General features: G+C 45.9%; 14 protein-coding genes and 1 gene segment (V, D, J or C); 2 read left to right on the top strand and 13 right to left on the bottom strand.

Moving 5' to 3' along the window:
- Window positions 1-17,116, top strand: part of LOC114661624 (sulfotransferase 1C2-like) — a 21,257-nt gene extending 4,141 nt beyond the window's left edge. The window contains exons 1-8 of one of the 5 annotated variants that reach the window (XM_028814759.2): window positions 6,819-6,982; window positions 7,948-8,168; window positions 10,123-10,251; window positions 10,654-10,751; window positions 14,596-14,722; window positions 16,362-16,456; window positions 16,533-16,713; window positions 16,831-17,116. In XM_028814759.2, the coding sequence (XP_028670592.2) occupies window positions 7,952-8,168; window positions 10,123-10,251; window positions 10,654-10,751; window positions 14,596-14,722; window positions 16,362-16,456; window positions 16,533-16,713; window positions 16,831-16,943 (960 nt within the window). In that variant the 5' untranslated portion in view covers window positions 6,819-6,982; window positions 7,948-7,951 and the 3' untranslated portion in view covers window positions 16,944-17,116. Of the gene's footprint in view, window positions 1-6,818; window positions 6,983-7,833; window positions 7,863-7,947; window positions 8,169-10,122; window positions 10,252-10,653; window positions 10,752-14,595; window positions 14,723-16,361; window positions 16,457-16,532; window positions 16,714-16,830 lie in introns of those variants that run through there. The other 4 variants (XM_028814760.2, XM_051934758.1, XM_028814758.2 and 1 more) reach the window with 4 other exon arrangements.
- A 216-nt stretch (window positions 17,117-17,332) lies between these two features.
- On the bottom strand, window positions 17,333-27,492 carry LOC114661623 (sulfotransferase 1A1-like). 4 transcript variants are annotated; one of them, XM_028814755.2, is made up of 8 exons: window positions 27,328-27,483; window positions 23,140-23,359; window positions 20,307-20,435; window positions 20,127-20,224; window positions 19,113-19,239; window positions 18,929-19,023; window positions 18,534-18,764; window positions 17,333-17,545 (listed from the first exon to the last, which is right to left on the bottom strand). In XM_028814755.2, exons 2-8 carry the CDS (start codon window positions 23,312-23,314, stop codon window positions 17,354-17,356), a joined length of 1,047 nt encoding a protein of 348 aa, XP_028670588.2. In that variant the 5' UTR covers window positions 23,315-23,359; window positions 27,328-27,483; the 3' UTR covers window positions 17,333-17,353. The 4 variants fall into 4 exon arrangements, with proteins under 4 accessions (XP_028670588.2, XP_028670587.2, XP_028670589.1 ...); XM_028814754.2 differs by having other exon boundaries at window positions 27,324-27,482; XM_028814756.2 differs by having other exon boundaries at window positions 18,584-18,764; window positions 27,324-27,475.
- A 1,492-nt stretch (window positions 27,493-28,984) lies between these two features.
- On the bottom strand, window positions 28,985-41,017 carry LOC114661628 (uncharacterized). 3 transcript variants are annotated; one of them, XM_028814766.2, is made up of 13 exons: window positions 40,798-41,017; window positions 36,576-36,643; window positions 32,931-33,074; window positions 32,577-32,610; window positions 32,440-32,486; window positions 32,251-32,311; window positions 30,520-30,575; window positions 30,403-30,429; window positions 30,012-30,072; window positions 29,841-29,920; window positions 29,707-29,760; window positions 29,460-29,594; window positions 28,985-29,366 (listed from the first exon to the last, which is right to left on the bottom strand). In XM_028814766.2, the coding sequence occupies exons 3-13, from the start codon at window positions 33,031-33,033 to the stop codon at window positions 29,362-29,364; spliced, it is 663 nt and encodes a 220-aa protein (XP_028670599.2). In that variant the 5' UTR covers window positions 33,034-33,074; window positions 36,576-36,643; window positions 40,798-41,017; the 3' UTR covers window positions 28,985-29,361. The 3 variants fall into 3 exon arrangements, with proteins under 3 accessions (XP_028670599.2, XP_028670600.2, XP_028670601.2); XM_028814767.2 differs by having other exon boundaries at window positions 32,931-33,071; XM_028814768.2 differs by lacking the exon at window positions 30,403-30,429.
- A 2,360-nt stretch (window positions 41,018-43,377) lies between these two features.
- Window positions 43,378-60,802, bottom strand: spns1 (SPNS lysolipid transporter 1, lysophospholipid). 2 transcript variants are annotated; one of them, XM_028814752.2, is made up of 13 exons: window positions 60,641-60,802; window positions 50,139-50,362; window positions 49,991-50,056; window positions 49,771-49,907; window positions 49,538-49,689; window positions 49,379-49,445; window positions 49,150-49,292; window positions 47,157-47,309; window positions 46,045-46,234; window positions 45,894-45,959; window positions 45,714-45,812; window positions 45,449-45,623; window positions 43,378-43,757 (listed from the first exon to the last, which is right to left on the bottom strand). In XM_028814752.2, the coding sequence occupies exons 2-13, from the start codon at window positions 50,353-50,355 to the stop codon at window positions 43,687-43,689; spliced, it is 1,536 nt and encodes a 511-aa protein (XP_028670585.1). In that variant the 5' UTR covers window positions 50,356-50,362; window positions 60,641-60,802; the 3' UTR covers window positions 43,378-43,686. The 2 variants fall into 2 exon arrangements, with proteins under 2 accessions (XP_028670585.1, XP_051790712.1); XM_051934752.1 differs by having other exon boundaries at window positions 60,633-60,799.
- Window positions 60,438-67,043, top strand: LOC114662164 (uncharacterized). The gene is made up of 6 exons (XM_051934828.1): window positions 60,438-60,573; window positions 63,164-63,435; window positions 63,530-63,671; window positions 66,613-66,658; window positions 66,740-66,826; window positions 66,903-67,043. The coding sequence occupies exons 1-6, from the start codon at window positions 60,438-60,440 to the stop codon at window positions 66,997-66,999; spliced, it is 780 nt and encodes a 259-aa protein (XP_051790788.1). The 3' UTR covers window positions 67,000-67,043.
- Window positions 67,044-69,354: 2,311 nt separating this feature from the next.
- nfatc2ip (nuclear factor of activated T cells 2 interacting protein) lies at window positions 69,355-77,916 on the bottom strand. The gene is made up of 9 exons (XM_028814750.2): window positions 77,835-77,916; window positions 75,497-75,613; window positions 75,362-75,413; window positions 75,147-75,276; window positions 73,759-73,851; window positions 73,419-73,626; window positions 71,654-71,798; window positions 69,752-69,852; window positions 69,355-69,669 (listed from the first exon to the last, which is right to left on the bottom strand). The coding sequence occupies exons 1-9, from the start codon at window positions 77,844-77,846 to the stop codon at window positions 69,508-69,510; spliced, it is 1,020 nt and encodes a 339-aa protein (XP_028670583.1). The 5' UTR covers window positions 77,847-77,916; the 3' UTR covers window positions 69,355-69,507.
- A 2,743-nt stretch (window positions 77,917-80,659) lies between these two features.
- Window positions 80,660-162,557, bottom strand: LOC114643031 (uncharacterized). 4 transcript variants are annotated; one of them, XM_051934743.1, is made up of 13 exons: window positions 162,344-162,554; window positions 107,695-108,033; window positions 105,400-105,678; window positions 104,050-104,142; window positions 100,450-100,824; window positions 89,820-90,119; window positions 89,377-89,736; window positions 88,396-88,719; window positions 87,978-88,307; window positions 86,506-86,862; window positions 86,027-86,371; window positions 84,779-84,842; window positions 80,660-82,407 (listed from the first exon to the last, which is right to left on the bottom strand). In XM_051934743.1, the coding sequence occupies exons 1-13, from the start codon at window positions 162,399-162,401 to the stop codon at window positions 82,338-82,340; spliced, it is 3,294 nt and encodes a 1,097-aa protein (XP_051790703.1). In that variant the 5' UTR covers window positions 162,402-162,554; the 3' UTR covers window positions 80,660-82,337. The 4 variants fall into 4 exon arrangements, with proteins under 4 accessions (XP_051790703.1, XP_028670582.2, XP_028647579.1 ...); XM_028814749.2 differs by lacking the exon at window positions 162,344-162,554 and adding an exon at window positions 113,216-113,328; XM_028791746.2 differs by lacking the exons at window positions 80,660-82,407; window positions 84,779-84,842; window positions 86,027-86,371; ... (7 more) ...; window positions 105,400-105,678; window positions 107,695-108,033 and adding exons at window positions 117,071-119,854; window positions 128,181-128,531; window positions 131,310-131,639; ... (6 more) ...; window positions 157,884-158,162; window positions 159,139-159,477 and having other exon boundaries at window positions 162,344-162,557.
- Window positions 162,558-175,502: 12,945 nt separating this feature from the next.
- LOC114662162 (acrosin-like) lies at window positions 175,503-179,820 on the bottom strand. The gene is made up of 6 exons (XM_028815518.1): window positions 179,757-179,820; window positions 179,448-179,637; window positions 178,165-178,409; window positions 175,888-176,039; window positions 175,611-175,805; window positions 175,503-175,520 (listed from the first exon to the last, which is right to left on the bottom strand). Exons 1-6 carry the CDS (start codon window positions 179,818-179,820, stop codon window positions 175,503-175,505), a joined length of 864 nt encoding a protein of 287 aa, XP_028671351.1.
- A 5,523-nt stretch (window positions 179,821-185,343) lies between these two features.
- LOC114663213 (myogenesis-regulating glycosidase-like) lies at window positions 185,344-195,243 on the bottom strand. Its single transcript, XM_028816960.2, has 3 exons — window positions 195,167-195,243; window positions 189,682-190,049; window positions 185,344-187,603 (listed from the first exon to the last, which is right to left on the bottom strand). Exons 2-3 carry the CDS (start codon window positions 189,921-189,923, stop codon window positions 185,821-185,823), a joined length of 2,025 nt encoding a protein of 674 aa, XP_028672793.2. The 5' UTR covers window positions 189,924-190,049; window positions 195,167-195,243; the 3' UTR covers window positions 185,344-185,820.
- Window positions 195,244-197,823: 2,580 nt separating this feature from the next.
- LOC114661616 (uncharacterized) lies at window positions 197,824-267,066 on the bottom strand. Of its 2 annotated transcripts, XM_028814748.2 has the most exons (10): window positions 206,892-207,061; window positions 205,318-205,656; window positions 204,589-204,867; window positions 204,027-204,119; window positions 203,575-203,904; window positions 203,181-203,480; window positions 202,748-203,110; window positions 201,118-201,471; window positions 199,961-200,030; window positions 197,839-198,084 (listed from the first exon to the last, which is right to left on the bottom strand). In XM_028814748.2, the coding sequence occupies exons 1-10, from the start codon at window positions 206,935-206,937 to the stop codon at window positions 197,931-197,933; spliced, it is 2,328 nt and encodes a 775-aa protein (XP_028670581.2). In that variant the 5' UTR covers window positions 206,938-207,061; the 3' UTR covers window positions 197,839-197,930. The 2 variants fall into 2 exon arrangements, with proteins under 2 accessions (XP_051790708.1, XP_028670581.2); XM_051934748.1 differs by lacking the exons at window positions 203,181-203,480; window positions 203,575-203,904; window positions 204,027-204,119; ... (1 more) ...; window positions 205,318-205,656; window positions 206,892-207,061 and adding exons at window positions 262,963-263,265; window positions 263,351-263,716; window positions 265,322-265,414; window positions 266,752-267,066 and having other exon boundaries at window positions 197,824-198,084.
- Window positions 207,524-221,067, bottom strand: LOC114661615 (uncharacterized). Its single transcript, XM_028814747.2, has 11 exons — window positions 220,925-221,067; window positions 219,011-219,349; window positions 217,826-218,104; window positions 215,697-215,786; window positions 214,339-214,704; window positions 213,917-214,216; window positions 213,480-213,842; window positions 211,515-211,868; window positions 209,506-209,575; window positions 208,886-208,914; window positions 207,524-207,796 (listed from the first exon to the last, which is right to left on the bottom strand). Exons 1-11 carry the CDS (start codon window positions 220,971-220,973, stop codon window positions 207,768-207,770), a joined length of 2,268 nt encoding a protein of 755 aa, XP_028670580.1. The 5' UTR covers window positions 220,974-221,067; the 3' UTR covers window positions 207,524-207,767.
- On the bottom strand, window positions 230,163-246,222 carry LOC114661614 (uncharacterized). Of its 3 annotated transcripts, XM_028814746.2 has the most exons (9): window positions 246,095-246,221; window positions 242,548-242,886; window positions 242,072-242,350; window positions 239,175-239,267; window positions 237,454-237,828; window positions 237,034-237,336; window positions 236,591-236,950; window positions 233,354-233,704; window positions 230,163-230,921 (listed from the first exon to the last, which is right to left on the bottom strand). In XM_028814746.2, exons 1-9 carry the CDS (start codon window positions 246,138-246,140, stop codon window positions 230,554-230,556), a joined length of 2,514 nt encoding a protein of 837 aa, XP_028670579.1. In that variant the 5' UTR covers window positions 246,141-246,221; the 3' UTR covers window positions 230,163-230,553. The 3 variants fall into 3 exon arrangements, with proteins under 3 accessions (XP_028670579.1, XP_051790705.1, XP_051790706.1); XM_051934745.1 differs by lacking the exon at window positions 239,175-239,267 and having other exon boundaries at window positions 246,095-246,222; XM_051934746.1 differs by lacking the exon at window positions 242,548-242,886 and having other exon boundaries at window positions 246,095-246,220.
- On the bottom strand, window positions 251,568-256,200 carry LOC127529829 (Ig gamma-1 chain C region, membrane-bound form-like). The segment is given in 3 exon segments: window positions 251,568-252,293; window positions 255,585-255,914; window positions 255,994-256,200. Coding segments are annotated over 3 exon segments (804 nt in total).
- Window positions 267,067-267,165: 99 nt separating the features above from the next.
- Window positions 267,166-272,862, bottom strand: LOC127529831 (CD276 antigen-like). The gene is made up of 2 exons (XM_051934771.1): window positions 272,268-272,862; window positions 267,166-267,512 (listed from the first exon to the last, which is right to left on the bottom strand). Exons 1-2 carry the CDS (start codon window positions 272,311-272,313, stop codon window positions 267,166-267,168), a joined length of 393 nt encoding a protein of 130 aa, XP_051790731.1. The 5' UTR covers window positions 272,314-272,862.
- Window positions 272,863-279,545: 6,683 nt separating this feature from the next.
- LOC114661610 (uncharacterized) overlaps window positions 279,546-285,425 on the bottom strand; it is a 29,326-nt gene continuing 23,446 nt past the window's right edge. The window contains exons 11-14 of the mRNA XM_028814744.2: window positions 283,362-283,718; window positions 282,806-283,159; window positions 281,014-281,346; window positions 279,546-279,826 (exon numbers count right to left, since the gene is read on the bottom strand). Of these exons, the coding sequence (XP_028670577.2) occupies window positions 279,792-279,826; window positions 281,014-281,346; window positions 282,806-283,159; window positions 283,362-283,718 (1,079 nt within the window). The 3' untranslated portion in view covers window positions 279,546-279,791. The remainder of the gene's footprint in view (window positions 279,827-281,013; window positions 281,347-282,805; window positions 283,160-283,361; window positions 283,719-285,425) is intronic.

The raw sequence follows: 285,425 nt of genomic DNA, 5'->3' as shown, positions 1-285,425 counted from the left end.
CGCTTTCATCAGGCGCTATGGAGGAATATTTCGGTCGGAACCGACGGAATAAATAGGCAAATAAATCCATTTATTGTAAAATGTGAGAACAAATAATAGCTAAGTGATAGGCGGTCAAAAATACATAAATGCGTCATGAAATATAAGCTTTCTTTCTTTCTTTCTTTCTTTCTTTCTTTCTTTCTTTCTTTCTTTCTTTCTGTGATCCCACACGCAACGTAAATGACGCCCTGAAATGCAAACTGTCACTTGCACTCGTCAACGCTGAGAGGGCGGGCTCTAGCGAGTCCTGTGTTTTCATTGGTGAATCATCGGGAGGGTGGAGGTAAATCCACAGACTTCAAGGGCCACATTTACGTCAAACACTTCAAACTCCTGAGAAGATGAGGACCTCAGAGCTTCTTGAGTGAAAGTGCCCGCTTTACCTCCTGTGGGACACGTCACCAGTGATGTTACTTGGGGTCATCTGGTGTTTCTGGTCTTTCAGTGTGACTCACCCTCACCCTCAAACAGGGTTGGTCATAGCCCAGCTTATGTGCCAGCAGCATTGGCCCATGAATCACTCTTCCTGATCCATTGCTAGCCATATGTTCTGTGGTGGTCCTGATGGCTTTCCTCTTGCCAACCCCAGTAATGCCAAGTGGTGTGTAGACTCTGTAGATTGAACGGCTGGCAAACCCCTGCACCCTCCTTTTATGGGTTTGCAGCGAGTCTTCCAGCTTTGCTCCTCCAGCTCCTGGTTATTGGCCAGCTTCCTCCTCAATGCAGTCTTCCCAGGGGGGCTGTCAGCATAATAAGGACCACCTGCACCAAGAATGCTGAAGAAAAGAAAGGACCACAACTGGTCTCAGTGAAGTTGTAGCTGTGTGGTCTGGAAACTCCAGCTACCTTTTGAAGTCAACTTAAAGTAGCCGGTCTGACATGGTTTTGAGCAGGCCTGATGATGATGATGATGATGATGATTTTCTAGGCTGATGTAGGGACTGTACAAAGGAGATGCACCTCCTCTGGCCAGGTTGTTTGCTGCTGGTAATAGCCATAGCCTCATGGTGCCACCAGTCGTGACTGTCCCACAAGGCAGTAAGGTGGCTGCTGAGGATGTGCTCCAGTGATCTTCTTCCTGGACAGAAAGGGCATGCTGGGATATCACTCTTGCCTAGTACCTTTATCATTTTATTTTTTGCTCTCCTCTCCTCTCTTCTCTTCCATGGATTGTTCTCATTTTTAACCACTGTAACCTCTAACCTGAAACTTGCTTCCATCCAGTTTGCGGTGGTATCGAGTTTCTGAAAGTGTTATACTGGTGAAGATGGTCATGATGTAAGTTGCCAGATGTAGCTTCCCAAAGGGAGAAAGACTGGAGCCCAGCACTTACGAGTTGCACGTTTGCCAGATTAGGAATATGTTACTTAGTTTTGATCCCCTCACAGTGGAGAACCCTCTCAAATGCCACCACGGCCCAGTTCAGGGTCACGTTGCGTTAGTGGCAAACGAATACAGCACATGGTGCCCGCCGTTCATAGGTCACATTTACAAACTCACACATGTATGAGTGATACATGGTGTCTTGGGGGGAAACGAATGCCAGCACAAGTAAGTGGTGGAGGGTCTGTGATGTTCACCCAGAAGACAAGAGCCATGAAGAGCAGTCACCTTTAAGAGGTCTTTGATTGTTTTATATTTGAACATAAAGCAGGTCAATAATGATAAAGAAACCTTCTCAGTCAGACAATACAATACAATTTATTTTTGTGTGGCCCACAATCACACAAGAAGTGTCACAATGGGCTTTAACAAGCCCTGCCTCTTGACAGCCCCCCAGCCTTGACTCTTTTAGGAGACAAGAAAAACTATCTGAATATGACTGGTGACCACTATGGGACACCCAGAGCCCAAACACCAGTTAAGATAACATGAAGATGTCCTTTACTCAGTCCAGCACCTTGTCACTGCAGTAAGGACTCAGTCCAGCACCAAACTCAGAGTCGATAAGGCGCCGCCATCTCTCTTCGTGTCTCCTCGGTGAGCGCCGTGCAGCTCCCTCCCGACTCAGACTCCCTGCATGAGGTGAGATGCCTCCTTTTATGTCGGACACCTGAAGCACTGTGCCCAGGTCATACTGAAGCTCCCCAAAATAGAGAGGTCCGTTCTTCACAGCACCCCACCCTGGCACCCAAGGACCCCGACAGGGCCACCCTTCTGCGCTACATGTCCCGGGTGACCCTGTGGGTGTTCAGACTGCTATGGGAGCACTGCCACCTCTCGTGCTTGGGGTAGACTAACTGCAAAAACATTCATTTGTTCCTAGTCCCACTATTATGTGGGCATCCTGACTGGGACAGAAACCGAGGACCATCCTGGCTGGGTTACGCTGTCCTGGCTGGATGGGAAATCGTCCTCGACCAAGAATGCCATTCCAGTTACATCCAAATCCTGTTTGTATTCCAGGAAACGCGTGAGAAAGTCTGCTATAGTTTTTCTTTTTGTTTGAAACTTTTATACAATTGTTATTAAGATTACGAAGACACGTTGTCCAGGGTAGAGCTGTGATGTGTGGCCTCTGTCGAGCTTTAGATGGGCGCCCGCCTACGAGTGGCGCAGTGACCCGCGTTTACATGGCGTGTGCTGAAACCGAGGGCCCATCAGAGCCGTTGGGAGTCTCGATGTGCCACGCGGTACCCAAAGGGCACCTCTAATGTTTGCAAAGCTTAAGCAGAACACCAAACTCCTTAGAAGAGGTGGCATTTCAGGGAGTCCAACGAGGAGGGCTGCATCGTGATTCACCAAAATGGAGAGAGCGGCAACGTCTGACTTTATCGTGGCACAATCATTGTCTCGCTGCGTGCCGTCATTAATCAGTTTGTGCTCCTGTTCTGTGATGTGAAAAGAGTCAAGCACAGCACACGCCATTGTCACCTGTGAATGACACGTGGGTTCTCTTGGGTTCCTCGCTGCCCATAATCCCAGAGATGGGAGTAGATTCATACCTGGTGGCATGGATCATGGACTATCTTACAGACAGACCTCAGTATGCGTGTCTTGGGAACTGCAGGTCTGACATTGTGGTCAGCAGCACAGGAGCGCCGCAGGGGACTGGACTTTCTCTGGTCCTGTTCAGCCATCGGACTTCCAATACAACTCTGAGTCCTGCCACGTGCAAAAGTTCGCTGACAACACTGCTATCATGGACTGCATCAGGAGTGGGCAGGAGGAGGAGTATAGGATCCTAATGAAGGACTTTATAGTGCAACTCAAACCGCCTACAACTGAACACCAGCAAAACCAAGGAGCTGGTGGTGGATTTTAGGAGGACCAGGCCCCTCATGGACCCCGTGATCATCAGAGGTGACTGTGTGCAGAGGGTGCGGACCTATAAATACCTGGGAGTGCAGCTGGATGATAAATTAGACTGGACTGACAATACTGATGTTCTGTGCAAGAGAGGACAGAGCCGACTATACTTCATTAGAAGGCTGGCGTCCTTCAACATCTGCAATAAGATGCTGCAGATGTTCTATCAGACGGTTGTGGCGAGTGCCCTCTTCTACGCGGTGGTGTGCTGGGGAGGCAGCATAAAGAAGAAGGACGCTTCACGCCTGGACAAACTGGTGAGGAAGGCAGGCTCTATTGTTGGCATGGAGCTGGACAGTTTGACATCCGTGGCAGAGTGACAGGCGCTGAGCAGACTCCTGTCAATTATGGAGAATCCACTGCATCCACTGAACAGGATCATCTCCAGACAGAGGAGCAGCTTCAGCGACAGACTGCTGTCACCATCCTGCTCCACTGACAGACTGAGGAGATCGTTCCTCCATAAAACTATGTGACTCTTCAGTTCCACCGGGGGGGTAAATGTTAACATTATAAAAAGTTATTGTCTGTCTGTATACCTGTATTGTTATCACTCTTTAATTTAAAATTGTTATTATCAGTATGCTGCTGCTGGAGTATGGGAATTTCCCCTTGGGATTAATAAAGTATCTATCTATCTATCTATCTATCTATCTATCTATCTATCTATCTATCTATCTATCTATCTATCTATCTATCTATCTATCTATCTATCTATCTATCTATCTATCATAAAGATGAAGAACTTTTATTTGGTGATCCATAGAGAAGGCCGTGGTCTCGTATCGATGTAATAAATTGGGTGCAACGCCTTCAATCAACTGGCCATCCAGCCACTGCTGGTGACATTTAGCTTGAAGTGCAGGGCCGGCGGCTGATGATCCACACCTTCAGAGACCGGAGTCCACTCACACTGTATAGGGTGGTCCAGATCTAATTATCTAATTATTACATTGCATTGCATTAAAAGTTGCATAGTTAGATCTGGACCAGCCTGTACACTGCGCACTGTCCATGTGGTTTGACACGATCTTCCCATCTAGCGCTGGCTTGTTCCGTAAACTCGGATTTCCTCCGAGACCCATAAGATCAAATTCTTTAAATCACACCTACGGTTTAATAGGAGGCCCATTCTTCTGGCTCCTTCATCACTGTCACGGCTGCCCTGCGTAGCGTGCGGCTTGCACTTGGACCGACACCAAGAAGTGACTCGTTTCCCACAGAGCTTTCATTCTTGCTTTGAACTCGTAGAGCTGGTCCGTCCTGTGCAGCCTTCAGCCAGGATGGCACGAGGAGCCGTGAGTAAAAATGTGTGTCGCGTGTGAGGGAAGCACACAAGTTAAAAATGAACATAACCTGATGAAAGAGAATGGCCTTTATGTGACATCAGGTGATCCATTGTCATTCGATGGCATCAAGGGACGAGTGACAAATGTGAGCGATATGTGTGAGCTCTCAGGCGTTCAGCGTTACGATGACAGCGCCGGAGTCGATGTAAGCTTGAAAGAATTGGCCGCTATATTCATGAAAATATGAACTGCAGGATCACAAACGGAGTGTCACACTCTGTCAAAAGGACGGCTGTAAAGAGAGCGGACAACGAGGAGCCTCAGGACTCAAAACACCTGAATGAACAAATCTGCCCAACAAATAACTGAAGAAACATAACATGGCCGTCTAATTGGGAATGCAAACGTGTCTCAATAAAACAGCCGCAGCGTTCAAACGTGTCATTTATTCATAGAGCACAATGCTTATCTAAAGTCGATTTGCTCAGAAAGAAGCGTGGGGCCAAGAAGGTGCGGTGGTCTACGTGGGTGTCTGTGTGCCTCTTCTGTCTCGGCGCTCTTCACAACGTGTAAATGAATCCTTCAGCTTCAGTTCCCTTGTGCTACTGAGAGGCCCCGAGTTCATAACAGCAACTTTAGCTTTTAGTTTTCTTGCAGCTCCCTGAATCCCCGGCAGTTTAAAGTGCACGGACTGGAGGGACTGCGGGCAGGTGTGTTAGGAAGAAGCCTTAGCTGCTATTCCCTACAGACGCTGTGATGAGCCGACCACCGATGTGTGTTCTCATTTGATTATCACATCTGGCCCCGCGAGACGAGCGTCTTCAAGCGTTTTGCGGGGCTCTGTAAATTTACACGTTTTGAGCTCAGTGTGCTGCGTTTCAAACTCCTCACTACTCCCCACCCGCCTTTTCTCCTCAAAGTTTTCCAGATCGATTAAACTGTGTCTTGAAAAGTCGTCAAATTCGGTGGAGAATTGCAGTTTGTGTTCCTGAACGTACTGAATGATGCTGACGTCATTAAGGAGGGCCTCCCTCCAGTGATTCTCGCCAGTCATGCCTTCCACGTGTCTAATAAAGCTAAGCCAGCCGGACTGGCGTCTTGTAACTGCACACCGAGTGTGTCGAGGTGCCCTGTGATGGCCGTTGAAAACTCCTCTCCTCTAAAAACGTCACATCACCTGCCAACCGCTGGCCATCTCACAGTCCCTTGTGAACACCGTCTGTCTCCTCCAGTAGCGTCTGAAACTCAGGGGGACATTTGGCAGTTTTCAAGTGAAAGTGATGTCTTTTATTCATTCATTTGCCACTGAGACAGGTGGAGAGCACAAAGGGTTGGGCACTGCCAGGTAAACGTGTATAACTGAAGGATTTGTAAAGAAAACAAACAACACGCAGTGACAGCGGGAGATCTCGGCAGACACAAGTCCTCCTCTAGACTTGAATTGGACGTTTTGGTTTTGGCTGAGCAGCAGCAGCAGATGGGGCAGCTCCTCCTGCCAAGCATTACAAAATGGGGCTTCTTTCTAACAAATCTTGCCATTCTTGTTTGTTAAATCGTAATGGGAACTCGCTTGTGAGGTCCTGCAGGGGTGAAGACGTCTGGAGCAACCGCAGCAGCTGCTTCATCAGTTCATGAAAAGGAGGCAGACTGAAACGCGCCCACTGGTCTCATTTTAATGAAGATCTGCTAGGAAACAGAAAAAGACACGTTTTTTTGAGGAAGGGGGGTTTTTATTAAAAAAAAGAAATTCAAAGTCCAGGTACCCGCGTGTACAGTGAAAGCGAGAAAGGGCCCCTGGCGATAAGGGGCGTTACGGTGGTCCGATCCTCCGGTCTGTCAAAGAACAGGAACAGCTCAGCGCTTTGTGAGGGCCCCCGTTGCGTGACAACAGAAGTAGGGTATGCTGGCATCGGCGGTGGGGGGGGGGGGGGGGGGGTGGAGATTCGCCAGCTGAACTCTTACCCTTTGTCTCGGTTCGCACGCACGCACGCATTCGTGACAAGAGGCCGGGCGCGCCGCCTTGGGATTTTAATTTGAGCGGACTGAGCGCAATTACACAGGCAGGGGGCGGTGCTTAGGGCTCGATGTGTCGCGCGTGGCCAATGGCAGGTTGAGAGAGCGAGCGAGAGAGAGAGAGAGAGAGAGAGAGAGAGCGAGCGGCTGACTGAGTGTGTGTGTGTGAGAGAGAGAGAGAGAGAGAGAGCGAGAGAGAGAGAGAGCAATTGACAGAGCGAGTGAAAAAGAGAGAGAGCGAGCGAGCGAGCAGCGGTCTGCGTCTGCCTGATTCCGCCTGCCAGGTGCCCGAGGCTGCTGCTGCGTTCGTCGGACTGAGCGGCTCGTCTGTAAGTAACGACCCCGGGGCGGCAGTGCGTGTGGGCGGAGGTCACTGCGTGTCTGTCACCCAGGACCGCAGTGCCCCTGGTATGAGCCGGGGGACCAGCCGAAGTTTCTTGGACTTCATTCTTTAGCCTAATTGCTGTGCACCTCGATAAAACGTGCAAACGTCACCGTGATGCTGTTGATAGGGAGTCCGTGCTCGTCTTTTACTGTCGTTTTAGCTCTTTGGCGTTGACCATGAAGGGCACGATGAGGCGTGTCGAATATCTGCGCACTTTATTTATTTGCTGAAGTCCAATTGCTGACGCGGGTTGCAGGTTTCGGCTTTTCCTGCCGCTGTCAAGCGCTGTGGTCTTGACGGTGACAAGGCACGACATGGAAGGCTGCAAGTTTACAACAATAATGAATAAGCAGGGCAATGACCCCCCAAAAAGAACAAACGTGATTGCTCATTTTATGATCTGTTATTTATTTTATGTGACCACGTGGTATCATATGATATCCATTTAAATGTCTCCATATTTAGTTTTTCATTACGCGCTCAGTTACTCTTTCCTTAAAAACTGCTTCCACACCCCATGGCTTTCCAAGCTGGGCCTATCCGCACGTGTAGGTTGGCACTACGATGCCTGTAAGTCCTCCAGGATGGTGAGGACCACTCATGCGCTTCCGCATACGTCAATAAGGTAGGATGGTATCTTCTGCCCTTTCACTTGAGCTCTCGTTGCCCGTATTTTGACTTTCTCGATTTTCTGTTAAACGCCTTAAATGTTTGAGCCCAACATCTGAACCCTCGTGGCTGTATTTCTTTCAAAAGTGTCCGTGCTGGTGGTCCGCGCAGGACGCCCCTCAGCAGTTCACACTGAGCCACATGCCTTTGCCAAGGTCAGGTCACCTCGCCCCTGCCCTCTCTGTCAAGCTGGCACCGGTGCGGTCAGAGAGTGATTGGCTCTTTTCTGTCTCTGCCCAGCAGCATGTCTCTCTCGAGCTTCCCTGGACGTGACCTTGCATCGGCTGGGCTGGAGATGAATGCTCCTGCTCTGGACGCAGAAGTTCTCAAGCACCTTCGGTCAGGGCTGACGGATCTACAAGGTGTGCCGATGACCCTGTCTGTGACACACAGGTGGGATGATATCAAGAACTTCAGTGCCCACCCTGATGACCTGCTCATAGCCACGTACCCCAAGTCAGGTAGGTGCCGGTGCCAAGCTGGTTCAGGAGACGTTGGACAGGGCGTTGGTGTCAGTGGGGTCAGCGTTGCTGGATGGTGAGGTGGTCATCTTAGTGGGCTGCTGACATTGCTGCTTGACAGTAGGGGTGTGTGGACGTCTTCTTTAGCCATGCTGTAGGTATGGTGGTCCGCTGATGGTGTTGTATCAGGTTGAGGCTGAGCTGCTAGCCACGTCTGCCCCACAGATGGATGGGCAGAAAGATCCTTGATTAGTCTCGATGAAAGCTACAGGGTTACAGCAGCAGACATAACAAGACACAAATATTCAAGAGCATCTTAACAAAGTGTAGACATCGACTAAGTGTGGCGTGATTAGAACTGCGCATACTTACCAGTTACAGTTTCCCAGTATGGGATGTCAGTCACCAGCACAGAAGATTGTCTCACGGCGTTGTCATTGTCTGCCACACCAGCTCAGGACCACTCAGCACTCTGTGAACAGGACCACCTCATTCTAGAACCTGATGATTGAGGGTGCAATCCACCTGACGTGGCACTCCATGGATCAACGCCATTGTCTCAGTCTATAACTGACGACGCTCCTCATACCGGGGCTCAGAGTCCTCGTCCATCATGGCAGGCGAGCGACCGCCTGCTCTACCAACTCCTCTGGGGAGTCCAGCCTGACCACTCAGATTGAACCGGCCTGTCCGTTTATTTGGTCTGTTGGGACCACCTGCACTGGTGCCACTTCCCCAGCACACCATGGCCCAGAAGATGGCACTGGCCACTACAGATTAGTAGATCATGCACCAAACAGCATTAGTGTCCGCGAGACCCTTCACGTACGCAGGAGGTGTCTTGTTGGTATCCCACTCAAGCCTGTCATTCAGATGCACCCCAAGGTCTTCACCATCAATGAGAACCCGGGGGCAGGCTGGGTTTGCCCCTCTTGAAGTCTTTGGTTATTTCCTTTGTCTTACTGATGTTGAGCTGCAGGTGGTCCACTTTGCAGCATTCAGTGGTGTCCTGTATTTATGCTTCTGCCCCCAACCAGACTTTCTGGAGATGACATGACTTGGTATGGTGCCTACAGTCTGAGGTGTGCAGGGTAAACGCAAAGGAAGCTGGCACTCCCACGCTACTCGTGACCGATACACTGCCCTTTAGCCGTCCAAGCTGGTCTTGAGGACACGGTGGGACCATCCATCCGCATTGACTGGGGTTTCTGTTCTGCTGATGGTGTTGTATAGACTTGATGGTAGATGACAAGTCAACAAAAGAAGATCCTCGCCTTGCTACCCTGCTTCTCCAGATGGAGGAAACTTGGCAGCATGTGGTCCTGGTATGCAAACTGCAGTCCACTCTCCACGTGCATCAGCGAGTCTTGGGCGCCCATGACGCTGTCGCTGGCTCCTTCCTTTGAACACTCTTGGTAGGTCCTGACCACTGCGCACCACCTGCCCCTTTGGAGAGGTTCTGACCTGGCCGTCCACTTACCACAGAGTGTCAGAGTCGCTCAGATCTTTACGCTTGCCCACTACACATCACCTTCAAGAACTGACTGTGCCAATTTGCCCCCCCATGGCAGGTGCCACTGGAACTAGATAATCAATGTCACTCACTTGACCTGTCAGTGGTTTGAATGCCGTGGCTGCTTGGGGTGTCTGGCTCATTGATTAAGAGACAACTTGTCAAACAGTAAAGATGCCAGTGTGTGCCCGTTTTCTAACATCTTTTGTGCGTTGTTGGCACTAGTCTGCAGTGAGAATGTCATTGTGTAAACTTGGCCTGCCAGGGAATGAAGATGAGCCCAGCTTCACAGAGAAGGCGGTGTGTCTCGGGGGTCACCCCTAGGGGTCATGTGGGGGTGGCGACTCAAAACTCTCAGAGACCCCCAGTGTGCTCAGTGACTCTCAGCCTCCTACTGGCTGCAGCTTGTAACTTTCTTTTTTTCTTCTGTCTCTCACACAGGAACCACGTGGATGGTGGAGATTGTGGACAGCATTCGCAACGAGGGCATCTCCCAGGAGATGCGAAGCATACCCAGTTTGATGAGAGCGCCTTTCCTGGAGATGAATCCTCCGGCCCCCTTTCCATCTGGTGAGACTGAGCTTTTGGACCATGCAGACTTTTAAGTAAAGTTCAGGTCAGGTCAGGTTGGGGAGCTGGCACTGGTAACAGCACACATTGTCACACCCACCACAGGGGGATCCTGGTGGGCAACCCCCAGGCAGACACGCGGTCCAGTCCCACCCTCTGGAAATGACCTGCTATCTGCTGCAGCCAGATGATAGGTGGGCATACGCTAGGCCTGGACCAGCTGCTAGGGTTCTGTGAGCCGGATCACCCTCCGGTAATCACTCCACATTGCCGTAGTGCCATAACTGACACTCCCTCACCATGCAGGGACTCCGTGAGCGACACAAAGTCAAACCCGCAGCACCCAAGGATTTAAGGAAAGTTGACCAAATGAATAAGCAGACTTTTGTTTTCACATGTCAGGTCTTGATATCCTGAAGACGATGCCAGCTCCCAGGATGGTGAAGACTCATCTGCCGTTCCAGCTGGTGCCGCAGTCCTTCTGGGACAACAACTGCAAGGTGAGGTTTAGCACTCGGCTGGATTCTGTCACATTTCTTTTTTTTAGAGTAATTTTAACAAGAACATTCAGCCCAACAAGCTTGCCAGTCCTATTCACTTAATTCCTCCAAATTGATGTGCTAGTTGAGTTTCGAAGGTTTCCACTGTCCTCGTGTCCGCCTCACGGTGTTGTCATTTGTCCCTTGTGTCTGTGATGTGATGTTTGGCCAGTCTTGAAGTCTTTAACTGTGTCCTCATGTTCTTCTTCTGTCCATTTTAAAGTAACTTCTGGAATCCCCCGACTAATTCCCTTCATACTCATAAACACTTCAGTCGTGCCACCTCCTGATCTCCAGGGCTTCATTCTCACATTAGGGCCCACCACATGAGACATCTGCCCCTGCTCAGCTCAACTGGTCCTCCTAGTGTGGCTTAAACTCAGACTCGACCAGCTTGTTCTTCACATTGTTATCCGCATCATTAATGGATATTTGAAAGAGCAGTGGTCTCTGGCACTGACCCCCTGACGGACACCATGCCTCACATCACCTCATTCTGATGAAGATCCCCTGCCCATAACTCTTTGCTTCGGTTGTTTAGCCCAGTTGTATGCCCATCGCCTCACTGTGCCCCACTGCTTTGAGTTTGATGCCCAGACTGGCATGTAGGACCTTGTTGTCCCGCGTAAACAGTATGGTGAACTTGTCTGACCTACAAATCGGACCGATTACCAAGCAGGTGACTGACGTGGATTCTGGTGTAGTTAGTAAACTTGTGAAGTTCACAGAAAATTCTAAATTTGGAGGGACATCAGTTGTTGAGGAGTCCACTAAAACAACTCAAAGTACCAAGTGCTGCATGAAGGCAAAAGGAACATGAATTATAAATCCAAGATGTGGGACACTGTCCTACAGGAAGAAACCTCTGAAAAGGACGTAGGGGTTTATGTTGACACAGCGTTGTCACTGCGTTCTCAGCAGTGTGCCAAAGCAATCAAACATGGCAAACAAAGGCTACGTTATGTCATCAAAAGTGCTGGATGCAAGTCAAGGGCCATCATGTTCCGATGGCAGGCAGAGCTGGCGAGACCACATCTGCAGCTCTGGCCACCACACTCTAAGAAAATCCAGAGAAGGTCCACTTCAAGATATGCAGAGAAGAGCAACCAAGAGCCTCCTAGAACTTAAGGACGTGTCCCACTGTGACCGAGTCGGAGAAGTTAAACTGTTTAGTCTCAAACTGCTTGGGGACGTCATCCAGATCTTCAAAATTTTCCAAAGCAGATCCAGCAGAACCGTGAAGCCCCCACTTGAGAAGAGATCACCAGCTGAAGTGCATTTGGGACCAAAGCCAGGAAGCTCTTCATGCAAGGAGTTGTAGGAATTGAGAATAAGCTACAGATTACTGGAGCAGAAGTGGAAACCCTAATAGCCTTTACAGAAGCCCTTGAATGAGGGTGATGGGCAGATTTGACCCAGTGGGACATCTTGAGTATCCACTAAACAGATGTGCTCGAAATCCTGAATGGTCTTCTCTCATGTGTTGAATTCTGTGTGTTCTTACTGTACGTTCTTGCCTGTGCCACTTGCAGACCAAACTGAAGAATTGTTAAAAGAGAGATGAATTGTTCTGAGGACAAGGCCCATGTCGTGAGTAAGCAAGGACGGTCACATCACGAATCGAGTGCCACCTAATCAGGGATACTATCAGTAAGGAAGTGCCGGTCTCTGTCTGTGTTGCTGAGTGTCACTGGAGTGCCCACTTTGGTGGTCTTACTACACGTTTCCCTCAGAATACATGTTCTCGTTAAAGAGTCCGCTCACATCCACCATGTGCACCTAACTGAAGGTGCCGTCCCTTAGGAAAGCATCTCCACCTATCAGATCAGTCATACAAATATCATCTACTCGGATTTCAGTGAAAGATACAGCCTGGACATTTTACTGGGGCCTTTTGTGAATTCAAAACCTTTCTGCTGATCAGCTCAATCTCCTCCATCCCTCACTGGTTGTCCACTTTTGTTTCTTCCTCCTAGAATTCCAAACCCAGTTTTGTTGACTGTTTGCTAACACTCCTCTACTTTAAATGTGACGCTCTGTCTTTTCATCAGATGTTCCCTCTCTTATTTTATGATGCATGTTAAGCTTACTGGCCTGGAGGACATCTGTAGATACGCCACCTCAGGAAAGCCACCAACCCTTCTAAGGACTCCACATACCCATGTCATCATCTCTTTGAACGTCTTGCATCTGGCGGATGTTACAAGACCTTCCATGCCTATATTGGCTTCATCTTCCATTTCTTTTAATGGGAAGGCACTTGCTACCTTCTCCAGTGTGCTGTGGTTTTTGACAGGTCCATATCTTTGATATGTGTGCTCTCATGCCAGCGACTTCTTAGATGTCAGCCTGTTTAATTCAAGCAGCTCCCTACGGTTTTGATCTCTCAGTAACTCCTTGATGATTCTTGTGTAGAAGCAGACTGGCGTGGGCACCCTCATCCCCAGTGAGGGCATTCAGAGTCTCAGGACAGGCAGCAGAATGAAGACTTATTGTGTGGCACACATAGAGACTCACTTCAGATGGGAGGAGCGAGCAGCCATGGGCAGCTCTTACAGTTCTTATCACACAAGTGATTGTTCATCCTCATCTGACTCCTCTAACACTCCCCTGCTCTAGTTCTGTCCCTAATTAATTCCGCCTTTATTTCTCAGCTAAGGGGGTGTCAGACCCCTCTCTGTCCATCATGTCTGTCTGACCAGGGCTACCTGTCCTCCCTATTAGCTCGGCACTTGCTACTATTATTTCCAGCCCAGGAGTTCCCATTCCCTTTCTTAGCAAGGGGTCCGTCCTTCTCCAGCGTTCCTGCACATCTAACCTTTGGCGTATGAACCATTGGTGATTTCCAGCTCATACAGAATAATACAAATATGTAGGCAGGAGCCTTTTAGATCCTCTTATACCGTATCTTCAGCGTTTAGTGAAATACAATACTTACTTTCTCATGTGCTTATAATACTTTTGTAGTACGTAGAGATTACCATTTTCTACACTTGTTGACTTCTTCAAGCGTCTATGCCTGCTGCAGCCCGCACTTCTTGATGCTCTTCACCACCTTTCTGGTTGTTCTTTTACTACTAAAGTAGTGGTCTGGTCACACATCTCTCACATACCTCACATGGTCTGTTGACAGCAATGAACTGATCCAGGAAGCTCAGCAACAATCGTTTTCCTGAGGATGCTGAATAAGGCTACCCTGGCAGATGGTTAGGACCTTCTGCTGCTGCACCACAAAGAGCATCCCAACGTGCTGCATCTCTTTGTGGCGTCTTAGCTTCATAGCAGTCGATGGGTAGGATCTTCAAAGAGTTGTCTCCAGCTGACAGAAGATCCCTGGGACACAAATCCAGACCTGGAGAACATCTGCAGATACGCCACCTCAGGAAAGCCACCAACCCCTCTAAGAACTCCACATACCCATGCCAACATCTCTTTGAATTTCTCGTATCTGGCAGATGTTACAAGACCTTCCATGCCTGCGCGTCCAGACTGAGAAACGGCTCTTTTTTTCCCCCACAGCCATATTTGCTCTAAGTTGGTCCTCCAAGCTTCCCCCATAATTAGACTGACTGTCCTGACTTCATTTACATACATCACATTTACTTTTATTCTTATTTTACCAAATTGTTTTCTTATTTTATCACTCACCTTAGTGCTGTTCTATTTTTATTCTGTGTTGTCCTTATAACATCGAGTATTGAAGTTGCAAATGTAATGTTGTTGTACTTGTGTAGAATTCGAACTTCCTTCATGTCACTGTCCTCCTATCTGCCTCGTTTCTAACGCTCCTGTTAAAACCTTCCAGGCTATTTACATTGCACGCAACGCCAAGGATGTCCTCATCTCCTACTACTACTTCCACAAGATGAACACTGGCATGCCCGAGCCTGGCACCTGGCATGAGTTTTTTGACAACTTCCTATCTGGAAAGGGTAGGTGACACATTAGGGTGGGCGCAGGTTTCCCTCTAATGACCAGCTTGGCGTGAGCAGAAATGTTCATTTCCGTTACCTTGTGTTTTGCCCTGGTAGGGTCCTAAGGTGATGATATTCTCCACTTTACTCTCTTTATTATGTAGACCTTAAACGGAATGCCTCAGATCCCATCCTCGTCGCCAAATGCGTCGCTTTTGATTTGTGCTGCTGTGAAACGCCGGTGGTGAGTCTCGAAGAACGAGCTCTTTGCACCATGAGCTAAATGGAGAGCTGCATGAGTCGGCCACACAGAGCCCCTCTCTGAGTGCCGGGGACGTCCGCTCCCACCTTTTCCACTACACCCTGCCAGTGCTATTTACTATCATGCTATGGAACTAGGATGTTGTACCGTGTTAGCCATTATAGATGTGGTGGCTAAATAAAAAGATTACAATATGTGAGCTTTCAAGTCAACTCAGGCCTGTTCTTCAGTCAAGATGGAATGATTAATGATTACATCCTGCCTGCCCGCCTGCCTGAAGAAGGGGCCTGAGTTTCCTCGAAAGCTCGCGTATTGTAATCTTTCTAGTTAGCCACTAAATGGTGTCATTTTGTTCAACGTCTCACCACATCCAATCCTATGGAAAAATAAAAACATATGCATTAGATACCATACTGAAAAACGTACTCCTTAAAGCAGGGCTGCGTTAAGACCCCCACAGGCCCCTGGGTGACGTAATGAACAGAGCAGAGAGTTGGCCATACGCAGACACCCTGCCATTTAATGCAACTGCACTGCAGTGGGGACTCGAGCACCGAAGGGGGGGATTGGTGTTTGTGGCACGTGGACACCTTATCGTTTGATTAAGCAGACTGGTGGGGGTGTGGGGTCCCCTTTAATGATTTGATGATCATCTCACTGAGCTTCCTCCTTGCTGGGAGAGGATTGTGAGTGGTCAAAAGTCCCCTCGTTGTCGGAGGACCCTGATGGCAGATCCTCCCATGCATTGAGGTGTCACGCTGTTGAAGTACATGCGGTCATTCCTGAGGCTGGACAGACGTGCTGCGTGGAACTTGAGGGCAACGTGAGCGTGCGTCATTTGTAAAGAGTGCATTACATCCTTAAAGATTACTGGAGAGTCCCTGAAAGTGAATTTGAAATTGCCGCAGATATTAGCTTTATTATAGCATCAGCAGAGCTGAAGGCAGACAACGTCCAGTTTACTTCTGCATGTTCTTCGTCCACCGCCTGCTCCATCCTGCACTGCAAATCCATGAAGATGGCCTCCACACATCTGATTTATTGTCCGCAGGCTGGAGGTGTGAAGCAGGAAGGACTGACTCGTGACTTCCTCATTTGCACCTAATGGGTGACGTTCACTTCAGTGCGTATGTAGCTAACAGATGAACCTTTTTTCTTTTTTTTTGCATATGTAGCCCCCTGAAGTCACCATTCGAGGTTTGCTTTTCTATCCATGTGTATAGAAGGTCCATCCCGTGTGTCCAGACTGCTGTCATAAAACTGCTGTGGCTCTGCAGTCAGACACTTTTCTAAAACATTACATGGGCATCCAGAAGGAACATTGCTGGGTGGGTGTGTGACGAGGGGGGACCGGAGTCTTGCACCTCACCAACTTGGGCTTTCTTCCATTTGCAGTGTCATGGGGCTCCTGGTTCGATCATGTGACTGGCTGGTGGGACGCCCGTGAGGGCCTCCGTATCCACTATGTCTTCTACGAGGACCTGAAGCAGGTGAGTGCATCTGTCTCACACGAGGGTCCCTCCTGCTCCGTCAGCTCAAGCTAGTCCTGGTTCTCTGCTCTTACAGGACCCTGTAAAGGAAATCAAGAAGGTGGCGCTCTTCCTGGGCAAGACGCTCAACAAAGAGTTGCTGGACACCATCCTTGAACACACCTCCTTCAACAAGATGAAGGACAACCCCATGACCAACTTCAGCACGGTGCCACCGTTTGTCTTCAAGCACGACATCTCGCCCTTTATGAGGAAAGGTTGGTTTTCCACCTCCTTCCCTGCAGTGCCACATCCAGGCTACTTTTCTTTGTTTGTTTGTTTTGCTTTTTTTCTGTTTTTTGATTTGCTGCCCTTTTGGATTTTGTGCCCACCAGGAACTGTGGGGGACTGGAAGCTGCACCTGACCGTGGCGGAGAACGAGAGATTTGACGAGGAGTACCAACGGCGCATGGCTGCCTCCTCCCTGACCTTCAGGACTGAACTCTGAGTGGCTGTTCTCCATTCACCTTTGACAGATGCGAGCCCCCCATGTGGCCAGTAGGGGGCAGTGTTTCCACTGTATTTTTTTAGGTGTTAAGATTACGTGTATTTTGTATCTTTTGCATGTTTTTTTTAAATATTTGTTACTAATTATTAAATAAAGAAAAGCACTGACCCAAACTGACTTTCAGTCTGCTCTTGAAAGTGGTGGCCAGCTTCTGCTCAGATGACCCCCCTGCATTTTGAACCCCCGAGAAGATGGGGGTAAGCAGTTTGTGGTCATCATCAGATGTCTGCAGTGACTGGTGCCCCCCCCCCATATTCTTTATGGGCACACTCTGTAAATGAGCCCCGTTGACCTCGCTGCTAATGATTAACAAATAAGACCCCGCAGTCTCCACCGGTCATTGGCCTTTATTAACATTCCTGTCTCCCGCCAGCCCAGAGTGCCACCCGCCTCATTTCGGTCTCCACTTTCGGTTGAGGGAGTGCCCACTCAGAGGAGGTCCCTGAACGGGATGTCCACTCCATCCATCCAGCGTGCGTATGCCCGGTCAAAGAGTTGTCTCTGCTGCTCGGAGAAATGGTTCTGCCAGTCGCCGACCTCACCTGGGAATGCGAAAGAGAGGAACTGATCAGGGACAGGCGAGAGGGAGGAAAGCAAAAGAAAAAGTGCAGTGAGTGACCACCACTCTGAACAGAAGAAACCGATGGACCACTGCAGAGTGCAATGGGCGTGTGACAGGTGACAATGTGTGGAGAGACCACGGCTGACACAGAGTGGACCTCAACTGAACAACCGGCAGTAAGGATGACCAGGCTGAGTACATTGAAACTGGGCCTCTGATACTTTAAATGCAGAATGACCACACTGACCAGGACCACAATACCCAGAGTGCAACCGCACCACGCGTGGGTGACTACACTAGGCAAAGAATAAATCTGTGGTCCACCGTGGACTATGCCAGGTATTGGGTGATCACACGGGCCTGTGGACTTGTGCAGAGTAACCAGCAGAAAGGCCTACAGAGTGAAAACATTGACCGCATGATCTATAGTGACCATAGGTGCAGCATGCAGGGGCTGATCCTGCTGACAGCAGCACCACTGTGTACCAGGTGACCATAGTGATGTCCAACAAGGAGGTTCATTGAGCCACTAAGGCGCTATAAACTGTGCCACAGTATGGCCAGGGGGAGCAGAGTGCCTACTGACAAACTATGGACACCACCAAATGGTCACCAGCAAAAAGGAATGGCCACATTCACTCTGTGTGAGAGAAAGAAAAAAGGTGGTCAGGAGAAGACCAGTCCATGCAAAGTGACTGTGCCAGTTTGTTGACCTGTGATCACCAAAATGAATGACCACGTGGCTTACAAGTCTAGCAGACCTCCACTACATGGTGTATTTGGTGGGGGGGGGACTTGAACCTCAATGTCCACAGAATGATGACCTGACCAACCACAGGCTGAACACTGTGACCACTGTGGCACTAGAATGACCCCATTCAAATCTAAATAACAGTGCACTCTAAGTAGGCCAGGCGCTATCAAAGGGTCACCTCGTCCCAGAAGGACCACACGTTCCAAAGATGTACCTGCTGTGGCAGGCCTGGCCACTGAAAATAACTGGAGAGAACAGACAGACCTTTCCTCATGAATGGTGACACGCTGTGGTCAAAGAGGTTCTTTGGAAAAAAGGTGTAGTTGGTCATCGGGTTGTTCTTCATGGACGAGAAGGACGTGAGCTCCACAATCTTGTCAATGATGTCCTTTGGCAAAACTCGCTCCAAGAAGTCCAGAATCTTCACAGTTTGCTGTCGCGGATTCTGAAAGGAACCAGCAAAATGAAATGGAATGAGCCAGAGAGTCTGAGTGAGCAACTGGAGAGTACGGAAATGGACAGACTGGCCAGTGTGAAGGTGTGACCACTCGATGGTAGGTGTAGAACAATGGGCATAGAGATTCGGGATGTGGTCAGGCCTTCTCGTACCTCCTTCAGATCTTCATAGAAGAGATACAGAATTTGGTGATTATTCTTCTCTGCCCAGTAGCCTTTCACGTGGTCACTCCAAGGTCCCCAGGCCACTGTGACACACAACAAGAGACCCAGTAAAGACACAGACAGGCCCCTGGCCTCAAGGCTCAATTTGGCAGTGGTCGGTGGGCACGCTCACCTTCGCCCTTTATGAACTTGGTGATGTACTGGTCCCAGGTGCCAGGATCTGGCTGAGTTTTGTTCATCCGATCAAAGTGGTAGTAGGACACAGTGTTGTCTTTTGCATTGCGAGCCACGTAGATGACCTGCAAGAGGATGGAGTGATTAGTAGTGAAAGTGTTTGACAGCAATGACACTAGAAGGTGTGGACCTCCAATACTCCTTGGACACAGCAGGACTGACTGAATGAGCTGAAGGAGCCTTGAGTGTCCAATCCTACCATCAGCCTGAACTCAGGGGGCATCTACTGCATGGCATGGCCTGGCATGGCTTACTTACTGTACTTGTCATGACAGTCTGATTAATTGTGTGATCAGTCAGGACTCAAAGACATACCTGCCGCCTACCTTACAGAAGTCAAGGCTGATGAGGTGATGAGTTTCTACCAAGGGGCATTGCTGAATAATGCCACTGGATATGGAGTGGACAAGCCATAGAGTTCACTTGGATGACTGGACTCACCGTTCCAGTACATCCCACAGATGTTCCATTGGATTGAGATTTGGGGAATTTGGAGGCCATGTCAACACCTTCAACTCTTGGTCATGTTCCTTGTGCTGAAGGAGGCCACTGCTGTCAAGGAACACCATCACTGTGCGTAGTTTGCAGCAATCTTTAGGTAGGTGGTACATGGCAGAGTAACACATCATGAATGCCAGGACACCAGGCCTTCTGAGCAGATTACTGTGCGGAGCATCACACCGCATCTGCCAGCTTGACCTCTTTCCATAGAGCATCCTGCTGCCCAAGGTAAATGGCACACATGTACCTGGCCGTCCACGTGATCTAAAGAAGAAAGTGTGGTTTCTCAGACCAGGCCACCTTCTTCCATTTCTCCATGGTCCAGTTCTGACTCATTTGAGGTGCTTTTGGCAGTGGTCAGGGGTCAGCATGGGCACTCTGACAGGCCTACATGGCAAGCTGCAATGCGCTGTGTGTTCTGGCACCTTCCTCTCATTTTTCAAGTTCTCACCTTGCATTTGTTCTCCCAGATGGATCGTGGCACAAGATGGAAGGGTAGGTGGGTCTTGATGATGCGGGGCCGAGGCATCTTCCCGAGCATCTCCACCCCTACAACAGAGAGGTGCCAGTGAGCGAGTGAGGTCATTTACTGGGGGCATCGGGGTCAAGCAGCGACGGATGGAAGGCTCACCTGACGGAAGAGGTGGCGGGGAGATGATCTCTAGGAAGGGGATCCTCACGAACGTCGGTGCCCTCTGGCATTTCACAGCATCTCCATCGTTATAAATCAGGTCGACGATTTCTTGCACCCAGGTTGTGCCTGCAGAAAGGAGCATGGGACGGATTAGTGGTGGGGCTTGAGGGAGACGTTAGAACAGGTGACAGATGTGCCATTAAACGTGTCATTTCCTTTTTCTGATGGCTTCACAGCTTGACTTGATACCTGATCTGGCAGTGGTGCGGCAGAGCTGATAAAGACAGAGGAGGTTCTCTCATTTGAAATTAGTGAACATAAAACTCGGTGGCCTCATTTTGAAGTCTGCTCCACACGTGAAAATACTGCGACTTTTCTATTTTTTATTTTTTTTCGCTTTGGTCAAATTTTAACAAAAAGCTGTCAACTTCACACCTACTTTGATTTTTGTTCAGTTTGTAGTGAGATAGCAGAGGCTGAGCGGTGTGCTCTTGGCTGGCCACCGTGGTCTTGTTGGTAGGCCAAGTTTCACTTCTCTGATTGATGAACTCTCAGAAAGAAGTCAAAAAGACTTACAACTACAGAGAAGGCCTGAGGAGTACAAAATCACTCAAAAGGAGTGGGAAACTGCAAAACCCTCTGGCCCACCCTCCACAAAAATATGATTTTTACATTTACTCTTTTAAATGAACAGAAAGTCCAAAAACAGTCCATCCATCTTCCTAACTGACGACTCCAGGGCAGAGTTGTGTGGAAGCTGGAGGTGATCCTAGCAAGCATTGGACACAATCCCTGGACGGTGTGCCAGTCCATCGCAAGGTGAACACACACACGGGTGTCACCAGTTCACCTAAGATGCTTATCTTTAGACTGAGGATGGAAAGCACTGTGGACACTGGGAGAACTTGCAAACTACACACAGGGAGCGTCTGGGACGTGAACCGTCGTCACCTTTTCAAGTCAGCAGTGCCACCACTGTGCCACCCCAAAGGCAATCCAATAACACACACACACAAAATCCAATAAGGCAAGAATAAAAAACCAAAAACAAGAGGAAACATTCATGAGCTAGAAAAATCCAGAACCGAAATCTTACAAAGGGGGGAATCACAACGGGATCTGAACAACCACAAGCAAGAAGAACTGATGGCTCAGCACTGAACTGAGACCAGCGGGCGAATGAGTTGGAGCTCCTTGGGTCACACCTTACGACCCAATTAAGTTAATGGTGGGGAAAGAGTAACTGAGTAGATTTAGGGGAAAAAATCAAAATAATTCAAAAAATACAAAGCAAGGAAACTAAAAACAAAACAAAGTCGATCCAACGACCAACAAAACACATTCACTACGTCAAGAACGAACCAAAAATACTACGAGGGATTCAAAAGTAAGAGCAACTCCATCCATCCATCCATCCATCCATTTTCCAACCCGCTGAATCCAAACACAGGGTCACGGGGGGTCTGCTGGAGCCAATCCCAGCCAACACAGCGCGCAAGGCAGGAACCAGTCCTGGGCAGGGTGCCAACCCACCGCAGAAGAGCAACTCAGAACAAACAAACACCCAAATGACAAGGTGAGCCGAACAACACAATCATGGAGAACTAGCGGCTCGGCACCGAACTGAGGCCAATAGGCAACTGCATTAGGAGTCGTCAGGTCCCCGCTCAAGACCCCGTTAGGTTAAGAGTGGGGAAGAGGTAGAAAAATACAAACAGAAAACAAAAGAGGAGCACAAAAATGTTTGAAAATTTACAAAACAAACAACAAAGTAATGACACAACGTTAACGGGACGCGATTTGGCCTTCTGTATGTAAGCCCGGTGTGCCAGGGCTGAACTTTATGGAGTTGTTGTGATTCTGAGTTTTTTACTCATTTTAGAAATGCGTTTCTGTGGACATTTCACCACAACACCGTTATTGTTTAGATTAGCTGCCACCGTTTTTGTGATGTTTCGTTTGCGGTTGCTGTGACGAGAGAGAAGCGGGAGTGCATGGCACACAACATCATCAGTGCCACTGTATCAAGGCTGGCGTGCACATTCCCAGATCATCCAAGATTATGGATACACACTGCAGTGCAAATCTTCACACTCAGATGCTTCGTGGTGGGGCTTCGTGACAGTACACTTGGCGACGAGGATGGGATTTGCGCTGCGGATGGCTGGAGTGTGGTGGTGACATTTTGCAGATAAGGTAAGAGCTAACAGGGGGACAGCTCGGCTGACGTCACCAAGAAGTGTTCTGCGCCCAGTGGCTGATTGCAGGAGTTCTCCTATTAGGAGATCACTTTGTGAGCCCCATGTTGTGGGTTCTTGGCAGTTCAGTACGGTGGAGATTTACGAACTGAGAGGTGGTGCGAGTCCACAACAGTCCACTTTGGATAGAGCATCTCCAGTAATTATGCTTATCTAATGTAATTTAAATTTATTTTTTTTGCCTAGAAACTTCACTTGGAGTTTCTGGATGTTTTGGGGTTTTGATGAAGGATCAATATGACATTCAAGTGACATCCTTGATGGCGATCCTCATTTACAGTAACGCAAGGTGTCTGTTTATCTTCACTTATCAAGGCCACGCTGGCTATAAAATGGGTGGTGCTTAACGAAAAGGTGCTGACAGGTGATTGGCTGACACATTCAAGCAGTGGATGGCCCCGTGTACCTCTGTTCTTTAGAAGTCTGTAGGCTCTTTGTTGTCCTTAATTCTTGTCTGTGATAGTCAAGATTCAACACAATGCCACTCTGCAGTTATACGACTATCAAGCATGGCTACCTTACCTCAAACATGTTTTGTGAGAAGTCCATCTCTGGCCAACTCTGGAGCCTACCTGCTTTGGGGTAAGTGGAGATGATCAGATCATCTGGGAATGCCTGGAAGTTCTCAACTATATCCCAGCCATCAGCTATGGGCTCCATGAGTGGGACTCCCTTCACAAGCTTCAAGGGGAATCGTCGGAGCTTTGCCTGGGCAGCAGCTTCCTGGTAGGAGTTATCGCCCTCCATTGTTCCCCCGTCACAATCTTACTTTGTCCACGCCAACCTTCACACCTTTAAATAAAGACATGTATCTGATGAGCGTGACAATGACCCCGGTGCTGCACCTGTGGAATTAACTGGAATGTGTCCAATGCATATCTGAGAGGAGAGATGGCCCATCCAATCCTAACCCACCACCAGCTGAGATGTTGAGATACCATCACCCAGGAACACCACATTGGAAAGCCTCCCCTTAGGTTACCCCAGGATGCTGATTGGCCAGGGGGCGTGGCTGACCACAGGCTGTTCTTGTTGGTGCCAGACAGCCATTCACGTCATGCCCAGAAGGGACCCCAAAGTCATTCTTCAAGTTACTTTTCCTTCCAACTGGAGCCCCCATCACATTCAATGTGTTAAGCTGGAATAGACTTGGACAGGAGAGACAGTGCCAGTTCGACATTTTACATTAGAGTGAAGCATTTCAATTGTAAAAATGGCAGAAGACCACAAGGACATACTGGGATGGAACTGAAGGTCATGAGGAGCTGAGAAAAATGGAACTGTGACTTCAGAGTGGAGCCGGGAACCCCTAGTGACAGCAACGAATGTCAGAAGGAATGGCAAAGGGGTCTTTGAAGACTACAAAGATAAAACAGTTAGAAGAAACAAGAACCTGATGAAAACATCACATGGAGATCTCCAGGACGTGCATCTGCATCTTGTCAGCCATGAGAGCAGGTGAATGCGGTCAGGAGGCTGTCAAGACCCTGGAGGGCCACAGGTTCAGAGAAGAGAGCATATCATAATACCCTTCAGGACCCCAAGTGTTCTGGGAATAGAACTCGGGTCAATCAGGTACACAGAATGAGGAGGTGTAAACACTGAAATCCATGCAGACATGAGTGTAACATGAAGAACGACTAGGAGTAGGATTACAGAAGGACAGTGTTTGGGGTCAACTGGTGGAGAAGATTTAAGTAATGAGGACCATAGCCGTAAAGTGGGAGACCCTTGAAGCAGGGATGGAGAAAAGGTGACGACAGAAATATGTAAAGGTGATGGGAGTCTGCAGAGACCACTGGAGGACAAGCAGTGAATCCATCGATAGGATTGCTGTAAACAGCTGGGGTAGGACTACGACTGGGACCTTCGACCATCAGGACAGTCTTTCTGGGTCCTTGGGATCAGTACGAGAAGAAGCTGTAGATGATGACGACAGCATCTTGTGAAGGGGGAGGACTTGAAGTAGACACAAACAAGAGGTGACGATACAACAGAGACCTGAAGAAGTGAGCCAGAGCCCCATAGATGGTGTAAAAAACAGGATCGGGCCCTTTGCTGGGCATGGTGCCACTGAGCTGGAGCAGAACTGGGCCTGGGGTCTTTGACAGGTTAGACACAGAACTAGAGCCTGGTAGAAATGGAGCTGGTGTTGTGAACCCTGAAGACCATGTAGGCTTAGGTGGAATCTCAGAATGACCTTCAGGACAGTCTTTGGGGGCATATGAAGACATAGATGATGAGGACAACAGCAAGTGAAGAGGGACTCATGATGGAGACATGGGGAAAAGGCCAAGACAATGATATCTAAAGCTGATGGAGGCCTACGAAGATAAGCCAGAGAAGGAAAAGTGAGCCCACTGAAAGGCTTCAACTGAAGTTGCAATGAAAAAGAAGGAAATGGAGTAGGAGGAGGCGATAAAGCCTGCTGGGAATGGAGCAGGGGTCACTTGGCTTTAAAAATAAGAAGTGGACATTTCTAAATGCCAAGTGAACCGAGGTGGAATCTCAGATGGGCCACAGGACATTCATTGAGAATACGTGGGGTCAACAGGGCAATAAGATGTAGATGATGAAGACAATAGCCAGTGAGGCAGAAGGCTCTTAAAGTAGACTTGGAGAAGGGGTGAAGACAACCATATCTAGGGATGATGAACAGGATAACAAGGAATGAACCTTCTGCAAAGTCGTTGGAGTAACCTATGACTGGGGTTGTTGACACATTGATGAAGAGAAGGGAGAGGCTACTGTGTATGGAGCTGGCATTCCTTTGGTCTACAAAATGTGGAGGTATGATCCCTGAGAACCAGGTGGACTCCATGGAGATCACAGAAAGACCTTCAGGGCTTCAGGAAGCGAATCCGTTGAGAAACTTTGTGTAAAATAGCTGGAACAGAACTACAGCTGGGATCTTTGATCTTCAAGGCAGCTTGTGTGGGTTTAGAGGGGATGAAGATGTAAATGACGAGAACAATCGCTAGTGAAGCTCTTGGTGTAAATATGGAGATAAGGTGAGGACTTTGAGGTCCATTGAGAGAAGACTGAGACAGGAGCTGGAGCCTTGAAGGAGTACTTGGGTCAAAACAAAGCCAGATTCCATGGTGGGCTTTCTGCAAAGCAACTGGAGCAGAATTGCATCTAAGACTTTTGATACCTGAAAATAAAGAAAACCCTACTGGGACTCATCTGGGGACAATGATGGGGTCTGTAACTGGACCGGGGCTGACTGGCGCCTCTTAGGAGAGGAATTTGGGTGCCTGCTGGGAGTAAAGCAGAGGTGAAGGTCCAAACAAAGGGAGGCTCTCATCACTGGGGACCACCACCATTTTTTTCAGAGAACTGGAGTCTAGGAGGTGCTGTAAGGAGCAGAACAAGCATCCATGAGATGGAAAACAGATAGGACAGGAGTCCACAAAACAGCTGGACGCCTCTAAAGTCTCTCTAGAAGCCATCATGGTGGCCTTGCTGAACTAGCAGGGTATCCCAGCAGGATTGAAACCTTCAGAAAGTCTTTTAAAAGTTTGGAAGTGCAGATGAAAGAAGTTAAAACACTATAAAAACCTGTCTCACCTTGATGGCTTACTCAGCTCGGGTTAATTATTGACTCCTCGTAAACAATCTGGCAGTTTATTGTAAAAGGCACTATAAACAGACATATACACCTGTTAAGAGAAGGGACCTGCTCAGTGGCCCCCCAGGTGTCCATATCCACAATGTTTTTTTTTATTCTCGACCAGTGCTCACTTTCCAGCCTGAGAGGAAATTCTTCTCAGAGGCCTGTGGAGGCCAACAGGAAATCGGCATCCGGCGCAAAAGCTGTGCTGGCGGGCAGGCAGAGCACAAGCAGCTATTGACCCGTCGGAGACCCTTGTCTGGGACTTTCTAGCAGACTCAGGGACATTCTGGATATGTTGGACACAACCACTAGGGGACACCGCACACACAGTGGATTCAACAGCAATTCTGCAGGTATGTCACACCTGAGCCCCTCTGGGCCTCCTCTGTCTTTTAAGCTCACCTCTCTTGATTGTTGTCTTTCACTCTTCTGCTTCACCTGATCAGAGTCTCTGTGCCCACTTCACCTGAGTCACAGTGGTGCCTGCCCTGAGTCACCTGTGACAGTCTCTTTAGGTTTGTGTCACCTGGGCATCTCCGTCACACTTCTCATCCTCCATCATTGGTCAGCCTCACCTGTGTTGTCCAGCCCCCTCCTGACTCCTCAGCCTGCCCACTCAGACTCAACAGGTTCTTTTGAGTTCTCACAAGTCACTTCACCTGGATGTTGACTTTTACCCTCAACCCCCACCTGAGTGTCTGCAGTCAGAGAGCCCACACCTGAATTATATTCCATAGGGGTCTTTTCTCCTCAATTACCCGTGTCACCTGGGTATCCCCCCTTCGCAGTTCTTATCCTTCATCATTGGTCAGCCTCATCTGTGTTGTCCAGAGCCCTCCAGACACCTGAACCTGGGCCACTCAGACTCAACAGGTAGGTCACACCTGAGCCCCTCCAGGTTTCCTCGATTTCTCTGAGCTCACCTCCCTGCACATCTCATCTGATGTTTTACCTTCGGTGTCTCTTCTGTCCACATTCCCAGATTAGGGTTTCTAGGCCCACTTCACCCAAGGGTCCACACCTGAATGTCCCCCTCACTCCCGAGCCTCTATCATTACCCATTAGTTTAACGTGGTGTCCACAGGGTGGTCTCCAGTTTGCCCCTCATGCTGTCTCGTCGCCCCGTCACACTCAGCATACCTGCCTTTGGTGGGTCCGTCTGCCTCCTCGCCTGGATGTCTGTGCTCCCACTCAGCTGTCCTTGTCCTTAATGTTCTCTACTCGCGCTGTGCCCTTCGTTCTGGGGTGGGAGTTACGCAGGGAGTGGCTTCATTTTCTTTTATGCTGTTATCTTTGCTGACGACAGCTGGCTGAACTCACATGGAGGCCTTTCCCCTCGTGTTGCTGCTGCTGCTGCCAAAAGTTGTCCGCCCAGCCAACGGTCAGAAAAGCAGTTCTTCAAAAGAAGGCGTGGAGCCAAAGATGGTGGAGGAAATCTGAAGTCCTGCCCCTCGTCACCGGCCACACTCTGGGGGGTCTCAATACAAATGGGACAGATTGCTGCCCAGTTTGTGATGCCTGCTGGTCTGGGGACCTGGGTGCTGATGGCATGTGGAGGGACATTAAGAAAAGAGGGTGACCCTTGCAGGTCCTTGAGGCTTTCACTGTACACTGAATCTGGCTGACAAGGTGCTATACACCTGATACCATTGATGAATACCCCACAGACAAACTGCAGTTGACAGCAAAGACTCCATGCCTTGCTTTGCTGGAGCTGGCCTGGACTGACTGGGGTCCCCTTTCTGACCCCTCCAGGCCACCTTACACAGCAGGGCTGTAAGTAAAGCTCCTTTCAGAACTTCACATATCCAGAGACCACATCCCTCAAGCTCTAGACAGTCCATCCCCGGAACTGAGGCTTGTCAGGGGGCACCTGAGCGGCACTTGGGGACCCACGTCAAAGTGTAGTTAGACAGGGAGACATTCAGATGAAGGGGTCAACCAGGAGGGTCCACAAGAACTGTAATGCAGAGTCACCATGAGAAACACATCTTCAGATTGGGGGTGACGGGCAGGGGGATCGAAAGTTAGGCTGCACTTGTCTTCTTCTCTCAAACACCCAGATCCATCTAGAGGAGGGTCTCTTGCTGCCATGACTGTCCTGAAGGCATGACCAGCACTCTGGTGCCCCCTGCTGCTTGAATCTCACGCTGGTAAGGCCCATGACGGAGTGCCAGTGCGCCTCTCCTCTTAATGGCGTTATAGCACCTCCTGCTGCCCACTTTGTAACTATCACAGAGTTCACAGACTTCTCTTCTTATGTGCACTCTCTACCTCATCTTCTCTTCTGAAGACTAAGCTGACCCCCTCTTGCCCACCACAGAGCACAAGGGACCCCCCACCACCTTTTGTCCACTCTGGCACCTATTGCTGCCCTCTTTCTACCTCCTCTTCCTTTCTGAAGACTGAGCTGCCCCCCTTTAGCCCACCATAAAGTTCAAGGGCTCCTCTCCTCTTATACAGACTCTGGCGCCCCCTGCTGCCCACTGCTTCTCTTGTCAGCCACCATAAACTTCAAGGTTTCCTCTCTTTTTCACAGCACTCTGCTGCCCCCTGCTGCTTGTCTTGTAATAGCACTGCTGTTCCTCTCCTTTTTTGTGCAATGTGGTGCCCCTGTGCCCACTTTCTGTCCCATCTTCTCTTCTGAAGACTGTGCCCATCACAGAGCTCAAGGGTGTCCCTCCTTTCATGTGCACTTTGGCGCCCCCTACTGTTCTTTATCCAGCCCATCTCTGCTTCTGAGGTCTCTGCTGCTCTGCTCTTGGCCACCATAACACTCTGGTGCCCCCTGTTGACTACCCTTTGTTTAAAGTTGTATTTATTTATTTATTTATTTAGTTTCAGAATAGAGTGTGGGGGAGGGGTGAAGGTGTTCAGACAGACAGACACACACGCGCACACACACACACCACGCGCACACACACATTTAAACATTGCATCTTAATTCTTCTCAGGATATGTCGTAAATCCCACAGATCTCAGCAAGATTTCCGTTTCCAGTTTCGAAAGAGGAACCGCAGGCAGCAGAATTCCCATCAGCCATTGCGGGCCAGTCTTAATCTCAGCGTCCGACTCCCGTGAGGTGGACGTGCTGCGGCTCCAAGGTAAAGGCAGGACACCCCTCAGTGTGACCCCCTGGACTGCCCCCTCGCTACTGGTGTTCCTTTGGGCGCAGGGGCTACGCTGAAAGAGGGGAGAGGCACAGAGAGCATTGACCGCACATTTCTGGGTGAGGTGGCGCCGAATGACCAGTGGCAGTGGCGGCCGCTCGCTTACCTGACACGGGATTGTTCACATAGTCAACCTCGTCGTCTTCACTGTCGGCCCTCTCGAGGGTCTGCTGGCTGTGACTGAGCCCACTGACTTTGGCCTTCACATTCACGTAGTCTCCAATGTCTGCGGAGGAGGAATCTGCGGACAGACAAACAGACACAGAGTGACACCGGGCGGTCACCACCTGACCATCGCAGCGGGTGGGGGGGAGGGGGCGAGTGCAGGCCACCGTTGGCTGGCGGACACCTACCGCCCCTGCCGCTCACGTTGTTCTCGTTCAGGTTCACGTAGTCTTCCTCCCCGACTGTAAGAGAGGAACACAGGATGAACATCGGGTGCATGGACGCGGGACGGGGCGCCACTAAAGTGGACGAGGGGGCTCACCTGAGCTGCAGGACGAGCGGGCGGGAGTGTGGCTCAGAGGGTCAGGTGTGTTGGACTGTGGGGGGTCTGGCAGGACTTCACTATAGGAAGAGGGAGAGAAGGAGTGACAACATCAGGACGGGAATGAAGAGAAGTGACCTGCAGAGGTGACACGTAGACCCACACACTCACATGTATCCCTCTCCGGGTATCTCAGCTTCATTATTCACATAGTCATCAATGTCCAAGACTGCTATAAAAAATAAAATTTAAAACAATGAACCTGGCCAGGTGACATGGAGGTGCAGGGCGTTCAGAACAATTTTAAATCTTATGAAAAAGTCAGCAAGGGTGGGAAACACCTGGACAGGTGAGCAGATCGGCCTGAACACACCTGTTAGACCAAAATGAGCCGGGGCATTGGGGTGGTCACACTGTGCCAGTAACACGAGTCTAAAGCCCACCGTAACAGAGAGACAGGGGTGTCAACCGAAATGCACCTGTACAGGTGGGCCTGAGGGCAGTTTAGGTGAAGAGGTCAGTCTGGAGACGACTCTCACCTGACCCCCAACACGGGACTTACCATTATTTTCATAGCTGGGCACATTATCTGTGAAGAGAGGTGAGACACAGAGGTTAATGGGGACATCGGCCAGACTGGACTGGACTTTGGGGTGAACAGGGGGCCACAATCACTCACCTATGATCTCCGTGTTTACCAAGGATATGCGACTTCGGGTCTGTGGGAGTGCCGACCTGAAAGGGAACAACAGGATAAGGAGTTTGGGGAACAGCAACGTGTCATCGACTTCTCATGGAGAGGAGCCCCCCCAGAGTGTGACCATCAGTCTGTCCAGAGGGTCCGTCCCCTTAGACTTAGACTTGGTCTGCTTCTAGAAAGCCTGGCACCCACCGCCTCAGAGTCTGGTCACGTGATCTCACTGGACACGTACCCTGAATTGTCTACTCTTAGACCTCAGCTTGTCACTGTCTGAGACACGAGTCTTCCACCATCTCACTGAGTGCCCATGCCATCCAACTGAGGCCCCCAAGGTCCATCACCTCCATGTCTGACCTCCTTATTTCCCACAAGGGCCTTTTCCACTCCTATATTCCCACAGTTCCACTGACACTCATTCGATCTTTGTCACTCCCAACATGTCCTTCATCTCAGACCTTGAAGTTACAGGACAGGACTCAGACTTGGACCTTGTCAGTTTTAGAAGCCCTCGGGCTCCATCACCTGTCCGTCAACTCTATGAGACTTGTGTCCTCCATCATTACCACATGTAACAATGTCAGATCATGGAGGGTCCTTCACTTGTCCACTCCTAGAAGGCCACTAATCCATCAGTCCTCATTTAAACTCATCTACACGTTTACACTCTTGTCCATCATCACCTCAAAAGAAGAAGGTGTTGACACTGCTTGACTTCCATGTCTGTGCTCAGCTCTGGTCACGTTACATTTCTCAAGTCCCATCAATGATGTCCCCTTCCATCAGTGAGCATGTCATCTAGCGGAGGTCCACGGGTCCGTCACCTCTCTCAGCCCAGCAGGTCCTCATCTGAGACTAAGTCCTTCCCCACCCTTTGAAGGCCTCAGCTTCTTCAGCAACAGTTTGTTCTTGTCAGCTTCATAGTGAGACCTTCACCTTCACAGGGACCGTCAGCATCTTCACCTAACGCTCTTTGAAGGCCACAGTGCCATCCCCCTCTTCGAGACTCATGTTTTCCATCACTTCAGTGAGTGACGCCGTCAGCTCCACGTCCAATCCGCCTTGTCTCACACTTGGGCATTGTCCACTGTTAGAGGCCTACACTTGATTTATCTTCATTTGATCTCATCCTTGTTCTTCATCACCTCAAACAGGTGGCCTTGTCAGCTGAGGAAGGCACCTCAGCTCTATCACTTCCGAGTCTGACCTTTTCACCTCCCGCTTGGACTTCTGTCCATTACTAGAAGTTCACGGCTAGTTTGGCCCTCTTTGATCTCCTCTGTGGTGTTTGTCTCTTGTCCACCATCAGTCCAAAGTTGTGATCTCACATGACAGGACACAGATCTGAACCTTGCTCATTCCTAGGAGGGTCTCACCTCTTTCATCTTGTCAGCTCTTTGACACTTTTCCCTATCACCCTTTCGGCTCTCAGACATGCTAAAGGTCTCACGCTCCCAATTGGCTCCTCACCTCAAACGGTGACCTTATCAGCCCCTGGACACCATTGTCTCAAAGCACCCCACTGTTCTCTTTGGTCTCCTGTCACTTGTCCCTAACTTTGTCATCTGTTTATCAGCTGCTATCAAGTCTCAGTTTGTCCATTTGAAGGTCCTTTCACCCTAATGCTTGCAATCATTGGACCCCCATATCATTTTAACTAGTTGGCAGCTCTAGACCCCTGGAGACGAGGAGGTGGCCATCAAAGTTACTCACGGAAGGGTCAGGAATGGTGACATCTGAGGAGGCTGAGATGAGTTCATAACAGAGTTGGGGTCTGCAAGAGAATGTGGAGAAGGAGATGAGAGTCAGGCGGTCATGGTGGCCACATAAGACGTAAAGCGAAGAGCAGGCAGACCCAGTAGAGGACAGACAGAGTGGAGGAAGTCAAAGACGGAAACTTACAAGGGTGCCGGCCGAGGATGGTGAAGCCTTGGCCTTCAAAACTGGGTCTGTGGGCAAATGGACAGACAGACGGACAGTTAGTTTGAGGGTGGACGTTCATCATTCTGAGAAGGAACTGGAAGAAGTGGGCGACTCACTTGGGTTCGTAGTCGTCGACCTCCGGGATCCTCACTGAAAGAGAGAGACGGTCAGATGGACTGACACGATGCAAGGAGTCTTAAATACAGATAGATAGATAGATAGATAGATAGATAGATAGATAGATAGATAGATAGATAGATAGATAGATAGATAGATAGATAGATAGATAGATAGATAGATAGACAGGCAGACTGACAGACACCTGGAGTTCTTCTACTCCAATGACCGTCCCATCACATGATCACATGCAGTGAGACAGAAGTGCATCAGACAGGCAGATGGACAGATGGACAGACACTGCCCTGTCCCACTGTCACCATGCACAGCCTCAGACAGACAGACTGACTGACCTCTCGGGTGCCTCCGGCAGAAGATGCACAAAGCTGTGGTCAGCAAGCCTGGCAGCAGGAGTGCCGCTCCCCACATGAAGGCTCCTGAGCCTGACAGGTCCATGGCGGTGGGCAGCAGGTCACTCTCTCGGCTTGTCTTGTCTTCTGGACGGGACAGAACAGCACAGGCAAGTCAGAAAAGACAAAGAGCAGGAATGCAGCGCTGTGGTTTACCACCGTGTGGTCAGCGAAAGCGCAAGTGTGGAACTGACCGACCACTTATCAGCTCAGCAGCTCGCCCACTTGTCACCCTGCGGTTTCCTCCTGTCACTCGCCTCAGGCCACCAGCTGTTGAAGCCCCCCGGTGGTCCTGCTCTGACACCGACTGACGGCCGTCTGGGTGCTCTCACCTTGGCTGACTTCTCGCTCGTTCGCTCGCTCAGCTCGGCTCGCTGCTGAAGCTCTGCCATTGTGCACCTCCAGCGTGTGACTCATCGGCTCTGTGGTTTGCAGCAGCTGCAGAGCATGGCAGAGGGCGGTGCGTGGGTGCAAGAGAGCGGAGTGAGTGCATTAAATGGGGGGCCCCCCACCCAAACCCTGCAAAAGAACCCCCAACGGCCAGACTCCCTAATATTCTGCTCACCTGAGTGCTTTGCTGCAGTTTGTTTTGCCTTGCATGGCTGTGTGTAGGTGGGCACATACTCAATTAATGGATTTTAATGGGACTGTCCTGTTGTCCTATGCCAACACCTGCAGTTACAAACCTGAATTTGAGTTTGACTTTATGGTGGCATCTCCAGCCATGGGAAGGGACTGAACAGCCATTTCTGTATTCTTAGGTCTTAAACTACAGCCCCCCATCACCCCTGCTGCTTGACTAACTGTCCACTTCTCACCCTCCTGTGTCACTTCCTCTGATGTCTCACCATCGCCCCCTGCTGTAGCTCTTCTGCAGTCTTTTTATTTTACATCCCTCCAGCTCCCCCTAGTGATGCTGCTCTACAGTAATGAGTAATGTTTCCGAAGTAGGACTAGATTTATTTGTTATAACTCACTAGCTCCCCCTAGGGATCTGTGTGTGCACCGCTGCCCCTTTACAGTCCTCTGCCTCACACATGTCTCACTGGTGCCACCTGCTGGTCTTTTTGTGTAGTACTTGTTTCTTAAACTGCCAACTGACGCTCTCCCTTACCACCATCCTTGTATTTTCCAGGATTCTAATGCCCAAAGTCGTATTTTACATTGAAACAGCTCCCCCTAGTGATGACCTGGATTATAACTCAGTAACACTTCCTACTCTGTACTGATTATTTGGCATCCCTCGCTAGCTCCCCCTAGTGATGCCCCAGTGTCCTTTTACAGCCCACTCTCACTTCGTTTTGTCTCCCAGCTCTCCATCTCTCTTGCAGACTTTGTTCTTGTTTAGGTCTCACTGACGCCCCCTGCTGTTGCTCTTGTGTAGCACCTTGATATTACATCCCTTCAGCTCCCTCTAGTGGTGATCTGGTGTACTGCTACCTAATTAACACCTGAGCAATGCTGGCTATATGGGACTGATTGCTTATTATTTCTCAGTGGCTCCCCCAAGTGATCCCTGTGGGCACTGCTGCTCCTTTACATGCCCACTATCTCTGTTTCTCCATCAGGGGTGCCAGCTGCTGTTTTTCTTGTATAGTTATTTTTTTTTCCAATTGCACCAGAATCCCCCCAAATAAACCTCGTATTTGCCCCCATTCTTTGCAGTTCTCTAATGCCCCAAGATTTTGCTCTTCTGTAACATTGAAATAGCTCCCCCTAGTGATTACCGTCTTTACAGCTCAATAGCCCTTCCTACTTGGGGTTGATTATTTCATTACTTATTCACCAACAGGCCCCCCAAGTGTCCTTTCACAGCCCCCCCAAGTGTCCTCATTTCCTTTTGTGTCCTTTATTCCTGTTCTCCTTTATGTCTCACTGCTGCCACCTGCTGGTCCCCATGTGTAATTCTTCTTTGTTTTATTTCACCAGCCCCCCCCCCCCATCACTGAGTCCCTTGTGTCCTCTGCAGCTCATGAGGGTCTCCTACTGTTGGTGTCATGTATTCCCTCTGCTCCCCCTAGTGGTGACGTGGCTCACTTACACTTCCCATGCAGGGCTGCCTATCAGTGATAGCCCACCAGCTCCCTCCCTCCCTCCCTCTAGTGATCTCTTTCACAGCCCACTCTCGCGTCTCTTTGTTTCTCCATCTTCCTACTTCTCTGGCTGGCCCTGTTCTCCTTTATGTCTCCCCACCTCTTGGTCTTCTTCTTATGTAGTAATTCTATTGTACAGGCCCCCCAGGCCCCCACTGACTCCCTTGATGACTGCTGTCCTTCTCTCTTCTCTCTTTCTTTGACATCTCAGCAGCTCCCCCTACTGATGACCGGCTGCACTGCTGACGTTTACAGCGCACTAATGCTTTCTAATTTGCACCAATTACTCTCGCTAGCTCCCCCTGCTGAGCACCCCGAGTAGTGCTGTCCTTTTAGATTCCTTGATTTCATTTCATTGATTCCATGATTCCTTTTGTTGCCCACAATTCCCTGTTCTGAGTCCTCCGCTGGCCCTGCTCTCATTCTGATGCCTCCTGCTGGTCCTCTCGTGTGCCCATCGCCATCTTCATTACAGCTCATTAATGCTGCACTGCCTGACCCCCCCCCCCCCCCCCCCCGCTGATCCCCCCGGGTACTGCTCTATTTTGCAGCTCTCTGAGGCCACCTGCTCTTCATTTGCACCCCCCCCCAGTAATGGCCTCCACTTTGCACTGATTGTACGCCCCACCAGCCCCCCACTCATAACCCTGTGCTCACCTATTACAGCTCCTTTAAGCCCCCTGTGGCTCCCCCTTCTGACTCCCCTGTCCTGTCATTTTACACTCACTAAGCACCCCATTTGTGTTAACTGCGTATCTGACTGGCGCCCCCTACTGGTCACCCTGTGCTCTCCTATTATAGACCACTAAAGCCCCCTCTACATTGATTGTTATGTCTCACCAGCTCCCCCTTGTGTTCTCCTTATCCAGCTCCTCTATTCTGATTGTACCCCCCCCCCCCCCATCATTTTACAGCTCACAAAAGCCCCCCCTCTTCACTGGTTACATATTGTATTTCACTGGCGCCCCCCGCTGACTCCTCTGTGCAGTGCGTTTATTGCTCAGTAAAGCCCCCATTTGTCCTAACTGTAAATATGACTGGTGCTCCATACTGGCCCCCCAGTATCGCTAAAGCTCCACAATCTGAGACTGAATGGATGTCTCTGTAGCCCCCCCTGAATGTTGATCTCTGCAGCTCACTAGCACCCCCTTTTGGAGTCCCAGATGCTCCTCTCCTCTTCCTCCTCTTCCTCACACCAATCCTGTTTCACTTTTACATTTCATTTCTATTAAAAGTCTTCTATTGGAATTTGATGCAAAATATGAAGACATAAATAAATAAATAAATAAACAAACAAATAAATAAATTGATTGATTAATTAATTAATTTGATTGCTTGCTTGATTGATTAATTAATTAATAATGTCAACAAACTGGAATTCAATACAATTTGTTAAAAGCAGCAATCGAGTCATCTGATTGGACGAGAAACCAAGAACCAAAGCTGGCCAGAGCACCCCCTGGGTCTCAGGAGGAATGACAGCAAGCCCACCCACCTCTTCAGTGTAAGGTGGTCTCCTCCTGCGTAGTCCTCGCCTCTTCAGTCACGCCGGCCTTTCTCATGCTGTAAAGAGAACCGTGAACAGGGGATCAAGAGGGGCTTCTGGTGTCACAGTGACAGTCAGAGAGTAAAGACGTGTGGCCTTTGAGGAGAGCAGTGATGGTGACATCTGGACAAGTGTCAGTTCTTAGGGCGAGCATTAGGGGGCACTAGTGAGGCAACATGAAGGACGAGCAGCCGTGGCTGGGAAGTGGAAAATGCAGTCAGCGCAAAGTGGGAGGTGCTAAAGGAGGGCGGGGCTGCAGGGTGGGAGATGAACAGAATAACACGGCCTTACCACACCCCCCCCCGCCCACCACACTCTCCATGCTGCCCCCCCCTACTGACCCCTGAAGCGATGCTTTCGTTTAATGCTCTGATAACCCTAACCCTAACCCTAACCCTAACCGCCTGCTGTTATTGTACCAACTTTCATAAACATTCTGGAGTCCCCCTCTTGATCCCCCCATTTACGCTACAGAATGACCTGATGTACTGTAGCTTCATACTTCACTGGCCTCTCTTATCGACCCCCATGAACTAATCACTGTCTCCTCTTGTCTTTTACACCCCACCGGCTCTTCTCCTGATCCCCCCGTTGTTGCTGCCCCTCCTGCTCTTTTTGAATTCCATTATCAGAAGCACCTCTTGCTGACTCCCCCTGAGCACAACTTCCAGCCAGCAGCCCCCCGTGGCCCCCTGTGATTGGCTGCTTTGTCTCTTCCATCACAGCAGCGTCTCCTTCAGAGCTCATCGAAGCTCACAGGCTCCCCCTGCTGGTGTTCTGTGGAACTGCCACTCCTCTAATCTCAGACCCGAGGCGCCCAAGCAAGTGGCACATCAGCGCTCAGTGGCACCACAACAAATAAGAAGGCATTAAAATGTTACAAGTCCTCGTTAATGACCAGGAAACACAAAGCAGCTCACCTGACGCCCTCCTCGCGACTCTGAGTAGTCAGACGAGCGGCCAGGCCTGGTGGTCTTTATGCGTGCCCACCTCTGCCCGGCTCTTCATTGTGTGTCAGTGGTGACCCCTGCTTTGTGTTATCTTCCATCAGTGCCCAAGCACTCACTGGTTCCCATTACCTCTACAGCAGCAGCCCACCACACCACAGCCCACCTCACTTTACACTTTGTCTTGTAACCACACACTGACCTCCATTTCTTCTTGCTCTGGCGGTGAAGGCTTTGCATTACCTCTCACTAGTGCCCCCCATTGTGTGCCACCATACATCAGAACCTCTTCCTAGCCCACCCCCCAATGCCCCCATTCCCTACGGCACACTACATCATTTCTCACTGGTGATGCCTAATGCCCCTCTGTATGCCACCTCAGTCTACAGACCCCCATTCCTCTGTCGCATACTATTTTACGTTACCTCTCACTAGCGCCCCCCACTGCCCGGATACACAATGCTTTTCATTTCCTCCCACTGGCGCCCCCTTTGGCTTCACATACAGCACTCTGCTCTACCTCTGACTTGAGCCCCCCATTCCCTGCCCCTCATTGGTGACCCCTGCCACTCCCCAAGTGACAAGCAGAGGAGGTAAACCAGGAAAGTTAATTGAAGAGTAAAGTCTTTAAATCAGATTTGAGAATCGAGGCGGGCGAACGCCAGAGTACCAAAGTTGAGGTGCCATGGCACTGAAGGACTGGAAAGCCAGCAAGTCGAGAGGGCATGGAGGGGAGTAAGAGACGAAGAGCCCACTGAGCTTATGGGGCATTTTGAACTTGTCACCAGCTGAACTGTCACCGAAGAGGCTGAAAGAGAATAGCGGTGATGAGCGCAGAACGCTACACAGAGGTGAGACCACCCGCCGCAGACCTCTGAACAAACTGCAGCCTTTGTGGAGACTCGGCGGGAAGGCCAGTGAGGGGCAGCAGGAGGAGGGCAGAGAAAGATGAGCGACGTGACGTGACACAGCCCTGGGGACAAAGTGACATGAGGCTCCATATCAAGTCACGGCTCAAATCGGACACCAAGATGTCCGACAAGAGGAGCAGGACTGACAAGCCCACCATCAGCTCTAGCAAGGATTAAAGGAAATCAGCAAAGTTTGGGGGCCGACCAGTAAAACGTCAGGTTTCACATCTGAAGGCCAATCCACTGCGAGGGGAGAGCCCCCTGCGGCCCCTCTGCACACCGCTCTACATTACCCCTCACTAGCGCCCCCTTTTGTCTGACCACAGAGCACTCTGGTGTACCCCTGAATAGCCCCCCTTGTTCCTGGGCAGCACACGACTCTTCACCACTAGTGCCCCCTCTTGCCCTGGCATACAGTGCTTTGCTGTTCCTTGCTCACTAGCGCCCCCTCTTGCTTTGCTGTGTGATGCAGGACTCTGCTGTATCTCTGACTACCACCCCCCCCCCCCCAATGCCATTACCTCTCACTGGTGCCCCCCGCTCCCTGCTGTACACCTCTTTGCATGACCTCTGCCTGAAGCCCCCCTTCCCCGGCCCGACAGTACTCTTCAATATGTCTCATTAGGACCCCCCTGTCCTTATCATACACCTCTGTCTAGAGCCCACCGCTGTACATTACCTCAGTTTTGGGCCGCAGACCGCCCTTCTGTCCCTCTAATTGCCCCCCCCCACTCCCCCATTCCTTGATGTATTTTACTTTCCATGACCTCCGTCCAGAGCCCCCCCGGCGTATCCCTCTCTTCATTACCTCTGACTAGTCTCCCCCCCAGTTTCCCTTTCCTAAACTTCATTACTTCTCACTAGCGCCCCCTCATGCCATGGTATCCAATGCTTTGCATTTCCTTGCTTTAGTGCCCCCCCCTTTGCCTCGCCATGTACCCCTTTCCATTACCCCCTGTTTCCTGGTGCCCACTACTCTCCGGTGCCACTGACTCGCCCCCTCTTGTTCCTCTTCACTATCTCACTGGTGCCCCCCATTCCCTGCTGCACTCCGCTTTATATTACCTTTGTTTAGACCCCCACTACCTCTCACTGGTGCCCCCTTTTGTCTCGCCATACCCCATTGTACCTCTGATTAGCCCCCCCACCTCCTGCCCCAAACTCCCCCCCGTTCCTTGCCATTATCATGGTCTAGAGACCCCCCCTTTCCCATAGTTCCCCCCCCCCCCCCCGTTGCCCTGCCCTGAACTCTTCCTTATTATTTCTCACTAGCGCCCCCTATCACCCCCCCACCCACGTTGTGGTCTCTCTGACTCAGCTCAGGTTCTCACAGGGCGTCTTCGCGGAAGCCGACAACGTGTGGGATTGCCAGGGGGGTGCCAGGCTGACTGCGTGGGACCCCTCCCATGTGATGCCACCATTCCCCCCCCCCCCATGCTATGACTTGCTTTGACGGCCCAAGTGACCCTGCACTCGATGACCCCAGGCTGATGCGCTGCGAGGGTGTGCCGCTCCCTGCCCGTGTGTGGTGGCCTTGTTTTCTGCGTTTTCTCTCAATCAGCACATGGAGCGGATGTTGGGGTCAACGTCTGAGTCCCTTACTGGCACCCCGAGGACCGAGTGGCTCCTCCTTAAATGCTTGTTGTTGATCTCAATAGCTTTGTGCCATGCCCATTGCCCCCCACTTGGTCTTTGCTACCCAAATGAATCACAATGCCACTCTGGCCGCCATCATTAGGAGCCCACTTAGGGGGCCAGTTTCTCGATGTTCGGGTGAACCTCCTTTTGTTCTTCACTCAGCTGTGATGGGCACAGAAGGTCTTGCCAATGTTGATTGGCATAGCTGAGATGCTTTGGGTGGCATCACCTGAAATGATACGCAGACAATCGCAAACCTTGCCAGGCAGACAGGGAGAAGAAGCAGGGGGGCTGCCACCCCCAGCACTCCACAGGCCAGCCGCTCAGCTCACTAAGAGCGCTCTCTCTGAGAGACCACCAAAGTATGAAGGACGAGTCCCTCATTTCCAGAAGTTTCTCTACTCGTCACACGATAGCCGGTGACCCCAATGGCCAGGTGCCAGCTGTGGGATGGTGGTACCAAATCCCCTCCAAGGAAGATTCTCAAAGGTGTCTCATCTGTCCAAACACCACTAACCGGACCCCAGTGCCCACGCAATGTGCGGCACCACCGCTAAAAGCCAAAAACGCACTGCCTGGGTGACACTGATCTCCCCCCCACGGTGTCGGACGTGGCGCCAGGGGGCCACAAACAGCTGAACGCGCCAGGGCAGGAGACGAAAACGAGGAACTCACCGTTTGGGCTGGCCTGTCCGTCCCGAGAGAAGTGAGCAGCAACTCGCAGAGCAACCCTGTGCCAATCCAGCTCCCCGGCGCCCTCGCGCTCGCTCGCTCGTACAGGATACGAGGGGCAGGAAGGAAGTTAACGGTTTTTCTGGTTGTCAGAGAAAAAAAAAAAGTAAAGAGCAAGCCACAGAAGACATCAAAGACGAGCTGCAGCGCCAGCCGAAATCGAGAGAGAAGATGGCACCACACCTCGGGAGCCGTGAGAAACGACAAAACAAAAAGAGGGAAAGGGGAGCACAACACGCTTGGCATCACCAGGGCTAAAGCCACATGGCCAGTGAACCCCAGGCTGGCAAATCTCCAGTGGCATCGCCTCGCTGTGTTGATGGCTTCATGAAAGCTTTTCAGTGTCATTTCCAGTACGCCAGTTACTCAATTGAGGCTAACCGTAAGCCTGACCCTGACCCTTTGTAACGAGCACAAATCACAACGCCCACCTAAGCAGCCTGTGGCCATTGGCACCCATACAAGCTTTGGGTGGTCACAATGAGATCTCGAAATCCTCGAAAATCGATGGAGTATACGCCTCTGGGGTCTTATTGTCACCTGTGCACATCAACGTAGCACTTGTCACCACCCTTTAGTGCTATAATATTCACGATATTGTAGGCTGATCAATCCATCGATAGATATAGAATAATAAACTGGCATAACCAAACGCCCGTTTATCAATGCGGGCACATTGGGACATTCGCACATTTAGGATCCTCTGTTCCCCGGATATGCCGGGCCTTGCGCCCCTCTTGTGGACACTGGACAGCATTACAGCTGGCCGGACCTTCCATTGAGGGTCAGGACGCTGCACGTCTTTGGTTTCCGGACTTCTGCTCTCATTTGTGGCTCGTTTACGGATTTGGGTTTTGCTCATTTTTGGGTCGTCTCCTAACATTTCACATGTGCCCTTTTCATTTGAATTCAGATATTTTTTATTTTTAAATCAACTTTATTGCTATTACAAGGGGGTCTGTTTTGGAATTTGAACCGGCGGGGGGGTTCCTGTGTTGCCCCCCCCCATTTTAGGCTTTTGCTCCTTTTCACTTCGAGTGGAGGGCCAGGCTCACTAAGGCTCAGAGAGCGCGACTGCCATCTCACAGGCCTGCCACTCAATTGGCTCCTCGTCCTGCTGCACAGCCCAATGACACTTCAGGGTCAGGTCACAGACGGGTCACCGCACGCTCAGACAGGTCCAGTGCACCCCCATGGTGGGCCCTGTGCTGTTTACCATTGACTTGTCTGTCCCTCTCATGTCATCGCTGAAGCTCATCCCCACGGGTGCTGATGTTCTTCTTGAAGAGCAGTGGTGTCCTCCTCTCCTCTCCTCGTCTGCCATTATTCCAAACAGCTTGGGGATCATCCCGGTGTTTCTCTGCACTGAGGTCTCCTTCGTTCTCCTCTCCCATGAACCTCCTCAGTGCTTTCTCATCATGGAGTCCTATGCATGGACCTTAGCTGATGGCCTGCAGTTCTTTGGAAGTTCTCCTGGCATCCTCTGTGACGTCTTGAGTGAGTTGTCACCGTACCCATGGAGTCAGGTTTGGCAGGCTGGCCTTCCCTGGAGAGATCCCCCACTGGTCCAGATGTGGAGATAATGGTGGAGCCCCAGTCCTGGCTTTAGCACTGGCATTGTCACCCTAATGTCCTGAGTCTCAATACCTTCCCCGCCCCAACCCATCTATTCTGGATTTTTCTTTGATCAAGATCGTCTAGAAGTGATTCAGAAACGGCTTCTTCTGGTTATCTAGTGTCGCAAGTTGTCTCAAGACCTGAAGCATTTCATTGTAAGAAATATACAAATATGGAAGACATCAGGAAAGGGGGGCCAATACTTATTCACAACACTATGAACGGGCAGACCGTAAATCATTTCAGCTCCAATAAGACTCCCAATGTCCTCAACCGTAAGGCGGACACATCCATTCCCACCAGTCCAGACTGACATCCAGTTTGAAGCCCCAGGGTCCCGGTGAATGGTCCCACTCTCGGGGGTCCTCAGACCCTTCTGTGCCTGGGCTAACTTGGCATCACAGGTGGGGTGGACTCCCCCACTGTTAGGAGTCTCCCTGGCCCTTGTGCCACGCTAACCCCAAAGATGCCCAGTGTTATACAGATGAGGCCTGCTGGACTGCTCTGACATTTAAAGGTGACGAGGCGGCGGGGGGTCAACGTGCACCAGCGGCGGGCCGCACCTCCACCTCTGTGACTCTCAGGATGTGTGCTGCTCTCACCACTTCCTGTCACATGTTGTCATTTCCTGTTGCAGCCTCAGACTCAAACACCTGCCTTTAACCCTTCACTCGACACAGGAGGCCATAGTGTGGCGCCCGAGCCCATCTGGGGTCACACGGTGTCACCTCACTGAGATCTTCAAGTGGTCCGCCCCAGGCTTTGTCACATTGTGTCACCTTCAGTCACCTCACCTCCCCAGGATCAAATCAACCCACCAAAGAGTGACCTCCCAGTCTATGGGCCTTGGGGGCACATTTTGTGGCAGGGCCCGTTTGCACTGAATTGAGTCTTGGGGGCCAGATGTGTGACACAATAAATTTATTATCAAACCGAAAAAGAAGAAGAAGACAAAAGTTTGAAGCCCCCAGCAGCACGGCTCCCCCAGGAGATGCAGCTGCACAGCTGCCCAGGCCCACTCACCAAACTGTGATTTGTGCTTGTGAACATTCATAATGGCACTCATCAGTGAGGGTCACGGGAACCCCAGGGGGTCCCCTTTCCGCCTCTAAAGTCCTTTTTGTCACGTATCAAAAAAAGTAAACAATGTGTCCGTCATCAAGTGCCACTTGGGCCGCTCATTCCCTTTCCTTCTGTCCAAAGCAGTCCTGTCCATCATATCAAGACGCTGGACACTGGAACCTTCTTCGACCGGCCTCTCTTTGGGACAACGATGGGCTCATCACCTGAAAAGAACAGCAAGGGTGGTCAGCAGGGCCACACGTGTCAAAGTGCCAACGAGACACTACAATGGCGAGGCTTTACATCTCACAGGGCCACCTATCATGCCACCTCTGTCCTGGGTGACAATACTGCATGATGCCCACAGCGGACACAGGACACTCAAGTGAACTCAACATGTCTCTAAGAGCAGGGCAGCCTTCAGATCGCTCAAGATGACCTCTAGGGGGCACTACTCTATTATGGGCATCACAGCCTGCTGGAGCCTCAGGGGGCAATCCCCTCTCATGGGACTTGGGTGTTCCACTAGTTTTGTAGTATGGTTGGCCTTCAGTGGCCCTGACTTTTTGTGTAAATATATCAGCTTTGATAGGCACAGGTCTGTCCAATGAGCTTGCTGGCACATATGGATGTCAGTCATTGTGACCCCTTGGTGGTGCCCGATCTCACAAGACCTTACCAGTTTATGATAGCAGGGTAGATCACAGGGCTCACTGGCTTGTCCGTGTCCAATGAGCTCGTTGGCACGAGTCACTCTGTGGAAGACACTGCACCAACAGCAGCATGGCATCCTATACAGGGTCCAATATCTCAAGATTTAAGGGGTCAATGACAGCAGAGCAGCCTGAAGGGGCACATTACGTTCAGCCAATCTCCCGTCAGGAGACTTCCTACCTTTAGGGGTGAGCAGTCTTTCTAACAGAATGCCAGGCAGAATGGCGTTTGAGCTTTCACAGGGCGGTGGTGTCTGTGGGGTGCACGCCGACACGTCAGTCTCTAGGAAGCACTGCACCAGTGTCCCCAGTGGGGCGGTTTGATCTCAGAAGATCTTAGTGGTCTACTGTAGCCGAGCAGATCATCGGGGTGGCCTTGCTAGTCTCATATGGGCATGACAACCAGCTGGATCCTAAAGGGGGCAAGCTTTTCAAAATACACAGGTGCCTTAAATGCAAACACATCAACCTTCATACGTCATTAGACCCGTCTGAAGGGGGCACTCCTGTGCCCAATGAGCCGTACGGATGTCAATACGCAGGAGGTACTGCACCAGTGGATATGCCCAACGGTCTTGGGAGCGCACTTCAATGGGGGGCTGAAGCCTCATCTCAGTGGGACAGTGCGATGCCAGCAGCAGTCTGCTGGTACATGTGCCACATCAAAGATGGTATTTTTTTATTTCTCGTACACAATTTGCCTTTTGTGTTTGGTCCCCTTGAAGCCGCGCAGTCCTAGTTTGACTGGCAACAAAGGCAGTGGTGGGAAATGCTCTCTGATTGGTCGTTTCCCTAAGCAGCCTGTCACCGATTGGTCGTCACCGCTGCAGGTTTGTCTGCTTTGCTAGTCTGTGGTGTGCTGGGCGGAGCGTCCCACTGGGTGCTTTCTGATTGAACAACTGCTTGTTTCAATCACCGTCCCTTTGCTCTCTGATTGGCTGTCGCCCTGCCGCTCTCCTCACCAGCAGAGGTGCACATGTTAGGCTCAGAAGACCTGATGTTAGGGAAGACAAGCCAAGTGGCAGTCTGAGAGACACTTGGTGAATCACTAAAGTGTGACGTCCCTGTCACTGCGAATGGCTGACTAAGCAGCTTTGTGGAGTTTGTGCAGAGTTGGCACTCTTGCTTATTCGCTGTGGTCACTACGAAACGCTGACAGCCGCCAACTCCATACTACAAGCGATCCCCAACCCACTAGTTACCCATCTGCATCTGGTTCTGAGCGAGGGTCCGGTCTCTCTCCACGAAGAGCGCGGTGGCCAGGAAGAAGCCTCCCCCAATCACAGCCACAAACGAGCACAGCAGCAGGGAGTACTGCAGGGACTTGAACTGCCAGAGGAAGGAATCAGGGGAGCGACTTCGGATGGAGTCGGAGATCTGCAGGGGGAGAAAAAACAGATGCCCATGGGCACGAGTCACAGCTCGGCCTCCAAGCAGAAAAGTGGCATGTCGGGCAGTGAGACTTACCGTGCCAATGAGATAAGGGCTGCCCGCATCGCCCAGTAGGTGGGAGACGATTATCTGTAACGCTTCAGCTGTGGACCTCCGTGTTGGCACTACCACGTACTATTGGGGGGAAAAAAGAAGCATTATGGTTAGAGGGGGGCACACAGTCAGGCTGTACAAGGACTTGGTGGGCATACTCACCAGCAAAATGTCCGCCACGATCGCCCAGTTCAAAGAGAGGAAGGTCTCTCCCAGAAAAATGAAGACCTTAAAAAGGGAGGTCAGACAGGTTAGTGGAGACAATGGGGCAGGGCTGGCACCAAAGTTTAGAGGCAGCCGATTCAGAACTCACATAAGTGGCGACAGTGCTGGACTCTGCGCAGATGATGGCCAGGAACAGGAAAGGGGAAGACATCAGCATCCCCGTGGCACACACCAGGGGGTCAGCACGAGGGTTTTTGACCCGAAGGCGGCGGCTCACCTCCACACCCAGGCCGACTCCGAGGATCCCGGTAACGCAGGTGATCACCCCGAAAATGAGGCTGCAGTCAGTGAAGACAAGCGGACACGGCATTAGGATACGCAGAAAGGAACGTGCAAAGGGACAGGGGTGGCGACTAGCAGGATACACCATTGTGACAAATGAGAATGTAAAGTGCATGAGGGTTTGGGGGGCCCAAAAAGTCCCAGCATCAGTCGATAGCACGGGAGCCGAGTGTAGTTATGGAAAATGTCGCCAGGCGTCGGGAGCCTACAGTTCTGTGAATCAGTCCGCCGAGTGGCATTGTGCCCAGCTCAAGTCCGCTCATATCGAACATCAAAACAACGATAATTGTGAGTTTGCAAATGGATGCATCTCAAGGGGAATTCCTGCAGTTGTATAAAAAAGCTTTTTACACTGCCAGGAAGTTTTGGGGGTCCCCCTCATATGTACGGTCCCTTCAGTAATTTCTCCAGTTTTCATAATACATCTAAAATGGAGATTAATGCCAGCATCACATCACTCGCTTTTTCCAGTGATTTTTGGTTCATTTACATAATCTTAGTAAGTTGCGCCTTTGCCCGCACCCGTGACAGCCAATTGTGTAGTAAAGACATCGCCAGCAGCTCAGTCCAGTTATAGTCAAGCCATCGGGTGGTCTTCTGTGGGTGCAACAATCATTGACAAAAGAGAGCTCAGCCAGAAGTACACAATGCATGGAACGTGGGTGTTTAGGACCCTGCCAGCAGAAGAGAGGTCCACCTGTCTGACTTCTCGTGTTGAGCACCACGGCGGGGTTGATAAAGGAACATGCTGGGCAGAGACGGCACCTGGAAAGGCATTCATACAAGCAGTGGAACACTTCCAATGGCTGTCAGAATGAGGCGAGTGCACGAGGACCCCGACTCCTCTGCCTCAAAGTCACGTAGCGTGACGCCAACCTCAGACAATCAATGGACACGATGAGAAGGCCACTTACTTACCTATCATCTGAAATGCAAGGCTCTGTCAAGCACGGCTTCAAATTGCCCAGCACCACTCGCGCCCGCAGAAGGAAGGCCGGGGCCCAGAGTGCCAGAGAGCCGGTGACGAAGGCCACGGAGGTGAAGCCCAAAGATGACAGGATAAAGCTGGTGCTGTGAGAAGAGACCATGAGAGTCCGAGTCAGACACTAAGGGTCACAGGCGGTTTAAGACCCCACAAAAGTCTAGATGAGCACCCAGAGAGGTCACATTAGGGGAGGGCCACAACCACAACCAGTTTTACAGTCAGAAGCCATTTACTGTTGCCAAAGATACGCCTGACTTGGCAGAGGGCTCACCCGGACACGTCCGACATACTGCTAATTCTGGGCACCCGAGATTATGGTTGACTTGTGGAAGTCCCCTGCTCTCCACTCCCCACTGCCAGCCTACAGCACATCGAGGCGGTCAGAAGCAGTGAATTTCACGGCTGGACTCTCAGATTACACCTCCTTAGGTGCAGCGGCTCCACTTCCTGTGGTGTCTAATAACACGAATACGTGTGTGTGACAACTAATTAGACATTTGTAAGGTCACAAATTCCATCTTACGTGTGAAATTGTTATAGCACGTCTGCAGTTAGTGAAGAATGTGATAAATAAACAGAACTGAAGTGAGCCGAAAGTCCATCATCGCCCCATCCTCATCCTCACCACCCTCTATGGAGCACAATGTTCATCAGTATCACTTCAGTACTTTGACTTTTCAGAACTTCTAAAGGGTTCCAACACATTTGCTCGGACCATTCTGAACACCTTTGGAGAAAAAACAAACCGTCAAGCCAAGGTATGGAAGACCAAAGAACGTTCATACTGTTCATTGCAAGGGTACCACCATTTTCAGCCATGTCAGCGTGTAATAAACAGCATACATTAAACCTCTTCTTGACTTTGTGTACCATGGTTGACCTCGAGGTAGGTGACCTCTGCACATTTGTGTATGAACAGGATGACAAAAGCTCGACTGTCATCATCATTATCACCAAGATCAAGGCCCTTTGCTGGGTGAGCCCACATTGACCACTTGTCCCTCACTCTCTGTGGTCCTGGACATCCTCTAGGCCGAGTCCTTCTCCTGGAGCCCACCACCCACCCACATCTTCCTCAGCCTTCCTCCTCATCACCCCATGGCCTTTTGCCATTCGCTCCACATGCCCAAACCCCCTCAGGACTCTCATTCTGTGACACTCCACACCTCCAGCTGATCATTCTCATCTCAGTTCCCTCTGACTCTTCTTCATATTTTGCCTCCATTGGCAGCATCTCACTTCCTTATGGCTTTCATAACCTTCACCCTTCAATGCCAGAGAGGATACAGTAGTTTACAGGTCACAATGGCGGTCAGCTCCTCCGTGCCCTCTCACCATTAGTATCACTGCTGTGCCTCCATCACTCAACACATCACCTCAGTAGCAGGCCTTCCCTACTTTTCTCAGCACCATTGCTGGTGTCTCCATTTCCACCAACTACATCAGCATTCTTCTCCCCCCTCGCACACTTCCTACTTACAAAGGCCTGCAGCCCACCCTTCAGACACTGAATTAAGTTTTTCCACACACCTTTGCCACGTGTCCTCCACACCTCCAACCATCACCTTGGTGTGAACTGCAGTGACTTTGAGATCTTAGCTCTCCATTGCTCTTATCTCCTCCTTCAACTCCACTTCACACATTGGAGCACCCAAGGGCTCGCTTGGCAATCCTTCACACACTTCTCAGGTTCCCACCTCCATTACTAACATGGATGTCTACTAACTGACATCATCAAAACACTTTTAACCAGGAGGAGCTCATTACTTGTGGCCTGGCAGTGGGTTGGGGAGAAAGAAGCAATGCAGGGTTGGCAGTCATAATCAGCGAGTCAATGAAAGGAGTTGTGTCCCAGTGACTGGGAAAACCCACAGAACCCCCCCCAAGCAAATGAATGTGAGACCCCTGCATGACAAGCTCACATACTTCTTGCTCAGAGCCCGGAGGTCTTCCATCCAACTGGTGTGCACCACTGAGCGCTCGCTGCGCTCCTCTACTGCTCCTCGCTTTGGCTCCTTCAGGACGAGCAGCAGAAGCACCACTGCCAGCAGGCCAAGGGCTGGGGTGACCTGTGGAGAAGAAGCACACAGGACGAGGCGTTCAGTCAGGTGTGTGGCCTGAGAGGAGCTGGCTACATGTGAGCTGATGGACTCACCCGCAGTGCCCAGTGCCAGTCGTTCGTCTGCTTTAGGACGCTGGATCCCACGATATAGCCCAAGCCACTGTAAAGGCAGGCAGACAGGCAGATGTGTTACTCTATGCGCAGAAGTGACCGAAGGAGTCAGACTGTGAGTAATAAACAGAAAGACATTACCTGCCCACAGGAATGGCGAAATAGAAGATGGACAGCATGCGTGAGCGTTGGTCAGCTACATAGAGGTCGGCGATGATTGTAGGAGCAATGGTGGAATAGCTGGCCTCACCGACTCCCACCAGGCCGCGGGTCAAGAGCAGCAGCCAGAAGTGCTGAAATCAAACAAGAGGAATGAGTAGGGGGGTCGGCACCCTGCCAAGGGGAACCAGCATGGGACAAATGGTGACACCTGCCTCTTTGGGAATATACGAGCTGCCCAGCGTAACAGCCGACCAGAAGAGTATGCCAGCGCACATGATGTACTTCCTGTTGTAGCGGTCACCCAGGTAGCCAAACACCGGCGCAAGCACCATGTAGCTGCAGATAAACACTGTCGAGAAAAACAACGGTAAGTAAGCCAGGCTTGCCAGCCCTGATGTTCGTCCACACCCCGAAGCCCCTCGCCCTGCTCACCTGTCTGCAGAAGACCAGAGTTACTGTCTCCAATGTTGAAGAAGTTCTCGATGTCAGGAAGCACCCCTAAAACAAACGTGGCAGGTTATTACTTACTGTCAGGACACCTGGGGGCCAAATGTCACAAGGACAGGATGGGCACACTGACCTGCCACTGTGAACCGGTCCATGTAGTTCAGCAGATTGACATAGCAGAGCACTGCCACGCACAGCCAAGCCCTCTGCTTGGACACACCGCTGGGCGGCGCATCGTCCAGGTCCTGCGGCTCGGTGGGCCGCTCCCCGACGACCTCCGTCTCATCTGGCTGGGAGAGGAAAGGGGCCGTGTCAGCCAGGGAGTCGGGCAGAGAGCGGCTGAAGCTCATGACGGACCTGCAGGGCAGAAGACAAGTTAGCAATGAGGAGATTAACAAAAATCCTGGCATTCAAATGGGCAGCACGCTGGCTGGCACTGGCAGCTTTGTTCTCTGTAGACTCACCTGTTCTTCATTGCAGAGTCCCATGCACCCTACCTCAGCATTGTGCCAACTCTGCTTTGCCATGTGGCATCACACGGGCCGAAAGTGGATGACTAATGACACACATCTGCTCTTATTGGCGGGGGTTTGGGGTTCACCCATCAACTCTTCTTCCGGGGAATTCTGATTTGTTAACCAATTAAATTTTGAGAATTTCTGTCCTTCACTACGAGGAATTACAAACCCCACCACTGAGGCAGCCACTCAGGCCACTTCAAGAGTGCGCTCCTCCACCAAACGTCATCCTCCAGGATGAGCCACTGCATGCCCACCATACTGGTGATTAAAGTACAAGACGGGGCTTTGGAATCGGTGTGAACGTGAAAGGCACAACACCAAAACCGATGGCAGTGACTCTGCAAGGAGTGCAAAGCAAGCTGTGAGAACTTGTAGGTTTATATCAGTCAGTGATGACACGGCACCGTTTAAAATGGTACGGACCACCAAAGGCACCAATATAGGTCTAACCATGCATGTCATGGTTGGTGGTCACTATAAGAGGTGACTGACATGGACCTGCAAGTTACAGTGTGCAGCTTGAAGTGGACCTGAACACCAAGGTGGGCTTCATAAAAATGATCACTAGTGAGAGAGAATGCTATTGTAGAGACACGTCACATTCAAATGAAGACCCAATGTATGGTGCCAAATGGTGACCAATCATCTTGAGACAGATTATGAAGCAGACTGCTGAGTGGACCACCCCCTAAAGTAAAGCTCTTTGGAAGGATGACCCCTGTGTAAGGTGCTACATAATGACCGAAAGATGTCAGAAGGATGCTAACCGTAAGAGCTGCTCTACGGAGATGGACCGATGTAGGTTGTGGACCACCAGAGGGCAACATAGACAGGCGTGGGTCACATGTTCAAGGCACATACTTTTTCTTACTCTCTTTTTCCCTCGTGGGAAATGCCTTCCCCCTGTTTCCCACAAGCACAACACAAAATTCTTCTTCCTCTCTCTCCTCTCCTCCTGGCAGGCTCTTCATTGATAAACTCTTAATGAGTGGGCTACTCCCATGACCACCTAATGTGTAGTCTGTCACAGCCAGTGACCCCATCAAACTAACCCGCAACTCTCCCCTCAAACAGGTTTGACCATTGTGGGGGCTCTCTGTCCTACTACAATATATATAAGGCAGTGATGAGGGATGAGGAACACGAGTGCTTTGGACCTCACACTCAGAAGAGGAGCTCATCTGTCTGAAGTCTCATGTTTTACATACCAGAACAGAAAAGGGCCGAGAATGTGGCTGAAGTCGACGTACCTGGTAACCCTCCATACGGCACCGGCTCCAGCACACTATGGGTGGTCAGGAAAAGGAGCAAGCAGGACTGTGCTGGTGGTCACCACGCACTCACATGCCCATTTGTTTAACACTAGAATTACTAGAGCCTACGAAAATACTTGTAGATCCGTCCCACCTTAAATCGCTTTGCATTTCTCCATCAGTGTCTTTTGTCCCGTAAATGTGTCAATAAGCAGCAAGCAGCCTGGTATCACATCACCCACCGCCACACAGTTGTCTCAGCTCAAGTCTGTTTACCTGCGTGTCAGTTGCTTGGAGTTGTATAGAGTGAGAAGTCAAGCAAAATGACTCCTTTTATAAATACTATATTGTTATTTGGAACACTTGCATTTCATGTGTGTTCCATGTCTACAATGATCTATGTAAACACATCGTTAAAACAGAAACGTTTTTCATGTTTTAGTAATAATTGACAAAATGTAGACATGAAGTTTATAATGTGTGAAGCCTGAAGTCCAAATATCAAAGAAACACTTTCACAAAAGGTACAAATATAACAGAACAAATGCGCTTCTATTCAAGAATATAACTGCAGAAAAAGAACCCGCGTTTACCTGCGACATTGACACGCATTTGCTACGACTGCTTCAGTGGCGCAACGGTATCAACTGTTGACTGGTAATCAAAACTTCGCGGGTTCGATCCCGGACGAGTCTGTTTTGAGAAGTGAGCTGCTCGTATTCTTACTATTTTAGAATAAAAACTTACATTTGATTCCAGTCTGTAACAGCCGGTGTAATTTATGAAACTTGTAAAGGTTAGCTTTGTTTTTTTTTTTTTAATTCAGTTTTATTCTCTCAGCTGCGTTCACGATCGCACCCCCCATTACTAAAACATGAAAAACATTTGTTTTTAACGATGTGTGTACATAGATCGTTGTAGACATGGAACACACACGAAATGCATGTGTTCCAAATAACGATAATTTATAAAAGGTGTGATCTTGCTTGACTTCTCACTCTATATAACTCCAAGCAACTGACACACAGGTAAACAGACTTGAGCTGAGACAACTGTGCGGCGGTGGGTGATGTGATAGCAGGCTGCTTGCTGCTTATTGACACATTTACAGGACAAAAGACGCTGACAGAGAAGTGCGAAGCGATTTAAGGTAGGACGGATCTACACGTTTTTTCGTAGGCTTTGGTAATTCTAGTGTTAAATCGACATGATGTGGCAACGAGATCAGCAACTGCAGTTGGCAAGTCTGCCACATCCCATGACTAGAAATTGTGCAATGCAATGGCATTTATGTCAGTTGTGGTCTTTATAGGGCGCTATGGAGCCAAAGTGAAATTGAGCCTGTGAAGCCAAAAAAATGTGAAAAGACAACTCTGGTCATCTGTGCAGGAGTTCAGTGGGGCTGGTAACTAAGGATGTCCGCACCTCCGTCTCGCTGGACGTGTTAGCTTTTTACGACTCGCCCATGTCGCCTCAGTCTGCACATTTAAGCAGAGCAAACTCGAACGCACTGCATCGCGGTAAAGAAATTCAACTGGGTGGCTCACAGCACTCAGTCAGCAGCAGACACACCACCACAACAACTTCTGGTAAGACCCCCCCAAGTATGTCAGGTGTAATTCTTGTCCGTGTCCCACTGGCCCTACACAGTCCTGAAACACAAATAAAACACCCCAAATCACACTCTTCTTTCCTCCACTCCTCCCAGGGCAGCTTCGTCCTCCTCCTCCTGACTCTGGCGCCCTGAGTAGTGGCTGCAGGCTCCCTTTATAGCCTACCCAGAAGTGCTTCAGGTGGTAATTAACCTCAATTAGGGTGCACTTCCGGGTGTGGCTGTGTTGCCGTCCACATGGGCTCAGGAAGCCTTACACTCCCCCTGGCGGTGGCCACGGAGCCCAACCAGGATGATCTCCGGTGTTCCATATTACCAGCACAGATGCAACCCAGGGGGGCTGCCACCAAGTATTCTGGGGGACGTAGCATGCATCTCATGGTTGCTCCCCTAGATCCAGTGTCGAAGGGGTGTCCCCCCACAACGTCTACCAGTTAAACCGGACAGGTGCTCTCTGTGTAAGGCGCTACATGATGGCGGACAGACACCAGCCTGCAAGTCGTGCCACACACATCAGAGGGTCTGTACACGGACAGGACGATGTACATCATCAGGTAGCGAATGAGGCACTTTGGAAAGGTTAGGGTTAGTGGAGGGCCGTCTCAACGCGCACAGATAAAATGAAGACCAAAAACAAAAGAAAACCATCTGAAGCCCCCCACTGTAGCTGCTGACAGTTCATCAGGTGTGTGTGCCTGAAGTGAAGTCAATGGGGGGGGCGCGGAGGAGCTCAGAGCGTGTGCACCCTGCAGCCGGCTAAGGCGACCAGCGGTGACATTAAACTGTGCAGGGCGAAGTGTGAAACGACTCGATGGTGATGCTTATCTTCTTGGGGTTTTCTTGTAAGCCATGTGACCAGCGCGGCAGCACAGTGGGCTTGAAAGTGGCGGTTCTGACGCCCTCCCTGAATCAACTTGCTGGCTTCATTAGCAGAACAACTGAACAAATAAAAAGGTTTGTGACGGGCTCTTCTCCAGTTCATTTCTTTCCACCACAAAGAGGCTTAACTGTTGCTGCTGCTCTTCTGGAAGGTTCAAAGATTATAAAACCAAAGGAAGCTGACATGATTCTTAATCACAGGTGCCAGAGCTCAGCCTTTGGTGACATGTTGGCTGGACACGCATGTACGAAAGTCCCTGTTCTCCGTGATAACATTAATACAAATTTTGCTACAGCTTCCTTCTCCGCTCGCCACCGTTCACATGCACTCTTCTGCTTTTGTCCCCACCATAGTCATCCTCTCCCCTTTCCTGCTAGCTGACCTGAAGAAAGCCTAACGTTTCTTTTCTAACTTATTTTAGATTTCCTACTGAAATTCTTTTGGATGATTTTGTGACACTGAGGTGACACCTTCATAGAGTCAATAGTGTCACATGTAGAGTATTCGGTGACATGCTAATCAACAGGTGACGTGTCGCTCCACTCCAGCACAGCAATCCCTACCTTAGATGTCCAAGCTACAGTGCGTCCATTAGTCACATGACTGTATGCAACGTATGCTGCACAAGTGGACGGACTTACAAGAGGACTGACTGATGTCAGGTCAGACGTGGTACTCCTGTGACATTCAGCCCAGTCTGTCACTCCAGGAGCCCCCCCCCCCATTTCATTTTTGGGGTCTTATTATGCGTTGTGAATACAGTCCTCTTGGGCAGCAGGGAGAGCAGATTCCATTGGAGGGCTGTGACCTGCTGTCACTTACCTGGAAACAGAGCGGCCCCTCGCCTGGAAATGTTTAAGAGGGGGCCAGAAGTACTCACTACGACCTGAAACTTAAAGGAGGGGTTTAGGACACAAGGCTGGAGGACCTGGGAGTCGAGAGGAAGGAAGAGAGTAAACGTTAAGTAAGTGGAGCAGCCGCCCGAGGTGTAGGGGGGTCTAATTTGTGGGCTCAGAGGGGCAGCAGGGATGTTGTAACGCTCCTTCTGCCACTGCCAACCCCTAAAGCCCTCCGTTACGATTCATTAATGTGATTTGTGACCACATCTGGGCTTCCGTCAAGTGACTCTGCTCAGGCCTCATACAAGGCACAGATACTGGAAGCTGTGGGCATCAGGGGGGCCAACACAATGGGGGCACAGATAGGAGGAGAACGGGGTCAGCAGTGGGGACCCACAGGGCTCTGCTACTCTTTTTGATTTTGGTACACTTAGTGACCTTGTGAAATTCTGACATGACACTAATGTGGACGAACGGCAGACACTGAGGGGCAGCGTGTGGAGAGCACTTTGTGTAAAGAATGATTATTATGTATTAGTAACAATCCATGAAGATTAGGAGGGGCTTCAGCACCAGGCACACACTCTTTAACGTTCATTTAGTGAGCATAGTGCCAAGTTCTACATGTGGGCAACAGGTGCGTCAAATACAAATACAAGATGGGCGACATGGCGCTATAGGGAGTGACCTTTAAGGCTTTATGGTGACACCACCCTCTCATCACTGGTGTCATGGTGTCGTGACCCGCTTTTTCACATTTAAGAGTCTGAATGGGGCAGTGGGTGGGGGGGGCACCTTTGAGGTGACTGAAGTGTGGTCCTACGAGCGGGGGATGAATCAAGCGCCATTCTTGGAGCAAGCGACCCAACGAGACCCACTAACCTTATCAACAATAGCAACTGGCGGCCCACCGGCAGCAGCCACACTGGCGACACCTTTGGTTGAGGAACACCGATGAGCAGAAGCTCTTAAAAGGGCAAATGAAATATTTTGTTATGTCGTAAAAACAGCTGAATATAAATCAAGGGACATGATGGGTGGGACCACCTCTGGAGTCCAGTGTGCAGTTCTGGTCACCGCACCATAAGACCTGAGCAGAGCAGCCAGGAGCCTGACAGGGCCTGAGGACATGACCCACTGTGCCAGGCTCAGACGATTAAACCTGCTTAGGGGACTCCGTGAGGGGCTACCCCAGGTCTTCGTTCCACTTGGCTGTCAATCAGACACTCGAGGACACCGAAGGACATTCAAGGGAAGGGCACTTCAGACTGAAGCCAGGAAGGACTTCTTTACTCACAGAGTTGTGGGAATCTGAAATAAACTACCGGGACAGCGTTTAAGGAGGACCTGACGAGATGTTGGGGGGCTCAGCTAGTCGCTGTCCTTTCATGAAGCTCAAACTCTGCTTTGTTGTTTCCTAACGTCTCGTATCGATTACTGTAACTCCCTCTTCAAACCCTACACAGAGGCCACAGTACACTCAGGACTCAGCGGCCACACAAAGCGTTCTGCTCACATCTCCCCTCGTCCATCCCCGGGACTCCACTGGTGCCATCAAGGATTCTGCCCTACAGAACCTCACCTCCTTCTTCCTCACTCAGCTCCTGACACTCCTCATCGCTCTCTCAGGTCCTCACACAGTCGTCTCCTTAATGTCTCACACACCAGACTCTCACTCCTTCAGTATGATGGCTCCTTTTCCTCAGTCTCTCCGACTTTGCTCCTCTTCCTCCACCTTTAAATCTCAACTCAAAACTTTTCTTTTCTATGACCTTTTGTCTTCTGTGTGATTTTTTTTCTACATATAAAGTGACTTTGGGTGTGTGAAAGGCGCTCTATAAATGCAGCTCATTATTGTTAGGTGGTGCGCTCAGATGTCTCGTCACCGCCGTGCGTGCTGATGAAGCCCTTTCTGCGTTAAATGCACCCGACTTCTTGTTTCATGTGGAGACTCGGCCTTTCATTCTGGTCGCTCCACTTCTCCTCCGCGTCTCGGAGTTTCCTCTCCATCAGCAAACTGCGCTTCCTGATGGCTTTGACCGACCTCACTGCCGCGCGTGATCAGCCAATACGCTGACTGTCATTTTGTGGAGTGTCGTTCAGCGTGACATTCCAGCAATTGAGTGACAAGAAAAGAAAGAAAGAAACGACAATTGGATAAATGGGCCCAAGTGCACTCACTGCCTCCATGAGAAGAGCACAAAGACCCCGACTGACGGACCCCAACTCTACCCACAGGTCTCGAAGCGTCACGGGGCTGCGGACGCACATTTCGCTCCTTTACTTTGTCGTGTCTCTGATCAAATGAGACCCCAAAGTGGCAAAGTAACAAACACGGCTGACAAATCGAACTGTCAGGTTAAGGACAATCACTGAAGCCACACTGACCGGCTCCTGCTCTCACCGTCTGACATTTCCTAAGATGAATGTCCATCTCCTCCGTCAGTCGTCTTTGATCCCGGCCTTCCGTCTAGAGGAGGTGGTCTGGGTGGGCTTGGCAGCGGGCAGTAACTCTTACCAAGTCTCTCTGCACCACCAGGGCCTTGTCCAACTCGGCCTTAGCGTCAGCCCTTCCCTGTACCCTCGGTGTCCTGCCTTTATGGGCTCAATAATAATAATAATAATTCTTTACATTTATATATCAATAACTTCAATGTCCTCTTCTGACTGTCCTTCTGCTGACAAAGTGGGTTTCACAGACCAGTGAAGTGTTTCAAGTGCTGGTGCTGATCTGGGATTACGGAGACCAAAAACACGTCAACTGTGTGCGGTTTGTGAAGTCAGCGTGTGACAAACACTTTGTGTGCGTGTCCTTCATGTGTGGACGTGACCGGCCTGTTCTGCTGTAGCGTGGGTGTAAACGTCAGGGCTCTCAACACACAGAAAGCAAAGAGGAGTCAAACTTCACAGACGACAAAATTAAAATACGACTCAACGACAGCACACACCTTCATAAAAAGGACAGGCGTCTGTGTGCGAGTGTGTCTGTGTGTCCGTACAGCTGCCCGGTCCCTGCTATACGCCTTTTTAATAGACGATTTGTAAAAGCAGTGGTAATGTTTGGGAGGCGCCACCTGTTGGAATGGAAAAGTTGTGCATTTTATTATCACATGCAAAATACATTAGAAGAGATGGTGCACTCTGAATGATAACGCTGAATACGCCGAGGTCTGCGTTGGCTACTTACACTTCAATACATCTTAAGGCGGGTAAGCGCACATTTTATGGACAACCAGGATGGAGGGGCATTCCAGCGGGTATGGAGCCTGTTCCCTTGCCTGGCCAGGATGCCAGCGTATAGGATAGTCAGGGGCAGGATGTGTCCTGTCTCAGCCAAAAGCTGCACAAGCCATGCCAACATGGACCGGCATCCTGGGAGGATTCAGCAGACAACCCTTTTCCCACTGGGAGGCCAGAGTAGTGGATGGACATGAGTTAGTAGCCTTCCAGGACTGGATGTGCTTCTGATGCGCTGAATGGCAGCATTCCTGGGACGTTGTTCCCAGATCAATACCCACAGGGCATACTGGGAGTTGCAGTCCCATGGGGTTACACGGGGTGCAGTCAGGGGGTGCTGTAAAGAATGGCTGTCCTTACTTTGTAAGACTTCCTCCTGCCTGACCCGGGTCTGCCTCACCCAGGTGAGCTGGAGTCGTGAGACGGAGGACAAGGCTTGTCAGGAGGAGCGTGAAGGAGACTTGTTATTAGGTTGTGATTCCTCGTGGGCTGGCAGAAGGAACCTGTGAAAGTACTTTTCTGTAATGCTCTTTCACTTTATTTGAACCCGTGACTGTGTATGTGCACTTGTGTCTGCAGTTGGGGGCGCCCCCTTTTTTATAATTAGGGACCTGATATGGCTACTTTGAACTTTTACCAACTCTCAAATACAAAGCCTGAGCCCATGAACATGCGTGGAGAGCCGCGCTGCCCTGGGCAAACGTGAAAATGTCTTACAACAGGTGGGCTGGGGGGGTTCTGGGCACAAGTCCCCTTTAGGGTCGCTTGTGAGTCACACAAAGACATAAAATTGAAAAGTGGCCCCCTTTAAATTTCACCCAAGTTGTACTTGTATTGATTTAAATTTGCACAGCGAAGGAGGAGTGTTTTGGGAGGAGGTCATGGCAGAGAAAAGTCAGGGGTTGGGTGCCAAAGTTCACCCAAAGCCCCCCAAAACACCAATGGCTGCATCTCTTGTAGTTGACAGAATGCCACCTGAGGTGACCGGCGAGTTCACCAGGAATGGTGCAGAGGCCTGAAGATGGCAGACGCCACCCCATCCAGTCTAATGGAGCTGCAGAGGATCTGCCAGGAGGAAGGGGGTGAACTGCCCAAATCTGGGTGTGGGGGGTACAGTGAGCTGGAATGGCTGACAAGGGGCTTTTACAAAGTACTAAAGTGGGGGTCTGAATACTTGTAGGAATGAAAGCTTTCCGTTTTTTGATTTTTAAAACAACTTTTTTATTTCCCCTAAAATCTTGTTTTCACTTTAACATTCTGCAGTACTGAGTGACGTTTGATGAGGGAAAAAATGAAATGATTTTAGGACAAGGCCGCAACATAACAAGATGACGAAAAGGTGAGGAGTTCTGCGTATTTGATGAGGAGACTATAAAGTATACATTTAGAAAAGAGCTACGCCAGCCACAATGTAAAAATTGAACCAAGTTAAAGGCTGGCAGTTTTTTATGCCTAAATTCGTCAGTCTGAGGCTTTATATTTTTATTGTACCCGATTACAAAGGTTCTTTAGTAAAATCGTAAATAAAATGAATTCTTTGCGCTTGGGTTAAAGTTTAACCTGTTCGGTTGTGAGTAAAAAATTCGCGACAACTGCAACAGTTGTCCGTGTTTACGAGTCAAAGCTGACATTTACCGAAATCAAAACTGTGACACGCGGAATGTCCGCCGTTTCCGAGAACCCCCGCGTAACGGACAGTCTGAGCTGCCTGTGATTTTCACGTCGAGACCACAAGACCGCGCACGAGGTGGAAAGAAGGCGGGCCTGGAACAAAGAGGAAAAGGGCGGAGCCACGACCTTTGCGACCAATCAGGTGGCGCACAGAGCTTGGGTGCCACTGTAAAATCGATTAACTCTTCCGCTGCCGTCTCTGCAGCTTCGGGCAGTTCAAGCAGTCATGATGACAGGACAATTAAAAGAGAAGTGTCACAAAGGCCAAAGTTGACAGGCGACACAGTAAAGCAGAATGGCATAATCTAAGGAAAATAATCTGAACTAAACAGAGTGGCACAACCAGTAGACAACTGTTACAGGACTAAACCAATGTCAAAAAATGAAAATGATCACACGAACACGCCCGAGATTTGCCAATGGGCATCGCCCGCCAACAGACGTCTCCCCGCACGGGCTTTTCAAGACTCAAAGACAGCGTGACTAGCACGCAGTCACCTTCCCATCAAACGACGTCACAAGTCACCTATCGAACATCAACAGCGAGCCTTAAAGGTAAAGGGCTGCTCTGTGGACACAACACGGCGCGTATCAGCGTCCCCGGACCCCAGTACCTCCGCACCTCGGCGGCTCTCCTTCCGCGTGCAGGAATCTTAGCTTCTCTTCTCAGTCGCAGTGTATCCTTTATTTTGAATCTCGCCCACTTCGCTTTGTACTCTTCGCCGGTTTCTGTTTACTTCCCTGTCTGCGTCGCCATAACTGAGGGTCACGACTTCCGCCTCACGTGACCAACTCTCGCGAGAGATTTGTGTCGCCATTTTGAGGTTGGGCGCCGTGAAGCCTCCAGTTGCCCTCCGCTCTGCTTTATCGTGTGATGCCCGCTGTCTGCTTACACTCCCGGCGCACGGAACGACTTTCATTTTCTGAATTCAAACATTACGATGACGAGCGCAAATGATAAACACCGTCCTGCCCGCATTCTTACTCTGAGCATAGGAAAGGCAATATACAAATAAAAACTATACAGTATTATTATTATTAGAACGAAATGCGAGGGGACCTGCGAAGGTTCAAATGGGAAGCCAATGGTGAGGTGAAATCTTATGAGGCGCCGTTTAGCATATAAATCGTTTTTAACAGTAATTACAGTCCACAGTGACACATTGAGATAGATAGATCTTTATCTATCTATCTATCTATCTATCTATCTATCTATCTATCTATCTATCTATCTATCAGTTATATAGTGCCTATCTATCTATCTATCTATCTATCTATCTATCTATCTATCTATCTATCTATCTATCTATCTATCTATCTCCAAGGTTTACATTTAGCAATCAATCAATAAACACACACACACACACACCAGAATGACTTAAAAGGACGAAGGCATAAGAGAAAGAAAACGCCTGCCTCGGCAGTCCCAGTCCCCGTGAGGCGCTATACAGCCATATTGCCATTGATATAAATTAGACCAAAGGTCACGTTTCTTGTCACACGTCTGCTGATTGATCCCCAGGGCCGTTGTGTCACAGAGAGGATGTGCAGCATTGTTCATAATGGCACTCAGTTTCGTTCTCATTCTCTCCTCCTCTTCTTCCTCATTTGGGGGGGTCCAGAGTTTTGCCCTGTAACCGAGTCTGCACTTCAATGAGCTTCTTGATTCAGTGGTCCTCTCTTGAAGTGACATCATCAGCCCGGACCATCACAGAGTTATGGAAGATGTGAAAGCTGTCACTTACAATTTAAAGGATCCAAGACTAAAGAGTCTGCGCTGCCCTTTCTTCTCCAGTTTCTCGGTTATGGGAGCAGATGTGGACCCCCCAAGTAGGTGTGGACCACCCCAAATCCACCCCCTGACTAGCGACTACTGGCCACAGAGGCCCTCTCTGTGTGTTGAGCACATCCCATCTCATGTTCTCCAGTTGTTCTAATGGAGTTTTGCTGGTTGCCGTTCTTTTGATAATCTGACTTTCTCTGCATTCTGGGGCAGGTTAACCATCATGGCTGGCATGAAGTGAGCTTTGTGACTGGGCATGGCAACATCATGGGCATAGCCAAGGTGATGAAGCCTTGCTGTGTCCCATTCGTTTTTGTATTCTGGGTATTCCATTGACTTCTTCATCATGAAATCAATGACAGTTAGGAACAGAAAAGGCAGCAGTAGCACAAGCGGAGGTCCTGGACCTGACTGTTGTGGTGACCCACTCTGTGACCCACCATCGAGTCTGAGACCCACTACCATTACACAAAATAGCAAATCACAACCCACCCAGCGGTTGAGAAACACTGGCATACTGTGAATGCACTTCAACATGTGGTGCATCCATTTCACTCGGGTACAGGCGCGTCAGTGTAGCTTTGTAAGCCGTTGATGTTTTATGTCCACAGTTGGCACCTCCTAAAGTCCAAGCCGCGGTGTTTACACGTATAGAGGGATTGTTAAAAATGAACTTGTAGGACAGGAGCCCAAGCCCATGAAGCAACTTGCTCAGGGTCATCTTTCATTTAATCATCTACACGGACGTGGGCTCCACATTGATAGTGACCTGGCACAGGCAGTGGCATTCTTAAGATGTCACCTTGACATGGCCCTTTGGAGTTACTAGAATTAGTCAATTATCTCATTGGGTGGATACATAACTCTTGGGGGGGGGGACACACTGCCCACCCTTGCCTTCCATTAGCCACACGAGGGAACAGCGAGTGCCACTATGGTAGGTCGTTATTTATACAACATGGCCACGGGCAGGTGACGTGTTGGAGGTCAGACAGTGTTTTAAAGTGCCTCACCTATGCAGTGAACACAATAAACGCCATGTTTAAACATTTAAGGTGAGCACCGACTGGTAGTTGGACAAGGTCAGAGTCCCACTTGGAATTGCTGGAGGAAGTGGACTACAGCCCAATGCTTGTATATAGCGCCTTTCACCCCTTCTGCAATGCTAGAGAGAAGATGTGTGGGAACAACATGGAGAGAAGGAGCAAGGCCAGTGCTGGGTAAGTCAGCCGCATTCAGAGAGGTGGTCTTCAGGATTCAGGGGCCAAACAGGTGACCTGGCCAAGCCGATCTCTGAATATGTGCGTGTGTGTGTGTGCTGGGGTGTGTTTAGTCTGCCCACCTTGTGCCCTCTTTGTTCAGGCCTGCTGATTTACAGCTCTCTCCCCTCCTCTGTACACACGGCAGACAAAGGCAGCACCTTATCAGCAGCAGGCAGCTGGACGGGGGTCTGTGCTGGGAGGAGTCAGCCATGGCTACAGCTTCTGTGCCCCCTCAGTCCAGAAAGAGAAAAGCTGGAGGAGATGAGGAGGAGCAGCAGGAGCACCGACTTCCAGAACAAGACGTCCACGGACCGCCGTCCACCTGCGAGATCCAGGAGTGGGCCGTCGGCGCCGAGCTGGAGTGCCAATGAGGTGAGGCTCTCCAGTCGTTCTGACCTGTAGAAGGTGAGTCACGGGGTGCGGAGTTCCCATCAGGGGTCACCTAGTGCTGGTCTCTCCCCCCCAGGTGCTGGCCGTCACCCTCGCTCTGCTGGCCTTGTTCTACGTGTGCGTCCACCACCACAGCTTCCACCTGCACGTCACACGCCTCTACGCTGCACTGGGACATCCACAGGCCCAGCACCTCCTGGGCCAGCGCTACCTCACGGGTGAGTACTTGAGCAGGTACAAGGGGGGTGGGGGGGGTTAGCTCTCATACATACAGTCTGGGGCTTGAATATAGTGCCTTTAAACTTGTTAGGCGAAGCACAGCAGCGAGTGGCGTTCTCTTCACACAATGAACAGAAAACAGAAAACTCTGACCCACCGCACACAATGAGCCCACTAGTGCTGTAATTGCAGGAGGAAGCGGATGGACACGAAGTAGAGGGGCAGTGGAGGGTCCAGTGCAAAGAACTGCAAATGCAAAGCCAACCCCTGGAGGGACTGTCCTCGACGAGAGGGCTGTGACAGTCAGCAAGTGACCTCGGAGACACACGACTCTGCTTGGGAAGGCCAGTGGAGTTAAAGCCTCGCATGGCGCTTCTGTATTCGGTGCCATGTTCTACCCGTCACTCCATCGCTCAACAGCCGGGGTGGGCAATGTCGCGGGGGCTGCAGGGTTTTGTTTCACCCAATTACTTAATAAGAAGTGCTTACTGCTCAAGTGACACCTCTGCTTCATTTTAGTGGGCTCAGGCGTTAAGATTTTGAACCCTTTAAACAGCACAGCTGTACTCTGTTTTTTAATTGCTCCTTATTAGCAACTAGCAAAATGCCCGCGCCCCGCAGCGGCAAAGTACTGCTTTAAAATTTCTATTAAGAAGAAAAGTAAACCTTTTTAAACCGAGGGAAAATATACTAAATAATTATTTGTTTACCACGTTGTCAGTTCGGCCCTCCGGTTGTAATATGACCAAGCTGTGCGCTGAGCGTCTTTATGAACTTGTGGATTTTTCTGTGAGTATTTGGCAGCAGTGTCACAAAGTTGTTTCCGTCCTGCTGCATCAGAAACTGTACCACGACGTCTGACGCGCCTCCTTTTTATTGTTGTCTCACAGCTTGGATTGCTGCTGTCATAATCAGTTTGAGTTTCATGGTTTGTTAGTATTTGCAGGACTTGTTGTGGTGAAGTGACATTCAGCATCTGTCAAGCGTTGTAAGCATACAAACGGTTTCTTCGCTAACTTCACATCCAGCTTTTAAGAGTTGAAACATTCATAAACATCAAAGTGTCCACTACTCAAATCATCACCTGTGAATCTAAGATGTTTAAGAGGTATTGGCAGTTGTCCAAAGGTGTAAAATATTTGGCCATTTCGGTACACTTGAAAGCAACAACTGAATAATTCAGCGTCAGCCATCAACTCCCATGCAGAACCACAGGTGAAGGGCTTAAGCGTTTCACTCTTCTAGTGCTCCTGTGTAGTGTAATGATCTCCTGTACCGTCATCAGTCCACACCTTGAGCCTGTGCCAGTCATTCAATACATAAGACACAATGTTCCTCCGGATATCAAGAGTGAGCCTGACGTGGCTGTGCAATATGTAACAGAGAAAATGGAAAAGGCAGGCGCCATCTCCGGGCATGGAAACCACTCGGTGACAGCTCTTTGATCGATGGTGATCACCTCCATAGACATGTTCATGGGGGTACGGTTGGAACGATAAAGGAAATGAGTACCTGAACAATGTGAACTAAGTCTACAATACCTACACAATAACTATAATCGTAATAAACGAACAATAAAACAGCGGAGAAGCCGTCGATTAAATAAAAAGGCTGCAGTTATCAGCAGGGAGATGTGAATACCGTGGCAAAGCAAGGAAGGGAATGAAGAGACCGGAGCGACGGATGGCCTAATATAGGCAGGCAGCCAACTACGTGGGAGGCATTGGGACGGGGGACCCAACGCTGCCTCACAGGCGACCGAGCTGCAGGCTATGGACGTAAATATGTACGTAAGTAGGATTCAGTTAGCGTTGGGAACCCACATACCAAATTTCTTGAAGATGGGCTCATAAGTAACAAAGACCATTGGAAAGTTCAATATGGCGCCCGACAGTAGCGTCATACCACCGAAATAAGTACGTACATCGGTTTTGGTTAGCGCAGGGAAGCCGCCTACCAAATTTCATGAAGATGGGGCCATAAATAAGAAAGTTTAACATGGTGGACGTTGTCAACCATTACGCGTAGAATTTTGAAATGAAACCTGCTTAGCTTTTGTAAGTAAGCTGTAAGGAATGAGCCGGACAATGTCAGCCTTCTACCTACACGGGAAGTTGGAGAATTAGTGACGAGTGAGTCAGTGAGGGCTTTGCCTTTTATTAGTATAGATAACATGCAATGACAAAAGAAACCAGCAGTCCCCCATTTAAAACTGTCTGTATTTATTGTGCATTAATTAGTTTAATTAAGTACTTGGAAGGACAATGAAGAGAAAAAAGTGACCAAGAAGGACTCGTCCATTTAAGGCCACAAATCACTTAGCCGAAATCCTTAGAAAGGGAAAAAAAATTAATGAAGGATATGAGAACGACTGACATGGCAGAGTGAAAGCACCAAGTAAGCAATTCAATTATTGGCAAGAATTATTTTCTAATTAAGCGAAACAAAAACCTGCAGCCACTGTGGCCCACCAGGACTGACTTTGCCCACCCTGGCTAGAGTGGCACCACGTTCCATGCAGACAGCTTCACTGTACTCTGTACAGGGGACAATCCTAGGACTACTGTTACTGTATATAGCACCTTTCATTTTCATCTCCGAGATCAGGTTAGTATTTTGGGAGGGAGGATGAACGTCACTCTGCTTTGTACACATGACAACACCATGACAGTTAAACGGGGCCTTTTATGGAGTGCCTGTCATTTCTACTTAACTGTTTGAAATCGGTCACTCCGTGACACCGACACACAGTTCAGTTGGGTGTGCACTTATATCACACCGTGTATCTGCCACTCTCCTCATTTCTAATGCCCTTCTTCTTCCTCCACATCTTTGTTGGCGTCGCTATATTGACAGTGAACAAGCCCAGCATGTCACAGACCTTTCACAAACGCAGGCTCCACAAGTGCCATCACTGACCCTTACTTGTGTCCCCCACAGGGGTCGGAGTAGAGCAGGACAGTCAGAGAGCCATGGAATGGTTCAGGTAAGGCCCATTGCATTGCCTTTTGCGGTTTAGAGCGGACCCCCACATGTCCCACATCAATCTGTCTCACTCTCCCTGCAGGCGGGCAGCTGAACAAGGGCACCCCCATTCGGCGTACAACCTGGCACTCGGCATCCTCAGGAATCTGACAGCCACTCAACAGTCAAGGTGAGCTGCAAGCCCCCTTCTCATCGTCTTCACTGCACTTCTTCCTGACCACGTGTCTCTTTGTCTACCCGCACAGGGAAGTTGAGCGTTTCCTGCTACACGCGGCTGCCAATGGAATTCCCGAAGCGTATTCTGTTCTAGAACAGCTCGACTCAGATCCAGAGTATTCCTGAAGCCACCATCTACAAAAAACTTCCAAGGGTCTGAGTTGCCTCGAAAGCTGCCATATTGTAATCTTTTTAGTTAGCCAATAAAAGGGGTCATTTTGCTTGACTTCTCACTACAGGTGTCCATGAATAAAGCTTTAAAGCCGAGTCCTTTTGTCCAAGTATGTGACAATAGTGGTCATTCTGTTGGTGCCCAGACCGTACATGGCGGGGGGGAGGGTTGTTTAAGGAGGTTGATGGAGGGAAATCACACACTTCGGCTGATACTGTGGATGTAGAAATTAGAGAACTGAATGAAAATCCTCCTTACAGAAATCAGCACACAAGTGTTTGGTATCAAAAAGAAACCGTGAAAGCACTGGGACTCATGTCTCAAAAGAACCACACCAGGAATTAACCGGATATGACAAGGAGTAAACATTAAAAATAACTCCCAGAAGAACCCAAAAGTTACATCAAGCACTTGAAAACCCAGCAGAAAAAGCACAAAGGGCCGCTGACAAAAACAAAAATGTTTAGCTGTTAAGGACTTGAAACACAACGATTCTTTACAACGGTTTCTCAACCCTTGGGTTGCATGCCTCCGCCAGTGGGTCACAAGTTGTTATTGTTTATAATGGTAGTGGGTCATCAGTCCAATGATCACACTTCATTCACCAAGGTGGGTGACCTACACTAACACAGGGGGAAAAAGTGGGTCACGACACCAGAAAGGTTGAGAAACGCTGCTTTAGAAGACCAACATGACATCCTTATAAAAACACTTCACCAATAATTGGCTATAGATGGAAAAACAATTTAAGATGTTCAATTTCAAGGAATAATTCAATCATCATAAAGCAAGACCCTCTGCTAGCCTTAGTGGACAGCCATTTAGCATCATCTAAATAGGACGATTAGCTCTCTAATGATCGGTAAACTTACAGGCCCAAATTGTCTACCTCTAGAAACCTTTAAAGCAGGTGGCAAACAGTCTGGTGATACCCTATTGTCCATTATTCAGAAGTATGGCAAACTGGAATGATACCACAAACATGGAAAGAGGGTTGGGTTATCAAACTCCTGAAGAAAGGCAATCTAAAGCCAGATTTGGATCCGATTAGATTTGCACCAGGAGGTGGGTTACAGTAATTATCACCAGTGGACAATCTCAGTAAATACAATTTAATTTTTGTATAGCCCAAAATCACACAAGAAGTGCCGCAATGGGCTTTAACAGGCCCTGCCTCTTGACAGCCCCCCAGCCATGACTCTCTAAGAAGACAAGGAAAAACTCCCAAAAAAAAAAAAAACCTAGTAGGGAAAAATGGAAGAATCACTTTAGAAACGCATTTGTCTGGGAACAAACTATAGAAATGATCTCCAAAAGTATAGCCAGTAAAGATTATGAGGTCAAAGACCCCATTTGATAAGTCTATAGAAAGTTACCCTTGATTAAGCTAGTCTTGTGCAAGCCATCACTTTGATCAACCCCCTCATCTCCCCGAGGTATAAAGATGTGCTGATATGAAACATTTATATCAAAGAATGTGGGTGTCTCCCCCTTGGAGGTGAAAACAGACAAATTGTTATAAATAAGGGTTGCTAATGTGGTCTGAACTGTCAGTACACAAACATTAACTACTGGTACACATAAGACAAGAATGGGGAAACGTACCTGTGTGTACTACCAGCCCACTTCAAGTGCTGACTGTCCCCAGCTGCTGATGAAAATCCTATCTGAATAGGACTTTAGGGTATACACACCAGTTGGGAAGAAATTACATTTTTGAACGTCATTAAAATTAAATCACCTGTCACTGTAAATAGAGCTTAAGCTCACAAGGGAACAAGCCAAATTCTGGCTACACTTTTCATGCATCAATGACATGAATATCTATGTCTTATAGTAGAACAATAGCAGGAATGGAGATCTTCCATATACCTGGTATTCACGGACTACATAAATAATCAAAGTCATTCAAAAAGTCTATTCACAATGCCAATAGCTATGGCTTGCACAAAAATCATATTAGTGGGATAAAGCACAGATACTGCTCATCTCAAATTAAGCAATGTGAAGGGGGTTTGGTTTGGGCCCATCCTCGGTGAAGGTCAATAGTAAAAGAAACAAGTTATCACTGAAAATCATGGGGTAAAATAAAACACTTGGCTTGTCACAAATCAGAGTGCAGACGTTTCAGAGGTCCTGTGCTGCTTGACAAGAATTGTTATTACCACCTGCATGTTGTCCGTGGCTAGCCAGGAACTGAAAGACCTCAAAGAGCAGGGTGCATGGCATGAGGGCATTACCTACTTGAATATGGTGCCTGGCAGAATCCACCACTGAGTTTACATACTTGCGGTAAGCCAGTAACTTTATTTTTTTTTTTTATTTTAAATTTGTGACATTTAATATGTACAGTAAATAATGAAACTACACCACCTAGTGTAAAGAACAAGTAATGAAGTTCCTATGCAAGAGAAGCACTCCATTAGTACCAATAACCTGGATGGACTGACATGACCCACAGCCTACTGCCACACCTCTACCACATCACCGTCCTCCATGTCCAGCTGTGCAGCCGTCATTTCCTCAGTGAGCTTCTCCCCGTCAAACAGGAAGCTGAGTGCTTTCCTCTGGTGCAGTCCAGCCTTCTGTCGGTACTCATGGAACAGCAAGGCGAGCGGTGCGTCCTACAGATGGACAGACAAATGGCAGTGATGTATAACAAGGATCAGAGAAAGCTTTGGACCTCCTCGTTTAAGTCAGCCCTACCTTCTTGACCAAGATCAGGTGCACAGAGTCCTTGTCCTTTCCCTGCAATCGCAGAGTAATGCCGTCTGACTCCTGCGGATTCCTCGCGAGAATGATGCAGTCTGTGGGCAGAACAGCGTAAAGGTAAGCTGGGCAGCGAGAAATCAAATCGCTGATACCAGAGGAACAGACGCAATTGGGAATTTAGATTAAACATCAGCGTGCTTGGTTATTAGTTTAAGAGCCGTTATCTATTAAAAGCTTATGCTTGTAGGTCACCATTCATTAGCATGAGGGCCGCTGTTTGTGGCCTGCCTGTCCTTTCAATTGTTACGTTTTACACTTTAGTGAGTCAAGAGTGTGGTCTTCTCAGAGGGAACTAAGCAGACTTTTGCTCTGGGAACACAGCTGCTGAGGCTTCTAACTGAAAGAAGACTAAAGAAGCTTTAACGAGTGTTTGATTTTAAGAAACTAAGTAAGCTTTCACGTTAGCACACAGGAATATAAACATTTTAGATGGTATTTAAACATATATATATATATATATATATATATATACATATATATATATATATATATATATATATATATATATATATATATATATATATATATATATATATATATATAGAAAGGCTTATCAATACCTTAGGCAATCAAGTTAAAGCAAAACGCATTGTACTAGCTAGGGTGAGCTACATAAGAGCTGATTAATTATTAAAGGTTTGCGTTTTCCCCTTTTTGAAATATCTTCGTAATGTTTAATTATTATATCCATCTATCCTTCCAGTGTCGCGCCAGCCACAGCTAGAATACAGCGCAAGGCAGGAACAAACCGTGAACGAAGCTCAAGCTCGCTAGTGCTGCGGCAGCGTGTAGTTAAAGTTTTATCTGTATAATATAATCAACAAATTTTGCTGCATTACATCTTTAAAATGATTTCGTCATCATATGTAAATACGCGCTTTATAAAGTGGCTCAGGTTGTGCAATATTATAACTATCATAAGTACTATTACCTCACGGAACTTGCAAGTACAAACAGTTCTACAAGGAGCACTTGATGGACTGATTGAGTGCGTTTACAGTTCTTGGGATGAAACTGTTTGTGAACCGCGAGTTCTGAACAGGAAAGGCTGTGAAGCATTGGTCGGATGAGAGCAGTTCAAATAGCGAATGGCTGAGGCAGCGAGTGCTTGATGCTGTATACTGATAATTCTCTTTCCAATCGCTGTAGATCTGTGATTCACACTCAGATACTGCACCACTCGGAGTATTTATATCACTGTGAGAGCAATATGGAAAAAGATGATCCGCTGTGGCAACCCCTAACGGGAGCAGCCGACAGAAGAAGAAGGTGCAGTGAGAGTAACAACGCTAAAGCAGTTACAGACCATTTCATTCTGTGGACCGTTATATTGTTACAGGTTAATTACAATCAGATGCATTAAATTTATGAACGATATGCGAATCACACAGGAACAGTAGCACTACTTTGACGCTGGGTGCCTCCAGTCTGCAAAACCGAGCGCAGAACTTGCGTACGACAGGGTATGAGGTACCGTGGAAAAGTGTGTGGCTTTACGCCAAGTGTAGGTTTTATACATCGCGATCTGAATGTGGAAACGTTCTTACGCAACATTTCTGTGCATACGCACCGTTTATACATGAGGCCCCAGGTGACTGATATTAGAAAAGGTATGGAGAAAGGTCATTGTCATGAGAAAATGTGTGCAGCAGGGATGTTTCAAGATAAGAAATGTAATAAATATGAGGCTCACCCAAAGGAAGGGGTTCACATCACTGAGCCGAGACGGCTTTATACGCTCTGCAATACTTTCATATGCTTTACAATAAAGTCTGACTGCTTACCCAGAAACTGTGCATCTTTTCTTGAAGAGGTTACCTCCACGACAACACTTACCCACAATGTCCGCAATGCCCAGGCCCAGCGCGGACACCGTCGATGACACAGGAAGCTCCTCCTCTTTGTTAAGCAGCAGGATGCAGGAGGGCGGCACCTCCAGTTTGACGGAAAGCTGCTCTATGACAACATGAAGGGGGTCCGTCTGTTGAGACAGAGTGCAGAGGTATAACACTTGGGACCTTTTTAAAAGTCTTCAGCACCCTGTAAATGTTCTCTTGTGAAAATGTATTTATCCCTTCTTGACATGTTTGTATATTTGTCACAATGAATGGCAGCAGATATTTTCATAAAATATTAGAGGGAGCCACGATAAAGTTCCCCATATACTGACCCTCACCATGAGACTGAAGTTGTCATCATAAGGTTTCTAGAACACTAATCCTTGAGCAAAGGAAATTCTTAGATTAGATTAAAAACAAAATGCTGAAATTACAAAGCCATTTCTAAGATTCTGGGGCTCCAGCGCAACACCATGAGAACCATTATCTTACAATGGGAACATCTAGAACAGAGGGGAATATTACAGAAAGCCAAAATGATCACAAGGGCCCAGTGACAGTCAGAGAATCCCAGAAAAACATCCAAAGAACTGCAGGCCTCGGCTGAGGTCAGTGTGTATGCGAGATGTCAGTGTTAACACAAAATGGACTGATACACCACTTTGTGCAATTCATTTTTTTCTTTTTGTCATACAGTATAGATGACCTGGTGAACATTCTGCAGCTGTCAGGGACAGCTGCTGCTAGGTTTATCTATAATATAGTGCCTGACACCCAACGAGGCAGCTGTGGATCAGTTTCACTTCTAATGGCGGGACCTTCTTGAGCTAGCTAAGTCGTAATAAACTGCCTTACGGTGAAAGGGCTTCCAACAGAGAGACCCTGTTGAGGTGTGTTTAGCCATAATATAGTGCCTTACCTTGATGACTCTTGCCGAGTTTAGCTATAATATAGTGCTTTACTCTATAAGGCTTCTAGATATAAAGGTTATTTCTAATGAAGTGCTCTTTATTAACTGGATTCAGCTAGACTATGGCACCATATGCTATAAAAGCTTCGCTGCATAGGCTTTACTTCTAACACAGTGATCTTGTGGAGCTGCAGTTAGCCATTATACGTAGCGCTAGCCTGATGGGCCACTATTTGTCATTTTTATTTCTAAGTGTGTGACCTTGCCGAGCCTGGTTTAGCCATTATATAGTGCCTTATACTGAAATGGCTTTGCCATGCAGGTAACTGACAAACATGACCTTTTCAAATTGGGTTTAGCTGTAATAGTGCCTTGTGCCATAAACGCTTACGCATATAGGTGTTACTGCTAACAGCGTGACCTCACTGAGCTGGGGTCTTAACCTTAACGGACCTCTGTTTGTCACTTTACTTGTATAGGAATGAAACTGCTATACTGCCATTAGCCACCATATATTGTCCAACATTGAAAAGCTTTCTGCATTTCTAACAGAATGACCCTGTTAAGCTCTAATATGGCATCTTACCCCGAATGGTCTCGTATATTGACGTTACTTCAAATGGAATGGCCTTGCTCAGCTGGGTTTATCCATAATATAGGGCCCTAATGGTAAAAGGGCTTCCGCACGTTACGTCTGACCTTGCAGAGTTATAATCTGTCACAGTGTTTTGCCTTCCACACTACCTACAGTCAGAATTAAGGTCATGACAGCCTGTGCTACCCCCAGTATTCAGCGGCCTTACAAGCTACATGCAGTTACCTTCCTTCGGACACCCTTCCCATTACAGCTTACCGACTGAACGGGGATCCTATGAAGGTCACCTCGGCAGTGAATCTTCAATGTGATCTCTCTGGGACCGGCAAGCTCCTTATTTTCCAGGGTGGGCGAAGTGACCAAGATGACGTCATTATCTTCATCGCTGTCACACTTATTGTTTCGTCCTCTACGTGCAGTTGCAGATACGGTGGTGCCCAGCTTGTTCAGTGTCATGTCCACTTTCCTGCATGGGCAGAACAAGACGGTGTCAGCTTAGAGGTTTGGAAATGACAAGTGGCAGTGACTTGAAGACAGAGCACGTGACACCAGAGTCCTAGCAGGATAAGACTTGCACCTTACCCAGAGAAACACACACCTGATTTTCCTGAGGGCTCTGCCAACTCTCCGATTCCTTTTCAAGGGCACCTCTGGTGTAGGGGGTGGAGGTGAAGGGGACCTGTCCCAGGATCTGAGAAATACAAAGAGATTAGGCAGACATCCTGATGACATCACAGCGGTCCAGCATTAGGCTAACCCACCTTAACTCTATTAGGGCGGATGTGCACTTTAGTCGACATCCAGAGGCAGCGGGCGATAATCAGCTATAAACGTCGACGAAACTCACCGTTATGTTAAGGGTAGACTCTCACTGCTAGGAGGATTGTTAGACTTGGCGTTGAATCAGCGCACGTGCGCAAGGAGCAAACAGCATCCAGAATGGCATCAACATCGGGTGAGAGAGTGAAGCGAGTGTGAAAAGCAAAACACACTGTGCGTATTCAATTTTTGGATATTATTTCTGAATCGGACCCCTGACTTCTTGAACACTGATTTTGATTCAAGCAATCTGGAAATCGAAAACGAAAGACAGGTAGCCATTTTTTTTTCCAGAAAATGCTTTTAAGGTTATGAGTGCCGAGACAAACAGGGATCTAATAAGTATGTGAATTTACATACTGAAAGGCTCATGGAACATAAAATAAATACTTATGACAACCGTCACTCTGATTTTTGTTGGTTTATGTGTGAAATCATTGCTTTGTGTGTTTTTTTAGAAAACGGAGTATTTTTTGGAAAAATGTTCAGCCGTGGGAGAGAAGGAAAAAATAAAAATGAATTAGCCCTAAATGAGTTAATTATATGTACAGTAAGTGCCTGCTGCGTTTAAGGTAAAGATGTGACGGGTGTTTTTTACATGTAGGTTGGTAAGCGTTTCCCAGATTAAAACAATCGGTGATTATTTCTACCTGCCAGTTGTGTTCAGTTCCATACTCTCTTCTGAGATTGTGAAGACTGGCATTGTAAACGTTTAGGGTCATGCAATCGTTTTATATGTTGTCTTAAAACTGGAAGATTTCAAAGGCATGTAAAAGTGATGAATATGTACTCAGTTCCTATCTACTTTATAAGCAGATGAGCAAAAAATAATCGTGTTGCACTGCAATTGCCACTGCCGCCCACCTGCTGTGCCCATTGCCAGAGAAGGTGAACAGACAGTGACAGCGGGCACAGCATACAGCAACAGACATTTTATGTTGATTTATGTGTGAACCATTGATTTGTGTGCTGTTCAGAAAAGTGAGGTTTTTGGGGAAAAAAAAAAAAAAAAAAAAAATCAGCCTTGGGCCAAAATGGAATAAAAATAAATAAATAAATAAATAAATAAATGAGCCCTCAAAGAGTTAAGGCGACACAAAATGCTGGCGCAAGAGGAGACTCAAAGCAATCAGGAGCTGCGATGGCCACACAGCGACATGCACTCACTCTTGTTTAGGAGGCTCCTCTTCGGAGTCTGACCCGTCCAGCATAACCAGCTTATCATCCACAGGCTTTCCTTTACTCCGCTTGTCTGTGACCCCGGGATCCCAGGGGGGCTCAGATTCTTCCTCCACATCTGGGGAGTAAAAAGACAAAAATCAGTAAGCTCTGATGTCACACTGTCTGCAAATGGCAACCTAGGCAAAGCCCCCAAAACTTACCCGAGTCCAGCTCACTGGGGATTTTAGGGCTGAACCGCAGGCTGCTGCTGACCTGGGGGGGGGGACAGACATGTCACAATGAGTCAAGTCCATGTGAACAGAGGTACACAGACACCGTGGCACACATGCCCTCACCTTGCTGGAGTAGACTGGTACGGTGCGCAGGTTGGTGTAGTCCAGGACACGACGACGCTTTGGCTGGGGCGCTCTCACCTCGATGAGATCCTCATCAGTGCCGCTGCTCTCGGAGATCTGAGCCGGACAGAAAAGGACTCTCACTCACAGACACAGCCATGTGAAAAAGTAAATACACCCCTGGAGAGGTTTTTTTTCCTTTTTTTGACATATGTGGACGTATCAAGATTTGATCTTCATTTGAACAGTACAGATCGGAGAAGGTGGAACTACAAACATCATCATGCCACATTGACAGCTTTTGGTCGACTGTATGATTTAAATAAACATAAAAGCAAAAACTTTGCCCAACCCGACTCTTATTGCTACCTCAAATTAGGATCAGCTGAAAATGACCAGAGCATCTTTAAAAAGAGAATCACAACGGAGCCGGTCCTCTTATTAAACTACCTCAGACAATTAGCTTGGTTTGCTCTTTGCTGCTGAAGTGTGTGTTATCACCAAGCCAGAATCAAAAGAGCTCTTTGAGGGCTTCAGAAAGAAGGTTACAGGTGCATAGGAGTCCTTAAAAACATCTCCAAGCAATTCAAAAAAATCAACCATTCCAGCGTCCAGAAGAGCATCTACAAGAGGAGGAGAGCTGAAAGAAGCCCCTAAAAAGCCCAGAACTTTACAATTAAACACAAATTAAGGCAAAAAGAGTTAATCAGAAGTGAAAACTGGTCACTAATTAAGTAGATGGTTAGAATGAACAGCTGCAGTCAGTGTGTGGCCTATCCCCCCCCCCCCCCCCAGGACTTGAGTTGGACGCTCCTGGCTGAACTACTCACGGCAACAGCAATCACGTCAGACGTGTGCCAGGTAATAACGGATACCCGCTCAGACGCTGGCAGCTTGCGCCTTTCCTTGACCCCCCCCAATGAAGAGCACACCACAGGACTCCTCAAATGCAGAAGGTGGGGTCTCGATGCATCAGCTCTGCCAGCCAATGAAGGTCTGCAGCGTCAAGGTGGCGTTTGTACAAGGCTCACTAGCACAGTCCATATGTGGCGGTTTCAGGGTTGACGTGTGCACATTTACAAGAGGATTGTGATTTACGAAGGTAAACTCTGTAGAAATGTGCGTGAGGCAGGTTTTATAAATCAGACTTTTTTATGACATACCCACATTTTCACATTCAAATCTACACACAGTTTTATAAATGAGACCCCTGGAGTTCTGTAACACTGTGCTCTAGACAGACACTGTAAAGAGAAGAAGAATTATTTGGACACAAAACCACAACGCAGTTTGGCAAAAACCAAAAGCCAGCAGCTGACCAGAAGAACCGGACACCAACTGTAAAGGATGGCGGTGGAAATGTTCTAGTTTGGGTCTACATCAGGGCCTAGGCAGGTCACCACTGTAGAACCCACTAGAATTGTGCCACGGGCTGCTTAAGGACAACCTAAGACTATCTGTCAGAAGACAGACCTTGAAAAATGACAAAGCCCCTAAACAAACCAGTAAATCCACAAAGGAAAAGCAGAAACGGACGGGCCAAGTCAAAGCCCAAATCTGAATCCCATCAAGATTCGAGGGGGCTGAGTTTGTGCAGGATGCAAGGAAGCCCCTCGGCTGAAAATTCTGCATGGATGAGAGAGGAACGCTTTCTATGTCAGCACCTGCTAGACCGCTATAGGAAATGCCAACTTGGGGGGTAACACCAACTAGTAGAGCCAAGGGGGTTCTGACAATTTCCACTGACGGAAATGCTGCATCTGTTCAATTTCCGTTTAATAAATAATTGCAAAGTCGATTTTTTATTGATTTCGCCCCCCCCCCCAAACATTACATCACCTTTACCGAAAGATACAGTTGAAGTAAATATCTAATCTAGACACGGTGTCATCTTATGTTGTAAAAAGTAAAAACCTGCCAGGGGTGTACTTACCTTTCCAAATGACCGTCCATCGGGTTCAAACGCCATGAGGTGGCCAGTCTGGGGGCACAGAAATGAACTGACCTATCGTTACGGAAGTAGTCGGCCAATCAAATGCCATTTAACTGTGGACACCCCAGCGTCCGGCCACAAAACACCAGAAGTTTCTGGGTCAGCTGTGAGCACAACAGTTTACGACAACGCGGGTCGGTAGAATCCAACACCCTCAGCGGACTTGGCCAGTCACAAATCTCCATCTTAAAAGTTCACACAAGATATTAAACCCAAAATGCAATCGTGAATTTTATTTATTGTTCGCGGAAAACTCCCCACGTTCCTCGAGCTTCCCCTAAAAGAGCCACACTTCGCACTAAAGTACCCATTCAGGTAATATCCGCTAAACAACAGACTGCTTACCTTTTCCGCCATTACGGTTTGAGTATAAGAGGCTTAACCTGCCCGTCCGAGACCGCCCACCGCTATTAACTATTGGTCAGAAAAAAAGCGAAACTAGAACTTGACCAATTATCAGCGTGCAAATTGGGTGAGTTTTCAGTGTTACAATTGGCAGATAAATGTAGGAGGCGAGACTACGAGTGGTTCTGAAGCTCTCATTGGTCTTTTGGAATGTCAATCATATGGGTGGCGCTCGCTAAATAAAGAAATCACGTGGCGAAAAGAGAACGCGCTGACAATCGAGAGTTTAATGCCCAGCGCAGCGACTGTGGATAAGGTCAGCGGTTGTACGCAGCGCCTTGTCGGACGAAATCGCGTTCGTTTGTCGCTTTCGTAAATGGAATGGAATGATCCGTCATAACAGTTATTCCCTCTAGAAACGCATGCGGTTCTGATGCGTAGGTGGGCATCCTTATGGATGTTTGGGTCGGATGATGGGGGAACTGATGCGCTCAAACCATAGTTACAAACCGTAATGAGACCCTCGGACAATATCAGTTAAAGGGACTTTAAATTCAATGCTCCCGTTCATTCAGGTCAGCTTGGTTCCGCAATTCGTGGATGGGCAAGTTTAAGCAAGTGAAAGGTGCTATAGAGATAAAATATATTCTTATTACATAAAAGCCTACAAATTGGCATTTCAGGGTCTTTAACCCCGCAGTCTCATAGAGCAGCTAATAATCATCTAAGAAGATCAGCTGATAACTGTGCCACTGTGGCCGCCTGCCATACAGACAGCGTGTGCCATAAGAGTGCCATCAGGGCAAAACCTCAGCCACCTATTTTAGGTTAGTTATACCTCTCAGTGATCTGAAGACATGTTTAGAGAAAAACCGTTATATAAAAATAAAAGAGCAATTGTGGTGAGAATAGACCTTTCAACCCAGGAAAGCTTGCCAATCCTAATCACCTGATTTTTCCCAAAAGACTTTGTGTCCAATTCTGCAGGTCCCTAACGCTGTTGTCAAATTATGTGACTTCTGGTCGTGAAGTATGTCAGACTTGCTGACTGCAGTTGCTGATCTTGTCACTGGACTACCTCAGTTCACGTGACTGTAAATCGTTGCACATGTCAAAGTTAGCGACAGCTCCTGAGGACCTTCTAGCGCAGCAGTTCTCATCTCTTTCTCTGACAGCCAATAGCATGCAGTCTGTTTAGCTGGTGCTGTATGAAGGGTTAACAGGTATGGAAGGTTGAGCCGCAATCTCAGCTTTTTGTTTCTTTTTTCCATTCTGTCGTGGTACATAAAGCATGAGACATCAGGCCAGTGAGTGCCTCTTCTGTTTGTGAGCCGTGTTCCTTGTTTCTCATTGCTGCGTTATATTCATTATACTTCTGATTGAGTATTCATTGATTGTCGTCTCTCATGTAGACAAACCTATTTGAAGGGCGAGTCATGGACCAGTTGCACTGAGTCACTGGGTATGTCACATTATACGACCATCTTCACGAGGGCCCCCAGCTCGCTAAAAGGTTGAAAATGAAAGCTCTGACTGAAAATTGCTTGGAAAAGTCTTCTGATGTGACATGACTCTTAGGAACCACTGTCCACTACATGGTCACTTATTCCAGGTGTCTGTGGTTTTCAATGAGAAGTCGGCCCTTAACAACTTTCCATCTGTCTCCCGAAGTCCGCTTTGATGCAATTAATTTAAAGTTATAACTGGTATCTACTTTACTGATTCAATTGATAATTGTATTGTTTCTCTGTTTTAATGTTTGTTTGTTTAAACTGAAAGGTTCAGCTTCCTCAAGCTTTCCTCATGGCTCGTACCTCAGCCTAATCGCTCTCCTCCAACCTTCCTCTGGTGCTGCTCTGTCTTTTTTGTAAAATGACACATTTGTACACATTAAGGCGCTATATAGCTTAACATCCTACTAGCTGTGTTGATCACAAATGTGTCCCCATTATCTGGATTCTCTTGCAGAGTCAGAGGTGGCAGCAGCGCCTTGTGCCCCCACACAGCATAGTCATGATTCGATTCTGTGTTGCTTATCTGCAGTGTTCTTGTTTTATTTAGCAATGTCCTGTTCTCCTTTTTGGGTCCTCCAACACCGCCATTTTGATTCCCATTGTTAGGTCTGCTCTTTGTGTTTCTAGGGGTGTGGCCTCTGAGGTCATGACCCATGATTATGATGCGATAGGATTAAAGATCGACTTTGAGCTCATTTCCTTATCTGATCTTCAGATACCAAAACCCTTTAAGAAAAAAGAATTACGTACCTTCACCAAACCCACCGCCAAGGGGTTGAATGCATGTTGCCAATGCAGTATTGGACTAATAGTTGCAGTGACTTCTGCAAACCACCAGATGTCACTGTGCTCATTCTTTTCAAAGCTGCAAGACTTCAGCTCTTTTTCCAAGGATGTATCTCTGCAGCCCTGGGCCTCCACACTGGAGCTCCAAGTAAGCGGAGTTGACTCTAATAGAGTTCAGCTGCAGACCTCCAGAGCTCCACCCGGTTGCACTACAATTAAGATTAGGCCTGTGGAGGACTTATTATCTGATTCAAGTAATGACGACTGTCCATTAAGTCAACTCCAGGCCCTTGGAGCTCCAGGATGGAGGCCCCAGGCTGCAGAGATAGCAGACACTACTTTTCTGGCACAATCAGGAAGAAGCCTTGAAAGCTTCACTGAGTTTCGTCTGGCCATCACTACCAAGAAGGTCATGAAAAGAGGAGCTAAACATCATGAGCAGGATAGCTAATTCTTCAGCCTTAGGTGGAGGTGTCCAAGGCCCTCATATAGGCCCATACAAGCCGCTGCAGTGTCGGGGGTCCACCTCCCTGGGCTCAACATACAGAAGGAATCACAAATAACAAATGACAGAGGATAACAGAAGTGAGAAAGAGAATTAAGGATATATTCTCATTATTTAATCTTTTAAACCATTAACAAAAATGTAAACCGACAACAAGAACCAAGACTAAAAACAGAAGTGGATAACACCGAGCCCGTGTGATTTGTAAGCTAGTTGGCAGTGTGGTGGTAATCTGGTGGAGCGGCGATTCCTCTTCAAGTGTCTTCTGTCTACAGTTTGGGCAGTGCAATGTTGGGGGTGTGGCAAACCAGAAAGGTGGTCTCCCAACCCGATGGAAATCACTTGTAGCTTACTTAGGTAGTGGTTGCTTTCCTTATATATGCAAATGTCTACACCATTATACCATCCTAACTTCTCTTACCAGTCCTTATCAGGTGCCTTTTACTCAACTTCAACTTTATTGTCCTATGTACTCTGTACAATGAAAATCTTATTTTATGAGTCCTCCAGATATATCTGCAGGTCTCAAGATGGCCTTCCATCTTTCAGTGCTGAAGGGAGCGGGCAGTGAATGGGTTTTATTTACAAGCCAGATGGCACAAGGGAGATGACTGTCCTTCAGCCTTGATGTTCTTCTCACTGCTATGCTCTTGTAGCGTCTCGTCTCCCTGATGAGCAGTTCATGGTGTGGGTGGGTTGTTATGGGCCCTCCTGAGAGTTGTGGTGTTATAGATGTCTTCTAGTGCAGGGATATTTTGCTCCAATTTTACCACTGTAGAGCCTTGCGTTCCCATGCTGTTCTGTTCCCAAACCAGACTGTGATGGAGTAGGTGAGGATACTCTCAATTGTGCATCGGTAGTAACTGCTGTGGATATTGATTGACACGCCAAACTTCCTCAGCCTTCTCAGAAAATCCAAACGCTGCTGGACTTTCCCTACCAGGTCTGTGATGTTGAAGGTCCAAGTGGGATCCTCAGAAATGTTAATGCTAAGAAGTTTAAACATGGCCACTCTCAGTCTCTCTGATGTGCAGTGGTGGGTGCTGACCTCTCTTCCTCCGTGTGTTAATAATCATCCTCTTCGTTTTGCTGCTGTTAAGAGAGATTACTGTCCTGACACAACTTCACAAGGCCAGCCGCCTCCTTTCTGTACGCTGAGTAGTCAGCCCCAGAGATCACTTCAATGGCGGTGTCGTCCGCAAATTTAATAATACTGGTGTTATGCTGGGTAGTGACATGGTCCTGAGTGATGAGCATGTACAGCATGGGACGGTTCCTGGATTTATGCTTATTGTTTTAGAAATGTTGTTCCCCCGCCTGACTGACTGGGGTCTGCCTGTTAAAAAGTCCTGGACCCAGTTACAAAGAGTGGGTGGCACGGCTGGAGTTTGAGTGTGCGATTGTGAGCTTAGCTGGTATCTCATGATTCTATGAGCTTAAGTGCTGTTGTCAGGTGGGCCATCTTGTCTACTGGAGCCTTCTTCTTCCCTTCAAATGTTATTTCAGCAAGTGGTCTTTCAGATGGAGTGATTCTAAAAGTTTGATCAGTGGTATTACAGAGTGAAGGAACAATAAAGAGGTCAGAGGATCTGGATGGATGGTACATCGAAGTGCAGCGGATGTCAAACTGGAGGTCTCCTTCAGGCCAGGTCAGAGGTTAGTCACACACCCCACATGCTGGGCCAGATGTTCAGATGTTTATCCACTGGGACTCTCTGTCTTGCTGTCATCTGCTGGTTCTTTTGGGGTTTTTCTTTTTCCTGGAGCTCTGGGATAGAAATAGAGAGGGAGATGAGACAAGGTGCCAAGCAGCAAAGCCCCTCTTCTTAATGAGCATACAACTGCCCACCACCCACTCCTTATGGGTTATTTTGGTTACAGTGATGTCCTGCAACAGGTGACAATTGGTAGGAGACAAAGGTAGGAACAGTAATGGACCAGGAGATGAAACCTTTTCCAAGAATTAGCAGGGGACAAAACCTGGATTGAAACGATCAAAGCAACTAAACTCAATATGTTAACTGAAAATAGGAGCCCTAGAGCCGAGCCGAAGGATTAGGTGCACCGAGATGACTAACTAAGAAGAACTCGCAAAAGACTGAGAAAGTATCCACGATCTTGGACAACGATCCAAGACTTATCTACAGTGCCTTCAGAAAGTATTCACACATTTGTTAGGCTGCAGCCTTGTGCTGAAATCCGTTAACCCCCCCCCCCCCCCCCCCCCTCCCCCCCCCCATCTAGCAACACTCACTACACCAAAGCAAAAGCAGAATTTTAACAATTGTAAAATTATAAGAAAAAAAAACAGAACTATCCCGTTGACACAACCATGCAGACCCTTTACTCGACACTTAGCTGAAGTCCCTTGGAATCTTCTTGGGTTTGACATGACACACCTGGAGTTTTGGATTTTCTGCCATTGTTCTCTGCAAATCCTCTGAAAATCCGTTAGGATGGATGGAGTGTGTCGATGGATGACTATTTTCAGGACTCTCCAGTGATGTTTGATTGGGCTCAAGTCTGGGCTTTGGCTAGGCCATCCAAGAACATTCCCTGAGTTGTCCTTAATCCACTCCTGTGTTGTCTTTGCTTGGTCCTGGTTGACGGTGGACCTTTGGCCCAGTCTGAGGTCCAGAGCACTCTGAGAAGGTCTTCATTAAGGATGCCTCTGCACTTTGTTCTGTTTACTTTTTCCTCAACCCCATCTAGTCTCCCAGTCCCTGATGCTAATCTTGGTTTCATCAGACCACTGAATCTTGTTTCTCACAGTCTGAGGGCCCTTTAGGTGCCTTTTTGTTTTCTTTATCGTTTTCTTTTTTTTCAAACCCCATGCAGATTTCAATGTACTTTTTACTGAGGAGAGCCATCTGTCCGGTCACCGTCATAAAGCTCAAATCGGTGGAGTGTTGCTGTGATGGTTGTACTTCTGGAAGTTTCTCCAATCTTGACACAGGCCACCACATTCTTGGTTACCTCTCTTACCAAGGCTTATATCCCCTAATTTCTCAAGTCTGGTCAAATAGCCAGCTAGGAAAAGTCATGGTTGTTCCCAACGTCTTCCATTAAAGAGTTATGAAGGCAACTGTGCTCTTAGGAATATTCGGAGCTGCAAGAATGTTTTGTAGCCTTCTCCAGATCTGTTACGTGACACAGTCCTATCTCCAAGCTCTGTAGGCAGCTCCTTAACTTCATGATGTGGTAATGATCAAGTCTGGGACCTTCAATAAACAGATTGATCAACTGAATTGACCACAGGTGGACTCCAAACGAGCTGTAGAAACATCTCAATGACGGTCAATAGAATGGGATGGTCCTGAGCCAAAGCAAAAGGTCTGAATAATTGTGTTGATGTGTCCATTTTATTATGAACACACTTGCAAAAAATTCCTAAAATCCTGCTTTCACTCTGTCATTCTGCAGTATTGGTATTGAGTCTTGGTGGATGAGGGGACAAATTAATTGAAATATTTTAGCAGAAGACTGCAACAGATGTGTACAAAGTGAAGGATCTTTCAGTCTATTTTAGCGTTGATGACATTACACAGTGTGACCGCTGCTGGGTGTTGCCTAGCAACAGAGACCCATGCCTTAGCAATGAGGCCACAGGTGGCAGAAATAATATAAACAAAATGGTGCCATGAAATAATCATAGAATAAAAGACAAAATGAAAATGAAACCAAAAAGAGCAGCACTCAAAAATATAGTAAAAAACTGAAAACTCCAATAAAAAAATATCTTCTGGCTCAGGACAAAATGGACAACAAACGGAAAAAGATGGCTGAGCCGTGGCGAGTGCCTCCACATGGACTGTGTGCTTCATGGATGTGTGGTGGAAGGCCCTGTACAATATGAGGGTGGGCACAGGATCACAAACCAGTTGAGTCAGCATGGCAGCCACTGAAGCCCAGCTGTTGAGATGCTGCCTATGATGTGTGTGGCTATGAGCTGAGGACACATGGATGGCCCTCACTCGGCCATAAGATTACACCACTGTGGTTATGGAATGCAGTACAGTATGATGGAAAAGAAACAGCAGATGATGAATACTGAGTGGGCAGGGTGTCCACACCATACTCATCGATGAGGTATCAGTAGCAATGGATGGCAAGAAGTGGGTGGCTTACTGCCAGGTTACCTGTTCTGTGGCTGGTCCTCCTGGTCTCCATTTCCTTTGGCCTGTAGACCAGTTAATTGCAGCACTGCAAGAAAATAAGAAGGTGAGAGGTACAAGACCAGCAACCAGCAGTCTCTTGTATTTCGGCGAATGGCACACCATAAAGAAGACAACACTCAATGAGCACAAGTGGCTGCAGCGAGTAATTCAGACCTGAGCTGATTTAGCCATTCCATCTGCCCCCATGAGAAAGTTTTTGATGCTTTGGAGACCACTCTAAATGTGCTGAATATGAATTAACGTACAACAAGATGAGAAGCCCACGTGGTGACCGACTATGTAAAGGTTTGAGTACACAGAATTCCTACAGAGGAGTAAAGCAAAGGGTGAATGCTAACTGTCACCCTAAACAGAGATGGGTATCTGAGAAGTTAGTGGAACAGGACAGTATGGGTAGTCAACATGGAAGCTCTGTAGCATAAGACTTGAATGCTGAAGGCCCCGTGACCAGTAGTGGGCTCCTCTGCCAACATGGGGGAGTAACTTCATTTCTAAAGTACAGCACATCACTTAGGTCACCTAAAAACAGCTCAGGGTGAGTGGGACAGGAGGAATAATCCAGAACAGCATATGAGTTAAAAATCAAATGAGAGAAATGCCTCGAAGGAGACGTCTATTTGTTGACCAAACAGACTGCAGGATGGAGGCTCCTACCAAAGAGAGCAGACTAGCCCAGCCTTGAGTAGGCTACATTTTGTGATTTTGTTTTTGGGCCTTCGTCATTGCCAATGCACATTTGTTTTACTTTGAACACTCAGCTGATTAAATGGGATGACCCAGTTGGTGTCCCAACATTTCTTTTTGGACTTGGTCATTCCCTCATCTGACCACACTATCCATCATCATCATCTGCCTATTCATGTGAACTTCAATTGGTGACTCCATAGTGAGTGACCTCAGAACAACACTTACTGCTCAACGCGCTACAGTCATTTAAAACGAATCAAAGGCCATGATTTGAGTTCAAACATAAAAGGACCATTGTCCCAACCATTCCCTCTGCCTCTGTGCAAGTATCTGATTTTAAGCCTTATGGTCCTGTATGGTACTGTGTAAGTGAGGTCTGAAGAGCACTTACTGACTCAACTCACTCCAGTCATCATGGAGGCAGCCCCTTTGGCCCCTGCTCTCCATACCCCACCTGTCTCTGTTTATCTGATTTCAAATGTGGCCATGGGCAAGGGGACACTTGAGATGAGACACACTTACCAGCTGCAAATGAGCCTTGCTTCTCCACAGGCCCCCTCAGGCTGCTGTGCTCCACTCTGCAGATGAACTCCATGTCCTGAAGCTCTGCCTGACTCTGGGGTGTGAACTCAGCTCGAGACTCCAGCGTGTATCTGTAGTTGTTCCATGATGGCCCATCCTGGGTCACCAGGGGCCTCCATTCATCCACACACTTTAATAATCCCTTCATCATCTTCTTCTTCCTCTCCCAGGTGATGCTAATCTCTTTGGGGTAGAAGTCGGACACCTGACAGGTGAGAATGCAGGGCTGGTCAAATTGGATGAAGTTGACCTCCACCTCTGAGACTTTGGGCTTGTGCACAAGGCCTGGGACAACAAACAGAGAGAATCAATGAGCAAAGAGAGTGCAGCGTCACCTAGGGTGTGAGCTCTGGGCATTAAAGGTTACAAGCGAGACCAATGGTATCGGGGATCCAACCACACTTAATGGAGTCTCTTACCGGTTATTGGGATCCTCCCAGAATGCTTGTCTACAGGAGTGGACAGGCTCTTGTGTTGTACCCTGCAGATGTACTCCACCTCCTCCACGTCATTCAGAGTCTCAGGGGTGAATGTGGCTTGTGTCTTCACGCTGTATGTGTCATTCTTCTGTTTTTCTTGTTTTGCATCGACTTCGGCCATCCAGCCAGCTGTCCCTGAAAGGAACTCACTGCCCGTCTTTAAGTCCCTCCTCAGCCAGGTCACCTCGATCTCTTCAGGGTAGAAATCCCGGATGGAGCAGCCCAGGACACATGGCTGGCTGAGCTTTGCACACTTAATAATCTGGATGTCTGAGACAACAGGGCAACATAGCAGATCTGGAACACAAAGAGAGAGATGCGTTTACCATGGAACTGAGCTTGTGACACTGCTCTGTCCTGACGCTCAGGTGGGGCGCTCCATCGAATTGAGATCAGTGGAATTTGGAGGCCAAGTCAATTCTTTGTTATGCTCCTCAAACCATTCCTGAATCATTTTTGCAGTGTGATGGGTTGCATTATCCTGCTGAAAGAAGCTACTGCACAACATTGCCCAGAGCATCAAACTGCCTCCACTGGCTTGTCTTCTTCCCTGTGCATCCTACTGCCATCCCTTCCTAGGTAAACGACACACATACACACCTGGTCGTCCACATTATTTCAAATAAAATTTGATTCATCAGACTAGGCCTTCTTCTTCCATTGCTCCCATTCCCATTATAGGCGATTTTGTTGGTGGATGGGGTCAGCATGGGCACTCTGACCAATCTGTGGCTACAGCACTCACTCTGTGTTCTGACACCTTTCTCTCATAGACAGTGTTAAGTGTTTTTATCAGTTTTGTGCTACCGTAGCTCTTCTGTGGGATTGGACCAGATAGGCTAGACTTCGTTCCCAGTGTGCTATGGGTCACTTTTGGTAGATCCTAACCACTGCATATCAGGAACACCCTGTAAGACCTGTCATATTGGAGATGCAGTGACCCATTTGTCTGGCCATGAAATGTGGCCCTTGTCAAAGTTGCTCAGATCTTTACGCTTGCCCATTTCTTCTGCTTCCAGCATATCATCTTCAAGAAGTGACTGTTCACCTGCTGTCTAATATATGCCACCCCATGACAGGTACCATTGGAACAAGATAATCAATGGTATTCACCTCACCTGTCAGTGTTTTTAATGTCTGGATGACTGGCGCATATATATACAGTATATATATATATAGTACTAGTACTAGGGAGTTGTACCATGTTAGCCATTATGAATGTGGTGAAAAATCAAGCAAAATGACACCTGTTATTGGCTAACTACAAAGATTACAATATGCAAGCTTTCGGGCATCTCAGGCCCCTTCTTCAGGTGAGATGAAGACAAAATCGAAAAAAACCCAAGCCCAAACACTGCCATACACACTCGCACACCTCTCCTGCACCACACAGCTGAGACCGTTGGACTCACCGCTCTGCCCAATCTTCCCAGTCTGCCTCTCAAAGTATTGCCCGTTTAGAGTCTCATGCTCCACTCTGCAGATGTACTGCACTTCCTCCAGGTCACTTTGAGTCTTGGGGACGAAGGTGGCCTTAGCCTCCAGCTGGTAGCTCCTCTCTCCACTCTGGTGCTCAGAGGGCACAGCCGTGATGTCTGGTCCTTTGTCACCAGTTCGTTGCCAAGTCACTTTGATGTCTTTGGGGTAGAAATTCTTAATGGAGCAGCTCAGAGTGCAGGGCTGGCCGAGTCCTTTATACTCAGCCACCTTAATGTCAGACACCAGGGGACAGCAATTCACACCTGTGAGGTAATGGGACACAAAAGATGAAGGAGGAGGCCTCAGTGTTCTCAAAGGCCTGGAGAGATGGAGGCTCATCACACTCCTCACCTGGGAACACTGAGCAGGTCTTCTCGATGGGCTTTCCTCCTAGGGTCTCATGGTCCACTCTGCAGACGACCTCCATGTCATCTAGATCACGCAAGGACCAAGGGGTGAATTCTGCCTGAGATACCAGAGCGTATCGGTTGTCCCTCATTGACGGCCCATAATGACTTGTTGGTAGGGTCGCCTGGGTTCTCCTCTGTCTGCTCTGCCAGGTTACGTTGATCTCTTTAGGGTAGAAGTCGGACACGGTGCAGGTCAGGATGCAGGGGCGACCAAACTCAACGAAGTGAACCTGCACATTGGATACCTTGGGACGCCCCTTATCACCTGGAAAAGAACATCAGAGGAATCAAATGAAAATGGCGTCTGGGAGTCATTGAGGAGCCATTGGTGTTGTAGGTTGCACAAGGAGATGTGTTTTGAGTGTCCTATCAAACAGAGCTGAGTAATAAACAGAGAATAAAGTCATAACTCGAGCACAAATATCGGTTAAAAGGTTCACTAAAATCTTTAAGGACAAAAGCAAAGATAAAGTCAAATCCAAACAAAAATCAAAGACTGGAACCTCCCCAAGCTTGTTTCTCTTGATTGCTGGAATTCAATTCTGTCTCATGGTCTTTTCTTTTGATAGTGCAGTGGTGTTAGCATCACATACAGCATACATCATGTGCCCAACTATGTGCCATACTCATTGCTCCAAAGTGTCAATACCAACAAGAGCAGCCATATTGTGGTGTCCAGAGAAACACACAACGCAAAAAAAGGCAACATGATGACACAAATCATAAAAAAATGAATCTAAAAATCAACACCACATTAAATCAGAAGCGATAAATGAACACTGAACCAAAACAAGAGCAAACACTGCAGTTCAACCGTAAGAAAGACAGAAGAAACCAAAGTGTGGCCAACAAGCAGAGAGCTGACATGCTAAGTCGATGCCGAAAAACGACTGACAAATGCAGCGCCACACAGGACTCCTACCTGTTAGCTGCAGCTTCCCAGATCGCCTCTCCAATGGGGTGTCCAGGGTCACGTGTCCCACCACGCAGGTGTAGGTCATCTCCTCCAATTCAGAGAGGTCTTGTGGGGTGAAGAGGACCTCAGAGGTCACCTCGCAGATGTTATTTCTAATCACTGGACTGGGTGTGCTCACTGTGGCTGCCCACTCTTTTGACCCAGCAGGGATATTCTTATGTCCTGTCTTTGGTCCGTTTCGCTGCCAAGTCACTGTCACAGTGCTGGGAAAGAACCTGGAGATGGTGCAGCGCAGGGAGCAGGGCTTTCCTACCTTTGTGTATGAGAAGACTTCAATATCAGACAGCTGGGGGCGCCCATCGATGCCTAGACACAGACAAAAGGGTCACTCAGGGTGTGAAGGAGCTCAAAGAGGTTGGAGGTGGGCACCTCTGCCTTCACTGGCTTACCTGGTGTGTCACTGGTGGCAGTTTTCTCCATCTTACCAATGGATTTATGTTCAACCTCTACAGTGACCTTGAAATCAGGAGACTGGACCTGAGACCGCGTGAAAGAGCAAATGCTGCAGGCACTGAAGTTCCCATCAGGGTTTTTTGTGACATTTGGAGAAATTGTGGGTACTTTTATATCTCCTAGTAACCACACAATGTTGATGTATTGTGGATGGAACTCCTCAGCTCTGATCTGCAGTTTCACATCGGTGTCTGTGACTTGAGAGACGTTGTGGATATCGGAGAGATGAGGGCGAACTGGAAAGCAAAAATTCAAGACATTACTGTGACGAGTCCAATATGAAAAGCTCCAATTGGGTGTGTGGGGGTGTCTTTATTCTTTATACAATTCCACATCCACTCAACAAAAGTTTGCACACATAACCCACTTTGTCAGGAAGAGACACAAGACTACTTTAGACCCTCAAATCTTGACCCCCGGGGGTACTGATTTCCAACCTGTCTAAGATTTTGGAAAAGGTTGTTTTAGATCACCTCAGAAAATTCAATCTGTTTGAAAAATTTCAATCTAGTTTCTGATCTTCTCACAGTACAGAGACAGCTCTGGTCAGAGTCACCAATGACCTCCTGATGGCCGCTGACCAGGGCTCTCCATCACTCCTTATCCTCCTGGATCTCACAGCTGCATTTGATATGGTAGATCATAATGTTCTCCTTCATCATCTTCACTATACAACTGGACTTTCTGGCATTGCTTTGGAGTGGTTTGAGTCCTATCTTACAGACAGGGCTGAGTATGTGGCCTTGGGGGACGATAAATCTCGTACCCAAACTGTCACCTGTGGGGTCCCACAAGGATCAGTCCTTGGGACCGAGCCTTTTTAATAGATAGATAGATAGATAGATAGATAGATAGATAGATAGATAGATAGATAGATAGATAGATAGATAGATAGATAGATAGATAGATAGATAGATAGATAGATAGATAGATAGAAAGGCACTATATAATAGATAGATAGATAGATAGATAGATAGATAGATAGATAGATAGATAGATAGATAGATAGATAGATAGATAGATAGATAGATAGATAGATAGATAGATAGATAGATAGGTACTTTATTACTTCCCATACTCCAGCAGCAGCATACTGATACAATAAACAATATTAAATTAAAGAGTGATAACAATGCAGGTATACAGACAGGCAATAACTTTGTATAATGTTAATGTTTACCCCCCCGGGTGGAACTGAAGAGTCACATAGTGTGATGGAGGAACGATCTCCTCAATCTGTCAGTGGAGCAGGAAGGTAACAGCAGTCTGTCGCTGAAGCTGCTCCTCTGTCTGGAGATGATCCTGTTCAGTGGATGCAGTGGATTCTCCATGATTGACAGGAGTCTGCTCAGCGCCCGTCGCTCTGCCACGGATGTCAAACTGTCCAGCTCCATGCCTACAATAGAGCCTGCCTTCCTCACCAGTTTGTCCAGGTGTGAGGCGTCCTTCTTCTTTATGCTGCCTCCCCAGCACACCACTGTGTAGAAGAGGGTGCTCGCCACAACTGTCTGATAGAACATCTGCAGCATCTTATAACAGATGTTGAAGGATGCCAGCCTTCTAGTGAAGTATAGTCAGCTCTGTCCTCTCTTGCACAGAGCATCAGTATCTATATGCTACTCCTGGGTCACATCATCCACAGGCATGGAGTTTAATTCCATTGCTATGCCGATGATATGCAGCTCTATGTGAGACTGGATTTGACTTCTCTTACACCTCCATCAACTCTTTCCTCTTGCTTGGATGAGATTGAGGCCTGGATGTCCAAGAACATCCTCAAGCTGAACAGCACCAAAACTGAAGCTCTTTTAATTGGCACCCCCCCCATCAACTTCGTTCCTCTGTAAATTATATTTCCTTTTCTGACCAAACTATTACCCTCTCCCCTTCTGTTACTAATTTGGGTGTCAAGTTAGACTCCTATCTGTCATTTGATACTCATGTCCATCACCTTTATAAAATTGCATTCCTTCATCTTTGAAACATGGCCAAACTCTGTCCCTACCCCTCCCTCTGTGATGTTGAAAAGCTGGTTCATGCCGTTGTCGCATCCAGACTGGACTATTGTAATGCACTCCTCATCGGGATACCAAACAAGAGCCTTCAAAAGCTCCAACAAATTCAAAATAGTGCTGCAAGGATCCTGAAGAGGGTGTGGAAATATGAACATATCTCACCAATCCTTCGGTCACTTCATTGTCTCCTTATCCATCTCCGTATCGAATACAAACTCTGTTTGCTCACTAGTGTATCCATGGAAATGCTCCACAACATCTTAAAGAACGTCTTATATTACAATCCACTACAAGAAACCTCCGTTTTACAAATACCCACTGCCTTCACCCCCCCGTGACTAAACTTCATACAATGGGAGTAGTATAATGAATGCGGCTTCAGTCAAAAAATGATTGATGAGTTAAGCCCCGCCCCTTTTGGAATGACGTCATAAACTCCAACCCCCTTCCGGTGTTTCCGGCCGGAAGTCCGGTCCTTCCGTGACCTTTGCCCTTCCTGTTTTTACCCCAGGAAACGGCCAAGCTCCGTTTGGTGGATGTCCGGTCCTTCCTTGAACCCACCCATCCTGTTTTTATCCCAGGAAACATCTGTCCCTTCCTTGAACCCTCCCATCCTGTTTTTACCCCGGGAAATGGCCAAGACTTTATTTGATGGATGGGTGCCCCCTCCTTGAACCCGCCCCCACCTCTCCCGAGGACAAGTTCAGGCAAGTCTGTAGCAGACCCTGCTGTCCGCACCTCTTGGTGGTCGCAGGTCTTCTGACTTAGAGTTTCCTGCCCACAGTCGGTTAACCCTGAGGACGCCCCCTTCCGATTCCCCACCCCTAGAGGAAGAGACCGCCCACACACACACACACACACACACAACGGATGGCCATCATAGTCATTTTGACTCTGAGTCCAGCCCCAGGCCAGTCCTTGATCATTTCTCCCCGAGGAGAGACAACCACACAAATGTTTCAGCCTGTCCATTCTGCCTTATAGCCATTCCTGACTCTAGTGCTTTGGGTAAGAAACTTTATGATTTAAAATATCTAACCTTTTATTTAAGTCAAAATGATTTTCTTCAACTCACAGACGCTCTCTAAGCTGAAAAAGCCATTACTTCACCCCAGCCGGGTGCTGTCCGGCTCTCTGTCTCGGAGCAGGAGGCCTCTACCTGTAGCCCGAGGAGAGATCGCCTCCACACACACACACACACACGCACACGCAACCCAACATGTTAAGGAAGGGCCCCTACCATCCATGCCTCTTGGGGATCATTCCTGTCTCTAGTGCTTTGGGCAAGAAACTCTATGATTTAAAATATCTATTCCTTTATCTAAGTAAATGATTTCTTCACAGACCGTCTCTAAGCTGAAAAAGCCTTTACTTCAACCCGCAGGGTGCTGTCCGGCTCTCTGTAGTTTCCAAATACAAGCTGCCCTGTTCTCTTCGTCTACACACAGAGCCTCTTGGAGCAGACCGCTGCGCGTGCACGCAAACTTTCTGACCGCACAGCCCCAGGAAACTGACAGACCACAGGATGCGTCCTTCGAGCAGAGTGGTTTAGACCCTACCAAGGCTACGAGCCTCAGGCGCTGCGTTCTCAACGCATGCGTATCAGGAGCTAAACCCCACGAAATGTAAAAGTTTTTAATGATAACGAGATCGATATAAGATCTGTAAAATAATAGGCAACAGGATCCTTTTAAATAACGTTTGAGACGTATAAATTTTACCCCCAGGAGTTATATATTTAAAAAATCCCTGCCAAGTGAAATTGTCTTAAGCACCTCAGATCGTTCGGGGGCAGTGTAAAAATGGTCTCACCTTGTGATATTAAAAGATTTCGAATGCTTACAAAGTTGACTTTTCAACCCGAACAATACACGGATGTTCACGGTCATCAGCTCTGACATCCTGAAGCTAAGGGGGGTGTGGGGGTGTAGCTATTAGGACTGATCAATCCTTATACCGACACAAAAGATGTTCACACATAATTACTTTAACATAAGGTTCAGTTTGAAACACACTTAAAGTGAGGTCACACATTTGCTAAAATAAATCTATGCATAACGAAGGACCTTTTTTTAAAAATACAGGACTTTTCGGTGTCCGGCCATCTGCACAGAGCACCGACAGTCAATATAACGGTAAGAACCGTTCAGGATTATTATAAGTGTTAAACGAGCATGTTTTAAAACGGAGGGATGAATCCTTATATTTTATACTTAATATTTTCCAAGTTGATTCTCCGGTAATTCCATTTTAAAAATATTTGTTTACAGTGTGCAGGAATTATCAGCATGTTAATTTACACACAGCGCATGTGTAGGAGCGTGAGCGCGCTCGTGTGTATATAAATTGTAGCATTTTATATTTCTATCTCTCTATCTACGTGTACGACGATTAATGTTCATAGGATTGAAGCAATATTAGTTTGTTTCTCTTACCGAAACGGGCTTTACAATCAGTTAAGTTTTGTCTCGGCGTCTGAAATTCAAACAGGTTCTCTCCTCTGAGAATATTCAGGCCTGGTTTAAAAGAGCAGGCCGGGTGTGTGTAATAGCTCGGACATAAGACGTCAGTATTCTGAACTATGTAATCGGTTATTTTTTGTACGGAGCCGCCTGTTTTAAAAGTCTGATAACGAAACATTTATGCTTTATAAAAATTCTCATTTGGACAGCCGGCTGGAGACAGATTGACTGAACCCTGAACACGGACCCAAGAATTTATATCTTAATGCAGGGGGGGCTCTGAGATCAGGCTGTCTGTTTTTATTTAAGTCTTTAGATTTTAAAAAGTTTGCTTGCGAGTGTATTCATATTTATACCCGTGATCCTATTAAACTAGTAATGAAAGGAATGGACGCGTTTAATAGGGGTCCGAGAAAACCCTCCCTTCTGATTTAAAAGGGTTTTTAACGGTAATTTTCTATCGCAGAGTTTTTAAACGGTGCAACGAGCCATCTTCAGCAGAGGGTTGAGTGCGTGTGTTACTGGGATATGTTTTAAGATACTTTACCAGGCACAGAGTATCCAATATATTAACACGGTACTAGTCAGGATTTCACTTTGTTTTTTAATCTGGTACCTCCTTTTTCCATCTTGTGCATTGTTCAGTAAACCTTATTTTGGTGGATCAGAACATTTTGCTTACACCCCAATCATTATTCTCTTTAGGTTTTTAACTGTTATACCTACATTTTATAAGTTTCAGCAGTCCTTGTTTCTGTGACAGTAACTTAATCATATGGTGTAAAATCCAGACTACTCACTTTTTAAAAGCTCTGAATTTACCAATTCAATCAATATGTCAGCTTTGGATCCATTTCACCAAGGCAATTGGGGGCTTCCTCTTTGTAGATTTTAGTTTGAAGGGACAGCATTTCTCAACCTTTAAAACTGTGTTATGAAAACTTGGGTCGCAAATACGTAATCGTGTCCCCCTAACGTTTTTCTTTTTTTTGAAAGGAGCCCCTAATACCAATTTGTTCTTTTTAAGTAATGATATAACATAGAGGCACGTTTTATTATACCTACTTAACTTTTAGCGACATTTATCTAACTCTATATTTATTTTTCTAGCATCAGAATGTAGTTTGAGTTAATTTGTTATGGTTTCAATAGATGTATTTTTCATATTTTCGATTCTTGTTTTCTTTTTGTTACGTCGCGCCCCCTCCCCCTAGGGGGACAGCCCCACAGTTTGGGAATCACTGTGTAGGGGATGATTTGTAAAACACTCTGCTTCACTTCAAGTTAAAGTAGATTTGCTCGGTTATTCAGCTGTCCATCGGTGTTCCATTTTTGTTATAAATTGTATTTATTTACTAAACGTTTTATATGTTGAATAGAAAACAGTTATCTTGTTCAGGTTTTAACTTAAAACAGCATTTTCATCATCAGGCTATGAGCACTTTGATACTCAGGGTGCTTTGTATAATACAAAGTTTTAGAAATTCTCTTACTGCTTGGTAATAGCCTTCCATTTTATCACAGTTATAAGCCACTGAAAAATAAGAATGGCTGTAGTACGTTATATAAGCCTATACACTACAGGGCTGATCAGGCTTATTTTGGACATGTTAGGCAAATCAGGAAGGAAAATGTTTTAGTGAATAGTTACATAATATCTATTACCAGTAACGGTGTACTGCACGATAACGTGCAGTGAATACACTTGACTTGAGCATTCATATTATTTCTCCTCTTTCTCTGGACGTGTAGCATTCGTTTGCTCAGAGGATGAGAGGCTTACTGCTTCCTGAGCAGCTCTTTTTTTTTCTTCTCCACCCTAGAGGCCCCCTGCTTCACTGCTGCGCGGTGCCGAGAGTTGATTCAACAATAAAATAAAAAAGAGTAATAAAATCATCACCCGAAAGCGGCTAGTAGCCGTCACGTAATATATGTGTAACAAATTTCAAATCAATAGGTTTGCGAGCTGCAGGTGATGTAAAATCCTGAACAGACAAACGAACAGCTACGTTAGCTTATTATAGAAGAAGATATGTGTTAGCACAAGGATTACAAGTTTACTAAAGCTGTGAGGTTTATTCTCTCTTTTAGGTAGTCCAAGTTACATAGGACATCTAGCCTTGAAAACGGCTTTTTCCCCCATCTGTTTGTGAAAAAAAAAAAAAAAAACATCCTTTGTTTGAGTCGCATTCAGGGTGAAGGGGATGTAAGTTTGAACTGTGATTCCAAGAGTCAAGAAGTGGTTGCATTCTTCTTGATTACGAGTCAAAGGCCCCGGGGTTTGTGTGGTGATCATGGTCAAGGGCAGATTTAAGCTAGACATTATTATTATTATTATTCCAAAATGAAACATTGACTCGCCCATATCCACATCAAGCAAGTGTCACAAATACAAGACAGTAAAAAACTAAATTTACAAACAATAATTCGAAGAGGAAATTAAAAAACATATTAAGAACGGATCAACAGGGGATCAACCCAAACTCACAGCACACTGCAACTGAACCTACGTGTTTTGCAGTATATTATTAGCTAAACGGTCATCTATTTAGCCCGTTCCTCGGATTTGCAATGAGTTGGGCAAAACATTATTTAACATCTGAGACTATGAGGCTAATTAACTTTAGACTGGTATTGTTAGGACCTTATCCGGCACTAAAATTTGGGTTCCTCCAGAGTCAGGAAGAACATGAAAAAGTGGAGTTATAAAGGAGTTATTACAATTTGAAAAATTGTCATAAGGTATAAAAAACATTGATATGGGGACAAAACCAGCATGAAAAGAAACCTTTTTGAAATAAATAATAAGCTTTTTTGACGTGAACAGTCTGGAATAGTCTGAAGATGTCTTAAAGAGTTAATTTTTAAATAAAGATTGCAAAAGTAATATTAAAAATATTAAAACTAAATAAAAACATAGAAGTACCATTTAATGATATCAACTAGTGTTAAGTATATTATCAAGCACTGGGCGCTGTTTATAAGGTTTAATTAATTTTGAAATTAACCATAGTTTGATACAGCTTTAAGAATGAGAATGCAAGACAAACCTATACATTAGAACACTCTAGACGAGAACAGGCCATTCAGCCCAACAAAGATCGCCAGTACTATCCATTTATTTGCACCTAATAACAAATGTTGCCGTTTCGATTAGGGATATCTTGGATCTGTGTTTTATTTTAACCTTTTGACAAGAAACCCCTGGTCAGCGAAATATACCCCATATATTGAAAATGAACCGTGCCGACATGCTAACTAAATAGATATAAGATATTTTAGAATATGGACCTGGGCTCTACCCAGATGATTCTGACAAACTTTCTGCGGGTGCTACGGATCTTGTAATGGAGAATGCAAAAGATTCTATAATCTTTAAATGGGCATGTGTCCACAGTGTTAACCAACCATAGTACGTGATGTTCAAAATTCAACTAGTGTTTTTCAGAAGAGATAGGACAAGTGCGGCGTGTGTTCTGTATTCTCTTTTCTGTATTAACAATTCACAATGACCAGACTCCCGAGACCTTAGGTTTTTTTTTTATGTAGAAGTACATTTCACAAACATGAATAAGAGACAATCCATCAAACCGCTCTTGACCCAAAACAGGACCAAGCAGGGGGTGGGACCGACATCCCTCAAAATGCTTTTGACACAAAGAAGGGCCAATCAGGCGGTTGGGGTGGGACACTCTTTTCAAAGAGTCTTTGGCCGCCCCCAAGCGGACAGGATTTGCCGGGCTATAAAACAACTTAGAATCAACTTGGAAAATATTAAGTATAAAATATAAGGATTCATCCCTCCGTTTTAAAACATGCTCGTTTAACACTTATAATAATCCTGAACGGTTCTTACCGTTATATTGACTGTCGGTGCTCTGTGCAGATGGCCGGACACCGAAAAGTCCTGTATTTTTAAAAAAAGGTCCTTCGTTATGCATAGATTTATTTTAGCAAATGTGTGACCTCACTTTAAGTGTGTTTCAAACTGAACCTTATGTTAAAGTAATTATGTGTGAACATCTTTTGTGTCGGTATAAGGATTGATCAGTCCTAATAGCTACACCCCCACACCCCCCTTAGCTTCAGGATGTCAGAGCTGATGACCGTGAACATCCGTGTATTGTTCGGGTTGAAAAGTCAACTTTGTAAGCATTCGAAATCTTTTAATATCACAAGGTGAGACCATTTTTACACTGCCCCCGAACGATCTGAGGTGCTTAAGACAATTTCACTTGGCAGGGATTTTTTAAATATATAACTCCTGGGGGTAAAATTTATACGTCTCAAACATTATTTAAAAGGATCCTGTTGCCTATTATTTTACAGATCTTATATCGATCTCGTTATCATTAAAAACTTTTACATTTCGTGGGGTTTAGCTCCTGATACGCATGCGCTGAGAACGCAGCGCCTGAGGCTCGTAGCCTTGGTAGGGTCTAAACCACTCTGCTCGAAGGACGCATCCTGTGGTCTGTCAGTTTCCTGGGGCTGTGCGGTCAGAAAGTTTGCGTGCACGCGCAGCGGTCTGCTCCAAGAGGCTCTGTGTGTAGACGAAGAGAACAGGGCAGCTTGTATTTGGAAACTACAGAGAGCCGGACAGCACCCTGCGGGTTGAAGTAAAGGCTTTTTCAGCTTAGAGACGGTCTGTGAAGAAATCATTTACTTAGATAAAGGAATAGATATTTTAAATCATAGAGTTTCTTGCCCAAAGCACTAGAGACAGGAATGATCCCCAAGAGGCATGGATGGTAGGGGCCCTTCCTTAACATGTTGGGTTGCGTGTGCGTGTGTGTGTGTGTGTGTGGAGGCGATCTCTCCTCGGGCTACAGGTAGAGGCCTCCTGCTCCGAGACAGAGAGCCGGACAGCACCCGGCTGGGGTGAAGTAATGGCTTTTTCAGCTTAGAGAGCGTCTGTGAGTTGAAGAAAATCATTTTGACTTAAATAAAAGGTTAGATATTTTAAATCATAAAGTTTCTTACCCAAAGCACTAGAGTCAGGAATGGCTATAAGGCAGAATGGACAGGCTGAAACATTTGTGTGGTTGTCTCTCCTCGGGGAGAAATGATCAAGGACTGGCCTGGGGCTGGACTCAGAGTCAAAATGACTATGATGGCCATCCGTTTGTGTGTGTGTGTGTGTGTGTGTGGGCGGTCTCTTCCTCTAGGGGTGGGGAATCGGAAGGGGGCGTCCTCAGGGTTAACCGACTGTGGGCAGGAAACTCTAAGTCAGAAGACCTGCGACCACCAAGAGGTGCGGACAGCAGGGTCTGCTACAGACTTGCCTGAACTTGTCCTCGGGAGAGGTGGGGGCGGGTTCAAGGAGGGGGCACCCATCCATCAAATAAAGTCTTGGCCATTTCCCGGGGTAAAAACAGGATGGGAGGGTTCAAGGAAGGACCGGACATCCACCAAACGGAGCTTGGCCGTTTCCTGGGGTAAAAACAGGAAGGGCAAAGGTCACGGAAGGACCGGACTTCCGGCCGGGAACACCGGAAGGGGGTTGGAGTTTATGACGTCATTCCAAAAGGGGCGGGGCTTAACTCATCAATCATTTTTTGACAGAAGCCGCATTCATTATACTACTAATGGGTGACCGAGTCTTTACAGCTGCTGCTCCACAGCTCTGGAATGTTCTACCAGAGAGCCTCAGAACACAGCAGATTGTAAAAAACAGCTAAGGACTTTCTATTTAGGAAAGCTTATTAACAACAGGAATACCACTAATTATTGTTGTTTTATCTCTGTTTTCATCTTGTTTTGTCTTTCTTAAATATGTTTATGTAGCACTTTGAGATTTACTACTAATGCAAAGTGCCTTATAAATAAAATGAATTATTATTATGATTATTATTATTATTATTATTATTATTATTATTATTATTATTATTATTATTATTACCTTTGTTCTTTTTTTTCTACTGTGAAACATCAGAACAGACTGATGGCCATCTAGCAGACAAAAGGACCAGAGCTTCAAATGACTTGTCCGTGCAACACTGGGCGCTGCTGCTAGTCTCTTATCAAAATGAACTGACGAAAGAGAAAGCAGGTGGGCTGAACAGCCACAAACCCCACAGGCCACTTACCATACACCTCTCCCAAAGTAGCTGTGCACTCACTCCTCTTCTTGGTGAGTCCATGGATGGCCCGACACTTGACTGTTGACCGCTGATGCTCTGACATGCTTGGCGTGAACAGGAGGGTGAGCTGCTCCTCCTCTCTAAGCCACCCCTTGTGAAGAGTGTTTCTCCTCAGGCTGTAACCGGACGGGGTGTTGAGGGGTAAAATGACATCATCTTCAGAGTCTCCGTGGCCCACCTCTGGTGCATCCAATGGGACCGCATTGTCATTAATAAACCACTGAAGAGTGACCTGTCTCAGTCTCACGCCTGTAAGCGTGCACTTCACTTTCCCGGGCTCATTCTGGAACAGGTTCATGGGGACCAGGGGTGACAGAGACACTGAAACACAAAGAGAGAATGTCACACACGCTCCAGTTGGACCTTTACACTGCCATCATTAGAAAAGACGCAAAGGCGAGAAAAGACTGAATGAACCGCGAAATGAAATGAATTCTAAAAAACAAAATCAAGTGACAATGTGCGGTGTCTGCATCTATGGGCATCAGCCCCATTCTGGAACATTGGAGAGTCAGGAACCAGAAGATGAACCAGGGTGAGTCAAGTGGAAGGCAAGACAGTTAGCTCAAAGTATAGTTGAAGTTTGTTAAAAACAAAAAGTGTCAAATAAGTCGGATTTAACTTTAACTATACTTTCAAAACAAAGATGTCCTTATGGGCTACAGAAGATAAATAAATAAATCCCTCTAAAATCCCAGCCCTCCTTCATGATGACATTCTTAGGAATCCACAAAATGTAGCTCCTTGTGCCGTGGTCTGCTACCTTGGCCAGTGCCCACAGACCCAAACTGCCACCTCAACCTTCAGCCCGCCTGTCCCCATCAGCACCACACTGTGGGTCCACCTACATTCCCACGGCTTCTCTAAATCCTAATGTGCTCCACTGCTCAGCAGACGTGAACGTCACCACACCTTCCATTGATCCTGCACCCTTCAAATTGCTCAGCTGAGCCGATGCGGTCTGTCCTGTTCTTCCACCGGAATACCCATCACGCCAGATGTCTAAATGAGCGAGTGCATTTTGGTTTCTTTCTTCTCTTTTTGTTTTTTTTTGTACTTCCCAAGCAGTAAGCAGCCCCCCTTTTAGTTTGTGGCAGCCCCAGCTGATGATACCTAATCACGGCACTTCTTAGTGATTAACTACACCCTGAGAGAGCGCGTGCACTCACACGTGCGCCCCTTTTTAGACCATGCTTTAAACCCTTCCAACCAACAAATAAACCCAGTAAAGACACCCCTAGACTCGTCCTACCACAGAGTCTAAACCAGAAAATCAACCTCACCTTCGTCAAAGCCAAAAGAGAAGCCACAATTCCAGAGCCTAAAATTTTACCTGAATGCCTGGAAGGACAGAATCAGAGATTCAACAAATATAGGAGAGGAATTTTAGGAAAGAAGATTGAAGTGGTATGGACATATGATGAGGAGAGACCAGGAATATGTGGCCAAAAGAATGATAGAAATGGAAGTACAGGGGGGAGGAGGATGGATAAAGTAAAGGAAAATCTGACGGAGAAGGATCTCACTGGGGAGCTCTTCATCTCAGGAAGAAAACCTGGCATGGAAGGGATAGGTAAAATGTATTGCACCTCCATCCAGGAGGAAAGCATGGACTGGAATGGTGTCTGAATCTACCAGAGCAGACACATTGGGAAGTGCACACCCCAAACTTGTGTGTGAGAGGAGTGTCACAGACCCTTAGAACTGGATACGGATGGCCTGGAAAGGCAGGCTGGTCTCCCCCTCTCTCTGTTTCTTTCATTCATGCAGACAGCATGCTGGACCTCTGACTAATCAACATAATAAGGCCCAGAGCCACCTGGTGGCCTATCATCAGGTAGTGTAGTATCATTATACCAACAGTCAATGTGTAGGACCAAACAACGGGTAAAATGTGTGCCAAAAGAAATCTCTCAGTCCAAAAGTTCATTTTAAAAGATTTAGTGAAAATTCAAAGCAAACAGTCCACACAAGAATAAAGAAAACGTTTGTTACACACGTAGAATAAAAGGCAAAAAATTACAAAAAGTGTTTCTTCTCTAAACGTAGCTTTTCTTGTCAAACCTCAGTTGCTTCTGTATTTCGTATTCAGTATGTTCTAACAGACAGCACGTTAACTTTCATACTATTGAGCACATGAGGCCTGGTTTTGAAACCGAGTGCCCACCATGTCTTACTTACGGCAGAACAGCTCACTAACTGAGGGTACTCTCTAGTCAGAGGGGCAAGTAGTTAGAATCTAGCGATTCAATTCAGCTTGTGGGGGTGATAAGAACCTCCTATAGATTGGGCAATAATATTTAGGCCAGCGGTTCTCAAACTTTCATATTTTGTGCCCCCCACCCCGCCTTTTCTAACTGGAATAATTCTGCGCCCCCTGCATAATATAAGATAGATGAGAATAACCCGAATAACCCACGATACAACTAACAAAGGGATGATACTCGTGCGGTGTCGCGGTATCATATCATGTTTACTTCCATAAGATTTGCATGTGTTCGGCTAACTTCGATGAAATATCTGCAATTTATTTTTTTAAAGTACTTTAATAACTGTTAAAATGCCTTGTCTGGTTTTTGGTAGTAATTCTAATCTCAAAAACAAAGAATACAATATTTATTCTTATTTAATTACTTTTTTTATGTAAAGAAACGATTAAATATGTTTTAATTTTTAAAAATCTCGTAAATGAGGACACCGATGAAGTCAATCTGCACGAGACGAACGTATTTTCGTTCAACAAATATTACACCGCTGTTAGTTGTATCATGAGAATAACCCAATACGCAGTAAATTATTTAACTCAATTTGGCAATAATTTGGCTACGCTGCCAATGTGGTGCAGTCGTGCTGCATTACCACCTGATCTACTGTTACCCGAATGTTCACGACAGATACGATACGACTCGCACTTTAAAGAAGGCACATATTAGTCATTAGATCTATGCCTTTGAAATGTTTTATTTTAATTTTAGTTATAATGCATTCGTTGTGATTATATGCTTGAAATAAAAATGTAAAAAATTAATTTTGATGTCTTCTTCATTTATTCGACACCCCCCTTGTACAGCTTCAGCGGGGGCGCGTCCCACAGTTTGAGAACCGCTGATTTAGTCAAACATTTGATAGAACGTAAATAACTAGCGAATGGCTCTTACACATTGTGCTTTGCTATTTTGAGCATATTGTCTATAATGGATGAATAAATGTGTCACTACCTCTCCTGCCTATTGGGGTAGTCGGTCTAAATTCCTGGGGTTACAGACCAAAAAGAAAAGCGGGCACATTGAACTACAATAGCAGTCAACCCTGACAATGTGATAAGACTTTGAAATTTGGGTCATTCTGTTATGGTCGACGTAATAAAGAGTCTGAAAGGGAAAACAGGGTCTCCCTAGGACCCTGACATGATGAAACAGAGATGAAGAAAGTGCTTCTGTTCAAGTGAGTTAAGTTTGACTTTCTGGGGATAGCAGCAGAATTCAATGGTAGACAACATACAATAAATATTGAAGGTGAGAGGCTCCACATACTGAATACACTCACCTGAATAAAACCATAAGACAAAGACGATGATGATGATGGCAGCAATGACGAACAAAATGATGAATACAATCTGTGTACCGGTCAGTCCCACATCTGCAAAAGTTTGTACAAAAGAGATGATTACACACGTTCCATTTTAACATTTCATACATTTATATTTCTAATCTTTTTTAGGTGCCTTTGAATAAAATGCAAAAACACCTGCTATCATCATTAGTGGTGAGCAAAACAATTTGTGTGAAACTTGTGACCATTTATTATTATAATAATAATATTATTATATTGTCCTCCTCCAGCAAGCCCTGTTCCTAGGGATGCTTTTCCATCCACTTGCATTGTTTATCTTTACCTCCTCTTGGCCTGCTGAGGGAATGCCCACTATCTCATTTACGATGCCAGCCCATTTCTTTACATTTATTTATGTATATTCAATTTAATATATATTCAATGTCCTATCCACACCTTTACACAGAGTGACACCAATTGAGATAAAATGAGTTCCATTTCTTTTGTGAGCACAGGCAGGTGAAGTGACTAACTCAGGGTCACACAGAGTCAGAAGCGAGATTTGATCTCATGACCTCAGCGTTTGGAGTCCAAAGCCCTAACCACTACAACCCACTGCCTGCTTATTTATCTTCATTTTCATATGTGTCATTATACATGTGAGTCAATGCCATGTTAAATATATCAATAAGCGGGGGTACTCAGTGCTGCCCAGGGTGGTATAAAGTCTCAGTGAAATCACTCAACACATTTCCCTGAGGAAAGATTTTGGCCCCAAACCAAGTGCTACCAGTAGTGACGCTGACCGTAGCCAAATGCAAAACAAGTGACAAAACAGACGAGGAGGGAAAAATGTCAGTGGCCTCCAGCTGTTAACCCATTCATTCCTGTTTTGAGGGTCGTCTCAGTGTTGCCACTCCAGTGCACCAAAGCAGCTGAAACTGATGAACAAGCCCCTTTGCTACTTCACTGAGCAGATCAACAGCCCACAAGTGTCATTGACTTGATGCTGTACTCGCATTAACAAGTGTTCCTTTCATTTTTTTCAGCAGTATATATAATGTATTATTTTAATTAATTTGTAAAATACATATGAAATATATATATATATCTTTACTTGTATGCATCTATAAATATAGGTGTACATGTGTGTCATTCGTTGGCTCAGTTGGCACTTAATAGTCTTTTCAGGACAGGTTATGACTTTTTTTTACTGGGCACTGCTGGTATGTAGCTTTGATACTGAAGGTCACACCTGACCACCTGCACATGAGCAGAACACAAGGCCTCTCCATTGAAGCTGCCATCCTTATGCAGAACAGAAAAGCAGACGACTCTACTCACAGGCCACGGATCTCTGGAGCGGCTCCTTCAAGGCCTCGTGCTGCACCTCACAGGTCAGGTCGTCTTGGCTGGTGGGGGTGAAGCGATAAAAGCTCTCTGCACTGTAGGTGCCATCAGGGTTCAGCAGAGGCTCGGTGACATTGAATGGCTCAACAATCTGTTTACTCCTCGTCCAGAGAAAATGGATTTGTTTGGGGTAGAAGCTCTTGGCGGAGCACACCATGGTATTTTCGCTAAGCATTTTCACTGACTCTGGAAAGATGGTGACTTCTGGGGGAACTGAGGAGGACAAAGAAATGCTGTTAGACAAAAGAGACACGGAGAAGCAGGAGACTATCAGACACAGCCAACCTGGGAAGAACATCAGTCCATGTCACGACAAGGACACAAGTAATTAATAAGGGGATAAAAAGACATGGTGATGCATTTTAATACATGAAGGAACGTGAGGACTTTATAAGAAAGAGAAGACACACAAGGCTTCTTTTTATTATTATTATTAATATCCATCCATCCATCCATCCATTTTCCAACCCGTGGAATCCGAACACAGGGTCACGGGGGTCTGCTGGAGCCAATCCCAGCCAACACGGCAGGAAACAATCCTGGGCAGGGTGCCAACCCACCGCAGGACACACAAACACACCCACACACCAAGCACACACTAGGGCCAATTTAGAATCGCCAATCCACCTAACCTGCATGTCTTTGGACTGTGGGAGGAAACCGGAGCGCCCGGAGGAAACCCACGCAGACACGGGGAGAACATGCAAACTCCACACAGGGAGGACCCGGGATTCGAACCCAGGTCCCCAGATCTCCCAACTGCGAGGCAGCAGCGCTACCCACTGCGCCACCATGCCGCCCATTATTATTATTATTATTATTATTATTACCACTCAAATATTAACTTATTGTCCAAATGACTTGAAATTTTGCACACTTACTCATTTCTGATGACAATACATGAATCAATAATCAGTTTCACTAATTGATCAGCTAATCCGTGTTATTTAAGAAATTAAATTTTCACATGAAGAATGGTTCAAGATTTCACCAATAGATGGCGCTAGTAACAGTTAGAAATATTAAAGGAAGTGTTAGAATATCTGCGGTGTGCTGGCGCCCTGCCCGGGGTTTGTTTCCTGCCTTGTGCCCTGTGTTGGGTGGGATTGGCTCCAGCAGACCCCCTGTGACCCTGTAGGTGGGCTATATTAGGTTGGACAATGACTGACTGACTGATACTGTTAAAATATTGTTTACAAAATTATACTAAAACAAACACAAGACTAAAAAGTTGAAAATAATATATAAAAAAATACTTTTTAAAAACCACACTTATCTTAAGTTAACAATTGTACTAAAAAGTAAAAAATAAGTCTCTCATCCATCACTCGTAAAATAAAAGCGTGTGTGCTTTTCATCAATCAACATTCAAAAAGCACTTCTTAAAATCTTAGCAGAAGCGCCCACCTTATTATTTACTTTTTAGTACACTTTTTAACTTAATATAAGCGTGGTTTTTAAAACGTATTTGTTTATATATGTATATATTATGTATTAGAATAGAAGCATATCAGCCTCATTATGTAAATACGGAGATGAGCTGAGAGGACGTGATCAGGATAGAAAGCTTTAACGATGGAGGAGTAGTAAGTGCTGCTGCCTCAGGGTCCCCCGTTCTCTTTGTGTCCACCTGTTGTTTTCTTTATTTTCTTTCTTGTTCTTTGGCTTCTTTGATTTTTTTCAAAGTTGTTCTGCTGAAGTTCACCGGCCTCAAGCTGCCCCCCCGCCGATGGGCTCATCCCACTATTAACCAGTAAAGGCTCTGCCCCTTATGGCTGCTATCGTGCTGTCCAGGCTTTATCTCTGGCTCTGGTGTCTTTTCTTTGCATTCGTTTATTTTATTGTCTTTAGTATATTTGTTTATGATTCATTTTCTAATGTGCTTCTTTCTTCCTCTTTGTATTTTTAAATTCTCTAATATGTATTGTTTTATGCATTTATTTTTGATTATTAATGAATTCAGCCTCATGTTTCTTATCCTTTATATGTTGAGCCTTAGGGAGTGGGCCTCCCTAATGGTGGGACTCACAGGTCAGACTGAACATATGAGATGTGACAATTTAAATAAAGACTAATAAAGAAGTCAACACATGAACAGAATTTATGGTCAGATGGTTTAAAAAGTACCAGGAGGAAAGGAACCGATGAGACACTGAGTGAGAGAAGTAGTGGATATCTAAGGTCAATTCCAAGTAAGATTCGGCGGTCCTCCTGATCAGTTATCCTTACCTCGGATGGACAGGACGAGTGTGGCCGAGTCCAGCTGTCCCTTGTGCTCCACTTCACACTCGTACATCCCCTCGTCTCGCTTCACTATCTTTTGAAGCAGCAGTGACACATTGCCTGTCTTTATCGCCTCTTTGAACATGGTGGCATCTTTCCTCTCAATGGTTTGTGAACCCTCAAACTTGGCCATTGGAAACCCATACTGCAACCAGGTAACCTTCAGCTGGCTGAGGTCAATGGGGCCCGGGACCACAGAGAAGGAACACTGCAGCAGGGTGTCTGAATTCCTGACAGCAATGACATTTTGCTCTGGTAAGTACACGGTGACCGCTGCATGAAGGCCTGCAAAGAAGAAGAAGGACGACAACAAATCTAATTAGTGGAGGCAACCAGCGCCCCATGGGAATCAAAATGTCCCGTGATATTTCTGCCTACCTGCAGGACACCCGATGCCCAGCACTCACAGTTTAAATATCCACTGACTGTCTGCTCTGATGTAAAGCTGCTTGTCAAAATCGTAAGGCATGTCATTGTTAGGGGGTTTGTGTTTGCGATGGGCTGGCATGGCTTAGTGCCATCAAAGGTGGGCAGTCAATATTTGTAAGCAGATTTAAATTTGTGTTAACAGAAATCACTCGGACTACACGTGCAAATAAAAAAAGATGGTGACTAGACTTCTCATTTTGTTTTAAATGAGCCTGTAATTAATAGTAATAAAAATCACACCAGGCCCATCCCTTTATGAGTGGACCCCCACTTGCTGACCTGGCACACTCCAGCTCCCTACAGTACTAGAAGGGAATGAGCCACTGTGTAACATGGAGCGATGATGTTTGGGTGGTGAGCAGCGCTGCATTAAGGGACTTGTCGAAGATGAAGGCGGCCAGGCAGCCAATGTGACACGTCAGGGCGTCCTCCTGCTCGTCTGAACTGTGTAAACGGTAAAAGGACACACAACACAACAGGCCAGTCTGCATTTTTCGGTAAATTAATTTTTCTTTTTCTCTTCCTCATTCACATTTAGTTTGTGTAGAAGTGAGGACTTCTTGTAAATGGTTACAACTGCACTCTTCATTTTTTTTTCCCCGTTTGGAACAATGGCTCATAAATTAGTGTGGCATTTCTTCACATTCCTAGAAGAGTGAAGTCAAATCCACACCCAGGTTGCTGTCTGTGTGCTCTTTGCATGTTCTTCACATGCCCTTTTGGTTTTTCTCAAGTTAATCTGCTTTTGCCACCACAACCCATGGAAGGATTCATGTAAAGTTAACCAGCGACTCTTAGTGAGCGATGGTGCCTATGCCTGGCTGAGTGTGCCCTGCAATGGACTGGCATGGCAGCCCAGCCGAGTGAGGAATCACAGCCGGCCGCTCTACAATGAGGAACCAGAAGAATAAGAGCAGCTCACTTCTCAGCTGGCCAGATGGCCCTCCACAATTCGAATGTCCTAATGGCAGGAGTCTCGAAGTGGCAGCTAGCTGGCTCTGAAGTCAAAGTACATCAAGATGGCTTCCACACACAGCCTATGAATCAATGCGCCAAGCCTTGGTTTGCATGCCCTGGAATTCTGTTAGATTTGGCTTTGTGGCTCACAATTTATGTTCTGTTTGGTGCTCTCATGTCTTGCTCCAGAAGCACACAAACAGTCCATGCATTTCTGTGCCTTATTTATGATCAAAAACTGATGGAGGCTTTTAACATATTTGGCAGTAGATGACTTCGTGTTGGGCCCAGAGGTGTACAGGACAGGCACCTCAGTCTACAGAAATGTCTCCAGGTGCTTCAATAACCTGGTTATTCACAGAAACCCACTTTCTAAAACGCCATGTAGACGCTAATTCCAATTGGGTTATCGGCCTCTGAGAAACCTGCTTATCGGAGGAAGATGACCCGGTCATGCGGCCATGTAAACCCTTAACTGGGTTACAGCTATGGATTTCGTAGACTACACATGTCAGCCTGCCCGTGGATTTCCTTCACACGCACTTTCAGCAGCCACGACTAGAAGTGTCATGTCCATAATTACAAATTTCAGGTGATCTCATGATTCCTCCTCCTAACTGAAGAAGTCTGTCTCAGTTTTTCCACAATTGCTATGTTTATGGTGATGAGCTGAATGTACAGAGCAACACAACCTCGAGAGCAGAACAGTAACACGTTCAAAGTGATGTGCCTTACTGCTTTTTAAAGTAACAAGTAACCATACTGAATGCTTATGGTACTGAAGTAAAAGTACCCGCAGTATCGCTGTTGCAGCAGCACTGGGCGTCAGTCAAGAAGCACACGTATTGGTAGGCCGCCCAAGAGTGAGGTGTCCCCTGATGTCCACCATGGCCTGGTCATGCTGGCCCCCCTAACCATCCCCTGTCTCTGATTGTCTCTCTATCTCTCACCCTTTCACCACCTAACAGCTCGTGTGTGGTGAGCACACTGGCACAAAAATGGCTGCCATCGCATCATCCAGGGTGGCGCTACACATTAGTGGTGCTTCAAGTGGCTCCCCGCTTACCATGTAAAGGCACTTCTGAGTAGTGAGAACTGCGCTATACAAATGTAATGAATTATTATTATTATTATTATTATGAATGCTCAGAATGCATAGAATGTAGCGATGAGGAAAGCGTGTTTTGGACACTTGTCTGTGTGATGTCTGATATTTAACGTACCATGAAAAACAAACAAAAATGGGGCTGACCTCGCCACACCTGTTAACCCTTCAAACAGCGCTGGCTCTGTCAGCCACCACATTGTCACAAACAGAGGCGAGCAGGACTGTCGGTAAAAGTGACAAGCCCAGCGACATTCAGTCATTTAAACTGTCGTGGTCCAGCAACGAGATCAACAGCCGCCATCGTCACGACTGGAAGTCGCATTATGTGACAATGGCTTACACTTGAGAGCGGAGTGTAGAAATATGCAAAAGACGCGTGGGTAGCAGCATAAGGCCACAGAAACAGCCTCTGAGATGAGGAGGGATAAAGAGCGAGAGCAGCAGAGAATGCAAATAGCAAAGCTCGATAGCCATCAGAGTACAGTATGGCGTGTCAAAAACGACAAAGACATTTTAGGGGAGACAGAGCCACGGAAAAAAAGCAGGAGGAAGAAATATCTGAAAACATTTTTCTGGCACCGAGTTATTTTCTTATATTTTCGGCTCTTAAGGTAACACTAAGAAAAAGAAAACTTAACCTTAATTAAATATAGATTAATATAATTTAATAAAATAAAAACACATCAGCAGCTTTAGCGTTTCACCACTTTACCTTTACCTGTTGTGAAGTAGAGGATTCGGCCCACTGAGTTAGTTTGTGTCACTTCCTTGTCAGACGACTTTTCCAAATCGTAAAACGCTTTGTCAACATCAACATCCTCCTCTGAGATGTAAAATGTACAGAATGATTTTATTTTCAAAAATAAGAATATGTTTTATCTGTATAGCACCTTTCACCACGATCAGGGTGCTCAAGGGGCTCTTACTACTGTGTGCAGTGACGGCTACGTTGTCAACGGAATGCAAGCACCAGACAAGTGAGCCGAGACGTCTTCCACTTGTGATCGTATCCAAGATGGACCACCAGGTGTTTCGTGTCGAGGATTTGTTGATCAGCGGTAGGTGGAAGGAAAGCCGGCGGCTGCTCATCACTGACATCAGAGCACATGTGCACCCATAATTTGGTCTCAGGGTGTGCTGCGGCTGATGAGCTGCTGTTCATTTCTGCTTATTAACAGACAGGGCTCATCTGCCTTGTGCCCTGCACCTCTGAAAGTCACCCAGCACTCTTGTTACCTGGCAGACCTTCCAAACTTTGTAAACTTGTGCTGACTTTAGTGCTCAATGCCATCCAGGTGGCCATGTGCCCACTACATTACATTACGTTCTGTGTGTTGTGTTGTGTTGAACCTTCTCTTTGACACCCACTGCACGTTCAGCCTGCCTGGAAAGGGGTCTCTCTTTGAACTGCCTTTCCTGAGGTTTCTTCCATTTTTTCCCTACAAGGGTCCTTTCTTGTCTTCTTAGAGAGTCCAGGCTGGGGGGCTGTCAAGAGGCAGGGCCTGTTAAAGCCCATTGTGGCACTTCTTGTGTGATTTTGGGCTACACAAAAATAAATTGTATTGTACATTAGAAATGGAAGCAGTCGGATGTATGCACTGTGGGTCCTGCTCATTGTTATGTGGGTGTCTTCTGGGGAACATCTCCAGTGCCACCACTTGGTCTGACTCTGAATTACATAAGAACATTCGAAATGGAGCTGCAGTACAGATATATCCAACTGCTTCCATTTCGAATGTATATTGGGCGCCCAGCTGCACCGCGTGGCTCTGACCACTAAGGCCGCCGTGACGAATGCTCCAGCAGACACTCCGTCTACGCAAGCACTTAAGTCCTAATAGAGTCTGTCTGCAGACCTCCAGAGCTCTGCTCCCTTGAGGAAGTTCTTCATAGTACACATCAGTGGTGTGACATGATAAGCCCAGTTACACAGTGGTTAAGCTGAGGGCTGTCAGAGGAGTCAAGTACACCAAGTGACACAAACGGCTGCCCAGCACAGCTGCTGAGATGCGGAGGTCTGCAGCAGGACCCTTCTCGTCGGACGCTCAACTGGTATGTAATCCAGTTTCCACTTTCATTTTAACTACTTAGCAAGGCCTCTGTTAGTGGATAAGTAGTAGCCCATTATACCCGTGGGACATAACAAGATAAATTTGTGAGTTTATCCCCAGTCACAGACCCGCAGTGATTGGTACTGATGACAAGCCAGTCATCTGCCTCCCCTCTTTTTCTGCCAGCTCTTGGCCCGATCACCACAAATGTAATCGAAACCCAACTGTTGTGACGACTCAGGAGCCACTCCTGGGTTCGAAGTGACAATTAACAGGAGCCGATGAGCACTCCGATGTCACCCGTGTGCAGCTTTCGCTTTCAGCTGCGATCGACGAATGTTTTGGCTAGACAGCCAACTCCGTGACTTTGTAGACGCACAATTAATGCAGAGAACACGGCTTCGTCTGACATTTTCAACTGTCCACTGGCACACGAGCAGAACAAAAGCAAATATACAGCGCGACCTCCAAAGTGCGCACCGCTAACTCGCTCCAAGTAAAGGATAGAAACAGCCAAGTGGCCGATGGCGATCTAGTGCTTCTTTTGCCTTTTTAGCACCGTTGCAGTCCCAGTTTGGCACAAATGTCCCCTGATTAATAAGCAGGGTCGTCTTTATTTTTGAATGCCACACCCTGCGGCTTTTCACTTTTCATACCAGCTGCGCCTCGCATGCTGCACTTCTCTCCACTGACGTCCACGATGCCCTGCTGTACACCTGTAGCCCCCGCTTTCCTTTCGAATCGCTTAGTAAGCCATCTGATCGTGGACCATAAGAAACCCACTGTACAAGTGTCAGGCATTCAGCCACAATAGTACACCCCCTGGGATTCCCGCTCGTGAACACTCGGAGGAGCGACCTTACAAATTCAGCACCAACTTAATCTGACCCCAACGTAACGGCCGAGCCCTCGGGGCACCCACCTGAAATTATCGTCACAAAAAGCAGAAGCCGCAGTAGACATCCAGCTGTCTCCATGTTCTGACCTTTACTACCAGAAGCTTTCGCTTTCGAATCCTGAAGAACTCGGGAACAGCTTTTGAAGTCTGTCGTGCTCGTTAATTAATGCAGCGGGTGTAAGTGAGAGACTTCGATCGAAAAACACAAAGTGCAGCCGGCCGGGCGGGCGCTATATAACCCAACGGAACGAGCTGCTTCAGTGCGACGCTCCACTCGGAAAAAGCAAATCGGGAGTCATAAATGCCCACCCTGCCTTCCTTGACCAAATGTTTGAGATGATATCAGTGCTTAAAGGGATCAACAAACTTTAGCAAGGCATTTTGTCTTAACAATTAGATTATCAAAAGAGAAAGCAGCAAATGCCAATGAAAACAACGCGACATGTCTTGTGCTGCAGGGCGTTAGGGACAGGCCACCGTGCCCTTACTCAGTGATGACCAGTCCTTTACTCGGTACGTCGTTTTCATCTTTTCATCGGACTGGGACAGACTGTGTGGAGGGGGAGTGAGGGATGAAGTGAAGATTAGAAAAGGAGACCGGTGCAGTGGGGCAGATTTGGGGAATAATAATAACTAGCCGACGCCCGCCGTAGCCTACGGCGGTGTAAAAATAGGAACAGAAAACGGTGAGAAAGGAATTCAGAAATCAAGAAGAAATAAATACGTCTTGAAAGACGCAGTGTGCATGTAGAATTTCCAGCCAAGCAGGATTACATGTGAAAGTGATAAATAAATCAGGCTTTCCGAATTTATGTACTATGGCCATGGCATCCTGATAGTTTTGTTGCATGTATCTTGGACTTCCTGGTAATGTGGACGGTGATCTGATCATTTCGCCTACACGTACGTTGTTATTTTCAGAGTTTGCTTGCAGTGCGTCTGTATTCAAACATTGTACTGTTCCACACGCAGATCTTGTAACCTGAGATCGTTGAGACGCGCGCCCTTTGTTTTAACGTACACATCTATGACGTACTGTTGGAATAGTTTGCCGCTGGAGTGCAAAATACTAAGAGTATTCCTGAAGGGTACTTCAATATCTTGCGCTGTGTCAAAAACATACAACTGTCCATATCCTGGAGAGGTAGAAGTGTTAGCGTATAGTGGAGAGATTTGGTGATAAATGTGTCCGTGTATTTTAAAACAGTATGGTCCGTGGCCAGGAGGTCGAGTTATCTGTGCACCCATGGAAGCAAACGCTACAGAAGAGTTGTATTCTCAAATGTGTTCACAATAATTTTTAGCTTCTGATGTCTGCTGTGTAAGAAGCTGTTGTAAAGACACAGGTGGCTACCGCAAGGGTGGTAAAGCTAAACATAAGATAAGATAAAAACATAAGAATTCTGACAAATGAGAGCCGACCATTCAGTCCATTTGACGCTCGTTTGTTTAGCTAATACAAACCTCAAAAAAAAAATGAAGTGAACATTTAGTCATCTCAGTGTGACGCCAAGTTAGGCCTCAGGGACATCAATGTGTCCAGTTAGGAAACACAAGTGATTGTGAATCAATGTCACCTGCTTTGGTGCAAATGAAAGTGACAACAGGTGACCTGGAGAGACAACAGCAAGGTGACCCCCAAAAAGGCAATAGTGGCCACAGACTACCACTCTCTCCTTATCCTTCCTGATTCAATCCTCTCTAGTTTTGCGTTTTACTAGTGTCCTTGTCACTACTGGTAGCATGAGATGTCACCTGCAGCCCATTCAGGTTGCACAGGTGGTTCAGCTCCTACAGGATGGCACATCCAACATGCCATCACAAGAAGGTCTCAGATTTAAGGAGGAGATACCATGAGATGGGCCGTGACACCAGGAGAGTGGGACAGGGCATTAGAAGGACATCAGCCCAGCAGCAGAGTTGGTATCTGCTCCTTTTTGTGAGGAGGACCAGGAGGAGCGCTGGCAGAGCCCTACCAAAATGACCCACAGCTGGCAACTGGACCAAACTGTCAGAAACAGACTCCACTAGGGTGGCAGGAGGACCCAATATCCTTTAGTGGGACTTGTGCTCGCAGTCCACCACCGTGACTTTAGCTGCAGATGGAAGCTCCACGTAACTGTTGTTACGGCTCTGCCTTTGTCCAGAAACAGTTTCATAAGCTTTATGACCTTATTCTCGGAAAGTCTTTCTCCCGTGAGATCTTTTCCTGAATAAGATCAAACACAGTTATGTAGGGTGCGTCAGGAGCTTCCACCTGCAGCTGAAGTCACTTCAGTACACATGTACTTGGTCAGCGTGTCCGCGTCGATCAAACACAGGAAGCTCTGCAGTCTACTTGTGACTTTACGCTGTAGGAAGAGAAGTAAATAAATCAAGGTAAGTAACATTCAATCTGACTTTTATATAAGTAACATATAAATGTTTTTATTTAAAGACCATCACAAAACATAATCACAAACAGGACTTTGCACGATACGTTGGCGAGCTCTGACAGTCGTGTTGTTTCGCTGGAGGACACGTGTGGGGCAGACTGACTGGCAGGATGACGCCGGACCTCTTGGTGCATCCAAACGGTGCCATCTTTCACCCTTACGACTGGTGCAGCTGCGTTGTTCTTATATGCGAGTGGATGTTTCTTGTGGTGGGGGCTTCTGTTCTCTTTCTCCAATGTAGAACCCTCATCCTCATCACCTCTGTTATAGCTCGTCTTCATTTGAAAACAGCAGTGTCAGATCGGGGTGAGCGTGAGTGCGACTGAAAGAATAAAACTGAATAAAAAAAACACTAACCTTTACAAGTACCATACATTTACAGCGGCTGTTAGGGACTCAAATCAAATGTAAGTTTTTATTAATAACAATAAGAGCAGCTCACTACTCAAAACATGTATTTTGAGAGACGGAGAGGCTCAAACCGGCGACCCTTTGAATAGGAGTCAGCAGTTCTTACCACTGTTCTACCAAAGCAGTTGTGTCGGTGTTGTACCCTAACCCGATTTCTTATTCTCCGGTTATAGTCGTGAATAAAAGCGCACTTGTTCTGTTATATTTGTACCTTAAAGTGCTTATTTGATATTTGGACTTCAGTCTTCACACATTATACACTTCATGCCAAAATGTTGTTGTTTGTACTAAAACATGAAAAACGTTTGTCTTTTAGGTATGTGTTCAACATTTCTGTCATGCTACACTTCCATAGATCTTTGTAGACATGGAACACACGTGAAATGCATGTGTCCAAATAACGAGATATTATTCACCCTCCACAGCTCCCGGTACTTCACACCACGATGAACAAGACTTGAGCTGCGAGAGCTTTTTGCCCTTTCTGTGGCGGAGGGTGTGTTGGGATAGCAGGCTGCTTGCTGCTTGTCTTGATTGACACATTTACAAGACAAAAGACGCTGACGGAGAGGTGCAAAGGGATTTAAGGTGGGCTGGGATTACGAGTTTTTTCGTAGGCTTCAGGAATTCTAATGTTAAGCCATGAACATTGCTGGATCACTTTTTCTTTTCAATACCTTTGAGGATTTTAAATATCCAGATGAGGTCCCCATGCTGTCCCCCCTTGCTTGAGACTAACAGATTTCACTCTCTGAGTCTGTGACAGCAAGATATGTCCTTCAGTCCCATGATGCACTTGGTTAGTCTCCTCTGCACAGCTTCAAGTGCTGCTTTGTCTTTCTTGTAGCGTAGTGACCAGGACTGCGCACAACACTCCAAGCTGGATTTCTAGCTCTCCTGGCGGCCCCTGGCACAGCGCTATTCTGTTTCCTCCCACTCCTGACTGAATTCCCATTTTCGTCTCCCGGAGGAACATGAATTGGTCACATAGCCACTCCTGGACAATTGCAATTTATTTAATTTGAGTCAAGGCCAGAAAGCCTACAGAAATCCCCAATTCAACCTTTTAAATTCCATCCACTCAAACACCCTCTGACACACCAGTAGAGTTTACATGAAAAGGTTTAGTGATAAGAAATAATTGTACAAAAACAGACATAACACATTTGTATTTACTGTACATACAAGACAATCCCCATTGAGGTCACAGTGTATATGTAACACATCATAAACTCGTGGTAATCAAGGTAGACGTTTTGAGGTAAATTTGTTATCTAAGATTTTCACTGCACTGACCCAATAAACGTTTGTAACAGAGACGCCGTATTCTTGTAATTGTGCAGCAATGAGGTTGTGAAGGCATGAAAGATCCCTGAAAGGTAAATGGTGTAATCGATAATTCCAAAAGAAAACTGAATAGTTATATCCTATTGGTGTGTCCATTTCATAAACTGGCTGAGGTGAAAGACACACAGAGCAGGCCTCTGTCCAGATGGGAACACTGGAAGTAACAGAAGGATTTGCTTGCTGTGGACGGACTGATGAAAGCGGCTGCTCCTCACTGCAGGACAATACCACATGTGAACAACAGGACACAAGTCTTCTGAGGTGTCTCCTTTTTTAAACTTCCACCTCCCAACCCAACTTTAGTTGAAACCCACACATGAATAAAGTCCAACCATGGCCACTCACAGCTCATTCACAACTAAATTTAGTGCCACACCACAAAACCTTCAGTCGGGTCCCACATGGCCTTGCAGATGTTCAGCCACAGCTGGTAGAAAATAGGAGGCACAAGGGGCACTGGAAATTTAGAATGGAGCAGGGGGATAAAGTGGTGTGAGAAGCTAGTGAAGGTCAAACACACTAAGCAGGAGATGAGGTTAAGATTCAAAGAGAAGAACCTTTCATCACGAGTTTCAGAGTTTATCCACAATCTTGGCTGTCATTCAGAGGTGGCGCCATTGGTGGAGAGTCGGGGCCACAGTACACACAAATGAGGGGCCCCCACCTTGGAATCATCATCAGCCACCAAATCAACCCCAATTCCTCCTTCCCTCTGTAATCATGACCATAGAAAACTCTCTTCACTGACCAATCAACACTCAGCCCCCCGAAAAAAACATCTTCTGCAACCAACTGAAATGGAGCCCCCACCCCCCCACCAGTTCTTAACCCTTTCTATACCACAGATGCTGCTCTGTTTGTGGTGCCAGCCTTTATACTGGCACAAAATGTCTGACACCGTGTCCCTAGAAACCAATCATTATGTCTTGACAACAGCACCACAAAATGGCAGCACCTGAGGGAAAACAAAATGTTAAAGTGGAAAACACCAAAATATAATCAAAATAAAAACGACTTTCCTAAACGCAGAATTTAGAAAGGAGATACAAATGAGACTGCGATGGGTTGGCACCCTGCCCGGGATTGGTTCCCTGCCTTGTGCCCTGTGTTGGCTGGGATTGGCTCCAGCAGACCCCCGTGACCCTGTGTTCGGATTCAGCGGGTTGGAAAATGGATGGATGGATGGATACAAATGAGATTTAAATCTCCATGATCCGAAACCACCAACATCACTTTTAAAAGCTTGAAGGAAAGATAAACACATTTTTAAAGTTCTGCACAATAATAATAATAATACATTTCTTTATATAGCGCCTTACCAATGCTCAAGGCACTTACTATACCAATGTGAACGCAGACCCCGACCATATGGTGCCTAGGAGAGGAGAAGCATTACAGATGAATCTTATTGGAGCAGAGAGCAGTGACAGCAGCTTAGCATGTCAGTTAACAGAGAATCAGGATTCCAGTTAAACGTTATGTCAGCCACGCCAGCGTCTTTGTGTCAGGTGCACAGCTTTTCACAGTCACATCTGATAGCTTTGGTCTGATGGACATGTCATGCTCACCACTTCAGAGGTCTGGAAGGAAGGATCTCCTGCATTCATTTTCAAATGCGCTTCTCTGTTCAGTCAACACACGACCAAAGCATGCGAGGTGAATTTGAAACGAGGCAGCACTTAGAACATGACGAGTCTCTGCATAAATATGTCCTGGTTAGAACAGATGGATTCACACACTGAAAAGGCCCACCAGTGAGCACTACAAGGATGGAGAAGAGGCCTGGATATCTGGGGTAAAAGATACTGTAAAAAGACCTCTCCACAGAGCCGTTATAACACAAAGCCAAGCTGATCACTTGCAGTGGACACAGAGGGCAAATGTGGAGAAATGTACAAAATATGCAGAGCTGCCATTTGTTCCGTAACAGAAATGAATCAAGATGGAGGTCCGTTTCCTACTCACATAATAAAAATCTCTATTGTTTAGCAGATCAGTCAGGGTGTTGGCTCATGATGTCTGACCCATCAACAGGAAACCCAAGGATGAAATCCTGAAAACATTCAGTAGACAGTCAAATGGGACACCCCGTGTCTGAAACCTAAAAACGAGTCTCCAGTCCAGCTGTAGTAATCATGTATGTCATGATCATGTATTGGTGATCATTATGGTCACTAGAAATTTAAATTCAGTGAGGTGGCAATGATGTGCAAACTGAAGCAGAGCGGGGAGGACTACTTTAAAGCCTCCAAGGTAATTAATTACCAGATGATATGCCTAGCCAATACAGGTCCTGAGTTCTTCCCATCTCTTAGGTTGCTCTTCTTTGTCACATATGACCAGTGACTCACCACATGAGACACAGCCGACCACAGCTCACCCTTTAGCTTCATTTTCACCTGGTGAAGGATCTCAGTTCTGAAAGGTGAGCCAGAAGCCCATCTTCATGGTCCATTAGCTGGTTGAGTTCCTGCAGAAAATGGACATAAATGTGGTTAACTGAGGACAAGGAGAGAAGACCCTGGTTGCAAAGCTAGCTGTCCCGTGCTGAGCTTTCTGGAAATGAATTAATCAAATGGAAAAGATGGTTCAGAGGTCCATATATCTCAATGAGTTGAGCCACAAGTCAACTATAGCAGACCACCTCACATGACCAAGCTGCCATGAGCTTCCATTAGCCTGCAGGAGAATGGCTGGAGTAGAGGGATATTACACTGTCTAACAGAGAAGAACTGAAATGAGCAAAGCCGTCTTGGAGCTCTGGAGCCCCTGCAGTAGTGATGGGCGCAGTGACGCCTCACGAAGATCAACACGTTTGAAGCAATTGTGTCGGAAATCGAATCGAAGCTTCGAAGCATTTGACACTCACCTCTCTAGTGACACCTCCTGGCAATTTTCATTAATGTTACACAAAGTTATGATCCACTTCAATGACGTCTGTTACAAATCTTATTGCTCTTATTTTTTCGCAGCTACAGACTGACAACGAAGAGAAGGCTTCTAGTGTCTGATGTCTAAAAAATATAAATATAACTAACGCCGACAGGCAGAATGCACTATACGATAGCAAGAGTTAAACAAAATAAGACGCCTCACCTCATGGATTCCCGGCTCTTTCGATTAGTATTTACTTTTGCACTGTATCATTATAATCGCTCCTGTTATTAGTATTATAATTAACCCTGATCTTTTCTTGAGATCACATTTAATAGCCTTAAATGTTTTCTTTGGTCTGACTTAATTCAAACGGAGTAGACAGAAAATAAAGGTTTATCCCTGTACTTTGCCATGATATAGGTAAGTACATTTGAGAAAGAAAAAGTGGAATTCTTAAATCACAGATGTTATTATTCGATCAAGTATTAAACTATTTCATTTATTAATACTTTACAATATTTTTTGGAGCTCAAAAGTAACGAGTTCGCTACGAGAAAAGACGCCGTCAGTGGCTCAATTAACTAAGGAGATTGCTTTTCAAATTCTGAGCGTAGTGCTAACCCGAGCTCGATCCGAACTAAAGACTCATCATAATTAAAAAAATAATCTCGAGTGAAATCTTTATAACCAATTTGAACTAAATAATTTTGAGAGATACTGTGGAAGGATCGCATAAGAGATCTGTTCGTGAATCATCCCCACTTAGAATCGCCATCAAAATGCGATGACTAATTGCGGACGGCAGCTCACGTATTTACATTAATTCATCTTCTATTCATCGCCATTTGACGTCCATGAACGCCTCCATTGAATAAGGTGATAACAAACCCACTGTGGTAGATCAGGTTGAATTTGCTCTGCTGTACCAAACATTCAAAGGTGTCAATCCAGAGCTCATCAGAGAGGCTGAGAGACACGGCGCAGATCAGTCACCGACACACCGCAGACACACACGGGACACTCCGAGGTGAGCAGTGCACGGATCAAGGTCGGCATTAAAGATCATCTTGAGCGCTGAGGCAACAACAAAAAACAGCGGGATAAACACATCTGGACCTGCTGTCGGAAAAGCATTTGCTTTTAACAACAGCATCCCTCCCTCGTGAACACATCTTCAAGGTCCGGACAGGCGATCAGTAAAACGTTGTGTTAGTCACAGCACAGTGCAATAAGAAAACATTTCCTAACACATATGAGAGCTGTCCAGTCTGTATCATTCCTAAGCAATCTTCCAGTTATAGAGGCGCAATCCCAGTTACTAACACATTTATCGTGTAGCCCCCCCCCCCCCCCCCCAACACTCAAAGTAAGAACACATTCCACCTTATTAATTTAATATATAAAAATTTAAACTGCTAAACCCGCCATCAACAACTACAATAACAGTTGAAATCGACACTCAAATATTTTTTTTTTGTTATAGACATAAAACAAGATGCCCATTTCCATTTGATAGATCTTTACTAGTGTTCTCGCCTTGCTCGCTCTCAGTCCACGGTGGAATTTGCTGTTAAATGGAAAAAAAAGAAAAAGAAAAACAGACTCTTCTGGGTCACAATTCACAACTGGTGGACGTGAACCCACACAAGCCTTATTATGGAGCGGCAACGCTACCGCTGCACCACTACTGTTTTCAGCAGGGAGGATGTATATAATGTGTGTTTATTTATGTATGTAATGAAGACAAAAACAATTCTATATAGATGTATACTATATGACATACGCTCAGTGATGCATGAAAACATTGCATGAGACGAAGAATGGATATTTATAAGAGTATTATAGTGAGAGATGTGTCGTCACCTGTGTTACTAAAGCTCTTCTTTGCAGCACTATGCATTTTACAAGTCGGCATTTGTATGATGTATAATTTATAATTTTATTTTTTGCCACAAAGTATTATCGGGCACAATCATGTAACATGTATGGATCATCCACAAACATTCATTTCAATGGGAATTCTGTCGAGTTTTTGAACTCTGTTGATGCCGTATGTACTTCAAACTGGAGCTCGTCAGCACCAAGCAGACATGCACACTGGAATCATCAAGCTGGTTAGAAGCACTGAGCAGACATGCGTACTAAGATTGCATTATGACGGAGCTCTGAAGCCTTAGACATGCGTAGTACAGAGATTGGATCATGATAGGGCTTCGAAGTCTCGAGCAGACATGGTCACTGAATCTTTGTGAAGCCTCAGCACACTCAAAGGCATTGACCTCTATATTTTGAGAGTCTATCTGACACTTAACTCTCTAGTTATATTTTGTAATTCGTATTTACATTACATACTTCAGCTATTATAGTTAAACTACAATTTTTTTTACCAGCTATGACCTCGGACAAGAACTTCTCAAGAGGAAACTTACCATGGTGGGAACAGTGAAGAAAAATAAACCTGAGTTGCCTGCTGAAATCTTGCAGGTGAAGGGCAGGGCTCCACTTTCCTCAAAGTTTGCTTTTACAGACACCACCACTGTTGTCTCATATTGTCCAAAAAGAAACCGGAATGTGATACTCATGTCTACTCTTCACAAAGACACAGCTGTATCATCAGGAAGTGACAAAAAGCCGACAATTATCCACGACTACAACAAAAACAAAGGAGGAGTGGACAACCTGGACAAGCTGACAGCCACATACACATGCCAGCGAATGACCAGAAGATGGCCAATGGTTGTGTTTTACAACATCCTTGATGTGTCTGCATATAATGCATTTGTGTTGTGGAGCCACATCCACCAAGGGTGGAACTCAACCAAAAAAAACAAGCGGAGACTGTTTCTTGAAGAGTTGGGAAATTCCCTTGTCAAGCCACACATTAGGCGAAGGGAAAAACAAGAAAAAGGTACTAGAATGAAGCAAAATTATCTGCCAATATAGTGAGAAAGTTTAACTTGTTAACTTGTTAAATTTTCTAAAAATGAGATTATATATCTTACACATACAAATCTACTCAAGTCAGTTATTCTTAAAATATGAAAAACAAGATCTATTATCTCTTTTCAAGATTGTCTGGCTTGTTAAGATTTCATTTTTTGCAGTGTATGAAAGGAAGGACAGTAAAGCCTTGAAGGAAACTGAGTGTTGATGCTTTGGGTGACACGACAGGTGAGGAGCAGGGAACGTTAAATGTGACAGTGACTGCGGGGGATTGTGGGACTGGAAGATGGTTTAAGAATACAGAAACGACAAAAGTTTACTCTGTCTGCAGTTCTATTTACATCATTGATTTACTCTGTTGTGCTGCAGTTTGGAAGATTACTTATTTACCCCCCCCCCCCCCCCCCCCCCCCCCCCCCCCCCCCCCCCCCCCCCCCACCCCCCCAAACCTCTCCCTCCATGCAGTCTTTGATAAGATGAATTCAGAAGGAAAGGTTGTTGCTGACAAAGTCAGGTGCTTTTTTGAAAGTTTGGCTCCAGATGTGCTTATCCAGCTGCTCCTTCTTGTCAGTACTTGAGTGATCTTTATGTTCACCTCTGGATGAATTCGCAGTTTCTTTACAACTTTTTTGTCTCATTAACACAGAAATCACGAGGCTTTCCTAAAATTGCAGAAGACACTGTGGATGGCGCTGATTCTGTTTTAAAGACAGTTGTGATTAGTTATGCAGCACATGCTTTTACTCACATTGCTTTTTGGAAATCAGTAATACAAATCAGCTACAGATCTGGGAATCACTGAATAGTAAAAACGTTTAATGAGAGTGTCTTGCGCATATACTGGTGTAATGACCACGTCGGCTTTAGTGAAGCGTTTCTTAGCCTCTCTGAGATGATCGACATGGCGTAGAGTAGATTCTGGATTGTTATAATACGTGCTACCTTACGCAAAATATGCTCATTAATTTGTTACAGATTCTAGGTGGACACGACTCCACACCAAGGAAAAAGGTGCCATGTAAATCGTTCATAATGTCTCCAAAATATATTTGTTAACTTTCAGACAAGTACTACTTAACAGTTTTATACAAAATCCTTATTTCAACATATGCGAGCCCCAATTAGGATTTAAACTCAGGTTAGCGCACCTTATCGCTGTAGCAGGAACAACTGCTTTTACACTTTGAGCCAAAGCGCTTTAACAGACTAGTGAATTACCAAATCGACTGCTGACTGCGCAGATATCAATGACGTCATTACGCTAGCGTGACTCAAAATCACGTGACGGGCGCATTTGAAGCAAGCCTCGAGGCGGCACTTCGATCTGCAGTGCTTCGAAAGCTCGACACAGTGTCGAAACCTGAGTATCGTGCGGCCCATCACTACCCTGCACACAGCATGCAGCAACACTTGCAATACACAGCTGTGGCCACAAGGGGGCGCATTGGCATCAGATAAGCACAGGGCATCACCTGTTCTGAATTTTTCTTTTTGCATAGAAAATTAAAGGCAAATTGAATGCATTTGTCAAGTACTGTGGTGGACAGTAAACTTTTAGGGACTTTCAAATCTCGACTTTAGAAAAATAAGAACCATAGGATTGAAGAGTTTTGTTAGGCAGAATGTTGTATTTATTGTATTTGTATCTTACAAACAGACCTCAGTATGTGCGTCTCGGGAATTGCAGATCTGACATTGTGGTCAGCAACACAGGAGCGCCGCAGGGGACTGTACTTTCTCCGGTCCTGTTCAGCCTATATACATCGGACTTCCAATATAACTCAGAGTCCTGCCACGTGCAAAAGTTCACTGACGACACTGCTATCGTGGGCTGCATCAGGAATGGGCAGGAGGAGGAGTATAGAAACCTCATCAAGGACTTTGTTAAATGGTGCGACTCAAACCACCTACACCTGAACACCAGCAAAACCAAGGAACTGGTGGTGGATTTTAGGAGACCCAGGCCCCTCATGGACCCAGTGATCATCAAAGGTGACTGTGTGCAGAGGGCGCAGACCTATAAATATCTGGGAGTGCAGCTGGACGATAAATTAGACTGGACTGCCAATACTGATGCGCTGTGCAAGAAAGGACAGAGCCGCCTGTACTTCCTTAGAAGACTGGCATCCTTCAACATCTGCAGTAAGATGCTGCAGATGTTCTATCAGATGGTTGTGGCGAGTGCCCTCTTCTACGCGGTGGTGTGCTGGGGAGGCAGCATTAAGAAGAAGGATGCCTCACGCCTGGACAAACTGGTGAGGAAGGCAGGCTCTATTGTTGGCATAGAGCTGGACGGTCTGACATCCGTAGCAGAGCAACGGGCACTCAGCAGGCTCCTATCAATTATGGAGAATCCACTACATCCATTAAACAGTGTCATCTCCAGACAGAGGAGCAGTTTCAGTGACAGACTGCTGTCACTGTCCTGCTCCACTGACAGACTGAGAAGATCATTCCTCCCCCAAACTATGCGACTCTTCAATTCCACCAGAGGGGGGTAAACGTTGAACATTATTCAAGTTATTGTCTGTTTTTTTATCTGCATTTTTTATTACTCTTTAATTTAATATTTTTGCTGCTGGAATATGTGAATTTCCCCCTGGGATTAATAAAGTATCTATCTATCTATCTATCTATCTATCTATCTATCTATCTATCTATCTATCTATCTATCTATCTATCTATCTATCTATCTATCTATCTATCTATCTATCTATCTATCTATCTATCTATCTATCTATCTATCTATCTATCTATCTATCTATCTATCTATCTATCTATCTATTTTCATCAAGATTGTTGCAATTTCTCAAGCATGCAGCAAGCTAGAAGCAACTTGTGATAAGGGTGCCTGCATGGATGCCCCCCACAGCCAACATAAAATTCAAGATGAAATAGGTAAATAAAAAAAACAGCACCGTAATCAAACAATGAAACTAAAAGCAGAGATGAGCGCAGCACAAAACACCTGCAGAAAACAAAAATCCCAAATCCTCTGTGGGCCTGCCCGTTGAACCCCTGTTCATCAACCTTCACACCACAATCGCACACCACACCTCTCGCCTCCCTCCTTCTCCACCCTGGCATCTCTTCCTCCCATCAGCTGAGTGCCCACCTCGCTTTCCTCCAGACATGTGAGACTCAGCCCTGAGACCTGTCAGCCCCATCCTGGGTCATTTCTGGGGTAACGCTAGCGCTCTGTGTAACGGCCACTGGTGCCGGTTGTGACCCACGGTCAGCTAATCATCAGTTTGAATGTCCTTTGCTCTAAACTGCTCTTGCTTGATGTTTTTGTGGTGTTGGTGTTTTTGTCCACATCTTGGCCTGATGATCGTGTGTTTTGATCTCCCAAACTTTTACCCTTTTTCTGTCTCACATCTTTCTCCTGATGCTCACTAAATGTACTCGTTAACTTGATGACTTAACAATGAAAATTCAAATCTATAGGAACCCTGCAGTGGGTTGGCGCCCTGCCCGGGGTTTGTTTCCTGCCTTGTGCCCTGTGTTGGCTGGGATTGGCTCCAGCAGACCCCCCTGACCCTGTAGTTAGGGTATAGCGGGTTGGATAATGGATGGATGGATGGATGTATAGGAACCTTGTCTTTGTCTGTCCTTTGGACACAAGGTTTGAAACTATTCTTCTCTCCTCCAGTTGTGGGCATTTTTTGACATTTGGAACTTTAAAAGCCTTTGCCCCATTTTTGGGCCTGTGCAGGCCACAAGCTTGTCTGTTGAGTTTGGGGTTAGGCTGTCTGTGAGGTTACGTTTACTCAGTGAATGCAGACCTGTGGAGCAGGCAGCTCTGGCTTTTCTGAGGCCTGCCTCCCTTTTGCTGTATTTTGAGGTTCTGCTGCCCCATTTTATGTTTCTCTGATGCTTGTCACCCTGTCGACTGCTAGTTCAGGACATGCAGCGCACATGCAGGTCACAGCACCCCCTAGTGGCCCCTTCTGCTGTCAGTGTGTCTCTGTCTCTTTATTTCTCTCTGTTTTGAAGGTATCTCATGATACCTTGTGTCCTTTTAGCAGCCAGGCACCGTGTCACAAAACTAATAAAGCGTTCTGCCACTGATGAAAATGAAGGACAAATTTTTATTAAACTGTCTGCTTTCATGGAGCGCATGGAAATGTCAAGAAGATGCTTTTAGCTGGTGGGCAGGGATGGGCTGATGTCAACAGCTTCAGAGACTAAAAGTCTTGGATTTGCTGTTATTCCTTGTGACATGGCAGTATGTGGTCTAAAAGAATGGAAACATCTCCATCACCAGCAGACAATGTGCTAGGGTGGCCCCATTCTCAGTTACACATCTTCATTTGGAGTTGCTGCAGTTATCTGTAGACCTCTGGGGGCTGACTGGACATCACCTGAAAGCGCATGGCTATCAGCCCCTGAGAGGCTCTGCCTGTGCTTGTAACTGAGAAGGTCTTAATGAACTGCTTCTGAGCGTCTCTTTGTGACTCAAATGTCACAGGTTTGTAGATGGTGACTTCAGCAGCTAATGTTTGAATTACGCCTTAGGCGGTTGAGGTAAAAGAGGACCCCACCATCTCTACTGGCCAATTAGGTGTCTTCTTTTCTCCACACTCCACAAGGAGATAAAGACAAGGCTTTAGTTTCTAATGCTACTTAACAAACCTGCCAGCCATCCATTTTTGAACCTCCCTTATTCAAATACAGGGTCTTGAGTGACTGCAGCCTAACATGACAGCAGTAGGTACAGGACTGGCATTAGACGCCCTCCCATCACAGGGCACAATCACACTTATACACACAATGCTAATTTAGTGCCACCAGTTAACAAGCTTGTCTTTGGGATGTGAGAGAATAAAATCACAATAAAATTGCGTAAGTCTGAAGAATCCATGAGTGCATCAAGAGAAAGAGGAGGAGGATGAGGAGGAGGAGGAGGAGATGTGCCATGCCTGGCTATGAGGCCAGGTGACAAACCCAGCAAAGCAAATTGTACAATGACTTACTCAGAGGCACCGAGCAGTATTTCATGATGGGCTTTGCTCCCTTCTCTTGCTGCTTCACAAAGCAGACAAACTCCTGGTTTTCCAGATCGGCCTCAGACAAGGGTGTGAAGATTGCCTGAGACAGCAGCTCAAACTTGTTGCTCATGATCAGAGGCCGATACTCTTTCAGTTCTGGTTTCCATTTGCCCTCTCCAGCGGGTGTCAGTTTCGGGTTCTTCTTGGTTCTCCACTGCCAGTTGACGTTAAGTTCCCATGGGTAGAACCCTGAAATGAAGCAGCTCAGGAAGCAGGGCTGGTTGAGGTCTGTGAAGTGGACCTGGATTTCTGAGACGGTGGGACTGCTCTCGTGACCTGAAAAAAAAGAGGAGAAGAAAATGAGATTTCAGGGTCAGAGATCACCACAAGGACACCTCACCCTACAGCAAAGAGGCCAACTTAAATAAAATTATTTGACTGCCAAGGTGTTGTCTAAAGAGACCAGAGCTCTTAGCTCAGTTATTATCTCTGCCTACTAAAGCCAGTAGACTTCACAGAGAACCAATAAACTGCGGAGCATTAGCTTGACATTTAGGATCAAATAGGAATAAAAAAAAATGAACTCCACAAACAAGACAGAAGGAGACGGACCAGGTACACAGCCAGAAACAGAAAACTGGCAAGTGACTGGAGCCAAAGAGAAGGATCAGAGGACAGAAGTGAAGTCGAAACAAACTAGAGGTTAAAACCAGAATGGCAGTGGCTGTAAATCTGAACTCAATACATAAAGCAAAGTCAAAGTCTTAAAAAACAACCCCAAAAATTACAAAGAAATGGAACGCCTTTAGTTAAAGCACTCGTGAAATGTCTTTAGATCAGTGGTTCTCAATCTGTGGGGTGGGCCCTGCTAGGGGGGCACAACGTAACAAAAAGGGGGACGCGAAGATGTGAAAAAAAGAAAACAAGAATCAAAAATATGAAAAATCCATCTATTGAAACCAAAACAAATGAACTTAAACTACATTCTGATACTAGAAACATAAATATAGAGATAGATAAATGTTGATAAAAGTTAAGTAGGTATAATAAAATATTCATCTATGATATATCATTAATTAAAAAAGAACAAACTGGTATTAGTGGGCTCCTTTCAAAAAACAATTAAAGCTGTTATGAAAACTCGGGTCGCAAATCTTAAAGGTTGAGAAACGCTGCTGTAGATTGAGTCTACAAGGTTATATAAGACTTCACCTGCAAACCCCACTGATGCCAATGACATCGTGTGGCACAACCTCTGGGAGCGTGTCTATAGTGACAGACACCTGCATGTTAGCCACAGCAACACAAAATGGTCCAACAAAAATAAAATTACATCGTTGAAAACAAAAAATATAATTAGAGAAATGAAGCAGAAATACTCCAACTAACTATCAGTCAGGCAGACCACCAGTTTGTGAAACTCAAGGACTGTGTGAGCAACACTGGAGCACCAGAAGAAACAGAACCGTCAGCTTTGCTCTTCACTCTGCGCACCTCTGACTAGAAATAGAGCAGCAGGTCCGGACTGTCAGGTCACTTGCAGAACTTCTCAGATGATTCTGCACTTCAGGGGTGTGTTGATAAAAGGGGATGAAGCAAACGAGAGGAGCCACGGGGAGAACTTTGAGAATTGTCTGCAACTCAAGATCAGCAAAACCAAAGAACTGGTGACTGACATTGGGGACAGAGGTGGTGCTCTACCAGAAGTACTTGAGGTCCTTCTTCTTGATTTGTGCAGATGAGGCTGTCCATATGCACACTCCAAGTGCTGTGGGGAAATGCACTGAGTACTGTTTGTGCCTGTCACCATTATTTGGCCAAGAGGGCATTGTGACATCAGGCTGTTGAGTTGATGACAAACCCAGCAGGTGCCTTTAGCCACAAATAATTTGTCTTATCAAGCAGTCAGTAAAATATGAAGGTCAGTCTACTGTATATACTTCAGAAAGGAAACCAACCCTCTGCTCTGTCGAAGTGTGCCAGACTGGACATTTCTAAAATCAAGCTGGACATCAAGCTGCTCATCACTTTGAGATGAAAACAGACCCTGGAAGAGAAGTGACTGGCTATCTGCACACTCACAGTGCAAGTGCTTTATTCAGAAATCGCTTCCAGAGACAAATGGATAACTTTGTCAAAGTGAAATATCTGCCATTTTTAACTGGATAGAAGGCCGACCTGTGATACAACCATAGCCTTAGTAACAGAGTGAAAACCTTGTGCACACTCAGAGTAGGCTGTGCAGCAGCCATGTTGGTGGGAAAAAAGCAATGGGGAAATTTAGAAAAAAAAAAATGGAAAGCTGAATTTTAACAAAGGAATTGGGAACTTCAAGTGTAACAGTAAGTAAACAAACGACCTCATGTATAACCCCAAAATGTTCCTTATTGTCAGTCTAGGGGTGATGAATGCAGGCTAAGTTTATTGTTATGAAGCACATGGTATTATTCAGCATGTACATTTGTATCCCCCAGTTTGTTACTGTCATCGTGCATATCAGACAAGGGGAGTTGAGGCTTTTTACACTTGAAAAATAAACTAATATAAAAAGATGAAAACAAAAGAATTTCAGGACCACAACAATGGTGCAGGTTCAGCTGATATCGATTCTTATGAGGCATCCAAATATCGGCCCCGATATCATAGGTCAGGCCCTACTTGCAACAGACTCCAATAAACTTCAGTGTATTACACCAGAGACCCTCATTTCTAACCCTTAAAGAGCCAGGGGGTGGTCTTGGGGGTGGTGACCTCAAAGTGACCCCACCTCTTAGTTTACCACTCACAAAATTCAAAATGAAACATAAAATAAACACACGCCAGGAATAAACCCTGTCTAAAACGTAACAGACACAGACTACGCACATTTCGTCCCGTGTCAATGGCACAAACTTCACTGGTCATGAAACGCCATTTACTTCAGAAATGTCTCCCTAATTTTCAAAGTGAATTGAATTTTTTGTGAATTGATGGCTCATCAATAGTCATTAGCAATGTCATGTCATGAGTGAAATATAAAAAATGAAAATGAGACAAACGCTGAGAGTGAAGACAACAACCTTGGCTGATGTCCTGTGAATGTACAGGGAAGACACAAAGAGCAGCAGGCCTCACCTGGTATCGGAATCCTCTTTATTTGCTTCCTAATGGGCTCCTGGAGTTTTTGATGCTTCACTGAGCAGATGTAAATGGTCTCCTCTGTATCTCTCAGGGTCTTAGGGGTGAACACAGCCTTAGACTCTAAACGATAACCCTTCTTCTCCATAACTGGGTCACTCGTCATTGGTCTGATATCGCTTGATCCATCTCCACCAGCCTGCAGCCATGTCACCTCAATGTCTTTAGGGTAGAAGTCCTTGATGGAGCAGCTCAGAGTGCAGGGCTGGCCAAGGCCCCCAAACTCAACCACCTGAATATCTGACACGATAGGTGGGCAGAACAGACCTGCAAAACACAAGGAGGCAGTTCACTGATGGGTCAGTTCCAGCTGGAGAAAGGCTTGTACTTGGCATCCTCTTCCAAGCCTGAGGTCCAAGTTCAGGGTGTAGAAAAACTTGGAGAGAATAATGATATGCACAAATATTAAATAAAACAATAAAGTTGGAAGATCAATGGCATTTTAAGTAGGTGCAAAAGCAGAGCAAAAGAAAGGTGGTAATGAAGATTACTCCACACACCATGACCACCTGAAAGAAAGATTTATGAAACCAACAGTTCATGACAGTGCTGATTATATTGGAGTTTGGTACCTGGAAGAACACAGTTTTTAGCTATAACAGCAATGACATAAAACTTATAAAAGTTTTCTAAAAAAAGTAAGAAACACTACAGCAGTTATTTGAAGGGTTGAGAAGATACAATTCAAAGGCGAGCTTGTCTTATTGCTGTGCTCGAGCATTGTGCACCTTAGTGTGTTGTGAGAGCCTGCAGATTAGCCAGTTCAGACGCAGGAAAGAGGAGACGAGGCAAAGGAGCAGCAGGCAGCGTGGATGCACTCGGGTTCTAATTGTCCTGGTTTAGTGCCATTCCTGTCCTTGACTACCTAGTCAGCTTTTTTGGATCAGCCCTTTTGATCTTTCACCCTTACTTGTTTCCCAGCATTTAGTTTACTTAATATGGAAGCAGAGTTTGTAGTGTTCTCTCTCTCTTTTTACAATTATTAATGTTAAGATTTGGCCTCTAGCTTATTACTATAAATTTTTGAATTGATCTTTTAAATTTAATTGTAGAGATGCTGCTGTCACCGTAGACTCAAACTTCAGCCTGTCTCAACTGTCTGTCTTTTGGGCAAGTTGGGAACTTGGCAGATGTCACAGGGTGAACATTCAGGATCTGACGGCTACCTAAGCCTGTAACATGTGAGAATGTAAGAGACCCTGAGCAACATAAAGTGGGATATATGGAAAATTCCCATATTCACCTAGTAGCACTGCGATCACTGCCGTCTAAGGAGCTCTGTTATACCCAATGGGAGCAGCTGGTCCTCTGAAGATGCAAAGGACGAAGGTCCAGAGCAAGGATAAAAGTAAAGTGGGAAGGATTCATACCTGGCTTGACTTCATATAATGAGAAATGTTTGATTGCTTGCATATAAATTGAATGAACTGTTTTAACATCTCATTATGAGTCACATCAAGATCAGATTCTGAGATATTTCGGCTTACACCTCTTAATTCAGGCACTGTTTTAATGGTGGATGGGTTTCATTATGAACAAGCAGGAGGGGGACTGGAGATGTATGTGAATGGCAAAAAAGGGAGCACATTACAATTAAAACTAAAATGTATGATCCAGACATTGAAATACAAACTGAATTCATCCTCATTACTGCCCAGGAAGAAAAGTTACATCATCATGGCTGAGTCAGCAGCAGAAATGCTTCACCCTGTTACTAATATCATTATCTAGATATCACTCTGAATACTGGGGGACTTTAAACAAAGAAACAAACATCTGTCAGCATGTTCCATTCACCGACACTACAAACTGGACCTGCTCCATTCAAACGTCAGTGACTTTAAATATTTAAACAGGTCTGACGATGACAGTGCAGGCCTGCTATTGACAGCAGCACTTCTCGATTATCTGAGTCAGACATTCTTATAGGACAAAGAAAATTCAGATTAAGGGAACAAGATGCCACTGTCATAGATGCACACACGCTATCTTTGTCTTCTTTTTAGAATGCATGAGTTTCTACACTGGAACAACATTGATTAGAATACTGATAATAGTTTATGTACTTTTCAAGAAGTAGTTTCACTTACACTCTCACTGCCCACTCCTGACCGCCTGAGTAAAGTCTAACAGTCTGCACCCACTCACAAGTTCTTTCATTTAACTCGCTCTATAAAACCTTAGGTTGGGTTGTGTGGGATTTCCACAGGATCTGAGACCCTCACTTTGAAAATGCATCTCTCAAATAGTAAGCTGTAATGATGCTGTAGAATCATACCCGAGTCCTCTGAAATTCTTACTTGTACTTGTATGTCCCAGTAAACACACAACACTCTCTGGTGCCATGAGCAGTTCTTATAGCATTACCTTGACAGAGTTAGTACAATATCCCCCCAAGGCTGCTATAAGACCATTGCAATCTTTCTGAAGAATGCTGCAATAATAAAAAATCATATATATAGTCAAGAATTAGAGCAGCAGACAAGCATTCAATGAAGCTGTTAGACACTTTGGACTTCTCTGACTGTCATAAACAAGCAAATGTGGTTCTAAGAGATGTAACTGTGTTGATCTTAACCATTCAGAGGAGGTCGTAAGATTACTAATACAAAAAAGGTGCTTTATACTGATTATTGTCTATCTGCTTAAAATTTTCCCCTTGGGATTAATAAAGTATCTATCTATCTATCTATCTATCTATCTATCTATCTATCTATCTATCTATCTATCTATCTATCTATCTATCTATCTATCTATCTATCTATCTATCTATCTAAGTATGCAGCCACTTCTCTATTAGGAAGCTTCTGACACTGATTCTCAGCACCAGTAATACTTTATATTCTGTAATACATGTTTAGGTCATCCCACTTTACTTGTTCACGTAAAGCTTTGCATGTTATCAGCAATAAGCTAACGATGCTCATGGATATTCATATCTATATACTGAAAAGTCAGGATGGGTTGAGAAGAGGAAGGTCGTGTTTTACTAACATGCTGGAATTCTAGGAGAAAACAACAAAAGGATATGACCAGAGTGGAGCAGATGATAAGATTTATCTGAACTTTCACAAACCATATAATAAGGTGCCACATGAAAAGAAGTGGGTTTTCAGGGTGATGTTTGTAGATGGGCACAGAATTGGCTCAGACACAGGAAGCAGAGGGTGATGGTATTGGAAGTTGTTAAGAGTGGTGACCAGCAGGGGGCAGTGCTGGGGCTGCTGCTATTTTTAATATCTATAAATGATTTAGATAGGAATATAAGGAACAAGCTGGCTAAGTTTGCAGATGATACCAAGATAGTTGGATTAGCAGATCATTTGGAATCCGTTATACCACCACAGAAGGACCTGGACAGCAGACAGGCTTGGGCAGATTTGTGGACGATGAAATTTAATGTCAGTAAATGTAAAGAATTACACATAGGAAGTAAACATGTGAGGTTTGAATACACAATGGGCAGTTGGAAAATCGAGAGTCCACCTTATGAGAAGGCTCACAGAATGTCATGTTATATAGCGCCTTGATGTTTGAGTACAAGTCACAGGAGGTTCTGCTCATCTTTATAACACACTGGTAAGGCCTCATCTGGTGTACGGCCTGCAGTTTTGGTCTCCAGGCTACAAAATGGGACATAGCAGCACTAGAAAAGGTCCAGAGAAGAGTGACTAGGCTGATTCAGGGCTACAGGGGTTGAATTATGAGGGAAGATTAAAAGAGCTGAGCCTTTACAGTTTAAGGGAGAGTAGATGAAGAGGTGACCTGACTGAAGTGTTTAAAATTATGAAGGGAATGAGTCCAGTGGATCGAGAAGGTGACTTTAAAATGAGTTCATCAAGAACACGGAGGCACAGTTGGAAACTTGTGAAGGGGAAATTTCACACACACATTAGGAAGTTTTTCTTTACATCGAGAACTACAGACACTTGGAATAAGTGAACAAGTAGTGTGGTAGACAGTAAGACTTTAAGGACTTTCAGAACTTGACTTAATGATATTATTTGGAAAGGACTGGTGAGCTTTGTTGGACTGAATGGCAGGCTCACGTCCAGATTGTTCTATTGTCTCATAAAAGCTTTATCTGAACAAAGGATTGCTAGCATATTTATTATTACAGTGTAAGACCAACATCTTACATGGTTTGCTCCTAAGACATCTTTGTTAAATACATTGCTTATATTCTTATTGGAGTACTGAAGGCCTTTGTATATGATTGCTGAAAAAGACTGGGGATAAGGAGAAATCTCAGATCAAGAATTTTTACCTAACAATACCCACCTCTCTACTAGAGGCCAAAACTCATAAAAGTGGAAAACCAACAGGATCAAAGTCACAGACTGAGGACTTACTTTTCATCACAAGCTTCCCGGTGCACCTCTTAATGGGTTCTTTGAGGGTCTGGTGTTCCACCAGGCAGGTATATTCCACCTCCTCCAAGTCCATCAAGGATTTTGGTGTGAACTCAGCTTCAGATACCATCTTGTAAGTCTTCCCTTCACTCACCAGATGGGCCATTTTGGTTTTGATTTCTTTTTTGTCTTTCTTAGCATCTTTTAGCCAAGTCACTTTGATTTCCTTGGGGAAGAAATTTTCAATAGAGCATCTCAAGGTGCACACCTGGCCAAATCCATTAATGTTACTTAGTTCTATATTTAAGACGATGGGGCAGCACTGAAAACCTGCAAAGCACAACCATAGAGATGGGTATGAAAACCTCAAAAGGAACAAATAAAGAAACAAATAAATAAATCAGTGTTTGAATTTCAGATAAGAAGTTTAAGGGATATTCCTGATAAAAAGTGCATCTAGAAAAAATGGATAAACATACAAAGAGATTCCAAATAAGAGCGCATCACACCATTTACCTGAAGTAACAGAGCAGATCTTCTCAATCTTCTCTTTCAGGCTTTCATGCTCCACTGTGCAGAAGAACTCCATGTCCTCCAGGACACCCAGGGACTGAGGAGTGAAGGTGGCATGAGACACAAGCGAGTACCTGTTATTTGTCGTTATGGGACCATAGTTGGTTGTATTGAGCTTCCAGTCACCTGACTCTTCCAGAAGAGTCCTCTTCATTCCTTTCTTCATTCTCCTTTCCCAGGTCACGTTGATCTTCTTGGGATAAAATTCTGATACAGTGCAGGCCAAGGTACAGGGCTCACCAAACTTTGTGAATTGAACGTGCATGTCTGAGATTGTGGGACGTGTTTTATCAGCTGGAAGAGACATGAGTGAAGCCTTTAGTGTCAGAATTAAAGAATCAGAAAGAACATAACCATTAGGAACAGAATCAATGGAGAATCAAGGCCACACGAACTAGACATGCTGAAAATAAAGAAGGTGCGTAGGCACCTACATCTTTGAACAACATCACACTACATGATGCCTAGCTGGATATAGGGTTGCATTCAATGATGGATCATGATGCCTTGAGATTGTGAAGTTACAGAGCTAGTAATTGCGAGGGATGATGGATTACACAACTCCCTCAAAATGTCTCAGTACAGTTTCAGATTTCATGTATCATAAGGTGGCCATATTTTGGGAGCCAATCCATGTGGTGAACAACAGAATAAGTGCACCTCAAGAAAGGAAACAAAAAACATGGAGAACCACTAGGTAGAAGCCTCCATTATTGTTGTTTTGATGCTTCCCTTTGTAAGAAAACAAAAAGGAACCGAGAAGACCAGATCCTTATGGATGTGGTTAACAGTGCTGCAAATCTGATTAAGAGCTGATTGGCCGGCAATTCTTGCACATGCACAAAAGTTCCACCCCTACAACTTGTGACAAAAACAAACTGGTGGTTAGTGACAGAGCTCAACTCTTATGAGTCACATAATGCTGTTCATTTTTTTGATTCTTGTACTTATATTTAAGACAGAAAGATCACATTAAGACTCCTAATGCACAAATGGCACTCATATGTTCTCACTGTGACTCTGTGAACATCTGTACAGGGGAGAAGTGTGCTGATGTGGTGACATCCGTATTGTTGACATCAGTGGAAAAAGGGGCTTGGAATTTGCTAGATGTTTAATAAAATTATGCAAAACAGAAGGTGTGGAAGACACCAGGACTCTAATGTAAGCGAGACTTTCATCAGTGCACCAGTCAGGAGTGAACTGACACACTACGATGACATCAAGTAATTTACCTCAACCTCACCTGTTAACTCCAATCTGCCAGACTTCTTCTCTTTGGTCTTCCCCATGAGGGTCACGTGTTCGACCCTACAGATGTAGGTCATCTCCTCCACTTCATTGCAGATATTAGGTGTGAACTGAACCTCAGAGGTCACCTCATAGGTGTAGTTCTTCATCTCAGGACTGGGTGTCGTCACTATGGCTGTCCACTCTGTTGACCCTGCAGTAACAGGCTGATGTCTGGTCTCTGCTCCAACTCTCAGCCAGGTTACTTTGATATCACTCGGGAAGAACTTGGTGATGGTGCAGGTCAGGGTGCAGGGCTCCCCCATCTTTGTGTACCTGACCATTTCAACATCAGACAAATGGGGGCGCCCATCAATACCTGAAACACAGAAGTGGGAGATCATTTAAGGAATGAGAGAGACATGACAGATGGATGGATGGGCAGGCAGGCTGGTACTAACCACTGAGGTAGGTACGTGTCTCCTGGGACAGTTCTGTGCATAAACTCAAAGTATTGTAAGGGTCCTAATTTATTCTTCGTAACAAATCTGATTCGTCTAGGATTTTAGATGTGCCCGATTTTTGAGTGACTAATTTAACGTGACTAATGTGTCAGTTTTATGGAGACACTGTTCTGTCCTCCTTGCTAACCACCAAGACTTTAGGGAGAAGCATTCCTTGTTTTACAAAACAAACAAAAAAAAAAAAACATATAAAGCCCTAAAAATTCTTTTTGGTGAGTTTCATGTTTCACAATTGCAAAATCGACTGTATAATACATTTTTGAGTCAGTTTTGCTAAACTGTATGTGGATTGTAACTTGCACTTTTGCTCAACACTAATAGTCAGTCATTATCCAACCCGCTATATCCTAACACAGGTCATGGGGTCTGCTGGAGCCAATCCCAGCCAACACAGGGCATAAGGCAGGAACAAACCCCCGGGCAGGGCGCCAGCCCACCGCAGTCAATACCAATAATCACTCAAGAAACCCGCTGTATATTCTGTACTTCATCTAACTATGGTTCTAAAGTTCAAATCGACGTGGAAGAGCTCAGTTTATTTTTAAAAATTGTGCCGGATATTTTTATGTACTTGCATGCAAAGGGAGCCAATTAAATTAAAATGTAAAAAAAATCAAAATTAAAAATAAATGTCCCTGTTCCGGGACTGTGTTGAAAAAGCCTTCTTCGTGGGCTCAGGACCCAGGACTGCCTAACCTCCTCACACTGAGTCATTATGGGATGTCCCTAGAATCGTCCCCGACTTAGATTCTCTTCAGGATGGCCGTCTCCGTGAGTAGACATCATAGCAGCTTAACACGCACGTCACCGCCGGCCTCACACAGCGCCCCAAAATGTTAGCGCATGGCTACAGGTAACCTCAGTTGTCCTGAGACTTTGAATGTTTCTTCATTTTGTTTTAAATTCAGTATTGTCCTTTTGATACTTGCTATCATGATGACACCTGCCCTCAGTCTTTATATTCTGGCTAATGGTTTCAGTTCTTCAGCCCGTCATTGAGTGTTGTACAACTAGAATCAATTTTGTAAGTTTAATTTAAATTTCCTCCTTTTGGAGATTTTGCTGTAATAAATTGAATTCTAGTCTTGAATCATAAACTGGATTTGTTTGCTTTGACTGAATTTTTAGGCAAACCTCTTATTCATTGTTTTGTGCTTCTTTTTTTCTCTGTACTGACTGCTTTGTTCATCTTGTTGATTATATAAGAAATTCATGAAATATTAAGGAACCTAATTTTGTTTTTGTTCTAAAGACCAAGGGCCTGATGTTCAAAACCTTGATTAGATTCCATACTAACATTTTAAAACAGCATATCAAAAAAAAAATCATATCTATAAAACCATATGTCCACCACATGCCACAGTTTCTTTATAAATCTCAAATCAACTTAATAATTTTCACGTGTGCGCAGGCCTTTTGACACTCCCTGTCACCTTCTGCCTGTAACCATGTATGGCTTTTTAAAAAACACATTTCTTTTAATATACACAATTTAATGACCATATAAATCTGGACCTGTACCCGAGTTACGTCTTTACTACAAATTGTGGGAGAACATCTAAAACTGAGCTTCAGTGAATGGGCACTTGCAGTGAAGTGGGGACACATCACAGCAGCGATAGTCAGACACATTTGAGCCTCACATATTAGTGCTTGGTGCTTTAAATGGCCGCATGTGCAGTCAAATGCACTGATTGCGTTTGGAAAATCAGCAATTGCTGCAGGTTGCCTTTTGATCTCAGTCTGCTCACCCTGACGGTAAGGAAGCCGGACATCTCCTGGTCGCATCTTAATAATAGCATCTCAAATGGATCACATGGCATGGTGCAGTGACGACTGGGAGATTTCTGACCAGTCAGACAGATCTTGCTGAAAAGCACCCATCACCAAACACGAATGTTAAAGCCTGTAATGGAACAGGGATCACATGATTTCTGCTCCAAGGCGACAACTCTATGAAGTCTACGCTAGTCATCATCATGAGAAAAAGTGACTGTCGTTTCTGAAAACTCTCCCCTTGCCTCACCTGCCACTGGGGATATCCTCCATAACACCTAACACTGCGATCACCAGTTATGTCGTACAAGACAGCACACTCGTTTTATTGACAGAACAGAGAGGGGACACACTAAAGGAATTGACATTAAGCGTATGCAGTAGGTGTTATTACCAACACTGACGACAGCTGTACTGGGAGAACATGTCAGTTACCTGTGATAGAGTTACATCAAGAACTTCGTAACCTGCAATGAAACAAGACGTTTTATTCACTTCATTGTCCTGATGCCTGGAGTCCCTAACATAACACACCAAAAAAGTCTCCAGGGGACTTATGGATAAATAAGTTTAAGCCAATTTTCCCATCACGTTCAGGTTTTATAAATCCGGACTTTTGCGTAACAAACGGCTTCTGTACGTTTCCCAGTGTATGTGTATTTTATACATGAGGCCGAAGAAATGTTCTGTTACCTTCTCCTCTGACGGGCATTTCCTGAGTATTCTTGACGTTTCTGAACTGTAAAGCCTGAGCTGGAAGACTTGCCTTTCACATTTGGAGCTAGGCTGCCTGCGGTGAGGCTTGCTTCGGAGGTCAGACTTAATGAGGCACTGCTCTGGCTTTGGTTAATTTTGTAGCCTGCACCCTGCTGCTATGTTGTTGTTGCTGAATTATGATATCATGTGAATAAATTGTATGGGTGTGTATCTGAGTGACAACATTATAATGGAGAATTTGAAAAAATAAAAACTGAATATTTGAATCTTTATATGCCAGCCACACACCCACACCCCTGTCTCTCGTACCCATACCCATTTCATGTTGCTGCCAAGAGGTTACGATCTTTGCACTTTTTGATATTTGGCTTATTTACCTGGAGTATCACACGTGACTCTTCTTTCCACTTCTCGTTGTGAGACGTGCTTGGTTATGACAGAGACCTTGAATCCTGGAGTCTGGATCACAGACAACGGGACGGGGCAGACACTCACAACACTGAAGGTGCCATTAGGGTTTTCTGTGATGTCAAGTGAATCTGAGGTCACTGTACCCCCTCCTGGTGACCAGGTGAAGCTAATGTCTCGTGGCTTGAACTCCTCAGCTCGGATCTGCAGCTTCACATCAGTGTCTGAATTCTGAGAGACATTTTCGATTTCTGAAAGTCGGGGATGAACTAGGAACAGGAAAATTGAGAGACATCAGTTATTATCCCTACTGTCATTAATCAGTAACTATCAGGCACTGAAAAAAAGTGAAGACAATTGGTGAGCAGCACTGATAATTCAGTAACATACAGGTGGTCACTTACTGCAACAAAATAACAGATGTAATAAATCAACAGCAGAAAAAAGAAGACGACGAGAAGTGAGGCCTCAGAAAGTCACTTACTAGGCAAGTCTTCCAATGTTATTGAGCGCTCCACACGCCTCCTGGTCAGCAGATGAGTGGCCTGACACTTAAGTTCTGCCCCACGGTGGTCAGATCTGTAAACTCTAAAGTTCAGGGTGACAGGGGTCTCCTTTGGACCAAAGCCTTTTTGAGAGGATCCTCTATATAGAGTGTAATTAGAAGGGTCCTGTAGGGGTACTGATGCCTCATCCTCATCGTCTCTGTCCATCCTATCCAGTTTGATTTCCCTGTCATTTATAAACCAGTGCAGTTTGATCATCTCAGGGTTCCAGCTTGTGATGGTGCACTGCACTGAGACGGACTCATCTTGAAGCAACATGGAGGGGTGAAGAAGCGACAGGTACACTGAAACACAAAGAGACAGAGGTGACAAGTTGGCTTTAGTGATCCGGTCACTGCTACCAGTCAGATGCAGGAGACATTTTTCATACATTTTTTTTCGTTTAACGGTTTAAAAACCTGCAGTAACTGCTCTTGACAGTCTTTAACTCTAAACAGCTTATTGGTCAAGAAAGTCTGAGTGCTACTTTTATTTTACTATCGACTCATTTCCTTTCTTTTTACATTCAATGCCAATGGGTTCCCATATTGACATCTGCCATAATTAAAGCATTGTGGGTAAGGTCTAGTGATGGAGCAGACAGAACTGACAAACCTGATCACCACTGGGCAGACAACTGGCACTCTGACTTTATATCAGAGTCAGAGTCTGTGACTTAATCAGAATCCGAATCCCTTTTATTGGCCGGTACTTAATGTGCAGGAATTTGACTTGGTAGACTTGGAGCTGCTTATAACGGAACACAACGTCACATAGAAATAACAGAACTGGCACAAGTTCAAATGAAAACTTCATACAAGTTTGCAGTATAGAAGGATTAAAAAGGAGATGTGTAAATAATGAAGTGCAAGTGAAAGTGTGAGTGTGCAGTGTGTATGACGTGCACACACTTACATGTACACATACTGTACGCACACACACACACACACACACAGACTCCTTCAAACAGTAGCTGACAGAACACATGAACACACAAAGACGTCAGGCTAAGTTACTGGTTTGATAAGAAGAATTAAAGATTTTCTAAACTTTATTAGTCTCTCCCTCTGTGCTGGACAGTCACATCAAACGGGCCTGACAAACAAATGAGTCAAGTTCATCACTTGGAGTGTTTGAATCCTTAAGGACCACAGCAGCAGTAACCGTCCCTGGTAAATGACTCCAACATGGACGCCATAGTCGAGAACAAGACATGTCACCCAAAGTGTCAGCTATTCAACTGTGCGATCCTCATCTCCAATCCACTGTATGACCTTGAGTGAGTCGCCTTTCATGTGTAAACCAGCAGATGAAATACCCCGTGGCGCTCAGGGGGCTCCATTCGTGGGTGTAGGTGGAGCACTGCAGTGTCAGTCTGGTACGTACTATGTAAAATACAATAACTTAACCATGGAGAATGTTGACATTTTGGGTGTGCTCATCTTACAGTAAGTGATGGGCCTCCTCCCTGGCTCATTTGTCTTTTCTTTTTATATATTCTTTGTCTTTTAAATATTACTTTGTAAATTTGTTTGGTCTTTCTTTTTGCTTATATATTATTATTCCTCTATAAGTTATGCTATGTTTATATATAACTTTTTTTTTATTGTTTGTATTGTATTAATGTTTTAATCATTTGGTGTTTTACATACCTTGTCCTTTGTGTTTTAAGTCTGGGGAGGCAGGTCCCCCAGACTTATTTAAGATTGGGACTGATCAAATGCTAAGACATCACCGTATACTTCTTTATTGGGTTAGGGTTTTTGTTTTCTTCTTTATAGGTGAACTAGGGTTATCAAATTACACCAAAATTAGGGTCTGAATACTCATATTCAAATGAATAAACATTCAAATATATCCAAGTGTAGCTTAAAAGACTGAAGTGATGCTACATGTATGCTTGAATTTAACATGCCTTTGCATGCTTCATTATTCTAATTTTGTATTTCTTTTTTTGCTCATGGTGCCTCATATAACTCCTGGGTATAACATTAAACTGCATCCCGCCCTACAAGTGGTCCTCCACCTTGTAGGGAAAACTTGGAGAGTTGGTGGCAGGATTGACACTCCAACCACTGTAACAGACAGGACTTCTTTCTGCTGTCCACAAAAGGAGATGAAGGGGATGGGGGAAAGCCCTTGGGAGCCTCATCCCTAAACAGAGCCAATGGGGTCAGGCCAGTTGGGAATCAGAACTGGTGTGGTGCAGAGGCAAAGAGCAGATGTTTAAAGATGATGCCCTCCAGCTAGGATGTTGGACATCTCTGGTCCACGGTTCTTGAGGCTGATCCTCCAATTAGCTCTGAACCCCCCAATCTTACAGTGATGGCACAGGTGGTGAACCCACTGAGGGTAGAAAAGGCTGCAGGGATCTGTGGTATCCGGGGTGAACTTCTCCAGGCTGGTAGTCAGGCTGTCCTCCTGGCATTGCAAGCAATCTTTGCTTCCATTTAGGAGACTGGCATCATCTCAACTGACTGCAGAACGGGACATGTCGTCCCGATCTGGAAAGGGAAGGGTGACCGGCTGGATTAAAGCAACTACAGGGAGGTAACACTGCTCTCAGTGCCAGATGAGGTCCTTGCTAGGGTCATCGTCAATAAGATCTGTGATCACTTGCTAACTAACCAGTGACCAGAGCAGTCTGGTTTTACTTCTAAGAAGTCTACCATCGACTGCATCCTGGCACTGAGGGCACTCATGGAGCGCAAACGTGAATATCGGCAGAGTTTCTTTGCAGCCTTTGTCACTCAAGCATCTAGCCCCACCCAGCTTGCTGTCACTCAAGCACCTGGCTCCTCCCATCGCATGAAGAGCTTTCTGCCTGCCTACTATCTCAGAAAACCCCACAAGGAGTTTTGCTCTTTAGAGAGTTTCTTTGTATTTTACTTCTTTTTCTTCTTCCTCTTCATCTTTGCCCACTTCCACGTGGTTTCAGTATGATTTTTACAGCCAGATGCCTGTCCTGACACTCACTCTCCAAATTTGTGAGGATTTGGAACTGGCTCCAAAATTAACACTGGCTTTTTCTTTGTATTTTTTTTTACTATTTTTGTTAACAAATCTTTCATTTATAAAGATTCTTTATTTGTCCTTTTCACTACAAGCCAAACATTTATACTCCTCTTCTGAGGCTTCTGTTACTGTATATTTCTGGTGATATTTATAGTTGTTTTGCCAGCTCCTTGTTTTTGGGCCTGTTCCAGATGAAGCCAGCAGGTAGCCTTAGGGGCCTAGCTGGGTTAAGGTGAGGCTCTGCTGGACAGACCAGTGGTGATCCCGGCCTGGCAGTGTGGTGCAGAAGTTAAGGCTTTGGACTTCAAGCCCTGAGTTTGTGGGTTTAAATCCTGCTATTGACACTGTGTGACATTAAGCAAGTCATTTCACCTGCTTGGGCTCCAAATGGTAAAACCAAAAGAAATGTCACCAATGATATCATAAATGTTGTAAGTTGCTTTGGATAAAGATGTCAGCCAAATAGGTAAATGTACATATATTGTATGAACTTCAATGAACCAGCAATGGATTCACTCTCTGGCACACATAATATATAGGGTGGTCTCAGGGTGGTCCCACCTCTTGAAGTTTCACCCACAAAACACAAGAAACATAAGAGAATAACACAAAATACACAGCATCGAAATAGTAAAGAAACAGAACAATATTAATCAAAGATTCATGCTTACAATAAACATATGAAAAAGAATAATTTAAAATAAACAAAGAAAGCATGAAAGAGGAAAATAAGTGTAAGCCTGGAGACACACCATGCCTAAAGGATCTTTAGAACTGAAGAAAAATAATAAAAAATAGTCAAAAACAACAAATTCCAAAATAACCAAGGATCAGGGTGGAGTCATTTTTACACATCGCAGATGATGTGAGGTGCTTATTTCACAGAAGATCAGACAGAGGAGACGAAAGGAAACTCACCTGAAGAGAACCAGAAGTACAAGAGCACAATGAGGAGTACAATCAGCACTGTGATCACAATGGCAGCAATCCCCGCAACAGTCAACCCTGTATCTGCATGAAAGAAAAGACAAAAGAAGAAGGGCTTCACCACATCGTCTCCAGCTTTTTTTGGTGGCAAACAGCCGTCCAAATGTCCCTGAAAATCTCACAAGCTCAAGCTGCCCTTTCCATACGGAGCCCATTGTGTGTTAACTCGCACACACAATCTCCTGATATCGCAATCCCATGATGACGCAGTCCACCAGGGTGGACAATCCTGACGGCTCAGATTCCGGCTCACTCCTTGAAATGCTTGGGCTTTGTCAGAGTCCAGACTTCAAGTCTTAGAGCATCTGCATGGGTTCATAATGATTAGCAGCCACTGAGAAGTGTTTGAGATCCCAAAGTGATCTGAGCATTTCATTATAATTTAGAGTATACATATATACTGTGTATATATATATATATATATATATATATATATATATATATATATATATATATATATATATATATATATATATATATATATATATATATATATATATATATATATATGCACAGTATGTGATACAGTATCTGCCAAATAATACAAAAAGTACACGACACGTGCTTCACCCTTATTGGGGTTCATCAGGTGTACATACTTTTGCATCTGCATACGGGGACTGAACCTCGGATGTCAGCACCTGAGGCAACTCTCGAGGACGTGGTGGATGTTTGCCAACTGGCCGACCAACCAAAAGTTTTTACCTGGAAAGTAACCACCTAATAATATGATTACGACTCAGACTTACAAAAGAATATATATATTGTGATGGACGGCCGGCAACTCAACCCGGCCAGGACGCCCAAAGAGTCGAAGGATAGGGGAAGACAGCTACTTTGGGACACTGCCTCTCCCAGGATGCTAGATGGTGATTTTTCTGGGATCTAGAGTTCGGCTTCACAGCCCTGCTGGGTACCGTGAGTGCCACCAGGAGACACTGCAGGAGGACCTTAGGACTCTTATTTTCTACATAGCCCAGGAAGTGATAGAAGGTCATGGGAGCAGAAGCCCAGAAATGTTTTCGGGCTGAAGAAAAACTTAAGTTCTCTATCTGACCCGGAAGTGCTTAGTCACATGATCAGAAGGATGGAAGTGCTTACGGGTCGGACACTATTTAAAGGACTGCTGAGAACCCAGCAGGGGAGCCACAGTCGGGTGGAGATGAACAAAGCTTGTTGGGAGTTATGGAGGAGAATATAGAGAGAGGGAATTATTATTATGTATTGTTTTCATTTAATTGTTCATTGTGGCTGTGGTGCTTGGGGAGCATTGTTGGAGGAGAAGAAAATAATTAAAAATCTTCTTGGTGCTTTCACCTGGTGTCCTGAGTGTCTGTCTGTTGGGTTTAAAGGGGCAACACAATATATATAAATATATATATATATATATAAAATATGTAAATATATATTGTCTCACACATGCGATTAGGCAGCTAAAGGGCTTGAAAACTGTAATACTACATCAGACCAGGGGGTGGCGGAGTGTGCTGACTGTCTCTCGCAGTTTCTTGTAGATCATTCTCGGGAAATCCCGTCAGGTTCTGGGAGAAGGATATTGCTGCACACTGGAGACATTATGGGCGGATCTGAAGGTGGGATAACTGTAAATGCAAGTGGATAGTATTGGCTAATTCAGAATTTCGACGAATGAGATTATTGTTCCTCTATGACAATCAAAAACTCACCTGTCCAATTACCAACGTCTGAAGATTGTCTATCAAGTGTAACTTTAACCAAATGTTTCACAGTTCGTGATCCGTACAGCTTTGAGGTTCCGCCTTATAGAGTTTCCTCTTAAATAACCTGCCGTTGTACCAAGCGACGAAACTCCATTAAACGAAAAGAAACAAAAAAAAAGAAGCTGCGGTGATGAAACTCCATTAGACAAAAGAAAGAGAAGCGACAAAACTAATTGCTCGTATTTTTGACAATGGAAGCAAGTGTGCTTCGAAATGAAAACGTTTGAAAGTTGCAGTTTTTTTCGTATTTTTAATAACTTTGTTTTGCATGGTTATGTTTGTACCATGAACCTTTACGTTTGTATTAATAATCAGTTTCTCTGTAGTAATTGATTTTATATTCAGTGCTTGAAGTGGACCCGCACTCAGAGGGTACCGGCAACTCTTCAAATTCCACAAGGCAAGCTTCACGAGAACTCCTCGACTGTGCATGGAAGACGGAAAAAACTTTTACAAGCATCTAGGAAACTCTTGATGAATTATTCTGTCGTGAAGTAGGCTTTTGATAAAGTTCAGATTGACTACAGTGGTGCACCATGTTACCTTTTTTATTTTCAGTTTAGTTCCTTATATTGGAGTAATGTGTCTAAATTGTAATCCCAAGTAATCTGCGATGTTATTGTACCGTCAATTTTAATAGAATTTCATGGTAGTTTTGTGCAGATGATGCCTGCTATTTCTAAATTGTTAAAAGACTTTCTTGCAATGGGCAGTGCGCCACTAAATTATAGGTGAGTCAGACTGACAGTCGTGATGTTCACAGAGCCTTTCCGTTTATTTACAAGTGACATTTATAATTTTTTTCCTTTCAGCCAGCTTGCTACAAGAATATCTTCAGGAAATTGGATGTTGATGAAAAATCAGGTAAACTGCAAACACCCATCTGTTAAACTTGTAATTCACTTGTAGTGTTTGACTTTCACGTGTGTCTTTCTTTCTTTCCTTCTCTTCCTAGAACATCCCTGCTGGTTCAGTAGACTGTGGAGTAGACATGTTGATGGTATGTGAATATGAACTGTAAGTTTTATGTAACTTTACATTTGTGTTTAGATTGTGTAGGATTTCAGTACTTTATCTGTTATCCCCTGTCAGTCTGCTCTTTATCTGACCAGGACGGACCCTTTGATATCACTGTCAGTCTTTTAAAGATGCTTATATATATATATATATATTCATGTGTGGCATACCTTTAATTGTGGCATTCATTTAACATGCCCTCCACTATTAATGACACCCCTTATAAAGATGTTAATTTTAAAAATTATTTATTTCTTGATGAGGGCTTTGTTTTTCTTTGAATGAAATTGTTTCAATTAAAAGTCAGATGTTTGTAATTTTTTCAGTGCAAGGTGACATTTCTTTAGCAAACAGGGATTTTATTTGTAACCCTTCTTACTAATTTTTACAAGGGGTGCCAGAAATAATGGAGAGCACTGTATTTATCCTTTATATCTTAGGATGACGTGTCTGTGACTTCCATATTACTTTAGGTAGTGTCCAGATTGGAGTATTCATAATACTCTGAAATAACTGATGTATTCTAAAAAACTATTGAGATCACCATGAACGAGAGTTTTTGTAGTGAACCACAGAGGAATTCTCACAGTTTGAACTTTATTCCAAAGTGTCACTTTTATGAGAAAACAGGAGTGTTCAGACCCAAACCAGACAGCCAGAATAAGACAAATCCTTCATGTGACAGTCTGATGTATTTATTTGTGTGTCTCCACCGTGACTGTGTGACTGCAGAGGGGCAGCGGACTCGAGAACAAGGGGCTCAGGTTTATGAGGCTGCAGAGATCAGCAAGGCCTCCAGGAGGACTCAACATAAAAACTGTTGGAGTACATCATAAAGGGCCATGGAGCAGATGACCACTTGCTGGTAACTTAGTTCAGATAACAAGTAAAAATTTGTTATTGTAATCTATAGCAAAGAGCTATGATGACTTTATAGCACCAAACTCTTGTATTTGCTTGTCCAACAGGCTGTTGTGCCTGAAAAGGTCTCATTCAAATGGTTTAAAAACGATGAATATCCTAAAGGTCACCGGGTAATGACCTCTGTACAGTAGAAGATAAGGAGCTGACAGATGGCCTCTACAACTACCTGATGAAGTAATGTCAAGAGCTGTAGGTACCTTTGAAAAGATCGACACCCCGAGCTCACATCATTCTGGATGTGCTGATTTGGCTTTAGTGAGTCTCTAATGAGTACAGAAAGTGTCTCTATGAGTGACGTCCTCTCTGTTTCTGTGTTTGTGATCGGCTCTTATTAAAGCTCGAGGAACACTTGAGAGGATTTCTCTATCAGAGGTAGAAGGTCTGCTCATTGATGGACCAGCAGACGGTGAGTGGGACGTCATGTGGTGCTGGGAGCAGACGGTCCTTTCTTTTTATTTTCAGCACCATTCTTCTGTTAATCAGAATACCATTTTACTTGTAGTGAATTTAGACAAGAATATAAACTAAATACATATTAATATAAATATTTGTTTAAAGTGAAATTCAAAATACGCATTAATACACTTTTACTATTGGTGAAAGTAAATCTTTTTTTTTTATTTTAAAGTGAGTGAAGAGTTTGACAAACTTGAGCTTCAACTGTTGAAGTAGAAAGACAGACAGCATCACTGAGGCATCTCAACTTGGGATTCCATCTTAGCACCTCCTCTAATAAACGCCTCACTGGCTTTACTGGTCTTTGGCTTTTTTTATTTCTGAGTGTTAAACTTACTGTGCATAATATAGTTGTGTAGATTTGATTTAACTATTGATGTAAATAATAAAGGACACTTTGTTGATTAAGTTCTGTATATTTGAAATTGTCTGTGTATCTGTTTTAGCCAATTCATGCCATCTGCATTTTTTCTTTAATTTTTATAACTGCATTGTACAGTTTTATTACTTTTTTGAACATTACAAGCAAACATGTCTATCATCATTCCATATTATTTATATATAATATATAGAAGTGGGCATGTTTTAGTATATTCCCCGATCAGTCTGTTTGTTAGAATGCACAAAGAAGATGAATTTTTCTTTCAGTTCAACTGTCCCATCATTATTGTTAATTGTAAATATTTCTTGAAATGGTTGTACAATTTATACTGAATAATCATTAATAACACTTTGTTTTTGGTAGTGACAATACTGAGTGTTTTATTTTGTGCTGACCAATCACCTCGTGTATTAACACAACTAGAACTGATAGATGTGAGCAGAGCCTCCTCTCGTATCAACACCGTCTACAAATGGCACTCTACTGGACTCACCGCTAATCCCACAGCTTGGAAACTGAACATCCTGATCAAGACTTTACTGTTCACTTACAAACATAATCTACAACAATAAGGGTCTTACTTATCTTTATTTAGGAGTGACATTTTCAATAAAACCTGCAATGTCTTTAACTGAAAATGCAGCTTGTATATAAAGGAACAAAATTAAAGGAAAAGGATTGAATACTCCTTATAAATGGAGAGTAAAACCTTTGAAGCTCAGTATTCTAAAACCGTAACTCACAGCTAGAACCTCGTTATTCTAAGAGAGGGCTGAATTCAAAGACACCCTGAAAATCAAAGAGGAAAAAAGGATGCAGCAGGCAGGCAGGCAGACAACTCCATTTTGCCAAAATTTCATTGCAGAAACTCCAAATTGTACTCAGTAGTTTGTATGCTGCCATCCCCCCCACCCCCTTTCCCCCTGCCTGACAACATCCTAATGAGACAACAGATGGTGTCCTGGGGGATCTCCTCCCAGATCTGAACCAGGGCATCACTGAGCTCCTGGACAGTCTGAGGTGCAACCTGGTTGGCATCAGATGGACTGAAACATAATGTCCCACCCAGAGGTGTTCTATTGGATTGAGTTTAGGCGAGTGAGTGTGGGGGCCAGTCAATGGGATCAACTCCTTCATCCTCTTGCCACACAAGACTGGGCATTGTGGTGCACCAGAAGGAACCAGCATAGGGTCTGACAATGGGTCAGAGGATTTTATCCTGATACCTAACAGCAGTCAAGGTGTCGTTGTCTAGCTTGTAGAGGTCTGTGCATCCCTCCATGGATAAGCCTCCCCAGATATACCATCACTGAGCCACCACAAAACCAGTCATGCTGAACAATGTCATAGGCAACATAACGTTCTCCAGACCCTTTCACGTCTGTCACATATGCTCAGGGTAAACCTTTTCTCATCTGTGAAAAGCACAGGGCACCAGTGGTGGACCTGCCAATTCTGGTACTCTATGGCAAATGCCAATCGAGCTCCACGGTGCCCACTAGAGGACATTGGGCCCTAAGGCCACCCTCATGAAGTCTGTATCTGATTATTTGGTCAGAGACATTCACACCAGTGGCCTGCCTGCTGGAGGTCATTTTGTAGGCTCTGCCAGTGCTCATCCTGTTCCTCCAGTGGGTCCTGCTGATGGGTTAAGGACCTTCAACAAGAGGCCTTGTCCAGCTCTCCTAGAGAAACTGTCTGTCTCCAGGAATCTCCTCCATGCCTTTGAGACACAGCAAACCTTCTGACAATGGCATGTGGTATTGATGTGCCATCCTGGAAGAAGTTGGACTACCTGCTACCAGCTCTGTAGGATCCAGGTATGGCCTCATGCCACCAGTACTGACACTGACTGTAACCAAATGCAAAACGAGTGACAAAACAGATGAGGAGGGAAAAATGTCAGCAGCCTCCAGCTGTTAAACCATTCATTCCTGTTTTGGGGGGTCATCTCAGTGTTGCCTCCCCAGTGCACCAAAGCAGCTGAAACTGATGAACAAGCCCCTCTGCTACTTCACTGACCAGATCAATAGCTCAGAAGTTTCATTGACTTGATGCTATACTCGGATTAAAAAGGGTTCCTTTATTTTTTTTAAGCAGTATATTCAGTATATATACAGTATATATAGAAAACTACATTGATGTAAACCAGTTTGTCAGTATAAACCTACAGTGCATCCAGAAAGTATTCCCAGCGCTTCATCACTGTTTCCACATTTTGTTATGTCACAGCCTTATTCCAAAATGGATTAAATTCATTTTTTTCCTCAGAATTCTACACACAACACCCCATAATGACAACGTGAAAAAAGTTTACTTGAGATTTTTGCAAATTTATTAAAAATAAAAAAACTGAGAAAGCACATGTCCATAAGTATTCACAGCCTTTGCCATGAAGCTCTAAATTGAGCTCAGGTCCATCCTGTTTCCCCTGATCATCCTTGAGATGTTTCTGCAGCTTCACTGGAGTCCACCTGTGGTAAATTCAGTTGATTGACATGATTTGGAAAGGCACACACCTGTCTATAGAAGGTCCCACAATTGACAGTTCATGTCAGAGCACAAACCAAGCATGAAGTCAAAGGAATTGTCTGTAGACCTCCGAGACAGGATTGTCTCGAGGCACAAATCTGGGGAAGGTTACAGAAAAATTTCTGCTGCTTTGAAGGTCCCAATGAGCACAGTGGCCTCCATCATTCATAAGTGGAAGAAGTTCAAAACTACCAGGACTCTTCCTAGAGCTGGCCGGCCATCTAAACTGAGCAATCGGGGGAGAAGGACCTTAGTCAGGGAGGTGACCAAGAACCCGATGGTCACTCTGTCAGAGCTCCAGAGGTCCTCTGTGGAGAGAGGAGAACCTTCCAGAAGGACAACCATCTCTGCAGCAATCCACCAATCAGGCCTGTATGGTAGAGTGGCCAGATGGAAGCCACTCCTTAGTAAAAGGCACATGGCAGCCCACCTGGAGTTTGCCAAAAGGCACCTGAAGGACTCTCAGACCATGAGAAAGAAAATTCTCTGGTCTGATGAGACAAAGATTGAACTCTTTGGTGTGAATGCCAGGCATCATGTTTGGAGGAAACCAGGCACCGCTCATCACCGGGCCAATACCATCCCTACAGTGAAACATGGTGGTGGCAGCATCATGCTGTGGGGAACTGGGAGACTAGTCAGGATAAAGGGAAAGATGACTGCAGCAATGTACAGAGACATCCTGGATGAAAACCTGCTCCAGAGCGCTCTTGACCTCAGACTGGGGCGACGGTTCATCTTTCAGCAGGACAACGACCCTAAGCACACAGCCAAGATATCAAAGGAGTGGCTTCAGGACAACTCTGTGAATGTCCTTGAGTGGCCCAGCCAGAGCCCAGACTTGAATCCAATTGAACATCTCTGGAGAGATCTTAAAATGGCTGTGCACCGACGCTTCCCATCCAACCTGATGGAGCTTGAGAGGTGCTGCAAAGAGGAATGGGCGAAACTGGCCAAGGATAGGTGTGCCAAGCTTGTGGCATCATATTCAAAAAGACTTGAGGCTGGAATTGCTGCCAAAGGTGCATTGACAAAGTATTGAGCAAAGGCTATGAATACTTATGGACATGGGATTTCTCAGTTTTTTTATTTTTAATAAACTTGCAAAAATCTCAAGTAAACTTTTTTCACGTTGTCATTATGGGGTGTTGTGTGTAGAATTCTGAGGAAAAAAATGAATTTAATCCATTTTGGAATAAGGCTGTGACATAACAAAATGTGGAAAAAGTGATGATGTGCTGGGAATACTTTCTGGATGCACTGTATGACAAACAAGAAAATAAAATGCCTTACCAGTAATATCATTGCCAAAATAAATTCCCAGTTGTTCAGATTGAATTATTTAATGGCTGTGACTTGACAGCCTCAGTGCAGTGTGTGCTAAAACACCAGTAAAGTGGAGTCGTTTACAGCTGTACAGGGTGTTATGTCAGGGCCATACTGGAGTATACAGACTCTGTGTGTTATTAATATGCTGTTTGCTTGGGTAGTCATACAGGATGATGTCCAGCTGAACTCTCTGCCATCTCTATCCTGTCACCAGTCGTGATGCTGATGCCCATCACTGCCTGCTGTACAGTTGGACTCCTGACCTCCTCCTCCAGTCTCAGAGACCCTAAAGACAGGCTGATGTGTTCAGCGCACCAGTAGGACCTCATGGAGTCAAATGGAGGCTCAATGAGATATGAACTACAAACAAACATCTGTCAGGTTTTAGTCTCTAAATGTAACTTTTGAATAAATAATATGTATTATAATAAACATATATTTGATGATCTTAAAGAGGTATTTAAAATCCAAATAGTAATAAAGATCCAATTAAGTCAAATTATTGAATACCCTGATTAACAGGTGCACAGTCACAAAAACTGCAAAATTATTACTCTTTGTAAGGCATAATATTTGCTCTTCACAGATCGTTTAACATAGTAAACTTCATTATAAAAATAATAATTGAAATGTGACTATTAGCACTATGATAACTGTGTTTCTTACATTTAACATTGATAACATGTAGAGACAGCCAATGGATTCTTTAAAGTCACAATTTTATTGCCAGCTTTCTTAACGTTGTCTATTCCCTGATACCTGAACGTGAGAGTGTCAAGTATGTGATTTGTAATAATCTGTAATCATAATACAGCTAAAAACAAACTTAAATACGAGATTCACAGGCAAGAAACTGAGTAGAACTGCTGGTGTGATGAGAACAGACATGAAGACCGAAGAATATGTGACAGACATCAGCAAACAAAGAACAGAGGCTGACCTGTGGGCACAAGGGACTACAATGGAATATTAGGAATAAATAAATAAACGTGGATAAATACTAATGAAAGTAATAAAACACATATTAGGGTTGTATATTATAGAAGTAAAGATTTAACTGTGACAGTTTATTCAACATTTTAAATTGTAATACGTTTATAGCCCGTCTTTAAGGTGACTTGTTAAATGTAGGCGACTATTTCATTTGGACATTCGAGTAAACACCAACAGTCAAACATCTGTTTTAATCTGACTGACTCAGTCAAGTAGAGCCCACACTTAAGTCCACGTCAATCCGTTAAAATTAGACGGACACAAATTTGTATTGTTATGTTCATTTAAATTTTCTTCAGATGTTGTTTAGTAACAATAAATATCTCATATCCAAACTTTTATTATCATTATTTTTTCAGAGCCGCTAATCATAAATGATGGTTCTAAAAACACACTGCAGTGTTAATAATGCACTCGATAGAGTGTTATAGTGTAAGATACTGGCACCAGTAGACTATTGTCACAGATGTATTTTACGAATATACACTCCGTCTCTTACAGTCACTTTATCTTACACGCCCACCTTTACAAATTACACCCACCTTTCTTTTTACGTATCCATAAAGCAATTGGGTAAAGTGGAGCATGAATGACAAATAACACCGATTGGCAATTTGTTAAATAAAAAGATGATTGACTGCGACGTTTACATTTTCGATTGGCTAATCAGTGCCTAACGTTCGCAAATTTAATATATGATTGGCTGCAGTCGAAAATGATATTCACGCCCATTTTACTCCAGTTTGCAGCGATATCTACTTGGGTTCCGGTGCCTCTGATGATGTCACTTCCGGTCCCAAAGACATCACTTCCAGTTCCGGCATAGATGACATCATTTCCTCCACCAGCCCTTAAAACCGCCATCTTACCTCCACATATTCAGTTCGGTTTTTGACTCAGTCTTGTAAACTACTTAATCATTTTCAACCTTTTGCAGCCAGGATCATAATATATGGGTGGCTGCCCCAAACCTTAGTCGGCATAGTTGGCAGGATGGTGTATTCCCAGAAGAAAACGGGACAGGACCTTAAAACTACCCAGGTGGGAACGTACCGGGGCAGAATTTTTGAGAGGGGAGTTAGTCTGGGGGTCAGGTGTAACTCAGAACAGGCTTCACTCCCTATATATGAACCCGGGATAATATATAACCACAGGGAGAGTATGGAGGAGACTTACAGACGTGGGCTGGTTCCTGGGGAAGAAACGAAGGGGGCTCATTATGTTCTCTCAGAGAAGAGAGCTGAGCCGTCCATTGGGGTGAAGACCCCAGATAAATATGGACTTTCCCCAGGCCAGCAGGTGAGGATCCTAAAAAATTGGGAATTTAACCCAAAAAAGACTCCAAACAGTCAAAAAGGTTTGGGACAGCCACCCGTATATTATGATCCTGGCTGCAAAAGGTTGAAAATGATCAAGTAGTTTACAAGACTAAGTCAAAAACCGAACTGAATATGTGGAGGTAAGATGGCGGTTTTAAGGGCTTTATTTTAAGTAACTTGGCAGTCTCCCTGAACGTCTCCGAGGTGAAAGGCGTCCCTTGATCCGACACGCGCAAAGACCCCCACAAGTTCCCATGCGACTGCCTTAGACGTGGCTGAGCGCAAACCTTTTTGACTGTCTGGAGTCTTTTTGTGACAATATTTTTATCTATATTTTTTTAAATGTATGACTGGGGGGTCCACACAAAATCCCCATAAAATGGATGGAGCACACACAGAAAGAGACGTCCCAACCAAAAGTGTTGGGTCACCCCTTCCTGGATGAGAATGGATACACTGGGGGAGAATGCAAGTTAGACTGGCATGCCCAAGCGCTCCCCCTAGATGTCAGGTGGCAGCGTCCTGTGGCTTGAGCACTCATATTACTCCAATAATCTCGTGCTAGCCAGGCACTCCTTCATAGTTATATCAAAAATATTGCATAGAATTTATTTTTCTTTTTGCTATCTCAGGAATATGGAAGAAGCTACTGAGACATGGAGTTGAAGCAGATACCTTGACAACCTTTGAGAAGAATCAGGATGAGATACGGGGACATCTGAGCTATGAACTAAACACACAGGCTCGATGGACTGAATGATCTTCTGTTCTCTTTCACTTGTAATGAATTTCCTCTGACAGAAGTGAGCAGCCACAGTAGATGTGCTCCCTGAGTCCAAATCCCAGCACCTTCAACACTCTCAGCTCACTTGCAGGTCAAAATGTTTCCCTAACCCTAACCAGTGAGGCTGGTGGAGCCGTGGACGTGGCACATCAACCGTGTAGTCGTCGTGTTCTGAATGGCCGAACGTTAACTGAAGTGGAGCACAAACGCTCAGGCATAATGCACTGACCTCTCCTCTGTGGCACCACAAGTGTGAGAAATACAACATTCAAGTTTGGTGCGGTTGGTAAACTTCTCTTGGGGTTCGTTTAATTTGCTGTAAACATTTCACAAAATAATCAACAGTAGAGGAACTTTAGTTTATTCTAAACTAACAAGTGACAAATAAGAGTTGTATCTAAGATTCCAGTAGAGATTCACACCTAAAGCCATGTTTTTGAGATTCTCCTTTGTGAAGACCCGCAGACTGCACCATCAGAGTGGTCTTTGGGAGATTGTGGATATACATGGACTTATGAAGACCTTCGACCTGATAGCCACAAGCAGCTTTAACTCAGGTGGATCTGTGAATAGCAGACGGACAATTTGAAAACTCACAAAGTAGATGTGGAGCACAAACCTCCCTGGCAGAGAACAAGTAAGAGAAGCAGTGGGGGACGAAAACGTGATGAGTGAGTGTTGGTGAGTGAACAGAGCCAAATTACAAATGAAAACTGGCCCCATGTATGAACTGCTGGCATGAGCACCAAGCCATCATCACGGCCACCACATATACAGACAGCACAGATAACCTCAGGGGACCACAGAGACTTGGACGATTCTTTGAAATGTGACAGAAGGCCCGACTCATTCCTGCTGAACTCCGTGCAGTGTAATGCGAGTTCATTCCTTTCAAACAGCTCTACTCACATGTGACGGATCTCCTCAGCGGCTCCTTCAGCGCCACGTGGTGCACCTCACAGGTCAGGTCATCATAGCTGGTCGGGGTGAAGCGGTAAACGCTCTCCGAGTTAAAGGTGCCGTCGGGGTTCAGTTGTGCCTCGGTATGTTGCTGGGTCTCAGCGTCCTTCCCACTTCTCTTCCAGACAAAAGTGATGAGCTCCGGGTAGAAGCTCCGTGCTGAACACGTCACTGTATTGTTAGTGAGAAGGTGAACCGACTCTGGGGACACGGAAACTTCAGGAGGAACTGAGGAAAACAAGAAATGAAAATTACAGGAAGGTCAGAAGGAGTTAATAAGACATGGAGCAGCACAGACGTTTTGGGCCCGATGTGAAGAGGACACCGTGAGTAAAACTGAGGAGACACTGAGAGACGTTTAAGTGAATGTAACACCGTCCAAGACTTTAGTGAATGGACAGAGGAATATAGGAAGCGGTGAAGACACGAGGAGACACAAAGCAGAAGATGCAAATTGGCAACTGGATGAGACAAACCAATGAGACACAGGAACATCTCCGAGTAGTCATCTTGGGATGAGAGCCCACCGTGATGTGCCCAGACCTTCTGGTGGGCAGTGGCACACTTTACGGGACAGGATTCTGTTATATTTTAATCAGTGACTCCGTTTATTTCCATTTCCTTTATTTCCATTATGAGGCTAAGTCAATAACTGTCTACCCTTTCGTGACCATTCGGTTTGGGTGGTCTGTACAGCTTTCCCCGCACACACATGTGTACACGCGGTGAGTCCAGGTCTCCACCTCGACTCGTTCACCTCTCCTGTTGTTTTCTAGGAGTAAACATGGCTGCCCCGTCCTCCATCTGCAACACAGAAGAGCAGTGATCTGCTTTTTAGGAGCTGAAGGCACCACGATGGCATACAAAGCCGCACAGCCAGCATGCATCTAGTTAGTGTACAATTTCGGTGGAATTTACAGCAATAATTATCACGGCCATACTTTGTGTTCACAAACAGCAGACTAGATGGCACATTGCTTGTCGTTGCTTTTCCTCAGTTTATTGCAAATAGGAGATGGCATAGTCTTGTCCTTGGACGTGATCATCCAGTTCCCGACAGGAGGAAAGGGCACTGGGGCAAACGAGGGGAAAGAGGCTGGCATTAAAATAATGACAGTGCACTCCAGGCCTGACATACGGTCTCAGTAGGCAGCTTCACCACCCTCGCCAGTCTCTCTCTTTATTCAGACACACTTGTGCTTACCTCGGATGGACAGGACGAGTGTGGCCGAGTCCAGCTCTCCCTTGTGCTCCACCTCACACTCGTACATCCCCTCATCTCGCTTCACGATTTTCTGAAGCAGCAGTGACGCGTTCCCTCTCAGCACGTCCTGTCTGAACATGGTGGCATCTTTCCTGTCAGTGTTTTGTGAACCTTCAAATATGGCCATTGGAAACCCATACTGTAACCACGTGATCTTCAGCTGGCTGGGGTCAATGGGGCCTGTGGTCACAGTGAAGAAACACTGCAGCAGGGCGTCTGAATTCCTGACAGCAACGACATTTTGCTCTGGTAAATACACGGTGACCGCTGCATGTAGACCTGGAAAACAACCACAAAAAGAAGAAGAAAGAAGAAAATGAAGGATCTAATGAGTGAACACAACTGACAACAGCAAAACCTCTGCTACAGGACATGTCTCCTCAGACCTGAATCATGAGGGCTTCCTTCTCCTGTCCTGTAACAATGGAGGCCACTCCTGAGTTCAGGTCACCGGGGGTCAACACCTTGCAGTAGTTATTCTGCTCTGGTCTAACGTGAGTCAAGTGTCCTGAACTGGTGGCTTGAGCCGTGAAGCCTTTGGTCTCAAGCAGTCCTCAGAGAACTGCACGTTGTGACAGAAGAGTGGCTGACAGACAGCATTGGTGGCATTAGCGCAGCTGAAAATGGGCTGTCACGGCATGAAGGAAAAATCAGTTTGTCTTGTTATGCTAATGACAGCATTACGGGTTCTAGTGACAGTGAAGCACACAGAGGTGACGAGTTTGCATAAATGGTGAACAAGGGTTCAAGCCCAGGGCCCCCTGTGCACAAAGATGCTGTCGGGCATCACAGACATCCCAGAGTTCTGTGGTGGACAGTAAGGTTTGAAGGTAAGGACCAGACATTCAGTCTGAAGTCACTCTTGTGTCACTAAGGGGGCCGTCATGAGGATCAACACAGGAGGCTGCTGCCCACACTTCACATGACGACGGCGTGGAGGACCTTGGAGCCTAGGAAGTGTCGGAAGGTAAAACTGGACACAGAAAAGTGTTCTTAAATCGTCCTACAGGTCAGTCGTAAACGTGAGTGTGTGCTGTTGGAGTGATGTCCTGTCTGAGGGACACAGGTCAGAGAAGGTTTCATTGTTTCCTTCTGACATATACTTGTAATTGTTCATTTGTCTTAAAACATAAAAACTTATTACCACCACTCAGTTACAAAAAAGAAAAAAGATTAGTGAATTACATTTTACAAATGTATTGTTATTTCACAATAATTATTGCATTGCTTTGTGAAGTTGTTGTGTGATTATGCAGAAGATATTGCCTGTGATGTCAAGTGACAGACAGATTAAAGTGAAAGTCCCAGGTCTACCTCTAGTCCTGCATGTGCCGAGGGGTCAGCGTCATTTAGGACCACAGGGAGCCGGAGCTCATCCCAGCAGCACTGGGTGTAAGGCAGGAGAGAGCCACGTTCAGCTCTTGTCACTTGCCTTGTGCCTCCTTGATGGCTCCCTCACTACCTGTCACAGAACGTCTGGAGCACCCATGTGCACCAACACCACATGGCAATACGTTTTGTGTAATAATGGAGTATTTTTTGTTGACCGTGTCTGGTGTACTCTCATACCACTGGTCTGGCGTCAGTACACCCGGCTGTACATACTGGTCTTATTGGGAGTCCCAACACATTCCCTTGGGAGCAGCTCACGGCACTGGACACCATGTGGCCGATGGTCTCCTCAGCTTCACCACACAACACGACGTCTGCCGTTGAGTGGAGTGCCCATGACAGACTTCTGGTGGTGCCAGGTGTTCAAGGCCTGCTGCTCAGTGGCTGTGATGCACCTTCTGAGTCCTGCCATGCGTGCGTCAGGTCCTTGTTGACGTACAGCCTGTCCAGGTTGGTCAAGAACTGGCCATGCAGTGGCTTCTCCTTGTAGTGCTGCCTCCTCGCCTCCATGACCCTGGACTTGAGTAACTACTTGGTCTTCTCCCTGCAGTGCTGGTGGTCTCAGGCAGACCCTGCAGTACCTTTTGTATCTCATGGCCTCTCATTATGATGGACTTGTGCTCATGAAGAACATGGTGGTATTTGAGCAGCAGTCACAGAAGCTATCTTCTTATTCTTCTTCTTCTGTTATTACTATTATTGGTATTATAATTAACTTGAGTGCACTTTGCACACGTTTAGTTGCCGGTACTTTAGTCTGTTCTACTAAACAAGGACATCTGCATTTCTTACATCCATTATTTGTGCTGTTATCTTGGCATGGGGTTTTTGTTTCTTGGGGGCACCAGGGATGAACCTCGTCTAGGGGTCTCCAGATGCGATTCAGCCAGCTTGACACTCTGGAACGGACTTAACAGAAAGCCATTAGTCCAGATGAGTGGACACAAGCCATCCATAACTCCAAGAGCCAGGACTGTGATTTCATTCTCACCTCTCTGGTGTGCAGCTTGAAGGTTAATGAAGATTGAAGTCAGGCTTTGGTTTTTTAGATTGATTGATTGATTGATTTTTATTTATTATTTTTAATTTGTTTGTCCAGCAAAATAAATAAAATGGGTGGCAAAAATGAGTGCTACAATTAATGGGCAGCCAGTTCCAGAAGAGGAGTGAGGTGGCACTGCTAAATAAAGGCGTCGACGAGAAAGTGACAGGCGAAACAACGAGTCACCTGACCCCCACCCCACGCCCCACCCCGTTAAAACTACTGTACTCTTTGATGAGCCTTATTGTGTCACCCCAGTAAAACGACATTTGTGTTTGGGACACTCGAAGAGAGCTTGAAAGGTGCAGATCATCTTTGATCAGCTGCCCACCATAACGCGGGGGTCTCTCCTCCCATACTGAAGTTGCCCTTTTTAAGCCCATTCGCACGTTTGTGCTGCAGGTGACGAGTAGGTGGTCGGGGTGTCACATTGCCTGCTGTCGTTCACTTAGTGACTCGTTCGGTTTTGACTCTCGCTGCCCATCGACCGGCCATTCCACCCCGCACGCCCGGTGCCAGGCAGCCCTCGCTGCGCCCCCTCGCTCCGCGCCCTTCCCAGACTTCAGCCGACTCACTGCTAGGGAATACCCGGGGAATGATTGAGCATGAAAGTGGGGAACCCAAGGGGAGTTGAAAGAGAAGCAAGTGGTGGGACAAAGGAAGGAGGACAGAACGCAATTTAAAGAACAAAATCAAAAACGGGACACTCACCGGGGAGCGCGGAATAAAAGAGCAGAAAGCAGAGCCCCAGCCGCGCCGCCGTCTCCATCTTGCATTCCGAGTTTTGTTTCACTTTTGATTTCTTTCCCAAATTATTTTTTTTGTCTTCCTACTTCTGAAAGGTAAGACTGCAGCGGAGGAGTGCACGCCTCTCGGGAGCGGAGGAGTTTGTTTGTATGACGAGCCGTCACGGCCCTCGTCTTGGCTCTTTTCAAAGCTTCGGCTCTTTTGGATCGGCTCCCTTTACAGAGCCGGCTCTTACGGCGTCCGAATGGCTCTTCGTTTAGTATCACTTGGATGCTTATATTTTAGCCTAATTAAGCAATTATGAATGGTTTGTGTATAGCCTAAGCAATTTCTTATTCATTGTTTTCAAACATTACGTATTTTTATGCATTTTCCCACAGCAAACAAATTAAATAAAGGCCAAACTCAACAACAACAACACAACACTATGACTCTTTGAATAAACGTTTTTAGGCCAGGTTGGCATTCAGAAATGCCAGATGCCTCAGCTTAGATGGGCTGATGCGATTTCTCCTCTCCGCGATTATTTGTCCTGTTTTTGAGAAGACTCTTTCTGAGGGGACCGATGTAGCGACAATGCAAAGCCTTCCTACCATTACCTTAACCAGGCGTGGGTAGACTGCACTTATTCTTTGAAATGCCTCATCCACAGCTCTGTTGTCATTAAATGCTACCTTTTTAAACCGGGGGTCCAGAGCAGTGGTTTCTGAAAGCATAGTGTTGTACTCCATCCTCAGATATATAGTTATGGAATAATTGTTTGGGACAAAGTTTTTCTGCTAGGGAGAACATACATGGGGTTTAAGGCCTGTACAAAAGTTGTAAATCTTCTGTCCTCCACAATGGAAAATGGTTGAAAGTCGCTAGCTATCATTTTAGTCAGCTCCTCATCGATACTTATTTGTTTGTTTGGCGTCATTTGTTTTGGAATAAATGTGCTTATTTTGGTTTAAACTGAGGACCGTGTACAAATTCTGCACTTAGCTTTGCAGTCTCCAGTATCACTGAAATGCAGCCAGATGCTGCTTCTTTTTCGGCTTTCACTCCTTTCTTCACTCTTCTTTTTTTCTTCACGATGCGCTTACATTTAAATCTGGTTCCTCGTCTGTCGCAGCGACAGGTACACAGAGCGACAGTGTCTCTCGGTGTACCTGGCCTGTACCAACACTCGCTGTCTTCGGAGCCCCCCTTCCTTCTTTCACATAATGGTACGATCCTAGTCCGGTGTGTTGTTCGTGAACTTGCCGGCATTACGAGCCAATGTTCTGTGTGCCCATATAAGTAAAGTCCCGCCGCTGCCGAATGGATTTTCAGCAGAGCTGAGCAGGAGCCGCTGAAGCTTCGGCTCTGCTCGACGGGCATCGGCTCCTCTCGTTCGCTTCAAAGCACCGGCTCTTAGAGCCGGCTCGTTCGCGAACGACACATCACTACTCTTTAGGGCGCCCCTACTTTATAGCGCCATGATGGGGTCCGAATTCCACACACACTTTACATGGCACCTTCGAGAAACTGCGGATTGTTCAGGAATTCTTCATATGATCGTCTGCCTTTCAAATATGCCTCAGATACGCCGAAAAACGCGACTCTAAATCCTCCAAACATAACAAAAAATAAATACGGAAACTCGGCAGGAGAGGACAGAATTAGCAAGAACTGCTCAATACAATATGACCGGCCAAACAGGCCATAAATCATATATTTCTGTGTGTAATCTATTGGTTTACGTGTGAACACTATTGGTTTATCAATATTTACTATCGGTTTGCGTGCGTACAATACTGGTGTCATTCATATGAACTATATTGGTTCGTGTCCGTATATTATCCGTTTGTACGTGCATACCACTGGTTTGCATATGAACTATATTGATTTGCGTGTGTATATCACTGGTTCCAGTATTGGTTTGTGAGTGGACTGCATTGGTTTTCGGTTGAATGTTATCGGTTTGCGTATGAACTATATTGGCTTGCGTTCTGTGTTGGTGTAACAATAGATTTGCGTATGTACTATACTGGTTTCATGCACGTCTTATACTGGTTTCATGCACGTCTTATACTGGTTTCATGCACGTCTTCTACTGGTTTCATGCGGGTAACCTGTCGATTTTGCGCTTGATCTCTACTGGTTGTATGTGTGCACTATGTCGGTTTCGCGTATGAAACATATTGGTTATGCGCGCGCACCCTATCACAACTGAGTATGAACTACAGGTGCTGGTCATAAAATTAGAATATCATGACAAAGTTGATTTATTTCAGTAATTCCATTCAAAAAGTGAAACTTGTATATTAGATTCATTCATTCCACACAGACTGATGTATTTCAAATGTTTATTTCTTTTAATGTTGATGATTATAACTGACAACTAATGAAAGTCCCAAATTCAGTATCTCGGAAAATTAGAATATTGTGAAAAGGTTCAATATTGAAGACACCTGGTGCCACACTCTAATCAGCTAATTAACTCAAAAGCCTTTAAATGGTCTCTCAGTCGAGTTCTGTAGGCTACACAATCATGGGGAAGACTGCTGACTTGACAGTTGTCCAAAAGACGACCATTGACACCTCGCACAAGGAGGGCAAGACACAAAAGGTCATTGCTGAAGAGGCTGGCTGTTCACAGAGCTCTGTGTCCAAGCACATTAATAGAGAGGTGAAGGGAAGGACAAGATGTGGTAGAAAAAAGTGGACAAGCAATAGGGATAACCACACCCTGGAGAGGATTGGGAAACAAAACCCATTAAAAAATGTGGGGGATATTCACAAAGAGTGGACTGCAGCTGGAGTCAGTGCTTCAAGAACCACCACACACAGACGTATGCAAGACATGGGTTTCAGCTGTCGCATTTTTTGTGTCAAGACACTCTTGAACAAGAGACAGCGTCAGAAGCGTCTCGCCTGGGCTAAAGACAAAAAGGACTGGACTGCTGCTTTCTGATGAAAGTAAATTTTGCATTTCCTTTGGAAATCAAGGTCCCAGTGTCTGGAGGAAGAGAGGAGAGGCACAGAATCCACGTTGCGTGAGGTCCAATGTAAAGTTTCCACAGTCAGTGATGGTTTGGGGTGCCATGTCATCTGCTGGTGTTGGTCCATTGTGTTTTCTGAGGTCCAAGGTCAACGCAGCCGTCTACCAGGAAGTTTTAGAGCACTTCATGCTTCCTGCTGCTGATGAACTTTATAGAGATGCAGATTTCATTTTCCATCAGGACCTGGCACCTGCACACAGTGCCAAAGCTACCAGTACCTGGTTTAAGGACCATGGTATCCCTGTTCTTGATTGGCCAGCAAACTCGCCTGACCTTAACCCCATAGAAAATCTATGGGGTATTGTGAAGACGAAGATGCAATACGCCAGAGCCAACAATTCAGAAGAGCTGAAGGCCACTATCAGAGCAACATGGGCTCTCCTAACACCTGAGCAGTGCCACAGACTGATCGACTCCATGCCACACCGCATTGCTGCAGTAATCCAGGTCAAAGGAGCCCCAATTAAATATTGAGTGCTGTACATGCTCATACTGTTCATGTTCATACCTTTCAGTTGGCCAACATTTCTAAAAATCCTTTTTTTGCATTGGTCTTAATTGATATTCTAATTTTCCGAGATACTGAATTTGGTACTTTCATTAGTTGTCAGTTATAATCATCAACATTAAAAGAAATAAACATCTGAAATACATCCGTCTGTGTGTAATGAATGAATCTAATATACAAGTTTCACTTTTTGAATGGCATTACTGAAATAAATCAACTTTGTCATGATATTCTAATTTTATGACCAGCACCTGTATATCGGTTCTGCGTGTGAACTTTATTGGTTGTTCACGTGATTTTCAGGGGAAATGGGCGGGGCAAGAAACAGGAACTGAAGGGCCGGTAGAGTCATGGAGTGTAAAGACAAGCGGCTGGGAGACACCTCTGCGTTTATACAGCACTATATATGTTTTTTTCCGCACCATACGTTTGCGAAAGGACTTGGCGGTAATTATTAATATCTAACAGAATCTAACCTCGAGTCTGTAATGAACACAAGGCTGAAGTTATGTACGTATTCGGCCGTCTTCTTATTCGGTCCCATCTACATGCTTGTTTGCAACCCGCAGCTGTACTTGTTCACACAGTATTTGCAAAACGGTTACTTATTCTAAAGGCAAAATATTTAATATTTACGACTGACGTCTTTATGCAACATAACATTTAGTTACTACTAGTTAGATTTATTATGCCCGGCGACCCCACACCGTGCCACACAGACAGGTGAAGTGACTTGCTCAGGGTCACACAGTCAGTCTCTGGACTTGAACACACAAACAAAGGGTTGAAAGTGCAAAGCCCTAACCGCAATGCTTGCACATCTATAACGTGTATATTAATTGACTAAACGTGTCAATTCTTTGAAAAGCTAAACATTTAACATTTAGGACCAGCATGGGTCAGTTACGTCATATTGGGCCACCTTACCCAGGGCCGGATTTTCCTATAGGCTAACTAGGCTTCAGCCCAGGGCCTCAAGATCAAGAGGGGCCTACATTCAAATTGTTAGCAAAATTTTATTATCTCTCATGTAATTTACAAACTTAAAAATGGAAGGTGAAAGGGCCTCATAAGTGGAATAGCCTAGGGCCTCTTTTCATATAAATCCGGCCCTGACTTTACCTTTCAGTTTTGTGACAAGGCAGATGTGTTTTTTTAAGATGCAGCGGAGTTTTGCTCTGCCAGTGCGAGTATCAGGGTGAAACTGACAAAGTATTCCACTTCAATATCAGATAAATGGGATTTACTGTGACATTTAATGGGCACTGTAAAGTGTTAAATGAGGTTGGACCACCTTAATGTTCATAGTTTTGTGACATTGACATATATAAACTTGTCCAGGACAGATTCATTTGTTAAATTAGAGTTTAACAATGTTGACCCATGCAGGACCAAAATGTGGAATATTTACTTTTTCAAATAATGGATCAGTCTGTAATGATGCCGATTAATGTACACACTGTAGAATATTTTGCCTTGCTGTTATAATAGAATAAGAAGCTGGTTTACAAAGCTGTGTGAATAAGTAGCTGACTGCAAGCTTCTACTGGGAGTAGCTGGGAGTGAATAAAATGCCAGCCGAATGCGTACCTCACTTCAGCCCTGTGATCATTTCAGAATGAAGTGAAAATGCTGGTAAAAGTAATTACCACCAAGCCCTTTCACAAACATATAGTGAGGTGCAAAGTATTCAATCCCTTTAAAAGTCATCCTAATTTTCTGCATGATGATTTGTCCACATATTTATCCATTTGGTATTTTTAATATAAACTCTTGTGTTGTAACAAAATGTTATCAAACTCCAAATAACTAAAGAAAAACTCCAAAGTGATTGTTTGACGAAGTATTCAAGCCCAGCACTTTGTCGAGACCCTTTTTGCTGCAGTAACAGCCCTCATTCTTGTGGGGTATGTAAGTAGGCCCCAGTTCTGCACGTTGCTCGTTCTTCCCTATTCTTCTTGGCATTATTTCTAGGTACCCTCTATGTTGGTGGGATGGCATCTCTAAACAGCAGTTTTCAAACAGTGGCCCAGATTCTCAACAGAGTTAAGATCAGGGCTTTGACTTGGCCATTCTGAAACATTCACCTGTCTGTTTTTGAGCCATCCCAGTGTCACTTTGGTCTAATGCTGAGGGTCATTGTCATCTTGAAAGATGAATCTTCTCCCGAGCTTTAAATTCATAGCAGACTGGAACGAGTTCTCCTGCAATATTGTGTGGTATTTGTGCCCATCCATTGTCCCTTCAACTCTGACAAGATTCTCAGTCCCAGCACATGAAAAACATCCCCATAGCAAGATGCTGCCCCCACCATATTCCAGTGTAGGTCTGGTGTTTCCTGTGGCATGGGCAGTGTTTGATTTACTTGTGGTACACATTCTGTACCTCTTTGAAGTCTGAGAAAAAAGTTCTATTTTGGTTTCATTTGACCATAAAACCTTCTCCCCATATTTAACTGGAAAAACGCCAGATGTGCTTTTATGTGGACCATCTTAAGGAATGGCTTCTTTCTTTCCACCCTCCCTCCTGTAGAGGCCTGTTTAATGGAGAGCTCTTGAAATTGTGGACCCCTGCACCTTCACTCCAGTTTCAGCCAAAAGGCATTGTAAACATCTGAGAGTGACGGTTGGATTTCTAGTCTCCTCTTCTCTCCAGTTGATGTCTGACTCTGATGTTCAGTTTTGAGGGACGGCCTGTTCTAGTAAGAGTCAGGGTGCTGTGATGAACCTTCCACTTTCTGATGATGGATCCAGCAGTGCACAATGGGACATTCAGACTCTTGATATTTTTATAGTCATTTCCTGCTACCTTGTGCATTGCAGTAACTTTGTTTCTCACATCAGCAGAATGCTCCTCTCTCTCCATTGTTTCAGTGACTGTCCACCAAAGACTACGACCCCTATGAAGGGGGCTTTTTATATCCAGAGAGAAAGTAGCACCTCATTATGTTTAGTTACGACTGTCAAATGTCTGTCACCTTTGTGATTAATTTGTCATTGGTGTAAACCTGGAGCTTCCAAAGCACAGAGGTTTAAACACTTACTGTATGTAACACCAACTTTGGAGATGTTCTTCTTCAATTAAATGTCTACATAAAATAGTTTATTTTGACTTTGGAAATGTTTTGTTACAGCATAAGAAAAAATACTGAATGAATAAATAAGTGTACTAATATTTTGTCTTGCATAAAATTATGAGAACTTTCAAGGGGATCGAATACTTTTGCACGTCACTGTGTGTTTGTGACAGGGTTTGGTGGTAATTATTTTTAAGTTAGCTGTACATTCAGCTGCCTTTTTATTCACTTCTAGCTACATCCAGTATAAGCTTGCAGTCAGCTACTTATTCACAAACCAGCGTCTTCTTCTACTGTATAGTAACAGCAAGGCAAAATATTCTACAGTGTGTACATTAATCCGCAAACTGATCCATTATTTGAAAAAAGAAATATTCCAGATTTTCAACCAAAGTTTGAACGGGTTGACAATGTTAAACTCAACTTTAACAATGGATTCTGTCCTGGACACGTTTATATTATACCATTAATATTCATGTCGTAGATGTGCCAGCATTGTGGTGTAGTGTTTAAGGCTGCACTTTTAAACTCTGAGTTCAAGTCCTGATAAAGACACCATGTGACCACAAACAAGTCACTTCACCAGTCTGTGCGGCGCGGGGGGCACTGGGAGAATCTAACCAGTAGTATCTAAATGTTGTATGTTGCATAAATACGTTAGTAAATGAAAAATAGTTTGCCTTCAGAATGAATAACAGGCTTCAAAAGTTTTATGATAAAGTAGTGTGGCTGGATGCGAGCAAACATGATCATGGAAGTGAATAAGAAGACGGCCGAATACGTACCTAACTTCAGCCTTGTGTTCATTACAGACTCGAGGGTAGATTCTGTTAAATATTAATAAGTACCACCAAGTCCTTTCGCAAACGTATGGTGCGGAAAAAAATATATAGTGCCGTTTAAACGCAGACGCGTCTCCCAGCCGCTTGTCTTTACACTCCGTGACTCTACCGGCCCCCGAGTTCCTGTTTCTTGCCCCGCCCATTTCCACTGAAGATCACGTGAACAACCAATACAGTTCACGCGCAGAACCGATCTAGTTCATATAGAGTTGAGATAGGGTGCGCGCGCATAACCAATATGTTTCATACGCGAAACCGACGTAGTGCACATATACAACCAATAGAGTTCAAGCGCAAAATCGACAGGTTACCCACATGAAACCAGTAGAAGACGTGCATGAAACCAGTATAGTGCATACGCAAATCCATTGTTAGATCGACACAGAAGTTCATACGCAAACCGATAACATGCGAGTGTAAACCAATGCAGTTCACTCACAAACCAATAACAAATCGTACTGGAACCAGTAATATGCACACGCAAATCAATATAGTTAATGTGCAAACCAGTGGTATGCACGTACAAACGGATACGGACACGAACCAATATGGTTCACATGAATGACACCAGTATTGTACTTGTATTTTATTTCTTGTAGTAAATATTAATAAACCAATAGTGTTCACACGTAAACCAACAGATTACACACAGAAGTATATGATTTATGGCCTGTTTGGCCCCTCATATGTCCGCGGGTGTGCAGATACGCAACTATCGACCGCGCGCCTTCATTTGCGGAGTTTTCTTTTATTTTTTTCTTCTCCGTTATGTTTTTTTGTCTAATTGGATGTCCTTATCCCGGATATTTTTGTTTATTTTGGTTTGTTCCTGTTCCAACTTGTGTTTTTACCTTAATATTACATATCCTTTTGTTATTGGTAATTTCATTTACGTGTACTTTTTGAGGGCGGCACGGTGGCGCAGTGGTAGCGTTGCTGCCTCGCAGTTGGGAGACCTGTCTGGGTTCGCTTCCCGGGTCCTCCCTGCGTGGAGTTTGCATGTTCTCCCCGTGTCTGCGTGGGTTTCCTCCCAAAGACATGCAGGTTAGGTGGATTGGCGATTCTAAATTGTCCCTTGTGTGTGGGTGTGTTTGTGTGTGTCCTGCGGTGGGTTGGCACCCTGCCTGGGATTGGTTCCTGCCTTGTGCCCTGTGTTGGCTGGGATTGGCTCCAGCAGACCCCCGTGACCCTGTGTTTGGATTCAGCGGGTTGGAAAATGGATGGATGGATGTACTTTTTGATTTTTTAAATTTTATTTTACTTTGTATACATTTATGTGCTCTGTCTTTGATTTTGAGTTAGTAAGCCTTGTAATCAGTAATCTGCAGTAGTCTCATTAGATACATTCATAGATATATTGTGTTCAATATTTCTTTCTAATTAAATTATATGTTGACTTTTCTTACTTATTTCTATAATTATTATAATATCGAGGATTTAACTTAATTTTTTGACTTTCTTTAAACATATTTAAAAGGTGAACGTTTATATGAAGATTGTCTAAGCAATTCTCACTGCTCATTTTTCCTTGCTATGTTTTATAAGCACTGCTGTATTATTTATTATTATTTTATTTATTTATTATTATTTTTTTGATAATGTTTGCTTTGCACTTTCTTGTCCCTGTAATTTATTTATTTTCAAATATATATACAATGAAGGAGTTATGATACTTCAATATGTCACACATTGCTGGATGAAAATAAAAATCAATCGAATCAAAACTACAATCAATCCAGAAAAGGTCCACAGTTCATTCAGTGCTTAAAGCCCCCCAACCTAAAAGAGCTGACTAACAGCTAAAGCCCACCATGTTGTTCTCGCCTCATATCGATTAATCCAACGTGAGCTGAAACGTTGGCCAGAGCCCAGAAGTCTAATTTTAAGACAAGACAAATTCATTTTTAATTGATTCTAAAGAAGCCTTCACCCAAAGACTCAAGCATTACCCAGCAGGCCGTGCGGCAGAGTGCTTATGAAGGATTTGGACATCAGACCCCGAGGTTGTGGATTCAGATCCCACTACTGACACCACTGTGTTCCCCTGAGTGAGTCACGTGACCTGCCTCTGCTCCAATTGGACAAAACAAAACAAATGGAGCCAACTGGACATGAAATGCTGTAAGTCATCTTTGACAAAGGGGTCAGTCAAATAAATAAATCAGAGAGAAGCCAAATCTGGACAGGCAGTGTGGTGTGGTGTGGTGCTTAAAGCTTTGGGATTCAGACTGAGATTGTGGGCTCAAATAGAGAGAACTGAGACCCTGCCCTGCACACGTCATGTCAGCTGCCTGTCCTCCAACTGGAAAACCAAACGAAATACAACTTAGTGTCCCTGCAATGTTACTGTAAGTCACCTTGGAGGGCTAAATGTCATCAAGCCTAACTCTGCCTTCCTAACATGGCATTTGCTCCTCACAGCCTCGACAATTCATTTCTTGCACAGCCCCAAACTCACACTAGGAATGCCTCGATGAGCCTGAACAGGCCCTCAACTCCTTAAAAAAGACAAGAAAGAACTTCCACAAAGCCTTGGAAAGAAAAAACAATGGAAACAATCTTAGGAAGGGCGAATCAGAGAGAGAGACCCCCACTCAGGACAGCTGGACGTGCAAAGATGGGGCAAAACACGAGACGCAGAGCAGAACCCAACACTCAAGGCAAGAGACGAGAACGGAGGACACCACTCACTAAATACACGAGTGTCACACACGAGGACACCAGTCACTAACTACACGAGTGTCACACACGAGGACACCACTCACTAAATACACGAGTGTCACACACGAGGACGCCACTCACTAAATACACGAGTGTCACACACGAGGACACCACTCACTAAATACACGAGTGTCACACACGAGGACACCAGTCACTAAATACACGAGTGTCACACACAAGGACACCACTCACTAAATACACGAGTGTCACAAATGAGGACACCAGTCACTAAATACACGAGTGTCACACATGAGGACACCACTCACTAAATACACGAGTGTCACAAACGAGGACACCAGTCACTAAATACACGAGTGTCACACACGAGGACACCAGTCACTAAATACACGAGTGTCACACACGAGGACACCACTCACTAAATACACAAGTGTCACACGAGGACACCAGTCACTAAATACACGAGTGTCACACACGAGGACACCACTCACTAAATACATGAGTGTCACACACGAGGACCCCAGTCACTAAATACATGAGTTTCACACATGAGGACACCACTCACTAAATACACGAGTGTCACACACGAGAACACCAGTCACTAAATACACGAGTGTCACACACGAGGACACCAGTCACTAAATACATGAGTGTCACACACGAGGACATCAGTCACTAAATACATGAGTTTCACACACGAGGACACCACTCACTAAATACACGAGTGTCAGAAACGAGGACACCAGTCACTAAATACACGAGTGTCACACACGAGGACACCAGTCACTAAATACATGAGTGTCACACACGAGAACACCAGTCACTAAATACACGAGTGTCACACACGAGGACACCAGTCACTAAATACATGAGTGTCACATACGAGGACACCAGTCACTAAATACATGAGTTTCACACACGAGGACACCACTCTCTAAATACACGAGTGTCACAAACGAGGACACCAGTCACTAAATACACAAGTGTCACACACGAGGACACCAGTCACTAAATACACAAGTGTCACACGAGGACACCAGTCACTAAATACACGAGTGTCACACACGAGGACACCACTCACTAAATACATGAGTGTCACACACGAGGACACCAGTCACTAAATACATGAGTTTCACACATGAGGACACCACTCACTAAATACACGAGTGTCACACACGAGAACACCAGTCACTAAATACACGAGTGTCACACTCGAGGACGCCACTCACTAAATACATGAGTGTCACACATGAGGACACCACTCACTAAATACATGAGTGTCACACACGAGGACACCAGTCACTAAATACACGAGTGTCACACACAAGGACACCAGTCACTAAATGCACAAGTGTCACACTCGAGGACCAAACTCACTAAATACACGAGTGTCACATGCGAGGACCAAACTCACTAAATACACGAGTGTCACACACGAGGACACCAGTCACACATGAGGACGCCACTCACTAAATACACGAGTGTCACACACGAGGACACCACTCACTAAATACACGAGTGTCACACACGAGGACACCACTCACTAAATACACGAGTGTCACACACGAGGACACCAGTCACTAAATACACGAGTGTCACACGATGATTCTAGCACTCCTTTATCTGACTTTTCCATTGACAGGCACACAGAACATCATCTGTCCTGCTCTCGGTTTGTCCCCTCAGTCTTTGACCTGCCACTCTTCTGGTGACCTGTTTGTCCCCCTCCACGTGTTTCCCACAACATCTTCATGGCTGAATCTCCAGCCTCACCACAACACAAACACAGCTCTGAATTCTGAGTTTCCATCTCCGCCACGCTGAAGTATCTTCCACGTTACGTCTCCTCACTCTTCACGTGCCCTTTGGTATTTCTGACCGTGACGCCCTCTACGTCTGCAGCCTCTGGGAGTGCCGGCCATCTTTCCCCATCAGGGCTCCTTGTTCCCTGTGTGTCCCGAGTGACTCCATTTGAGCCTTACAGTAGGTGATGATCTGAGCACAGCCATGGAAGTTGGCCTTTCTGTGCCTTTGTGCTTCCTACAAATAAGCGAGTAGCCAAGTAGTGTGGTGGACACAGTAGGAGTTTAGGGTCTTTCAAAACTCGACTTGATGTTTTTATGGAATTAATCAGTGGAGAGGACTGGTGGGCTTTGTTGGGCTGATTGTCCTGTTCTCATCTAGAATGTTCTGATGTTCTAACCCACCTTTGATGATCATGTTGGCCTCTTTCTCCAGTCAGCTCCAGTCCTGCTGACTATGATAGTCCCATCTAAGCTCATTCTGTTTCTCTGCGACTTACCGTGTGTTTGACTTTTTTGGTTTGTTACTTTGTACAGCTTTGAATTTTAAAGACCATCATGACAGCCCAGTCTGTGCAAGGAACAGTAAAGATGTGGATTGAGTGTCACGACGGTGAAGTCACACAGAAACAAAAATGGCTCAGTCAGGAGTGGGGTCTTAATCATCAAGTAGGCCCTTCCTCCTCCTCCTCCTCACAGATCTCAGATCCTTCATCCAGTGTTTGTCCACCTGACCACAATGGACTCTCATTTCCATATTCATGTTGTCCCCACAGTGGCTCAACCATTGACATTTTGACTTCATCTTAACCGGATGATAATGTTGTGTGGTGCCCATTTCCCTTGGGTAGTGGGCATGGTGGTTAGAGGTGCCACATCACTGGCATCTCCTCATGTCGATCGGTTCCCTGCTACCTGCCTAAAACCCGGGGTGGTCCATGTGACGCGGTGTGTGCCAAGGTGGCTCAGGGTGGAGTGACTGGGACTGGGAGACCACGTCGATTCTGAGTCAGCTGAATCACCAAATCGAGGCACCTAAAGACTTTGGGGGAAATGAGGATGATGATGATAAGAACAAGGGTGCCAACTTAAATAGACAAGCAACAACTTGTCACAACAACCGATACGCAACGATGCCAAACGGCAGATCAAAATGGACCCCTCACGCCCTGGCACATCTGCAGAGCTCCTCACGATTCTGGAAAGAACTGGAAAAGAAACAAAAGGACGACTCAAATTCTGGTGACAGAGAACTGGAAGACAGGAGAGTGAAGCAAAGAAGCAGCCGGGATGCCCACCTGAATTTCGCACTCGTCTTCTTTGACTCGGTATGTTTGCTGGCTGTCCATTATCCACTTGTAAAACTTGCTGATGCGGGTGTACAAGGCTGGCTGCTTTGGCTTGGCACAGCCGATGCCGCCGCTGGTGAGCCCCAGCAGGTAGAATTTGTTCTCCTTCTCGTGGTAGCACTGCAGTGGTCCTCCTTCGTCCCTCTGTCAGCAGAGACAATCAACACAATCAGAAGGGCCCTGGCACTTGTGCACACAGAAGAGGGCACTCCTTGTGCCAGCTTACCCCGCAGCTGCCAATTTTGCCTTCTTTTTTTCCAGCACACAGCATTTCGAACGTGACGCTTCCATTATTCCAGTCTGACTGGTTGCAAGTGAATGAATTGATCAGCTCCACTTGGGCTTCCTGTAGTCTGTGTGGGAAGGTGTCTACACTTTCTACATGACGAAAGGGAAATCTGAGGATTAGTGAGAGGTGGCGAATGTTGGCACACGTGGGCAAATCATGTGGCACTGGCACAGCTCCAGGTGAGGCTCATTATGATCAAACTGAATTACAACAATAAAGTGGAGTCTAAACTTTACACATTAGAAAGAATAAAACAATGGAATATTCACACTTCTACAAAGCTACAAACCCACCGGAACCCGCAGCCGGGTGGCATCACCTGGCATTTGTGCAGTCGCCCATCATTGATATGCGCATTCATTTCCATTCAGATTGGAAGGTATGGCATCATAATTTGTACCTTTAAAATTTAAAGTGACATTGCGCCACCTACAGTATGACATCCTTAGTCATTCAGATTGAAAGTGAGGCCTCATATTTAACAATATAAAGTAGCACAGCGCCATCTAGAGTCTAATCTGGGTTATACGTGAGTGTGTCTGAAGACTTTACCATAAACGAATCAGCTGAACATTCTGCACTAGTAGGGTGGACATTTTAATGAAAATATAAAAACAACAACCTTTACATGGAGATGAAGTGCTTAACACACCTTAACTACTCAATACTCTAGCAATGTGACCGTCAGTGTCCCCTCCGGAGTGTTCTAAATTGTCAATTGGGGCTCACGTAGCCCCCCAGAGCGAGTGCGATTTATGCACAACGAGTCCAAAACTAAACACCCTCAGTGGCGCCACCTTCAGTCTGAAATACACACCAGAAATTGAGCACAGCATCCAAAGGCACATAAACCTTCAAAGATCGGCTAACAATATGAGGACTGACTCAAAGTGACATGGTGACTAAGCGCCTGTCCGTCACTTGAACCCGCGTCACCAGTCGACTGCTAGTTTTTGATCACTGACATTCCAATTCATTTACAATCACATGCCATCACTAATTAATACTTTCAAATGTAGAAAGACATAGCACCCCCTAGAGTCTAAAGTCAGTTACACATGTTTAGCCTACAAATGGATGTGCTAAACATTAGTAAGGTGCACAATTCATGGCAATTTTAAATGTTATAGCGCCCCCTAGAGTGCGGTTTGAGTCTCAGCAGAGTGAGCTTTTCCATGTACATTAATGTAATAGTTTTGTTTCTAAACTGTCAACGGTGGTCCATAATGCCCCCCTCAGAGAGCTACACTGTATCCTAACTCCTACATAAAACATACTCAGTAGCGCCACCTTGAAATTCAGCAGACACCCTCAACTTTCACCTTTAAAAAACCTTTGAACCTTCAAAGATCAGCTGACAGTATAAGAAAATCCCAAGAGGCTCCGAGTACAGAAGACACGGCGCCCAACTCTGTACCTGTCCATGTCACCTCGTGGTGCTGCAGGACCTTCCTGACGTCTGTGCCACACTGCAAGCAGTCGACCCTCACGGTAACATCCACTCATTTCCATTAAGGCTACAAAATGTTTATTGTCTTTAAAATGGCACAGCGCCACCTAGAGTCTGACTCCGGCTACACGCGTTGAAAGCCTCCCATAAATGAATGGTCTGAACATTCTGATTGCTGTGGTGCACAATTTAAGAGCCCAACATCTCAGCAAGCTGAATTCATGTGGCGCCCCCTAGAGTGTGGTTTGAGTCCTAATGGAATGAGCTTTTCCAAAAAGGACAAGTTAATTAAAACTGGGGGGTTATTAAGGAGGTGTAAGAAGACTTTTTCTAAATCATCAATGGCTACACCCGGTACCCCCCAAGTCTAACTTGTGTATCCAAACTCCAACACCAAACACACTGGGCAGCGCCAGCAGCAATGAGCTGAGTGTTCATCTTACCAAAGATGGCTCTGCAGTTTCCAGTGATTCTGACTGAACTCCTAGATGGACCCGAGATGACACCCCAAATATAATCTGCCTAAGTTGGTGGGTGAAGGGACAGGGCATATGCCCGTTTATAAGCCTGTGCTAGAAGGGTCAGGCATCTGTGCCAACCAAACTTCACCCGCTGGCCTGCAGCACAAGGTCTAACGCGTTCGAGTCTCTCCCTGACTGGCTGGTGCAGCGAGCCCCTGAGCCCAACACCTGAACTGAGGTTGTGAACGCATGCGCTGAACTGAAAGACCACCTTCGCCGTCACCACCGGACTCTTCCACCTACCGTCACGGATTCCCCATCCGCTGATGTAGCAATGAGTGAAACTGAACTCCAGCTCCTCGTTCTCAAGCATGCAGATGGGCTGCACGTAGTCCGTGAAGTTAAACGGCGGCCATATCTGCAGCAGCACTATGTCGTTATTCCAGGGCTCCGAGTGAAATATGGTTTTCTTCACCTTCACAATCTGACTGTTCTCTTCTTTGGCATTCGTATCTGTTATGCCTGCGACGAGCCTCCAGGCCTCCAGGCTGGAAAACAAAAAGAGGGGACCGAGTTGGGGACATCACTTAAAAGACCCCCATAACAAATGGCGCCTTTCAGATTCAAACAGATCATTTACTCGTTAGCTCCCCATAACTAATGACTTCACTTTTATGGTCTGTCTTTATCTGTGCACATTGGTACCACCTGGAAAGGCCTAGGGTGGCACCCACCTGCCCTGTCAGCATTTAATAAGATGGAAAGGACCAAGAGCAGTGAAGGTGAGTCGAGCAGATCGTGACTGACATGTGTCATTTTAAACTGAGGAACAGCAAGAGGCCTTTAGTTCACCAAAATAAAAAATGTCGTCTTCTTATTCTTCTTAGCGTTTGTCTCACTTTGCTGCTCTTCACCACGTCGTTCTTCATTTTGTCCTGTCAGAGGCATCTTCTGTGACTTGCTGCATGTCTTCTGCTATTCGGTCCATCTGGTGTTTCGTCAGTCTGCCATGAGGCCACACTCCTACCATCTGGTGGTCTCTATGGAATACATGGCCAGACCAGCACAGGTGCCCATTCAAAATCAGACTTTATCTTCGTTCTCCATGAGAATGTGAGATTTGCAAAGTTTCACTACCACCACAAACCACACGGTGTGCCAGCGTGTCAGAGAGAGGATGTGCAGCGTGGTTCATAATGGCCATCAGTCTTCTTTCTCTTTTCCTCCACCACCTCCAGCAAGTCCAGAAGGCTTCCCATAAGTGAGCCTGCCTTCATATAAAAATTGTCATTTTTGCCTCAAGTATTCCTTTAAGCGATATCAGAGGTCATAACAGGCTAGTAATTGGATGACGATCACCAAATGGCGAGTACCCATCCCAAGTCATCAGTACCCCCATGTATACCACGTGTGCTGAAGGCATGAGCTCACAGACACCGAGGTGGGCACCAGTGTGCCTTCTGTCTCTTCAGTGATATCGACTTGTCTTTATTGCCAAAATCAGAACTTCACGCCCCATTTGTGTTACACACGTGTGGTGAAATCCCCCACAAGAAGGATGAGTGACACCGGGCATCTTTACTCACCAGGAGCTACGCCGAAAACAGGTGGTCGTTGTGAGGACCCATGCTTTTGAGATGATGGTGGCTCCACACGTGTGGAAATTGTTCCACTGGAAGCTGATCTGCCAAGGCCAAGCGCCTGGCTTGGCGGGCTGCCTCCCGATGATCGTGGGAGGGCCCATGTCATTAAAGAGGGGCCTCTTACTGCAAGTCTCTGCAAAAGAAAAGGAGGAAGGAAAAGAGAAGGGAGAGGGAGAGTGAGAGCAGTGAAATGGCACAGTGGACTTATAACACCACGTGGGGGTCTAATGCCAGGAGCATTGAGGATCTTACCAGCATCACTCTGGGCAGAACGGCAGCAGAACCCAAAAAGAACCAACAGAATGGCCGCCCTCATCTTATAGTTCAGAGCCGCTGTTATGCACTATCTGAACAGACGAGAGACAATGGAGTGAGTGAACGGAACTCATATAAAGACACACCAGGGCAGCAAGTTCTTAGGGAACCGAGGAAAGATGGCATTGCCACCAACAACTACCTCTGAACCACACAGATGATGATAGAAAAGATGATGAAGAAAAAAATGATGGTCTAGATAATTAGGAAACCACTAAATAACAGACAGACAGACAGACAGACAGACAGACAGACAGACAGACAGACAGACAGACAGATAGATAGATAGATAGATAGATAGATAGATAGATAGATAGATAGATAGATAGATAGATAGATAGATAGATAGATAGATAGATAGATAGATAGATAGATAGATAGATGCCAGCCTGATGAATCTCGGGAGCTCATGGCAGCCCCATTAAGTCATCATGGTTGGCTTATTCTTCAAATTGTGGCACCCATTTTTATGGACTCAGCCTCAATAAAGTGAGGTGAGCCCTTTCAGGACGTGACGCCCGAGTCTGATGTGACTGGTAATCTCCAGCTGTCACCATGCTTGTTATCAGACCAGCTGAGCCGAGTGCCCACCACAGCTCTCTCTCTCCTTTCTTACATATTAAAGACTTAAACACTAAGGACTCCCTTTCCCTAACCTCAGCTCCTCGGCCGCCCTCACCTACCTGCTCACTCCACTTCTTCTCATGTACTTGTCAGCCAGACAGCGCAGGGCTTTTGAGCTCTCGGCTCGTACCATCAGCAGCCCTTCTAGGGGTGCACCGTATCACCGGACGCCACCCTTTGTAATTTCCTTTCCTTTCTTTAACAGTTCAGTTGCCAGACACACGTCAGACTTTTCCAATAAAGTAAAAGGGTTTCTTCACTCAGGTCCTTTGTCGTCTTGTATGAGTATGAGTGGGTTTCTCAGAGGGTGACAGTGGACTCTGACATCTTCTTTCTTCACTCGAGCTGCCATTGGCATTTCCAGACAGACGAGGCTGTCACAGGACAGGCTGTGGGGTCCCAGAGGTGTTTGGTGGCCGTCACCTTCTAGGCACGTGTGGCTCACCCAGGACTCAGCAGGTCCTTCTTTCTCAGTGAAGTGCTGTAGTGACAGGTGATGCCCACAGGACTTTGGCAAAATGCAAATCAAACAAATACGAGTGGCAGGGTGTGTGGTTGTTTGCTTTTTCTGGTCATTTTTCATTTATGTGATTTTTTCTGTTATGTTTTAAATTTAAGTTTTAAATTGTCAGTAGCAAAACAGTAGCAGTTTGCTTCTCCGTCCATCCATCCATTTTCCAATTCGCTGAATCTGAACACAGGGTCACGGGGGTCTGCTGGAGCCAATCCCAGCCAACACAGGGCACAAGGCAGGAACCAATTCTGGGCAGGGTGCCAACCCACCGCAGACTTTGCTTCTCATTTAGAGAAATTCTGTAAAGTAGATATAATTTTGCAATAGAATGTAAGAATGAGTTTAGATTTTTGGCAATGATATCTGATAATAAATGAAAATGGAAAATCCTTATTCCAGATATTATAAGGAGCCTGCTGAGATGAGTGTCTGGACAGTTATGGGGGCTGATAGCCTTAAGACAGATTGTTCTTTGGTTAGACGTCCTGTATGTGGGCTTGTGGATGTCAAGCATTGGCCTCCTCAGCCCCCGGCTGCTTATCACAGTCAAGACAGAAGACAACGCAGAGCAACTCGAATTCGCTGAGCCGCCGTAACGTCTACTGCTACTAATGCACTGCAGACAGGAGAAACGCCACTCGACCTTACAGATGTTTCTCTGATTGTAATCATTTGAAGACAACATAATAATCACCTAACTGCTGAAATGTTGAAAGACAGCTGGGAACATACAATGCAACACAACACAATACAATTCATTTGTGTCGAGCCCAAAATCACACAAGAAGTGCCGCAGTGGGCTTTAACAGGTCCTGCCTGCCTCTTGACCGCCCCCCAGTCTCTAAGAAGACAAGGAGTCTCTTGGGAAGGGCGATGTCACCAGCATCAGATTAGGGACACTCGGTGACACCCTGGCCACCTTGGGGTTTAGTGAGGCCAGATATTGGCAAATGACACAAATTTAATAAGAAGTCACAACTATACGTAGGATATGCGGACTTCTAGAGAGCCATTAGAAGGCGTACATCCAAACATCGCAGAACCTGGACAGAAATCGAGCAGCACCGACATTTTATGTGCAAAATATTAAGCAAGAAGTTCATATCAGGGTGTCAGGTCAGTTAGTAAAATGACAGTAAATTATTTGGCTCTTGATTGGATAATTGAAAAAAAAACTCAGAAGTAGGCGATTTAAGTGATTTGTTATCATCTTTGTGTGCTTTAGAGTCTGGAAATCAGCTAATGGCGAGCACTTGAAGTACCACAGAAATGGACTGATTTAGATTTGAATGAGCTGTCAGTAAAACGAATCAGGATTCCAAGACAGAAAGGGACACTGGAAAGTGAAACTGCTGAGATTTTGACACAAAGGGCGCTGAGTAAAGCTAAAGTAGACTTAGAATTACCTTTCGAAAATAAAAATGAAATTTAAAATGTGATAACAAACTAACTCTAAATGAGTGTCAGCAGAGTAATAAGGGGGACACTTCTGTCACTTCAAAGCAACAGTCAAGGACACAATAAAGTTGAGTTACCAGACAATGACGAATAAACTGGGGTCGGGCCGTGGTGGACTTACTGGTATTAGACTGGTACACGAGAAGATGGAAATGGCCAGCAAACATCACAGAGCTTTACGCTGCTTAGCAAAAAGAGTAAACGTTGAAATGTAATTGACAATCTCAATCAAAAGGGAAAATCATCCAATAATTTAAGAGAAATAATCAACTTGATCACAGAGGGTGGGTTTTTATTAAGATCATTTACAATGTTTTTAAAGAACACAGGGAAGAGAAGATCGGGATTATAAAAAGAGATTCAGGAAAAGAAGAAGAAGAGAAGTTTGGTGGCAACACAACCCAGGAAATGACGTCAGCCTGCCATAAAACTGGAAGAACAACAAGAACAAGAAGATGACGGTGGTCAGTGCAGGTGAAGACCACAAACGGTATAAACGCCAAACAAGGACAATCCAATATCTGAACTGAAGAAATCTGACAAACGAGAGGAGACCATTCAGTCCATCAGGCCCGCGTGTTTAGCTCAGAGCTAAGCTGTCCCCATATCTCATCCCAATACTTCTTGACATCAACTCCATGTCTCAGTAGTTTGTTCCACAGTCCCACAACTCTTATAGTAATGAAGAGCTTCCTGGCTTCACTTTCTAACAAACTCCCCCTTAATTTCCACTGATGTCCTCGATCAGCCGATTCACCCTTAAGATGAATGATGTGGCTTTACCAACGCCTTTGAGGATTTTGAAGATCTGGATGAGGTCTCCTCAGGATTAATTCTCTGAGTCTGTCATGGTAGGACACGTCCTCAAGTCCCATGATGCACCTGGCTGCTCTCCTGTGCACAGCTTCAAGTGCTGCTGTCTTTCAGGTGGTGCGGTGACCAGAACTGCACTCAGTTCTTCAGATGGGGTCTTAACAGTGCATCATGATGTCTGAGCATAACATCTGGTGACTTCAATTGAACAGTTTATATGAGTTAACCTAACATTTTATTAGCCTTTTTATTTGCTTCTGTGCATTCTGTTGCGTCAACATAAACCCCTAATGGCCGGCACGGTGGCACAGTGGTACTGATGCTGCCTCGGAGACCTGGGTTTGTGTCTCGCGTCTTCCCTGCGTGAAGTTTGCATGTTCTCCCAGTGTCTGTGTCCATTTCTTCTGCTGTACAAAGACTTGCAAGGTATGTGAATTGACAATGCTAAGCTGAATTTTAAGGTGTGCGAGAATTTGAATTCAAACCCAAAGTTCCTAACTTACAAACTCTTAACACCTGCCTTTATAAACTGCTTGGTTTGTTGCTGATAATAATAATAATAATAATAATAATAATAATAATAATAATAATAATAATAATCATAAAAATAAAAATAATAATAATAATAATAATCACCAGTTATTTGGCAATAAATCCTAAGCTCCTATTAAAACCGTTAGCCCTAACAAATACCAACTAGTGGGATTGTTTTGACCAAATCCAACATGTGAATAAAGCTGCACCTCCATCTTAAATAGGAGAAATGCAAGACTGAAAGTTGCTGTGTCAGCGTTCATCCAACAGACTCCAGCTGCAGGCCACCTGAGCTCCACTTCATCGACGAGTGTGTCGCGTTATTTTCCACGTCAGTGAGTGATGACCCCCTGGTTTTGCTATCTGACTCAAGTCAAGTAAACCGAGTGACAACAACACACCTGCAGTCCAACTGACTGTCTGGTGGGGCCGCTGAATTGTGGAGGTCTTCTCATTCTGTCACCTGAGTGAGTAGCACTGGATCTCACTGGTAGAAACAAAATGGCTGCAGCCACACAAAACAAGCAGAAGGTAGCAAAGCCCCCAGTGAATGAGCTGATGGTCTGTTACAATGTGACCTGTTTTGATTGATAAAAAACAATCGCAAAACTCACAGAAACTGCAGAAACAGGACATGGGATCTCAAAACAGATAGCAATGACCAGATTTCTTTAAACATTGTCACACACGTGTGAGTAGGAGGCACTAAAGGACTACTTGAGTAATTGTAACACCACATCACACCAGGGGGCGGCGGGGTGCACTGACTGTCTTTCTCAGTTCCTTGCAGACCCTTTCCAGGAAATCCCACCCAGTTCCGGCGCCTTTGATGATGTCACTTCCTGTTCCGGTGTCATGGACGACGTCACTTGTGGTCCCAACCCTTTGATGACGTAATTTCTGGTCCCGACAACATCACGTCCTGTTCCGGCCCCTTTGATGACGTCACTTCCTCTACGGCCCTTTAAAGCCGCCATCTTGCTTCTACTTAATTAGTTCTGTTTTGGACTCAGTCTTGTGGAGCTCAGTTCTTATTTAAACCAGTGATGTTATACGGGTGGCTGCCCCAAACCCTTTATGAGGTCTGGACTCATTTATTATCACAACATGCTGTTAAAAAGGTCTTTCTTACACAAACACGGTCCAATGATTGGACGCTCCATCTCTTCTTGACTCCAAGTAGGCCGAGTGTCCAAATGTTTATCCCCTGCCATTGGTACTTGACGTCTTTGCATTTCCTAGTGATCAAGTCTTGATTAACGCACTTCAATTTAAAAATCGGGTAAGCGGATTACGCAGGTCTGAAAACAAATGGATTTTTGACAGGGGACTCCATGGACTCTCCCTAATATTTTACCAGTCAGTTTATTCTGCCAGTTTTTCAATTTACAGCCATGCCAGTTTTCAGTTTTTAACCACAAGCCAGTTGGAACCATTTTGCTTTAATTAATGTGTCAGTTATTCTTGTTTTTGAGGGATAAAAAATAATCCATAAACTCAACAGGTGGGACCACATGGCCACAGCCCTCTTGGTAACTCATTCTGCAGCGTTCTGGGCTTCACTGCATGTCTGCTACACGTGGCTTTCACCGCTGACCCAGGTCCTATAGGACATTACTGCGAAAGGACGCCCACCAAGGCTGGGGTGGATTCAGTCATCCCAGCTGACCGTCAGTCTCTTACTTCCACCTTCTCCCCTTCATCCTGGACACCTGAGATGTATGGAGGAGGAGGGATGCAATCACAGGGGCACCAGTCTCCCTGATTGGCACCAGTTCTCCATGGGTCCTGAGTAGCACCGGGTCAAATGATGAGCAGAACACAAACAGTGAAACCTTTAGGAATGTCCGCCACCCTTGAAGAAAGCCACATATGTGACACACTTTGTTTCTTGGTGACATGTCCAAATGATATGACCACAGTGCCCAGTGAGAGATGTCAAAAAGCCATTTTGCACTCACTATAAAAAAAGACCACCAATGACACAAAAAAGTGGTCTCACCAGGGACTGCGCCAACTTATTTCCCTCGCTTTGGTCTGGCTTCAGTTCATGAAATTCTAGGTCACCCTAGTAAAATAGGCCACCTCGTCTAATTCCACCTCATAGTCGGTCATCAGCCTTGGGGTCCTGATATAGATATGATCCCTGTTACTGCGCCATTTTCCGGAGGGAAGGTAAATGTCCCGCTCCCTCTTCCCCGGTTCTAGAATGGGGGCAACCATAAAATCTTCTCCGATTAGGAACTGGGAGCTGACCTTGTAGGCTGGTGGCTCATCGGGCACGATCCACCACAGGGGCCGAATGACAGGGTCGCCAGTGAAGAGCACCTCATTGGCAAGCTCCAGGACCATGGGAGCCACAAGTGCCAGGTGAAGAGCTGTGAACTTCTTGGCAATTTTAACAACGGTGTCATCGTACTCCCAGGGGGCCACGGAGAACTCCATTGTGGGCATGAAGGCCGCGAGCTCCAGCCATCGAATGTAAAGTTCCCTATCAGGTCGTCTGTCTGTTTGACTCTGAGGCACATTCCCCCCAATCGTGCCTATCTGGACAAATGGGTATCCCAGAATGCCTAGGGTGAGTACCAAGGGGATGACAGACTGGAGGCCTAGACTGTAGCCCCAGTTGGAAGTCCTGTCGAGAATGCGGAAGAAGCAGGAGATGTTCTGAGTGTGGTAGCCAACCTGTAACTCGGCCTGGTCCGAGAAAGGGAAAGCCAACTCGGCAAAGCGCTGGGTGAAGGTGTTGGGGTCTTCAATTCGGACACTGGTGTTGAAGGTCAATGGGAGATAACTGGCTTCTCCCGCCACAAAATTAAAGGACGTCACCTTGGCTTCAGTAGTCAGGTTTCTTAGCAGGGATGCATACCAATCTCTGGCATCTGTGTTAGTAAAGTCCACCAGGGCGCCAATGCCATTCCTCCAGCGAACGAGAGCAGGAAGCTTTCCTGTGGATTCTCGCACAAACAAGCCTCTCTCCACTCCATCGGCAAACTTGGAAGAGTTGTAGTTGATGAAGGGATGAATCCACAGGGAAATGGGGAAGCCGTCGTCCTTCAGCGTTTTGAACTCCTCTGAAACCTTTGGGAACCTGGCAGGGTCCGGGTCAAAGTCACCATAATAAAGGGTGTAGCCATCGTGCAACACTAGGTGACTACAGTTGAAATTCTTTGACTTGATATCGTTCACGTGATTCTTCAGTGCGTCCATGGTGATGTTCGATTTGGCAAACGCAGACGTGGACCAGATGGGGTAACTGAAGATGTTGCTGTCGGGGACCTTGGTGGGTTTGCCGAAGTAACTCCTCACCATGTGCTTGTGGATGGAGGTGATGTCTAAACCGACACACACGTGATATCTTAGGTGAGGGAAAGGCTGCTGACCGGGGGGCGGCTTGTAAGGCGTGTCGTGATACCGAGCTTGGAAGTAGAGCTGCTGCTCGGTCGCATTCCAACCGAAGTGGAAGGGAACCGACTCGCTGATCTTGACTGCCGTCCCGTTGGAGGAGAGCCAGTACCTCTGCAGGACACTGCCAAAGCCGGGCTGCCCTGCGGAGAGATCTGCCGTCACAAAGGCCCTTGGGGCCTGCACCCCTGATACCAAGATGGGCCAATGCTGGCTGTTGTTCTCTGCTCCGCCATATAAGAACGAGAAGCTGTAGGACATGCGATGCTCAATGGTGTGCCTGACGATTGATTTCCTCCAGAAGAGGTGGTAGCAAATCATCGATTCCCGAGGCTTTTCAACGCGGAGGGAGAAGTTCACGTTCCCGGGAACTGTGCGGGTGCAGTTCAGCACGTTGTCCTCTCTGGTACACGACTCGAGATCCAGTAGACCCGTCCTGAAAATCAACACAAGAAACTACACGGTAACACAGGGATCATTAACTCACAGAAACCACAAACAATAAAGATAAATAACAATGAAAACCAGAACACTGAAAAAGAATAGTCACATATTAAACAGAATTATTGTGTTACATGACATAAAATATCTCAGTGGCTAGCAGGTGACATCAGTCACATTACTAGGATGACATCCTGAGGTGGGCATCTGAATAGCTAAGGAAGGCAACTAAAGGTGAAAGAAAATATGCTAAAAATGAGGTGGGCAGACAGCCCTTCTGGATGGGCACTGCCCATGCCCCACCCACCTGTAGCATACGTAGCCCCTGAGGAGTATTAGTGGTCAGTGAGGAGACACATTAAAAATGACCACCAAAATAACACAGAATATCCATACAGAGTGAGGCCAACGCTTCACCCCATACCTGTACATAAGGACATGTCACTGTTGGGGTCTCGACTTAACAGGGGTCTAGTGAAAATGATAATGTCATTGGCAGTCTCTCTGGGTTTAAAGGCATATTATACCCTCAAAGTCCTGAAAATCAGTAACCTACAAATGAAATGCTATCTGTCACACAATTACTACGAGCTACTGGGACTTGAGTTTTGATGTACAGTTTATGACCTGATATGAACTGGCATTGCGAAAAATCGGAGGTGGTGGCAACCTTGTCAAACTGACCTGCACGCATGGGTTTCTAATGACAACGTTTCAGCCAAATGAAGTGACATGGCAGAAAGAAAAAGAAGGCCAGCAACATCTGCTGAGCATCAAGCAACTTGCAGAGGCCAATAACAAGATGAGGAAGATCATAACAAGAAAAAGAAGAAGAGGAAAAGCAGAGCCATGTTGGATACAGAATTGTAGAACGACAGAGGCAGGGAAATGCATGTGACCAGGGTCTACGTGTAACTGCTGAGGTCTGAACCTTGATCTTGATCGAAAGCTTCTGGTCTGATAAGGCTTAATCTCCCAGGATATGGTACATACATGTTTAGAGTTTATAGTCGAGAGTAAGTATTCTGTTTATTGATCATTGAAAGAGGCAAACAATTCTGTAAGAGGAAAATGTACAAAGAACACCGGCGACATATGCTGAGCGTCAAGCACACAAGAGAAGGATCTTAAGAAAGGTTTAAAGTCTAAGCCTCTCTTTAAAATTTCAGATGTCTCTGTAGTTGTGGGTCCTCAACTCATAGCAATTGGCTTTAAAAATTTGAACTTTGAGAGCCTGAAGCAGAACCATTGGCATTCAAGCAAACCTTGATGAGATCCCTCACTCCAGAAACAGGAAATTATAAGATAAGAAGTCAGCAGACTGTTTAAGGCTGGCATATAAGAACCTTCGGTATCACCTTGGGCCCTACCATTAGTACGTCTTCGTGAGGCTGACGGGTCGTATCGCGTTTTGTGTGGATAATCCAGGATTAAACATGAAGGCACAGCTGGATGCTTACCCCGCGTCTCAAGTTCACAACATTCTGAGGTTATCTCCATGGCGTGACAATACTTTCAGCACGGGCAGATGTCTTTCCAAAAATCTTCTGAGGATTTCAAAATGTGTTTTCATTGAAAAGTCAAACCTGATCACTTTTAATGCTATCAATACTTTGTTCCAAACTGTATCTAATATATGATGGAAAGTAAAAGAGCAGCACAGACCTATCAAAATGAACTTTTCCTGAACCTCGGACAACACGTGGCACATGGTGTGTGATGCCAGCGTGTGGTGTGTAGGTGAAGACAGGGATGACTCGAAACACAAAGACCGTCAGGATTCGGACTAAGGGCCTATTTATGAATTAGGGGTGTTAAATGAAAATTAGCAGGTTGAACATCTGGAAGGAAGCTACATGGGGGTAGACTGCATGTTGAATATGGACTGACAGATAACCCAAGGACAACTGCAGATGTAAAGTCCAGGAGACCTCAGCATTAATGCCATATATATATTTATTAATGACCTGGCCTACAATGGTGTGATGTTCATTCTGTCCTTACTAAATTAAAGGTGCTGTCAATGACGCCGTCCACATCCCAAGTCCAACATGGACATGTTCAGTAACCCACCTGAAGATCATACGGAAGACGAAGGCGCCCGTCTCATTCCTGATGCGAAAGCCACTGCGTGTGAGCTCCAGCAGCTCCATCTTGATGACTTCCACCCGGCGTAGAGACGCGCCATACTCACTCCAGGCCACGATGACCGCGATGAACAGCAGCAGGCCCAGCAAGCACATTCCTAGCAAGAGCCGCATCTTGTAGTACTTGCTCTTGCTGGCCTTGGTGGCCCTGCGGCTCGAGTGAAGCATGGTGCCCGGTGAAGGGTGCTGAGCTGGAAGATGGGCTGCTGATGCTGTGTTGTCTGCTACTCTGACTTGGTGGAAAATTCAGAATACAGACGGTGACTTTCTTCATCTGCCACTCAACAAAAGGACCTGAAAAAGAAAGAAGAAGCCATTCAGTCCAAGAGGCTCATCATGCACTCCAGAAGACCACTGCTGACAAGGCGGCTGATGGAGACCGCAAACAAATGAGCCTGTGTGGTCTCCTGTTGAACTTCTTTTCCATGGTCACATGCTTGACCTTTGAACCTCTGCCTGCAAGTAAGCCCACCTAATAATAACAGTGAATGGTGACCTGAGATCATCTGCAGCCCACGACTGCGGAGATTTAAGAGAATGAATGTGGAAAATAACATCGTTGACTTGAGCCCACCGTGAATCTCAGCCTGAACGTCTACGGCTCACTCTGCTCTTTGTGAGACTGAGACTGAAGGTGGTGGGTGGGCAGCAGTCACACAGTTTCCACATTTTAGACATTTACATAATTCTTTATCAGACTCATTTGTCCAAAGCGATTTACAAAAGAAGTGAACATAATTGAGCAAACAAATCGATCATAACACGTGAAGAACTAACCTAACAGCTGACATCAGTTAGACAGAAATTCACCAGACAGGAGATCCTTCAAACGCTTCTCAGACACTTTGGGGGGGGGGGATAAAGCCCACCAGCTTGAAGCTCCACATGAAGAGAGTCTGGATTGAAATTTCATGTCACACAGAGGTGGCAGGTCATCAGCAGACATGAGTGGGCAACAAGGAGCACAGGAGAATTTATGAACCTCCTGGACTCTTTTGATTTGAGACAGCTCGTTAATCAGCCTGCACATAAAGCAGGTCATACGTTAGACTTAGTAATTACTAAAGGACTAAAAGTTGATATAAAGCAGGTCATTGATACGGGTCTATCAGACCATTTTCTTCTACTCTTTAATATAGAAATAATGATAGAAAACACTCATGAGAAGCATATTGTTAAAAAACGCTTCTTTGACTCATCAGCAGCTTTAAAACTTTCAAACATTCTAACCAATCAGTCCGTTTATAGTGCCAACTATAATAGCGAGGAGAATGTAAATAGTAAGGTGGAAAGATTTAATACTAAAGTGAGGGCTGCTGTTGACTTAGTTGCACCTGAAAAGACAGTTAAAAAATCTTCTAGCATTGTTATACCTTGGAAGACCCAAAGAGTGTCTGATTTAAAGAGAACATGCCGTAGAGCTGAGCGTAAATGGAGGAAGACTAAACTAACTATTGACTATGAAATATTAAAAGTTAAAATAACAGAATACAATAACACAGTCCGTCTTGAGAGGTGCTGCTATTTCTCTAAGATTATAAATAACAATCCTAGTAATCCCAGAGTCTTATTCTCAACAATTGATCATCTGTTAAACCAGGTAACTCAAAGGAATGCCTCCTAAGTACTTCCAGTAAAACCTGTGAGGCTATCGCTGTATTTTTCAATCAAAAACTTAATGATATTAGAAATAACATAGTATATCTCCCCAACACTAAGGATCCTCCTAAACCCCAGTACCCCATAATAAACAAATTAAAGTCTTTCACTAGGATAGATTTACCTGATTTACATAAAATAATTTCTCAAATGAAACCCTCCACCTGTGCCCTTGACCCAATACCAACTAATTTTTTCAAAGAAGTATCGGGCGTGCTTATTGATAATGTTCTTGACATAGTAAATTCGTCATTAGATACGGGGGTCTTCCCAGACTGTCTCAAGACTGCGGTAATTAAACCCCTACTTAAGAAAAATAATCTTGACCCCTCTGCTCTTGAAAATTATAGACCCATCTCTAACTTGCCTTTCTTAAGTAAAATTCTAGAGAAGGCAGTCATTATACAGTTAAATGAGCACCTCAATAAACCTGCTATTCTTGATAAATTTCAGTCAGATTTTAGAACAAATCACAGCACAGAAACTGCACTCGTTAATGCAGACAGAGGCCATTTATCTGTTTTCATCCTCTTAGATCTGAGTGCCGCATTTGACACCATTGATCATAATATTCTTAAGAATCGCCTTAGTCAATGGGTGGGCCTCTCTGGCAGTGTCTTAAATTGGTTTGAATCCTACCTGGCAGGGAGAAAATTCTTTGTTAGTTGTGGTAATTATAACTCAAAGACACATGATATTCTATATGGTGTTCCACAAGGCTCTATCCTGGGTCTGCTGCTCTTCTCAATCTACATGCTTCCATTAGGTCAGATTATCTCGGGACATAACGTGAGCTACCACAGCTATGCTGATGACACACAGCTGTATTTATCAATAGCACCTGATGACCCTAAATCTCTTGATTCGTTAACACAATGTCTCACTTGTATCTCAGAATGGATGAATAGTAACTTTCTCAAATTAAATAAAGAAAAAACCGAAATCTTAGTGATTGGCAATAATGGATACAATGAGGCTATTAGAAATAAACTGGATGCATTAGGATTAAAAGTCAAATCGGAGGTAAAAAGCTTAGGGGTAACCGTTGATTGTAATCTGAATTTTAAATCGCATATTAATCAGATCACTAGGACAGCATTTTTTCACCTAAGAAACATAGCAAAAGTTAGACCTCTTATATCATCGAAAGATGCTGAGAAATTAGTTCACGCGTTTGTTTTCAGTCGGCTAGATTACTGTAACGCACTCCTCTCAGGACTACCCAAAAAAGACATCAATCGTTTGCAACGAGTGCAGAATGCAGCTGCTAGAATCCTTACCAGGAAAAGAAAATCCGAACACATTTCTCCAGTTTTGATGTCACTACACTGGTTACCTGTGTCATTCAGAATTGACTTTAAAATTCTGCTTATGGTTTATAAAGCCTTAAATAATCTCGCCCCGGCTTATATATCGGAATGTCTGACACCTTATATTCCAAATCGTAACCTCAGATCCTCAACTGAGTGTCTCCTTAGAATTCCAAGAGCAAAACTTAAAAGAAGTGGTGAGGCGGGTGGCCTTCTGCTGTTATGCACCTCAAATCTGGAATAGCCTGCCAGTAGGAATTCGCCAGGCTGATACAGTGGAGCACTTTAAAAAACTACTGAAAACACATTACTTTAACATGGCCTTCTCATAACTTCACTGTAATTTAATCCTGATACTCTGTATATCCAATTCATTATAATAACTATTCATTCAAAATCTGTACTAACCCCTACTCTCTCTTCTGTTTCCTTTTCCGGTGTCCTGTTGGTGGTGGCGTGCGCCACCACCATCTACCCAAAGCACCATGATGTTCCAACAATGATGGATGGATTAAAAGCCAGAAGTCTGTATGACCATCAGCATCAAGTGACTCCGTGAAAAGCCCGAACTACAAAGAGGACTATTTCACTTATGTTAGGTAGAATGCCCAGAGGGGACTGGGCGGTCTCGTGGCCTGGAACCCCTACAGATTTTATTTTTTTCTCCAGCCTTCTGGAGTTTTTTTTTGCTTTTTCTGTCCACCCTGGCCATCGGACCTTACTCCTTTCTATGTTAACTAAGGTTGTCTTATTTTAATTTCTTATTTTGTCTTTTATTTTTCTTCTCTCCATTATGTAAAGCACTTTGAGCTACTTTTTGTATGAAAATGTGCTATAGAAATAAATGTTGTTGTTGTTGTTGTTGTCCCAAGTGTCTGCACGTCAGTAGGTTCTGACCCATTGACTACTCTGTACGGAGACATCGAGGATTTCAACTCAATATGTGTGAGTCTGGAAAGAGGAATGACACGCTAGAAGACCACCACATGTGCCACTGTGTTTTCAATCATCTGCAGTGACTTGGTGACACATGCCAGTTGTAATGAGAGTTGTAATGGCCCACATGTGACGAGGCCAAAGCCTGGACCAGGACCTCCATTAGATAGGGGTCTACAGAGTGAATCTACAGGGCCGAGACACCGCAGCACTAAGGTCAGTGAAGGACCGCTGGTCATCAATCACCTCCCCAAGGTGGCATACAGGCTTGGCGGGTTTTTATGATAATTAGCTGAGCTGAACAGAGACTGACGGGCTGGGACAACAAGAAGGTTCATGTCTGCCGATGTGAAATGACTTATTACCTAAAGGTAGGCAGTGTGGGGTCACGACACCAAATCTTAAACCCCAAAGGTGCAGGGTGGGTGCCCACATACTGTATGACCGTGTGCAGAGCTGGTAGAGGGAAATCCAAACAGTGACTGGTGGCTGTCATTAAAGTATTAGTATTATTAAACTCCAAACTATTTAGATCAGGCGACTGCTCACTTTTCCAAGCCTATTATTCTAGATTTTGATTTTTATTGATTTTTATAATTTTGTTTTAAATTTTATTTATTTTTTGATTTTTGACTGTTGTAAGGCAGCTTTATAAAGCTGAAAAAAAAAACAAAAGAAGTGACAATTTCAGAGGATTTTCTGTGTGCACCGCAGATTGAGTTGCAGCCACGTGATTTGTGGACTGGAGGAGCAGGCTGCAAGTTCATTGTAAGGTGGACCTAAAGGAGAGCACACTGGTGAATGTCTTCACCAGGCTTTTATTATAATCAACATTCTGTGCGATATTTATGTTTCGAAATTATAACTTAAATCCTCTCCTTAGGGTTCAGTTTCTCAGCTGACAACTCAGCCCAGGTTAGCATTCCATTCCGTGCGAGTCAGAATTGCAGGTGAGAATTTCATTGTAAAATGCGCACTTAACATTCAGCTGGAACTTAAAGTCACCAACTCCAGTTCAGGGTGCTGACGTTTGATCCAGTATCTGAAGTAAATGTGCATCTGGAAAGAAACTCATCAGTCCCTCATAATATTCTGGAGAAAACCCCACGCAGAATTGGGGTGGACATGCAAAACTGACAATGGCAGCAACCAGGGGTAAGATTTGAACTCAGGGCACAGAATTTGGGCTGCGGTAACATTAAACACTGCGCCACTGTAACTCGAAAACTCAGAGCGACATGCCTATCAGATTAAAAATAAACAGAAAATTAATTTCAAAAAAACAACGAGAGATCAGGTAACAGGAAACATCGCGCGTGAAATTATTACACAAATAAATTAAACTGTGGACCATACAATGCTAAGAGGTTGCACAAGAAGGTGCCCTTCATATTTCCAGTCAACCTTCAGTACCTGACTGCACTGTTTTAGATTGTTCTGACTATAAAAACCGTAGCGAAAGTACATTGGAGATCGAAGTCGCAATATTAAAGGACATTCTCTTACCTGTTGTCACTGCTTATTACAACGTGCCCTGCAGTCACCACAGAACGAGGAGCCTCAGCTACACGCACTCATCCACGAGCCTCCACAGCAACGGCGGCGGCAGCAACTTCTGAAACCTCAGCGTTGAGGGGCGGGACCTTACTCTGAAGGGCGGGGATGGGGCGGGGAGTAGGAGGGGATGGGCGCGGTATGTAAATATATTCCCTTTCGAAAGGCCGCGTGGGCGTGGCTACCGGACTTAATGAGCAGTCGTAGGCTGGACCTGCCGGCTACCGTTTGTCTAATAATCGGCTCAGACCAACACGCACCGGTCCAGCTTGAAAAACTGGCCGCGTTCGTGGTGCTTGAACGCGCTGTTGGCCGGACGAGGACGCGGAGTTTTTGAAGCGAGGGTGTCGCGCGCACGTCAGCATCGCCTTAAGAGATACTCGTTTTACCGGAAAGTCTTTAAGATGGTTTCGACGGCCAGAGGGTATGAAGTAGAAAGCACGCGAGTTTGTAAAGAAAGCACGTGCGCTCTCAGCTTAGTAACACAAGTTTAAGTTTGTGCGTGAGGAAGGTCAGTCAGAGGTGGATGGGACAGAACTCGCATCGGGAGTGGGGCCGTTAGTGTGCCGTACCGTATACTTGGAGCTGGACATCTGTGTCTGTATTGACTCATGTATTCACTCTCTTTTATTGCTATAATTGTCAGTTTGAATATGTGCTTTTTTCTGTTGATACTTCTTTCATATTTTTTCTGCATTTGATTTGATTGATTTGCATGTATATTTATATTATAATGCCATTATTTATCTGCTTAAACATAATTTAAATGGCAAAGTGTATTAATAAAAAGCTTTATTGTCCTGATGTTGTCCTAACAATAAAAAAGTCAAAGACTTAGTGATCACTGAAATGGGCCAAGCCAGGCAATCGGAGCGACAGCAAGAACAGCGCGCGTGTGGCAGTTTGTCACAAAACGATAGAAATTCTCCTCCATTAGAAAAATGAAAAACGTTCAAAGTCTTCTCAGGTCATCTTGAAATGACAATGACAAGATAAAAACAGAACTGTAACCTGGGGACCACTGGTGGTGACAGGATAACTCAACGGTCACTCCGTTTTTATTTAAAAGGCACCTGACACAATATGTAGAAATGGATGGCACTGCAAAAACAGAGAAATGCAATCAAATAGAAATACACAATCCACACAACAGGAAGAACAAGCAGAACAAAACAATAAAATGTCCTGAATGTCCTTGTAGCAGAGTGACAGAAATGGAGTTAAGTGAACATCAGTCCAATGGGGACAGAAGAGTCAAATAAGAAAGGAGAATAAATGACGGGAGTCCATTTAAAGAGAAGAGAGGAGACTGAAGAAGACCATTTGACATGTGAGGAAGGATAAGCGAGCCTTGGAGTCAAATAATGAGTGACAAGACCAGCAGAGGAGGAGACGCCTGGCCAGGGAGGCGCAGGACAAGACAAAGGGTCATCTGGAGGGTTCATCTTTAACAATCAGTGGCAGAGGTTTGAAGATAATTTGATCTTTCATGGGAAGCGATTGTAATGAAGCCAGTCGAGGGGTGAGTGGGGCGTCTCGTCTCCGTTCTTCTTTTCTGTTACTGGCTTGATGTCAAAATGTTAAGATGCGTTAGGATGTCTTCTTTTGCAGCTGTATTTAAGGTAGAAGTTGTTTTTTGTTGATTTACCCGTAGGTGTCTGTGAGTTGTGCCATTGTGGGGTCTCACCTGGCCAGTCCAAGGTGTGTTGTTGAGGTCACCAGTCACACAGAGTTCGACCATCGCCATTTGTTATCTGGAGTTTGTCACAGATGCCATGCTGGGACACGTCCCCCTAAGACTTTGGCACACCCTGGCCTTTTCTTCCTAAATCTCTTTACTTAGCAGCCTTAGGCCTGAGTCTTTCCAACTGCTCCGTCATCTTCTCTCTCCATTTATTTTCAGAATGATATCCTACTTTATAACTAGTCCAGCTTGCTGTGGAAGCTCCAGTGAGAAGCCTCTGCTCTCTGCAAATTTTAAAAATCTTTACTTAGAAAATTTTTAAAATTACGTTTCAAGTTCAGTCTGAGAGGAAAAGAAAATAATTGAAGTAAACTGAGTGGTCCTGCAAAGCCACATGATTGTCTCAGAGCCTTTGAACTCAATGCTCAGTATATTGGGGGCCACAGTCCATTACTTTGGTGGTCTAGGTGAGGGAGGTCTTTAAGGAGCCATCATTCTCCTTGGCTTTTTCACGTCATGTTGAGGTGTACTGATATCCAGCGGCCATCCACTTGGAGCCTCGTCCTGATTTGCTTAGTCAGCCTGCTGAGGACCACTAGGCATTCTGGTTTCAGTCTGAAAGAGAAGAACACAATACAAATTACGATAAAGACGTGCATGGTGACGTCCCTGAGACTGCCAGAGTGATTGTCTTCTCTCTGTGCCAGTGGGCACCAGGCCCCGCTGCTGTGTGGTCACTTACTTACTTACTTACTTCTCATCCACATTATTAGAGAATGACCAGTGGATGTGGGTGTGAGTGGCACTCAGGAAAGAAAATGCCATTTTAATGTCTGAGTCAAGAATGACGGGTGGCACATGGCAGTCAGTCGCTGAGGACTTCACGGCAGACTTGTAGAGTGGAGTCTCGTAAATCAGGAACTGACACTAAGGTGCTGCCTGAGTGCTGAGGACGTTTCGTAAAGCAGCAGAAGAACGACAAACATCTGAGAGGGTCATAGATAAGAGAAGGTGGACAGCCTGCAGAATGTTCTAGAGTTCATGGAGGTGAGCCCCCCACCAACCCCCTGCTGATGTCACTTTGGAATTGATCTGTATGGAGACCCCAAACCCCACCTGACCATTATTGATGAGGAAGAGGAGGCAGTCATACTTACCATCCCCAAAGTAGAGGTTGGAGGTGAACCTGTGAAGAGGAAAAGAGGAGTCAGACCTTCTACACCAAAGCAGAAAAGCTGGCATAGCCTACAAAATAAACCCCAAGCCAGTCAACAGGCGGATGAGGGCACCAGTGAAGACTCCCACTCTTTACAGCTTTTAATGACAATACGAGTTCAATTACAATGAGACCTGTGGAATTTGTATGTAAGATCGATGGACACGATCTACAAAGATGAGAGAGAGATGAAGACTTTAGAGCAGGGGTCTGAGCTAACAATACCCCAAAAAATAATAAAACACCCACAAACTTGGGGATGGAAGCTACTGTGCCACCATCTTAAATAGGGGAGAAACAACTGGAAGAAAATAATAATAAAATAATAGAAGAATAGAATTCAAAATCAGCAAATTATGAAAAGAGCCTCACGTCAAAATGTCAAACATCCACACATTAGGCAGACGGCGCAGGAACACCTCGTGGAGTAGCCAGCCTTTTAATCTCATTTCGCTTTATCCATTGAAGTTATCAAATGTGTTTTGCTTTTCTTTTCGTTTGTATTTTCTTTGTTGTTTTCTTTAATATGAGTGTTGTTTTATTGAATTATAAGTTAATTATCCATCGGTTCTTTTGTTTTTTTTTCCTTTCTGTTTTGTGCCTTGCACAGTTGATATTGAGACCCCTAATGCTGCTGCTGGCGGACCACCCTAACCCTGTTTAGGCCAGACGTAAGCAGGTCGTGGGGTTTGTTTCGACTTCTGTCCTTGTCCCCTCATCTGGATTGTCATTCTGGACTGGCGCGAGTGTATTTTGTGCTTTTGCTTGGTTTGCACTTGGGCTTACCTTTCAGACATAACCGCTTCACCTCCTATTCACCTTTTCGTTAATATTTTCATCAAACTCATTGTGTTCTTGTTATTGTGGGCCAGGGTTTTTTCCACAGTTCCCACTTTGTTTACGGCTTTGAACTTTTGATCTCCGATTTCTCACTACAGTTGAGTTTTGTGTTTTGCTGTCGATGAGCTGAATTTCAGAGTCTAAAGCCTTAGGGAGGGAAAGGCAGAGAGTCCTGTATTGTTTTTTATTAAAGATCTAGAGCAGGAAAGGGCGTCACGAACAAACAAAGACCACAATCTCGGCCATCCCTAAACAAAGGCGTAGTCGGAATACGAGTCCTGGCGCCGAGAAGTCGATTGCTGAGCAGGCCCTCTCAGCGTTCTCGGGTATCGATGCCATCTCCGATAATCAGGAAGGCGACTGTGACGCTTACACACCGACTGGTTACTTCTAACGAAGCGTTAAATAATTAATAAGTGTGAAGATTACGACAAATGGAAGTGGACATAGAATTCGAAATTAGGAAATGTTACAAATGTCAAGAATTGCATATTTTAATTATGTGCTATGGGCTGTTAGACATTAAAAGACGTGAGGGTCCGGGGGGCCGGATGTTCCTTAAGAGGAGGAGGAGATTCTGAACAACCTGAAGCAGAAACTCCAGATGTGCATAGAATGTAAGGGTGACATGGAGGTCTCATCGGTGTCTTCACTGCCGATCTTTTACAAGATGATCTCTTTTATTACTTGCTGTATATTTTTGCACTTATTCTTTATCTTTATATTTTTACGCTTTACTAAATAAGATAAATCCCTTCATTTTTATGTGCACTTCTTGAGGTTCAGGTGGAGGTGTCACCTGAGGAGTTTCCCAGCAGGGTTTGGGATGCGAACTGCAGGTCTGTGAGTCGATGGCCTGCAAGAGGTCACCAAACCTGTGGAAGTGCAGGGTGAACCTTAAGGGCCCAGAGGTCACCAACACCTCAACATCTCTCACCCCTTAGCCCAGGAAAGAGAGACGGATATCCAGGGTACCTCCCAAGGCCCGGATCAGCACATGCTTTACCCCTTTTCGTTGTTGTCCACATATCCAGCTGTAGTTCCAAATTTCTTTGCTTGCTGGGCCAGGAGCCAACCTGAAAGAGAAGGAGCAAATCAGTGAGTCGGAAAAGCGGCCGGCGGTCACAAAAGTCACGAGTCGCTCATTGAAGCACCAAGCCTTCTACTCAGGCTTCCTACTCACGTGTGCCGCTGGGCTCTGATGGGACGCAGGACCAAGTGACCATTTCACCGACCCCTCATTTGCAATTAAATGACTTTTGAAAGGAGCCATTTCAGATGGAAGTCACTGATTTACAACACCCTGACGTCTCAGCGCAGGTTTCTTTATTTCTTTCAGCATTTCTAGATCTCAACAGAGTGACATTTGGTGACACATTTTTATCCCTCAACATTTATGTAAAGAATGATCCCCTCTGGAGGGTGAAGAGCGATGAAGGCTTTAGTGGAGAGACCCGAGTTCAGCTCCCAGCAGGGTCATTGTGCTTTGTGCCTGACCCCGTGTGACTGATTGTGGGTGTATGTGGGTCTGTGAAGGCTTGTCAACTGGGGTCCAACCCAGGGCTTGCTCCTGCCTTTGGTCTAATGACAGTGACATAAACCTCATCATCTCACACTCACCAGTGAAAAAGATGCCTTAGAAGTAACTTAGAAGATGGACCCAGAAGTGTGTGGATTAACAGAATTAACTGTAAAGGTTGATGACCTCCAGGGGACTCCAGGCCTGTCCCAGGACCTTGAGCCTGCGGGACTCAAAAAACGTCTCACCATCCAGGGTGACTCTAAGCCCCTCATGAGGTTTCACCACTACATTCATATACCGTCCTTTCAAGGCAATGGTGACCTCCTGTCTGTCACTCTGCAATACAAAGATGTTGGAGAGGCTGAATGCGTGTTCAGGGGAGACTGGAGGAGAACACAAAACTGGAATTTAAGACCTGAGACTCAAACGTGTCACCTCATTAGTGACCACTGGCCCCTTCTTAAGTTTGCCGCCATCTTCCTTCTCTCAAGCACATCCTGATCAGATGCGAAGAAGACTTGGAGAAGGTCCAAATCAAAATCTGTCCCTGTCCCCACTCCGCATGTTGTCCCCATTTTGAGGGTCCCCCCCCCCCCCCCCCAGTTCATCTCCCTGACTACCTGTCTAAGTGACGCACTCACCTGGTATGTAAACCCCCGCAGAGCTCCTCTCCATGTACTTCCCCGTAATGGACAAGTGCTGCACTGTGCAGAAGAACTCCATGTCCTCGAGCTCAGAAAGCTGCATGGGGGTGAATTTCACCTGAGTCACCAAATCAAAGGTGTTCTTTCTCATCGATGGGCCATAATGGGCAGTGGTGGCTTTCCACTGCGGTGTCCCAGCTTCCCATTGCTTCTTCTCCTTGTCCCTTCTCAGCCAAGTCACCTTGATCTCCTTGGGGTAGAAGTCTGTGATGGTGCAGCTCAGAATGCATGGCTGGTTGAGCTCCACGAAGTGGATCTTTAAATCCATCGCTCTGGGCATTTTCTGACAGCCTGCAATGAAAGAAGAAGGCGGACACCTGGAATGAGTTTGAGGGGGACACTCCTGGCCTGTGCTCGGTCCCTACTTTAGACACCTGGGAATGCATGATGGTTTCTTGCCAAGGAGGGAGGCCATAACAGAAGAACAGAGACTGACTGACGACCTGACTGGGATGAGTGAAGGGAGGTCATAATGGAAGGCCGAAGATGGAATGACGTGCCAGCCGAGATGGGTGCTGGTTCCTTATCAAGACAGGACACCTGCTCAGAAGAACAGAAGGTGTCTATGGAGCCGTACACATGGTGACATCATACCACAAGAGGCACGTTGGGAATTGTAGTCCCGTGGGACAGCCCTGTCAAGAATCCTGGGGGCCACCAGGGGGAGCTACCAGGTACACATACCCCTTCTTCGAAGGCCTTCCACATGACCCGGCAGTGCTTCTAAGACTTCCAGGTCCAGCATAAAAGAGCGAGGAGGAGAGCAGATGAGACAACAAGGGAGATGTGGAAAGAGACAAGAAAGCATTTTATAGTGGATCTGGAGGTCTGTGAAGGTGTCTTGTGTTTGACCCCAGGACTGTGCCATGTAGTTGTGTCTGAGGGTTTACGGGCTCAGTGGTGCCCCCTACTGGTCACAGCTCATGATATTTACATTTGTGTGGTGTATAATGTCGCATTATTTAGATAAGATGCAGCATTCAAGTGAATAAAATGCACCATTTGGCCAAATGTACATTGATACCCCTCCATATTATTGAGGTCAGCTGTTAACAGAGACATCAAACCAAGCACCTTGACAAACATGGGGTGACATTAAACGTAGCACTGTCATAGGATGCCACAAGTCAGTATGTGACATTTCTGCTCTGCTGGATCTGTAAATGCGCTTTTTGTGAAGGGGAAGCAGCAACAGCAGCTGAGCCGTGAAGTGGTCGACCACACAAACTCACAAAGAGGGGCCACCGAGTGCTGAAGTCGCCAGTCGTCCGTCATGTCACTCATAACAGAATTCAAACCTCAACTTGGACGTCCATTAACATGAGTGTCATTTTCATTTCATTTGTGTTCCAATGGCCCAAGTGGGCCGCCTCAAACACACTGCAGTGGGCTTCCCTTGTGTTAATAGAATGCGGTATATCAGCGCCCCCTTCAGGCCGGCACTGACGCCTTTACTTTTACCCCAATATACCTGCTTTGGCACATCCAGCTCAAGTGGACAGGTGGTCCAGACACGCCTGTGTAAAAATAGCAGTGCAAATAAAAGAAAAGGGGTCACTAGTCTCACCTTCTAACTCCAGATTTCCGGCCGTCTTCTCGATGGGCTGCCCCATGAGGGTCATGTGACCCACCCTGCAGATGTAAGTCATCTCCTCAAACTCAGACAGTTGTTTAGGTGTAAACTGGACCTCGGAGGTCACCTCATAGATGTTATTCCTCTTCTCCGGGGTGGGTCTGTTCACTGTGGCTGTCCAATGAGGTGACCCTGCAGTGACAGGCTGATGTCCACCCTCTGCTTTAGCTCTCAGCCAGGTGACCGTGACAGCACTGGGGAAGAACCTGGAGACGGTGCAGCTCAGGTTGCAGGGCTCACCCAGCTTTGTAAACCTGACCACCTGAATGTCAGACAGCAGGGGACGCCCATCGATACCTGAAAGATGTTGACAGGTAAATCAGAGTCAGCAGTCTGAACTTTGAACTTCTGAGCTCACTGGTGTTACCTGGGGTGTCGCCGGTGGCCGTCCTCAGTAGCTTTCCCTGTGAAATGTGATCGACTTCTACAGAGACCCTGAATCCGGCCATCTGAACCCAAGACAGCGGGACTGAGCAGATGCTCCTAGCGCTGAATGTCCCGTCGGGGTTGTCTATTATCTCAGGCATTTCGGTGGTCCCCCTCTCTTCTCCAAGGGTCCATGTGAAACCGATGTCTCGAGGGTAGAACTCCTCAGCTGTAATCTGGAGCTTCACATCGGCGTCCGAGTATTCAGAGATGTTCTCAATATCTGAGAGCTGAGGGCGAGCTGGAGAACAGAACAGAAGAGACACCAGTCAGTGGCTGGCATTGACACACCCTGGTGGGCGATGAGAGGCACACATGCATGGACCTCCACTTACCGTACACTTGTCCCAACATGACTGAGCGCTCCACGCTCCTCCTGGTGAGCCGGTGTGTGGCCCGACACCTAAGCTCAGCCTCCGCATGGTCCTTTCTACTTGCCGTGAACAGCAGGATGGTGGTCTTCTTCAGACGGTTGCCTTTCTCTTCTGTGTCTCCCTTCAGGGTGTAAGCTGGGGGGCCCTTTTGGTCCAATGAGATCTTCTGGCTATTCAGAAACCATTGCAGAGTGACCAGTGTGAGTGTCCAGCTTTTGAGGGTGCATTGAATCTCTGCTTGTTCCCCCTCGACATTATTTACTTTTGATTGGGCAAGAGGTGACAGGAGCACTGAAACATGAGGACAGAGAGCATGTTGAATACGAACCTGAGCTGGAGACCTTAAAAGTGTGACTGACCCGAGCCGTGCGAGGGCCCACCATAGCCGCCAAAGAAGAAGGAGAAGCTCTCACCTGAGGACCACCAACATACAAGGAGAAGAACGATGAAGACGAGGAGCACTGGAATGATGACAGTCATCATCTCTGCAACGGTCCGCCCCAAATCTGAAGGTTTTAAGAGACGGTAGAAGAGAAAGCAGGTCAGTGCAGAATGCCATCATACAGTTCACCATTTTGGAGAATCGCTCATTACACCTCGGTGGTCACCACAGGACAGAGTGAAGTGCTAAATAGACAACATGTGACCAGCAATGGCCAACAACATGGCGACAGCCATCACAAAACCTCACCAAATGACAGTGAACAAAATGTCAGAACGGCGGAGTGGTGACATCGGCAGCAAAAGAGTTAATTGACGTACATGAAAAATGTTCTAAAAACGTCGAAAATGAGATGAGGGTCCTGTGAAGGAGCCATCTACCAGCTTTCATTATAATGAGCCATCCTACCAGAAGGGAGCAGGCCAGGCCGCGTAGGACATGACCCTGAACACAAAGGGGTCACAGGTCTCCTGATGGGACCTCTAAGCACTTCTGTAATTTAGGATTTGCAGCCCACAAGCTCGTCTACTCACAGGTGATGAATCTCCTGAGCGGCTGCTCCAGGGCCTCGTGCTCCACCACACAGCTCAGCTCATCCCGACTTCTGGCTGTGAAGCGGTAGACGCTCTCCGAGTTGTATGTGCCGTCCCGATTGATTTGAGGTGTTGTACTGTTCATTTCTTTCACAGGATGGCCGTTTCTCATCCAAGTGAAACTGATGGCCTTGGGGTAGAAGCTCCTGGCCGCGCACGTCACTGAGTTTTCAGTCAGCAGCTGAACCCGTTCTGGAAAAACGACGACTTTGGGGGGAACTGCGGAGACATGACAGTAAAGTTTGTGTTAATGGCAGTGGGTGGTGCGGCGTAACGCTCAGGGACAGGACTGACTGCTCAGCGCTGTACGTGCGCCACACGTTAGAATACATGTGAAATCCATAAGGGAGCCACACCTCTAGAGGTAAAGTGACGCGCCATGACACCGTCCAGTCAACAGGGCCTGGCATTACCAGAGGACGGGTTTAAGTAAAGACGTTTCTTCCAGGGGGAGTTTTTCTTCTTGTAAGTTGGCGTAACCCAGTAGGTGATTACTAAGCTGAAATCTCCTTTACAGAAGGGGGCATTCACCCCAGTGGACAGCTGAGGGTCAGATGTGACCTCCAGACAGATCAGGGAGGTGCAGAATGACGCAGCGCCGTTAACAAAGCAGCTCTTCTCTACATTATTTCTGTCCCCCTTTCCAGACCCCCTCTTAGCCCCACTCACCTCTGACGGTCAGAGACATACTGACCATATGTTTCTTCCCACCGTGGGCGATTTCACATTCGTACTGTCCTTCATCTCTCTTGGCGACGGGCTTCAGTAGCAGGGACGCGTTTCCTTGCCTGATGTCACTTTCAGACAGATAGGCGTCATGTCTCTCCAAGGCCACTCCATTCTGAAACATGGCCACTGGGAAGCCATACTGATACCAGGTGACATCCACCCTTTTGGGGTCAATGGGTCCCGGAGTGACCGAGAACATGCACTGCAGGATGATGGCTTCATTCCTCACAGCGACAACAGTTAAATGTGACGTGTAGGCCCTCGGGACGCCATCTGAGCCTGCAGACAGACAGACAGACAGATGAGAAGAGGAGCAGCCATGTCGCATGTCACGGCTCATCTGGAAGTGAATGTCAGCGGATCTTCTGACTTGTCAGGTAGACACAGAGAACACATGCAAACCATCCATCCATTATCCAACCCGCTATATCCCAACCACAGGGTCAGCCAACACAGGGTGCAAGGCAGGGAATAAACCCCGGGCAGGGCGCCAGCCCACCACAGGGCACACACACACACACACACACACACACACACTAGGGACAATTTAGGATCGCCAATCCACCTAACCTGCATGTCTTTGGACTATGGGAGGAAACCCACGCAGACACGGGGAGAACATGCAAACTCCACGCACGGAGGACCAGGGAGGCGAACCCAGGTCCCCAGGTCTCCCAACTGCGCGCTACCCACTGTGCCACCGTGCCGCCACACATGCAAATGGCACACAGAAAGCAGCTAAGTGCTTAGACTGGAGAAGGACAGCAATGACAGCTGTGCCACCGCGCTGTTCTACCGATTAGAAACTGAGACAGAATGCCATACTGCCACAATCAGGCGGGCTGTTGAATTATTTCTGTGATTTACTTTTAATTAGCGTGCGGGTGTAAAACTCACCAGCAACTTGTAAAATGTTTCACTTTCAAATCATTGTTGAGGTTTAACGGGGACATGCCGTTTGACATGCGTCACGGTCGTGTTAATAAATGCCTGTGCACATAAATAGCGCACTGCGAACGAGTGGCAGTGGCGACATGTCGCGTGTGGGTCAGACTGCCACCGTACCCTGGAAACGGGACAGCAATACACGTCTCCTGCTGCTTCAGCCCCGTTAAAGTGCCGTTAAACTGAGTGCGGGACTGAGCGTGTTAACGGCTGGAGGTCTCAGCGACCACAGGGGGTCCGCCGGTCAGCCCCTCCTTTCCTGTCAGCCGCATAACTTCACCATGTTTGGTGTCCTCTGCTGGGCCGGCGAGCGCTGCTCGGGCGTCGGGGCGCTTCGGTGAAAGTGGAGAAACTGGAGCGGGCGGGACTCGCTGACGGTACCGGGTGTGAGCGAAGGAGCGGATAGACACCGAATGGCCGTCGTTTAACGCGACAGTCACGCTGGAGGACCCCCGTCAAAGGCGACTCTCAAAGTTCACATACAGAAAGTGTGAAGTCACTCCGTTAACGGGCGCTCTGACCGGAGCACTTCGCGGGCTGTTCTGACCGAATCGGTCCGTTAAACTCACCTGGGCTGAGCAGCGCGACCAGGAGCAGCAGACCCACCATCTCCATACCCCGCCGGACAGGAGCAGTGCTTTCGCTTTCGGGATAACGCGAGAAAGTTCAGATATCCGCCTACAGTATGCGGGAGGTGGGCTCTGGCCAGAAGACCAGGGTGGAGGTCCGACGGAGCAGAGCGGTGGACCCCAGAACGGCGTGTTAAAGATTCACTTTCACCGGGGCACATTTGATGAGGGTCTGCCTTGTGACCTCTCCGTCTGTCTGTCCGCTCGTTGGACTCAGCCCTGCTGTTATGGTCGGTCAGACTCAGATGAGACCACTGACTTTACATTTTCTTGTCAGTTGATTGTTCACTTGTCGCGTGTTGCACGAATGCTTAAAAAATAAGAGCGGAGCAAGTGACAGTCACCAGGGAAAGGAGCACCGACTGCTTGACTCACTTCTGTCACCCCCTCCATGTCTCAGGGTGCCACAGTGATAAGTCGACACCCATTTAGAAAACCACCAATCTAAAAATACAAAGGGCAAACAAATGTGGATGTGACTGAGGAATACGCACATCGCCGCAGACCCCCACATCTAACACACATCTTCAGACCACTTGGGTTGGAATCCATGAAAGCGACTTCAGCCACGATATTGTAAAATGGCTTTATTGATGTGCACTGCTGATACACGAGATTTCATTCTCTTAGCATTGTTATTGTCTGCAGGACCGCGGTGGTGATGGCAATGGTGGGCTAAAGCTGGAGTCTTCAGATCCCTGTCTGTTTCTGTCACCGTGTTCTGTCATGTTGACAAGCTGGGGTGCATCGGGGTCCTGAAGCTGCACACTTGTAGTTTCCTCTGCCTGGCGAAGTAGGGCTGGGGGTGGCAGACCCCTAGGCAGTGGCACTCACCTGACACGCACCTGAAAGAGAAGAGCAAAGTGAACATGTGGGTGATGAGGACCCCTCTGCATGTGCACCAGTGCAGGGCTTCTCCTAAAGTGATTGGCATCACTTCTTAGCAGTGGGCACCATGCCTCATTGCTGGGTGGGCTTTACTGACTCCTGCTGGCTCTTCTGTTCATCTCAGCCACATTGTGGGAGAATTAGCAACGAAAACCAGCAGTGGACACGTCCAGCAGAAAGGAAAGACAAAGTGGATTTGGTGTTTATGTGTCTGGTGGGGGGTTTTGTTTCAGCAGGGGTCCACATTCCACTTTAATGTCCCTGTTGTTTAGTTTTGATCCTTAATGTCTTTACGTTGGCAGTTTAGTTCTGTGCTTTGTATCAGTTTGGTGTATCGTGCTATCGCTGTGCCGCTGTGGCCTGGTCCTTGAATTTTGTGGGCGGTTCCCCAAGGGGCGGGGCCACCTGTCCATGTCTGTCAAGGGTCCGCCCTCAGACCTATAAGGCTGAATAAACAAGCGGACCCCTAGATGTGCTTGTGGTGCAGAGGGGTCCTCCTGGGGGTTGGTAGGTTTTCGTGATTTTTTGGACCCTTTTTCTCAGCATTTTGACCCCCTACTGGAGTGGCTTTCCTAGAAGTGGCCTGTTGTTTTGGACCCCCCTTTTGTGCCTTTGTACCCTTTGAAGATGTTTTGTTAAGAAGAGCATTTTTGATGAATAAATCTTTTATTTATAAAGATTCTTGGTTTGCCCCAAAGCCAATGGTTGACGGATCCTTCCACTTGTGTGGACTTTTTGTTGCAGTGCCTTGAGACTTCCATGTTCCTAACAGTGGGTGGGTTTCATGTCTCCATAAATCTTGAGCATCTTACAGGGGTTTGTAGTCAATGAGGACCTCAGACTGGACTGGGGGTCAAGGAACGACGTCAACGTGCAGATATGATTTAGTAAAGGGGCTTTCTGACTGGGGTCACAGACTGGATGTGCGGCCTGCTGTATTATCTCTTAAAGTCCAGCGATGTCCCACCTTGGTGTCCAACACGAGAGACCTGAACCAAGCCCACCCATGTTGATAGGGAGGAGAAAACGGAGGCAGTTGTACTTACCAGACCCCAATTTCAGCGTGGAGGTGAACCTGCCAAGACAAAGCAGATCAGTGAGGCCTTCACTTTACACTAAAGATTAATACTGAATGATAATAATAATAATACTACTGCCAATAATAATAATAATCCAGTCATTATCCAACCCGCTATATCCTAACTACAGGGTCACAGGGGTCTGCTGGACCCAATTCCAGCCAACACAGGGCACAAGGCAGGAAACAAACCCCGGGCAGGGTGCCAGCTATATCTATATATCTATATATACGTATATATATAGGGGAAAACTGGGGTTTTGGCGGCAGGATTGGCACCCCAGCCCCTGTAAAGAACCTCACGCTGTTCAGTGTGCTGTTGGGGTGTCACCCCCTGCCCTCACATCCCAGTCCAGGTGGTTTATTGTGTGGCGGGTGCGGCAACGAGCTTTAATCAGCGCCTGCTCCCAACCTGCTCAATACATACAGTATATATATATATATATATATATATATATATGTGTGTGTGTGTGTGTTTGCCTGCTCCTCTTCATGGAGGGTCCCGGGTCAGATGGACACCTGCACTCTTCTCCTCAAACTGAACTGCCCCTATAGGAGGCGCTGGACCCCCAGTCCTAGCTGTTTTACCCCTTGTCCTTCTTTTCCGGATATCCCGCTGTTCTTCCAGTGTTCTTTGTTTGCTGGACCAGAAGCCAACCTGAAAGGCAAACAGAAAATCAGTGAGTCTGAGGGTCTGAGGTTACAGATTTGGGGGCCACTTGTGCTCATTTTCCTCACACACTTCTGTAGCCCACCTGTATTCTTTTGTCAGTACCGCTGATCAGGTCGTCCTGTTTCCAAGTAGCCTGGTTGATTGTTTGTATTGTTATGCTGTGAATTCTCTTTTTGTTTCTCGTTTGACTTTGTCACATTTAGCTCATGTGATTTTTCCACACTACTCTGTTGTTTATTAAGTTTTGTCACACACATGCACATGGGAGCCATCTAAATGGCCTGACCGAGCGTAATTCCACGCCAGACCAGCGGGTGGTGCAGTGTTACGTTTTCTAGCTTTCTCTGCAGACCGTTCTGCCTGGTCCTGATGACGTCACTTACAGTTCTGGGCCCTTTGGTGACTTCACTTCCATTTCTGGGCCCTTTGATGACGTCACATCCAGGTCCAAGCCTATGGACGAGGACCCTCCTGATTCTGTCCTTTTTAACGTCATTCCTATGCTGGCGTTTAAAGCCGCCATCTGTCCTCTATGCCCACATTTCTGTTTTGGACTCTGATCAGTACACAACTGTTCAACATCTAATCCTAGTTTGCAGCCAGGATATAATATACTGGTGGCTGCCCCAAACCTTCTTTGGACTCTTTGTCAATTATTGTGACACTATAAAAGACAAAGCTGCTGAGGTCACCACGGCTTTGGCTTTGTATTTTTGATTCAGATTTTTGTTTTGTGATTCTGCGCCTCTCATTTGGATTTTCTGGCTTTGGCACTGCATTGTCTTTCACGTTCTGTTTCTGATTTGTTTGCTGCTGTTGTCTTAACTTGATCTTTTTGTGATTTAACTCAAGAATCTTTAATAAACAATTTTTGATCACATTTAAACTTTCTTTTGTTGGTCCTTTCGACCAGAGGTTGAGGGTTTCCCCTCCTTTATTGAGAGCTTGAATAGCCCTAGGCCCAGCTTTGGCCACATGCAGGTTAAAGGCCTGCCTTCTGAGTTTGGGGTTAGGCTATCAGGGTGAGGCCTAATCTGTAAATTGACACCACAGTGTGGCCCCGGCCTGGAGTTTGTGGTTTTTCAGACCTTTTTGATATTTTTTGAGTGAAAGCAGAGACATCAGTCACACCAGCCCCTGTATCAGGTGCTATAGTAGATAGCGAGTAGCGATTTACAGTCCCAAGTCTTCGCTCGTTGACTTTTTAATCCTCAATTTAGTGAGCTGTTTACACGTTTCTAGATGTCCATAAATTAATATTTTTTGCTTCAACAAACAGTTACATAAAAATGAATTCTGTGGAGGGTGGAAACTGAAACTGCTGCCTCACAGCTCCAGAGGCCTGACTTGAATTCCCTGTTCTGTCATTCCCTGTCTCAGTTTTCTTGAGCTTGGCCCATTGAGAGTGACGGAGGGTTGGTGTGACGAGGTCACAAATCAAATGACTTCTTCTCCAGGGTTGGTTCCTACCTGGTGTCTGATGATAGTGAGATAAGCTGCAATCTCACGACCTTCTAATCAAAGAGTGGGCTGGGATGATGAGCGGCTGTGTGGAATTCATGGATGAGCCCTTCTGGGCCTGTCCCATGAGTCTACCTGTCTGGGGTCCTGGTAGAGAGAAAGCTTCAAACTCCAGGGTCACATCTACAAGGTGCCATCAGGAAGTGCACAAAAGCATTTGGAGGTGACATGGACCCCCAGAGCCGGTGGATGTCCATTTAAGTGGCTGTTTAAGAGATTAAAGCGTGCGACTGGATGTCTGTCAGGAGACTGGAGGTAACTGTGAGGCCAGAATTTGAAACCGGAGAGAAACATAAGAATTCAGCCCCTCCAATACCACAATGCATTGGTCAGTTTAGGCACAGTGAGGCCACCTCTCTTATCCAATCCCTCAGTATATGAAAGTGACCATTGGCCGTCTTACCTGGGAGGTGGACCCTTGAAGAGTTCTTCTCAAGGAATCCCCCCTTTATAGCTGAGTGCTCCACCCTGCAGATGAACTCCACGTCCTCGAGTTCAGTCAGGTCTCTGGGGAGGAATTCCACCTGACTGACCAAATCAAAGGTGTTCCTTCTCATGGACGGACCATAGTGGGCGCTGGTGGCTTTCCACTCTCCTGTCTCCGCCTCATATGTCTGCCCATTCGTGTCCCTTTTCAGCCAGGTCACCTTGATCTCCTGGGGGTAGAAGTCTGTGATGGTGCAGGACAGAGTGCATGGCTGACTGAGCTCCGTGAAGAAGATCTGTAAATCGGAGAGCTTGGGTTCTTTCTGGTAACCTGCAATGAAAGGAGACGGCAGACGCCATGACACTGGGAAGGGCGGTGCCAGAGTGACGAGGGGTAGAGAGCCAGTGGCTGGCTGTCATGTCAGGATTAGCTGGTCGTGACGTTTCACTCACAGATAAACATCCTTGATTGTATTTAGTGGCTTTTTATCTTAGTGTTCCATAACTGACCTAAGGTGGCTTATATTGGGTCCCACGGTGGGTTGTTCTGAGTCCTGGGGTCTCATTTATAAAACTACATGGATTTGAGAGTTGAAAAAACAAAATCTGATTTTAAAACATGACGTTCTACGCACTGTACTTCTATAAGTCATCTTAGAAATGTGTGTCAGTGAACACCATGCCTGGCTGAAATCCTGAAGCAGCCATAAATGGACTACGCCAGTCAGCCTCCTACATGTGGCATCCGGACACTGCAGTCCTTCATTGGCTGTTTGAGCAGCCACCCACCTGACACACATGGGCAACGGCACCTCCATTTGAGACGGGCACTCCACAACTACAGCATGTGCGCCATTAGAGCGCCTCCCCTCTGTAAAGGGAAAAGGCAGAAGGTGCCAGCGTATGAGCAGATAGGAACTGTCACCTGGCACATGCAATGACATGACTGCAGTTACAATGATTGTGCCATGTGAAACACTGAGGGTCCAGCCAGCCATTTTGCACCTTCAGCAAGTTATGGGCCAATCCTCCTTTGTCTCAAAATAAATCAATGAAGCCACATTTGTCTGCCTCATCTTGGCATCACAGATGGCCTCACACGTTAATGGAATGTCACAGCTTGGGGTTAACAATGGCAGGTTCTTTATTGTAATATGAGTGCAGTCAAGTGCTCCAGTGATGTCAGAAGAACCAGACTCTGCTTCAAGTTGTCTTTTTATGTTGGCCAAAACATGTTCTGGTTTATTGACGTCAGTTGGTTAATGGCTTCCAGCACAGCGGGCATGGTGGAGTGAAGCCTGGCTGAAATATTCCTCAGTTGCTCAGTTCCTTGAGAAGTGACAAGAGTTCTCTGAGGAACTGAGGAAACTGAGGAATTCAGATACCAATATGCAGCCTTGGCCCTCTTACCATCATCATCACATTGACCTGAATATCTCTTATAATCCATCTGAGCTCTAATGGACCTTGATGGCCACTTTTAACAGCCCAACGGGCTCCATCAGCAGTTCAGCCAGCCAGCCAGGCCACATCTTAAACACAGAGCCTCCTTCAAGCCCAGTCTAAGACGTGCCACCCACACCAGCAGACTGGTCATGACAGCTCATCCTGGTCCCCTCATGTTTAGACAGAGCAGATGTTCCCAAATCAGACTCCACTAGGACTCTAACAGTCCAGGAGCACACTAGTGTGGAGGACTGGGATGGACCCCAACTGACATTAAACATGCGGGTGGGCGATGTTGCAATTTAGAGGCTGCCTCATCTGCAGGGCAAGGGAGGTCCATCTTTCACTCCTTGAGGTGGCACCATTCAGAACCATCAGGCCACCCTGGAATTGTGACACCTCTAGGAGACAAAGATAACTGGAGGGAGGACAGTCCTATATAAAAGTGACACTACAAATATGACAACTACACAAATGATGGGATAGCTGGACTCACCTTTTAACTTCAGCTTTGTGGACTTCTTCTCAATGGTCTTCTTCCTGAGTGTCACATGTTCCACCCTGCAGATGTAGGCTGTTTCCTGCAGTTCACGGAGGCTTTTAGGAGTGAAGTGGACCTCGGAGGTCGCCTCATAGGCGTTATTCTGCTTCTCTGGGCTGCTTGTGGTCACTGTGGCGTTCCACTCCGGTGACCCTGCAGTGACAGCCTGATGTCCACTCTCTGCTCCAACCCTCAGCCAGGTCACGGTGATTGCGCTGGGAAAGAACTTGGAGATGGTGCAGCTGAGAGTGCAGGGCTGACCCACCTCTGAAAACTCGACCACTTCAATGTCAGCCAGCAGGGGGCACCCGTCGATACCTGAAAGATGCCAACAGGTTAAATTGATTCTGGCTGACTGGCATGAGTTTGCACTTTGAGCTTCTGAGCTTTACCTGGGGTGTCACCAGTGGCCACCTTCTGTGTCTTTGCCATTGAAATGTGATCAACCTCCACAAAGATCTTAAATCTAGGAGTCTGAATCTGAGGGAATGGGACGGAGCAGATGCTCCTAGTGCTGAATGTCCCATTGGGGTTTTCTATCATCTCAGGTGTTTCGGTGGTCCCTCTCTCTTCTCCCACGGTCCATGTGAAGCTGATGTCTCGTGGGTGAAAGTCCTCGGCTGTAATCTGGAGCTTCACTTCAGTGTCAGAGTTCTCTGTGACATTCTCGATTTCTGAGAGTCGAGGACGAACTGGAAACCAGGATCACAAGAAACATTGGTCAGCAAGCAACTGTGATACATGAGAACGAGAAGGAACCGCAGAAGACGAAAGGGGCAGGAACTGACCCGGGCAGCCAAACCCCACCACTTACCACACACCTGTCCCAATGTCACCGACCGCTCCACACTCCTCTTCGTGTGCCTGTGAGTCGCCCGACACCTAAGCACTGCCCCCTGGTGGTCTGCTCTATTTACTAAAAACCACAGGGTAACGGGGGTCTCCTTCAGACAGATGACTTTCTTTACTAGGCCTCTTTCCAGGGTGTAGTTAGCAGGGTCCTTGTTGTCCACAGATAGCCCACCCTCACAGTCACTTTTTTTATCATGAGATCTGACCTCCTTGTCTTTTACAGAGCATCTGAAAGTGACATTTTGGAGTGTCCAGCCTTTGAGGGTGAACTGAACTGCCCCCTGCTCACCCTGGACTAATGTTACAGGGACAAGAGGGGACAAGGACACTAAAATATGATGAGAGAAAGAGAAAGCATTAGGTACAAAGTCACAATGGAGCCCTTAGAGTCTGAGTGAGCTGAATAACGGGAGAGTTTGAGTGCCACTGAGATGGACACGCAGCATCCATGTGAGTGTCCTAAGGGTCACTCGTGTTAACACAAAAGCACAAAGAGATGAGCAGAAGTGACACCTGAAGAGAAGACACAATACAAAGACATTTGAAGTAAACCTCACGAGATTAGACGTGAAAACAGAAACTGAAAATGTAAAGACGAATGAACAGAAACATTAAAAGTACAAAAACTAAAGTGACGAGTTCTGTCCTGACATTAGGGCAGAGGACTAAAGAGGTGAGCAGTGACTAAAGTGACACGAAGTGTCGTGAAAGCAGGAACTGCTCAGGTGAAGCCTGTGACATCAAACACTCGTGGTCATCTTAAACTCGGGGACCCTGAACAAGTCAATGACCACCGAGGTCTGGGCGGGGGGCATCTGGGGCTCAGAGGAGAGGTGAGACCACGAGGGAGTGATGAGGTCTGACTCTGACCTTGAGGTGCGTCTCCTGCCATCGCCATCAACACAAAGTCAAGGAAGTAAAGTGACCAGAAGGTCTGACTTCCCATAAAGGACAAGAATGGCACAAGACGGCCATTCAGTCCTCACCTCTGTCCTGGACCTGCCTGTCATCCAACTGGACGTTGTTTACTCATTTGCTTCTTCTGCCTTGGGATGGTGTTTACTATAAAAGCTAAAAGGGGTTCAGTTAACACATTGGGTGCCACTAACATCTGAGTAAGAATCATAAAAGTCTAAACCCTTAAACCTACCTGGACCTTTAAATCTCCACGTGCTTTCACTCCAACTGGACTGCTGTCTTTAAAACCTTATTTACGATGCCCTTAGAGTGGTCAGAGTTCATCTCACTCGTCATTTTAGACAACAGCAGAAAATCACACAACCCCATGAAAGAAGATGAAGGAGAAGGAGAGACACTCACCTGAGAACCACCAGCAGACAATGAGGGGCACAAAGAGGAGGAGGATGACAGCAATAATGGCCATGACCTCTGTAATGGACCTCCCCACATCTGCAGTTATTTAGAGACAAACAGAGAAAGAGTGCAGGTCAGGGCCGAGTGACACCCGAGCACTTCCACCACTTAGGAGAGTCACCCACTAAACCATGGTGGCTGTCACTTGAAACGGTGAAGAACATATGGCGGATTCACAAAGTCACTTTCTGCACACTTTGGGTTGTAGATCTAGTTTTAAAATGAATAAACCTGTCATTCCTACCCATCAGTCTACACTCAATGCCCATAATGACAAAGTGAACACAAGTTTGCAGGAAGTTTTGTAAATTTATTAGAAATCAAAAAGTAGGATTTCTTACTCCTAGAAGTATCCAGACCCTTGGCTCTGGCCCATTAAGTTGTGCTCAGGTGTCTCCTGCTGGCTTTGCTTCTCCTTGAGTGGAGTCCACCTCTGGACCACGGAATGGATTGGATGCCATCTAGGAAGACCCACATCTACCTGTGTATGGGAGGTCTGACAATTCACACTGTATGTCAGGCCCAGGAAGTCCAGGGAACATCAAACTGTGGTGAGGCTGAGAGATAAGGTCAAGGGGATGAACTCATATCTAAAGCTTTGAGTGTTCCCAGGAGCATGGTGGTCTCAATCATTGTGAAATGGAATCGGTTTAGGACCACCAGGACTCTTCCTAGAATTGGCTTACTAACCAAACGGAGTAACTGGACAAAAAGGGGCCATGGCCAAAGAGGTAACCAGGAACCCAATGGCCAGTCTAACAGAGCTTCAGATGTCCTCTGCTGAGATGGAGGGACAACCACCACAGTGGCACTCAACCAATCAGGTGTTTATGGCAGAGGGGCCAGAGAAAGACGTATGATGGCACATAAAGGACCATGAGAGTTGAGGAAGGTCTGGGAAGACAAACAATGAGCTCTTTGAGAAGAGCTCCAAGAACTACATCTGCTGAAGATTAGGCACAGCTCATCGGCAGCTTAACGCCGTCCCCCTGGTGAAGCTTTGGTGTGACAGCATCATCCTATGGTGGGTGAAAGGCACGTGAAACAGGACAGAACTGAGGGAAGGAGGAATACAGCAGGATATGGAAAGGTCCTTGAAGAAAACCACCTCAGTCTGGGGTGAGAGTTCAGCTATCACTACAACAATGACCCATGCCAAGGCATACAGCCAAGACAACTCTGGACTGGCTTTGGGGACAAGTCTGTGAGTGTCCTTGAGTGGCCCACCCAAAGCCTAGACTCAAACCCCAGGAAACGTGCATGGAGAGACCTGAAGATGGCCGTTTACAGACGCTACCCATCAGTCTCACAGGGCTAGGGAGGGTCAACTGCCCAAATCCAGGTGGAGGCTTACCAAGAAGACCCAAAGTTGGAACTTCTGCCAAAGGGGCTTCTACAAAGTACTGAGTGAAGGGTCTGAATACTTCTAGGAAGGAGAGATCTCAGTTTTTGATTTGTAATAAATTTGCAAACCTTTCTGAACACGTGTTGTCACTTTGTCATGATGGACTGTTAAGTGCAGATTAAAGGGCAAAAATGTCAGATGTACCCATTTAAAATTAAATTTGAACTGCATTAAAGTCTTGGGGTCTGAATACCTCCTGAACTCACAGTAAATGGAGAGTGGACCATTAGGACCAGAGAAGTGATCCAGTGAGGAGACTGGAGGAGGAAGAGGAGGAGGAGGAAGCCGACTGCCCACTTCAGTTGCCAGCGCACCGAGATGTCAACAACATGTCACTAGTGACCCTGGCCACCACAGTCCACTTAATAATAATAATAATACATTTTATTTATATAGCGCCTTTCCCATGCTCAAGGCACTGAATTGAGTGGGTGTGATCGGTTTGGCAATGGGGGTCTCAGTCCATCCATTCTCTGACCTCTCACTATAATGACTTGTCTAAACCTACTGGAGCAGCTCTACTATATGGACAAGGCTATGAACAACACACTGGCCAGGTCAGGGGTCACAGGGCCTCCTGGTGGCATCTCTGAGCACCACCTCAGCTAAACCAACACTGATTGAGAATTTGTTAACTCTGGGACACAGTCTGGTGGCCTCATCTACTCACATATGGCAGACATCATGAGCGGCTTTTCCAGGGCCTCGTGCTCCACCACACAGCTGAGCTCATTGCGACTGTAAGGCGTGACGTGGTAAACGCTCTCCGAGCTGTAGGTGCCATCGGGATTGAGCCGCGGTGTTGTGCTGATCAGCTCGTTAACACGCCGGCCATTCCTCATCCATCTGAAATTGATGACCTTGGGGTAGTAACTCCTGGCCGCGCAGGTCACTGAGTTTTCAGACAGAAGCTGAACTCGTTCTGGATACATGAGGACCTCAGGGGGAACTGCGGAGACATGAAGGTGAAGTATGTGTGAACAGCAAGTAGCAGGTGGTGTGAGGGTACAGTTAGGGTCCAGGACTGTAAAGAACAAGGCCACCGGTTTAGGCCTCAGTCACGTAACCTGCACACGTGACAAAAGTAAAAATGGAGCACATCCTGGACTCGTAGGCCACCATCTGCCAAACATGAAAACAAGAAGAACGTTGAGTATAAATGAGGGACTGAGGAAGGAGAAGTGAGATGACAGAAAGATAAAGATTATAAGAAGACTTTGGAGACAAAAATGTCCAAGTAAATGCAGAGCTCAGTTGAGAGATAAATGTATGGGAGCTGTGGAAGAAAAGGAAAGGGCAGGCTGAGCGTCAAACAAGGAGAAGAGGAATAGAGAGACATCAGGGTGGGGGAGGTGCTCAGGACCACCAAATGAAGCTATGAGGCTCATATGATGAAGCAGAGTCTGCGGGACACGTGAACTTGAGGAGGAGCCGATAAAGGGGGACACCTGGGAACGGCGCATTGAATAAAATTGGGTGTAACTGACAAAGGAAATGAAGAGCAAGAAGCTGAGAAGGAATGGAGGACACACCGGTGTACAGTCACCCGTGACAAGGAGGAGCCACAAGGAGATGCTGGAGAGGCAGGTACTCCAGTGACAGGCTGAGACAACACAAGGGTCTCACACACATGACACTCCAGAGGGGGACAGCTGGACCTCAGGAAGGCACAGAGTGGTAGTGTGCCGACCAGCATGAGGGCAGAGAGGAGCTGATGGACCATTAAGAGAGGGGATGAGGACGGGCTGAGCAGACACGTGTGGTGCCACAGGTGACATTAATAAAGTGACTCTGTCCTCCACAGTCCTCTGGTCCGCTCCTGTCTCTTCTCAGATGTTTCTTAATCTCCACTCACCTCTTATGGTCAGTGCCAGGTTGACCTCTTGCCTCTCGCCTCCATGCCTGACTTCACAGCTGTACTGTCCTTCATCTCTCTTGATGACAGACGAGAGCAGCAGAGATGCGTTTCCATTTCGGATGTCATTTTCAAACAGGATGGCTTCCGTTCTCGCTGTGGCCTCTCCATTCACAAATCTGGCTGCGATGAAGTCATACTGATACCAGGTGACCGTCAGCCTCTTGGGGTCAATGGAACCCGGCGTGACAGAGAAGGAGCACGGCAGGGTGACGGCTTCATGCCTCAGGACATAAAGAAAAGGATTTGATGTGGAGACTGTGAGGGCGCCGTCTGAGCCTGCAGGGAGACACACAGACAGACAGACAAGAAGGGTTGGAGCAGCCATGTCTCATGTCAGGGCTCACGTGGAGGTGAACCTGAACGCCTGTCCTGACCTTTGAGGAGCATCACATGGACTAGAGGAAAACATGCAAACTCCACACAAATACCAGCTGAGCCAATAGCCATGAAAATGTGAAGGACAGGCTGGAACCCCTGCACACAATACTGCACTAGCATTTCAAAATCATAAGAGGGTGAACCATCGTGATAAAACGAATCTGATTCTTCTGATCCCAAACATTCAACACTGAGGCAGTGCTGAGCTCAGTTACACCGACATCAGACCAGACACAAGGACACGGGGTATGAGGGGCTTCATCCATCCATCCATCCGTTTTCCAACCCACTGAATCCGAACACAGGGTCACGGGGGTCTGCTGGAGCCAGTCCCAGCCAACACAGGGCACAAGGCAGGAACCAATCTCGGGCAGAGTGCCAACCCACCGCAGGACACACACAAGCACATCCACACACCAAGCGCACACTAGGGCCAATGTAGAATCGCCAATCCACCTAACCTGCATGTCTTTGGACTGTGGGAGGAAACCCACGCAGACACGTGGAGAACATGCAAACTCCACGCAGGGAGGACCCGGAAAGCGAACCCAGGTCCCCAGATCTCCCAACTGCGAGGCAGCAGCGCTACCCACTGCACCACCGTGCCACCCCATGAGGGGCTTCATCTACTCCTAAACTGTTGGTAAGCAGAAGTGACTGACTGTGACACAGACTCATCTGGACGTCACCTGGAAAGGACAAGTTTTTATAGAGTGAGATCGCAGTCAAAAATAACTTGTAATAAACCATACAAGTTTGATCTCTGGAGACCTTCAGGACAGCAGGACGACATGGAGCCCAGCGCGGAAAAGCAGCAGCCAGTGCAAGGTGCTATAGCCCACCAGTGGTCTTCACAGGGGACTTGAATACCCGATGATTATAAAGAGGACTGCTGCTTTGATGTTTTAGATGTTGCCATCTCTCTCTTAACTTGACAGTTCGGATTAACAACGAGAAGCTGATTTCGAGTGTCACTGTGAACGTCTTTACAGTAAAACCAACAAGGCGGTCAGCCACTTAACTCTCCACCCAGCGGCCAAAGCGACCTCCTTCTGGTTAGAAGTTCTACCGTCAGACTCACAACTCCTCATATTATAAAAATCAGAAGAACTCCAAGGCCACGTTTAACGGTCCGGCATCTCAGACCCGCGGGGCTCCGCCTGTTCCACAAATAGCATCGCCAGCTCCCTGACTTCGCCATATTTGGTGCCAGCTGCCCGAACGTCAAGGCGCTTTACAGGAAGTGCAGCGTGGACGATACCGAGCCCACCCCAGCCCGGCTCAGGAGCTGGACCTTCACAAAGGGGGGCATTTCATGACTTGCCTTACCCCCTGCATGTCGGACATTTAACGGGACACTCGCCCTACACTCGTCTGAAGGGTTTCCAACAAATCACAAATATCGTAAGGTCCTCCGTCTGACCGGAGCAGCGTCACCTCATTTCGGGGTCTCCGAGGGTCTCTTAAACTCACCCCAGCACCGCAGCGCGATCAGGAGCAGCAAGTCCAGCGCGAAGTTCATGGCCGGTGCGCAGCCAGCGCGCTCTTTTCGTTTCAGTTTAGTTTCACTTTCTGCAGCTGACGGCAGGGTGTGTGTGTGTGTGTGTGTGTGTGTGTGTGTGCGCACGGGACCGGGGGGGGGGGTCGCTCGGCGGGACTGAGTCCCTCAGATCGAGTCGAGTGGGCGAGGCTGCCTTCCGTTTTATTTTATTTTGCCAGGCTGTGCCAGCGCACTTCATTTCTGCTCCTTTTAAGCTCCATTTCAAAGGGGTCTCCGTGCGCCTGTCCGCTGGCTGATTTTTGTTGTTCATGATGGACATTTGGCTTCGTTCTCATGGACCCCGATAGATTATCTGATCTCATCGTTCAATTAGCTCGTCGTCATTTCTCCTCTTTTTCGTCATTCAGAAAATTCAGTAGCGTGAGCTGAATCTTTATATGAAATGTCGACTGTGTATTTTAAACGCTTAACCGTCTCCTGTTATTTTCAAACGATTTGGCCTTTTTGTCCTGCATTATCCCAAGTAAGGAGCCCATGTGGGTCCCATGTGTGTTTTAAATGAGTCCAAGGATGTTATGTGGCTCAGTACCCTGTTACTTATTACCTGCTACAAGTGTGCTGGGAGTGAGCAAAAACGGGACCGTTTGGGGGTCCCCAAGGACTGGGTGGGAACCCCTGCTCTAGATAACGTGCAGGTTACCTGAGGTAGATTTACTTATTAGGCTGCCATCTTCATCCAAGGTGACTCGTCACATCTGAGACACAACTGGCAACATTTCTTTTGTTTTACCAGACGGGGCACAGGCAGGTGAAGTGACTCGCTCAGGGTCACACGGTGTCAATAGTGGGCTTTGAACCCACAAACTCAGGGTTTTGAAATCCCTGAACTTAACCACTACAGCACACTTAAACCAAGAATATATTTTTAAAAAATCAAAACATTTCTTACATTTTACTTTTGTCAAACTCAGAGTTCAAAACTGGACAGTTGAAGACATCAAAAACATGGCCTGGTGTGCATAAAGCAGCGGGACCTGCTGGCATTTCAGGAAGGCCTGTGCAGAGCAGGAGTCTTCACCAGTGCGGGGTAGCGGGTTCGCAGCTTCAAAATAAAGGTCCAGTTTTAAATCCATAGAGCCGTGTCGTTCTCCGTGGGCGCGATTGTACGACCGAGGGGTGTTAATGAGCTAGCTGGGGTGAGTGGCACCTGCACGTGTGGGTGCTGTCATTCTCAATTGCTTCATTGTCTTCCTGTGGCATGTGATTAAGGCGCTGCGCCCACGGAGACGTGAGGGTATATATACGGGTCGGCACAAGGAAAGAGGGAGAAATCAAAGATGGGAGATGAAAGAAAAGGATTGAAAGGGGTTAAAAGACGTGAAAAGGAGTCTAAGCAGGACAATTGGCCACCAGGAAGAAGGAAGCAGTGCAAGCTGGGGCCCCGTGAAGGAACATTGGCTGTGGCGCTCTAGGAGACTAGATCACCCCACTGAACATTCGGATGGAGTGTGGCGAGCAAGGCAGGTGCCCTCCCTAGGCTTCTGAGGTGCGACCATGTGAGCGCAAAGGAAGAAGGGAGGAGAGCCGACCTCGGATAGTCTGGCCGTGATGCCTGGAGGCAGCCAAGATGGCGGTCAGCCGAAAGAAGTTTGTGGCTGGTGAGTCTCCGCCGGCTACGCGAGCAATGGGTGAGCCAGGGAGAAAGAGAAGGAGGTGGGCTGAGATCAGGAGGACTTAGTCTGCATTTTAACCTCGGATTTTTAACGGATTTATTTATTTTGCTTATTTTTATTCCCACTTTTTATTGGATTTTTATGGATTTTTTTGAACACTGCACAATTGACACTTTTGTTGGCTTTACTTTTGTTTTGACTGGGTTTTAATAAAAGCACTTGAGTACTTTTTCCACCCATCCTCTGGCATCATCCATGAATTGTCCTCATTTGTCAGCTCATCTCAGTCATAACTATCGATGGTGTTGGTTCAGAAGACTTCCATGTGGATTAGGGAGTCTGTGGTGGACTGGCATTGTCACAACCAGCACTCTGTGTCTTAAATCAACAGTCATTGTCCCAACACCAGAACAATCGCAGGTGAAGAGCCCGGATGACTCTCATCCTTGTTGCCATCACCCCTGTTATTACAAAGTGTCTACAAAGTTCGATTACGGCTCGCATGAAGAGCATTACTCCTCCTATCAGGCAAACAGGTCAACTGAGGATGCCATGTCTGTTGTTCCATTCACTGCTTTAAGTCATTTTGAGAAAGACGCCTGTGTTTATTGCTGGTAGCGCCACATTCAACACGGTCATCTCCAGCAAGGTGACTTCTACACGTTCTAGCTGTGGCCTAAACACAAGTGCATGTGACTCCTGACCAATCGCCCTCAGACCGTGAGAACGGCTACACATTTCTCCTCCACCTTAACTCTGAGCACTGGCGTGGCACGAGGATGTGTGCCCAGTCCTCTCCTTTATGCCCTCTTCACCCCTGACTGTGTGTCCACTGACTCTTCAGATATGCCATCAACCAGTTAGCGGGTGACTCAACCTTGGTGGGTTGGATCACCAATAACGGTGAATGTTGTGATGTGAAATGTTGCATACAACTTGATAAATATTTTGTATGTCTTTATTAGTGTTACATTAGTGAGGAGACGCATTCATGTTTACCCCCCCTTTTCGGAAAGGGTCTCTTTGAATTTAATGACAGAGTTGGGGTGAAGTGCCTCAAACCAGTTTGGCAAGTGTTTCTCTGCTCAAGTCTCTCTTTACCTTAACACGTGGTTTGGGGGGTGGCAGGTGTGAAGATGTTCTGTCCCCCCATTGGTCTGATGTATGGCTGTTTGGGATTGGCTTGTATCAGAAGCCTTTAAGTACCACAATGTCCTATTGGCTCCAGGGGTTGAACAGAAAACCTATAACTTTGTTCACTCCCTACCTCTCTTACTCTTACCAAACTGATGAAAGACCACCTCACACACCATGAACTGAAAGGACAACACAATGGAGAGCACAGCCATATTGAGACAGGCGTGCGGCCTGCTCTGAAGAAAGCTGACCACAAATGAGGACTTAACTGGAGACATTTTAAGTAACTAACAAGTCTGAGTGCCACCTGAAACTACACATCACCATTTATCAGGTTGTATGGTTGCCAATATTCAAATGTACTTTGCATGTTGCTATTATTTATGAATATTCTCAATAATACATTGTTTAAAGTGTAACTTAACTCCTGCTTGTCTTTTACTACACCTAATTGTCTGCGGTTATAGATGTAGAAGGGAAGGTGGGGAGAAGTCCTATGGTACAATACCTTATACACAGTGGTACAGTAAGCCTGGGAGATTTGAGGTGTTCTGACAAAGGCTACACATTAATAATACAAAAGGGGAAAGGAGAGCAATATGATACTCTACCAACAGTGAAGCAGACAATAGGACGGAGGTGCAGATGTTGGTGGGGTGGTTTGCATCTCAACACAAAAAAAAAGATGAAAGAAGCCATTACAGATTTTAGTAAAACTTGAAGGACAGAAGATGCATCAACTATGACCAGGAAGGAAGCTGTGGAAAGAGTGCCCAGCTTTCAGCATTGCAGAAGATCTCACTTGCTCTACTAACACCTCCATTACGGCATTAAAAGCACAGAAACAACTTTAGTAATTGAGCCAGCCGAGGAGAGAAGAGCTGGCCCAGAAGCTGCTGGTCAACCAACATCTACAGGTGTGACATGGAGAGCCCACTGACCTGCTCTGTCACAGCTTAGTACGCCAGTTCTCCCAAACCTGAACAGCGAGCTCTTAAAACAGCACAGGAGATCAGAGGAGCACAGCGGCCAGCAGCTGAAGACACTTAGAGACCCCACTGCTGGAAGAAGGCCTTCACCATTATTAAAGATCTGCTTGATCTTCTGCCGTCAGACAGGTGTCATAGAACTAGACAGGCCCAGGGTCACGGATATCCAAGGGCCATCCTTTAGTTGAAGTCGAAATCTAACTGAGGTCATCATTTAAATTCTGCTGTAATAATGAATTTCCTTTTTTCGAGTAACATAAAGGTTACATATTTTTCTCGCAATAACAATGTAAATGCGACACAAGTGCAGTATTTGACCAGGCATTTTCCAGTGTGGAAATGTTTCTTGTAATTTATCCATCCATTATCCAACCCACTATATCCTAACTACAGGGTTACGGGGGTTTGTTGGAGCCAATCCCAGCCAACACAGGGCACAAGGCAGGAACAAACCCCGGGCAGGGTGCCAGCCCACCACAGGGCTTGTGTAATTTATGTGATATTCTATTATTGGATGTTATATTTGACTTTTTCTGCAGTGGGTTGGCACCCTGCCCAGGATTGATTCCTGCCTTGTGCCCTGTGTTGGCTGGGATTGGCTCCAGCGGACCCCCATGACCCTGTGTTCGGATTCAGCAGGTTGGACAATGGATGGATGGATGGATATTTGACTTTTTTATTAAAGTGTTTATTACATATTTGTCACTGACTCCAGTAGTTACTGATGGAATTCAATAACCTCGGGTCTAACTTGAGTTGATTTGACAGGCGTTTCTGGGAGGTGAACGCCTGTCTGCTCACGGTGCTATCTTGAATCCCCACCAGCAGGTGGCAGCAGACACTCTCATATCACGCGATCGTTTCACTTAGTGCGGCGCTCATTTGGAGGACTGGGAAGTCTGACCATCAGACTTTGGTTCTTAATTTGATCTTCACTTTCAAGAATTTTTAATTTTGTAAAGTTTTTAATGAACTATTTACCTAGGAAGGGTTACAGGTGGCGCAGTGGTAGTGCTGCTGCTTTGCAGTAAGGAGACTGTGGAAGATTGTGGGTTCGCTTCCCGGTTCCTCCCTGTGTGGATAGCACTTTGAGTACTGAGAAAAGCGCTATATAAATGTAATGAATTATTATTATTAATGCTAAGAGCCAAAGGTGTACCTCACAATCTGAAGAGGCTGGACTTTCAGAAATTCCAAAGATAAGAAGTTAAGCTTTCCCCAAACTACAGACTGATGTGCCAGCTTGTGCAGGAGGCGTCCCATTGGTCTTGGGGCAAAGACTTGCTGCCTTAATACTGGTATATAGCACCTTGAGTAGACTTCGGCTGTACTGCTGTATTGTTGTATTGCAGTCACATCTATGAATAAGTAATCCTGGCCATTCTCCACTACACTTGACCATTTTATTTTTCTTTTCAGTGTCCCAGGTTGTCCAACTTCTGGCCATGACGTGAGGCATTAGTCTCAGTGGCTCCTGACCTTTGTATTTTATTACAGTTATGGACTCCTAAGTGTGGCGTATGGCTGTGGGACAGCCCTGTTGGTCTGCCCCCTCATAGCATCTTCTGAAGACTGTGGACCCCAACAGGTTTATTTTTCCACAGAGATGTTGCTTGACAAGACACTATTTTATTCTGACAAGGGATCTTTGTATGAGAAATTGCCTCTTTTAGATAGATAGATAGATAGATAGATAGATAGATAGATAGATAGATAGATAGATAGATAGATAGATAGATAGATAGATAGATAGATAGATAGATAGATAGATAGATAGATAGATACCTTTATTACCTTGAAAAGTCTCCTAATGTGAGGACAAAACAGAAATCTTTAATGTATACGCTAGTGACAGATCAGGATTGCGTTCAATGTGTTCTGTCTGTACGATTTCAAACTGCCATCCATGCTTAACTAACTGTAAGGGGGGTCATAAACTGAAGTCATCGGTAGTCAGAATGACAAGAAATAATTTGAATATTCCAGTTACAATTTAACTTGCTGGGGTTATAACAGAACTTCCCATTGACTATGCACTAATATAGAAGCAAACATTTTAACATAACTAAGAAAATACTTCTATCAATTTAACATAACCTAACGAAGTCCAAATGACTCTTTCAGATGTAAATGGTGGGCTGTATGAGAATCTGAGACCAATAGCTCTGTGTGTGGATTCTGAACATTTTCTCCATCCCTGTGAGATATGACAGCTCACTGGTATCTTAAGTGCCTGCTTTGTATAGAGACGTAGATGAACTCGTCTCAGTGTCCTTTAAAGACAGTCTGCACCCCTAGGGTGGAGCAGAAGGATATGCCAGTGTACAGAAGAGGACACGGGTGGGTCACAGAGTAAGAGACGCTCAGTTTCTAGGACATTAACCCCAGAGTTAGAGGTGTCCAAGCATTTTTAGGACCTTGCAGAAGTGGAGGGTGTCTCTGATAAACCTGACTTAGTAGAAGGTATGACATGTCCCTATGAGTCACCTCAAAACAAGTCCCCAGATACAGAGAAATAGTGATTTGGGGGTTGTACTGAATTTATTAGGGGTGGACACAGAGATTTGCTCTTGTGACCGGGAGTCTATTTTTGGCATGTTGTCTTTCTATATATGTGGATAGAATTCTAGCCAGAGTGGGCACGGATATACTATAGTGGTCAATGTCCACATTAAGAGAAAAACAAAGGCAGGCTGCCAGCTCTTCATAGTAAATCACTGAGCATTGTGCCACATGTCAAACACATAAGATGGAGGAGATCAGAAGGCTTAATGAATGACTCAAATCTTGGTGCTGGCTAGAGGGGTACAGGTTATGGAATTTTGAGACACATTGAGTTGAGACTGTGGGGCACTGTGCTGAAATGCACTGAGATCTTATGAAGGTGTGTGGGTAGAATAGGCGAAGATGACATTAAATGTCAAGGTTTCACAGACACCATGGGAGAAAGATAGAGAAGGACCTCTCAAAAAAGACCAAACAAACAACACCCAGTGTCTGGACAGATGTGTGGCAAGGGCTTGAGAGTACACATTATGTGAAGGAGTGTGGGGATATTGTAGATGGGTAATTAAGAAGACAAAGTTTGGCCATATGGTGCCCATGGGGCATGGCGTCAGCTTCATGGGAGGCCAACATACTTGTGAAGTCAGAACCGGAGTGTTGTGTTCAACTTGAAGTGATTCAGAAATGTTGATCTCAGTTGATGACTTGTGCAAGTTGTCCTTAAGTTCTTAAAGGAGACCAGACCTTGTTGACTTCATGTATCCTGTGACCTCATGTATCTTCACCAACATGATTTAGCCCATGTCAGCCCAGGTTTGTGTCAATTATAGGCTTTATTCCACATTTCTTTTGATTATTTTCATGTATACGAATTGGCAATACCATTGCTATGGTCCTTCACGTCTAATCACACAGTTTCTCTTTCACTTCATCAGCTCCTTGAAATCTGCAGTCACTTTTACTTCCTACAGCAGCCTCTTGGGTCTCCTGAGTTAAATGAGGCATCCTCAGGTTCCAGACTAGTGAAGGTGTGAAGTCCAGTTGAAGAGACCGACACTCTGTGGATGGAGTGCGTAGAACTTTAAGTGACTCATTGAGCACAGATGGGCTGAATGGCCTGTCATATGTCATAAAGCACATCAGACTCTGGTCACCTCTTGATTCGGCCCCCACTGTGCCTGTAATTCTCAGATTTTACACCTTTGTTGATGTGATTATGGCCTATTGTCACCTGTTGCGTTTTCTCCGTGTTTCTCTAAATACAGTTCTAGATGTTGAACACAGACACCACCATTATGGTCTTTCACTCCTGTGCACAAGTTTGTGTTTCTCACCATCAGATTCAGCCACTTTTTCAGTTCTGTTTGCACATAATGTGCAAAGCTCAAGTCTGTCTGTCTGCATGAAACAACTCGGTGTTCAAATGTGGCACATTTATTCTTCAAGGAAATCTTTCAAGACAATTCCATTTTCATTGAGATATTTCAAACAGATCACCCTGTACAAAGTTTTGAAATCTCAAACTGTCTTACTGAGAAGCATTGATGAAACTCATGTCTCTTAAAACAAAGAAAATTTCTGTGCGACTTCAATGTTTCAATTTATCCTTAACAGCAGTTACACCAACTTGCATGTTTTCTATATTTTCCTCTTTTTTCACCTACGTTGACAGCAAACAGATCCCCAATACAAGCTAATGAAACATGAGCAGACTGCATGAACAAGTGGAAAGTTACTCACCTTCACTGGTGGCTGGTGGGAGGCCAGTCCGGCATCTTCAAGTGAGTCTGGCTGGGTGTGAGCAGAAACCTTTGAATCAGCGCACTCTTTCTGCTTTATGAAGTATTATTAGGATCAAACATAAGAGAACCAGTGCACCAGCATTTCACTCCTCTCAGTGCTTTCAGGCAGAGCTTTCCATGAACTGGCACTGGTCCATAGACATTAGAAAGGAAAGCATGGCAAGTATATTAGTTCTGTTACTGCTTACTGCTACTCTGTGAAAAGCTGGCTTTGAATTGTCGCTGGTCTGCAGAGCTCCACTGCTTGGTAAACCGGGAAGCGGCCTGCTCTTCTGTATATGAAAAATTGATCAAGCTACTTAACACCCCATGAGGGACCCTTGTCATCAATTGAACTTTAATGGATGCTCCATGGGAACCTCTTTTATAAAAACAGTCCACTTGTTAAAAAGGTTGAAGAGCACTGCAACTTACATAATCTTCCTAACTCTAAAATTATAAAATACATGCAAGGAAAGCAAAACATTATCTAGACACAAATGAAGTTCCTTGTGGTGTGACTATTATCACTTACACTGTGATTTACTGGGGTGACCGCAACATGGTAGGAACAGGCCTGATTCCAGTCTATAAGTAACTCAAGAATATCAAAATGTCCCGCTTTTAACAGGCTGCCCACCTAATAAAGATTTTCAGTGCTATAAACATTGCTTCACCAAAACAAGCAGTGTCACGATTTACTGTACGTACAACAACGAAATTCCAAGGCAGATCCCGGCCTAAATAAGCACTTGTGTTACATAACAAGGAGCAGACAAAAGCAGAGGGCACCGCCGTCTCCGCCTCAAGCACTGTGTGGAGTCCGATGCGTTCATTTGTGAAAGGATTCTTTTTATTTTGCCCGTACCCCTCACTGATGATGATGATGATGATGATGATGATGATGAGATAAGGCTATTTGACAAATGATGATGGGCGTTTTGGCGTGGGCATACATTGGGGACTTTGAAAATCTGATCACCCTGTAATTTATCATCAAGAGTGCCAAATCAACCTGACTGACCTGAAGTTGCTTTTCACTTCTGTTATTCCCTAATGTTTGTTACAACTGGACAAGAAGTCCCATTTCATGAAAATGAAAGAGATGTTTAAGCAAGCAAGGAATTCATTACAATGATTGATTGATTTATTTAGGTTATGCTAATTGGCACTTGTAAATGTCACAGTAGTTGAATATGGTGTGTGAGTGTATGTGTGTGTCAGTGACTGAGACTGGTCCCTGTGATGCGCTAGAGTCCTGTCAGGTCCTGTTTTCTGCCTTTTCCTCAGTCCTGGTTAGAAAGCCTTTGGCCTCTACAACCACTAAATGAATTGAGAAAGTTCCAGAACCCATCTCCTGAACTCAGTCCATTGAGGAGCACAGTACCTGCACGGCCCTCAGACACACCAGGCATACATTTTTAACATTTTCTTTCTTTTTTTCCCCTCAGGAGCCTGTTGGACCTCTTGAGTGAATTTAAATGTCCCTTTCATGTCATCATTTGGTTTGGACCAGTCATTCTTTCTGCGAGGGCACTGAAATCTCACCGGTGTGCCTTTCAATTGGCTCTGCCAGGGTCTGGTGCTGCACTCGGCAAATGAAGTCCATGTCCTTTAGATGAGATGCAACCAGTGGGGTGAACAGGGCCTGTGCCAACAGGTCAAAGGTGCTCTTCCTGACGTAGAGGAACTTTTGGATCTCAGTAGGCTTCCATTCTCCAGTCTTGGAGTTTTTGTACTGTATTTGTTTCTTGGGCCTCCTCTCCCAGGTAATGTTGATTTCTTTGGGGAAGAAGTCAGAGATGACACAGCTTAAGACACAGAGGTCCCCAATCTCTTTGAAGTGGATCACAATATCCGACACTTTAGGGACTCGGGTGATTTCTGTAAGACAAAGGTCAACCAGTTAATTGTCAGAGGTCACAATGTCAATTGGATGATATCAGACATTTTGTTTATATGCTGTCCACCATTTTAATTGAAGTCATATTCAGATCCCTCCAGGGTAGTTGAATTTGACTGGAGAGTGGAAGGCCACTACAGGGTTAAACGGAGCCTTTCGACGCATTGACCACCAGAGTGTGTGTCACAAATGTCAACACACTGCACCCGCCTTGAAGCTGCCCTCAGTTCATTCTGTGAATGCCTGGAGCTCTGCACTGTCCGTGGCTTCTGGCTAAAGAAATGTGGCTTCCATGCCATTCACTTTATTCAGGGTGGTCTGCTGAACTGCAGCAAAGGCAAGATGCCCCTGAAATGCCTGCTGACCAGAGGGAGGTCTGGGAGATACGCGTTTGTATGTGACGTTGCACCAAAGTGTGAGACGCAGCCATATGCCTGCTACAGAAGACGTATCATCACAACACCTGTGCTGGGAACAGAGCCGAGAGTGGAAGAGCACATGAGCTGAAAACCAAATGACCTGCCATACTATGAATACACACAATGAAGTCAGAGGGTTGAATCCTTACAAAGGAGAAAAACAAAAACAAATCAATACGAAGACAAAAACTGTCAGGATTTGACAACCAGAGAAGTTCTGTCAATAAATATTGCTGATTTGAAACTGTACAATAACCAGAAGCCATGAGGCCACCAAAGCCAGTCAGTCATTTTCTAACCTGCTTAGTCCTGAAGAGGGTTGTGGTGGTCTGCTGATGTCCATCCCAACTAGCGAGGCACAAGGCAGGGACAAACTCTGTACATGGCGCCAGTCCATTGCAGGGCAAACACACACACACACACACACACACTCTAACCACACCCGGGCCAATTTAGGACTACCAGTTCACCCAATCTGCGTGTCCTTGAACTGTGGGAGGAAACCCACACAGACATGGGGAGAACATGCAAACTCCACACAGGGAAAACCCGGGACGTGAACCTTGGTCTCCTTACTGCGAGGCAGCAGCGCTGCCCCTGTGCCACCATGCCACCCCTGCCACCAAAGTTTAGACTGGAAATGGCACAAGAATCAAAAGGTGTGATGTCACGAGACCACTGAAACAGCTGAAAAGAGAATTGCTGTGAATCAAAAATGCAGTCGTTTGATTGTTGGATCCAGAATCTTGGACACGGAACCAAATGAAGCACTGGGGCTATAAAGCTAAAAATCCACAAGTGCCCTTTGGGTGGAAGTCCTTAGCAACTGTGCAGTGCGTCTTCTAGTCACACAAAGTCAAAGCGACAAAAGGGACATGAGGCACTTTGAAATAAATTGTAAAAAAAAATGTCCCTGACTTGTAATTAAATCATTAAAAGGAACAGTTGTGTATTATTATTATTACATGAAGCCTCCAGGAATCCACAAAGAAAGGAACAGAAAAAAAAAAACAAGAACAAACTCGGGCAAATCGTGACATCAAATCAGGTGCAAACCCGTAACGAAGCTCCCAGGCCAGATGACATCCTAATCCCTCCTGCCCCTTCATCCCCGTCCTAAAGACATGTCCCTGAGCAGCAGCAGCAGCAGCATTAGCGTTGTTGTGAATAAACTTCTCACCTGCCACTCCCCATCCTTTTGGAATGAAGCGACTCCAGTCTGTCTGCTTAGAGGAGCCACGTATGAACGGCTGAGTGGAAAAGTAAAATAAAGCTCCTCTGAAAGGTGAGAATCCACATTTCAAAATGAGATCTTGCAGCCCAGCACCATGTGCGCTACAGCTTTACAGTCCCGGTGGTCTCCTGAGTGGATTGGACGGCATATGGATAACAAGTGTCTACGATTTGTCATTTGGTGACGAAGAGTTTAAGCGTCATGTACATGAACCAGGTGTTTTTTGAGCTGATATTTCTACTCCTGAATATTTAAACAGTTCTGATGCAGTCAGTATGAGGTGGTCAACGTTAGTCTGTCATGTAAGAAAATTCAGTGGGAAAAGAACGACTTTAGTTAAACTGATCGCAAATCCCACTGCTTTAGAATGAATGGTAGTCCTAGGGTTAGGTCTAAGATGAACAGTAACACCTCCACACCACTGAGGTCCACCTGCCTCAGTTCATGGTCTGTCTACTCACCTCTGCTGCCCCAGTCCTTTTCTCCAGGGTCTCCCCATTCATAGTTTTGGGATGAATCCTTGATCTTGGATTGAGTGTCCATCTGGTGGCTCCTTTTTCTGACTCACAACCCTGCCTCTAAGCCCAACAACAACCTTCTCTGTATGCCCACTCATAACTCCACCCCGTCATCACTGATAGCCTCAGCTTTAAGCCCACCCACATTGACACCATTCCCAGCTCTTCCCCTCATCTCCTCTGTCAACCATAATTTGCCCTGAAACTAGCAGTGGAAAAGAATGTCCTGAGAGAGAGCCTACCTGGTACCCCTGTGCAACATTTCTCAATGGCCTCCCCATTCAAGGTCTCATGCTCCACTCTGCAGATGAATTCCATGTCCTCCAGGCCACTCAGGGACTGAGGGGTGAATTCTGCCCTGGACAACAGCTCAAACTTGTTCTTCCTCATGATGGGCCCATAGTTGGTCACGGCAGGGTTCCAATACTCTGACTCTGCAGGAAGTGTCTCATGGATTTTCTTGTGTCTCCTCTGCCAGGTCACATTGATGTCTTTGGGGTAGAAGTCTGAGATGACACAGCTGAGGATGCAAGGCTCACCACACTCTGTAAAGTGGAGTTGCACGTCCGACATTTTGGGATGCGTTTTTTCAGCTGGAAAGGAAAATCCCGGAAAAGATTAGCCACCCAAAACAGACCTGAGACATACACATCCATACTGATAAGGCGTCATCCAGGTCAAAAACTGAACTGAACACAAATCAAGTGGTCCTGATCAGGAAAACTGGAAGGTGCTGCTGGAGAGGTGGACAGAAAACTTGTGAAGAATGACGCTGGCAGTTTATTTTAAAAAGTGTTGATGTCTTCTGGACCAATATGGCTAAACATACAGTACATGATGAGAACAGGTGAAGGTGCTAATTATCAGACAGCCCATCTGGCAGTTGATCCTGTCTGACAAGAATTCAACGAATATGTAAAAATGTGAGTGTTTATAATGACGAGGGTCCAGCATGAAGTCAGGAGCGTCAGCGTCCGCCTGATGGCACGTCTGGTAGTCAGCATTCCCCCACTTGGCTGTGATGTCCCTTGACTTCTCTCCGGCCTGAATCTGTATGTATGTATACATGATTATGCATTGTATTATGGGAATGGAAGTTAAATAAACTATGACACTCGGTCAGACACTGGGAGAGTCTTCCACAGAAGGATCCAGACATCAGCTGAGCTCCACATGAGGACCACTTGTCTCAATCCATCCTCTATGACCCCCTCAAGCTGGGAGGCCACTCTGAGTGTCACAGTGAGTGACGTGAGCCTGACAGTAACAGGCAAATCCTGGGATGACACAGGCAAAGCAGAAAGGGGACACGCAGTCAAGAAGTGGCTTCACTACACCCTTTTGATTAAATGATCTTTATGTGCCAGGAGATCAGCAGGGGTCTGCTTTCACATTCTACTGTAATATTAATTTTTCAATACATCCATCCATTTGATAGCCCAAATCATGGGCATGAGGGTAAGAAACTACCCCAGCAGCACTGAAAGAACCCCAAACTGGCAGAGACCACCCTCACACTCAAACAGATGTAGCGTCAATCAAAGAGGTGCCAATCAGACTAATGTGAGCTGACCTGACCCTGGGCATCAATCTGTGACGTGATATACTCAGCAGTCTGAGCCGTGACTGAGCCTCCGCTAACAAGTCTGCTCAACCGTCTTGCTGTTTCGTGTTCTGCCCAGTGTGTGCTGTACATGATATTATATCTTATATTATATTATATCTGATATTGATGTACCTGGAGTTTCATGCAGTTGCATAGTTATGAGAATTGTTATTTTCCTCCCATTGTTCTGTTAAGTAATTTGTATCTCTTGTTTTATCATGCCTAATAATCTGCTGTCACCACACAGTAACAAGTGACAAGTGCTTCACAGGTTTAATGACAATCATTGGAACTGAATTGAGCTGTCAAGATACACAAGAAAAACAAGAGAACCAGCAAGAAAAAACAAAATAAAAACAGGAACAACATTCAAACTCCACACAGAGAGTGCCCAGGGTAGGAAAAGTAACACTAAACACAGAAGCACTGGTGTGATATTTTAAAATTATTTCTACTGAATTTTTCAAACATCAGTTTACACAAATCTGTGTAGTGTGTGACAAAGCAAGTGACAGTTCAATTAACAAGCAATGAGAATTGCAGACACCATTGTGATAACAACAGAAAACAGATACGATGAAATGTCACGTGAAAGTAGGATGCATTCAGTATTTTTTGTTTAGCATTATTTGAAGAAAAACTGCAGCTTGATAATGCGTGATAATCAGATCTAATGCCAGTGAAACAACACAGAGGCACCTAGTGAACCAAAGGGTATGGCTGACAAGAAAGAATTAAAAAAATGTGTCCAGTTTAGGAAAGAAACTGCAAGTCATGCACTCCACATATGTCAAATTCCTCCAAGTTATACGCTCAGTAATTACATCAGAATGCTTGAACCTTTCAGGACACAATTGGAACAGAAGCAATCGAGGTGAAGATCAGTTTTATAATATTATAACATGGCATTGACAACATTCAAGTGTGGAAAAAACAATAGGAATTATCATAACATGGAGTCCCAGACATGACAAAATGGATGTGAAGCCTCAGAAATGGAGCCATAAAGCAGGCCAGAATCCTTAGCAGCTTTCCCAGATAAGGCAGCTCTCCAAGGCAGCCTGAGCTCCAACTCCATTGGCCAGTTTTGGCATAGACAGACCTAAAAGAGGTTTTGGCTTCAAAGGGGTTAAAAATACACTTGAATCTCCTAAACTATATTAAAATGACTTACTAGGAAGTTAACCCAAAAAATTGTAGCTGGTAAAATAATCCAAAATGAGATTCTTTATAAAAGAAGAGTTTTTTTGATGAGAAATTCACAAAATAACTCCTTAAATTGTCCTAGGTTACAATCCAAAGAATGAATAAACCAAGAATTCCAATAAAATGACAAGCAAGCTGCTAACCACACTCAATGAACTGCTGCTGGATCCTCTCCTCGGGCTCGGAAGACTTAAATAGCCAGTGGGAGGATCCAACTGTGACATCAGGGTGGCTCCACCCCCTTGGGTTACCACCCACAGAACACAAGGGATGTAAGAGAACAACATCTTATATATGCAAATAAATAATAACTACACAGAACAATATTAAGAGAAATCACATAAACACAAGAGACAAACACAACACACACACACACACAAAACCACACAGGCCAGAGATAAACGTCTGACTACAACGTAACAGAAAGGAGCAGAGCCGCAGTTTGCTCTTGGACTGGCTGTTCTTCTGCAAACGTGCCTGGATATCCATAGACAGGGAGTTCAAATTACGCACAGAGAATGACCATTTGGTGTCCAGCCTGTGGAAGTCTAAATTGTAGAAGACTAATCTTTGTTCTGCTGAGGCCTCAAATGCCTGGCACACATACACCCTCTGCCCCCTTGCCAGTCCTTTACCCACTCACTCACGGTAGTTCACAGCGTCTTACCTGTTAACTTCAGTCTCCAAGACCTCCTTGTTAAAGGCTCCTTTAGAGTCATATGTTCTACCTTACACATGTATGTCATCTCCTCGACTTCATTAAGACTTGCTGCAGTGAACTGGACATCAGAGGTCACCTCAAAGCTGTTAGTCCTCATCACTGGTTTAGAGGTGGTCACAGTGGCTGGCCACTCAGCTGACCCTGCAGTTACAGGCTCAAGTTCACTCTCAACTCTAACCCTGTGCCAGGTCACTTGGAGACTGCTAGGGAAGAACTTGGAGATGGTGCAGCTTAGCGTGCAGGGCTCCCCCACCTTTGAAAAACTGACCATCTCAATGTCAGAGAGGATGGGGCGTCCATCAATACCTGAAACAAAGACAGAAGGGGCTTGTTAAAAGTAACAAAGTCTGAACATCAGGGGCCGTGCAAGGAGAGTCTGGCTGGCTAACCTGGGGTACTGCTGGTGGCCATTTTCTCCACCTTTCCCATGGAGATGTGCTCAATCACCACAGTGACCTTGAAGTTGGGATTCTGAACCTGAGGCAGAGGGACAGAGCAGACACTCCCAGTGCTGAAGGTTCCATTGGGATTTTCTTTATTGTCTGGTGATTCTGAGCTCACAGGGTCCGCTCCCAGTAACCATGTGAAGCTGATGTCTCGTGGGTAGAACCCCTCTGCCCTGATTTGAAGTTTCACTACATTTTCACTTTTTTCCTGAGACATATTCTGGATATCTGAAAGTCGCGGACGAACTGGAAATCAGAAAAAAAAAATAATATGGGGCAGGGAAATCAATATATGGAGAACATTAAGAGAAATTAGAAGGGGCTCAATGGAAGTGGTGACCCACAACACAGGGGTTCACTTACCATAAACCTCCTTTAGAGTGACCATACACTCCACACTCCTCCTGGTGAGCCCATGTCTGGCCCGACACCTGACCACAGCACCTTGGTGCTCCTTTTGGTTCAACATAAACTGCAAGGTGACCAGGCTCTCTGATACAAGGAGTCCTTCATGACACATATGCCTCTTCATGATATAACCAGTGGGACTATGAAGAGGTACACACACCCCAGCACCACCATACGTCTCTTCTTGGTCCATTGTGTCCAGCAGGATGACCTTGTCATTGATAAACCACTTGAGAGTGATGTGTCCAAGTCTCCAGCCTTTGAGGGTGTATTTGACCAATGCAGGTTCATCTTGGATCATCTTGGTAAGGTCAATGGGTGACAGGGAGACTGAAAGACAGAAAAGGAGAGATGAGGCCGGTCGATAGCTTGAGCTGTGACTTACAGGCTTAGTCTTTAAAACTCTTCCACCCTTGTATCATTTCTCGGGATTTCTTTTTAAGTTCATGTTTGCCTTTTTATTACTTTCATTGTGCATGATAAGTTCTCTTAGGGAGTTTTTTAACTGGCACTTTCTTCAAACTACTTACTTTTCCCAGTGAGTCAGCTCTCCACTCAGACTAAGTCCTCCATCTGGGATGTCCAAACTTCACAAAGATCGATCCCAAGTATTCATCTCGCACTTTTCTGCTGATCTGGGGGCATCCCTTCTGCTCCCCACTTACATCCCCCTCTCTTATCTATTAATAAGGCTGTTGTCTAAGGCTCCATGTTCACCATAATGAACTTCACCATTATGCAACAAGTAAGAAAACCTTCATAAGGGAAAGTCCCAGGGTGAAATGAGAATGTAGGTCTTCTGGGAACTCCCTTCACATAGTTAACTAAAATACAATGCAACTGCCATGCATCTGTAGTGAAAGCAAAGTGAAGGCCGACTCAAAGCCCTACCTGAAGACCACTGACTGAAACTCACCCTCATGTGGAATCCCTCCAATCTGCTCCCGTTGCACTTTTTGCTTTCATCCGTCTTGTCTTGAGCTTCTGTTCCCTGCCCTAAGCTTACTTTTTAATTCTGTGTGTCTTCTTTTGATATCCCTGATCTTTTCTCTAACTTTTTATTAGCTAAATGTTTTCCTCAGGCCACAAACATTGGATCCTGTCAGTCATTCTTATTCACCAGCGGTGGATGGAACCCAGACATGGAACTCCACTTTCACCCCCCTTTAGATTCACTCCAAACCTCATTTCTATGATCTGCTCCCTGCCTCTGTGATAATGTATCCCTGTGTCAATGTCAGATTACAACAATTCTGTTTTTAGCTTTGTTTTCTCAAGATGCACCAAATAACACGAGTTAAATATCAGAATGTCAGACAGTTGGCCTGCAGCCTTCAGTTGTACGGGCCTTGGCACCTAATAGCTGGCTACACTGCCCTGGCTTCCTGTCTTTTTACAAAAGATCTTCATAACTGCAAAGGTTTTTAACGCAATCCATGGAGCATGTCACCACATTCTATTACTTTGACCTTTCACCTTAATCCTTTAGGTACTTCTGACTATTTATATTTCATTATCTTTTTAAAATTTTGATAAAACTTGCATAGTTTAGTTGGAGCTCTAAAAATGAATGCAAGACAGGACACCAGTGAGCTCAGGGAGGTCCAGATATCTTCACACTTGGTGCAGAAGCGGAAACTGACACTGAGATTTGATATGGTCAACATTAGACTCACCTGAGAACCACCAGTACACACCGAGGACAAGGAGAAGTAAGAGGAATACAGCAAGCACGATCCCAGTGATCTCTGCAATGGTGAACCCTGAGTCTAGATAATGAAGTACATAACACAAGACAGGTCAGTTCCAGATCAGCTAGGCCATTAGATGATAAGGCTTTATTCTAAGTGGCCTGGAGCACAAGGTTCAAAGAGCAAAGAAGAGGCCAGTGAGGTACAACTAAGAAAATCCATCAGAATTCCAACAACAAGGGAAAAACAACGGGAAAGGGAATGACAAGGACTCAAGCTGCATTTACTGTGAGGACAGATGATTTGAAGGTCCCTGCCACTAAATCTTGAGGAAGGACATCTAATGGGACAGGCAGGGAAAGCCAAATAAAGACACCAGAGGAAGATGTTGCACTTATGAAATGGAAAGTACGGATATTTCAGCCCATCCAAGTCAATATTTAACTGACATCCATCCATCTCCGTCGTACTGATCCACGGTGGACTCCGACCCTAGAATGGCACTGAATGGATCTCGATTGCTTTACGAACACAGAGTCTGTCTCATGCCATTTCTTCTTTACCTTGCTGACAATGAACCCCAACTGAGCTGAGTAGTGAACTGTACTAATCGGAAGAGCCTTTGGTTGTACTGGAAGGACTCCTTGTACTGTTGATGTCCCACATGGCTTTCATCTTTGGAGCCCCTCAGTGTATTTTTGTTGTAAACATAATTTTAATTTCTTCATATCAGATTTACTGATTTCCTTACCTGAAGTTCCAAGGGTATAATAATTACACCCGGTTGTACATGAAGGGCTTGATGCTGTTCTGCATCTAACACTTACTTGACCTTCTTCAGTCTTCTCAGCAAATCTTCTTAAACTAAATATTAACAAAATTGGGATGCATTTTGGTAAATCCTCAGAGTATCTGCAGAACCAGAGCCTGCTCTCCTCCTCTACTCAGCTCATCAAAGGTTATGTGAAAAGCCTTTGAAGACCCATGATTCAGTCTGCCTGGGACATGGATCCTGCTAACTACTCAAATATTCCTCCATCAGCAAGGTTAAGTCATCTGAGGCAGCAGAGTTTGTGTTCTTTTAAGCTTAATTCTGTTGTGTAAGAAACACCTCTGGATTGAGGCCTTATTGCTCCAAGTCAGAGCCCTAAACCTGTTACAGTCCAGATTGTATGTGAATATTTTTAAAACCTTCAGGTATGTCTTTGGAAATCTTTGCTAGTCTCATTTGGGGTTTTGGAACATAAGGATTCCTAATTTCTGATTTGTGTTTGCAAATAAAATGTGTCGCATTAATTGCATCTTCCTGGGGGTTTGGTGAAAGTATGGCTGATTGTTGGGTCACTAAAACACTGTCTCATCACTTTTTGAGTCAGCATTCCATCTTGATCGGACTGGTCAATGAACTTCTCTACAGAAATGCTGAAAGCATCGACTGTAAACATTCTTTCCGGAGATGTGAGTTGGAGGAATGTCTTTAAGATGCCAATTCTTATCTACAAAGCTGTACAATTTTATTCCTCCCATTTCCACTGCCTACCCTATAAAATCTTCTGAGTCGAGTCTTCTCATCACTCTGAATGCTTACTTTCTTATTTTCCTTTACCTTCAAGATGCCGGTCTACTTAGGATTCCAAGGATTACTAAAATAACAGTGGGAAGTTCAGCTTTTAGTTACAGGACCCCCTAAACTGTGGAGTGGTCTGCCTGCTACTATAAGAGATGCCCCTTCGCTCTCAGATTTTAAATCCCGGCTGAAGACTCACTACTTCAGTTTAGCACACCCTGACTAGAGCTGCTGATTAACTGTACAGACTGCATCTCTGTTGTTAGTCATTAGCACTAAAACATAAGTAACATGATAGTTAGAATTGGATACTAACCCTCACCGATTCTGTTTCTCTTCTCAGTAATCAAATGTGGCACTTGGTGCCACGGCCCACCTGCCAAGTTGTTTTGTCTACCTAAAGTAAAGTCATTTCTGATGAAGGATCGCAGAAATTGTGAGGTATGGGGTCCTTTCATCGGATTTTCTGGCCCAGTGCTGATTGGAATGGCCAAATGGGGGAGGCAGCTTGATGGCCAAGGTCTCCTAGACTCTGAACAAATCCAAATCCTGTTATGGGATATCAGCTACTGTAGAATTCTGCTTTGTACTTGTAAGATTTCTATTGTATTTTTATATTGTATTGAGGATTATTTGTGTTTTGTTCTGTGTATTGTATTGTGTTGTACTGACACCCCTTCTTTTGACATCCACTGCATGCCCAACCTACCTGGACAGGGGTCTCTCTTTGAACTGCCTTTCCCGAAGTTTCTTCCATCTTTTTTTCCCTACTACGTTTTTTTTTCAGGATTTTTTTCTTGTCTTCTTAGAGAGTCAAAGCTGGGGGGCTATCAAGAGGCAGGCAGGGCCTGTTAACGCCCATTGTGGCAGTCCTTGTGTGATTTTGGGCTACACCAATATAAATTGTAATGTATTGTATTACTGTTCATTCAGGTTTATGGTGTCCCTTTCTGAGATTCTCCCTCTGTGCCTGCCCTTGTTGCTTCCTTTTCACTGTAATTGAGGTCCATGGTGAACTTTAGACTAAGCGTTCTAAACGACTTGATGCTCCATATTTTCTTATTATTTGACTAATTGTATGAAAGTGAAGACAAGAGAGACACTGTAAAGTCACAGCCCTGAGAGAATTAGAAAAGAGACGGAACCCTGGCCTGAAGATCATGAAGGTTAAAGTCGAGTGTCTTCTACATGATCAATGGCCACAGTGAGAAACATCTAGAGAGACACGAGGCAGGCAATAATAATTCCAAAGTCCCACACTTGCACAACAGACATTTACAGTAAGACCCTCCACACAGCAGACATGTCTACTCACAGATGATAGATCTGGTCAGTGGCTTCTGTAGGGCCTCATGTTTCACCTCACAGGTGAGCTCCTTCCGAGACCCAGGAGCAAACCTGTAAATGCTCTTGGAGTCAAATGTGCCATCAGGATTGAGAGTTGGCACCGTTACGGTTAGGGGCTCAACAATCACCCCACTTCTTCTCCAAATAAATGTGATGGTTTCGGGGTAGAAGCTCTTGGCAGTGCATGTCACCAAGTTTTCAGTGAGAAGATGGGCTGACTCTGGAGCCAAGAAGACTTCAGGGGGAACTGAAAAGAAATAAAGACGTAATTCATCATCAGACTTGATAGTTAGGACTTTTGGAGAAGCTCTAAACAGCAATAGGAGGTTAGCATCAGAAATGAGAAAGCGTAAGGACTTGAGGAGGAAGGTAGGAGATGAAGAGAAGCACTTTAATTTCAGTCAGGATACTTAGAAAAAAGCATCTGCATAAGTAGACAGTAACCTAAGATGGAGAGGATGATGTTGAGGGTGTCCTTCTCTCCTGCATACTCCACTTCACACTCGTAGTGCCCCTCATCCCGCTTCATTATCTTGGAGAGGAGCAGTGACGCGTTTCCATGAGGAACCTCGTTACTCAACAGGTCAGTTTCCACTCTCCCAATGTTCTTTCCCTTTTCATAGCTTGCCACAGGGAAGCCATAATGGGACCAGATGACAGTCAACTGTTGGGGGTCAATGGGACCTGGAGTGACATTGAAGCGGCAAGGGAGTAATGCATCTGAATATTGGACACCAACCACTGTGTGTTCTGATAGGAAGACCGTCACTTTCCCAAGTGAACCTGAAAAGATAAAAATCCATTAAAATGAAGACCAAAGTATAGCATCCAGTGTATGAATTCAGAAGAAAGTGTTCCATATCTTCACGAAAATGTTGAAATCACAAAGGAGGTACTGCCTGGTGCCCTGGTATAGAGTGGGATGAAAAAAAAAGACATAGAACATCCATAGGACCACTAGAGGGGGGCTCTTACTTTTTCACAGCACTGATTAATATATAGTACTATCTGCATAAGCAGCCACCTGCCCATTGGATTGAGGAATAAATGACATGTTTAGATGGTGTGTGAAAGAATATTGAATTGCTTGCAAGCTACTAAGAATTAAAAGCTGTTTTATTGTAACGGCAGGTTATTCATACAGGCGTCTGTCATAAGGTCAGGTGATGTAAGCTGAACTTGGGTAACTTCCTGTAGGAACGCGGCTGTTAGACGCAGGAGAAATGATCTTTCCTTCTTTGGGGTCCCTCTTGACACATACACAAAAGAAACAGTTGGCCGAATTGCTGAAATACTTAGATGCTGTTTCATAACTAAGGAGGAGGGAGGAAAATGAATATTAAAGCAGAATGAAACCGGAAAACTTGGATCTTCTTCTTTGCAAAGCATGAATCCAGGTACTCATCTGTGACTGAATAAAGACCGATTGATTGAACAATTCCTGTCTTCCTCCCGGGTTACTTCCACAGGTGTCACCGCTCCCTCCTGTTTGGTTCATGATGGCAGCAACAGCAGAAGCTGTTTGAGAACAACAAAGAATTCCAGGCGCCTCAAAGCTTCATCTGCTCTTTGTCAGGGGAAGGCCAGGACTCAGAGGAAACAGGGCTGTGCCCAGGAAGGAGGTGGAAATTGGACCCAGAGAAGGCACATCCCGTGATGTCTGCCGCAGATGGGATACCACATCTGGTCACAGGGTGCCCGGACTGGTTAAAGGGATGAAGGGACAGAGACGGGGCAGTTGACTTCTGGCCAGGCCAGGTGAAGGAACAACATCACCCCAGACTTTGGTGGAAGAAGAAGAAGGTGTGTACATAAGACCAGTATGTGAAAATGGTGTACAGTGTACACATAAAACCGGTGCCTGCCTAATCGTGCCTGCATAACAGCAACATTGTTCATTGCCACATGAAACCAGTAAGGCACATACACGAAAGTTCACTGTATATCTAAGCAGACCAGTCATATATGAACACAAGCAGCGTACTTCATTCACAAACTGACAGCAATGGAGACCCCAACCTAATAATTAACACACATGAAAGCAGCGACGTGCAGATGAATAGAATTCACACTCAGCAAACACATTTCACATTTTCTTGTTAATCAGCATTAATGGCTTCTAATTGATCAACACAAAAAGACTCTTCGATATCAAAGTGAAAAGAAATCTCAGCACAAACAGCAAGTTGGCGTTTAGCAGATGCCCCCATGACAGCCTTCAGTCTGTGTGCTCAGGGCTTCGTCTATCAGCTCTGCCATTTTTCCCTCCTTCTTCTTTGCTCAGTCAGGTGTCATGGTGATCACGAGTCAGCAGCTGTTGTCAAGTCCAGCCACCGATTCTCCACTGGACTCTGACTTGGCCACTCCAGGACTTTCACATTGTTGTTGTGAGGCCATTCCTGTGTAACTTTGGCTTTATGTTTGGGCTTGTGGTCTTTTCCCAAGGAGCAGGTGATATACAAGAACCCATCAGGTTTTCCTTCAGGATCTCCCCATAATTTGCTGTATTCATTTTACTTTCACGAGCCTTCCATCCTGGGCCTGCTGCTCAAACACATCCCACCGGCCTGACGCTGCCATCAGCATGCTTCATTTTGGAGACGGTGTGTTTTCGATAACGTGCAGCATAACATGCTGTTTAGTCTGCTGGCCATTTTGGTTCCCATCTGTCTATAGACGTCTCCCGCGTGTCTTCTGCCAATATGTCCTGTGCGTCTTTTCTCTTTGTCCCTCTCCCATAAAGCTGTGACTGGAGAAGCACCCAGGTACACTTGTTGTCTGCACAGTCCCTCCCATCTCTGACTCCTTCAAAACTTTCAGGGGTCTCTTAGAGGCCCCCTTCCCTCATCTTCTTCAGTTTTGAGGACAGTCTGCTCAAGTGTAATTCCAGCTCTGCCATAGTCTTTATGTTTCTTCATGACTGGATATTCAGCTCTTGTCTCCATGCCTTGATTTGTGCTCGTCATTACGTACAGTACGTCAGGCTACCATACTGACTCAACCAGGTGAAAAGCCCAGACAGGTGACCTCCATTGAGCTATTGGTGGGACTTCTACAAAGAATGGGGGGCACCAGCGATGTGCCATATGTGAATATTTATGACAGCAGATGTTTCACTGCGTATTTGTAATTCATTCAGACTGCTCTGCAGAGACCTCATTTCACTTTGAAATTAAAGAGTCTTTTCTGTGAAGAGTGAAAGTGAAATTCAATCCAATAATATGCAGTAAAATGCAAACGAGGGCAAAGACGTTTAGTAGGCGCCGCCATGCAAGTTGAATGTAAATATTCATATTAACCAGTTTCTTATTTGACACACATACACTTCATGGCCTGATTGTTCCCTCATATTCTGAACAAATTCTCCACTTCACTGGATTGTGACAAAGCCACTGATGACTGCACCCAGTCCCGAGTCCAAGGAGATCGTAAAGGTGAGCACTGAAATGACAGACTAATGAGGAAGAATATAAAATGTGAGTGCGACACCACGGTGGGCTTGGTGTCCCTGGTGCCCCCATCATGAAGCTCGCCATGTCTGCTTGGGTTCCCCCCACAGTCCTAACACATGCAGGTGGATGCTAAATTGGCCTCTGATGTGTGTGTTTGTGTATAAGTTCACCCCGCGATGGGCTGCCATCCTGCCCAGGTGTTGCTCCTGCCTGATGACTGCTGGGTTTGGCTCCAGCTGCCCTGTGACCCTGGTTAGGAAGACATGGGGGTACACAAAATGTGAATGGACGTTTAAATATGTGTGTGCCTTCTTTATGCTTTATATCCTTTTATTTAACAGAAGGTAACGCACAGAGATCATTTATGAAGAACTTTAACACAATCTGTGATGGGACAGGTGATAACCTAGTAAAATATTTCACTTGATGTCATTGTTAATCAGCCTGGTGCTCATTTTGCTGTCGGCCCACACCGAGCAGCCCCCTGACTCCAGCTGATCGCCCCCCACACACCCCAGACGGAGCTGAGTCGAGCCTACCTGTGGTGAGCAGCAGCAGCAGCAGGACTGGCAGCAGACGCCTCATGTCGACCGCCTCACTGTCGGCTCATCCATGAAGGAAGTGCGTTTCTTATGTTATGTTTATATGGCATTCTGCATCAGAAGATAACGATCAGAAGCAACAGGGAGGACACGCCCGCCGCCGTCACAAGGCAAACCAGCTCTGCTTGAAATGTAACAATAAAAGATCAGGTATGGGATCGAGAGCCCAATTGGCCTGTGGCTGATGGCTGAAGGTGACATAGAATGGCAAGGCTCACTTACTGATAACTTCCTTAAGGATGATATACATGTGGATAACAGCCAGGAAAAAGAAAGTATATATATATATATAAAAGGGGGGCTACTGACCAGGAACGTGAAACAAATGCATTTACTTGTTTTACCAATGAAACCGGTTGGCCCATTTGAAGGTCATGGGGTGGCGAGTCTGCTCCTGCAGTATTGATAAATGAAATCTCCCTTTAACACCTGCCTTTGTTTATCTGACATTCCTGCCCTCTGGTGGAAGCCAAACGACATTACACCTGGACACCAGACAGATGGACATTTTATCACTTTCTACATCTTCTAGCCGTGCTTTCCATTTAAGACAGATTGAAATCTAAACAATCAATGCAGAAGTCAGTGTTAATGTTTACAGTGCATCATCTATTGAAAGATATCTTATAATGAATGTGGTATTAAAAGGCATTGTATTTGTCATCCCAGCAGATGATGCATCACAAATATTTGTAGCTTGTGATGCGCCATCTGTTGAAATTACATAAGCACTGTATATGTCTTTGTTATATGCCATTTGGTACAGGACTCATGAAAGCAGGGTTATGTCCCTGCTACAAATGTTTGTGTTGCTCCATCTGTTGGAATGATATATGCAGAGTAACCGGGGCAAATGAAGTTGCAGGACAAAGCCAAATGCTTGGAATGCCAACTGGGCAAAACCCCTACTTAACTGGAACAAAAAAAACAAGAAATGAAACCAAAATGATGTGTCTAATGTGCCTTCTTAATGAATATACAGTAGTTGTCCTCTCTGGAGCTTCTAAAGAGCATTTTGGCTTAGGTCAGCACAGAAGCAAGGCCAACATAGGAATGAAAAGCCACTACCAGGAGTGCTCTCCCTTAACATTGTGTGAACTGGAAGGGGCGGGGCTTCCTTTGCTCCAGTGCCCTCAAGGAGACAAGGCGCTTAGTGGCAGTGCAGCGCCCCCTGTCATTTCGGGGTGGTACTACTTACTTCACGCAAACCTGGAAGTTGACGCTCTGGTATGTATGTGTGACAAGAGATAGATAGATAGATAGATAGATAGATAGATAGATAGATAGATAGATAGATAGATAGATAGATAGATAGATAGATAGATAGATAGATAGATAGATAGATAGATAGATAGATAGATAGATAGATAGATAGATACTTTATTAATTCCCATACTCCAGCAGCAACATACTGATAATAACAATATTAAAGAGTGATAACAAGGCAGGTATAACAGACAATAACTTTGTATAATGTTAACGTTTACCCCCCCCGGGTGGAATTGAACAGTCGCATAGTGTGGGGTCTCCTCAGTCTGTCAGTGGAGCAGGATGGTGACAGCAGTCTGTCGCTGAAGCTGCTCCTCTGTCTGGAGATGATCCTGTTCAGTGGATTCTCCATGATTGACAGGAGTCTGCTCAGCGCCCGTCGCTCTGCCACAGATGTTAAACTGTCCAGCTCCATGCCAACAATAGAGCCTGCCTTCCTCACCAGTTTGTCCAGGCGTGAGGCGACCCTCTTCTTTATGCTGCCTCCCCAGCACACCACCGCGTAGAAGAGGGCGCTCGCCACAACCGTCTGAGAGAACATCTGCAGCATCTTATTGCAGATGTTGAAGGATGCCAGCCTTCTAGTGAAGTATAGTCAGCTCTGTCCTCTCTTGCACAGACCATCAGTATTGGCAGTCCATTCCAGTTTATCATCCATAACGAGACTTCACTGCACACACCTTAGCGCTTAAGCTCTGCACTCCTGTGTTGTGATTCACGCCGGGCTGCGCCATACAAATGACCACAAAGAAGACAGCGACTCCCAGATCCATTCACTTTCAGTTTATTGGCACTTGTTAGGTGTCATAAATACACCAAAAGAAAAGCACAACCCTCCTTGTGTCCGACCAGCACATACGTATAATATTAATACAAATGATGAACACTGCCAAGAAAATATGAATGAACATTTAAAAAATTCTGTAAACACTCTAAAATAACAGTCGCCTTTACTAGCCATCATATGAATAATAACAGTCACACAAACCTATTAAGGCAAACACCAAATATGCTTCTAACATCCAAAGTAAAGCATCTTCATCTCATCTTGGTTACAGTTATGATGACGATGTGATCAAAGCCATCAGAACAAAGGAGAACCAAACACCTCTGATATATGAGGATTAGGAGAAGCTCCAGCAGCCTCCTGTATCTTCTTCTTCAATTTCACAGACCCTCCCTGCCGTGTAGACCACCAGCCGGCCGTTTCACATCTCCCTGCGGACCTCCAAGCCTCCTGTTTCAGCTCTGGTCAGAATGCTGCTGGATTCAGACAGACCTTACTGTCATTTGTCACTTAGGTGGACCACGGCACAATGGACAAGCAAAGATATAAAAAAAGGGTCATTGTCCTAAAAAAAGTGCCAGAAAATAGAAAAATAAATAAAATAAACAAAAAACTGAGACATAAGTAAAAATAAGAAGCAGACAATCAGAGTAACAAAACAGGTGTGTGAGGAACAAAGACTGATTTATGATTAAAAAAAATGAGCAGAATTGATGGGACAAAAGCCTGGCAGAATCAGGAACCAGTAGAGCAGAAAGAGCGCGATACCCGACTTCTGCTAACAGATTTGGGGCAAAATGGAGTCAGCTAAACCCGACAGCAGGGGTCCTCCGTCCCAGTCCTGGAGGGCCGCAGTGGCTGCAGGTTTTTGTTCTTTCCCTGTTGCTCAATTAGAAAGCAATCGTTGCCAGTAATAATTTAATTTCCTGGCTTGTCGGTGCTTTAACTCTGCCATGTCAGCTCATTCTCATATCTGAGATTTTTTTCCCCTTTTCTAAGGATCTCATCCAAATGATTTGGAGGCCAAAACAGACGAGTTATTCTCAGTGCCTCACTATTTTCTCTGCACTTTCCTTCCAAGTATTTAATTAAACCCAACAGTGCATCATAAACACACACAGGACTCAATGGTAACAAGCTAAATGGAGAAATGCTGCTCTCTTTTGTCGTTTGCATCTTATTGCTAATTAGAAGCCATTAAAAACCAACAATACGGCTGTTTAAGTCTAAAATAAGCAGTAAGGGGTCAGAATCTTAACAAGCGAGACCACTAAAGTGAAGGTCACTTGAGCAATAATTGGGTTGGAGCAAAAATCCATTTCTGATCGTTTGAACTGTCTTCAGCTGGAGTGGTGGCTGAGGCTAAGGATCTGTGCTGGTAGCTGGAAGGTTGCAGGTTCGAATCCCGTTACTGACAGGACGGATTCTGCTCTGCTGGGCCCTTGAGCAAGGCCCTTAACCTGGAATTGATCCAGGGGTGAAGTATGATAGCTGACCCTGTGCAAGGACCCCAAGGGGTATGCGATAACTACATTTGATTGTACCTGTATGATGATAATAAAGCTGAATCACTCGTTCACCTGTTCCATCAACGCTAGATAGTCTTGTTGACTACTGTAACTCAGCCCAGTCTCTCACCGCTAGATAAAACAGAGGTTTCCTTTAAGCACTCGGCTCCATGGTACAATTCAGAGTTACAGTAGGTGGCGGACACCACGAGAGAATGTCACGTAAGACTGGCATCACTGTTCACGTCCAGGCTTTCTCTGACCATCAAAGGGCTTACAGGGATGCACTCACAGCAGACAAGAACACGCGTCATGGCAGAATAATACAAACTGGCCATGATCACCCGAGGGTTTTGTTCTCTGTAGTTAATAAACTGCTTCAAGCTGCAGCTGGCCCAGTTACCTCCTCTAGTAGTCTGTGAAAAAATCCTTATTGTCTTTTACTCTATTTAATGAGCTGTGTATCCTGAATTTATCTGTTTTAGCGTTCTGTTCAGGAAACATTTGTATCCAGTGTTACACATACCTGCTGCCGTGAGCATGGGAAAGGCACTATATACATTATTCCATCCATTATCCAACCCACTATATCCTAACTACAGGGTCATGGGGGTCTGCTGGAGCCAATCCCAGCCAACACAGGGCGCAAGGCAGGAAACAAACCCCGGGCAGGGTCCCAGCCCACCGCAGGGACCACACACACCCCTACACACCCAGCACACACTAGGGACAATTTAGGATCACCAATCCACCTAACCTGCATGTCTCTGGACTATGGGAGGAAACCCACGCAGACACGGGGAGAACATGCAAACTCCATGCAGGGAGGACCCGGGAAGCGAACCCAGACGGGTCTCCTAACTGCGAGGCAGCAGCGCTACCCACTGTGCCACCGTGCCGATATACATTATTATTATTATTATTGTTGTTACCTTATATAATGTATAGATTCGTTACGTCCCTGCACTGTCCTCATTTGCTTTCATCTTCTGCTGTGGCACACTATTTGCTGTTTTCGTTGGATACGTTTTCAGACGCTCCTGGAAAACCATGAAAAAGAAAGCTGAGAAGTGCTCACGTGTCCCTCACACGTCCAGTGATATAAACGCACCTCCTGCCTGCTGGCTTTGGAGATATCCAAGTTCAACAAGACTAAATGACTACTGAGGTGAGGCCTGCTTCACTCCACCAGGCAGGATGATGTGTGACGTCTGTCACCTCCTGACCGTCACCTTTTGCCTTTATATCAGTCTTGTCCATCACTGCACTTACATCATGCGTTGACCTAGAGCAGAATAGACAACCATGTCGTCAGTTCTTAGGTCACTTCACACTGCTCTTTTATGTAGGACGTGTGACAGATGGACAGCAAGGACTGTAGATAAAATAACAATTTGTGGGACAGGAGTCGAGAAGCACGCGGACAATAGCCCACCGTTGAAAGGGGGCACCATGCCACAGGTATGTATACAGAGGTAATTACTCCTGGGTATTACCCACTTAGAGCTTGTGGGGTGAGTTTGGCCACAGTGTCCACTTTGTAGCCCTTGTCCCCTATCACTGGGTTGACTGGGTCAGCTCTGATGTCTTGTTGTTCAACCCCATTGGCCTGCCTCCAGGTCATCCTAATGTCTTTTGGGGTAGAAATACTCCTGGGCAACAATTTTCCAGGATGTCCATTATTACGTTTGGAGGTTTATAGAATCAGAATTCATTTTGGAATTCCATATGTATTATTATTATTATTATTCTTTGATCTTCATTATACTGTGTTTTGTTTGTTTCTCCCTTCTCATTAGACTGCTCTCACGTCACTTTGCTCGACTATTAGCTGTGTGTGTCCTGAGGCGGCACTGCATGAAGTTATGGGCTCAGCACCTGAAACAGGCAGAGCCGCGTAGAGGACACCTCTAGGCACAGACGTTTGATTGAATGTTCAGTAGGACAGAGGAGGGGACGGCACTTTGTTGTCAAAAGGAATCCAAACTGTGAAAGTTAACAAGCAGCTGCCTCACTTTGACCTTTTCAAAAACTCTCAGATAGCCTTGCATGCAAAATGAACCTCAATCCAATGTTCAGACTAGCATCAGGTGGGATATCATTAGGTAAGAAAAATCTTTTGTGGTATCTCGGACTTATGAAGCCATCAGAAACAGAAAACAGTGAAGAGGACATTATGTTCCATGTGGCTGAAGATGAGGATTCTCATCGCATTTCTCACCTGGAGTCTCTGAGCAGATCCTCTCAATGATCTCCCCTTTCAGGCTCTTGTGGTCCACTTTGCACACAAACTCCATGCCCTCCAGGTCACCAAGGGACCGAGGGGCCAACACAAGACAAGACAGTAGTAAATACCCCGTATCTGCTACTGATGGCCCGTACTGACACACCGTGGCCTTCCACTCCTCCGACCCTGCCTGGACTACTCTCACTTCTCCCTTCTGTCTCTTCTCCCAGGTCACCGTGACCTCTTTGGTGTAAAAGTCAGAGATGATGTAGGCCATTTGGCAGGGCTGACCAGACTTGGTGAAGTGAACCTGCACATCTGAGGCTTTGGGCTTAAGAACAAGGCCTGGAAGACAAAAAATGGGCAGACAGGGTCAGCAGGGAGTGATGCACAACACACACACAGTGCAGCAGGTCACTCAGAGCTTGTGGTGTGAGTTTGGCCACAGTGTTCACTTTGTAGCCCTTGTCCTCTATCACTGGGTTGACTGGGTCATCTCTGATGTCTTGTTGTTCATCTGCAGTGGCCTGCCTCCAGGTCACCCTGATGTCTTTGGGGTAGAAGTTCTGGATGGAGCAGCGTAGGATGCAAGCCTGCCCAAAGTCCTTAAAGTCACTCACCTGTACATCTGACACAGTTGGAGGGCCCTGTAAAGCTGGAAAACACAAGATGGCCAATTTAGAGCAGGGTCCAGGTAGACACGTAGGCGTAGACATCACTTGCATGTCCTCACACCAAACACTTGGACATTAATGTAAGGTTGCATTGTGTGTGTGTCACTAGTACACATTTTGTGTTGTTTATTTCTTTATTTCATTTCTTCATTGATTACTTCCAATGACACTACACACAGCATGAACTACATTTTGAAATAAAAATGGTCAAGAATCGATAGAGTGGACTTTATCGACATCTCTTTTTTTGATGGGTGAATCTCATGGATAGTGGATGTAGATCTTCAGCTATCAAGGACCCCATTTACAGAAGACACTTCAGATGCAGACTGCTGAGGAGGGGGAGGAATTTAGAGCTGCTTGGATTAACGTTCTTGGTGTTTCCCCCCAACAGCCTGGTGGGCTCGAAATTCTATGTAAATACGGTTAATACTATCTGTCACTCGGGATTTAGTTGTTATACTCCTGTCTTGAGTGTTAGGGCTGAGTGACACAGAATGTGGCTGCCATCTAGTGGCAAAAGTAACATTGTGCTGCAACAAAAATCATCAATAGTTCTAAGCTAGTTCTGCCACTCTATGGTAACTCATCAATATTCATGATGGGGTGGGGCCTTCACAATGGCATGTAAATGAGAAGCTGGAAAGGCAGTTTTAGAACAAGTTGAAAGAGAACCATTAGTCGAATCAAGTGACAGTGAGGACAACGAGAATCGGTCATCAGACATTGACACGGACAGCCAAACTGATGCCTAGATAGATAGATAGATAGATAGATAGATAGATAGATAGATAGATAGATAGATAGATAGATAGATAGATAGATAGATAGATAGATAGATAGATAGATAGATAGATAGATAGATAGATAGATAGATTTTCCATGTTATGTCCGGTTTCATTGAAAAAAGTAAAGAACACAGGTACACTTAACTATGTAAGCTTATATATCATTTCACTATCATTTACTTATTGTCACATACTACAATACTTTTATATATATAGAAATACAATAGAAATAGAAATAAATAGAGTAGAAATAAAATCCTGCAGTACTTCTTTATATTCCTTGCTTTGTAGCCCAGTAAATACGACTTATCGTCAATATACTAAAACCCAATTGTGCTTCACTCACTCAGACTATGGACCCAATGTTGGAAGCACTTCAAGATAGAGAAGCTTTTATCTGTCGCACCTCTACATGAAAACCACCTTATTCCAGCCTCTCAAACGTACACAATTTTGAATGTTTGTAACATGTATGCGATTAAACCATTTAGTGATTTGTACATTGTGGTGAGCGGCTCGGGGCAGTGCCCAGCTGGGACGCCTGGAAGGACCAGGAGAGGGCAGCCACCCTGGTTGGTATGGGGGCCACAGGAACAGAGCTTAGAAGCTCAATCTTATAGGGGCCCGTGGTCACCGCCAGGGGGTGCCTGACTACCTGAGAAGCCCTGGACGTCAGCACTTCTGCCACACCCGGAGGTGCTGGCAGAAGGATTACCAGGGACACCCGGAGTGCTTCTGGGTGCTCATACGGCACTTCCGCCACACCAGGAAGTGTCGCAGGAAACTCATCAGGAGGCACCTGGCGCACGTCCGGGTGAACATAAAGTCATTCAGTGGCTGGAGTCGGGTGGAGGAGGACAGAGCTCAGAGGAGAGGAGTGGAGGCGGAGAAGAAAGGCTTGGACATTGAGAGGCTCAGACTGAGGGTGTGTGGTGCAGGGGCACCGGGCTGCGTGCAATACACTTGTAAATATTGTAAATATGAATAAAGCATGTGTGGTGTTTAGCCTGTCTGTGTCGAGGCTGGTCTCCACAATATAAATACTGTCTTTGCATCCTATGAACAAATACACTCCAAATTTAATTTCCTATGAACATAAGTTTTCCATAATCTCCAAATTAGAAACTTTGCTAAACAAAATCTGCTTATTTTCCTGACCTCCCACTTGTTTCTATTCCAGATTAGATATCAGTCAGTCTTGGAGACTCGGACAGCATTTCTCTAATACAGTATATAAACACATTTTAAAGTCCCTGCCTTTCAAAGATCCCAGAGTACTGTGGGAAAAGCATCTCTGACTCAACATTACAGAAACAGAGTTGAAGGCAGCCATGCACAGAATGCACTCGAGCTCCATATGCGCAAAGCATGCAATTATTCAATTTAAAATCTTTTATTGAGCGCATGTCTCTCGTTTAAAATTGTTCACAATGTTTCCAGGCCGAGATCCAACCTGCAAACGTCACAATCGAGCCCCAGCCTCATTGGGCCGCATGAACCAAATTAACATCATTCTGGACCAAATTCTTTAGATGCCCATCAGACAGCCTTGGTGTCACAATCCCACCTCATCCCCTACAGCTGTGTTTGGTGGGCTCCCAGGTGGGCTTAAGGACAAACAAACTGTGATGGCCTTTACTTCACTATTGGCACGTAGGCTTTTCTCGCTCAGCTGGAAGAATCTTAACTCTCCTCTTTTAAGTCAGTGGGTAACTGATGTTATTTACTATTTGAAACTTAGAGGATCTGAACAGAACTTCTTTAAAACCTGACAAGATCAAATCAATAACATTATAAAATGAGCATTTAAACTGAGGAGAGAGGCTCCTTTCTCGCTTTACTACTCTCAACAGCTTCACTCGGGCTGTCGGCCTTCCTCTCTTTCTCATGGGTGGCGGTTGATTTGATTTTAGTTTTGTTAAGTTTGACTTGATTGTGTGGAATTTTACATGTTTTTAATAAATTCAATAAAACAGAAAAAATAAAAAGGCTCCTTGTCACTTGAACAAGTAAAGGCAGACAAGAGCTGTGAATCAAGCGAGGATGAAACTGGACAAGGACTTCAGGGACAGTCAAGAATCTCTCTGTAACAGCTCTTAAGAAGCCATTTGTAATCTCTACTTGCAGGACTGCAGAACCCTTATAAACACACAGATGGACAGCTGGACACTCACCTGGTACGGTCAGGTCTCCAGTCTTCTTCTCAATGCCTTTGCCCTTCAGAGTCTCGTGGTTGACCTTACAGATGTACTGTGCCTTCTCCAGGTCCATCAGAGTGTGGGTTGTGAAGGTGGCCTTGGACTCCAGATTGTAGCTCTGCTCTCCTCTCTTCGGGACACACATTAAATCTGTGACATCTGATCTGCTCCCACCTTCCCACCTCCAGGTCACTGTGATGTCCTTGGGGAAGAAGTCCTGGATGGAGCAGCACAGGGTGCATGGCTGGCCAAGTCCTTTAAAGTCAGAGAGCTGAATGTCTGACATGACCGGCCGGGAGAGCAGACCTGTGAAGGAGGAAACTATGAATGGTGAGGGTGGGGGGGTCACATGACTAAGTGTCATCAGGGGGTGAACATTTCTCACCTGGGATTACTGAACAGCTCTTCTCGATGGGGTTCTCCGTCAGTGCCTCATGGTGCACCTGGCAGATGAACTCCATGTCCTCCAGCTCACTCAGGTGCTGAGGTGTGAATTCAGCCTGAGACACCAGCGCGTATCTGTTATTTTCCAATGATGGCCCAATCTGAGTCACACTGGGCCTCTAGTCGCCACTCCCTGCCTCAGCTGTGATCCGTGTTTTCTTGTGTCTCCTCAGCCAATGCACCTTGATATCTTTGGGGTAGAAGTTTGACACGACGCAGCTCAGAGTGCAGGGCTGACCGAGCTCAGTGAAGTGAAGCTGCACGTCGGAGAGCCAAGGACGACACTTGTCAGCTGGAAGAGAAGGCAGAGCAGAGTAGACGTGTCATGGAGTCATAGTTTGTAGTGACGGCAGATAAAAACGACAGCCCAGTGATCTTATGAAGAATGGAGCCAGCAGCATTGATGATAAAGTGGGCATCTATGGTGACCAACGCTGGACAACAGCAAGTGACATCAAAACCGTCCATAAAAAATGCACCCATAGCTCACGTCACATCATCCAGTCGTATGCTCACAACGTGCCAAACACACACTTCACTAAAATATCATTCAGAAAATCCTGCCCGTCAACGACAAGGACACACACTTTGGGTTTGATGTCCAGTGTTGGTGGCCACACACTCCTATTATATCAGAAACTTTGTCATCTCCAGACTGCATGAAAACATAAAATTAAAAGATAAAACTATTCATGGCCATCACCACCAATTATCCAGCGTAAATAACATTAAAAACACACACATTTGGGGGGAAATATGGCCTTAACAATACAATCATTTTCAAAAATGAAAACAAAGGAAAACCATCACCAGAGCTCAGCTCTGAATTCAGGGACCTCCAAATGAGCTCCGATGTGACAAAGAAAACGCCGGAAGTCACACGAATCGAAATCAAATGTCACGGAGTGAGAAAATCCTCACTTTGGAGGTGCAGGCCCTGCCGTATGTTAGAAAATGAGCCACAATTCCAAGTTCTGCCCATGAATTCTTCAGGACTGTTTTACCCAAAGCAATGCTGTTTTAGGATCCATGCATTTTTCTTTTATTTGTATCCAAGTTTATAATCTTAAATTAGAATGAACAGACGACTCACAACCAGACAGTAAAGAGAACTGGAGGCAGCAGGAGATGCAGGAGGTTGCACAGATAAAGCACCGGGATCAAAGCTGTCAGGTGAAGTTGAGCACCACCAGGCTAGCAAGCCAACCATCTGAGTGTAACACCACAAGGTGACCGGCCCACGTTACTTTTGGACATGAAGAACAGTCCATCCAAGTGAGAAAGAAAGGAGATGTCACAGACAAAAGCGAGACTCCATTTCTTTTGGAGACACTCCATTCACTTGGACGTTGAAGATGTGATCCATGCGTCTGCCTGAATGAAGAAGACGAACAATTCACCCATCCTCCATTGGCGCTGATGTTGCCTTTCTGATGTTAATCTTCAGTAAGGTTCTGCTCAAGCTTTATAACGCACTGGTGAGGCCTCATCTGGAGTCCTGGGTGCCGTTTTGGTCTCCAGGCTACAAAAAGAACATAGCAGCACTGGGAAATGTCCAGAGAAGAGCAACTGGGCTCATTCTGGGGCTACAAGCGATGTGTTATGAGGAAAGATTGAAAGAGCTGAGCCTTTATAGAGATGAAGAGGAGAGCTGACTGACTGACGGAAGTGTTTAAAATCATGCAGGGAATTAGTCCAGTGGATCGAGACGGTGACTTTAAAATGAGGTCATCAAGAACACGGGGACACCATTGGAAACTTGTGAAGCGGAGATTAGGATCAGGAAGAGAACCAGAGACACTTGGTGTAAGTGACCAAGCAGTGTGGTGGACAAGAGGACTTTAGGGACCTTCAAAACTTGACAATGAGGTTATTTTAGAAGAATTAAGTGGACAGGACTGGCGAGCTTTGGTGGGCTGAATGGCATCTTCTTGTCCAGATGTTCTAATGTGTTAATGTTCTTAAAGTGTTCTGAGTTTAAAGCAAGGGTGCATTTTTATTTAGGTCTACACATCCAGATTTTATTGTACATTTATATTTTATATTATTATTTTCTTCTGTTTCTGTTACTCTTTCCTTAATAATTAGTACTTTGCTGTGAATTTGTTGGACACAAACTGCTACAGTAGATGCAGGGCGCCCGGGCAGATTGACACTTTCTTTCTCATGAGGTTAGCAGGCTGAGGCAGACTCCCCAGCAGAGGGGACATCACGGTTGGCAATAACGCATTGCTGGATGGCGAGTGGCATTAATCAAGGCATACCAAGCCTGCAGGTCTGTGTTATGTCCTGGGACACTCATGTGCTGCTCACTCCAAAACCTGTGAGCCCCTCTGGGTTCTTCTGAGGAGTGACGGCCATTGAAGGCATCACCCATAAATAGTGCTTGACCTGATGAAGTCTGTGAGTGTGTAAGTGTGTGTGTGTGTGTGTGTGTGTGTGTGTGTGAGTTCAGCTTATGGGTGGATGAGTAGACCAATCCAAAAATGGAGTTGGTAAGTTCCATCAACACCACAAAAATACATTAGGTTATTTAAAAAAAGATAAAATAAAATCACCAGTTCTGGCACAGCAAGCGTGGATGCCAACATGGAGGCTGAAAGATAAAAGGAGCAGAAGTGAGGCCGCGGGGACAAGGACACGTCAGTGAAGGTGAGCAGAGTGACAACGCCAACACAAGTGGGCACCACTGACTGTGGACAACAGAACAGTTTAAACTGCTGATATGATGTGAAATACTACAGGAATTTATACGTGCGAGTAAACGTGTCAGCAGGTCTGCTTTCACGTATTTATTAAGCCATTCAAGGTTAACAGTGTCGCACTTGATGCCCAGACTGCTCTTGTCATCGCCACCATTCAACCCCCGGGCAGTCACTGTGAGTTCTGGCACCTCAGCATTTACAAACTAATCACTGATAACAACCAGCACCTTTGTAATGAAGTTTAGACATTAACCCAACCTAAACAACAACTAAACAACTGAACTGACGCAATAAATAATCAACAAATAGAAAGCAGCAGCAGAGAAAAGCCAAAAGGTTAACTAAGAGAAAGAGGTGAGGCGGGCAAAACTGACGAAAAACTAAAATTGATTCAAATACAACCTCTGTCTCTCACTGTTTTTAACAAATCAAATCACAGAAAATAGAAAATCAAAATCCAGCTGTCAACACTAAGTGATGTACCTGAGCCAAAATGGGGACCCCAAACATAACAAAGCAACGGAAAGTGCTGACAAGGACAGAAGTCCTAAAGAGAAGTCGCGAGCAAAGCAAGCTGACTCGCTAACTAGAGACCAGGGTCATAGCAGGGGTCTTGTATGTCCATCAAGTGACTGCAGGCCAGAGTCCAGCACAAAGCTCCGCCCCTTTGGATTTACATAAGTCATTAATAATAATAATAATAATAATAATAAATGAATCGTGTTGGTGATCATCTGCCTCACTAAACTCCACTGGACAGTCTCAGGAGACGCTAATTCACGGCGGTCGGTGAGGACTTTTAACACTTTTAATGTGCAGTTTAGTGATGTTGCTGCGTTTTGTCAGAGGAGAACTCCAGAAGTGGACTTGCACACGGAGAGGCAGGTGTTGTATGTATTGAAAGAAGGGAACAAGTCCAAGCAGCTTGCTTTTATTTCTCCTCCGCACTCTCTTCCACTTCCACTTCGGCCTCCTCCATCCGTTTTTCCACTTTAACTCAGACACAACAGCAGGTTTTTTTTTAAGAAAGTAGATTATTCATGTTATTCCACATTAAAAATTAAATAAAAAATAACACCAACAAAACAAGGGAAATTCATGAAGAACATTCATCAGTGGAACCGACAGGATGAAGCATTCAGCAAAAAGAGGAAATACCAGGAATGGAGACCCAGGGGGATGCTGGTGTATTTCTGGAGAAATTAAAAAGACTTAAAAACTTGGGAAAAAAAGGAGACACCATGTGACTGGAGACTCTGATGACCACATGTGAACACGAGTGACCGACCAAACAGGACACACGTCTCACCTGTTAACTCCAGTTTGCCGGACTTCTTCTCCTTGGTGTTGCCCAGGAGGGTCACGTGTCCCACCCTACAGATGTACGTTGTCTCCTCCACCTCACTGAGACTTTTAGGAGTAAACGTGACTGTAGAGGTCACCTCATAGGTCATGTTCTTCTTCTCTGGCCTGGACGTGTTCACTGGCGCCCTCCACTGGGGTGACCCTGCAGTATCAGGCTGATTTCCTCTTGTATTTACCCTCAGCCAGGTGACTCTGATGTTGCTGGGGAAGAACTTGGAGATGGTGCAGCTCAGAGTGCAGGGCTCACCCACCTTTGAAAACCAGAGCATTTCAATGTCCGACAGCAGGGGGCGCCCATCGATACCTGAAAATACAGACAGGACCAGTCAGTGACAGAGGAGGAGATACAAGACCGGATTTGTGACATCTTCTGTAGTTTTTGATATAAAATAACTAAAAGGTTCCTTGGCCTCCAAGTCCACAATGGCAGCATGGTGTTCTGTCAGGAATCATAGTTGGTACTTGAAGGACAGCAGTAGGTGGGCACACATGGGGTTTATAAATCTGAGATAATAATCTGAGCACCAACAATACTTAATACAGAAAACAAAACATGAGTTATTTTCAAAAAATCTATTTTTTTTTAAGCAGCATGTCTCCCTAAATCCAACGTCTCGTGGAAATGGAAGCCAAATTTGAACTTCAGAGGTGGACTCGGCACAGCCAGATGTACAAAGTGCTCCACCGTTTTTGGCCTGGGAGTTTGTGGGTGCAGACCAGAGTGACCAGGTCACTGTGATATCTCTGCAAGGTACTTGTCAGACTTCTCCTCGGTCTTCTTCGGTTGATGTTTTGAGGGTTTGGCCTGATTTTTATGGCCCGATGCCTTTCCTAACCCCAACCCTCCCCATTTCTCCAGGCCCTTGACCACCTCCAAAATGCTAGAAAGGCAAAGCGAAACAAAACCTCTTTTTAAAAATCCCACGTGCAGTCCTGCTCAGATCTGATCTTTCTACGTAAAAAACAAAAATAGAACCAAAAACCATGGAATCTCCATTTTGATGACGTTAAGCTGTGTAATAAATGGGACAACCCAGACACGCCCAATGTGAATGGTTGAGGTGGAGGTGTCTGTAAATGAAGCCTCTCAGTGGATGTCCCGTGTGGCATTTCCTTGGGACAGCCTGATGCCATCCAGCATTGCGACGTGGCACAAGGCCTTTGGCAGCTCAAAGGCAAACAGCCGTTCACCTTTCTGTCGTGACTGTCGCCTGCCAGCGTGGCCTGATTGCTGTGCGTCTTCTGATTTAAAATTGTGCTTCTTCCCAGAGAGTTTCGCAGACAGACATTGACGTAAGTAACCAAACTCCCCATAAAGTTGTCAAACCAGCTGATTTGCATTGAATTCCTCCACAGTTTGCTCCACCAGTCCTAATTAGTGTCCACAGACCAGTGGTGACTACTGCACTCAAAGCGACAGCCGCGACTTTTTATTTTCTATTTCACTTCTTTGCCATCATGAGCTGGCAGACTCACGGGCGTCCTGCACTGAACAAATGTGAAAGAGCAGAACAGCTGCCGGTGGTCTATTACTGGGGGTCACAACTGCCAGACAAATGTGTTTGCATTCACTTTGATTCACTTCAGCATCACAAAGTCTGATCCCACCAGTTCAAAGTACAACAGACCAAGAAATAAAAAAGGTCAACTAACGATGCCAACCTCTCACATGAACAGACATTTCTAAACGTAACAAAATGACAAGGAAATGTCCACATGTGAGCGAATGATTTCTTTGAACCCAAGTCTCAAATCAGACCCCAGTGGCTAATCTCAGAGCTGAGCCCAGCAGTCCACCAAACTGCAAACCCCTGCGTTCAGCCACAGTCCGTCATTTGGGGTCTTTGGGATGAGAAGCACCAGAACAAAACCACACGTGATCACGGGTGATCAACATGCAGATGGCACACAGGTAGGACATGAGCTAGGATTTGAACCCAGCAGCCCTTGCGACTGACTTGACTGTCTTAAATCAGAGATGAAGTTCTGAAGGAAGACAACAAAGAGGATGACTCGTTCACTGAAAGATGGAGGCGTGATCGCCATTAAATAATAATAATTCTTTGCATTTCTATAGCGCTGTTCTCACTACTCAAAGCGCTCAGCGATTGCAGGTTAAGGGCCTTCCTTGCTGAAGGGCCTAACAGAGCAGAGTCCCTATTGGCATTTACGGGATTCAAACCGGCGACCTTCCGATTGCCAGTGCAGATCCCTAAGTCTCAGAGCCACCTCTCCACCTAAAGAGAGGCCGACAAATGAGCTGCTGCTCCTGATGCCTGCCAGCCAATCGCACTTCATTCTAAACAGTGGCACAGCGGGTACCACGACTGCCTCAAGTCCCGCTCCTCTCGCTCTCTCCATGTTCTCCCCGTGTCCCCCTCATACTTTTTTCTGGTACTTTAGTTTTTCTCGGACATCCCACAGCCATGCATGTTGGGTTAACTGCTGACTGCAAACTGGCCAGTCAGGGTTTGTGTGTCAGTGGTGGGCCGCAGTCCTCCTCGTACAACAACTTTAACTCCATCAGTCAGGCACAGTCGTTGTGTGAACCCCGATCTGGTCCTCAAGTGTAGTTGACAAGTGCCTATCATTGAGCAGATGGCCAGGTGGCCCAGTGGCCTGCACTCCCTTTATTAAGTGCTCCGGGTGCTGACCTTCTCCACTGGACCCCTGATTGTTTATTTCTCACATCCCTTTGCTTTTTCACTGATAATTAATTTAATGGCCACTTCACTGACCTGTCCAGTCTGCCGATTGTCTCATAAAATAAAAGAGAAAGTTAAACAGGGTGGACATGTGGGGAGTTTTCAAACAGCAGCATGACCTCTTGCCAGGCTTACCTGGGGTGTCACTGGTGACCGTCTTCTCCAGCTGTCCCACAGATTCGTGCTCAATGACCACTGAGGCCTTGAACCCCGGCTTCTGAACCTTAGACAGTGGGACAGAGCAGACGCTGACTGTGCTGAAGGTCTCCTTGGAGTGGTCTGGGATGTCCGGTACATCTGTTTTCACGTTCTCTCCTCCCAATGTCCATGTGAAGCGGATGTTTTTTGGGTGGAACTCATCAGCTCTGATCTGCAGCTTCACGTCGGTGTTGTCTGAGTCCTCAGACACATTTTCAATGTCTGAGAGTTGAGGTCGAACTGGAGATCGGGGACAGGAGAGACAACATTGTGTGACAGAAGGCCAGTGAGACTGCACTTACTGGACAAGCAGGAGGTCACTTACTGGATATTCGTTGTAATGTGACAGTGCGCTCCACGCTCCTCTGGGTGAGCCGATGACGGACACGATACCTGCACACTGCCCCCTCATGGTCAGCTCGGGTCGGTAGAAACTGCAGTGTCACAGGGGTCTCTGTCCTAAAGAATCCTTTCTTGGGAGGGTCTGTCTTCAGATGATAACCAGAGGGGTCATTATGGGGCACTGAGGTGACGTCCTCACAGTCTCTCTGCTGATTGTCCAGTTTGACCTCCTGGTCATTGATAAGCCACTGCTGAGTGACCAGTCCAAGTCTCCAGCCTGTGAGGATACACTTCACTGACCCGAGGTCACCCTGGACCAGCTTGAGGGGGACGAGAGGTGACAGGGACACTGAAACAGAGAAAAAGAGAGAGAGATAGAGAGAGAGAGAGAGCAGGTGACAGAAGTGATGGAGCATTTTACATTTTACTGACACCTCAGGGGTCCTGATCACGTCTATCTTAATGGTCACTCATGGTCATCTTAGTGCTTCACTTATTTTCTTTTCTGTGTTTCACTTTCTTTTTTCCCCTTCAGGTCCCCTGAATGTTGTTGAGAAGCTGGCCACAAAGTCACATCTGCTGCTGTGGTTCACTCCTGAGGACATCAAGCTGCGGTCAACACCACACTGGTCAGGCCTCGTGAGACACACAGTGGGGGCAGCAAAGGAGAGCAGGTGTGCATAGCGGAGTGACCAGTAAATGGCCTTGTGGGCAAACAGGAATGGCAACTGGACACCAGTTCAATGGCTCCTTCCCGTCATTGTCTACCCGTTATAGCGCCTTTCAACCTAACATGCCTTCATATGCACACCACAGAGTGCAGCTGCGTTTATTCAAGGGGGGCTCAGGAAGGCTAAGTGACTTGAACAGGGTGGCAAAGGAGGGATATGACTCAAAGTGGGCACAAACACAGAATGACCTGAGGGGACAGCACGCCTGTGACCTCCATGTTCACCAGCAGGGGTCACACTCTTCAGAGGTGGCTTTGCTCAGACAGCTCTTTAAATAAAACTCCTGAGGTCCTCCTCTCATCACAGGCAGACAGTAGGGGGCGCCGTCTTTACTGGCCAGTCGCTCTGTCAGTAAGCACAAAGTGAATGAAGACTTCCAGTGCGAGTATCGATGAAGCACAACACCCTCCACACTTTCCTGTCGCTGCTGGTCTTTTGTGGTCTGGCGCCCGTGTCCTTGGCCAGGCGTGTCTTTGTGAAGCCTCTGCTTTCACTAAAAGTTCATCCTGCAGGCTGCCAGGCTGTGAATCAGGAACAAGCAACTCAAACGTTAATGAAGTCCCCTACTGTGTGATGTGCCTGGTGGTCCCCGCATCTGTAGACACCCACTGAGACTGGAGTACCAGAGTGTGGAATGCTGGGATACACGTCAGAGCTCAGGTAAGCTGGGCTGAGAGGTGTCAAAGGTCAATGTGACTGTCACAGTGGACTGCGTATGTTTGTCACTTTGTACTGAGGACACAGCCCAGACATTCCAGCACAGACCGGCCCACCAGATCTCCGTGTGTCTGTTGACCGAGCCTTTCAGATATCACCGTCAGTGACGTGGCTCTGTGGTCACTTCTGTTAGCCGTTCATTTCTCTGTTGCCAGTCTGGCAGGACAACACGAGGTCAGAGTTTAAACCTTCCATTCGAATATGAAGAGCTGTAGCTGAGCAGACCAGGCAGTCACTGAGGACAGAAAGCATTTCTGTATCTTTGATAATATCATGGGACGTATTTACTTTTTTATTGCTAATGTTATGGACATTCAGGTATATTGTGATGCAAAGCCAGTGGTCCACCATGCAAATGAAAGAGTGAGCCGATGGCCACAAGTGACGTATTTATAGTAGGTGTCAAATGCCATGGAAAAGTGGAGTGCAAGCTGAGCTCTAAACTGGGGGATCAATGGTGAGACCCACCACAACAGATCAGACAGTGGAGGGCAAAGCAGACTCACCTGAGAAGAACCAGAAGACAGCGAGAAGAACAAGGAGGAAAGCAAAGACCGCAAACACCATCAGTGTGACCTCCGCGCCGGTCAGCCCCACATCTGTGTGAGAGACGAGAACAGGAGTCAGGAGTCACAAGTGGAGGACTTTGGTGTCACAGTCACCCTGTAGCTCAGTGGTCCCATTAGCTTGTCTCCAGTCGGTCCTGTTAAGCTTCATCATCTAGCGACTCGTAGCCCACGTGCGATCTTCAGTGACGTGTGCTTGGCAGTGAGGAGGTGACCTCACAGAGTGACACTTGGACATGCTGCTTGGCACCCCAAAGGAAAAGACACACAAAGTAAAGCAAAGAGCATGTCATACAGCGTCATCATGCGGAGCACCATATCCAGTAATCGGCCGTCCTTGCACATTTGTTTTTAATTTGAATTTAATAATCAAACTCCGAGTCACAGGTGGGGCTTTCACGTGGCCGCCTTGTAGTTAGCCATGGAGATCGAGTCACCTCCACCCAGAAACAAACGGCGTTTAAATGCTTTACTGGACACCGCTGTGATATACAGTCATGTGACCCTGGTACGAGACCCCTTCAATGGTGAACACCAGCCAGTGAAGTGAAGCGGAACTCCTTCCTAGTCTGTTGAATGTTCAGTCTGAGCTGTGGGGTCTGCTGCCACGAGACCCTCCATGAACTTGCTGTCACAAGTTCTGTCCTGCACAGGTTCAAGTCCTGGTTGTCTAACTGGGCCTTAAAGTCACATTTCCTGTCCACTCCTCTCCATGGACTTGCCTCACAGTCTTCTCTTCTTCATTCATTCATCCATTTCAATTGTTCTCTCGTGACTTCGCTTATGACGTGGGGTCTCATGTATAACACCGTGCATAGAATTCACACTAAAACATGGCGTACGGATAAAATTGGAAATGTGCGTATGCAGAACAACAATTCAGATACATAAAACTGTGTGTACGCCAAGTGCCATGCACTTCCCCTTTATAAATCCCAAACAACGTGAATTTTAACACATGTGCACGCCCCTATAGCCCCACCCCACTTGACTCCTCCCAGACTTTTGCATATTTTAATATGCAAATAAATATAAATCTCAACTTCTGTTTGGTGTTTTGTTAGAAGACAATAGCAAAAATCACATGGAAAAAAGAAGAATTTCAACGAATGCAAAGTGGCGGCAAGTTAAAATGTACTACTTGTTGGCTTAAGCGGTGGTATAAACGACAAAGGCGTTCAAGTTCAGAAAGTCGCACAGTGCCCGAAATAAAATGATATTTGAACTTCCTACAAGTCTGAGTCCCACCACCTGACTTGCGGATGGATGGTACACTCAAGTCAAGGCACCCACCGTGGATCACAATGTGTTTACATTTGACTTCTCAGTGCCAATCTGACACCAGCAACCCCCCCAAGCGCTCTACTCACATCTGACGTATCTCCTTGGCATCTCCTTCAGGGCATTATGCTCCACCTCACAGATCAGGTCATCCCGGCTGGTTGGTGTGAAGCTGTAGACACTCTCGGAGTTGTATGTGCCATCAGGGTTCATGCTTGGCTCTGCAGTGTTTAATGGTGAGACGGCCTTTCCGCTCCTCGTCCAAATGAATCGGATCTCTTTTGGATAGAAGTTCTTGGCAGAGCAGGTCATATGGTGCTCCTCCAGCAGACGAACTGACTCGGGGAGCAAGAGAACCTCAGGAGGAACTGAGGAAATAAAGAGAAACAGCAGGAGCAGGAAGACTTTAGGAAGAGGACATCGATGACCTTCAATGTTACGGTGGGCCTTTGTGGGAGGATTAAAAGCAGAATGTGATCAGGAAAAGACTCCTCACCTGGAGGTCACTTACCTTGGATGGTCAGAGCCAAGCTGGCTGACCCTTTCTCCCCTGCATGTGTGACTTCACACTCGTACTGCCCCTCATCCCGCTTCACGATGGATTTCAGGAGCAGCGAGGCGTTTCCTTGTGAGAGGTTTGGTTCAAACAGACTGGCATCCTGTCTCGACGTGACCTCTCCATTCCCAAACTTGGCGACCAAGAACCCATATTGATACCAGGAGACAGTCAGGCGTCTGAGGTCAATGGACCCTGGTGTGACTAAGAAGCTGCAGGGGAGCACAACATGGGAGTCTCGCAGGGCGATGGCGTTTGGCTGTGATGAGCGCACACTGAGTTTTGCCTCTGACCCTGAAAAGACAAGGAGTGACATCAGAGAAAATGGGCAGAGTGGCATAGGAGGGGCTGAGGTGCTGGGTGGGTGAGTCCCCTCAGTAAACACTTGAGAGGTTCTGACTCAAACACTGAATGCGCCTCTGTGCCAACAGATACTAATGAGGAGTGCCCACTTCACGTGGGTCATCTACCGTTCTCATGGATACAAGTGCAATAAAGTGGATAGGACAGCACTAACCAGGCTGGCAGGGTTGCCAAGCCCTCCATGATGACCGGCTGGGATGACCAACAGTATCAACAGTGTATTGAGACCGCCAACAAAAGATGTCCAGCTGGTGACAGTGCTGTGGTTAGAAACTGACCGCTAATGAAAGGGGCACAGTAAAAACGCAGAAGCAGTTCAGCTGCTAGAGCGCCAAGGTGAAAGGTGAGTGGCAGCATGCCAAGGTCAAAGAGACAGATGGGCTGAGGTAACAGAAGACCACCTAAAGAATGCAAAGAAAAAGCAAAGAAGAAACTGGAGAGCAGTCCAAGAACATATGGAGAACACAGCCAGGAGGACCAATAGGGACACAAATGTCAGAGGGCATCATGGGTGATGCCAACCTAAAGGGCAGTGCAATAAAGGCGATGGAGGAATTAAAAGTGGGGGTCCTGGTAGCTGGGGCTTCTAAAGCCGAATCTCACACTGGAGAATATCACGTCACCGGTGAGAGGGGAGAAGCTTGTGGGCCAAAATGAAATCAAAGGGAGGGGCTTGTAAGACCCCCATACAAATTAATTAAAGAAAACAAGTATGGCTGAATAAAAAGGGGCAAGGCAAAGAATACAGTGGGAGGGTAGGCAAATAAAAAATAAGGGACGTCCAAAATGTCCTGAGCACTGATCTGAGCTGTTAACAGCAGCCATGCTGGGATAACTGAAAGAAGCTCGTAAAGCGGGCAACGGGATTACCGCTGAGTAATCAAGAAGACCACCGAGTGAGCGGGGAGAACACGGGGCCTGCTGCCTAACCACCTTACGCACGACTTTAGAATGTTCCTGAAAAAGCCTTCGTGACGGCACATGAGAATTTACAATTGGAGGCAACACAATAACTGTAAAGATGGATGCGGTCTGAGAGCACATCGGACCTGACCTGTCAAAGATCACGAGCTCTGGGGGGCTGTGGATGACAGGCCTGTCATTTTTAAAACGAGAATGTGATATATACTGTGTGTGTGTGTGTGTGTGTGTGTGTGTGCCACACAACACCTCTGCCTCAGAAGAGCTCATCCACCTGAAGCTCAGCATGGGTGGGCCAAGCCAGTACTTGGATGGGAGACCATCTAGAAGTAACTTGGGCTGATGCTGGAAGAGGTGTTGGTGAGGCCAGCAGGGGGCACTACCCTGGGGTCTGAATATGGCTCCCTATGCCCCAGGCCAGTGATGGGCACACTGTACTGCAAAAATGGTGCCATCCTTCGGATGAGACACAAAAACCAGGTCCTGACTCTCTGTGGTCATAAAAGATCCCTGGATGTCCATCAAATCCCGATGCCCAGGCTAATATGGCCCCTAATCATTCACTGTCTCTAATTGGCCAGCTCTGTCACCCCTTCACCACCTAACAGCTGATGTGCGCTGAGTGTACTGTCATAAAAATGGCTGTCATCGCCTCATCCAGTGGATGTTACACATTAGTGGAGGTGGCAGTAGCTCTTTGAGTAGTGAGAAAAGCGATAGATAAAGGTAAAGAAGAGTGGAAGGAGATTGTGAATTGATGGATGTCCTGACCAGGATGGCTGGTGTTCCCTTTCCTGGGTAGGACAGAGAAGGGGAAGGACAGGGAGAGACCACCTTTCAGAGCTGTATACTCTGCCAAAGCACTAGGTGGCAGCATCCCTTTGCTTGATCTCCTCCCCACATGCCCACGTAGCAATTTGGGAATTGCAGTCCCACTGGGAAGTTCGTCTGAGTGCTGTGGGGGCTGCCAGAGGGAGATGCTGAAAGTGGATGAGGGGCTTCAGCCTGACCTGAACGTACTTCCTCTGTGCAATGTTGTAGCAAGAGAAATAGCATACAATGGAGCCACCTCAAGAGACCTCAGGAGACGAGGAGCTCAAAACTCACCTTGAAGGAGTGGAGGCTTAAAAGAAAAGGATGAAAATTGTGCCCTCTGTGTTTAGTGGAGACAAAGGTCTCTCCGTCAAATAAGACCGAGAACAAGAACTTGAGTAATTGTGACTGGTGTCGTGACACCCTTTAGAGGCCACAATATATATTTATATACATATATAAGAATTATGGGTGGCACAGTGGCGCAGTGGGTAGTGCTGCTGCCTCGCAGTTAGGAGACCTGGGTTTTGCTTCCTGGGTCCTCCCTGCATGGAGTTTGCATGTTCTCCCCGTGTCTGCATGGGTTTCCTCCCACAGTCCAAAGACATGCAGGTTAGGTGCATTGGCGATTCTAAATTGTCCCTACTGTGTGCTTGGTGTGTGTGTGTGTGTGTGTGTGTGTGTGCCCTGCGGTGGGCTGGCGCACTGCCCAGGGTTTGTTTCCTGCCTTGCACCCTGTGTTGGCTGGGATTGGCTCCAGCAGATTCCCATGACCCTGTAATTAGGATATAGCAGGTTGGATAATGGATGGATATAAGAATTATTTGATTCAAAGATACCCTGCTAGTGACTATGGTGGGGTTTGGTAATCAGCACTGGTGGTAACAACATTACCTCAGACAGCAGCTTGTGCACAGCCCAAAATCATTCATTGAGATAGCTAAGAACCACAAAGCACAAAAAGAAAGAATTAGATGCTGAGTCGCTCTTGCTGAGGACAACTTACAAATGACAATCAGTCCAAAAAGACACAGGGAGAACATGCAGACCCCATGTAGGACACGTGAGGCAGGAATGACAGCTCTGTGCTACCACTGTGCCCAGGCTAAAACATCTGTGCCAAACTCTTTAGACTTCATCCTGATTAAACTGAGGCGATGTGCTGCGGCTGAAGTGTTCCTCCTAATCTGCATGTCTTAGGACTGTGGAAGGAAACTTGGAGTAGCTGGAAGAAACCCACACAGACATGGGGAGAACGTGCAAACTCCACAAAGGAAGGAGGCGACACATGAACCCTGGTCTCCTTAATGTTATGCAGTAGTGCCACTACTGGGCCACCAATATTTTATATATATGTGTGTGTGTGTGTAGTGCCACAGATGTGTGCAGGTGACACCTACAAGGCTCTGGACATATTAAAGGTTCCACTCCGGGACAAGAGGAGGCGCTGCCACTAAACTTTTCTCCCCCTTTACCTCCAGCTCTGAGGAGCCAAAGGCAGGTGACTACTGACCACACCCACTTCTCCAGAAGCTCCGCCCTTTCTGGGTGACTTTCTGTTATTTTGGCCCTGAAAAGAAAGAGGAGTTTGTGCCAAAGGACCCGTCAGACACAACAGCACAGCCCAGAGGGGAAGAGCAAAACCAGGAGATGAAGGTCACTGTAGCCAACATTCCTCTTCTTCTTTTTGTTTTTGTTTCTGTTATCTTTTATTTTTGGTATTAAAAGTAAATTGCTGGGCTCGTACCCCAATCTTTTCTTCTATGTCCCAGTCATCACTGACAATACATACTTAATAGATAGATAGATAGATAGATAGATAGATAGATAGATAGATAGATAGATAGAACTTTATTTGTCCCCCAGGGGGAAATCTGGCTTTTAACAGAAGCTCTTTAAATAATTAAATACACAAATAGATAGAGAAATAAAAATTAATTAATTAATATGCACACTTTGGTTTGAACACACACCAGAATGTCTATAGAGCAAGAAAATTAAAAAGATAGAAAAGTATACTGTATATATATATATTTTTAATTCGATTTTTTTAAAATCTTTTTACTTGTAAGCACACAAGTGGCGAACACTCAAATAAATACCTGCTGCCATTTTGGATTCGGTCTTGTTATTAATTGTCAGTATTTGGTGTGTTAGTAGAGCAAATTTAACAAATAAAATGTGAATAAAAAGGAAAATGAAAGAAAAGACTTCAATATTTAATACTTAGGCAAAAATACTTTCTCGTGTATAAATATATTTTACAAATGCCAAGGCTCATGCAACTTTTCTGAATGTAAAAATAACAGAAAGAAAACGAGTCGCCAGCTAATGAAATGATCGTGTTGATCGCTTGAAAGTGAAACTGACTGATGGGAGATTGGCAGGGACAGACGTGTGCAGCACGGGGTGCCAGGACTGAAGCTTTGACCCCCTCTGCCCTCCAATGACGTGCCGCCCAAAGCCCCCACAGCGTTTAGCTTTGCCCGCACTTTTATTTTCCGCCCGTGAATGGTAACGTTGACGTCATCTCGTTAACACACCGTTAATGGCTGTTTTTCCCGGCCGTTACCGCAGCCAGTGAAAGCCCGTGCCGGCCAGCTGTTCGGGGCCGCCCCTTTTCCTTGAACAGCTGATCTCGTGTTGCAGACCCTCACCATATTTGGTGTCAAAGTTGTGCCGTCAGTCGCTGCTCGGACCCTCGGGCTGTTTGGAGAAAGTGGCCGAATTTCAACGCGGTCGATATCGTGTACGTCCGCCTGAGAACGACTGAGGAGCTGGGCCTTCGGAACTGGATACCGTTCATTACGTTTCTTATCTCTGGGTCACCGTTATTTAACGGGACTCTGGTCAGACGCATCCCTGAAAGCGCTCAAATAATTTAAGGGTCAGGCGGGGTCGCACTGCAGCTTCACCTCCAGCTTTCAGGCTCCGTCGGTCTGTCAGACTCACCTCGGCACAGCAGCGCAATCAGGAGCAGCAGACCCCCGATTTTCATGGCTAGCAGAGATCAGGCCGATTTGGTTTTAGTTTCGAAAATGTCCAGAGCAGCTGTCATGAGAGGTCACGGGACCTGGGGGGCTCGGCAGCCAACTAAACGACGCTGCGACCCTCAGGTGGGGTCGAGTGGATGAAGCTGCTTGTCTACACATTTATTTTAGCCCGGCCGGTTTTGAAAGCGCACTTTCTCTTTTTATGTGCTATTTAACTTCTGCGGTGTGCTCTCCTGGTTTTACTCATGACGAGCCTTTGAGGAGCTCGAGGCTGGAATAACAAAACGCCGGGCAGTGCCAATGTCAAGGGGCAGGCTCAATCTTCTGGAATTTTAAAATCCGTCCGTTCATTCGCGTGTAATTCACTTCAGATTAACGAGGGGCGGTGCCGTGGCGGCAGCAGGGCACGTGGGAGGAGCCAATCATTCACGACATCCAATAAGACGAGACGGCGCTCACGCACTGAGTTTACAGTCGCCGATTCATCTAGCGAGAGCTTTCAAGAGAGGAACTCAATGGCGCAGAAAAAACAACCAATCGATCGATCAATCAATCAGTCAGCGTGGGGAGAGCACACAGCCCCCTAACACGAGCTAGCATTTCAAACGCCGACCTTCGGAGCTGTGAGGCAGGAGCCGTCAGTCGATTTGAACGAGCAGGTGACGGTACTGAGGTGTGGAAGCAGGAGGTGAGAGTCGCGGTGTCAGTGTGGGGGGAGAGGATTACACAATGGCCAGCACATGATGTGTTAGTTGCTTTTCTTCGTTTTGATTTTATCAATTCTGTTATTTTAAAGCAAACAGTCACATCGTAAACCGATTTGCTTTCACCAAGTGGTTTTATTTCAGAAATAAATTGTAGCCTATATACACGGCCTGAATATTCTGACCTCATTTAACACAATTATTCAAAGCAATGCATGGGGGCCGCTAGTCTGCTGTTGGGTACCCTCAGTGCTACCCATGTCACCTTAGTCGTTGGGGGATGTCAGACTTGCCAGTGCAGCTGCGGATCTCATGGCTGGAGCACGTCAGCTTACATGACTGATAATTCCTGGGCACGTCAGACTGAATGCCATGTGCAGCCCATGGAAATGAAGTTTATGACTGAAAACCGCTAGAAAGTCATCTAAAGTGACACAACCTTTATAGTTAACGCTTTGTTTTACGCACGTTAGTAATCGCAATACTCGTCTCTGCATTAAGTGCAAGTTGAGTACTGAACCAGCAGATGGCGCTGTCATGCAATAATGTAAAGCAAACTCCTTAGAAAAACTTGCCAACCATCCATTAATTTTGCCAACCCGTTTATCCAGGGCAGGGCATATTTAGAGCAAACTCAATTTACGCGTCAAAATACTCCAGAATATCAATTCCTTTCTGAGTTTATGACTTTTCTTTGTGGCTGGCATCGTTTGAGCCCCGCAGCTCAACTGTTCTTCTCTTCTTCTCACAGTTCTCAGCTCCGTAGTGGTCACATCTTCATTTCACACGCTCTTAATTCGTTGCTGTTTTTTTTTTTAATCTTTTATTAAGTTAATTAAAATCAAATAGCACTCCATACATGCAAGTCAAGTTTAACAAAATCGAAACAAATCGTCCTCCACCGATGAGAAAGAGAGCTTGGCCAGCAGAGTAAAACTTTAATAACAGTAAACGTATGTTGTCTTCTTCTATGAAGTGCTGCATTTGGACACCTGACATGTTCTTGATCTATTCTGGAAATTTCACTGATTAGCTCTGATGCCTTCTTGCTTTCCAATTAATTTTTGTAGGTAAGATAAGAGATAATGTGTCCTCTTAAGAAAGCCTTCAAAGTTTGCCAGATGATTCCTGCAGAAACCTCCGAGGATCAATTTATCTCTAAGAAATCGATCTGCTTGGCTATAAATTCTGTTACTTTTAGACTCTTCATTAACGTCGGCCGTTTTATCAGAGTCCCCACCTGCAGTCCCACTTTACCTCCTTCCTTCTTAACATTTTTTTTGTGACTGGCTTCCTATCAAGCTGGATGATTTGGTGGCTCTCGGTGTCACCTGCCTCGCGCTGTATGCTTGCTGTGGCTGAAGCGACACTGGATGGATAGATGGATAGAATAATTAAACATGTACTACGAAGATATTTCAATGTTCCTTAATAGTTTTGAAGAATCGGCGTTCTAACCTTACAGATGGCTTAACGTCTATTACAGAGCTGATTGTGTGGCGATTGAGTATTTGGAGAAAGAAAAGGAAGGACAAGAATTGGAGGTTAGCACGTTTGAGAGAGACAGGACTGCTACAGTAAATTATTTAATCGAAGGTCGCCCAGCAAGCATATTGCGTGAGACAGGAACAATCTCTGGACGGGGCGCCAGCTAATACTGCGCAGCCGTGTCCCGTGTTTAATAACATGCTTTCATTCCTATCATCATGAAAATGATATCAAGTATACATCTCAGTATTTCCATTTTTGTGTGACTTGCCTCCTATCAGGCTTAATGATTTTGTGGCTCTCGGTGTCACCTTTGCAAGTAATGCCGACGACATCGAGCAGCTGTCTTTGTCATTCGGCGTTTCGCGGTTTCTTTTTCTTCCCATAAGCGCATGAGGCTTGGCGGAGCAGAGCGGTCTCCTATCTGGAAGACGAGCGCCCTCTTGTGGTCAGTAAAGATCACGCACTTTTATTTGCCAGCTCCAACATCATCCACTTGCAGAGTCGTTACTTTATGGCTGTTGCTCTCAGTATTTGCTTTTTACATTTTAAATAGGTTTTTCTCAAAAGCATTAGTTATAATAAATGTTAAAGCTCTAAAATTAACCAATAAAAAGGCCAAACAATCCAAACAATCTGTATCATATTGACATACGATTGATTGTTCTGTGGAAGTCACTCTTAATAATATAATAATAATAATAAATCTCTTAAGAGAATTATCTTCATGCTTCTCAAAGAATTAAAATACGATCTTTGCAGACTAAACTGCATTTGTGAAGGTTAGAAGTGTGAGGCGATCCAAAGCTATCTTTGAATGTATCTGAGTTAAGTGTTTAGTGTCTTGTTAAAATACAATGTTTCAGAGCAATAAGCCTCACTTCTGTGCAATGAAAAATTATGGAAATTATAATAAGAAACAGGGGCGGCACAGTGGTGCAGTGGTAGAGCTGCTGCCTCGCACTAAGGAGACCTGTGGAGTTTGCGTGTTCTCCCCGTGTCTGTGTGGGTTTCCTTCCACAGTCCAAAGACATGCAGTTTAGGTGCATTGGCGATACTAAATTGTCCCTAGTGTGTGCTTGGTGTGTGTGCCCTGCGGTGGGCTGGTGTCCTGCCCGGGGTTTGTTCCTGCCTCGCGCCCTGTGCTGGCTGGGACTGGCCTGTGTTAGGATATAGCGGGTTGGACAATGACTATCTGACTGACTGACTGATGACTAATATGAAATAAATTAGAAAAGTGCCTAAACAAAAAACAATATGCTAAATTAAAGCCATTATGGGTTTAGGAGAGGAAGGTCCTGCCATACCAGTCTGTGAGCAGGTGGACCAAAGTAAAGCACACAAGAGAATCAACTTCAGCCTTCATCTGCAGGCCTTTGACTCGGCCGCCCACACCAGCCATGAATTCTGAAATAAGGAGCTGCAGGCATCAGAGGAGACCACCAGAGCTGGACGACCGGCGGGTGACAGAAATGAGGAGAACAGTGTGGGGTCATCGGTGGAGGCCCTCAGGGGTCTGTCCTTGGACCCTCATCACTTTTTCTGGTTGATATTAAAGACACTGATTCTGGTATAAATTAGTAAACTTGTGAAATTTGCAGATGACCCTAAAATTGGAGCAGTCCAATTCAAAATGACCGGGACAGGCTTCACAACTGGGGACACACTCGGAAAGCGGAGTGCAAAGTGCTACACGTGGGCACCAGGAACGTCAGTTATAAATACAATACGGGAGACGCTGAGCTACAGGGAGCAACTTCTGAAAAGGGTTTGGGGCTTTAGGTTAACACAACATTTTCATCTTCTAAGAATGTGCAGACGAGATTAAAGAGGCAAATAAAAGGCTCGTGTAAGAAGCGTTGAACGGAAATCTAGGGGTTAGACGATATGATGAGACCACATCTGGAGCCTCGTGTATAAACGGTGCGTACACACAAAAAGGTTGTCTATGCCCATTTCCACGCCCACATCACAATGTATAAAAAGTAAACTTGGTGTAAAGCCAGGCACATTCTCACACCCGCTCAATGCTATCGGCTCGGTTTTGAAAACTGATGGCACCCAGCGTCAAAGCAGTGCTGCTGTTCCTGTGTGGTTTCTCTTTCTTTTTTAGATTCACATCCCTGTTGTGGCTTTATCAAATACACAGAAATTAACTGCATATCGTTTATTAGTCTAAGGCATCTGATTGTAATTAACCAGTAACCATATAATGGCCCACGGGATGGCCAAACTATTCCAAATGTGACAGCTGCTTTAGCGTTGTTACTCTCACTGCACCACTCAGAGTATTTTAACCCTCTGTATCTGAGTGTGAATCACAGCTCTACAGCAGCTGATCAGATTATCGGGGTACAGCATCAAACACACGCTGTCTCAGCTGAGCGCACAGTCTATTTGAACTTCACCCATACATTATGACAAACACTTCAGAGGCTTTCCTGTACGGACCTCGCGGTTCACAAACAGTTTCATCCCAAGAAGTCTAAACGCACTCAATCAGTCCATTAGGTGCTCCTGGTAGAACTGCTTGGACTTATATTACATTACACATATACATTTTTAACATCAATGTGGTAGGGGCGCCCCATTCAGGGATTGGTCCTGCCTCATGCTGTATGCTTTGCTGGGACTGGAAGGATAGATGGATAGAATAATTAAACACGTATTACGAAGATATTTCAATGTTCCTTAATAGTTTTGAAGAATCAGCTTTCTCAGCTTACAGACGTCTTAACGTCTGTTACAGAGCTGATTGTCTGGCGATTAGGTATTTGGGGAAAGAAAAGTAAGGACAGGAATTGGAGGTTAGTACGTTTTGAAAGAGACAGTAAATTATTTCATTGAAGGTCGTGCACAGCACAGCACATCTTGTGTGAGGCAGGAACAATCTCTGGATGGGGTGCAAGCTCTTTACTATCACTGGGCCACCATGTGCCCATGTTTAATAACACGCTTTAACTCCTATCATCATGAAAATGACATCACGTATACATCTCAGTATTTTAATTATTCAGAGAGCTGTAATATCACAAATGTCATGGATTATATGTCCTGTTGGAGGAAGAGTAAGCCCAGAAACACGTAGTGATTCACACACATAGAGCACACAGAAGATCAAATACAATACAAAGCATTTAATGTGCTACTTTAGTTACGATGGGATTGTGAAACTAGTAAATTAAATGATTTTACGATGACATATACAACGTTCTATTTTAATGACAAAATAAACTATGAGTGGACGTTTCGAGCTTTTTTTTCAACTGTGTCCCTCTTTTCTTTCTTCTCAGTACCCTAATAAGCTTTCATATGACACTCAGACGGTGGGCTACGACTCGCCTTTTTACTGCGACTGTGACATCTGACCACTTCTTTTCTATTTCGGGCACTGTGCGACTTTCTGCACTTGAACTTTCGAGTTTCTCCACACTCTGTGTCACTCGATTGACTTCCTTTTGCTGTTTATACCGCTGCTTAAGCCAACAAACCATGCGTTTTTCTTTGCCTTGTAACAAGGCGCTATATAAGTGCCCGACCCGACTCAGATTCACACTGGAGGCACATATAAAATAGAAAGACTTTTATTGTTCTTCACCTGTGGGGCACGTCTTCCCCATGATCCCCACAGGCACCACACGGTCCCAAGCACAATACACCAATACAAAGCGCTCTTCCTCTGCACCACCACTCCTCTCATCCAACCTCGTCCTCCTCCACCCGACTGGTCGCTGGCTCCTTTTATTAGGCGCTCAGATGTGCTCCAGGTGCTTGATTGCCGACATCCGACTGCACTTCCGGGTGTGGTGAAACTAGTGCCCAGAAGGGCCTAACAGCTTCTGCTGCAGCACCCCCTGGCGACGCCTGCGGAACCCAACAGGGCTGCACCAAATTCCAACCCCCATGAAGCCCTGTGGGAGTCCGAGGCACTGCTGCAACCCAGGGAGGCTGCCATCTAGTGTCCAGTGCGGGATACTGGGTTTCCCATGCTTGCTCCCCAAGAACATATGCGGCAGGGGCATCCCAGCTGGGCGTGGGCCCCGGCCACCCGTCACAGCCTCAACTTCGCATTCACTGATATTCTTTTTCTGTTGTCTTTTAACCAAATGCTGAATGGGAAGAGCTATTTATATTGATTTGCATATTAAAATATGCAAAATACTGGGAGGAGTCAGGATGGGGCAGCAGGCCCCCCCCCTGGTATTCTTGGTTTAATCCTAATCATTCATTCAGGTTAGTGGACAACTACAAGTTCTGAGGGTGAGTGGCCGATTTCAGAAGACATTTGCATTCCCCTGATTTATTTTGTGTAATTTGTTTATGTCTTAGTATTGTCGTTTTAATTGTGATGTCATCAGTCACCATTGTTTTAAATTTTCAAGACCATTTCCAGTTTCTGTGTTACGTTTATGGGTGTTGTGAACTACAATGTCCATTGCTATCTTGTGAACTGTGCTGCGTGATGTCATCAGACCACCTTTGGAGAAGCCGGTGGTACCCTTGGACTGACGTCCAGACCTTTGATAATAAGTCCACGACCTCTTGTTTGGGATTTGGCCGATGTTTGTTTCACGACTTTGAGTTTGGCTCCCAGTTTGGTTTGGTCAGTTTCCTTTATCGAACTTCGACCTTGGTTAGCCCCCCCCCTTTGTAAAAGACCCCCAGCACTTGCTCATTTGTACACGTGACTGTCGTATCTATGATGGCCGCACAGTTCTGCCCCACTCGTCACCTGCCTGATCTCAGCCTCCTCCAAGTCCTTCTGTATGGCGGAGGTTCTTCTTCTCATTCACTGCACTCTAACTGAATGTTCGTCCGTCTCTTCTCGTAATTTAACTCGGCGCCGTCTCCCCGTGCTGACCTGCTGTAGCCGACTGTCCACCAAACCCACCCACACGAGACGCCTCCCTCTGCCCGTCGTGTCCGCCATATTTGCTTCGGTTCATTCATTTAGTTCCCTGTAGCTGACAAGATGTTCTTAATCTGACACACTGGATGAAAACACAAACCGACATTCATGATATCCTAAAAGGATGGACACTTGCTGAGGTTCATTTCAGTTTTATTCACTTCTTATTCTTCGTGGTTCATACAAAATGTATCAAAGGTATAAAAAAGCAATCAAACCTCGCGGCTTCACATAAAGCAGGGAAGGAAAATAAAGCTCAGGGTCAGAATAACATCAAGAATGTCGAATCAAAGTCAAAGGTTCAGCCAGGACTGACCATGGAGGTCTCGGGCTGGGCTGCCATGTTAGCGTCGTCCATTCACACCGAGGTGCCATTCAGAGATCAGCGGGCATCACGAGGTGAAGGTCTCAGGGATTCTGCGTGTCAGCAGGGGGATCCAAGGAGAGAAAGAGAAGGAAAGGGAATTAGTGATAGAAGACATGAAGAGAAATGAAGAGCAAATCACAGCGCCGGCGTGTCACACCAGACAGCGCCATGTTAACTCCAAATCAAGTCTTATTTACAGTGTATATAAAATCCACTTTCCAGATGTTATTTGCCCTCTCCCAGTGATTGGCATCTCCTGTCTCGTGAGGGGCAGTGATGTGTGTTTGTGATGCACTGATTTATATCACAATACTTTTATCATTGTAAATAAATTAAATGAATACTTTAAGTCATTCGAGACTATTTTATTATGCTACTAACTGTAGAGGTTGAAATCAATGCAGAACTTGGCGTATTCAGCATTAACATTTGCAGTGCACCACCTGTTGGAATGGATTTTGTAATGCATGTAGTAATAAAGTTCATTGCTTTTGTCATTCCCACAGATGGTGCAACACAAACATCAGCACTGCTTTTACCAGTCCCATACCACACAGCTTATAACAAGCAGATGGACACACAGACACGGTGGATGTTAAAATTGAATGGAGACAGTTTGACAGAAGTGTGAAGTCTCCTGGTAAATTGTTTGTTTTGGTGATTGTACAGATTAAAAATGTCAAATAAAAGTTGTAACTTCCTTAGGTTTGGATTAGGGTGATCAGGGGGTCTAAAGAGATTTTAACAAGTAGTCAGGCTGGGCATGCCAGACACAACTACAGCTAGCCGTACAGGCCTTCAGGTGGCACTAAGTTGTGCCATTTGTTGGTGTGGTGGCTGGCGCTGCCACTTCACAAGTCCACAGTCCTGCATTGAAGCCCCACAGCGGGGTGTTGTTTGGTGCAGGGTCTCCATTTTTTCTGAGGCATTCAGGTTTGCTGGACTGGTGCTTGTGAGTGGGCTGTGCACTCAGGGGGCACCCACTGTGGGGTTAAATCCTGTCTTATGCCCAGTGCTGCCAGGAGAGGCTCTGCCACCTAGCGACACTGATCTGGATTAGGCAGGCTTGAAAATGTTGAAGAAAAAAATGCCATTCAGCTTTTATGTTGACGCCTCTGATTCTCATACAAAACAAAATGAATGTTTCTGAATTACTGAGGTTTGAAAAGAACAAGACGTGTCACTGAGAACATGCAAGGAAGGAAACATAACATCTGACACGGGGTCACACAAGCACCTGGAGATATGGAGCAGCTCCTCTCGATGGCCTTCCCCTTCACAGTCTCGTGCTCCACTTTACAGATGAACTCCATGTCCTCCAGGTCACTCAGAGCCGTGGGGGTGAATTCTGCTGTAGACCTCAGGGAGAATCTCAGGTCATTCCAAGATGGCTCATCCTGCTTCACTCTAGGATTCCACTTCTGTTTGAGAAAACGCTTTAATTTTGAGCTGTGCTTTCTGTCCCAGGTGATTATCATCTCTTTAGGGAAGAAGTCTGACGCAGTGAGGCTGAAAGTGCAGAGCTGATTAAGTCCAGCAAAGTGGACCACAATGTCGGAAATGCGTGGCTCTGTCAAAAAACATGAAACAAGGACACAGAGGATTGAAGGTGGACCATGAAACAGAGTGCCAGGCAGAGGCTGCCAACCAAAGGACCAACTCAAATAAGATGGCATCGTGGGACCTCAGCTTCACTTTAACTTAGGGCTGCTGAAGTCAATACATTAACACAAGCAGTTCAGTTCCAAAGGAATAAATAATGCGTTAGATAGATAGATAGATAGATAGATAGATAGATAGATAGATAGATAGATACTTTATTTGTCCCAAGGTGGAAATTAAAACTTTATGGAAGATCTAAACATCTACACCTATTATAACAAACCCTAACTCCCAGACACACTCAAGGACATGTGGTTTGGATGATAAGAGAAGCGCTGCTGTCAGTAACAGGAGTGTTGAACAACACAATTAAAGAAATCTCACTTTCCTGCTCCACTGACAGACTGAGGAGATCGGTCCTCCCCACACTATGCGACACTTCAATTCCACCCGGGTTTGGGTGGTAAACGTTAACATCATACAAAGTTATAGTCTGTCTGTATGCCTGCATTGTTATCACTCTTTAATTTAATATTGTTCTTTATCAGTATGCTGCTGCTGGAGTATGTGAATTTCCCCTTGGGATTAATAAAGTATCTATCTATCTATCTATCTATCTATCTATCTATCTATCTATCTATCTATCTATCTATCTATCTATCTATCTATCTATCTATCTATCTATCTATCTATCTATCATATAGTGCCTTTCACTTCTGTCTATTTATTGTGTTGTAGTTAAGCATTTGCATTCATTAAAACGATTAAATGCCGTCAGGAACGCCATTCGATAAATAATGAATTTAAATGATCCCCGTGACATCACAGCTTACCCACAATCCCTCCCAATCACAGAGAAGGTCTAAAGAGGCCTACAGTGTTCAGCACAGAAGCCTCATGAACTCTGACCCAGCATCACACAAGCCACTTATTAGGGCCAGAAACCGCAAACCCCTGGCCCACCGGACTCAGCCTTATTAGAGTTTATTAGTTAAAATGGAGGGATGGTGGGCTATCAAAGGAGCGTGCCAAAGGGTGGTCATAATAACTGCTAGGAGATCTTTTTAAATTGAGCATCAAAATACGACCCTGATCCCAAAACCGTGGCCACCAAAGCCCTAACAACTGCTAAACTTCCTTTCTCTAATTACAATCTGAGTCGGTGACGTCTTGTAGTTTTAATCAAAAGGACCCCAAAGCTCAGTGGCAGACTGCGTCCTTCACGCTCCCTCGGTGCTGGCCATGATGTAGTGATGTCACACGCCACGTATACATGACCAGCATTGTGTGGTGTTGCTAAATAAAACGTCAGCAACCACACGTAAATAAACCCTAAAGTATCGACAACTAAATCTGTACATCTTAACATTAAAAATGAATAAAATGACAGAAAGCACAGCACAATAAGCAAGAAGATGACGACGCACCTCTAACTCTGGGCCAGCTCTTCTCAATGGTCTTCCCCTTCAGAGTCTCGTGCTCCACTTTACAGATGTACTCCATGTCCTCCAGGTCACTCAGGGTCTGTGGGGTGAATCCGGCTTTAGAGACCACCCAGTACCTGATGTTGTTCAATGACGGTCCATCCTGAGTCACGCTGAGATGATTCAGTTCTGCTGCAGAAGGTCTCCTCTTCTTCTTCTCTGCTCTGCACTTCCTCTCCCAGGTCACCGTGATGTCTTTGGGGTAGAAGGCCGACACGGTGCATTTCAGAGTGCACAGCTGACCGAATTCAGTGAATTCGGCCTCCACGTCGGAGACTAGAGGTTCACTTACGAGATCTGTGACAGAGAGACAGAGTGTCAGGGACAGACTAGAGAGCATAGAGGGCAGTAACCTCATGCCGGCCTATGGAGACACTCAGAAAACATTCATGTCACAAAATAAAGGAGAAGAAAAGAGAGCGCAGCAAAGAGTGGAAACACACCAACTGAATCAGGAGCAGCCTGCTCTGACATGGCCGACCTCCATTAAAGCTCATACCTGGTATTATAATCCTCCCAGAGTGCTTCTCCAAAGGGCCAGAGAGGCATTCGTGTTCCACCCTGCAGATGAACTCCATGTCTTCAAGCTGAATCAAAGAGTCAAGATGAAAAGTGAGCCGACTCTGCACTTTGTAGCCATTTCCCTTCATGTCTGGACTGGGTGGGTCAACTGTAGTCTCCCACCCAGCATTCTCTTCTGAGACCTTGCCGCTCGTCTTCAGGCTCCTTTGCAGCCACGTCACTTTAATCAGTTTGGGGTAAAAGTCCAGGATTGAGCAGCTCAGGGTGTAGAAATTGTCATTTGATGTGACCTTAGCCACCTCAATGTCAGACACAGAGGGCGGGTGGCACAGAGCTGTAAACATGGAGAGACAGCAGATTAGAGAAGGCTGGGCCACTTGGGCATCAGAAACTTGTCACACACTCCAGCCCCCCAAACTGTGGATTTGTGTTTTAATCTTGGGTGGTCCTCTCGCACATCCGTGTGGTAACAGTAGCTGTAATCATGTTGTTCTGTCTACTTGTATGTGCCCTAAGCTCGCTGGGATGGACGCCGGCTTCCCCAAGACCCTGCCCAGGAGAAGTGGGCTTAGAAGTGGATGGATTGGAAGATGGATGTCCAACCACCAGGCAGCACCATAACATATTAAAATACACAAGTGCATTGTATCAGACAGAGAACACAAATCCTCCTCTGTACTCCTTACCCCTGTTTCTACACCACCATTTAACCAGCAGAGCCCCCCGAACCCACCCACTCCTGTCCAGTCCCTCTCTGGCCGAGGTGAGTGAATCTCATTATTAACCTAAAGTTCTGAGGGTGCCATACAGAATTACGGTCCTCTGCACTCTCCTCACCTGATCTGTTTGTCCCTCACGTTCTCCTCATAGGTCTGTTTGCTGAGAGTCATCAAGTGTCAGATGAGAACAAAATACGATGTGCGCTCCATCGAGTACCCGGAAAGTCAAAGTGACAGACCCAAAAAAGTCATCTTGGGCTTTCAGTTCCAAAAATAATAAAATTAAACAACACAAGTTTGATCAGGAGACCTCATAAGTGGGAACAAATCTGCTGCCTTCCCCTCTGGAAGGAAACCTTCATTAGAAAGACAGACGTCTGCTCCAAGCACGAGGGTGTCACGTGTGGGCAGAGGACGTATCTGCATTTAGGCTCCTTTAAATGATTTTGCTGCCCACCTCTGAATGAAGTGAGTGACCCAATCACAAGTGCGTTTGCTCCTGGCTAGCAGTGTGGTCATCTGTCAGCTGACCAATAAGAACGCCTGCTGAGGCCGAGTGTCAAGGGCCTTGTTGTCATTGGCCTTTGCCAGGATTTCCAGCCGTTGTGCCTTCTCTGTGAGGCTGACATGTTCAGTTTCAGGATTATCACAAATACAAAAGGATTCTTGAAGGCTTCTGACCTCAAGTTAGATAAATGAAAATTGAATGATGCGTATTGGCTGACATAAACAACACAACAGGCCATCTTTAAAGGTCACAAGGTCAGCACAGCCTGGCCGGAACGCCCTGAGAATGAAAGGATGGGGGAAGGCAGCAACTTTTGGACACTGCCTCCCCCAAGACGCTAGATGGCAGCTCCCCTGGAGTGTAGCGGTGCCCCTGATACCCACAGGGCATCCTGTGACTTGGAGTTCAGTATCTCAGCCCTGTTGGATGCCGTGGGTAGTGCCAGGGGATGCTGTGGAAGGGCCTGGGCAGTCGTGCTTCCCTTATAGCCTGGAAGTACCAGGAAGTAACGAGGATGGAAGCCCCAAAGTACTTCCGGGCTGATTAAAGAACGTGAATTCTCCATCTGACCCGGAAGTGCTGACAAGTCACATGGGAGGAAGAACAGAAGCACTTCTGGGTCGGGCACTCTATAAAGGACTGCTGGAGACCCAGCAAGTGAGCCGGAGTTGGGTGGAGGTGGACGGAGCTTGCTGGGAGGAGTGGAGGAGAAAGAGAATTGTGATTATTATATTTATGTTCTTGTGTATTGTAGCTGTGGTGCTTGGAGGGCACTGTTTAAAGAAGACAATTATGAAAAGACCTTCTTGGTGCT

The sequence above is a fragment of the Erpetoichthys calabaricus genome, chromosome 12, assembly GCF_900747795.2.
Source record: "Erpetoichthys calabaricus chromosome 12, fErpCal1.3, whole genome shotgun sequence".
Taxonomy (NCBI): Eukaryota; Metazoa; Chordata; class Cladistia; order Polypteriformes; family Polypteridae; genus Erpetoichthys; species Erpetoichthys calabaricus.
This window is presented reverse-complemented; position numbering and strand designations above follow the sequence as displayed.

Coding starts and splice junctions, on each gene's coding strand:
- LOC114662164 (XM_051934828.1), top strand. CDS start 60,438: ATGGGCATCGCCCGCCAACAGACGTCTCCCCGCACGGGCTTTTCAAGA. Junction 63,672..66,612: donor GGGCCAGCGCTACCTCACGG/GTGAGTACTTGA, acceptor TGTCCCCCACAG/GGGTCGGAGTAGAGCAGGAC. Junction 66,659..66,739: donor AGAGCCATGGAATGGTTCAG/GTAAGGCCCATT, acceptor CTCTCCCTGCAG/GCGGGCAGCTGAACAAGGGC.
- LOC114661628 (XM_028814766.2), bottom strand. CDS start 33,033: ATGGACCTGTCAGGCTCAGGAGCCTTCATGTGGGGAGCGGCACTCCTG. Junction 32,611..32,930: donor CTGCCGGAGGCACCCGAGAG/GTCAGTCAGTCT, acceptor TCTCTCTTTCAG/TGAGGATCCCGGAGGTCGAC. Junction 30,430..30,519: donor GGTAAACACGGAGATCATAG/GTGAGTGATTGT, acceptor CTCTCTTCACAG/ATAATGTGCCCAGCTATGAA.
- LOC114643031 (XM_051934743.1), bottom strand. CDS start 162,401: ATGGAGACGGCGGCGCGGCTGGGGCTCTGCTTTCTGCTCTTTTATTCC. Junction 100,825..104,049: donor TGTCTTATGGTTTTATTCAG/GTGAGTGTATTC, acceptor TTTGTGTTTCAG/TGTCTCTGTCACCCCTGGTC. Junction 90,120..100,449: donor TACTTTGGGAGAGGTGTATG/GTAAGTGGCCTG, acceptor TTTGCTTTCCAG/TTCGCCCTCATCTCTCCGAT.
- LOC127529831 (XM_051934771.1), bottom strand. CDS start 272,313: ATGAAAATCGGGGGTCTGCTGCTCCTGATTGCGCTGCTGTGCCGAG. Junction 267,513..272,267: donor GATTGCGCTGCTGTGCCGAG/GTGAGTCTGACA, acceptor TTGTCTTTTCAG/GGTCAGAGGCAAAACTCAGT.
- LOC114661615 (XM_028814747.2), bottom strand. CDS start 220,973: ATGAACTTCGCGCTGGACTTGCTGCTCCTGATCGCGCTGCGGTGCTGG. Junction 218,105..219,010: donor CCTGGCACTGACCATAAGAG/GTGAGTGGAGAT, acceptor ATGTCTCCGCAG/TTCCCCCTGAGGTCCTCATG. Junction 214,217..214,338: donor GACATTGGGACAGGTGTGTG/GTAAGTGGTGGG, acceptor CCTGGTTTCCAG/TTCGTCCTCGACTCTCAGAA.
- LOC114662162 (XM_028815518.1), bottom strand. CDS start 179,820: ATGAGGGCGGCCATTCTGTTGGTTCTTTTTGGGTTCTGCTGCCGTTCT. Junction 178,410..179,447: donor TGTTTTCGGCGTAGCTCCTG/GTGAGTAAAGAT, acceptor TTTGTTTTCCAG/CCTGGAGGCCTGGAGGCTCG. Junction 176,040..178,164: donor CGGATGGGGAATCCGTGACG/GTAGGTGGAAGA, acceptor TTCGTCATGTAG/AAAGTGTAGACACCTTCCCA.
- spns1 (XM_028814752.2), bottom strand. CDS start 50,355: ATGAGCTTCAGCCGCTCTCTGCCCGACTCCCTGGCTGACACGGCCCCT. Junction 47,310..49,149: donor CTCCGGGCTCTGAGCAAGAA/GTATGTGAGCTT, acceptor CTCTTCTCACAG/CACCAGCTTTATCCTGTCAT. Junction 45,960..46,044: donor CCAGCACTGTCGCCACTTAT/GTGAGTTCTGAA, acceptor TCCCTTTTTAAG/GTCTTCATTTTTCTGGGAGA.
- LOC114661614 (XM_028814746.2), bottom strand. CDS start 246,140: ATGAGGCGTCTGCTGCCAGTCCTGCTGCTGCTGCTGCTCACCACAG. Junction 242,351..242,547: donor CATCATCCTCTCCATCTTAG/GTTACTGTCTAC, acceptor ATTTCTTTTCAG/TTCCCCCTGAAGTCTTCTTG. Junction 237,829..239,174: donor TGTGTACTGGTGGTTCTCAG/GTGAGTCTAATG, acceptor TCTGTCTTTCAG/TCTCCCTGTCACCCATTGAC.
- LOC114661623 (XM_028814755.2), bottom strand. CDS start 23,314: ATGGAGGGCGATAACTCCTACCAGGAAGCTGCTGCCCAGGCAAAGCTC. Junction 20,225..20,306: donor CCCGCCACCTCTTCCGTCAG/GTGAGCCTTCCA, acceptor TCTCTGTTGTAG/GGGTGGAGATGCTCGGGAAG. Junction 19,240..20,126: donor TCTGGGAGAACAAATGCAAG/GTGAGAACTTGA, acceptor ATCCTCTTGCAG/GTCATCTACGTGGCTCGCAA.
- LOC114661616 (XM_028814748.2), bottom strand. CDS start 206,937: ATGGAGATGGTGGGTCTGCTGCTCCTGGTCGCGCTGCTCAGCCCAG. Junction 205,657..206,891: donor GGTCGCGCTGCTCAGCCCAG/GTGAGTTTAACG, acceptor GTCTGTCTGCAG/GCTCAGATGGCGTCCCGAGG. Junction 203,905..204,026: donor TGTATGTTGGTGGTCCTCAG/GTGAGAGCTTCT, acceptor CTCATGTTTCAG/TGCTCCTGTCACCTCTTGCC.
- nfatc2ip (XM_028814750.2), bottom strand. Junction 73,627..73,758: donor AGAGCCCTCAGGAAAATCAG/GTGTGTGTTTCT, acceptor CTGCCCATGCAG/GAAAGTGGACATGACACTGA. Junction 69,670..69,751: donor ACCTGATCTTGGTCAAGAAG/GTAGGGCTGACT, acceptor GTCCATCTGTAG/GACGCACCGCTCGCCTTGCT.
- LOC114663213 (XM_028816960.2), bottom strand. CDS start 189,923: ATGCTTCACTCGAGCCGCAGGGCCACCAAGGCCAGCAAGAGCAAGTAC. Junction 187,604..189,681: donor GTCTTCCGTATGATCTTCAG/GTGGGTTACTGA, acceptor GTTGATTTTCAG/GACGGGTCTACTGGATCTCG.